Below are 239,009 nucleotides of genomic sequence, written 5' to 3'. Positions count from 1 at the left end.
TGTAAAATCTTTTGCTGTAGTGGATACAAGAGGAGCTTTTGCAGTGAAATCCCCACAAGCACTAAGGCTGTAATAGAACCTTGAATGGGGATTTCAGGTGAATTGTTGCCTCATGTGTTTTATTAGGCAATTTCACTTTTTATAGGTCTAACTTTCCCTTGTGTTTAAAGCCAGCCTTTGGTGCCTTCTTGCCTGAAGATCAGCATCTCCCTCTCCCCTCAGTCCTCAGGCAGTGTGTGCATAAAATCTAAAGAATAATTCAAAGGGGAGAATTTTTACCCTTCCCTTTTTTTATACCAAAAATGCTGTTAAACCCGACTTTGCCCATTTTTAGGTAAAGTTTAATTTTGTGAGCAGATTTCAGTTTTTTTAAGTGTTCAGTTTTTTAAAATGTCATGTGTTGGAACATCTCCAGACCAGTGATTAATCTTGATTTTCACTCTCTAGTTCCTCGCTTACCATTTCCCTGGCTGAAGTTTAATTCCTGATAAATTTGGGAGATGAGTCTCCCATGTCTGCCTGCCACTGGAACTGGGATCCAGCCATGGAACCTGAGCTGGGAGCAGCTGATGGCAAACATCACCTTTATTTCAGTGGGGCAAAACTCATCTGGAAAAGCCAGAGAAAACATCCTTCAGCCACCATGGTTTAAAGGCACTGCTGGGCCTTAGGCTGCTGCTGGAGCTCCATTAGCACAGTTTGGAACAGGAGACCAACACATGTTCTGGTTTAATCTTTATTGATTTTTTAAATTTTTTTTTTTACAAGTATAGAATCTCATTTAAATCAGACAGCGATCGCAGCAATCTGCCTGCTCCTCCTCCAGAGGCAACAGAAACTCCTCCTCAGGAGCGGGGCTCTCCTGGGCTCCAGTCACACTCCAGGGAAGTGACCCTGCCTCCACACAGTCCCTGCCCCTGGAGCCACGAGAAGGCTTCTCCCAGGGAAGGGCTGGGGCTGGAGTCGCTCCCGGCACACTCTGAGTGAGGCCAGGCCTCTGTCACCCACCCTGGGGACAGAGAGGAGCAACCCTGGAATGCAGCATAACCTTGAGGATGGAATGGAGAGAGGCAGGAATGGGCTAAGGCAGGTCCAGAGCAGAGCCAGAGCTGAGGAGCCCAGGGGATTGACCCTGTCCCAGGGCTGGGCTGGCTGCAGGGATGCTGGCCCACACAGCCCAGCCCGGGCAGGGCCCTGCACACATTCCTGAGCGTCTCTTTGGCTGCCCAGTGGCTTCAACCCTCTCGCTTCTGCCTCGAGCCACATCTGGACAAGATCTGTCAACTTTCCACCCACAAAACACACCAGCATTTTCCAGTATTCCAAGACTATTGCCCTGGCATGGAATGAGTGAAAAAGGATCTTGTATTTATTTGATTTGAATTGTTCAATTTTTATTTTACTTGTGGCCGACACGGACTGATTCAATCTTGTTTGTTTGGTTGGTTTTTTTTTCCCTTTTTTTCCCCCTAACTTTGAATACGATTAAGAGCTGACTAAAGATCTCAAACACTATATACTGAGAGTCACTACGGATGTTAAAGAAAACACCAGCACTAGCACCACAGCCCCTGTATTCCTGCCTCCCTGGTGCTTGGAAAACCTGCTGCTGTGGAGCAGGGCCTCGCTGGTGCTGCTCCCGAGCCACTACAGGGTTTTGCAAGGAAGCAAACAAGCTAGAACAGAATATCCAGGCTACTACTGCGGCACAAAGCGCACTTGGGTCATCCACTCTGCCCAGTGCCTCTTAGGCCCTTCCTCGGAGGATCCTAATAAACTTGACTAAAAAAAAAAAAAAAAAGAAAAAAAGACGGAGGCTTTATGGAAGGAATAAACTTATAATGAGACTTGGTTTTGCTAAATCAGAGATGCAGATGGGAAATCCCCATTGAGAAAAATGCTTTGAAGGGAATCGTTGGCCTTGCAGGTTAGTGAGGTGAGAACTGAGGTTCTGCTGTATGGTAAAGAACCAAAGTTGGCCGTGGAAGGAGAAGGGAACGTCTCCAGGAACAGCGCGTCCCTTCTGTTGTGCTTCCCGTCTGCAGTCCCGTTAAATTCCCCAGTAAGGCATCAGGGGTCTCCTCTCTCTCTCGTAAACGTCTGGGATGATGCCATAGGGTGTCTGTACCATTTTAACCGTGGTCTTCCCAAAGAGCTTCCTCTCGTAGTCTATCAGCTGCCTCCAGAAGCCCACGTTGGGCCGGATCACGGGGCGCCGCGACTTGACCCAGTTGTAGGCCTCGAAGAGGGAGACCTTGTGGTACTTCATGAGGAAGGCGATGCAGAGCGTGGCCGACCTGCTGACGCCGGCGGCGCAGTGCACCAGCGTGGCGCCGTGCTTCCGCGCCACGCTGTGGATCTTGTCGGCCACGCTGTCGAAGTACAGCGAGATGGGGGCGTTGGGCATGTCAGCCAAAGGCACTTTCACGTACTCAAACTGGGGCCAGTTGAAGTTGGGGATCTCGATGGTGGCGTTGATGATGCAGGTGATGCCCCGGGACAGCAGCAGGTGCCGGTTGGAGGCGACGCTGCCCCGGCTCAGGTACAGCGAGGGCGTGATCTGGGCGATGCCCCCCAGGGCACCTTCGGAGAGCATTCGCGGAGCCATCAGAGTTCTCGGCAGGGAGTTGTGGCTTCTGGAGGTCATGGAGGATCTTGGCACTCAGGCTTCCATTATGGGAAGAGAGCCAAGGGGATCTGCAGCCAAGGGAGGGATTGTCTGGCCTGGTGGCGGCAGGACAGCGAGAGCTCCCACTGCTTAGTCACTGCAAAACACAAGTGAGGCCACGTGAGCGGGGAGCCGTCCCTCACCTGCGTCCGTGCCAGGCAACAGGAAAGCCCAGCTCGCCCTGCTGCGGCCTGGCAAAGCTCCGTGGGGAATGTGGGGCTGGGCTCACAGTGCTCGTCACTGCTGTCCCCCAGGCGCTGCCTGGACAGATAGCAACAAAAAAAATCTTCCAGCCTAATTAACGCCAATTACTCGCCAAGGGTTTACTTGTGGGCCCGGACAGCATCTCACCTGGAGCAGCACGTGGAGGATGAGCTACACCTTTTCCATACTTAAACGCAGCAGCTTCACAGCTGGCCACAGTTCAAAGGGATGGTGAGGAACAGCAGATGCCAGCAATTTCCAGCACCCTGCCTTCTCCCCAGTGCCACCCTTCTCCTTTTTAGGTGTAGGAAAGGCCCCGCCAAAGCACATAAACAGAGGAAAATCGCTCATTAGGAAAGGCGGTGAGTCACGTCCATCCCCATCAGTCATCAGCTCTCACGGAAGCAGGGGAAGTGTGGAAAGAGTGACCTGGTTATGTCAGAAGCTGGGAGTAAAACCCAAGAGCAGAGGCTGGGACAGGGGAGGCTCTTGTCCTGCTTCAATGCCTGACTAATGCTTGGCAGAGAGACACGCTCTGCCGAGGCCTGGCATCACCCACGAGAACCACACGGGCCTGGAGGGTCCCTGCTCTGACTCCCCCTGCTCCTTTGGGGCGCCTCCAAGCCAGGGGAGAAGCTGCAGGCGAGGGAATGAGCCCTGGAGTATCAATAATTTGCCAGTCTGTGTGTTCTCTGTTTGGAGAAGGGCAGGGGAAAGGCTCCACTCTGTGCAGGCTGGGGAGTCCCTGCCCAGGTACCTCTGAGCCCACCCTGGTGGCACTGGCAGAGCTGAGGGGACTTGGGGGATGCTCAGGGCCTTGGGGACAGGGATCTGTCCCTCCAGCAATTCCTAATTATGTTAAGAGGGTCTTTTAAAGGGCTGTGGCTTCCCCAGCCCTCAGCTGTCTGCCCTCATGTCATGCTCTGGGAAGCACCCGCAGGCCCCAGCAGTGGCTGGTGGTGCTGCCAGTGGATTCCTGGCTCTGTGGTACAGAAACTTAATGAACATAACGTGGCCTCCTCCATAGCTCTTCCCTGGGCAGCTACTGAGCAGCTCCTGAAGCTGTGGACCTAAAGCTGCAAAAGTTCCTGTCCCAACACAAGGCTTTTGCTGCAGCTACGAGTGCTCAGCTTCCCCCCACTGCAGTCACCCAGCTGGAGCAGCAAGGAAAGGTGTGTTTCTTCAGAGGAATAAAGTTCTTTGAGCAGGGGAAATCCCTGCTCTCAAGCAGCTCTTACTGACAATGCAAAGGGTTTGGGCACTTACACTTAGTAAAAAGTCCTGCTCTAAGTCACGGACGGCACCGCGGTGCTCTGGGCTGCTGAGGCTGGGATGGCTCAGAGAGTGTGTCCAACGCTGAGCTGGGGAGACAAAAGAGCACGGATTGTACTGGGATCTGCACTGCACTCTAACAGTATAGGTGGGTGTCCAAGAACTGGGAGGGAGGACCACGGCTTCCCCACACAGAGACTGAGGACTCAGGGTGGCGCTTGCTGCCAACACCACAATGGCACCAATTCCTGCCAACACGGCACTCAAAATCATGGTGAGCCCAGAGGAATCTGAGCCTGGCACAGAAGTCATGGCTCGAAAAAAAATTAAGTCACTTAAGTAATTAATTTGCTCTACTGTCTCCTTTAGCATCTGCCCAGGCCCAGACAGCTGGGGCAGGTCTGTGTCCTTCTGATGGTGCCCAAGCCACCCACTGGGGACCCCCCGTTCCTGGGAATGGGAAGGGGCAGAGCTGATGCCAGAGCCACAGCACCGTGCTCCTGAAAAGCTGAGGATGGGGCCAGCATCCCCTTCCTTTTCTGGAAGCCCCCAGAGTGGAGGTGAATCACCTGGGAAAGGCTGCTGGGTGAGAGCAGTGCCACCCCAAAGCTGCCCTGAGCAAGGCAGAGCCTCCAGCTGCTCCCGGGGGAGCCGGAGCGCTCCTGAGGCGGTTTGGGAAGGGCTCTGCTGCTTTCCATAAAGTGGTTCCTGTTTGCAGGCAGGAACTTATCCGGGGATTTGCATGTGACAGGCTGGGCTCGCTCTGCAAACTCTGGGGCTGCCGGATAAACACCTGCTCATCCCATCCCATCCCATCCCATCCCATCCCATCCCATCCCATCCCATCCCATCCCAGGTGGCTCCAAGCCCCATCCAGCCTGGCCTTGGACACCTCCAGGGACCCAGGGACAGCCACAGCTGCTCCGTCCAACCTGTTACACCCCAGGTACACAGGACATCCCCGGGGCTCGCAATGGCCGGCACAGCTCCCCCCCGATCCAGAGCAGCTCTCAGCCAGGAGGACGGAATATTTTGAGGAGAATCTCCTTCTCGCAGCGGGAGATAAGGCTGCTGTGCCCACAATCCACGTGCCTGGGGGCTGATGGTGCCCGGCGCTGGGGGACAGCCACCAGGGCACCCGCTGCCGCGTCCCCTCCCGTGCTGCGCTCGCAGCAGGAGCTGGCTGGGATGCCACCGGCTGCGCCGTGCTGGCTCAGGCATGTGACAGAGCCACGCTGCTGCCCACACACACCAGGCTGAGCAGCTGCTGGCGTGCAGGGAGCTGGGAATGGAAGGGGCTCGTCTGCCTGGGCTGGCAGCGGCTCCGGCTGAGATCGGGAGCTTCCCCAGGCTCGCAGGTGTGAGCCTTCATCTGTCCCCAGGGCTGCAGCCCTGCGTCCCCTCTGCCCAGCCCAAAGTCCCCTGCTTTGCTCCCGTGACAGTCCCTTTGCCTCTCCCAGCACACCCGCGTTATCCCGCTGTAATCCAACGCTGTTGCTCTTCGCGCAGCCATTCCCGCCATTGTGCTGGGGCAGAGGAAAAGGAATGAAAAGCCTCTTGCCAGGCGCTGCTGAGTGCAGGAAAAAAAAGGAGAAAATTGCTGAAGATGGAACAAAGCACTCGCACAGCCCAGCGAGGCTGTGCCTGGGAAGGCTGATGGCACAAGAGGCTCCTGGCAGGGCACAGGGAGGGGCACCGGCTGCCCCTTCAGCCTCTGCACTGGCAGGTACAGCCAGGGTGCACCACCTCACGTGAAATAAAAACCCCATCTCTTCTCCCACTGCTCCTTGGTTGGGGTTTCTGAGTGCTGGCATAGCCCAAAGCCAGTGCCCCGGGGTGCTGGAGCCTGTCCAAGGGCTGGATCCAGAACTGTCACTAAAGCAGCACTGGAAGTGCTCTCCAAAGGAGCTGGAATGTCACTGGAGTGTCCTGCAAAGGGCTGACATCCCCAGAGGGTGCAGATGGCCCTTTGGGAGAAGACTGGCTGGCAGTGGGCCGGTGGCAACCAGGTGTTCCTGCCATCACATCCTCCTTTTTCTGGGCTGACTCCAGTTAACGAATTAATTAATCTTGCAGCAGCCCTGACCCACAGTAAATCCCTTTCCAGACTGTGCCTTGGTCTTGCCCACGTGCAGAGCCCAGACAGTGTCCCGTGGGGTGGCAGGGGGTCCCTGGGGTGGCAGGGGGCAGGACTGGAGCTGCCTCCTCCCTCCCTGACAGACTGGTGGGTTCTGCCATTTCCCTCCTCTGCATAATCAGGGGTGGGGGAAGCCAGTGGCTAATTACAGCCTGGAGAACACTCTGCTCCTCAAAGCCTCCAGGTCCTTTCCCAGCGCTCCTGGCCAGCACCATCCTCAGGTTTATGGCGAGAGGACACTTCTCCAGCCCCATCCAACCTGGATCTCATCCTGCACCCACCAGCTCTCCACAGCTTTCAGGTGTGCCTCCAGGCTGAGCTTCGTGCTTCCCCTGTCTCAGGAGAAGGGGCAGTGCCTAGCCCGGGTAGCTGCTCCCGTGGAAGGCTGGCTGTATCCCACCTGGGCTGGATCTCCTGGCCCCAGAGCAGCTCCTTTCCAGGTAAGAGGATCTTCAAAGCAATGCAGCAATCCCGATGCCGAGGTTGGTGTTTTGTGGTGCAGCCCCTTGGAAAGGTTGCTGCCGGCAACGCTCGTGGCTCTGCTCTGCCAAATCCTGCAACAGCTGGAGTTTGTTTCTCTTGCTTTCATTCCTGGGAACGCAGTCCTGTTAACAAAGGCTGAAATTCCCACGGGAAAGCATTGCTGGTTCCTGGACCTCCTGAGAAAGACTTGAAAACACCTCTGGAAGCTCAAATGACAAACAGGGTGAGTTTGTGAGTTGAGTACTGTGATCTCCAGGACAGGAGGGAGAACTGGTCGGGCTCTAGACAATGAGTTGGCAAGTCTGAGCTTCTGCCTTCTTATTCTGGTGCTGCCGGGTGGTTTGCTCTGATTTTTAAGGGTTTGTTTGTTTGTTTGTTAACGCAGCTCCTCTGTCTTGAGAGCTGAGGCTGTAGCTCATCCCTGAGGCACTTGAGTTTCTGTTGGGTTGTGTGGCAGGAACACAACCATGGGGCTGGTACCTGGGCAGGTGAGAGCTCCCCCAGGCCTCTCTCCCTCTGGACTGTGGGTTTAATGCAGGGTGGGCCCTGCTCTGCTCATGGAACAGAGACACTGAAGCCCCTGGTTTAATTCCCAGATCATCATCCGGGATTTGAAGCAGGTTTGTGGGCTGGGTGTGCAAAATGTCAGTACTGAGGCAAGGCTTCTCCCCCCTCCCAGGAGAGGAAAAGTTATTCATTTTGGAGATGACAAATGCTCTCTAATCCTGCAGTAAAGAGAAGAGTCAATATCGCAGGCGCTGAATGAACGAGCCTGCTCAGGGCTCTTCCCAGCCAGGCTGAACAGCAAAATTGCTTCAGAAATGGTCCTGGAGAGTGGCATTTCAAATAAATTTCAGCAGACAGCACAAACTGCAGCCATTCTGGGGTCAGGGCTTGCTTTTGCTGAGTCCCAGGGAGCCCAAAGCAGAGCCGGGAGGGGAGAGAACGAGTGGGAGCCGCCGGCTCCTCTTCCCAGCCCTTGGCTCTGCTCTCCTGCCTTTGGTTGTGCTCCTGGAGCCATTACAGGCTCCTCCCGCGTGGGTCAGAGCCATCAGCACATCCTCACCATGGACAGGTCGAGTGGCTGGGGTTTGGAATGGGAAAGAAGGAAGGGGAGCAGGCAGGGTGATCTGGGCTGAGCCGGAGGATGCTGTGACCAACCCCCGACTGATTCTGCTGGCAGCCCGGGCTGGCCTCTCGGAGCAGGATGGGAGCTGTCAGATGTTAAATCAAGATAATAATCTGTCTGCCCGGAGCTCTGAGCAGGCCTGGCTGCTTGTGCAGCTCTCAGCACAGCTGGGTCCCCGCGCTTGCCAGAACACACCAGTAACTTCCCAGAGGATCCACAACAAGGGGAATCATGTCCCAAACGCACAACAAGGAACCCTGCAACCAGTCCCGGGCTCTCCTGGGAAGCTCAGCGACCCCAGATCAAGCAGTTTAGTCCTGCCTGCAAGCACAGAGTCCTGCCTGCCCCCCGTGCCTGGAATGCAGGCTGCTCCCGGAGCCGAGGCAGCTCCCCGGGCTGCAGGGCTGGCAATCCCTCAGGAGCCTGTCCCAGCCTGCTGCCTTCAGAGGGGTGACAGCTGACACTCCTGTGTCCCTCCTGCTGGCACCAGCGGGGTGCCCTTGGTGAGGCCAGGGCTTGGCAAGGCTCACCTGCTGCCTCCTGCCTCTGCTGAGGATGAGCCACCCTCGCTCCACAGCCAGGCTCTGCTCCCACATGGCAGCACCGAGCCTCGGGCTGGCACCAGGCTCAGGGGTGGTGACTCTAACCCAGCCCGAGGTGCCCAGCTGAGCAGTGTCTGAGAGCTCTGCCAGCCAAAATCACTCCCCGATTGCCAATTCTCCCAGCAGGAAAAATGGGCGGCGATGTTTTTGCAAGGACTCATCTGAGGATGCCACTTGGCACCACGGGCAGAGTCCCAGGCTGCCAGGCAGGGCAGCAGCTCAGCAGCAGCTCAATTCCCACTGCCACCAACTCCTGTGACAGCGGCGCTGCCCACGGCCACGCTGTGATCCCTGTCACCCTGTGATCCACGCAGCCACCCCCTTCCACAGCAGGAACAGGCAGTGCTCCCTCTCCAGCTGGATCCTGCCAGCTGCCAGCCAAACCTCTGGCCACAGGGAGAGCTCCCGGCCGCAGGGACGGAGCGAGACGGGCAGCGGGCACGACCTGGGGCAAGGATTTCTAAATCCTTGCTCTGCTCTGAGGACAAGCCTCCCTCGGCAAGCAGCGAGAGGATTTGATGCAAGGAAAACAAACCATCTTTCTTTCAAACGCCACGTCTGTGCTTTAAGAGCCACGGGCTCCGTGTGCTGCTCGCTGGGAGAGCGCCGCGGGGGCACGGGGCTCCCCCAGCACGGAGCAGTGCCGTGGCCACCTGCATCCTGCTTAAAAAACTCCTGGGAGGCACGTGAAATGCTTTTAAAGCCAGAAGTGAGCTGTGAGGAGGCACGAACGAGATGAGACTGTTGCGTGCAGCATCAGTTCCCTACTTGGCTGAGCACTGGGGGCTGTTTTCCAGCCCCCAGTGGTGATACCGCCTCTTCTGGAGCACCACAGATTATTCCAGCGCCAGCTGATGGCATCTGGATTGCAGGTGGAGTTTAGGAAAGCTCCATCCCCTGCTCCCTGTGTCCAAGTGTGACCCCGGGGGACGTGGATGGAGAGCAGGGGGGGGCACATTCAGGGAGCAGACCCACGCCTGGCTCTGGCTCCCGGGGTGCTGCAAGATGGAGCCTTGTTTTTCCCGGAGCCGTGCCCTGCGCAGTCACAGCTGACAGGAGGGACACAATCTCTTCCCTGTTAGCAGAACAAAACACAGGGACCTGGTGTGTTTGCTCGTGTGTGACCCCGCCGGGCCCAGGGCTGTGCCTGCTGCTCGTGGGGCTCTGCCCCAGCCCACCCCAGAGCCCATAAAATTGAAGGCAGCTGCAAATTCACTGCAACGTGTCCTGGAAACAGTCCGGTGCCTCCACGCTGGCCTCACCCGGGCCTTTTCCAGGGGCAGTGCCAACTGCTGCATGCTCTCAGCTGCCTGCCTTCTCAGGGGGGCTCAAAGCTGGTGAACCTGATGGTGACACATTCCCCTCCAGAGGCATTCCCGGCGGGCAGGGGCTGCCCACGCCTTCCCCACGCTTCCCAAGGCCGGGCAGGGGCTGGCTGGGCAAGGGTGGGAGCAGAGGGATGTGCCCGCGGCAGCTGTAAGGAGTGAGGTCAGCTCTGAGCACATCCCTGGGTTGTGTCGGGTAACAGGAAGAGAGGCCAATCTTAATCAGTTAGGGGGAGATGGAGTTTGCACATGGAGCTTCCCCTGTGAGCACCCCTCGGCTCCCAGGAGGTTGCTCTGGCTGCTCCAGGCTGGGGGGAATTCTCTTTTCCAGGGATGCTGTGCAAATTCACATGTCCTCCATGAAGGACTGCTGCCCCCCCCTCGATGGGAGGGACCTGCAGACCCCCCCACACTGCACCCACAATGGTGAAAATAAATGAGAATTAATTCGCATTGGCCTGGGAACCCTGACCCGCCTGGCCTAGGGGTGACTGTGGCAGCACCTGTTGATCCTTCCTGCTGGGAACCCCAAACCTGCCTGGTTATTATCATTTTATACTATTTTTAAAGCAGGGGAGTAGCTGTGTGAGCTGAGCCCACGCACTGCCTGCACTACAGGTGCCCTGGGAAGGGTGGGCAGTGCCTTTGCCTCCCAGCTCCTGGCTTTATTCCCGAGCATCCAGGGAGCTGGGACTCCTGTTCAGAGATTCCTCAGCTATTTCCAAATGCCAGAGCCCTCTCAGCAGGTTATGGCTGCTCAGAGTGTCCTTTTTGAAGTGATAAATGGGTGTGTGTGTGCTGAGGGCTGTGTACCTGGAGAGGAGGGGCTGTGAGAAGCTCCCGTGCCTGGTTTGAGGTGTTATCCCTCCCTTCTAGGGAAAACCACCCTGGAAGGAAAGTCCTGCAGTGGTGGCAGGAAGCCTGGAAGGCTTCTCTGGTGAACAGCCTGTAGTAGATGGCTGTGGTGGGGTCAGTGTGTGCTGCTCCCAGGCCCCACTGCCCTGCCCAGGTGCCTTTTCCCCACTCCTCATTCCCAGCCTTTTCCTGCATGCCCAGGCGTGCAGGTGGCTGGTTCCGTGGGACAAAGCTGGTTCTGGCTCCCAGAGCAGAGACCTGAGACTTCTTTGTGGCGGCTCTGCATCCCTTTCCTCCCTCCCATGGAGCAAAAGATTCCCCCCCACACACCCTGAACATTTCTAGCACTAGAGCAGCATGAGCTCTCCGGCTTTCCAGCTCCGAGATTCCAGCTGGGATCAGGTATTGAATTAAGCCATGCAAATTTCCATCTTGCCCTGACCAACGAGGAAGCAGTGCCAGAGCCCAGAGCAGACCCCGCAGCGAGGGCTCAGATGAAATCCCTGGGATTTGTTCCTGGAGGAACCCGGGATGTCTGTGTCCCTGTCCAGGACCCAGGCGAGCCCTCGAGGGCAGGAAGGACAGGCAGAGCTGCACGTTCACACCTTCCAGGCACAAATCGATTAAAACCTGCTGCATTACTGCTCCCCTGACGTTCACCAGGGTCACGACAGCCAAGTCGTGGCAGCAGATCTCTGTGCCAGCGGGGAACAGCACGTGTCCCCCAAATTAGGGATCCTTCCTTCTCATTCCTTGGGAACCAGAGTGCCACAGAGCCCGTCCCAACCACCGGGAACACAGCAAACACCAAGGTTTACAGTGAGGCCTGGGGGAGGAATCCAGTCCCTGCCAGAGCAGGGGCAGCTGATCCGGTGTATCGTAAGGGAAAACTGTTTTGTCAGTGCTAATCCTCCACCATTCCTGAGGCAGGGGCATTAGGGATAAACTGAACTTGCAACATGATATTAAGGCATCTGCCAACACTCGAACCTCCAGAATAAAAGGCTCATTTGCTGCCCAGTCGAACAGGTTATAATCCTGCCCCATCTCCCTACAGCCAAATGCCACTCATTGATTACCGGCGTTGCTCAAAGCAGCTGCTCCGGAGCTGAGTCAAGGGCCGTGCATGCAACCGGGCTGGATGTGAGGCCGGGCAGCTGCAGGCACCCGCCGGGGCTTGGGGGCACCGGGGAGCCCTGGGAGCTGGGGGTGTGGAGGGCAGGAGCCAGGGATGGGAGCCAGGGCAGGAGCCAGGGATGGGAGCCAGGGCAGGAGCCAGGGATGGGTCCTCCACTCCAGCAGGCTGATGGGCAGGAGCCAGGGATGGGAGCCCAGAGCAGGAGTGCAAGGGCAGGATCCAGGGAAGGATGCTGAGCTGGGGGTGCCGATGGCAGGATCCAGGGAAGGATGCTGAGCTGGGGGTGCCGAGGGCAGGAGCCAGAGGTGGGTGCTGAGCCGGGAATGGGTGCCGACGGCAGGATGCAGGGATGGAGGAGCCCTGTTACAGCACAGCCCGTGGTGGGGCTGGCTCCACGTCGAGGAAGCCCCCGGAGCCGTGCCCGCGGCTGCTCTGGTGCAGCTCGGAGGTGCCCCCCGCTCTGAGCAGCGGCCACCGCGTTCCCTGCCGCGTCCCGCTCCTTGGGGCAGCCCCGGCGGCGCCGCCGCTGCCCCGTCCCGCCGCGGCGGGGCCGCTGTCCCACGGCACGGCCCCGGTACCCTGAGCCCGGCGGGGATCCGAACCTCCCCGCGTCCCGTCCCGCCCGCCGGGGGCCCCTCCGGAGGCACCGTAGGCGGGCTGGGGACAGCGAACACAGCGGGGCCCCCAGCCCCAGCGCCCCGGCTCCCCCCGCCCGGCCCGCCCGGCCCGGCCCGGCCCGGCCCGTCCCTACCATGGCTCCCGGGCGGCGGCTCCGCGCTCCCTCGCGGCCGTGGCGGCGGCGGGCCGGGACTTTTATCGTGCTCGGCCGGCTCCGTCTCGGCGGTGCCACCTGACCGCGGCTGCCGGGGCCGCCCCCGCCCGCAGAGCCGCCGTTACCAGGCTACGGGGGGCGGCCCGGCCCGGCCCCCGGGCGGGGGCTCCGGGAGACCGGCCCCGCTTAAAGGCGCCGCCGCCGGGCCCGCGGGGCCTGTGGGGACGGGACAAAGGGGGCTCCCGGTGGGGACATGACGGGGTCGCTGTGGGGATGGGGACAGCTGAGGGTCACTGTGGAGAAAACACGGGGTGCCTGTGGGGAACGGGGAGAGCGGGGTGTGCTGTGGGGCGCGTCAGGTTCCCGGGGGATGTGACTCTGTGTGGGGATGAGTGGGGGTCCCTGTGGGGGTGGAAACGAGCGAGGGTTTCGGTGGGGACGTGACGGGGTCGCTGTGGGGACGGAGACAATGGGGATCCCAGTGGGGACGTGCCAGGTGCCCTGTGGGGATGGATGTGTGGAAGTCAGTGAAGGGACATTGGCAGGGAGAGGTGGTCGCTGTGGGCACGGGGCTGTGGCAGGGTCCCCTTGAGGATGGGACAGCGTGTGGGGATGTGGCAGGGCCCAGGACATCCCTTGTTAGGGATGGGACGTGCCGTGTCCCCGTGGGGACCCTGCCAGCGTGTGTGGGGACAAGGTGGGGTCCCTTCGGAAATGGGGACGTGCCAGAGTCCCTCGGCTCGATGGGTGCTCACTGGGGAGGGGGCCAGCCCTGAGAGAGAGAAAGGAACCTGGTTTTGGTGATTTAGGGCATCCCAAGCCACAGCTCCTCCCCACACTGGGAGCACAGTGAAGGAATGTCAGGTGGTCCTGAGGCTCCTGGGGCTTCTTGTGGCACCCTCCTGGGGGCCAGGCTGGACCCTGGCCCAGGGCAGGGTGGGCTGGGATCCCCATGGAGGGATGCCACGGGCTGGGATCCCCAAGGAGGGATGCCACGGGCTGGGATCCCCAAGGAGAAATGCCACAGGCTGGGATCCCCAAGGAGGGATGCCATGGGCTGGGATCCCCAAGAAATGCCACAGGCTGGGATCCCCAAGGAGGGATGCCACGGGCTGGGATCCCCAAGGAGAAATGCCACAGGCTGGGATCCCCAGGGAGGGATGCCATGGGTTAGGGGATCCACACAGCAAAGGGGACAGAGAGTTTGTTTTCGACTGCAAACTGTGGGACTGAGGTGAAAGCTCTGCTCCCACTGCCTCACCACCATGGCATGGGACAAGGCTGGCACTGGCAGAGGAGGAGGAGGAGGAGGTGGGAGGAGGAGGAGGAGGAGGAGGTGGGCAGCCTCTGCCTTAACCCCGCGGCTGCTGGAGCGAAGCGTGGCCACCCCAGCCCGCCTTTGTTCGCTTTCTGGTTTTGTTGTCGCACGCTCCGACTGAAATAGCCCAAATCCCTCATAGGAAGCTTCCCCCAGCCCGAGCCCTCGGCTGGTATCTCGCTCGGGCAGGTTTCATGACTCAGCAGCCCAGATGGAGCCGTCCCTCACAGCCCTCAGCTCCAAATCTGTTTATTGCTCCAGAGGCTGTTTTTCCAAGAACCTCGCTGCTTTATAGCAGCCAGAGCTCTCCCTTAAAACCCTGCCTCTCCAGCGAGGGCTCGCGTCACACTCCGCGCGGAGGTGGGCGAGGAACAAAAATAGACAAATTAAGAAAACCTCAAAAGGCCAAAAAATAAAAATGTGAGGGTTCTGGCTCTCCAAGCTCAAGGTTTGCTTTGCCTCCGTGTTGCATCAGTTCTGCTGCCTTCCTTGGAGCTGCACCATCGCAGGGGCAGACGCAAATCCCCGGGTGATCACCGGGTCTGTGAGGAGCTGAGAGACTGCTGAGCCCCCGGGGTGTCCCCCTTGGAGCTGGGGTCCCTGGGCCGGGGGCTCGGAGCCCTGGCAGTGCAAGCCTGGGGTGGTGTTTACTGGCCATGGGCAGCGTAGGGAGAGACGAAGATGGGTTTTGAGTGGCAGCCTGTGGGATTCCCTGTGCAAGAATCTAAACCCCTCATTCCCCCTCACCACCACTGAGTGAGAATGAGGCTCTTGCACAGCTCCAGTTGCTCATCCTGGGCAGTTTTTAACTACTCACACAACTGCAAAGGTGTTTCTAATGCCGGTGCAACTCGTGCTTTTAACCTGCACCCTGCCGGGAGCTTTATGTGTGTTTGGTGTGGGACAGAGGAGGGACACAGCAGGGGACAAAGCTAAAAGGGAATGCCAGCTCCTTCCCACACTCAGCCCTGGCCAGAGGTTCATTCACAGGAGCTGGGGGCTGCTGTCCTGCCAAGCCCCCTCCTGCCAAGAGCTGTTTTATCCAGGATGGATGTTTGAGGGGCAGGCGGGACTGTGAGGGTTTGCTCCTGAGCACAGGGGAGGTGTCAGGCATTGGGTGCTTTCCGGGGCAGCTGCCCACTCTCTGCCCTGGCATAGGGGTGCTCTGCAGGGCCTCTGTGGGACCTCCAGACCTGGGAAGGCAGCCTGAGCTCCCACCTGTACAGCCCAGGGGGTGTGGGGCAGCAGCAGCTCTCCTCTAAGGCAGACATCGTGTTGTGGACAGGTTTTCCCCCTTGGGAAAGTTCTGAAGACTGTGTAGGGCCAAGATGCTCCAAGTGGTGACCGATGACCCCGCGGTGCCTTTGGGGACGATGGCTTTGGGAGGGTCAGGACTTGGACTCTGGTCCTTGTGGCTATTCCGTGACTCTGTGAACCCACCTTCCCCAGCCCAGCCCAGCCTGGCAGATGCCCGCTGGCTGTGCTGGGGTGAGCACAGCGCGGTGGGTCCCGGGCACATTCCCGAAGGGTGCGCCTGACCACGGGCCATTAGCTGGTCATTAGGGCTATTATCTTAATCACGGGTGTTCCCCTGCTCTGTGCAGGGTGTGCTCAGGGTCACGCAGGCCTGCTGCGAGGGGAGAGCAGGCTGCCTTCTGCACTGCCATCCATCCATCCATCCATCCATCTATCCCTCCTTCCATCCATCATCCATCCATCCATCCATCCATCCATCCATCCCTCCATCATCATCCATCCATCCATCCATCCACCACCCATCCATCCATCCATCCATCCATCCATCCATCCATCCATCCATCCATCCCTCCATCATCCATCCATCCATCCATCCATCCATCCATCCATCATCCATCCATCCATCCATCCATCCATCCATCCATCCCTCCATCATCCATCCATCCATCCATCCATCCATCCATCATCCATCCATCCATCCATCCATCCATCATCCATCCATCCATCCATCCATCATCCATCCCTCCATCCATCCATCCATCCATCCATCCATCCATCCCTCCATCCATCCATCCATCCCATCCATCCATCCATCCATCCATCCATCCCTCCATCCCTCCATCCATCCATCCATCCCAGTTTCCATGGCTACACCAGAGTTTACTCTTCCCCACCTTCGACCTGCACCGGTGTGATGCGGACAAAGGTCCCTGTGTGAGGCAAAAAGCCCAGGGATTGGGACCTCCTGGTTTTGGGGGCAACAGCTGCATCCAGGGTGGTCGGAGCGTGGAGCGACAGGCGCTGAGCACCCGGCAGCACCCCCAGCCCAGCCGGAGGGAGCCTTGGAGGGGCTGGTTTGGGGTGCTGCCTTCCCCTCCTCGCCTCCCTGACGGCAGCAGGGACCCAGGGGAGGCAGCGAATGCTCCTGTGGGGGCAAATCCCGGCGCGGGGCCATCGGCCGCCTGGCGCTCGATGCGAGGCGACAGCCGGAGCAGAGATCCCCGAGCAGGCGCTCCTTAATGGGCGAGAACAAAGCCCGGGCTTGGGTCACCACGTGGTGGGGCTTCGGTGGCCGAATGTGGGTCAGCGGAGGCCTCGCTGGGGAGGCAGGGCTGTCACAGCTCCGCAGGGATGTCACAGCTCCACAGGGATTTCAAGCACAGCAGGGCTTTGTTGGCTTCCCAGCGGCACAAGGAGCAGAAGGGGAGCGTGTTCCAATCCGAGCTCCCTGGGCAGGAGGATTTTGGCTGAGGGGCTGCCAGGATGTGGCCGTGAGGGTGTGTCACCCTTCCCAAATCCACGGGGTGCTCTGATCCGTGAGGCCAGTGGGTGAAATGGGCAGTGTTTCCACAGCCCAGGTGTGTTGGGCTGTGGGGAGCCACACGTGTGCCACAAGCTTAGTCAGCACCGGGACAATCCCAGTGCCCTGCCCTGCATGCCAGGATCCCTGCCTGCCCCTGGCCACCCAGGTGCCTCATGGAGGAAAGTGCTGTCCCCCAAGGCCAGATTTCCCTCTGATGGGCTGTGGGTGACCGTGGGCTCTAGAAGGTAGAGCTCTGCTGCCGTTTGTTTGTGTTTGTTGCGTTTGGGGCGCCCTTATTGCATTGACCGGCCCCTCGCTAGGCAGAGGGATGCAGGGATGCTGTGTAGTGCAGGACCCCACGGCGTGGGCTGTGTTTTGGCAGCTCCCTCGGTGAGATGCCAGGGTGCCAGGGTGCCGCTTTGTCTCGGGAGGGTGGGGTGAGTTTCATCGGGTGCTCGCCCGCTGAGTCAGGGGCTGAGCAGCCACACGTGAACCGCGGCCGTGCCCCGCGTGCCTCGGGGATGCTCCGTGTCCTGCCCCGACCCCCTCTCCGCAGCCCGGGGCCAGGCTGGGAGCGAGGGCTGGGGCACTGACATGGCCTGGCAGCTCAGCCTCCCCAGGGAGCTGCTCCTGCCCCATGGCAGCACCGCCTGCCTCCTGTGCAGCCGAGCTGGGGGCTGGCCCGTCCCAGGGACCCCAGACATCCCCTGGGAGCTGGGCCTGGAGGTGCTCTGGCAGTGCCTGCCCCTCCAGCGCTGCATGAGGTGCTCTGAGCTCCCATCCATTCCTATTTCACTCCCATTGGGGAGTGCTGGCGCCTGGTTCATAAAACATTGGCTTTCCAGACAGGCTTTGCAAAAGAAATGAGATGTTGGTGATGGTACGGAGAGCTCAGGAGGTTCCAGGGTGCATTCCCTGGAGCAAAGGCTGCTCACAATCCTTGCTTGTGGCCATGGAGAGCCTGCGGTGGGGCAGGCATTGCCCAACAGCTCCCACTCCGTGAGACCCAAAATGCTGGACACCTGTGTGCTCTGAGCTGCTGCTCTGTGTTCCCCATGCTCTTCCTACTCCTTGTTGGGTTCCACATGGTCCCGACCCAGCTGTGCCAGGTGTGAGAGCACACAGCTGGGATGTGTGGCCTGGCTCCCTGTGGGAGTGTGTTCAGCTCCCTGGGTAGCAGGCAGGTGGGAAGAGGCCCAGTGGGCTGGGGGCTGCAGGAATTTGTGTGCCTGGTGCTGCTGATGGGCTCAGTCCCAGCACTGTCCATCAGCTCCAGTCATGGGGAGGGCTGTGGGAATGTGCTTTGCCTGTGCCACTGTGTGTGCTTTCTCCACAGTCACTAATAAATCCATGCTGGCTTTTCCTGGAAGGTCACCCAGCCAGTTTGCTGCAAGGCCAGAGATCACTATGGGGCATCACCACGTGGTTTGGATTTTTCCCTTTTCCCTTCTCACCAGGACGGCAGCCTGGGGTTTCTCTAACCACAGCTCAAAAGCTGCTGCTCCAGTGTGGTGTTTTCTCCCAGGGAGACGGTTTAGGTTTCACAGGCCCCTCCTGATGGGAATTTGAGCAGGCACTAAAACTAGGGCTCCTTGTGTGCCGTTGTTATCGGCGTTATCCGCTCCGTGGGGAGCAGGAGCCGGTGCTGGGGCGGCGGGAGCCCCCGGGATCTGCTCCAGGCAGCCCCCTCCTCCCCGGCTGAGTCACCAGCGGGCCCAGCACGTTTGCTGCTGGGGTGACGGCAGCTGTGAGTCCCAAAAAAAACCCCCAGCACTGATGCTTTAATGACAGGCGGATAACACAGCCCCGGGAAGACTCATTCCGTGCATACCTCAGTGCTGTGACTAAGCCTGCTGGGCTGGAGCAGCCGCAGCCTCCCCGCGTCACCCCGGCCCTGGTGTCACCAATTCTGCAGGTCCCACCATCCCAAAGTGCCCATCTCCAGCCTTGTTCCATATTTAATGTTCCATGTCCACCTGAGTCTGTAATTAAGGATCTGCATCCCCCAGCTGTGAGTCTGGGGTGCAGCGAGGGCTGGCGTTCCCCAGCCACAGCAGTGGCCCCCCAAAACCAACCCTGGCTGATCCCAGGGTGGTTCCAGTGCCCTCAGCCCCTTTACTGCCTTTGGGTGCAAGTCCCCTGAAGGGCTGGGTAAAAGAAAGGCAGTTTGGCTGTTTAATGTTAAAAGACAAGTGGGAAAAACATTCCCAAGGTTTTACAGCTTACTGTGCCCTTTCCCTCAGCATCCCCAGTCTCAATTTCTAGACTTTAATCTTCAACACGTCGTTTATTACTGCTGCTTTTCTTTAAATAGTAATATTTGCTAGGAAATGCAGTGGCTGCATCCCTACGGCCGCTGCTGGGCGTTCATCTCCTCTCTCCTGGTGAGGAGCTGATGGATATAGATCCAGGCAGCTGTGTGACCTTTACAGCCTCACTCCGAGTCCTGGGACGCGGATGTAAGATTGTTTCAAGTCATTTTGATTTTATTACAAACCAAAATACTTCACATTCAATGGCGCCTCATGTCCACAGGATAATTACTCTTGGGGAACAAACAACAACGTGAAGCTCAACATCTTAGATAGGTGCTGGTGCAGCTGTGGCTCAGTTAGGCTCTTCCATGAGATCCCAAACTTGGGAGCATCCAACACCTCACCTGCTTTGGCTCCCAGCTTTCCTGTGGGACATTATTCCAGCATTACACCTCAGCAGGAAGCTGTCTGACAAACAACTTACTGTTCAATAAACACACAAGCTGCACCTGCAGAGAACCATCTTCATCATCCAACGGACTGCCAAATCCCAACGTTTGGTGCTGAAGCTCCTGGATCAGCTGATGGGATGGGGGCTGTGTTTGAGCAGTGCCTTGTGGCACCTCCTCAGGCGCGTCGCTGGCAACGCTGAGGGAATAAAACCCCACAAACAGGAGCTTTGTGCTCTTCACTCCTTTTTTGTGGGAGAACATCAGGGTCCCGAGAACCTTTTTATCCCTGTTCCCAAAAGCTGCAGTGGCTGTAGCTCCCAGCCTTCCCGACGAGCAGCAGACTGAAATGGAGGGATTATATTTAACCTGACACCCCCAAATCATGGAGGGGGGAGCAGCTGAAGCTCCTTGGTGTGTGCAGAGCCCTCCTGCTGGGATATGTGCTAATACCACATAAAAGTAACAACTGTTGAGGAGCTTCCCTGCCACGTCCTTTCCCATCCTTTATCACAATTAAGTTAAAAAGACTGGACCACTGCAAGCTCTATTTTTACACCCTCGGGCACGTGCTGTCGCCTCTGAAAGCTGCTGCTGATTCAGGAAGGAACACAAGGAGGGAGGGACTGCATTTCTATACCCTGTACTGCAAAAAGTGTGACTGTGTCCTTATTCTTTGTCACCATCAGCACAGAGGTACCGTGATCCTCTCTGCAGCCACGGGAGGTGTGAGGAATGAATGCCCATTCACGTTTAAGATCAGCTTACATGGCACGTGATCCTTCCCAGCGCTGCGAGGCAGAGGAATCCTGACAACAGCAGAGCCAAAAGGAACCCAGACAAATGTCAGCATTCATGCAATTTAACAAAGCTCCCTACTTGTTTTTACAAAAAGAAAAAAAAAAAAAAAAAAGGAAAAAGAAAAAGAGCCCCGAAAGGTTTTAAACAAAAGGAAACGTCCTTCATTCAACACTGGTGAAATCTTTCAGCGCTGTCAAAGTGACTTCAAAGCTTCTCCACATCTGCCTGCTCCAGCCAAGCACTGCTGCCTGTCCTCAGGCCTTTGTGATGTACCCTTCTCTGATCAGGAAGTCATAGATTTTCCTGGTTTTGTTCACATCAATCTTGATGAGGGCTCGAGCCTGCGCCAGTCTCAGGCCTCCCTGTTTGTTGCACTCGTTCACTAAAGCAGCTTTATATTCCAAATAGGCTCCAGGGACCAGCCTCACCATCTGACAGAGCTGCAAGACAAAAGGTGAAGTTAATAAACACCAACACTTGTCATGTTCTTCCATTCCCAGAGCCCTGCTGGGGGAGGAGCACGGGGAATATTTTCCTGAGAACACTTCCAGCGTTTCTTTGCACAGGGGAGGCACACGGGAATGCCATGAGGAGCTGTTTGGATCCACAGGTAGGGAAGGGAGGAGCCTGCTGGCTACTGCATTCAGAAACATTCCTGGTGGAAAAATAAAGGAGGAGGATGAAAGCAAGCCCTGGGCTCGCAGGAGCACAGCTCTGAGTGTGTCCAGTGTGGGCGCTGCTCCTTCCCAAGCCCGGGAAGCACACATGCCAGACTTGGAAGCAGCAACTGGGCTGGCTGGGAGCCAGGGAGGGCATCTGGCTGCTAATCCCCTGCAGACTCGGGCTCTAATACCTTCTACAAAAGCAGCTCCTCCTCCACAAGCCTGGCATGGAAGCTGTGCAGGGAAGGCATTCCGTGGCTGGAAGTTTGGTAAGGAATGGCTGTGCACAGCCCCTGAGCTGTTTGGCTGCACAGCTCCTGCTCAGCTCCCAAATTCCAGCTGCCTTCCAGGAGCACGGCGTTGCTCCCGCTGGAGAAACTGTCTGTCTCCTCCCTTTAATAAGGAAATGCTTCATGCTCATTCCTCACGGATAGGAAATTGCAGAATTCCTCAGCCCTCAGACTTTCTGTCTCAGCTGACCAGGAAATCAGATTCCACACACACACACTGATGTCCTGCCACCATCATGGCCGTGCTGAACGGAGCAGAAATGCCAGTTCCACACGGAGCCATGGGCTGATTCCCAGAGCTGCCAGCTCCAGCCACGGGGAACACGCAGCGAGGGGAGGCTGAGGTACAGCTGTGCTTCACGGGCACTGCAACCTGCCCGGGGCAGCCTAAGGACACCTCTATTAAGAAATAATAATCTCTTATTTCAATAGCTGTTCACTGAGTTAGAGGACAGGCCTGCACTGGGCTCAAAGACAACCAGTGCTCATTAAGAAAAATTAACCCCTGTGCTCAGCCCAGCCCCACAGAGCAGGCAGGGAGATGGATGTTGTAACAGCACCAAGTAACACCCTGGTGCTCTGCTCCTTTCTTTGCTAAATGAGCCACTTTGTGCTGTATGTGCAGCACAGGAGATTAAGGAGCCAGCTGGAAAACCTGAATTATTTCTGTGAGGGAGGAAGAGTAGTCAGGGCCTGTAACTGAGGTGACATTCACAGCTCCCCACACGTGGTGTGGGCAGCCCCGTGCTGTGGAGACACAGTTTATCGAGATGATCCTTCCATCCTTTCCTCACCTCCTTCTCCTTCTCGTTGAGCTTCTCTGTGCCTGGCAGGCCGGTGAGGTTCAGTGGTGGGGCACTCCGCCTGCCTGTGGAAGGGGAGAGGAAAAGCTGGAGAACGGGAGCACTTTGGAGGTGCCTGCTCTGCTAGGGAGGCAATTCAAGCCAGCTTGAGCCAAGTGTTTACAGACAGGGTTATTTAGGGCTCAGCAGAAAGCTCTGCTGATGAGACACAAGGTCTGGTTTTGCAATTTGAAGCTCTGTGAATGTTGCATGAGACTCGTGAGCTGTTGGTTTTTGGGAGGAACTGCAAGACAAAAGCTTTGTGTCAGACTGGCATCAGGCATGGCTCAGCTGGGCTGAGCCTCCTGCCTATCCCAGCTCCAGGGAGGGTGTGCCAGGTGTGCTGAAAGCAGCACCTTGTAAGGATGATGAGACTTTTTATTGGTGTGATTAAGCAGCCAATTTCTCTCTGGCATTACTGACAACTTTATGAGGTGCAGTTTTCTTCAAATGCCTTTGAATATGATGCAGGTATTGCAAGGCAGGTGCAGTTTGGGGATTGATTTTTTGTCTGTTACAATGAACAGTTCTAAAGGAATATTTATCACAAGGTCACCTGTTATTTCTCACTTTCACTATTGTTTCTATGTAATTACATAAACAACAGTTATAAGTTATTATTTACTTTACTGGACATTACCTGGCACAGCCTAAACTTTCACAAGGGCTGCCTGCTTGCAGGTTTGCCTTTTTTTTTCTAATAGTTTTTTTGGGTGATTTTTTTTTTTTTTTTGCAACTTGCAGAGCTCAGGACAAATTGGGTTATTTATTCACATTGGAAAAAGTCTCTCACCCCTGTGGGCTGCATATTTAGCACTGTTAGAGATAGATCTCTATCCTAGGATAACTCCCCAAATTTGGAGAAGTGATGAGACCTTGGGAAATGTGCAAAAATAAAAGGTTTTCCCCAAGCACCCTGCCCTGGCCAGGTCCTGCCCCTGGCACTGGGAAGTCTCTGTGCCTCCTGGGCATCTGCAGGAACAGAAGGGATCTGGCTGGGCGTGAGGAGCCTGAGCAGAGGGAGCTGGGGACTGGGGAGAAGCTGGAGTGTGAGTCTGTGGGAGGTGTAAAGGAAGTGATTTCTCAGCACTGCTCCCTCTTCCCATGGCATGGGGCGACTGTGCTAGGAGGGACACGACAGAACTCACTTTTACTCTTTTATAAACCCAGAAAATACCACGCACACACGCAAACTACATTCAGGAAAACATATCAAGGCTGCAAAGTCAAGAGCTTAGAATCTAGAAGTGAAGCATTAATTTGGCCTCTTGTATATTCAGAGTGATGCAGCCTTTAATTAGAGCCACGTGGCAGCTCTTCCTCAGCATCCCTGGGCAGGATGCTTGCTTAATTAGCAACTCTTTGGTATTTTGTTTGGGTTTTGTTCCACATGTGATGCTGCTTGTAAACACTGTGAGCTATCACAGCTCCACAGGCAACACAATCCCCTTCATGGGACACTGGATCCTTGACAAAAAAAGGAAGTTCATCCCTCATCCCAGACCTTCAGCTGGAAGACAGTGTCCTCCCTTCACGGACTCTGAGATATACAAAGCTGTTTTTTTTTCTCCAAAATGCCAGATCTTAGCAATCACCAAGCAGGTTTAGAACAGTCTGTAGTGTCCTGACTCACTGCTTGGGATCCTGACCCAAATTTAGCAGGAAGAAATGAGGAAGAACATACAGACCCAGTGTCCACCTCTGAGAGGTTTGATTCAAGTGGTTTAACAGCATCCACATAAAAAACTGGGTGTAGGGACAGAGCCAAAGCCATTTTCCCTGGCCACATTTAACAACCTCGTAGTAAAACTTTATCCCAGTCTCAGTCACCCCATGACCTCAACAAATGGGATGGGAATTTATTCAAGTCTTGCTCATGAGGACCTTGCCTGACCCCTGAATTTGTCCTTACTGGGCACTGAAAGAAGACAGGCTCCTCTTGGTGGAAAAAAATCCTAATTTGTGCTTACAGACTGTGAAAATTCTTTTGTTTCCTGCCTTGCTAATGTAGCTTCAGGATGGGTTTTGACCTCTAGTCAGAAAAATCTAGAAATTCAGCAAAAAATCCTGCAGGATATGTGAGTGGAATGACTTGCAGATTGATGTAATGTTGACTTAAGCAGTGCTTAACTGTGAGGCTTGAGGACTGACACTTTTGCACATGAGAAAAAGAGTCAGAAAAAGGCTGTCAGAGAGATATTACTGGGTTTTTGGCAGATATCAGCTAACACTTACCTGTAGTTGAAGGAACTGGTACTGTGGGAGTCAGGCCAGAATCACTGAAAAGAAAGGAAATTTTCAAATTGCCTTCATGTTTTTTTTAAGAATAACTGCATGTATTGACCCTGAAAGTGCTCCTTCCACAACTTGTAATAATTATACAATTCAACTTGCATAACCCAGGCCCTGACTAGGAGTCAACAGGATTTATAAATACATAGTGTTCCCACACTGAAAAATATGTCTGAAACCTGTTAAAAAGCCCAACAAGGAAATGTGGAGGGGCACACAATTAAAAATCCAGTGGAGATTGAGTGGGGAAGTTCCAAACCATCTCCTGCACACAGGATGCACTTCCTTTAGGTTTGTTCCTTAAATCCAAGTGCTCGTGCAGGCTGATGACACATTAATAATGCTGCTACATCTAAAATCATCTGAAATATTTCAGGCATCAGCTGTGCCCTCATTAATATCCATAAAGAGCTCATTTCCCTCCGTGACTTTATGAACAGCAGTTCAGTTCCTGAAATACAAATTTGAGAAAACTGAGGGGTTTGAGTCCCTCCTTTGCCTGCACTCAACAAGCACTATTGCTGTCACCCACTCTTCTGCCCCTCTGGATTCTGCAGGCTGCTCCCACTTTGATAAACTGGGAACGGATTTGTTACCAGCAGGCAGGAAAATGTGCTCGATGCAAACTGAACCACAGAATCCCAGGAAGGTTTGGGTTGGAAGGGACCCTCGAAGCTCATCACGTCCTTCCAGGCTGCTCCAAAGCCCATCCCAGCTGGATGGGGCCCTGCCAGGATGGGGCAGGCTCCCGTGGCAGTGCTTACATGTCTGCCTGGCGGCTGAGCCACTGCTGGCAGGCGCTGCTGTCCTGGATGTACTGCAGCACCTCCGAGAGCATCGTGCGCTTCAGCCGCTCCTCGTCCCGGCTCTTCTTCAGGTGCTCGTAGGTCCGGGCACCTGTGGCACACACACAGCCTGCCCTCACCACCTGTCTCACCCAAAAAAAGTCCACGCTGGCTTGTCCCTGCTTCAGGAGATATTGGGAAGTTCTCTGCCTCTGGCCCAACCTCTGCTGTTCTCCCTCGTGGTGACTACTTGGCACCAGGAGGGATTTCATTCCACCCTGCACCCTTCCCCCTGTTAATTTCAGGCCAAAACCAAACAGAAAAGGCTTCCATGATCTAATTCCAGGATCAAACAGGCCATTTTGTTATGTGGAGGTCTTAGGCCTCTCTCCAGATATCACACGTGTCGACAGGCAGTGAAAGCATCCCAAGATAAAGCCCTGAGACCACTGTGCCATGACATAAATATCTTTTAATGAAGCTTTTGCAGAGTGGTGCCCAGAGCAGAGCTGTGTCAGACACTGTGATCTCCACGCTGATGGCTCAGATCAGCTCTAAACCAGCCCAGCTGGACTGTGCATCATTGCTGAAGCCTTGCTCAGTTCCACGGCCTCTCTGAACTAAGTGCCTTTTTATTCAGCACATCCTGGATGTTGTAAAGTCATCCTTCCCTTCCTTGATGGATGGGAATGGGCTGAATAATGCATCAGGTACTTACTGCAGAAATTGGTGATTCCTGCTGCTCTGTACTCCTGGAGTCTCTTTATTTCCCTGCGCAGCTCAAATTCCACTGTTGGACCCCACGAGGTGGCAGGAGGGAAAACCAAAACAGCAAAAGTGGGTCAGTGGCGTGGACTGGGAGTGTGGCTCTTTGTCATCTGCCTGCACAGGTCAGCTCTGAACACACAAACCACAGCCAGGGTTAACCTCCCTCCACAAGATCTCCATCTCTCTCTGTCCCCATGCTCCTTGGTCACAGATTTCAGCTGGTTTCTAGAATTTCTGTTCTCTGAAAAGGCATTTTCTCTTCATGCTTTGATAGTCCCTTTGCTGTACCCTAGTCAAGGCAAACAATAATAATGTGGGATTTCCAGAAGGCATTTCAATACCTTTGAGGAACTACTCCAGCCAGGCTCCTTATACATCAAATATTCTCTTGGAACTATGCTTTTCCTAGCTCGACCTTCCAAAATTTTTCCTTGCAGACAATTTTTTTTCCTGCAGCCAGTAAGATGAAATTATGAAATGTTTCCTTTGCTCAGAGATATTTCCTGTCTGTTGCTTTCATCAGCTGCCTTCCAGCACTGCTCAGTTTTACAGGGAGCAAGTTTCCTTGTGAATTTGTTTCCTGCTGCTGCTCAGGAGACCTGTGTAGTCAGGAGACCTGTCCCTGACTGCCAGGTTCACCTGAGGACCTGCAGCCTCTACAACAACAAAACCAGGTTCCAGGAGCAGCACTCCCATGCAGGACTCATGACTTGGCAGGATCATGCCTTTGGTATTTCACACTGGGTGTCCTGAAAACACGGGCACGACTTCGTAAATGCTTTGTTCTTTCTAATGAGCAACAACTGTCCCAGTTTAAGTCACAGAATGAAGCAGGATGTGGTGACTCTGACTGGAATCTGCCTAAATGCAGGCTATGGGATGATTCAGGGATGGAACAATGCCTCTCCCCTAAGGTAAGGACATAATGACCACTGCACTATGTAATTATGTGACATTAAATACTTTAACGTGTGTCTTTCAAAGAATTCACTTTGCTGCCAGCTCCCAGTCTCTCCAGACAGTCAAAATATAGGGATTTTATTCTTCCCCTGATACAGAGTCCCAGTAAATAAACAGTGGTCTTTAGATAAAAAAATATTACCTCTAACACGTGACCAGAATGTTCAGTCAGCCACAAACTGAACCAAAGAGCTCGGACACACTTTAGTGGAAAAAACCCACTGGCTGCTCACTCAATGCATCCAACCACAAATGTATTTGTTTTCCTGAGGCAGTCAGAGGGGGGGAGGAGGAGGAAAGCCACCTCCAGGCCTCCAGGAGAGGGATGTGTGCAGGAGGCAGGTGGTGCAGCCCGTCCCAGCCCCGGCACTCACGTGCGTGGCTCTCGATGAACTTGTCGTGCTCCACGGGCCCCAGGATCCGGGCAAACCTCCTCATGGTCTCGTAGAGCTCCTGCACCTCCTTGGGGTAGCGCCTTTCCAGAACTACAGGGGGGCAAAGTGCCACATGTCACCACTCCTGCTGCCAGGAGAAAACACCTCTGTGGGGGCTGGTGTGAGCCCCAGCCTCGGGACTGCCTCAAAATCCACGTCTTTGGTGTCACAACTACAAATCGCTGAGTAAAAAGCAACAAAAAGTTACAGCCCTTAGAGTCCTTAAGGCATAAAGGGTGATACTTAAATGTTGTTCAGTTTCTCACAAGAGTGAGGTGCACTTAAAAGGCCTGGGTTTCACCTTCCCCCTTTTCCCCATCAGCAGAGCCCAAAGTGCTTCTGAAGAGCAAGTTTGAGGCAATCACTGAAACACTGAGCTGGGATTAGTTAGAGGCATACAGCTGGAAACAGCTGGGGCAGGAAATCTGCTGGAATTTAGAACATCTGAATGTGTTCCAGTATGAACAAACCACACTGGTGACCTGGAAGTGGTGAATGTGAGAAGTTTTGCCACTTTGAAGTCAAGCAGTTACACCTGATACTCACTCTGAAATTTTCTGAGGTTGATCAGGCCATGATCTCTTATAATTCTGGAAATGAAAGAAAATTCTATTAATGAAGGCCATTACTCCTGCATTGCCTCACAAACACAAAGGCTTCAGAAGGAACTTTGATTTAGACCATCAGAGGAGTCTAAAACTAAACATGAATGAAATTTCCATAAGCCCTGGGCTGGCTGGAATGGAAACATGATGCAGTGTGTCTTTAATCAGGGTAAATTCTGGACAGTGGTGTGCATAGCACTGAGCACAAAGGGAGCTGCAATCACTTTAAAGGTTGGAAATTGCTTCTTTAGGCACAGGTTTCACATCTACAGCATCTTATAACTTGTCCTTCCAAATTCAGAGGTAATGAGTGTCTCATGAACATCATTTCCAGCTTCAGAGAGAGACAAACTTCCCTCTGCTAAAGCACAGGGTAGAGCTGGACTGTAAATGCCACCACTGGCACAGGAGAAAGGCATTTTTCCATGGCAGCCTGGGATTTAAAGAGGTGGTGGAGGTAACTCTGGGTTTGAACTGCTCCTGCTGGGATCAGGGGGAGGAGCAGAGGAAAAGCAGGTGCCTGATAAATCCCTTTGTCACCGGTGTGACAGTGAGCAGTGCCACATGCTCATTGCTCTGTGGTGACTCCACTTTGGCTAATAAGATACCACAGAGTTGGGCTGTCAAGGTCAGCTCAGAACTTGCTCTGTAAAATCCTTGACATTTCCTCTGCTGTGCACAAAACCTTCCTGTCCCGTGCAGAGTCACCTTTCTGACAGTGGCATCAGCACTTTTGTGTCATTCTCCAGATTTTTTGTCCCATCCTGTTGTTGAAACTTCACAAAACCTGACACTGGTGTAACCACAAGAGTTATGGAGAGCCCTGCAGCACTTTCCTTTAGTATGACAAGATTGATCATCATGGAAATTACACCACATAAATACTTTTTATTTATGAATTATAAAGAACCAGGTCAGTCCTTCCTGTCACTCAACAGAACTGTTTTAGTTTTATGAGAAGGACTGGAGCAGCCTCACTTCAAATCACTAATTCTTCCAGCATGGAGTAATCCAGCAAGATATCATTTTAAATATTGAACAAAGTACTTCAAAGTTATAATAAAACTTAATTTAATTAATAGATTGAGTCATTCTAGAACGCTGTCAAATGAGCTGAATAAATTATTCAAGCCCACGTCAGCAATTGAATTATCTTCAGTGCAGAAAACTAACTTAGGGACCATAGGATTTAAAAATAACGATGCAAATATTTCTGGGGGAAAAGTGGGGGTCCAGCAATCAGTCAGAGTCTGGCAGGAAATTCATGATGTGTAATCCATCAGCATTGCACAGGGAAAGGGAAAACCACAGTGACTGCTTAGAAAACTCACTTTTTCCGTCTCTGTCTTTCCTTTAACCTGGAATGATAGATATCTACAACTGCAATCTTCAGAGCTGCAAAACACAAAGATTAAAGAATTCATGAGCAATCGCTGCAGGAGGCTGATTTTCAAGCTTTTATGTTCACATTAGGCTGAAATGGTCACTGCTTTGCTGGTTTAAAAACCCTGAGGCAATTTTACAGGGGCATCAACTCAATGCAGTCCTTGCTACCTGGGGAAGGTTTCTTTGGCTTCCTCCTGCCAAATTCATCACTGTAAATACACTCATGTCAGCATGAACCTGGGCAGGGCCTGAGAACTCCTCTCCTCTTCCTTCCTGGACTGTTTTGCTACCAGCAAATATTTGTTCCTTCATACATGCAACAGCCTAGTGTTCCTTCTCCCGAGAGAAGATTTGAGGACCTGAGGTGCCATCTTTGGGCAAAGGCTTCTTTGCCCAGAACAAAGGGAGCTGCAATCACTTTAAAGGTTGGAAATTGCTTCTTTAGGCACAGCTTTGACATCTACAGCATCTTATAACTTGTCTTTCCAAATTCAGAGGTAATGAGTGTCTCATGAACATCATTTCCAGCTTCAGAGAGAGACAAACTTCCCTCTGCTAAAGCACAGGGTAGAGCTGGTCTGTAAATGCCACCAGTGGCACAGGAGAAAGGCATTTTTCCATGGCAGCCTGGGATTTAAAGAGGAGACTCCAAAAAGCTCTGACTGTGAGGACTCAAAGTAGCCTTTGCTGCAGTTGTTAAAGACATCTGGAAGATTCCAGCTTGTTAACTTCCAAACTTATCTGTCTGCCAGGAGAACAAAGAATAGTTCAGGACAATGTGAAGAAGCCCAGGGAAAAGCCATGCTCATTAGAAACCACATCCTTCCCCAAATCAAACCTGTCTGCAGCCTGGCTGAGCCACTCCCACAGCCTGCAGCTCCTTTTTCCTGCAGCCATTAGCTTAATAAACTTTTTCTTGGGGTAAATTCTTGAAAGACAAGATAAAGAGACACCTATCACCTTCCCTTCCCTTGCTCTGTTAGATAACACACAAATTCTAGGTGGTTAAATGAGTGTAGAGGTGGCTGATTTTCAGTGGGTTTTTAAAAAAATTATGTTAATAATTTCCACGTGCTCTCGGAAGGAAGAGGCTCAAGGCTTGGCAGTGGTTTAGAGGCTGTGACACAACAACCAGATTTTGGAAAAAGGGGAACCAGGGTGGCCCAAGGGGGACAGAACCCAGGATCCATTTCACTCTGTAGTTCCACAGCAAGAGCAAAACTGATAGTGGCAGTTTATTGATTGTGCTCTCGGATTAATAATTAATAATGCAATTAAGAAGTGTGGTTATGTGTCTATCTTAAATATGTGTGTAGGTGTAAACATCAGGAAGCCCCCAGGCTCTGGGAAATTCATCCCTGCATCCCTCTGGGTAATCAAATTTCATACAAACAGGGACAGAGCCCAGAGGCTGTGGGGATTCACTCAGGAGCTTGATCCCAAGGAAAAAACCCTTCAGCTTGTCCCAGATTGCTCTGACATTAATCTAAGAGTAAAGGATTCTGTATGACACAGAATTCTGAGGGGTGCTGCAATATTCTTACTTGTTTTTCCAAATGCCTTGCATTTTCCAGCATCATCGTGTATTTTCATAGTGAGGGATTTAAGTTTCCTAATTTAAGAACAAGCAGAGACAGCAAATTCTCCTCCGTGCTAAAATGTGGGGACGAGAAATTGGGAATGCAGCAAGTTAAACATGAATGAAATCCATTAGGAAGGGCTGGAATTGGAGCCAATTTAGGGAAAATATTTTTGTAGTTTTCAAACCCTCTGCAAGCTCAGCCAACTTGTTATTTTCTGGGGTTTGTGTGGGCAGAACTTAATAAGTACATGCAGAAACTGCACTGGAGCACCTCTATAAATATCACAAGTAATTATGCACCTCTAACCATGGAGTTTTGATGCTTTCACCTGGGTGCACAACATTCTAAAGAAATGATGATCAGCTGGGGAGAGGAAGGAACAAATGAAGGGGGGAAAAATGGAGCTTCTGCTCCCAGTGAAATTAGTATTTGCTGCCACATGCCCTTCTGGAGTTTTCAGTAGCCAGATTCACCCAGGACAGGCGATTCCCAAATCTGGGATGCATGAACAACTCTGACTACTCCAGGGCCACACACTGCATGGAAATGAGAGAGGAGATGCTGGGGGAATGAGAATGATCAGCCTGGGCTCTTCCCCATGGATTCTGCAGGGAGGCAGCATTCTGTTTGTGCTGGCAGTGGGAGATAATCCAAGCTGGCACCGTGCTCAGTGTCCACCCTGGGCTCTGAAAAGGCTCTTTGCTGTGCTTGCTGCAGCTCTGAAGGCCCCACTGATAGGCAGCAATTCAAGGCTCCTTCCTCCATTAAAAAAAAACCCAAAAAACCAATCAAAACAAAAAAAAACCCAAACCCATAAAAACCCCAAACAAACAAAAAACCAAACCAAACAAAAAAACCCAAAAAACAAAAAAAAAAACCAAACAAAAAAAACCAAAAAGCAAAAAAAAAAAAAAAAAAACCCAAAAAACACCAAAAAACCCCAAAAAACCCCAAAAAACAAAAACAAAACAAAACAAAACCACAAAAAAAAAACAAAAAAAAACTAAAAAAAAAAAAAAAACCCAAACCAACAACAAACAAACAAACAAAGAAAAAACACACCAAAAAAACACACCACAAAAACAAAAACAAAAGCAGACAACAAAAAAAAAAAAAAAACCAACAAAAAAACCCCCAAATATTTTGGTTTCTCCAGAGTGTCTCCAAAACAGTTTCTTTGCTTTTCACTCCTCTTCAGCCTCTCTTGGTGTGCAGGAAAGTTTGTGGAACACTAATGAGTGAGAGCTTTGTTCCACGGGAGAGAACCTGCCTTGGCAGGAGAGGCCCAGATAATGGGAAGAATGCAAACGAATCCCAGGAAACAGCCCGTGGGAGCAGTGTGGGCTGGGCTGGGCACAAGCTGAAGGGCTGCAGTCCAAATCCAGGCACCCTGGAGCACAGCAGGACCCATGGCAGCAGTTTTCTGCCTTTGGAGCATGGCAGAGCTTCCACAGCAGAGTAAACACCGTGTTCTGTCAGGAAGGACACGGACTGCCATGCAGCTCAAAATCAAATTTCCCTGCCAGTTGCAGCCTATTTCCACTCGCTTCTAAATCTGTGGTTTCAGCAATTACTTTGCAGTGTTAGAAGTGAAAAATCATTTACATGAGAAGGGGTGGGGGGGAAAGCTGGGAAAAAGATAAATTACAAATGTTCTAATTCAGCCTGATGAAAACGTGTAGTTCATGAAATATTCAAGCACTGTGGGCTGAATTAGGCTTGTAACTGGTTGGTGCTTTTGATCTGTCCATTATGTTTTTGTGTAACTGCAATATATATTTGCATGACCTTACTGTACTGCCAGCACTGAACAAAAGAGAACAATTCCAGAATTTAACTGAAATATGAGAGATTTCATACAATTTTTTGCCATCTCACTAATACCAAGAAGTGACTGAATGATGTCTGTGACCTCCTGTGAGGTGGGGAGAGCTGGGGAGGCAGCAGGTACAGGTTCTGTGCTCCCCAAAAAAGCTGCCTGGGAGCCTTCCCACCTTGTAATAAATAGGATTTTCTTGTGGGAATACCAAGAACTTGTTTAGAGTGACACAGTGAAATGTGACAGGTAAAATACACGAGATAAAGCTTTAAATATAAATATCATATAAAAGATACACATCAGAAAACAGAGGTGAAGCAGCTCAGATCTAGAATTTCTTAAAAATAATTTTTACAAAATATTACGGAAAGCAATGTGGGAGAAAGGGAAGAAGGGGCAATTCCACTCCAGTGGAAGCACAAATATTCCTGTGGGATGTGCAGCACTGAGCAGTGACTGGTGCACCAGGAGAAGGAAAGAGAGACCACAGAAATTGTACTGGGCTGTTCCAGGGCCCAGCCTGAGTGACTTGCAGAAGAAGCAAGATGAAAGTCACTCTCAAAAAATTAATCTTGAGCCCAGTGAGGTTTTAACGCGTGGCAGGAAAACAAACAGAGGATTTTCTTCCCCACCTGAGCCTTAGTCTTGGCTGTGAGGCCCCGTTTGGGTTTCTCTGGGCTATGAAATGTGTTCAGCCCCTGTGTCACAATTCCACCTTCACACCCAGGCTGCCTCAGAGCCCCCCCTGCCCACCCCCAAAGCTCCTCAGACCACCCCAGCTCTCAGGAGCCCCGTGTTGAGCCATTTCCTGCCCCGTGGGCTCCGACACTTGGGTTGCAAAATTCTCCCAAGCAAAGAGGGCAGCTGAGCCCTTCAAAACTGCAGCACAGGGAGGATGTGGCTCCTTCCCTTTTTGCGCATTAAATCACACAAGTGAAAGATCTCACTCCAAATTCTTTAGGAAAGAATTCCTGCTCTCCCCAAGATGCCTCATGTGAAAGGGAAACAGCTGGCTGGACCCTGGGATTCATTTGTGCCAGGCTTTCACTCTCACGTGGGCAGATCTGGGACAGCTGTGGCAAGGCAGATGCCAGAGTTCCTGGGCTAAGAGATCCAAAATGCAGCTGGTCACGCTCCACAACCTCTGCCAGGCAGTCTGCACACAGCAAATGCCTGACATCTCTTCCCAAACACTGGAGACAGCTGAAGGATGGAGCAGAGAACACCCAATGAAATTATCGGGCAAAAATATCGGACGGACTGGGGGGAAGTATTTTTTCACACAAGACACAATTAAATTGTGAACTCCTATAAGTGGATTGTGGCAGTCCCTGTTGCAGGATGTGCAGGAGCAGAGGCAGACCCAGCTGCAGCAGGAGTTAGCAGAGCTCCTGGAGGATGGGACGTGGCAGGAGAGGGGCTGAAGTGTGCCTGGGAGGAGGGCAGGTGAAGGGGTGTGCTGCAAAGCCCCTTGGCTGAACGTGGGTCTATCATTAATGTGCAGAAGTAGGAGATTATTTTGCTTTTTCAGTTCAGCAGCACCCAGGATAGGATGAAACAGCAGAGAGCTGGTGTGGATATTCTCAGTTCAGTCAGAGAGAAAAGAGAAAGTTTTCTGCCAGGCTAAGCCTGGGAAAAAGTCCAGGAAGAATATAAACAATCTGTTATCTTGCTTTCCGTTCATATTGTTCATAGATCTGTTCTGCCACACTGACCTAAGTCCAGTGTACCAATCAGGTGAAATGGTTTTACTGTAAGACCAATGGAATTAATGTTCAGGATGTTCTCTATAAAAGAGAGAGGTGCTTTTGAATAAAGATCATTCTTTACCTTCTGAAGATGGAGTCTCTTCATTCCTGTCCCTGCCTCAACAGCGACAAGCAGGCAGGAGGAATCCCTGCCATGGCCTCAAGCCAGTCCCCCCTCAATGAAAGCTGCAAGGGGAGAGGCTGACACAGGACTCTCAGAACCTGCCCTGAGCCAGGGGAGTTTGCATTCCTAAAGCTCCTGTGTGCCCTGCTCAACTTCAAACTGGCTTTTTTAACTTTGCCAAGACTGTCTGTACGTAACAAGGATTTGTCTGTCTCCAAGGGATGCAAAGGCTTTAGCTCAGAACTGCCTGACACAGATGGCAGAATTCTGAGGCACAAACACAGGACTTTTAAACCCTGTGTGTACTTACAAACGGGGGGAAAAGCAGGATCTTTTCCTCTCTGTGGATTAAAATGTCACTTTAGTAATTCCTGTTATTTCATGTGATTAAGGCAGCATGTTCACAGAGACTCAGAGCAGGCCCTGGGCTCATAAAGTCATCTTCACAATAAAAAGGAAGTTGTCACACACAGCTGATGCTACTCTAACTCAGGGCATGCTGAATGTATGAGAAATCACACAGCTTCGAGTCCAGCACTTTTAATGTGTTTCACACAAGCTACACACCTCCTTGGTGCCTGCTTTAACACCTACCCTGATAGATTTAATGCATTAAAAACCCAAACATGAAACCCCATACATTGAAAGTGTGTGGAGAAAGACACCCAACGAAAAGCTGCAGAGGCATCTGAAAGAGTTTTCAGGCTGGGTACAGAAATATGGCACTTACCATGCAAAATGTCTGAATCATCTTCTACAAAATCAATATCTCTCAAATCCCACTCAGCATAGTTGTCAAACTCCTGTTCAGAGGTGATTAACACATTGTCACTAACGAGCACTAAGATATTGGCCTCAGGTTTCAGAAGGTGCAGAAGGACTGGGGACAGAGATGTTTACTCAGACACAGGGCATGAGGTCCCATCCCTGAGCAACAAACAGCCCAGGGCAGCTTCACCTGGGGGAAATGTGTGTGAAGGCACCCCCGTGGCTGCAGCAGGAGCAGGATGCTGGGAATTAACCAGGTCATCACCCCCTGGCTGGGGTGGAAATCACAACGCCCTGAGCTGGAAGGGACTCACAAACACCACCAAGTCCAGCTCCTGGCCTGGCTCAGGAGTCCCCTCCACGTGCCTGAGAGCCTTGGGTGGGATTTTTGGGTGCTGATTGTGCTCAGAGGGACAACCCTGTACGGCTGAACTCGTTCCTCCATGGACAGGAGCAGGAACTGGGGCCTTTTCCATGGCCAAAGCATGGAGAGCGACGCAGATCTCCCAGGTGATGTCTGGAGCAGTGTGTGTGCTCCCCTCAGGCAGCTGACAGTGCTGGAGCTGATCCTTTGGCCCAGCAGCCAGTTCCCAGTGCCCAGCAGGGCCGGACAGCTGGACATCTGGACATTTGGACACCTGGTGGTGGCAGCAGCCCGTCGTGCAGCCTCTGCTGCCCGGCCCGGCTCTGCAGGCCACCAGCGCCACCTCTGGCACCAAACCCTTCATTAACAGAGAGCTTTAATCACGAGTATCTCTTGGAAGGGAGGATCAGAGCCCGGCTCCCTGCTCCTCGCGGGATAAACTCAAACTTAACCGCAGGACTAAGAGCATCCCTCAGCCCTGCGCCCTCCTCTGATGCTTTTGCATGAAGAGCAAGGGCAGGCAGGGGCCAACAGGGGTGTGTGAGCTGGGTTTGCACCCAGCAGCAAATTTAAAATAACAGGAGGAGAGTCTTTCTTACCTCAACAAAGTCAGCTCTGGCTGGCATGTACCCAGCCATGTCCCTGGAGAGCAAGGAGTCAAAGGTGGGCCGTGGGGGATCATCAGCAGCTGCAAAAAACAAAGCTTTTCAGTTGTTGAAAATCTTCTTTTAAGGATCTGTAAATAAGCATTTATTTTGCAGGAAAAGTGGGAATAATTAGTTGAAGAAAAATACCCTGATTGGGCTTTTATTCAGTGTTATAGTCAGAAAAGACAGAGATCATTCAGAGAAAAATGCAGCAATCTGAGATCTTCGTAGTATTCTCAAGAGTCAAACACAAATTCAAGGCAATAAACAGGTAATAAAACGTAAACTTTACATTTTGGAGCTCAGCATCCCCCTCTAAACCTCTGCAGATCCCCGGGGCTCAGCGTGCAGGTTCTTTTAGTTAATAGCAACAGGAGTGTTAAATCTGCCTTCTTCTGGGGGCCATTGACAGGGCTGCAATTAAAGGCAGAGAACTCCCAGTTTTTACAGCCCTTCCCAGCTGAGGAGCTCGGTGTTTTACAGACAATAATAGTCTGAGGCTCACAATGCACTCGTGCAGGAGCTGAGCTTTGTGTGTCCCACGGCACAGATAAAGCAGGCTGAGGCACACAAGAGTTTGTCTTGGCCCAGGGCACATAAAAATATCACTAACAGCCAGGGACAGAACCAAAATTGCCCAGTTCCTCCTGTTTAGCTCTAAGCACTTCAGTGGGAAATGTAAAGCCCCAGACAGGCAGCAACTGCCTCGCCCAGGGAGGCTGGGGAGCTCTGCAATGAGCAGCTGCCAGACTGGGGGAATGCTAAAGATGGGAAATGCAAGGAAAACTGAGAATCTGTGAACTTGCTGCAGACTTTTTTAACAGGCAGCTTTCAAGAGAGAGGTGTGAAATCAGCATAGCTGAAAGGGGTGATTTTATGACAAATTAAATCAGCAGTCAGGCCTGGGACAGAGTGTGTACACAGCAATGTGCACAGGAGCAGAGGGAATGCTTGAAGGCAGAAATCCCTGCTCAGCTCCCTTTGCTGTGCAGGGTGAGAGCCACACTGGCACTTTTCCTGAGGGACACACCTGAAGGAGCTTTGGGGTGGGTTGTAATCCAATGGATAAAACATCCAGAACTTCTGCTGGGGTGATTTCTGTGTGCTCTGCCTGTGCAGGAACTTCTGCTTTTGAGGCCCTGATGTTTGTGTCAGCCCCTGTTTCCTGCCTTCCCCATGGAACTGGCAGCCTTGTCTGTCTGATACACCCAGGAATGAATCCAGTGTGAAGAGAACCCTGCTCCTGACATTCCCCAGGCCAGTTACCAGAACAGGTTATCCCTCTGGGAATGAAAGCAGACAGGATCTGTGGTGCCTGTCCTCCCCAGAGCTGCTGATTCCAGCCTTGGCAGGGCAGGGATACTCACAGTGGAAGGGAATGGCTGTCTCGTGGTGCTGAGCCTCCTCTGCCTGCTTCAGGTTCAGCAGGGTGGAGGCAAACAGGGGGTTGTTGATGAAGTGTTTCATGTAGTGCTTCTCACACTCCTCCTTGGATTTGGTGCACATCTGGTTGGCCACGTCCTGCCTGGAGCGGGGAGAGGGGGAGGCTTCGTGTGAAAACCACAGAAATGTTGGGTTTTTTTAAAATTTCTCCGGTGGGAAAAGATAATTTTGGACGAGAGATTGGTTGTGTGCAGAGGACTGGCCTGTGATGGTGCCTGAACTCACATTCTCAGCACCAACACTCACATGTTTGTGCCAGGGAACATTTCTGGATGCTCATGAACAATGAAATTCACTGTTTTCATATGGGAAACCCTCTGGCTGATGGACTGTACCACATATTTAACAGGCTTGAAGTTTACTGATGCTATTTGAGAGCTTTTAACACGCTTTACTGACTCCAGGTAATGGCAAACTCTGTAACCAGTTATCAACCCTACTTCTGACAGCAACGTGCACCTAGGAACTCTCAGTTCTGCTTCTGTGAATTCTGGGGTTCTGTACTTTTAACACAACTGTTTTTAATTAAGGAGAAGACCAGGAAAACAGGAGCTGATGCTCCAGCCTTGCACTTTGCTGAATTAGTGTCTCACCCACAATAAGTCATTGAACAGTCAATGTGCACTGGTGAATTCAACAGTGAGATCCAGGGAAAAGAAAGGAAAAACTGCCCATCATTGAGTGAAATTGGCTGAACCACAGAATTCTCACCAGTTCCCAAATCCACAGTCCATCACAGCTTCCAGGAGAGACATCTCCTCCTGAGCTGTCCAGTTGGGATCCAGGACAGGGAAGTCAGATGTCTGGAGAAGAAAGAAGCAGAACAAACTGTGAGCCTGTGTTCCAACCCACCTCAGAAAGGGCAAGGAAGTTCTGAACCACGGGGTGACACAGCAGATAATTCTGGTAGTTTTAAACTTTCACAAAACCTGATTGAATAATTATTGGATTGCTTAGGGCACTGGGTCATCAACCACAGCAAATACTGGTACAAGTTGTGTCTCCCAGCTGTAATTGCACAATGTTGTACCGTGAAACACAGTAAAATTACTGGAGGCTTTAAGAATTATTAATTTGGAGGAAGAAGAAACAGCCTAGAGGAAAAGAAGCCAATGTAGCTGGCTGAAGGACTGCAAGCCTAGTGAGGTGCATTGTGCTATCCAGGCACAACAAAAAGATGCAGCTGTAAATGACTCCACTACTCCATTCTGTTCCAGGTGGATGTTTTTCTTTTTTAAATAGCTTAAAACCTCTGAATCAAAGAATTGCATCACTTAACCTTTCAGTGTAGTATGAGTAAGCAAGGGTCCCTCACTCCTGGGAAGCAGTGAGAGCCCAGGATTGAGTAGGAGTTATCCAAAAGGAATATTTACCATTATCTCATAAGTGTGATCACTTTGATGCTTCTTGTACTCAAATCCTCGGGTGAAACACTGCAGAACAAAAGATCAGAACTGTGTTACCTCTGCCCTGAAAAGCTTTTCACTGGTCCCTTTCTTCACTTTCATTCTCTGACCACCTGCTGTCTCAATCCTCCACCTCCCAACCCCCTCTGTCATTTCCCTGTCCCGGGTGTGCTGGTCCCTGCTGGAGGGAGCAGAGATGACTGGGACAGCCCTGGCTGGCCCCCTCAGAGCAATGAGAGCTGTGTCCTGCTGCTGGCACTCTGTCCCAGGTTGAGAATCAAGATGTTTTCTATTGCCATCTGTGCAGCAGCTGTCTTCTGTTCAGTGGGCAGTTTTTCCTTATCTCTTCCACGACCAATCCTCTCTCAGGGGAGACATTTGCTGATAATGGGCTACTGAATGTCACTGGTGACTGATAAGAGCTGTAACATCCCACTGTGGGAGGCCCTGCCCAGAGGGAGGAGCCAAGCATTCCTACCAGGATATAACCTGGGTTTTGGGGACATCAGACTCAGCCTTCCCACAGGTTTCCAAGAGGAACAGCTGGGTTTTTCCACTGGATCTTCAGAGGAACACTACACCCTTCTACAGGATCACTGCTCCAACAGAACCACATCTGCCACTGCAGCCACTCCAATTTGGACTGCTACCAGCACGCTGGCCAGAGGGGTGTCAGGCTGTATTCTGACTCTGTCAGTGGCTTTTTCCTTTTGTATTGTTGCATGGATTTTGCTTTATTTTTCCCTCTTCCTAACAAATTGTATTTCTGACTTGGACTCTCTGACTGGTTTTGCTTTCAAGCCAGAACACACTCACCTGCAGGCACAGCAGGAAGGGAGGGGGCCCACACTCAGCACACTTCACGTAGGGCTCCGTCAGGTACGAGGAGCAGCCACGGCACGGGGGCTTATCAAAAGGGTCACCTGGGAAAACCAGAGGAAATCTCCTGTCACACAAGCACAGCACTGCTTTGGCAGCCCCCAAACCCACCTGTGCCCGGCCCCAGCAGCTGATGGCTCTTGTGGGCCCAGCTCAGGATGCTCTGTGATTCTATAGATTTTAAATGAACTCAATTGTGCAACGAAATTAATACGACTGTCAGGTTATAACGGCTTCAAACTCAAAGAGAGCAGGGTTAGATTGGAGAATTGGGAAGAAATCCTTCCCTGGGAGGGTTTAGGAGGCCCTGGCACAGGGTGCCCAGAGGAGCTGTGGCTGCCCCTGGATCCCTGAAGTTTCCAAGCCCAGGTTGGACAGGGCTTGGAGCACCTGGGACAGGTGTCCCTGCCATGGCAGGGGGTGGCACTGGGTGGGCTTTAAGGTTTCTTCCAACTCAAACCAGTCTGGGATTCCATGATCCTGACTTTTTCCAAGAAAACGGGTTTGGACCAGCTCAATTATAAGCAGAGAAAAATAAGGCGAAACTCACACCGAATCACTTGTGTGAGCACTACACCACGCCCCCAAAGTGCCACATTCGCTCATTTTTTGGTCCCTTTCAGGGATGGTGACTCCAAAATCCCACTGCTCCAAGAAATCCGTGTGCCACGCAGGTTTTCCAGGAGCAGGTGTGGGAGCTGGATTCTCTGCTGGCACTTACTGCTGAAGGAGGCCAGGCGCTCCATCCTCCCCCGGTGCTGGCCGTGCTCCCTGGGGCAAAACCCGGCTGGCCTCGAGCACCAGGAGCGTGAGCCTCGTCCCAGACCGGGTATCCCGAAGGGAATTCTGCCTCTCCCACAGCCCTCGCGGGTCTGATCCTCCCAGGGTGTCCCTGAGCAGCAAGCAGAAGGGCTTCAGCAGCCTCCAGAGCGCATTCCACACGGGACAGAGTCCCTCCTCTGGCTGTGGGGAGAAGTCCGACACGGAGCTGTGGGGTGGTGGGGATGCAGCCCCAAAGGGAGGGTTCCAGTGGGAATGGACGTGTGAGCAGGGCTGTGAGCAGCTGCTGGGCAAGGAAGTGCTCTGCACCTCCCAGAAGCACTTCCCGTATCCCACTCCCCCTATCCCAGTTCTCAAATCCCTCACATACCAATCCCCACTCTCCCATATCCCAATCCCCACATCCCATTTCCCATTCCCCGCATCCCAGTCCCTGCTCCCCATATCCCAATTCCCACTTCCCCATCCCACTCCTCACTTCCCAATTCCTATTCCCATTCCCAGTCCTCACTCCCCCATATCCCAATTCCCACTCCCCCATATCCCCATTCCCATCCCCATATCCCCATTCCCATCCCCATATCCCCGTATCCCCATTCCCATCCGCACATCCCCATATCCCCATCCCATCCCCATCCCCTTATCCTCATTCCCATAGCCCCTTATCCCCATATTCCCATTCCTGTTCGCACACCCATCCCCATTCCTGTCCCTATCCCCATTCCCATACCCATACCCCATTGCTGTTCCCATCCCCATCCCCATTCCTGTCCCTATCCCCATTCCCATACCCATATCCATATCCCCATCCCCATATCCCCAATCCCCATATCCCCATCCCCATCTCCCCATATCCCCATATCTCCATATGCCCATACTCCCATTCCCGTTCCCATCCCCAACCCCATTCCCATATCCCCATGCTCCCATTCCCGTTCCCATCCCCAATTCCCCATCCCTATCTGCATATCCCCATCCCATATCCCCATATCCCCATGCTCCCATTCCCGTTCCCATCCCCAATTCCCCATCCCTATCTCCATATCCCCATCCCATATCCCCATATCCCCATGCTCCCATTCCCGTTCCCATCCCCAATTCCCCATCCCCATATCCCCATCCCCATCTCCCCATATCCCCTTATCCCCATGCTCCCATTCCCGTTCCCATCCCCAATTCCCCATCCCCATATCCCCATCCCCATCTCCCCATCTCCCCATCCCCATACTCCCATATCCCCATATCCCCATGCTCCCATTCCCGTTCCCATCCCCAATTCCCCATCCCTATCCCCATATCCCCATATCCCCATATCCCCATGCTCCCATTCCCGTTCCCATCCCCAATTCCCCATCCCTATCCCCATATCCCCGTCCCCATATCCCCATATCCCCATGCTCCCATTCCCGTTCCCATCCCCAATTCCCCATCCCTATCCCCATATCCCCGTCCCCATATCCCCATATCCCCATGCTCCCATTCCCCTTCCCATCCCCAATTCCCCTCTCCCGCCCCGCCTGCCCCTCTCCCCATCGCCGCCAGGCGGCGCCCCCGCGCGGCCCCGCCCCCTCCGGCCCCGCCGCGGCCCGCGAGGCTCCGTGAGAAGCGCGCGCGCGCTCCCGCCGCCGCGCTCCCCGCGCGCCCCCCCCCACCCCCGGCTACCCCCGAGCCCCCGTTCTCCGCGCTCCCCCCGCCCCGGCCCGGCCCCGGTGCGGCCCGCTGGGGGCGGCGCGGGGAGCCGTGAGGGAGCCGGGGCCCGCCTCTCACCTCGCTCGGGGCGGCGGGGGTCGGGCCCGCCCGTGCGCGCGCCCGCGCGCGCCGGGGCCCGCCGTGCGCACGCGCCGGGGCGGGGCGCGCGCCGCCGCAGGGCCCGCCCCTTGCCCCGCCCTCCCCCCCCCTCACAGCGGGGCCTGAGGGCACCGGGCCCGGGGCTGGGCGGGGAACGGGGGTCGCACGGCGGCACCGGCACCGGGGGCCCGCGGGGAACGGCCCTGGGCCCCTCTGAGCGCCCGAGAGAGCCCCGCGCTCCTTCCCGCCGTCACCGGAGCGGCTCCCCCCGGCTCCCGACGGCGGCCGGCCTTCGGGGGCATCCCGCCAGCTCTTGAGGTGGCGAAGGGCGGATTTTCATGGGGAAAGGGCTGTCGTGGCACTGTGGATGGCCTCGTGAAGCAGGTACGGGAGGAGCTGGTCCTGCCTGGGATTGGAACAGGATATAACAGAGAGAATCCCGAGCGGTTTGGGTGGGGAGGAACCTTCAGGATCATCCAGTGCCACCCCTGCCATGGCAGGGACAGCTTCCACTGGCCTTGGACACTGCCAGGGATGTGCATCCTGTGCCAGGGCTTCCCCACCCTCACAGGGCAGAGTTCCTTCCCGAGATTCCATCTAACCCTGTCCTCTGGCAGTCTGAAGCCATTCCTCCTTGTCCATCCCTCCTGCTCCTTCTCTGAACTATTTACCGACAAAATTAAAAATGCTGGCGGTTATTTCCTTTTCCTTTTGCCCAGGCTGCAAGTGCACGTGCAAAGATATGGGAAAAAAAAATCAGAATTTGGGAGAGGCGAAGTGTGGAATGTCAATGAAATATTTATTGCTTCTGCTAACAGGTTTTTCCTGCATCTGGGAATTAGGACTCTGGGTGGTTAATGGAAGGAATCAGCATGTGGGATCTGGTTCCTGCTGTTCCCAGGAAAGGTGGTGCCTCTGCAGGGTAAGAATGCTGTCCTGAAGGCTGCAGCTTGCCGTGGACTTCAGATATTTCAGTGCTGAGGGTCTTCCTGTTACGCCTCTGGCATGGGAGTGAAAAAATACTCATGAGGAACATGAAAAATCCGTGGGGTCTTGCACGATTTTCAGACCACGGCTTTAGTGACACAACATCTCCTGGCTGAGCTGAGCTGAAGCCACAGCCCCCTGATGGCTGCTGGAGGGAGCAGTGACGGGAAAAGCCTTTTTTTCTGAAGTCTGCTCCAGTGGTTTCCAGCTCAGCAGAGCCCTGAAGGTGCCACCAGCCCGTGGCTGCTCCGTGGCACCTGTGAAACGGCTCCAAAGGCTCTCAGCTCAGCTCCCAACCTCCTTGTCACTCCAGGTGGATACTCTGGAATGAACTAAGTGCTCACACGCTGCTCCTCGGAGGTTTCAGCGAATGAGGCAATTTTCATTTGCTGTTTGAAGTTATTCGCTGATAATTTCTGCTCTAACTTCAGCCCAGTGCAGGAGTGCGGGCTGAGCCCCAGGTGAAACAAGAGTTTTGGGGCAGCTGTGCCCAGCAAACCCAGAGGCCACACGCAGAGAAATCAGCGGGGGCATTATCAGGCCTCTCTCCCTGCGCCTGGTGGGATTTCTCGGCGCCGTTGGGTGGAGTTTTTTGTGGCATCGGCGTTTTCTGCCTCGGACACACGGTGGCGGTGGAAATCACCTTTTCCTCCGTGCTCGGTAAGCACACGTGGTGTGTGCCCCCGACAATGGAAGGATGAAACATTTCTGTTCAGCCCCAAATAACCGCTGACGTTTCCCAGGGGCCGAGGCTCCAGAGAATCCAGGACGCTTTCTCATAAGCACTGATAGTATTTAAATGAAGATGTTTATGTTTAAAACAGGAGCCAGTGGAGCCTCGAGGGCCGGTGTTTTGCTTTAAAAAGCGATCTGACCTTTCTCTCTGTTCCTTGGCTGCCAGGACACGAGTGGTGCCAGGCTGGCAGTGTCAGCGACCCCCTCACCCGGGATGATCTGTCCTGTGTTTGCACTGGGGGTGTCATCAGAGCCTGGTCAGGAGAGGTGGAACCAGCACTTGGCATCACGAGAGGTAAAAACATTTCCCCTGTGTGTTTTGGAGTTTATTAACTAAGGCTAAACTTCCTTTTTTTTTTTTTTTTTGAGAGAACGCAGTGGCACGAGTTCACAGTGCACATGCTTGGAAGTCATGGAATGAGAGTAAATAACCGTGTCCAGTTTTGGAGCAGGACAAGGAAATGTCAGGTGCATTTACCACCCCTCCTCCAAAGCAGAACGTGGTTATGATTCAAACATTTAAAAGAAAACCGTTGGGAAGTGTGTCTGAACCCTGTGAGACAATTAAAACGCAGATTATTCCTGCCCAGACTTGAATCCCGGGATCATTATGTTGGAAAAGAGCTCCCAGATCATCGAGTCCAACCTGGCTTGTCACCCAGCCCAGAGCACTGCGTGCCACATCCAGGCATTCCTTGGACAGCTCCAGGGGTGGGCACTCCACCACTGTCAGTAGTTTAACTTCATGGAATCTCCTCACTTGGAAGGGACCCACGAGGATCAGCCTCACTTTCCTCCAGCTGATCATTCCACGCGCCCTCAGCCTCTCCTCACAGCCTTCCCCTCCAGCCCCTTCGCCATCTTCATAGCCAAAAAAAAAGCTCCTTCCAAATCCGTGCTGGGTTTTTTTGAGGTTAATGTCTTTAACTCGCTCTTTTCCACGTGTCCATGCCTCTCTTTGCCCTTGAATGGAGGAGTTGCTGCAGGATTTCAGTGTGTGAAGCAATCCCTCCCCCAGCAGTGTTTGGACAGTGTTTGTACCTGGATGGATGCGCTGGGCTGGGCGGACAGGCAGAGTGCAGGTGCAGGTTTTAGCAGGCCTGGAGCTCTGGGAGCAGCAGCCAGGATGAACTCAGCAGCTGTTGTAACCTCCTGGTTTGGTAAGTTCTGCATGTAGTTATTATCAGTGATTTGGGACCGGCCCCTCAGCAAGCCAAGCACTCCCCCTCACTTCTGCAGCAGCTGGGATTTAGCACTGGAGACCATTAACTAACACCAAAAACATTCTCTTCAGCTCCTTCATGAATCCTCAGAGGAGGATTCTTCATGTGCAAGACACATCTATATCTATGTATTAATGTCTACAGAGGTATAAATACAAGTGTCCATGCCCAGATTTTCCAGATTTAGTCCAAGTGGATGTGAGAATATGGTCTGTTCCCCCAATAATTTTATTAACTACGAACCCCCAAATTGGATTTTCTGGGTATTTCTTGCCTGCAGTGGGAAACCCATCCCACCACTTGCAGTTTCCTGCAGTCTCACACCTTCTAAGCACTGCCTTGGTGGAAATAATCTGTATTTGGGAACAGTGGATCCCACTTGTGTGCAGATCCTTGGGGTCCGTGGCACCTCCAGCAGGATCAGCCTGTGCAGGTCACCAGATCCAGCAGCATTAGCGTTTAAACTTGTGCTACTCGTTCCATTTGAATTTCAGCAAGCCTGTAACGGCGCAGAGTTCAAATAAAACACAAAAACGTGAAAAAAAGCTAGAGGGGTAGTTCTTTAAACCATTGTCCGTCGGCTGAACAAGCAGCTGAAGGTCAAAGACAAGCAGGAGGGGCAGTGGCAGTGCCCTGCTTTGCTGTGCCCTCACCACCTGTTATCAGCTCTGTCCTCCCCGCCTGTGCCAAGGCGGGGACAGGCCGGTGGGGACAGGCCGGTGGGGACAGGCCGGTGTCCCCGAGCCAAGCGGCACGGGGCAGCGTCCAGACCCTGCTGCCGTGTCTGCAGTGCCACCTGCACAGCAAAGTTCTTCCTCGTGTTCAGGTGGAACTTTCTGTGCATCGCTTCCTGCCCGTTTTCTCTTGTGCTGTTGCTGGGCGCCACCGAGAAGAACCTGGTCCAGCTCGGCCCCCCAGCCACAGATACCGATGGGCATTGGCGAGGTCCCTTCGGTCACCTCGTGTCCAGGCTGGGCTGGCCCAGCCCTCTCGGAGGGCTTCCCTCCCAGGAGCAGTGCTCCTGTCCCGGCGGTCCCGGGATTCCCGGCTGTCCCGGGGGTCCCGGCTGTCCCAGGTGTTCCGGGGTCACGGGGGATCCCGGCAGCCCAGGCTGTCCCGGCTGTCCCGGGGGTCCCAGGTGTCTCGGCGCTCCCGGGGGTCTCGGGGGTCCCAGGTGTCCTAGGGGCCCTGGCGGTCCCGGGGGTCCCGGGGATCCCAGGTATCCCGGCGGTCCCGGGGATCGCGGGGGTCCCGGGGATCCCAGGTGTCCCGGGGGGTCCCGGCGGTCTCGGGGGTCCCGGGGTCCCAGGTGTCCCGGGGGTCCCGGCGGTCTCGGGGGTCCCGGGGGTCGCGGGTTCGAGCCCGGGCTCGGCCCCGCCCGGCGCTCAGACCACGGGCATCGCCCCACGGGCCCCGCCCCCGCCGCGCCTCCCCATTGGTCACGCCCCCCGCCGCGGCCCGGGCGGCAGCCAATGGGAGCGGCGCGGGGCGGGGCGCGCGCGGGGCGGGGCGCGCGCGGGGCCCGACCCGAGGTAACCCCGATCACACCACCGGGGGGCGGGGCCGGGGCGGGGCCGCGCGGGGCGCGGGGCGGGGCCGGGGCGGGGCCGCGCGGGGAGCGCCAGGCCGGGGGCCCGCGGCGCCTCCGCTGCACCGGCACCGTGAGGTGAGGGCGGGGCCGCGCCGGGACAGCGCCGGGGCAGCGCGGGGGGCTCGCGGCACCGGGCTGGGCTGGGCTGGGCTGGGCTGGGCTGGGCGGGGCCGGCCGCGCCATGCCGTGCCGGGCGGGCGGGACCCGGCCGGGCGCCGCGCCGGCGGGAGGCGGCCGGGCCGTGCCGTGCCATGCCGAGCCGTGCCGTGATGGCGCCACACCGAGCCGAGCCGGGGACGGGCGGGGGTCTCCCGGGCCGGAGCCGCCCCTGCCCGCCGCAGGAGCCGCCGCCCGGTTCCCTGCCGGTACCACGCGCTCCGTCCGCGCCAGCGCGGGCGGCGGTGCCGCCGGTCCCGTCGCTCGCGTGGCCTCGGCGGTTCCCCGGTACCCTGAAGGAGCAGCACGTGGGCGGCACCGAGCGCCCCGCGGCTGGAGCCCGGGGCATCCCTCCTCCGTCTCATCCTTCTGCTGTCCCCGGGGGGAATTTCGGCTTCCTGGGGAACAGTTTGGGTCTGGTTCTGCCCAGGGGCTGCGAGCAGCCCTGGGATGCTCAGAACCGGTGGAGTTTTAAAAGCAGATTGGCAGGGAAAAACCAAATTGTTGTTCTTGCCCTTCCGTTCTCCTAAATATTCTTGAAGAAGTTTGAAATGAGAAGAAGTACTGTGTTAGAAAGTGTCTGAAGCGTGAGTGGAGTCTGTTCCAGTTTAGCAGGCAGGAAATATTCAGCAAACTGTTTAAGTGATGCCAAAATCTCTCAAAGACAGTGGGATTCAGACAGTCTCGAGTGTTTCAGCAAACTGGGATAGCTGTAAATACAGGCTCTGACTTTGGTCTCTAGAGGTTTGGGCTGGATAATGGGAAACAGTTCTTCCCTGCAGGATGCTGGGCACTGCCCAGGCTCCCCAGGGCTCCAGGAATGTTTGGACATTGCTCCAGGGGTGCCCAGGGTGGGATTTTGGGGTGTCTGTGCAGGACTGGGAGCTGGACTGGATGATCCCTGTGGGTCCCTTCCAGCTCAGGATGTTCCGTGATTTTTTCATTCTGCATCCACAGGTGGAAAGTTCTAGGCAGTTGTTTTTCTCCTAATATCCAGCCTAACCCTGCCCTGGCACAGCTCCAGCTGCTCCTTCGGGTCACAGGGAGCAGAAATCCCCCCGGTGAGTGTCCCCTCAGTCTCCTCCAGCTGAACAAACCCTCAGCTGCTCCTCGTGAGGCCCCTCCAGGCCCTTCCCCATGCTGGTGTCCCTCCTTCGGGCACTCTCCAGCAGCTTTGGCTCTTTCTCCGCCCCAGCAGTGGATGTGGAGCTGCTGAGGAGCCTCTGGTGCAGCAGCTCTGGGGGTGTTTGGTTCTCTTTTGGGCCGGGGATGAGGCAATGCCCAATGATTAACCAGGAGGCAGGCTCAGGTGGGGCAGGCTCAGTGCTGCCGTGGGGGCGTTAAAACGGCGTGGCCAGGGAGGCACCGAGGGTGTTCAGAGCTGGGGACCCTCTGTGCAGCAACCTCCCTTCTCTCCCGAGCTGGAACTCCCCCCCCAGCCCTGGTACAGGTGAGCACGCTCGTGGCTTTTACTCTATTTTAATTTGGTTTTGCCTTTCTTGCTCCGTTGTTTCCCGTGCTTCTCCACGGATTTGTGTGAGAGCACAAATCCATTTCATCACTTTAAAGTGGTTCGCACTGATCAGCAGTGCCACAGCTCTAATCAGGAGACGTTTGAATACAACTGGTTTTATTAATTTCCTTTTCATGTACCGTATCAATATGGTAAAAGCGTTACTCTGATTCTTTGAAAGAGCCCACTGAAATACTGATGTTCTCTTCAGTTGTGGATTTGTCTTTGGAACGGGGTGCTTTAGAGAAAAATAGGAAACTTTAATTTCCACCTGTTGTTGCACGAGTTTCATGTCTGGGTGTATTTTTACAGTATTAAAAGTGATTTTAAAGTGAAGCTTTTAAAGTCTGGTGTTCTCACAAGCGCATTTCATGGTCAAGCCAAAGATGTGACTAATGGTAGCAGCAGAGCTGGGCAGGAGTGAAGTGGGGTTTTGTTTTGCCTCAGGCAAAACCAGGCACTTTCTGGGTTTGGGCTGCAGAGTTTTGGACACGATTTGGGGTTTTAAATGCCTGGGCACCTGGGAGCTGATTTCCCTGGGAGGAGGGAGCCCAGCAAGGCTCAGTCTGGGTAGATCCAGCTGTGCCTAAAAGTGTTCCTGCATCCTCAGTGCTGTTACCTGGCCTTGCATCACCACAGGACTGAGCTCTCAGTCTTCATCCTTCCACCAGCTGCAGGTTTTTCTCAGTCTCTGCAGAAGTTACCTGTTGGACAGGCTGCTGGCACCTGCAGAAGGGAGCGTGGGGGCTGTGCACAGCTGAGGATCTGGATGATTTTGGGTTGTGGGGTCTAGTTCAGCATTATTGAGATAAACACTACACGTGCAGTGCTTTGTGGCAGGTGTAGTGTTTATCTTGGTGCTCAGCTGAATTCGAGGTGCTTGTGTAAAAATGGAGCTGTGGCAGTTGCATTTCAGAGAGCCAATACAATATGCAGAAGTGCATAAATATATTTCTTTATTTATATGTATAGCATAGCTCTTTATTTGTATATATGCAACGTACCTCTGTGTTTACATATATCTATATGTGTATAGATAGTACAAGTATATTTATAAAATTTACCTATGGGTATAGATAACATAAGTGTATTTTTGTGTATGTCATACACCTCTATATTTATACAGAATTCACCTCTGCAGTTGTATATATATAAAATTTACCCTTATATTTCTGTATCTGCAATATACCTGTTTACATTGCACAGCCTTGTGTATTTCACTCACAGCACTGAAATCCAGAGCCTTCAGTGAGGAGATCTCTGAGAAAGTCCCTGTGTAATTTAGCCCCAGACAATGCTGAAATTAATTTAAATATGAACGAGGACTCTCGGTGTGCTGAGAACAAGCCAAGCTTATCACTCCAGCACAACGCTGATTGCACAACCCCAGCAGAACTCCTGCCTGTGGGACTGGCTCCCAGGGTTTGGAAGTGCCTTGGGAAGTGGACCTGAGTGGGGTTTCATGGATAACAACTGGGTTTTTTGGGAGCTGAATTGGACAAACAAGGTGTTGGAGTGAAGTTGTGTGAGCGTGGCAGTGCCTGGCCTCGAGTGGATTGTTGCTCATGGAACACCTCCCTTCCTGTTCCTCATCTTCCCAAAAAAAAAAAATCCTTGAAACTTGCTTATTAATATATTAGTTATTGAAATTAGACAATGTTTTCTTCAATGAAGTGAGGTTGAAGTTAGCTTGGCTGCATCCCAGCCTCTTTGGCGCTGGTGGTTGTGCCAACAGTAAATCTGTCTGCATGAAAAACTTTAGGAGAGATCTGGTGCCAGGATAAATATCCATGTAAATACTGTCTGCATCTTTGTATGCAACAAACAAAATTGGATTTGTGCTGCCTGAGCACCTCAGCTGAAGGAATCTCCCTGCATGGTTTAGCTTGCACATTGCAGGTGGACAGGGAAACTTCCTGGTCATGCTTCCCCTTCTCATCTCTACCCTCAAAAAAGATTATTTTTAATGCTTTTAATGTCCATGTCAGACAGATATTTGTGGCTTTTCAGTTGTAAAATGGTTAATGATGCCTCTGTCAAATTAAGTGCCCGTGGCCACAGGGCAACTGGAGTTTGTGGGAGGAGTGATGTCAACATGGGATTTGATCTAAATAATTCAGTCGGGTACATCCGTGGCAAAAGTGCATGAGCCAGTTGGATGAGTTCTTAGTTCTGTCACTGATGGAAAGCAGGAGGGTGGTGTTCAGGGATTGCTCTGGCTATAAGTGCTCGTCTGGGCCCTCATGAGGGTGTCCCATCTGTGTGGCTCCATGGGCCAGGTTGAGAGGTGCCGCGTTCCCGTCGGGCTGACGGTGCTGCATCCGTGGGCTCGGCCTAGCGGGGCTGTAATTACCTGATGAGGTAATTACACTCCTTGGGGTTCAGCTGGAATCAGCCAGCAGGTGCAGAAGGTGGCAGAAAAGGTTTGCTACGAGTAGGTAGTGCTGGCACAACCCGTTGCTCCTGGCAGGCAGGACGGTCAGGGCTCTTGGAAAAGTCCAGAAGGACAGACCTGCACGAGGTGCCACGGCTGGACTTGGGCACTGCAGGTTTAGCTCCTGGGTTAATCTGTACCTGGAGCAAGCAAGCCAGCCCCTGGTGTGCCTCTGGCTTTTTTCGGGATGGTTTTGATGGTGTAAACAGGAAAACACACGTGAAATATGCTTCATTATAACCCTAATGTTTACTTCCTAATTCTTTTCTTTTCCAGTTCGTTTTGGAAGTGGCTCAGTGCTCAGATTGCACGGATATCAGGAGGTTAGTGCACTCCTCGTTTCCTAATGATGTGTTTCCAGCTGGGTGTAGGTGTCATGGAAGTGCAGCAAAGTCAGGCAGAGCAGGGGGTATCAGATGTTTATTCCCCACCTTTGTGCTGTGGGGTGTTCCTTTGTTTTCCACGTCTCATGGCTCGCTCTCAGTTGAAATTATTTTTTTGACTTTTAAGAATATGCTTTCATTCCCCACTGGAATACTGGAACAGACCCATCCCTGGAAGTGTCCAAGGCCAGGAGCTGCCTGGACTGGTGGAAGGTGTCCCTGCCCATAGCAGGGGATGGGATGAGATGAGATTTAAGGTCCCTTCCAACCCAAACCAGTCAGGGATTCTCTGATCCTGTGAATTTTGATACTCGCAGTCCCCTGCCTTTGTCTATAGGTTTTGGGCCTGGTGTGTGGGGTTATTTTGGTGGAATTTTTTTTTTTTTTTCCTTTGAGAGACTCCTGCAGCTTTGTGTGAGGTTCTGCAGCTTGTGAATCTCTTGTTCAAGCAGGGAAGTCAGCGCCTAGAGCAGAGCTGTTTTTGATCCCGGACTCAGGGTTCAGCTCCGACCTTTTAACATTGCATTTCCCATCAGTGAGCCTTGCTCTGCCCTCCAGGGGCAGGCGTTCACCTGGGGTTTGGTTTTCTCCTTCCTTTTGCAGTGTTGAGAGCCCAGTTTGGGGAAGCCATGGAGGAGTCTTCCGAAGCCAGCAAAGCCGCGGACGCGAACGCTCACTCGCGCTTCATCATCGGCTCCGTGTCCGAGGACAACTCGGAGGATGAGACCAGCTCCTTGGTGAAGCTGGACCTGCTGGAGGAGAAGGAGAGGTCTTTGTCACCTGCGTCCGTCTGCTCCGATTCCCTCTCGGACCTGGGGCTTCCCAACGCTCAGGATGGCCCGGCCAGCCACATGAGGTATGGAGAAATACTTAAATAGAAGTTCTTCGTTAAATAAAATAGCTAATAAAAGTTCTCCAGTCTTTTTACCCTGTCGATTCCAAAGATAATCCAAAGGTTCAGCTTTATACTCGTATTTGGCTTCAAGTGTTTTTGCTGTGCCAAGACTTGCTTTGGCATTCTATTTCTAAATGACCTCTTGTATGATTATCTGTATCAAACCCTTCCGTTTTCCTTTGCTTTTAGTGAAATATTTGTGCCTAAGTTCCTTAAGCACCTTGCCTGTCTTGTCCTGGCTTTTGGAAAATGGAAGTGTCTTCACTGAGATATTTCAAGTTTTCACCTGTGTGTGGTTTTGCTGGGCCATGTTTGTGGAGAGCAAGAACAATATTTGCTTAATAACAATCCTTGCATGGGATTTGCTGCTTTCAGTGTAGCCAGAGAATTGGCAGTGGGTAGGATCAGTGGCTCCATACTAGGGAGTTTTCTGGTTTGGACAGGGAAAATGATGATGGTTGTAGTAAAGACTGGAGTCCTGCAATGTGGTGATAAACCAAGATTTAACGAGGTTGCTGCTGCCTGAGCTCAGGGTTGGTCTCAGGGCTGCCCCACTCGTGATTCTCTGTGAAGGAGCCATCAGCTGGGCTTTTGGGGTCGTGGTGATGGTGTTTCCTCGTCCAAAGGCCCCTTTATTTTTCCAGTAGTGGGATGTGCCTGTTGGATTTTCCCTGTTGTACTCTGGGCACTTCTCACGTGCAGATCAGTTTCTCAGTGCCTGATCAGTCTGGCTTCACCCTCCCGTGTATCCTTCATTTGTTTGCCATATTCCAGGAGGTCTGCTTTTTCTGCCTGTGCCTTCCCATTCCAGGAACACCCAGGACAGTGTGGATCCCACTCCAGTTTTTACTGGACAATCCCTCACTGCCTTTGCTTTGTTGCTTTTGAAGGAATGCTTGATTCCAGAGGTAGATATTTACCCAGCCAGCTAATCCTTGTCCTTGTGTTTTACTGGTTTCTCTGCTTGTGCAGGCTAAGGAATTGTAATCTCTCCTTTTTTTGGTGTTTCCCTTCCCATTTCAGGGAGAAGCCTCTGGGAACACACAGTCCCAAACTCTCAGGTCGGGGCAGAAAGGGGACATTGCTCTGTGCTTGACAGAGCTGTTGTGGTCAGGCTGCTGGGCATGTTCAGCCAGCTGGCACTTGCACAACTGATGCAAAACCTTAAAGCAAATTTACAGAGGGTTGCCTTTCCAGAGCCTGCCAGTTGCAATGATTTGGCAGCAAAAAAAGGTGAATTTGAAGCAGGAAACTGTAACTATATATTCTATAGGAACGGAAGAAATTGGATGAGCACCTAACCACAAGTGTGTAAATGGACAATAGCAGAGCAAGGAACTTGTAGGACAGTGTCTGGCACCAGAGTGCAGTAGGTGTGCAACCTTGGGCACCTCTGTTGTAACCTGCTTACTTTGGCAGTCCCTCTGGGGAGCACTTGACTTTTGAGTTAAATTGGAGAGAAATGCCAATTCAAATAAAAAATTACAGCATTATGGGCTGTTTTCCTAAGATAAACTCAGATGGGTTGAAATACTTTTCAGGATGGTTGTCCCTTTCATCAGGAGATTTCTAAATCGTGTTTACAGATGGAGAAACTGAGGCAAAGACAACAGCAAAGACAAGTTCAACAACTTGCCTGGAGTCACTCCGTGACAGTCAGTTAATGGAACAGAGGTGCTCTTGCTTCCAGCTTCCTTTTGGTGCTCACAAAGGTACCACACTTTGTCAAGTGATAAAGGGGAATTCACAGGCAGCTCTGTACACTTTGACACGAGGTGCAGGTCCAAGGGTGCATATCTTCTGGAAGAAGTTGCCAAAAACCTTTCCACTTGCTGCTGATTTTCCCACAGGGTTTAAGCAGAGGTGGCTCGTGTTTGGGGTGAGGGGGCTTTGCTGCAGAGCAGTCCTCAGGGAGCAATTAGGATTAAAATGCAGGATTTACTCAGCTGCCAGAGGGTTTGTGCGGGCACGTTGGTGTGACCTTATTGATCTTGTGAGGTGTTTATGATGTTGCTAAAGACACTCTTGCTGGGACAGGTTGTGCACTCTGGGCTCTCCTGCCCCTGGAGGTCCACGGAGACCTTCAGGCATGCCAGCTGGCTGCTGCTCTGGAGGGTTAAAAGTTAACTTTAATGGGTCATCAGTGCCCAAAATTTGGTGTGAGGGGACAGTAACCACACAGAGTGAGTGTTCAGAGGGTCTTTGTTGCATTTTGCACCTTTCAGTAATAAACCCAAGCCTGCCAATTTTTTCTGCCTGTCTTGTCTCTGAGTTCAGAAGTTTCCATCAGCACTTCCAGGCAGTCCTGCTGGGATACAGTTTTCCTTGAAGTGAGCTGTTACAGAGTTGCTGTGCTCCTTTCTGAAGTTTAAGTGGCAGATGAAGTAAACTCCTCCATAAATGCCGCTTGGAAAGTACTTTGAGCCCATCTGTTTTGTTTAATAAATTGTTGTTGATTATTGCTAAATTTAATTTCTAGGTTCTGAGGCGGTATCTTGTATCAAATTCTTGTTTAAAATAGATCAAAACCTGGATGTCTTCTGGTATTTGTACATCAGGGCTCTGGTTTCATAAGCAGTGACATGGGTGCACAGAGTCACCTGACAATCCACTTGTATCAGCTGAAAGCCAAATTTTTGGATGGAGTTCAGCTGTTACCTCATATGAAACCCACAGAGTTTAGCTCCTTGCTCCGAACACTGGTTGGACTTCTCAGTGTCTCAGTAAATTATGGAGATGCTTAAGCAGAACTAATCATCTGCTAAAGGAAATTTGGCCAAATGCCTCAATTTTAGCCTGGACAGCAGTGGTTGAGCATGCCCAGCCTGGCACTGGGACAAGGTGCCTGCTTAGAAACCAGCCCTAGAGTGACTGCACAGAGCCCTGGGCGTAATGAAAGATCCTTTTGAGCCTCTTCTGAATCGAAAAAAAAATTCCTTTGCAGCCCAGCAGGTCGTGGCTGGGAGGTTGCACTGTGGAGCATTGATGCTGTGGAGCTGTTGGTGCTGCTGTGGTTTTGGCCCAGCTGTGGGCAGGGAGGCACAAATGTCCTGTGGGGTCTGCGGGGCCGCTGCCGCCTCCGGGGCTGCTCCACAAGGGATTTCTCCTCTGCTGCATGGAGTCCTCGCTGATCCAGGCTGTCTGCAGGGTCCTGATCCCCCCTCTGGCTCTGCCTGTGCTGTGCTGGAGGTTCTGTGTGGGGTGATTTGTGAGGCAGGAACACCTTCCTCTATCCCAACCTGGATTCCAGGGATGGGGCAGCCACAGCTTCTCTGAGCAGCCCGTGCCAAGCCCTCACCACCCTCACAGGGAAGAATTTCTGCCTAATTTCTAATCTAAACCTGCCCTCCTTCAGCTTAAGGTCATGAACTTCAGCCACCTGGAGTGAAAAGCTGACTTCCTCCTCTCTCTGTTGAAAGAGAAGGAGGTGCTTTGGGCTGCTGGCTGTGCCTGGCTGTACTGATAACGTGGGAATTCCACGTGGGAATGACAGCTCCTTCCTTCCCTGAAAGCTGCTCTGCTCCCTGAACAAACACACTGTATAGCCCTGCTTGCCTCTCAGAAGCTGTATTCTTATTTTGGTGTTATTTTACTCCCTTTAGCCTCAGGTAACAGAGGAAATGTCCTCTCTAAATCCAGTCATTTGTTGGGAGACTCTGCAGAGATTCCCTGGCTGAGACACCCAGCGTGACAGCATCTCCCACGTGCTCACTTACCTGATCCTTCTAACTGAGAGATAACCAAACTCTTACTCTGGTAAATTCAATGTGAGACTCCCCCACCTACCCCCAGCTGGTGTGGAAAGGTCCATTCTGGTGTTCCTGCAGATCAGATCTGTCCAGCACCTGGACTTTGCCAAAGAGCACGGCGAGGGCTCCCTGCCAGGGGCTCCAATTCCTCTCCACTCTGCTGCACAGCTCTCTTGTGCTGCTGCTGCTGCTGTTGTTGTTCACTTTTATCTTGGTGCCAGGGCTTGACCTGGAGGGCTGTTTGCTGCTCCAGGAACATGTGGAGTTTTATACTTCATGAGGATGGAAAAGTAAAGTTCTTTTGGTACTTCGTCAGTTTAGGAACTGGAGTGTGGATGTTAATTTGGTTTAAACTTGGCTGTTTATTTGGATTGATGTTTGGATTCAGTGGGTGTTTTGAGTGTCAGGGTGTTGCTTTGGGACTTGCAAGGAAGCTCAGTGATTTGGGCTGTGTGTCCTGGGAATGGTCCTGTTCCCAATGGCAGGTAAACAGCCAGGTGTGTGGTTAGGAAAAGGAACTTCTGGCAAACTGTTGGCACTTGGTTATTTGGGAGGAAACCTGGCAGCTTGTACCCATTTGGGCTCTGTAAAAATTCCATCTTTAGGCTAAAGACCTGCCTGGACTGGAATTCTGTGTTAGCATGGAAGGGAAGTTAATTTGCCTGGAAGTGCAGAGAGGACTGGTTTTGTTCTGTGCTGCATCCTTTATTTAATTCCCTGAAATCCTGAGGCTCAGTTCACTGTCAGAGCTGAGTCAAGTTTCATTTGTTTTGACCTCTAGGTGAAGCCCTGGTTTTGGCAGTGTCTGTGTTCAAGCCAATTCTGGCTCTTTAAAACATGGGCAGAACTATCTTTGACAGGGTGCAGATTGCTGCCTCCTGGTGCCCGAGGCATGGGGAACCATTTATTCCAGCTGTGGAGTTCTGCACCCCTTGCTGGACAGCATTTCTGCTTGTTCCTCCCCTCTGCCTTCCTGTGAGATCAGATGCAAGGGCAGAGCTAAAACTGGAGCAGATCTTAGGGAGGCTTCAGCTGCCTGAGCCTTATGGCCCGGGTGGAATTGTATTCTCATCATATTTACAAAACACAGAGCCCAAATGGATGGGGAGAGCTGCCCTCTGCACACCCTTCCCAGGCCAGATCCAGAGGGAGACAATGCCCAGCCCTTTCTCTGGGGAGTGTGTGTGTGTGTGTGTGTGTGCTGCAGGCTGCTCCAGGCTGCCTTCCACCCGGGCCAGCTCATGCATCCCTGGAGCACACGGAGCCTCGCTGCAGCCCTGGCATGTGGCAGTGCTGGGATCACCTCCTGGCTGGGATGTGCCTCAGGTACGTGTCCCTCAGGAATGGCTTTTCCTGGGAAAAGCGGCAGAGGAGCAGGCACAGCCTTTCCCTTTGTGTGCCAGAGCCGAGCAGGGCTGGCTTCTGAGGGGTGGAGGGCTTTGGGGAGCCCTGCCTGCAGGAAATGAGCCCTGTGGGGTGTGTGTGTGTGTGTTGGGTGGGCAGCCCTGCATCCCTGACACATCCTTGTGCAGCTTCTTTTTTGTGGGGATGCTGCAGCAAACCGTGGCCATTGATTTCTCAGCAGCGAATTCAGCTGGCAGAGTATTTTTAACCAATGCTGAAGCTGCTCCTCTGGGTGTGCTCCTCCAGCAGCAAATCGTGGCCATTTCTCTCCCAGCAGTGGATTCAGCACAAGGCACAGGGAATGGTGGAAGGCACAGGGAATGGTTCTGACAGTGCCACATTAAGCTGTGTGTGGATTTGTTTCCTTGCAGCCACAATAGGCAGAGCCTGTTTGGACTGGGGGCTGCAGGTGGGGGTTTGGGGGAATGAATTAAATGGGGAATTTGTGGGGTACCTGATGGTTATTGGGCAGTTTGAGATGCTTTTCCAAGAGGAATAAAGGCAGGCAAGTGAGAGGCATTGAGTTCTGGGGTGGTACACCGTGTTGGGGTGTCCCTGTTGGTTAAACTCTGTTCTCTCTCCGGTCCCTGGGCTCTGCTGAGGTTTGTGAGCAGAGTGAGGCTGGCCTCACCCCACAGCGTGTCACTGTCCCTGTTCCCTGCTGGTCCCTGGGTGTGCCTGGGACTGGCAGCACGTGGCACTGCTGTGCCCTCACCCTGTCACCCTGTCACCCTGTCACCTGTGCTGGCCTCAGCCCCCTGGCCCCGCAGGGAGGTAACCTCCTGTCACCTGCTTACTGTGGCACTTCTCCCCTGGGTACCTGTTCCTTTTCTGAGTGATCCCCTCCTGGCTGGCTGCATTTTGGGATTCTGTGCCCCAGATCAAAGCTGTGCTGCCTATGGCCCTCCACCAGGACAGACCCAAATATCCCCACATTTAAAAATTTCCAGCTGCTGTGCCTAGCTCAGTCCAGGCTTTACCATCAGGGCACTGCTGCAGTCACTGCCCTTCCTTATCCTGCCTCTACCCCCAGATTTGCAATTTAGTCTCTGTGTGTGCTGGGCTAGGAGTTTGACTTTGCTGATCCTTGTGGGTCCCTTCCATCTCAGGATGTTCCATGGTTCTGGTGCTGAGTAAACATCCTTCCTTTCTCCAGTGATGTTTCTGGAGCCTGCCAGGCTGTAACGCTCTTGCTGGGAGGAGATTTATTCTTCCAGCACACAGAGTGATCTCCTCTCCATCTCCTAGCTGGGAAACGGGTACAGAAAACCGAAGTGACGTGTCCAGGGTCTCCCAGCTCCCAGGCTGGTGTCCAGTTCGACCTGCCAGTGTGTCTGTGTGCCTGCACAAGCTGCCTGTGACATTCCTCTCTGCAGCCCTGCAGGCCCTGTCCCTGTCACCTCCCCATTCCTCCTGACAGTCCCACATTAAATCCTACAAATGGACCGAACCCCTGGGGTCACAGAGCCCTGGCCGAGCCCGCAGCTGGGGATGTGCTCACCTGGGCAGGGTCCCCGTGGGGTGCTGGATCCTCGTGGGGTGCTGGATCCCCGTGGGTGCTGCATCTCCAGGGGTGGTTTATCCCCGTGGGCGCTGCATTCCCATAGGGTTCTGCACCCCTGTGGGTGCTGGATCCCCGTGGGTGCTGCATCTCCAGGGCTGGTTTATCCCTGTGGGTGCTGCATCCCTGGGGCTGGTTTATCCCCGTGGGTGCTGCATCCCCGTGGGTGCTGCATCTCCAGGGCTGGTTTATCCCCGTGGGTGCTGCATCCCCGTGGGGTGCTGCATCTCTGGGGGTAGTTTATCCCTGTGGGTGCTGCATCTCCAGGGGTGGTTTATCCCCATGGGTGCTGCATCCCCGTGGGGTGCTGCATCTCCGGGGGTGGTTTATCCCTGTGGGTGCTGCATCTTCGGGGGTGGTTTATCCCTGTGGGTGCTGCACCCCCGTGGGGTTCTGCCTCCCTGTGGGTGCTGCATCCCCGGGGCTGGTTTATCCCCGTGGGTGCTGCATCCCCGTGGGTGCTGCATCCCTGAGGGTGGCTTATCCCCGTGGGTGCTGCATCCCCGTGGGTGCTGCATCCCCGTGGGCGCTGCTGGAGGACGTGGGGGGCTGTGCCGCCCGTTCCCAGCGTGCCCCCGGTGTGGGAGCTCGCCCCGCGGCTCGGAGCAGCCGCGTTCGGGCTCCTTACGTAACCTGTGGCTGCCGCTGCTGTCCCTTCGCTGATCAGCTGCTCCGCTGACGACAGGGGAGGCTGGTCCCCTCTGCCGCGTCACCACGGGGGTGGCACGGCCGTGGGGGGAGCCGGGGACAAAGGTTATGGGATTCGGAGCAGCCGGGGATGTGCCCCGCTTGGAGGAGAAGCCGCGGGAGGCTCTCGGCCGCGTCTCCTTGAGCTGCAGAGCTGGCAGGACTGAGAGCTGCGAGCCCGGAATCCCGTCATTCCCGAAATCCACTCATTGCTGCCCTCGCACAGCATGGAGGATTCTGCAGAGCAGAGTCAGGAGATGAGGTACCACATGCTGCAGAGGTAAGAATCACGGATCTGCCTGTCCCGCCCTGCCTGGGCTCTGTGCTGGAGATGCTCTCTGAGCTTTTGGTGTTCATTTTATCCTCCTGGGCTCTCCGTGCATGCAGCCTGTGACAAAGGTGCCAGGGTGCAGCTCAGCTGGGGCATCAGGGTTCTTCCAGCTGGAGGTTCTGCACAACTTCTACCCCCTGTGAGCCCTGAAGGGTAGAAAAGCATTTTGAAAACTCCTCCACCACAAAACATGGCAGTTGTGAGCAGGTGATAAATAGGGATGGCAGTCACTAACTCAGCATTTATTCTGTTCTGTTTAGAGCTTCGTGCTTTCTTCCTTCCTGTCCAGCTTCTACCTCATCTTATCCTGAAAAAAAAAAAAAAAAACAACCCAACTCTTCTGTTTTGATTGCAGTGTGCAGCCTGTGATTATTGATAAATAAACTTGATGTTCTTGGCAAGCTCACAAATCAAACTGTAGTTGTTTATGTCCAAATGTTTGTTGCAACGTGGATGATGAACCTCAGGCTCTATTGATATTTTGCCTGTAGCAGTATCTTTGTGTGTAGTAATTTCTTGGTGGGACAGTTCCTATTTAAACGCATTCACAATTTCTCACCTTGGCATTTTTATTTCTTCTCCTTTTTGTTGAGACTGCTCTCAGTAAACCTGTAATGCATAAACCTCTCTGACTCCTTGGACTGTGCTCCTTCCTTGCCAGGAAGACTCTGATCCCCTAAATGCACAAAGTTAGTAGAAATTCAGCTTTAACTACACCTTTGCTCTCTTTCCTGCCTGTTGGCTCCTGTCCTTGTGTTCCCAGGCTGAGTTCACGGGAGTGTGAGAACTTTTAGGGACAGTTCTAAGTTTGGTGACAATGTCTGGAAGTGCAGCTGAGTGGAAGAAGGGAAAGCAGGAGGGGATGAACCTGTGCACACAGAGCTTGTTCTTTGCCTTTCTCTGGCTGTCAGCTCTTCTCTGAGATAAGATACTCACCTGGATGGAGTTGTTGTGACCTGGCACAGCCATTCCCGTGTCCCAGAGTGTCACTGGGAGGGACAGCATTGCTCTGTGGTGTCACTGTGCTCCTGCTGAAGTGCTGAGGAGGGTCTGTGCTCCATGTGGGGGAATCTTCGTGGCCATAAGGTGTTCCTGAGGGAACGTCAGGGGGAATCCCTGTGTTCCCTGTTGGGCTGTGGCCCAGGCCCCTGGAGCAGCAGCTCATTCCAGCAGGGATGCTCCAGCCCTGCCCTGGGGCAGGGGACCTCCAGGAGCAGCTCTGGGGCTCCCTGGCCTTTGTGGCAAAAGGAAATCTGTGCCTTGGCTTCTCCTGCTGTTGGTTTTCCCTTCGTGCCCTCCCCCAGCAGCTCTCTCTGCATCCCGTGCCGTTCCCAGTGGAGTTGCTCAATGGAGCAGCCCTTCAGCAGCTGATTAGGGCAGAGGTTCCATCCAGAGGGCTCCTCTGGGATGGAACCCTGGGCACAGGGCTGCCAGTGACCAGCACCGACCCCTTGGTGCTCCTGGGGCTTTCCAAAGCCCTGAGCTGAGCTTCCCAAATCTTCCTTCCTGCAGAAGGGGTCTGTGGTGCTGCCAGGGGAAGGAAGGGCTTCCCTGTGCTCCTTGGGGAGGGAAACTCTTAGGGAAAGCACAGTAACTACAGCAAAAACAAGTGAACTGTGGGCTGAGCAGAGAGAGGAAGCTTCAGTGCCTGTGAAATAAGAAGTGTCTCATTAATTCCCTAATTTCCAGTTGTGCTGCACCATGGCAAGCGCTGGGTGTGAGGAGCAGCTCTGTGCTTTCCCCTGGAATTTCCTCACACAGACTCAGCTTTGTAAACTCTGGCAAATCAAAGCCAAAGGGTGATTTATCCCTGTGTTGTTGCTGTGGAAGCTGAAGCAGAGGGAGGGGAAGTGGCTGTGCCATTCCCACACAGAAGAGCTGGGGCAGGGCACGGGGTTGGTCTTGGCAGGCACAAAATTGACTTTCTGTGTTTGTAGTAGGAGTAACATGATTAATTTGTCCTCTGGCTCTCAGAGCTTTTGAGGAAGATATTAACGACTGGATAGTGGAGAACTCTTGGAAAATGATTTCCATAGCCAGTGTGAGTCTCTCATTTGCACCTGGAAATAAATTTGTTGTGCTTCCCAAGAGGATTTCCGTACAGAACCTGATCTTTGCAGCTTGTTTTGCCAAAGCCAGAAATCACTGTTGTTTCCAGCTTCTCTAGATGGATTGAAAGCAATCTGGTGGAGCCCTGTTGTTCTGTGTTGGGCAGCAACACACAGCAGACCTCATTTTACCTATTTATATTTTGGCATAGCTGGAATTGTTCCAGATAACCTGAAACTTTTGGAAATCACTGAAAAGTAGTTTAAAAGGAGTCATCCCTGTAAAACCGAGGCCATGAGGGTCTGGAGGCAAGGAGAGATTCTGCTTGTCTGACTGGGGAGTGTGGCCAAAGAGAACTTTCCCATTATTGACACACTTCCTTTTGCCCTGACTGTTGTCTGTGTCTCCCCATCTCCTCAGGCCCAGCATGTCTGGTTTGCACCTTGTCAAGCAAGGCCGGGACAGGAAGAAGGTGGATGTGCAGCGAGATTTCACCGTGGCCTCTCCAGCAGAGTTTGTTACTCGTTTTGGAGGCAATAAAGTTATTGAAAAGGTAACTTCCTGACCTGTTTTAGCATATTACAGATCCTCTCTGCAGCTCTGACTTGCCTCTCTCTAAGGCTGGACGTTGCAGGTATCAAATTACTAATATTTCTGGGCTTGGAAGTCGTGCTTCTGCCTGGAATCATTGTCTTTCCTTTTTCTGTGGGATAAACAAACATCTGATTATTTTAGCTTAAAGTAATAAGAAAAAAAGATGTGAGTGAGCCAGAGCACTTCTGCTGATACAGAAGGATTTATAGACAGAAAAAGCAAAAGTAAACTGGAAAAGCACTAAGAAATGTATTTAAACATGATTAATGATTTGATTTGAGCCCTTCTGCTCTTTAATCCAACCAAGGCATAACACATTAAAATTTTATGGTGAAACAAGAGCTGCTCTCTGAACTGACAGATGGGCCATGAGCTGGATGCTGGCTAAAAAAACTGCACAGCCCCAAACTGAGCAAAGAATCTGTGGAGAGGGGGAAAAAAAAAAATCTTCTTTTATGATTGTTGATGGTTTTGTGCTATTTAGACTTTATTTCATCCCAGCTTCTAATGCACCCAGGTCCTGATAGCAAATAATGGCATTGCAGCAGTGAAGTGCATGAGGTCCATCCGGCGCTGGTCCTACGAGATGTTCAGGAACGAGAGGGCCATCAGGTTCGTGGTCATGGTCACCCCTGAGGACCTGAAAGCCAATGCAGGTGAGCTGGGGAGCTGGGGAAGGGTCACAGCCTTCTCCTTGCACAGCCCCAGGGATGCAGGGAGGGGAATGACCTCCTGGTCATTTGCTGGGTCCAGCTCTGGCCCCTCAGTTTGGGAAGGACGTTGAGATGCCTGAGTGCATCCAGAGGAGGCAACGAGGCTGGTGAGGGGCTGGAACACAAACCCTGTGAGGAACGTTTGGAGGAGCTGGGGGTGTTCAGCCTGGAGAAGAGGAGGCTCAGAGGTGACCTCATTGCTCTCCACAAGTCCCTGAAGGGAGGTGCAGACAGGTGGGGTCGGTCTCTTCCACCGGGCAGCACTGACAGAACAAGGGGACACAGCCTCGAGCTACGTCAGGGGAGGTACAGGTTGGGTATTGGGAAAAAATTCTTCACCAAAAGAATAATAAAGCACTGGAATTGTCTTCCCAGGGAGGTGGTGGAATCACCATCTCTGGATGTGTTTAAAGAAAGACTGGACGTGGCACTTGGTGCTGTAGTCTGGTTGAGGTGTCAGGGCATGGGTTGGACTCGATGGTCTTGGAGGTCTCTTCCAACCTCATCGTTCTGTGGTTCTGTGGTGTGTCAGTACTGGGGTGTTCTGGAGCAGGCCAGTGCTTCCTGGAGTCGGCCCTGTGAGGAGCAGCTGAGGGAGCTGGGAGGGCTCAGCCTGGGGGAAAGGAGAACTTTAGAGCAAGTCCTGCTGTCAGATTTGCAGCCCAAATGGAACCTCTGTGTTTGCAGAGTACATTAAAATGGCAGATCACTACGTGCCCGTCCCTGGAGGACCCAACAACAACAACTATGCAAACGTGGAGCTCATCCTGGACATTGCCAAGAGGATCCCAGTGCAGGTGAGAAGTGTCACAGACACTGAGCAATCTTGTGTCCTTCAGGAAGGAGCTGTGCCTGGGGAGCAAGGCAGGACAAAGAAACTGGAATTCCAAACCAAATGAGCACCCAGAGCAGGGCAGCCCAGCCCAGTGACAGGACAGTGGCTGTCCCAGTGTGAATATCTGCAGGAGAGGGAGGTTCCCTGCAGCCTTGCACTTCCCTGCACCCAGCTCCTCCTCAGCCTGCTTGCACTTGTCTGCAAGGTGCAAGCCATCCTTTAAAGCCAGCACACCCTGTAGCTCAGAGGCTCCTGGGTGTTCTCAGGCTGTTTTCCGTGAGGAAGAGAAAGGCTCGGAGTGTTTGCATGTGTCTGTTTCTGCTGGCTTGCTTGCTTTATTCAAACAAAGAGCAAATTGTTTCTTTTCTCCTGCAGGCTGTGTGGGCCGGCTGGGGCCATGCATCAGAGAACCCCAAACTGCCAGAACTGCTCCACAAAAACGGGATTGCTTTCATGGGTGAGGAGATGCACTGCTCATCTGATGCCTAGTCCTTGTTGGAAGGTGGGGAGGTTTAGGGAGATGGAAAACCCTGAGTCCAAGAGAGAGCCATGGGGAATGTCTGCAGTGCCAGGTGGATGATCTGTTCTTTACAGCAGTTCTTGTGTGGAAGAAGGTGGTAGTTTTTCAACATAGCCTTTAGTGTTGAGATAAAAAAGTCAGGAAAGATTCCTGATAAACCAGATTGTCCCTGATCTCATTTTAAAGAGGGTTCAGTTTTATGGGAAGAGTGGAGTTTTTCCCTAAATTCTGGACCTTGCTCTAATGTCTGATACCCCTTGTGTCTCTCTCATGCATTGTCTTTGCTCTCTGCAGGTCCTCCCAGCCAAGCCATGTGGGCCTTAGGAGATAAAATTGCTTCTTCCATCGTGGCTCAGACTGCTGGCATTCCAACTCTTCCTTGGAGTGGCAGTGGTAAGAAGGAAATTGTCCTGTGTTCATCAAGATCACCCTGATCTTTTCTTCCTTCAGCATGTCTACTTTCTAAGAAGCTGCGTGCTCACAAGTGTGTTCCAGGAGATGCTCCATCTGTTCAGGGTTTCCCATTTGTGCTGTTTGCCCACCACACCAGTGAGGTGCCTTGGAAGCAATGACACCAGGGATGGAATGAGCCTGGAGATGGTGGGAGAAGCTGGCAGCCTGCAGAGGAGGACAGGGTGGAGGGACTGGGAGGGGAAGTGAGGAAACATGGAAGAGGTTGTTTCCTGGAGTGCAGCTGGTGCTCACAGGCTCACCTGGTACACCCAGGGCTTGGAGACACCTGGTCTGGTGGAAGGTGTCCCTGCCCATGGCAGGGGGTTGGGACAAGATGATCTTTGAAGTCCCTTCCAACCCAAACCACCCCGTGATTCTGTGTAGTTTTGGAACCCATGCCCTGCTGCCATGGAAGTTCCTCTGCAGTTCCAAGGCACTGTAAACAGCAGCCTGCTTCTCACAGAGAAATGGAGGAGGATGCAGTGGATTGGATAAAAAGACTTGCTCCCCAGAAATCAGGAATGTCTGTTTACATCCTGCACACGCCCTTTTCTGAGGGCTGCCAGCCTGTCACTTGTGTCCTGCAGTGGCTCCTGACAGCCTGGCAGCACGAGGAGCTCAGAGGGCGGTGTTTGTGTTCCAGGCCTTCGGGTGGACTGGCAGGAGAACGACCTCCAGAAGCGCATCCTGAGCGTTCCTCAGGAGCTCTACGAGAAGGGCTACGTGAGGGACGCCGACGACGGACTGCGGGTGGGTCTGGGGGCTCCCAGGGCTCACAGGCAGCTGGGCTGAGTGACGGGGCTCGCCCCCAGATTGGGGTGACCCCCGGAGGTGCTAAAGTCTCTCCTCCAACCCGGGCCTTCAAAGAAAGACTCAGTAGTCTTCAGTTGTCCAGTCTCAAGGCAGTTTATTGCATGTTATCTCAAGGCACACACACTCCCTGACATTCCCTCTGACTCCTTCTCCCTCTGTGTCTCTCTCTGTCCCTCTTTGTCTCTGTCTCCATCTGTCTCTGTCTCTTTCTCTCCTGCCCAAGGGGCTGGTGCCATCTTTTATATCACACATTACCTATTAAATGTTTATAGTTTTTCCCCAAAGCCTATCACCTATATTGAACAGTGGCTTTCTACTCTAAACCAATCTGTGAGTGCCAACATCACCAAGAACATGGGGGTTAGGAAGGAGAAAGAAGGAGGACAGGGCACGCCCAAATCCCTCCATCTTAGAACTCCTGACCCCCATGTGCAAAACTCAGACCCCTCTGTACAAGGCCTAAAACCCCCTGTACAGCACTCAAAAATCCTTCCTTTCACTTTGTGACTACTTCTATTATAATATCTAAACTTTTGTGATTTCTTGTTCTTCCTGCAAAGTTGGTAAATTGTTCCATGGATCAAATTCAAAACCACAGGGGTTTCCAGCTGCCTGCCAGGGTCTCAGAGGCTTCTGCCCTGAACCCAGAACATCCAAGAGTGTTTGAGGGACACCTTGGGTTCCGACAGGGCTGGAGCTTCCTCCCCATGGCAGCACAAACTGCAGCCCCAGAGCTGCCTCTTGCAGACTGGGGACTGAGCATTCACAAACCTTTGGCCCCAGCCTGTGCAGGTGGGTGAGGAACAGCAGGGAGAGGCAAAACATGGGACCAAGGTTGTGTTGCATTAAGAGCTGTCAACTAGTTTTTGTTTTTAGTAAAAACACACAACCACATGCTTCACTTCATCTTTGGAGTTTCTCCTTGAGGAGGATTTTTTTGAATAAGAAATATTCCTGGCACAATACAGGACTTGGAGTTTTCCTTTGTGAAGAGTGGGGGTGCCATGTGTGATTTTTCTCATCTTACCCAGTTTTTAAATGATTTTCTGTATTATACAAAAGCTTTTTTTTTCAATGGCATTGAAGCACTGACAAAAGGTTTTGTGGTCACTCGGGGAGGTCAGAGTTCTCTGTAATCACAAAATCCCTGCTGATTTTTCCAGCTACAGGCACTCTCACCAATGAGATATTTGGTTTCTATGCCATTGGTTGCTAAATAGTCCGATATGGCAGCTTGGATGTGAATCAAAAGGGAAATAATGATCTTTTCACTGGATTCTGCTGCCTTTTTGTACTTACCCTGTTGTTCCCATCTTGCCAGGCTGCTGAGGAGGTTGGCTACCCTGTCATGATCAAGGCCTCCGAAGGAGGAGGAGGAAAAGGAATCAGGAAAGTGAACAATGCAGATGACTTCCCCAATCTGTTCAGACAGGTGAGTGCTCCCACTGATCTGTGCTGCCTTGCTCTGAGCGTTCGGGGCTGGCTGGCTGCGAGACCTCAGCCCTGAAGGACTCTCACACCAGGTGCTCTGCCTGTTCACTCTCACCCTGCTGTAGGTTCAAACTGAAGTCCCAGGCTCTCCCATCTTTGTGATGAGGCTGGCCAAGCAGTCCAGGCACCTGGAGGTGCAGATCCTGGCAGACCAGTACGGCAATGCCATCTCCCTCTTCGGCCGCGACTGCTCCGTGCAGCGCCGGCACCAGAAGATCATCGAGGAGGCTCCAGCCTCCATTGCAACCTCAACAGTGTTTGAGCACATGGAGCAGGTGAGAGGGGCTCTGCAGCTTCCCCTGCCCTCCTCCAGGAACAGGCAGGGCTTTGTATTTTTGTTTCACATCCCCCCGGAGCTTTGCGCTGTTGAGTGCTTTAAAGGAGCAGTAGAGGGTTGTGTGTCTCCACCTGCTCGGTGTGGGCAGCCACTCTCATTTCTAAATCTCACCAACAGCTCCTTTCGAAGATAAATGCCCCCCAAAAAAGGGGAGGGAAGTGTGTTTTAAATGTGTGTTACCATATTAAAAGCAAGTCTCAGGAGTTGCAGGAATTGCCCAATGTTGAGCGTTGTAAATATTTGCGTCAAACTCTGCCTTCTGCGAATTGTGGGTGAAATAAATTGGAAATCAAAAGTCCTGTGCCACAGGCTTTTCTCTGGGCTGGTCTTGGGCCTGTTACAAGTTTTGGGGTGTTTCAGGATGCCAGCAGAAGTGTGAAGTGGGCGTGGTGGGTGAGCAGAGCGAGCAGGGGTAGGTGGCAATGCAATATTCTTGTTTTCTGTGCCCCAGTGCGCAGTGAAGCTGGCCAAAATGGTGGGGTACGTGAGTGCAGGCACTGTGGAGTACCTGTACAGCCAGGACGGCAGCTTCTACTTCCTGGAGCTGAACCCACGCCTGCAGGTGGAGCACCCCTGCACTGAGATGGTGGCAGATGTCAACCTGCCAGCAGCACAGCTCCAGGTGAGCACAGAAAATGGAATTCCTCACCTTTCGGCAAGTTCAGCACTTGTTTGAAGCTCCCCAAAGCCACCAGGGGATCCCTCAGAGATCCTGTAGAGAGCAGTTGTTGATATGCTGTGGCTTGTCAGTCCCTCGTGTGTCCCCCCCAAACTCCTGGCCCCCAACTTCCCAGCAGTGGGTGGATGCCACAGTCCCCTCACACCTCAATAAGGCTCTGTATGATTTTCTACTTCTTTTTTGAAGCGTATCTGTAAAAAAAAACCCAACTAATGAACAGGGAAAATGGGATTTTGCTCCATAAGGATGCAGCCAGCAGCTGGTTCTGCAGGTTACTCTCCCCACAGTTTATAATTGCAAAATTCCACAGTTTCATATAACTAATTAGGGCCCTTCTGTCTCACTGGGACCTCAGTATATTTTTAACAGGCCTAATGCATGCCCATCCTCAGCTGACCTGGCACTGTCAGCTTTCCCTGGAGCCTTTTAATCAGTCAGTGGAAAATACTGGCTGGAGGGCTTAAGGTGGATATTACACTGAGCTGAGTTGTCCTGGGAAGTGTGAATGTTTGGCTCTGTGAGGAGAGAAACTTAGCGGTGGGGTTCTTTAATTATTATTATTTATTTCTTCTCTCCTTAGATTGCCATGGGGATCCCCCTGCACAGGATCAAGGATATCAGGGTGATGTATGGAGTTTCTCCCTGGGGGGACACAACCATTGATTTTGAGAACTCGGCCCACGTCCCCAGCCCCCGTGGCCACGTCATCGCTGCCCGGATCACCAGTGAGAATCCTGATGAGGTGAGGCTTCCACTTCTGTGCTTGGTGCTCACTCTGGGCTTTGCAGGGCCAGTCCCTGCTGCTGCTGCTGAAAATTTTGGCAGCAAATTTAAAAGACTCTTCCCTTACCTCACTTAGACCCCGGTTAGACACAGCCTGAGCTTGTTATACCACATGGAAGCACAAAGAGGTGTTCTCAGAGCCTTCAGAACCCTCATTCTGGATTATTCACCTTTTCTTTAGGGCGTAGAGCAATGTCTGTCTGTCTTTGCAGGGGTTTAAGCCCAGTTCTGGCACAGTTCAGGAGCTGAATTTCCGCAGCAATAAGAATGTCTGGGGCTATTTCAGTGTGGCTGCTGCAGGGGGGCTCCATGAATTTGCTGATTCCCAGTTTGGTCACTGCTTCTCCTGGGGAGAGAACCGTGAAGAAGCCATCTCGTAAGTCAGGAATGTGGGAGGACCTTGGGAATTGCTTGGCTTTGTCCTCTTTGGTCCAAAGTGCCACTGGAAAACAAAGCTCCTTGTAGGAGTTTCAAGTCTTTGTCTTGTTTTCCATTTCGTGGTCAGGCTTCTCATCCTGTCTTGCTTTGCAATTCCGCTATGCTGCACCTACATTTCTACACTTTTTTGCCAAATTTTCTTCATTTTTCTTCCTTTCTGTTTCATCCCTGCCTTGCATACCTGCTGCTGGGCCGTGACACGGCTACCTCAGGGTGAAAGTCCCTCTTTAAAGCATCCAGGTGAAGGCTCCTAACAGGAAAAACATTGCTAACCTGACTGACCAATGCTTCAGGATGGTTCGTGAGCTGTGGAGTGTCCTCTGTGGTGTGGGATTTTAAAGCACTTGGTCCTGAGGCAGACCTGTCTGACCTGTCATCCACGTTTTTCATCCAGAGCCTTTCCCAGTTCCACTCTGGGTGGGGTGGACACCACATCTGTCTGTCTGTCTGACTGTTGTATGCCCCTGACACCTGGTAGGGCCCTGGGTGATGATAGCAGGGGGAGCTTCTGATCCCACTGAGCTGCTCTTCACACCAGCAGCAGGGAAATCAATATTCTCCCATTCCCAAACCTTCCTGCAGGATCCTGTTCCATCCAGTGCCTGTGCTCTTCTGCTCTGACCTTCGGGTGCTTTTCTGTCTGGAGCTGCCAGCTTGCATAACAGGGCTTCTTTCCCCTTTCAGAAACATGGTGGTGGCTCTGAAGGAGCTCTCCATCCGAGGGGACTTCAGGACCACTGTGGAATACTTGATCAAGCTGCTGGAGACAGAGAGCTTCCAGCAGAACCGCATCGACACGGGCTGGCTGGACCGGCTCATCGCCGAGAAAGTGCAGGTGCAGCTGCTTCCCCTTGCAGGGGCACACGTGGCAATGGGCAGGGGTGGTGCTGCTGCTGCAAAAGGGGGTAGGAGTGGGCAGTGCCCACTTAATGAATAAACATTTCCAGTGGCATTGCTTCTTACGTATATCGAAATCCTAGGTCGTCCCCTGTTGGGGGAAGTTGGTCTTAAAGTTGTCCAGAAAAGCATTGAGACCAGTGTTATGCTTGGAATCTGGGAGAGATGACAGTGGAAATGTTGTTGGAACCTCGAGATTTGATCCAGGCAGAAGAAAACGTAGTTTTAAGGCGTTACAGCAATAATGGCCTCTGTGTAGAGTTCACATGGCTGCCACACCGACTTGATTTTAAAGAGTGTTGGCCATGAACCAAAAACAGAGCTGAGACTGCTGATTCTTCTAGCTGGGTGTTCAGACTGGGCTGAAGCTGGAGGAGGTGTGACTGTGTCTGTCCCCTTTTTTAGGCTGAGAGGCCTGACACCATGCTGGGGGTGGTGTGTGGGGCTCTGCACGTGGCTGACGTGAGCTTCCGAAACAGCGTCTCCAACTTCCTGCACTCCCTGGAAAGGTAAAAGGCCAAGCTGCTCTCTAGTAATTACTCCTGGTGTACAAGCTCTGTTCAGTCCGTCCAGGAATGCTCAGGGGCTGTTATCTGCTGACTGTTCCCTGGCCCCAGGGAGCTCTTTATCTGCTGAGAAAACTGGCAGGTATCTGCATCTCCTCCAAATATCCCCTGCTGTCTGCACGGATTGTTTTGGTTTCTAGCAGGAGCTCCAGGAAATGGCTCAGAAACACGGAGTTCTTGCTCTGTGTGCTGCTAGGGCAGCATTAGGGAGTCTCAAATCACCCAGGAGTGAATGGAAAAGAGAGCAAACTGGCCTGTGTGGCCTTTGTTTGACTTGGTCAAACTGATTTGTGTCTCTCCTAAGAAGAGACTCTATAAAAACCTACTCCCATCTCTCTGCTAGTGTTTCCTAAAGTCTTGCATGCATCTCTGAAGCTCTGTGGACCCCTGGTAGTCATTTGGTGGCTTGTGGAAGATCAGTTTTGTTTTGTCCTTCTCTTTCCAGGGGTCAAGTCCTCCCTGCTCACACTCTGCTCAACACGGTGGACGTGGAGCTCATCTACGAGGGACGGAAATACGTGCTGAAGGTACAGAGTGGGACCCACCCTCCTGCCCCTGGGCTGGACATGGCCACGAGTGCTGCTCTGGCCTCATCTTTGCACAGATCTGTACAGGGAATTCGGTCTGAGCAGGGTTGATTTTCTCTGCTTTAGTGGGTGAAGAAATCAGCACGGCCTCCTTTGCGGTAGCACCGCTCGCATTGACCCATTGCAATGTCCCTGTAAACATTTCAGCCTCTTGCTCTGAGCAGGGTGAAATTTGCTTTGTTACAGGCAAAGACTACTACAGGTTGACCAAAACTTCCAGCTGATTTTTCTGCATATGTAGGTCTGCTCTGCTGGGGTTTTGACACGCCAACGTGACAGAATTTGCAGCAATTTATCCCTGTGGTGTTGCTTTTTTGCTGCATGCAAAAACCCCATGTTGCAAAACCAAACATAATGAAAGTTAGGAAATATTTGACTTAAGGTTGCCTGTGCAATCTTCATTAGCTTCCTTGGGCAAATCTGTGGTGGTGAAGTTTTTAATGACAAGACCATAGGCTGGTTATTGCAGCAGTGAGAATTCTGCACCTCCCTGGGTTTATCTTTGATGAGGAATAGAGGCACTGAGCAGCAGCTGAAGTGTTGTTTAAAGGATTTACCCAGCTTCAAATAACAGCTCAGGGGCAGAGACTGGGATAGGATCCCTTTCTCCAGGGAGAGCACTTGTTGCTTTCCCTGTGGGACAATCTCTCGTTTTTCCCCCCAAATTATCTCCTCGATTATGCAGTGTAAGTACACAACTGTGCCTCGTAAGCAGGTGAGGGTGGGAAAATGGTCTGTGATTGCACAATCAAACCTCAACCATCAGTGCAGAAGTGTGAGAGGATTAAATCAGCATTCATGGACAGCACTAGTTCTGGCATCTCTTGACTGCTGCGTCACAGAATCCCAGACTGGTTTGGGTTGGCCCTTGTAAAAAATCTCTCTCCATTTTTCTTGTGGGATCCCTTCAGGCACTGGAAGGCCACATTTAAACCTCCCCAGAATTTCTCTTCTCCAGGCTGAACAAACCCAATTCTCTCAGCCTTTCCTCACAGGAGAGGTGCTCCATCCCTCTGGTCAGCTTTGCTCGCCTGCCTTTGTGACCCCAATTTTTTTACACGACACCAAACACCTCTGTTCCTCTTCATTAATGCCCGCTATTGCAGCGCTTGGAAAACTCTGTGTTGTGGCAGCCAAGACACTCAATGCTGCGTTCAGTTCCCTGGATAATTCCCGTTCTTGTGGCTTGGCAGGTGACCAGGCAGTCTCCCAATTCCTACGTGGTGATCATGAACAGCTCCTGTGTGGAAGTCGACGTGCATCGCCTGAGTGACGGGGGGCTGCTCCTCTCCTACGATGGCAGCAGCTACACCACCTACATGAAAGAAGAAGTGGACAGGTAGCAACCCGTACAGCTCCAGGTTTAGCATTCACACAGCCAAAACGAGGTGTATTTGTAACTTCATGCTTCCCAAATGATCAGCTGGGAGTAGAATTCTCTCCTAGGAAGAGTTTTCTAGGTGTGCTGTGGGTGAGTTTTGAGACAGAACAGATCTTGGCTACTGTGAAAAGAAGGATCTGGCTGTGCCACCATGTGGAGTCCATATTCCTCTGCTTGGTCCTTAAAAGTGACTTTTGGGATTATAAAAACCAAAAAACCAGAACCAGAAAATCTTTAAAATTCTTGTAATTCCATGGCTGCTTTAGAAGTAAAGACAAGTTGTACTGTTTCAGTGCATCCCCTCAAAATTCCCTGCAAGGATCATAGCAGTAAGGGCTGTAAGGGGCATCCCCAGGTCTGGAATGTGAACTCTGCCCCCTCTGCTGCGTTATCTTCTGGGAAAAGTAATGGATCTGCTCAGGAGGACAAAGAATTTGGGTAACTTCCTGGGTTGGAATCTCCACCTCTCAGCTGGTCGAGGCGTTTTCCCGTAGTTTTGTTTCGAAGTAGAATAGGGAAAGGGAGACTGGATTTTCCCTTTCCCATGCCCTCCCCAAGGAGTTCTGTTGCCCTGATCTGTCCTGTTCTTCCCCAGGTATCGCATCACCATTGGGAACAAGACCTGTGTGTTTGAGAAGGAGAATGATCCCTCCATCCTGCGCTCGCCTTCCGCTGGGAAGCTGATCCAGTATGTGGTGGAGGATGGGGGACACGTGTTTGCAGGCCAGTGCTTTGCAGAAATTGAGGTAAAAGTCTCAGAGGACTGGTTTGGCTGCCCAGGAAAAAGCTAAAAAGCTCAGGGGGAGGGATGCTGGACGCTTTGGGACTGGGAGGGATCATTCACAGTATTTCACTGACAGATTTTAACCTGAGCTACAACAGGAATCATCAATGAGAGTGATGGGGTGGAGAAGAAATTTAACAGCAGAAATTTGAGTGTTAACGACTGTACACCAAGTGATAAGCAAAATTTCTCAAAAATCCTGTGATTATCACCTTCCTGAGATTCCAAGGGAAGGTGGGATCCATTCCCAGCTGTGGTGCAGAAGGCTTTCTCCTTGTACTACTGACACAGACTCAGAGTTATGGGCCAGGATGAATTAACAGACTTCATCCTGGGTAGCTGATCATTTATCAGATCGATCCCAGAAGTTAGTAAGTGTCACTCCTCCCTTCTCCCTGGGAAGTTACTTAACTCTTACCGAGGAGGAGGAGGATGAGCAATTTCTGCATCACGATGAGGAAAGCACAATGAGGGGTTGTGTAGGAGTGTGTGGCTCAAAACAGATTTGAGGGAGGGGAAGGTGTGTGATGACAGAGGGGCAATTAAACCAGTTGGGGACAATGTGTAGGAGAAAAACATCAAGACAGAGACCCAGCTATTTTATGTAAGTGCTTTTGCACTGCAACAGGTCATGGCTTAGAAGGCACCACCCACACAATCCCTGTGGCTCCTGCTGGTGTAGAGCAGAGCAAGGGTAAAACCAAACTGGCTCCCCCATACCCAACCCTTCTGCTCCAAGGGCAGCAGCTCTTGATGTAAGGAAGCATTTCTGTCTGGGAAGAGCTGTCTGAGAGCTCTAGAAAGTGATCCTGAGTTCCTTCTGCTTGAAGTGAAGATGTGGCTGTAGCCTTTGAGAGGAGCCTTTGGAATGCAGCAGAAAATTGTCTGCTTTCCTCACTGTGCTCAGTGTGGGGCCTTCCTGAGTCTCCTGTTGGTTCAGGCAGTGCGAGCAGTGACACTCCTGAAGTTCCTGCTGCACTATTTTGTGGCCAATTATTTTGTTCTCCCATTCACTTCAGTGTCTGGGTTTTGTTCCCAACATCTGTGCTTGTAAGTTTTGGGAACACCTGAATGCCAGAGGTGCTCATGCAGGTCTGTCTGTGTGGGACACTGCCTGCTGGCTCCCAAAACTAGAACTGTTTTGGGGCACAGGGAGCTGAGTGTGTAACCTGTTTTCTTTGCTACAGGTGATGAAAATGGTGATGACGATAACAGCAGGAGAATCAGGGTGCATCCACTATGTCAAACGCCCAGGGGCAGTCCTGGATCCAGGCTGTGTGATTGCCAAGCTGCAGCTGGATGATCCCAGCAGGGTTCAGCAGGTGAGGAGTTGCAGAAGGCACAGGTTTTGTGGGGTTTTAATGAGGGAGTGATGTTGAGAGTGGTACAAGATGGTCCAGTGAGCCAATTTCCCATTTGTGCATCGTACTGGAATTGTCACTTCACTGTTTATTTGTCTCAGATGAGGATTGGGACTGAGATTTCTCTCTCTGATTCATGCCAAACTTATCTGCCATTCCTGCCCTCTGCTTACCTCAGTACTGTTGTGGGGCTGTCTCTCTCAACCAAGTGCATTTCCCACTGTGGGAATCCTTGCAAGTTAAACCGTGGCTCCAGCTGAGGGTGACTGGCTGTTCCCCAAGGCTGGTGCCCCACAGGAGGCTCAGTGGGGCTGTTCCTTGCTGCAGGCTGAGCTGCACACGGGTACCCTGCCCCAGATCCAGAGCACAGCGCTGCGGGGCGAGAAGCTCCATCGCATCTTCCACTACGTGCTGGACAACCTGGTCAACGTGATGAATGGGTACTGCCTGCCAGAGCCCTTCTTCAGCAGCAAGGTACTGGGGGGCTCTTCTTCCAGAGCCAAAACACAGCGTTCTGGCAGCTCAAGGAAGGGTTGGGCGGTTTTTCTGCCACAGGGCAGCACCCATGGGATGTTGGACACCGCCCCTCTCCTTTTTCCTCTTCCTGTTGTTTATTCCCTTCTCCGTTCTTGCCTTCACACTGCCTTGTCTCTCTCCAGGTGAAGGGCTGGGTCGAGCGATTAATGAAGACCCTGAGGGATCCATCTTTGCCCCTGCTGGAGCTTCAGGACATCATGACCAGTGTCTCTGGGCGGATACCACCCAATGTAGAGAAGTCCATCAAGAAGGAGATGGCCCAGTATGCCAGCAACATCACCTCGGTCCTCTGCCAGTTTCCCAGCCAACAGGTGACCAACCACCCTTCATGGAGGGATAAAAATTGGTTTGTGCTGGGGCAGAGAGAGAGAAAAAGTTCCTTTAAATGACATTGGAGGTTAACTGAAGCTGAAAGATGTGTTTGAACATGGTGTGCTGAAGGTAGAAGATACTTCCCTGTGTCACTCCAAGGCTCGTCTCTTTACCTGTGCTGAAGGGTTCCCTGCTCAGCATGGCTTTAACGAGGCACACTGGTGGGAGCACTTTAATCTTATCAGTGGCCCTGTGGGCATTTATTTGCTTTTTGCATGGTACATGTGCTGCAGTGCAATTTGTAGTGCCAGTGTAAGCTCAGAATAGAATGACTGCAGCCAAGGGAGGCCTGGCAGGGTGAGGAGATGCTGGAAGCTGATTTCTCCACGGTATGATACAGAAATCAATGCACTGTATCACTGACAAGTCTTGAACTTCCTTTGCTAGAGCCTGCTGGGGCTCTGGTGTGTCTCTGCAGGTTGTCCAGCCCATCGAGGGCTTTTCCCCTGTGCTTTTTTTCCACGTGCTTTTCCCTTTCAGATTGCCAACATCCTGGACAGCCACGCGGCCACCCTGAACCGCAAGTCGGAGCGCGAGGTTTTCTTCATGAACACCCAGAGCATCGTGCAGCTCGTGCAGAGGTGAGCCTGCCCAGGGCTGTCCTGCAGAGCAGGAGCCACCCCCAGCAGGCATGGCAGGGGCTGTGTGTGTGTTCAGCCTCGCTCAGTGCTGGCCTTGGTGCCTCTGCAGGTACCGCAGTGGCATTCGGGGCCACATGAAGGCCGTGGTGATGGATCTGCTCCGGCAGTACCTCAAGGTGGAGACTCAGTTCCAGCACGGTGAGTTCCTGGGCACAAATGGGATTTGATTCCTTGAAGAGTCGTGTTTGCTCCTGGAAAGTCCACGTGGGCCCTGTGGAGAAGGTTTGCTCTCGCTTTGTGCTGAGGGTGAGGTGCACAGGCTTGTTTTTAAGGGTCTGCAGTCAGATCCTGGGTTTTGTAGAGGAGATTCTGTCCCCAAAGCTCAGCTGAAGCTGAGAGATGGAACCAATGCCTTGCACTGCTGTATCCAGGCACAAGATGGCAATGAAGCCCTGGCCAATTCCGAGGCTCTGGCTCTTACAGGTAGTTCAGATTCCACTCTTCTTTTGTCCTGCTCCATTACCTGCCCCGGCCTAATGGTACTGCAGAATCATTTCCACTTCAATTTGCTGGCAGCAGAGGATGGTGCAAGGCTTTTTGCTGTTATTTCATTTTGCTTGTCATTTGAATGAAAGTCTGAGCTCCCTGTTCCTCTCACAGTATTGCTCACTAAGGAGGCATTTGGTGTTGGAGCTGTTTATTAAGAGTGGGATGTTAGAATTAAAGTTTGCAGTAGGTGATGGTGGGAATGATTCCTTCCCAAATTGATTGTGTGGACCACAGGGAATCACAGAATGGTCTGGGTTGGATGGGGCTTTAAAGCACATCTCATCCCACTCCTGCCACGGGCAGGGACAACTTCCACAATCCCAGGCTGCTCCAAGCCCTGTCCAGCCTGGCCTTGGACGCTTCCAGGGATCCAGGGGCAGCCACAGCTTCTTTGGGCACCCTGTGCCAGGGCCTCCTCACCCTCACAGGCAGGAATTTTTCTTTTCTAATACTCAACCTACCCCTGCTCCCTGTCAGTGTGAAGCCATCCCCCTTTTCCTGTCACTCCATCCCATATAAGTAGTCTCTCTCCATCTTCCTTGTCAGCTTCAAGCCAAGGAGATCCTCAAAAAATACACCTAGAAAAAACAAAGACACATCTAGTAACTTGCAATCCTTGCCACAGAGGTGTGAAGACTGGAAAAGAAATGTGCATTTCTGCCTGCAGGTCACTATGACAAGTGTGTCTTCACCCTTCGTGAGGAGAACAAGAGTGACATGAACGCGGTGCTGAACTACATCTTCTCCCACGCCCAGGTCACCAAGAAGAACCTGCTGGTTACAATGCTCATCGTAAGTGTCTGCTGCTTTCTCTCTCTTTTTTCTCTTTCTTTCCTTTCTCTCTCATTTTTTTCTTTCTCTCTTTCTCTCCCTCTCTTTCTCTCCCTCTCTTTCTCTCCCTCTCTTTCTTTTGTCTTTTATTTTACAACCATAATGTGGTCTGTCACTGCCAAAAATACATCCAAAGTAGCCATCCACAAAATAACTCTCCAAAGGAAAAAAAGTGTCATAATTTTCCAGGACCGAAGCTGGGTTTCTTAAATTCTCATTTGTAAGATGTAAGGATCCTGGCGTTCTTTCTTCCTGGCTCTCCTTTTTCCCTTTCTTTTCCCCTTTTTTTATCCCCCTTTCCCTTTTTGGTGTGTGGTGTGATTGTAAGTAACGCTTGCCTTAAGAATCTCATTATTTGAACACGGAGCCATATTTCCTCTGAGGATTCTGGAGTAGCTTTGAGCCAGGGCTGTTCATTTCTCAAGTAATCACGCTGGCGTGATGGAGAGAGAAAATGGCAGCTGTTCACAGCTCAGGCCTTCAATTTTCTTCAGAGTCCAGTCACTCAAGTGTGTAATTACACGGGGGTGCCGGCGAGGCGTTAGCCCTTGTCAGGGAGCTGGGCTGAGGCTTTGCTGCTGCCTTTGCCAATCAGTGCAGGCAGAGCCAGTGCCTGGCGTTAGGTGGTTGTTGTCGTCCTGATCATTCCTTGCTGAAACAGGACTGGAGCTTTCAGTCTGGTTTGTCACCTCGTGCGGGCCGTGCCTCGCTGCCTCTTGGTGTTGGCTGGGTGAGGAGGCCTCAGAGAGCCTCAGAGAGCCTCCCTTGTCCCTTGCTGTTGGGTCATTCTTCCCACCAGTTAGTTCTGCTCAAGGAAAGGCCAACATCCCAGGGTGCCAGAGCCTGAAGCACCACGGAGACCCTGGTGGAAGAGCCACTCCTGCTTACCCAAGACCATGGTGCCACCTCACGGGAGCACAGGGATTTCTCCTCTGCAGTGGGAGCAGGAGCTCAGGAGGGACACTGTGGTCACCTCTGGCACAGCTGGGTGTCCCTGAGCTTCCAGGCACTCCATGAACCAAAAGACCATCACTCCTCCCCTTCCAGCTCGTGGCTCTTCACGTGCTGTGGCACGTTGGGTGTGGCCACGGTGCCAGCTGTGGTGTGGCCACGGTGCCAGCTGTGGTGTGACCACGGTGCCAGCTGTGGTGTGGCCACGGTGCCAGCTGTGGTGTGGCCACGGTGCCAGCTGTGGTGTGACCACGGTGCCAGCTGTGGTGTTTTGTGGGGGCCAAGCTGCTTGTGTGGGGTGGGGTCAGGGCAGCCTCGCTGCCTGTGTGGCTGTTATTGATGGACCCCAGGAATCCATCATTAACCAGGGGCTCCGAGGATGGCTTTAGTAATGGTGTTGTGCTGCCATCACTCACCTTTTTTAGCCAGCAGGCACTGAAGGCAGGGTGGGAACTGCTTCATCCTTCATACATCTGTTGAAATATGGTGTGATTTGTTGTGGTGTGTTCATTTTCTGTGCTTAACTTGGGCACGTCCTGGCCTGAGCAGGATGGAGTGGCTGGTGGCACGGCAGGATCCCGTGTCCCGTCGGATTTCTGTTCCCTGGAGCAGCAGCATAGCAACACCCAGGAGTTTGTGTTTCAAATCCAGCAGTTCTTGAGTTTCTCACTGTCCCCACAGTGTCCTGGAGTGGATACGTGCACAGAGCTTCCTTTGGGAGCAGTCACACTCGTGTTTGGTGGCCCAGGACCAGCCAGGAGGGGACAGCAGTCTGACCAGAGTTTGGAGCTCAGATGTTTTCTCAGTGGTTTGAGTATGAGATCTGTGTGGTCACTCCTAGAGGTGCCATGGTGCCTGAGTGGGGCTGGAGAGAAGGGGATCAAGAGCAGTGTGAGGGAAGAGCTGTTGAGCCTTGGAATCTCGTGGAGTATGAGCTGTTGTGGAGTTATTAGCTCTATGGGACTTCTATTACTTGGCTTTTTGGCTTTTAATTTATTTTCCCTGGCAGATTTGTCAATCCCACCTGCTGCACAGAGGTTTCCCCTTATCCTTTTCTATTTCTTGGATCTTCAAGTGGCCTATTCTGGTCTGTAGGTGTTTAGGATCTCTTTAAACTTTTAGCCACCAGCTCTTTCTGATGGCAAATCCCTGTTTCATCTCACATTTCCCTCCTATGATTAATTTATCAAGACAAGCTGTTAAGTGCTGTGTGGAAGAATCACGTTAGAGGCTCCTAGAGGGTTTCCAGCTTTGAGGTGGGAGGGAAGAAGCTCACAAGAAGTGTTGAAGAATGTGGGATTATTCATGGGAATTGAAACTATTTTTGGAAGAAGGTCTTTACTGTTGGCATTTTTTTTGAATGGATGAATTCACAAGAGTTTTGGAACAGCCTTAACACTGGAATTTTATGCTCTTCAGTTTTGTTGTTCTATCCAGCCAATTTAGGCAGTAAGGTAAGCTTGTGGATTTCCTTGGATCCAGGATTCTCTGGTTAGAAAAAATATTATGGAGTCAGTCCAGTGCTGTGGCAGGAAATACAGTACATTATTCCTGGGTTTAGTTAGCTTTGCTTAGCCTTGTCAGAGGAATGACAGATCTTTTATCTGGTGCTGGCTGAAGCTGCACAAAGCTTGGGTGGTTTGTGGCTGTGAGTAGTGGGGACTTGTGAGGTTTGAGGTGTTTTTTTTAGGTGGGGGTCAGGAGGTTCTCTGGCAGGGTAACTCTGGTCACCCTTCATGGGGAAGGTTTGCTGACCCCTACGTGTTCCACAAGGTGTCTGGCTACAGTTTAAGCTCTCTGAATTCTGAATTGTTGCAAACTTCTGTACCAGAAGGAGAAACTTCTGGTACAAACCTGAAGCTGGGTAATGGGAAAAGGTTTTCTGAGTCTCTCTGAGAAGTCAGCATTTCTCATGTGTTTGGGTGCCATAACTAATGTGCTACAAATAGGAGAAGGGGAGATGGTGCCTGTCCCTTCTTTCACCTTTTCTTTATGTGTGTAAAATTGTTGAATGCTGACTATTTGTGTCCTTGTCAGCACAGAATTCCAGGATAATTCAGGTCAGGACTGCTGGGGATGGTGTGGTCCAGCCCTGAGCGCGTGCTTGCGTTCCAGGTTCAAACTCCTTTGCGGGGGAGCACAGATGATGTTTTCCCCCTGCTCCAAGCATTTCTTGTTCTCTCTGTCCCCAGGACCAGCTCTGTGGCCGTGACCCCACCTTGACAGACGAGCTGATCAATATCCTGACAGAGCTGACCCAGCTCAGCAAGACGACCAACGCCAAGGTGGCCCTGCGAGCGCGGCAGGTGAGGGGTCCCTGCCCGGCTCTGCACAGGCTGCTCCTGCCTGCACCTCAGCCCCCTGGGAAGCCCAGAGCTCCTGATGTTTATTTTGATCACTGTGCAAATGGGGAGAGTAGTTTCCTGTGAGCAGCACTCTGGCAGTGAAGCTAATTAACAGTGGTTATCTGTGGTGACGGGCGACGACTGCGGTGCGTTCCCAGTCACTGTAATATTTTAATTTCATTTCCTTTGTCCCTGCTCCTCTGAAAAGTTTTGTCTGGCTCACACAGGAGTTTACTGTGATTAGCCCATGGTTTGTGTGATGGAGGAAGTGGAAATGTGTGGCCACTGTGGTTTTTGGTGGTTTTGTCATCTGCAAACCTGACCAGCACAGGCTGCCTGGATTGTGCAGGAACAACATGGACGGGCTCTCCTGGTTCCTCAGCTGCCTTACAGTTGTGGATCCACGTGTGCAGAGAACAGGGAGAGCCATTTGCACAAGAACCAGCTGTTCTTTGCAGCTGCTAAGGAATTACCACGAAGAATTATGCTGGCCTTTTGTGCAGGGCTTCTTCCATCCTTGAGCTGCGCTTTGTCAATTTTGTTCTAACCTGGAAATAATTGGAAAAACTCTGGATACTGTAAATTCCAAGAGTCTGCTACAGAACTGATTTGAATGTCACATAGGCACCCAGATGTTGCTGTGAGCTTCCTCTTCAGCAGTTCATTTAACCCCTCCCTCTGTTGCCAGGAAGGGGTGAGAGGTTTCCTGATAGCGCTGACCCGAGTCTGATCACTCCTCTCACTGCACAGTCCCCATCTCCAGCCTAAAGCAGGAAAGCTCACACTTCGGGGGTCTCTCCTTTTATTTCAGAGCTTGGCTATTGAAAATGAGCACGGTGTTTGAAGCTGCTCAGTGACCTTCTGTTTCCTCCAGGATTGTGCTTGTGTCCTTGAACCGTTCCGCTATTGAACCTCCCCACAGCAACTGGGGATGCTGCTGCAGTCCTTGTGTTGCTCTTCCACTTCATTTTCCCTGCAAGCTGCTTCCATTTCCTACCTCTGCATCCTTCACGTTGGGCATTTAATACCTGGCAGTGGTGGCTGTTCCCTCCCCTGGCCAGGAGCAGAGCGTGGCTCTGGCGTGGGCCTCCCCACAGCTGCTCCCCGCCAGCTCTGCTTCCCAATGGACAGCTGGGCAGGCAATCCCCAGCACTGGCAGCTCTGCCCTGCTAAATCACATGCACTGATGGAACTTGATTGAAGCTGTTTCCCTTCTCCCTGGGGAGTTGCCAATAACACAAACAGAGCAGACACACAAATGAGGCCGGGGAGGGGAGAGGGTGTGTGGCGTCGCCCGCAGAGCACGGGAGGGCCTGGAGCTGCCAGCCCCCTGCTGATGGCCCTGCATGGCTCCTTTCTCTGACATCCCCTGTGTTTCCCCAGGTTCTCATTGCTTCCCACCTGCCCTCCTACGAGCTGCGTCACAACCAGGTGGAGTCCATCTTCCTGTCGGCCATCGACATGTACGGCCACCAGTTCTGCATTGAGAACCTGCAGGTACCCCCCAGCCTCCCTCCCTGCCCCCCTGCTTCCTTCTCATGTCCCAAGGTCCTGGTGGCTTTAAGCTGTGTTGGTCTGGTGTCCAGCTTTGCCCTGTTTTTTTTGTTTTTGTCCCTGTGCCAAGGTGGGGATGGCCTCGTGCCAGTTCTGCACCTTCCTCCCAGGGGGGAGCAGAGCAGAGGTGCTGGTTCCTCCCTCTGGGCACCACGGGGAGATGGAGTGGAGCTGTGCCAGGGGAGGTCCAGACTGGACATTAGGAAAAGGTTCTTTCCCCAGAGGGTGGCACTGAACAGGCTCCCCAGAGAATGGGCACAGCCTTGAGGCTGCCAGAGCTCCAGGGGCACCTGGATGAGCTCCTCTCGTATGGTTTTAGTTTGAGTCCTGTGAGGAGCAGGGAGTTGGACTCAGTGATCCCTTCCAACTTCAGGTTTTCTATGGTTTAATATGAAAAAGTCATAGTCCTTGATGAACAACAGGAGAAGCTTAGAAATCAGAACTAGCCAGGCTCGATTTGGGGCTTTTCCTTTTCTGCCTGATCAAGACACGCTTTTTAAACCCCTGCTTCATGTGATCTCTCCTAGAAACTCATTTTGTCTGAGACATCCATCTTTGATGTGCTTCCCAACTTTTTCTACCACAGTAACCAGGTGGTAAGAATGGCAGCTTTGGAGGTGAGTTTATTCCCACTGAAAAAAAAATTTGTATTTTTAATTTTTCTATGGATTTGGTTTGTTTTGAGCACTGTCTGCAACTGTTCTGAGCAACCGTGCAAGATCCAAGAGAGCTGTAGGTTGTGTGGCATTGGGCATGCTCAGAATCTGGCATTTAACAGCATTAACATTGATAGTGGAGTGAAATTTCAAATTCAAGTTGGGTTTGTGCAGAGACTGAGGCGGTTGAAGGCAGAAAGTGAAAGCTCTGTCAGAGGTCAGGATCACAATCCTGATGGCTCTGGCCTTCCTCAAAGAATAAATTCTGGCTGAATTAGAGTTTATCTAGCTGCTGACGTGCTTGTTTCTCAGCTCTGAGGGGTCTGTGGGGCGCTGCCTGCCCTGGGGCAGTGCGGCTGATGGGTTCTGTGCCCCCAGGTGTACGTGAGGAGAGCCTACATTGCCTACGAGCTGAACAGCGTCCAGCACCGCCAGCTGAAGGACAACACCTGCGTGGTGGAGTTCCAGTTCATGCTGCCCACCTCCCACCCCAACAGGTCAGATTGCCTCTGCAGCTGGAGATCTGGGAGGGGCTCACCCTGCCCTGGCAAGGAGAGCTTGTGCTAGGGCTGCTGGAGAAAGGGGGTTTGTTTGGGCGTGACCGTTTTTGTGTATTTTCTGGTTTTTAGCTTTGGTTTGGGTCGGAAGCGATCTCTAGAATGTCAGTTCTGGCTGAATCCCGAGCCTTCCAAAAGATGCAATGCCAGACAGAATAATCAATTAATTGGATTTTTAATACAGAGCAGTATTCTCTGTATTCTCTGTCCCCTTCCTGCCAGCCCTTTCTGACTGCTTGTGTGGCTCTGCTCCTTCCTGGCTTGCCTGGATAAGGTGACATCTTTTGTGGCACACGATTTTTTGATGGAGCAGGCCAAGATGAGAGTTTTATACAAAATGTTGGGGTTGGCACAGTCTGATTTTCAATTTTGCATTCATTGTGACTGCGACCAAAAGCATCAACTCTTGCTGCCTCCTCCTGGAGAGCAGGGTGGCATCTCTAGTTCATTTCCAAAAACAAAACCTGATCATCAGAACTTACAGCAACATTGGATCGGAGTGGTTTGGGTTGGAAGGACCTTAAAGCTCATCTCCTCCCAAGGCCCTGCCGTTGTTTCTGGGTGTCTGTGGGGTCAGCCCGTGCCGTGCTTTCCCCAGGACGGTGTTGGAGCCGTCTCTGGGGTTGGTCCCTGCTGGCTCTGAGGTGGCAGTGAGTCCCCGCAGCCACCGGGTGCCACTGTTGGTCCGTGCCGGGCCCTTTCTGCCTCCTTTGTTCCCAAACATCTCTGCCCTGATCTCATTTCTGGTGGGGTCCGGTCTCGCTTCGTTGGGAATCCATCAGTACCTTTTATGAAATGGTTTTCAGGATCTGGTTTGCTGGAAATGAATGGCTGTCCCCAGCCAGCCAGCCCCCAAACCACTCCAGCTACAAATGGGACATGTGTCTGGGCTCATCTGGTGCCTGCATTGCTAGAATATTTGTACATAATTGCATACTATTTTTAGTACCCCTTTATAATGTTCCCTTCTCCCCTTCATTCTTGTTCCATTTCTTCTCTGCTGGCCAGAGTTGCCTTTGTTGCTCAGGGATTTTTGGCCTGCCAGTGCTCTGCTCTGTGCACAGGCTTAATCAGACAAGGTCAGCTGGGAGAGGAGAGATGTTCCCTGCTCCAGGAGGCCTGAAATCTCCTGTGCCCTTACTCTGAGTTGGCTGGGACAGTGTTCTGGGCTCAGCTCTGCTCCTCGGGCTGCTGGCAGGTGCAAAAGGCACTGGGTCCCTCCAGGGAAGCAGGCTCGGGGGCAGGTTCAGCTCCTTGCAGGTGCCCCCAGCTGCCAGAGATGAATTTGGCTCCTGGTGCTTGGGGCAGCTTCTTGCTCTCCCTCTGGGGTGGCTGGAGGAGCTGGTGGTGGCACAGGGTTTGAGGAGCTCTGAAGCCACACCTGGTGTTAAATGCAGGACATGGAAATCTCAAAACTCTGACATTGTCCTGCTGAAGTCTTCTTGTTCTCGACCACGGTCTGTGTTCATCGTGTGCTTTTCTGTATCTTTTATAGCACAAATTCTGAGGGCTGAAAAGCTAAAAATGCATTCCAAGGGCAAAGCCCAAGGCCAAAATATCCCAGAATGTCCCTGGAGGCTCTGCAGGGCTGGTGGCCCAGGAGCAGATGCCAGGGAGCCCTTAGGAGAGCATTCCCTTGGGGAGCTGCTGTTATATGATGCCACACGTTTTTCACCACTGCCTCAGATATTTTTAAACCCTGGTCCCTTTGTGTCAGATGTCTGTGAACCTTTGAGAGCCCACGTTTTATGGAAGCAAACATTCATGTCGAGAAAACAGCAAACTGCTAATGGTTTAAATTCTAATTGGGATTTTAAATTTGTATTTAAATTCTTCGTTATTGCTATTTAACCCTGCTATGCCTTTACTTAATTGTGGCAGAAACAATCCCAGCCTCTCCCTCTGAGCTGCCTGATCACAGCTCGGGCTCAGACTTTGTGGTTTTGGCCATGGAAGGATTGCCATCAGCTGCCCACAGGGAAGCAGAGAGGGCAGAAAAGCTGTTAAATCTGCTGACAAAGTCACAGAAGTGCAACCTGCTCCTGGTGGGTTTTGTGGGCAGAAACTGTTTGGGGAATTATTTGTTTAAATTAACAGCAAGCATCCTAATGCGAGAATCCCCACTGAACAGCCAGGGAAAGTCAGGGGGAGGAAAAGAGCTTCTAATGGGAAGCACAGAGGGCTTTGTGGGTCCATCAGCATCCCTGTGCCCGTGCAGGGCAGATGAGGAGTGCAGTGTCACCATCTGGCAGCAAATGGGGATTGGGAGCCCTCTCCATGCAGAAATCCCATCTGGAGGCGTGGATCCAGGGCATCTCTGGGATGCCAATGGCCACGGGCTGCAGAGTGCCATGCTTGCCTGGGGATGAGCTGCCCTGCAGGCTGCCAGGGTCCTGGGGAGAAGAAGGGAGCCCTGCTCAGGCTGTGCTCTGCTGTGTGTGTCGTGCCAGCCCTGCTGCCGTGGGCAGAGGGGCAGAACTGACTGCTCAGAGGGCTCAGCTGCCTTTGTGAGCACGGCAGCCCAGGTGACAGACCCTGAAAGGCCTTTCTGAGGTGCTCGTGAAACAGGCCTTGCCTAATCTTACCTTCAAATCTTCTGTTCAAAGAAACATTGTGTGTCGAGGAGAGGGAATTACAGTGCTTTTTTCAACAAAAGTGTTTCTTTCTAATCCCCTCTCCTCTCCTGCTTTCCAGCAGCCTTTCTTATGTCTGAAGCTGTAAGGTTTAAATTAAACTGGGACATTGTCTGCTGTAGCCAGCTCTTGGAGCCTGCTGCTGCCCTGCTCCTCCCAGAGCATCCCCTTCTCTCCAGCTCCCCCAGCCAGGCTGCTCAGCTGCTTCCTCTGATTCCCCCTTCCTCTGGAACAGATGTGCTGCAGGATCAGGAGGGAAGAGTTTGGAGAGAAATGTGCTCCCACCAAACAGATCCCTGTTTTTCTCAGAGCTGGATGTGTCCCCTGTGACAGGTGCTGACAAGGAGACTTTGAGGTGCTGGATATATCCTGATTTTGGGGTGTGGCAGGGGTAGCCCAGGGCTCTGCCTTCTGCTTTTTTGAGCCCCGGAGGAAACTGAAATGCAGCCCAGCCTGGTTTTGGTCCCTGCTGCCTCAGCCATGCCTTCCCAGCCCCTCTGGGCACTGAGCCCACACCTTCCCTCTGTACAGGCTTTTTTTTTTTTTTTTTTTTTTTTTCCCCTGCTATCATTTTACAATGATCTACTCATAAAATGTGAATTTCTGACAAAGTGACAGCATTTTCTGTGGACTGTTTGCTGGAGCAGCCTCTGGCATCAACCTTTGGATGCCAGGAGTGACCCAGCCGTGCTGCTGTGGGCTCTGGCCCTACCTGGAGCCCCAAAGGGATAACTCATGGGGTGTCAGTCCCCTCCTCGTTGTGAGAGTGGTTTGTACGGGCAGGGAGGGAGGGAAGATGATTCCAGGACACCTGTAAATCCCTGCAGCTTGGGGCTGAGGTTTGATGTTAATTAGGCAGCAGGCAGCAGTAATGTGCTGCCGTTCCCTTGGCTTGCCTGCCTCGGAAAGGGCAAAATCTTCCAGCAGAGCAAAGAAGGGGCTGTGGAAGGGGCAGCAAACTGAATGGAACGAGGATAATTTTATGCAAATTGGACTTCTGTAGCAGATTCAGCTTGGCTGAATCACAGAGGGAGCAGAAGAATAAGGGAAGAAAGAGGGAGAGGAAAAACCCAATCAAAATGTATGGTTTGAGGCATGTTTCGCTGCCTTCTGGTTAGATTCTTCTGCAGAAATGAAGAAACATAAGAGGAATGGCACTGGTCAGAGCCAGTGGAATTGCTCTTTCTCCTGTGGCACTGCTGTTAATAACTACAAGTGGGTTATTGAGCCAGCCTGTGCTGATTCTGCTCTGCTGCCTCATTTCCAAAGCTTTGCCCTGCGCTGGCTCGTGCCTGCCCGTGGCGTGGGGGAGCTCCTGTTCCCCGCAGAAAAAGGGAAGGAAAAGGAGGAGGGGGCACAGGGCACTGAACTCAGAGTGCCCAGAGGGTGCAGGAGCAGTGGGGCCAGCGGGGCTGCAGCAGATCCCTGCTCAGGAGCATTTCCAGGCCATCCTGGGAGCTGAGGAGGGTGGGAGAAGGGCTGGGGCTGCTGTGGGGGACAGGCTGTGAGCCTGGCCCTGGTGCTGCTGGGGGCTCTGGCATGGCCCTGGCACAGAACCAGGGGATGGCTTGGGCTGGAAAGGACCTTAAAGATCTTTTATTCCACCCCTGCCACGGGCAGGGACACCTTCCACTGTCCCAGGCTGCTCCAAGCCCCATCCAACCTGGGCACTGCCAGGGATCCAGGGGCAGCCACAGCTTCTGTGGGCACCTGTGCCAGGGCCTGCCAGCCTCACAGAGAGGAATTTCTCCCTGCCATCCCCTTTGAACCTGCTCTCTCTCAGTTTCAATGCACTCCTCCTTGTCCTGTTTCCCTCCTTGCCTCTCCAGCTCCGTGTGGAGTGGCAGGAGAAGCTCCCAGAGCACCAGGGTGCCCTTCTCGAGGCTGGACTGAACATTTGTTGTGCTGTTTTTTCATCCCTCTCTTTCCTGAAAGCCTTCCAGGGATGGCTACAGGAGGGTTCCTGCTGGGGGTAGGAACTGCCAGTCCTCTCCAGACTATTTTTTCCAACTGAAGTAGATCACATGCAGCTTTCCCACTCCTTGCCAAGCTCAAAAAATAGTCCCAACCCCCTGAGGGCTGAAGGCCCGTTCTGTCTTGACCACAGGCTCTGCAGCACAGGGTCTGTCCCTACCATCCCCCCCAAAATAAAATAGTTGTGGTACATACACCATGACAGATATGCTTTTAGGTATTTTTTCCCCCATATGGTTTAAGGACACTATGGGAATTTTTTTGTGCCTCAGTAATGCACCCAACCTTGTAGTGAAGGTGACTCTGCTGTGGCCAAACCAGTCTGGGACAGGAGCAGGGCAGGCTGACCAGTGTGACCAGGGAATACACTGGTCATCAAGCACTGGGACTTTGTGCTCAGCAACTTGGGGTCTTGCCTATGGGCTAGGATGCCACAAAAGTTTGTGGTTTCATCTCCTGAAGGGAAGGGGGTGAGTGCCCACTCACACCTTCCTCAAGGCTCTCCTTTCCATCTTTTAATTCTTGCTAATCCCTTTGCACAAGCCTCCTGTGTGCAAGGACTTTTTTTTAAATTTAATCTGTGCTACTGTGCATGTCAGATCCCAGCCATTTTCCCATCCTGCATGGAGCACTCTCCTGGCTGTTGCTGCTGTGGGCTGGGCTGTGCTGCTGCTCTGAAAATGTGCCCCTCACTCCCCTCTGCCTCGTGTGCATCACTGAGCTGCACGCAAATTCGGGGAGAGCTGGGCTGATGTCATAAAAGAATTGGTAAAGTTTTCCTCAAATTAGCCTTAAGGTTGTTCTTTTTAGCCTTGAGGTCGTTCTTTTTAGCACTGAATGCTGAAAATGCAGCGTGTTCCATGGTGCTGTGTGTGCTTGCTTTGTCCCTGCCTTGTGGGAGCCTGTGCGTGGGCTGCTTAGCCTGGAGGTTTGGCACTGAGGATTTGGCTTGTTTTCCTCAACCTGTTGCAATTTTCCTGTGTGAGATGGTAATTTTTTTTTTTTTCCTTTTTTGCATCTCTGCTGTTTGCTGCTCTGTCAGGGAGTGCAAGCTCTTGCTCTGCACTTGGCGTGTGCAAAGGGCTTGCAGTGGGGACCATGAAAGGTGAACGTGGGGTCCCTTGCAAATGCCAAGTGTTTTCCTGGGATATCCCACTATTTGCATGCTCCCTGCGTGGCCTGGCTGTGCCCCTGGTGGATTTGGGTGGTGGCAGGCAGCTCTCCCTGGCAGCTGACAAATTTGGGACAGTCACTTGTGAAGATGTTGCTGGTTGTGTGCACCGGTTTGATGATGGTTCTTTATGATGGCTCTCACTAACCAGTCTGTGACTAATTGTGCTTGTTTGATTTCAGAGGGAACATCCCCACGCTAAACAGGTACAGTACCCGTCATCTTCTCCAATTTCAAAAGCCACACTAGAAAGAAGGAGCCTAATCCTGACTGTTTTAGCATGTTTTGTTGCAGTGCCCTTCTCTTTACTTGGGAAACGCTCAACCATAACGCTTCTTTTACCTTCCCTTTTCCTCTCCCTTTGTCCAAAGCATGTTTTCAGCTTTTCTTTAAAAAAACAAAAAAAACAAAAAAAAACTTGCATGCAGCAATCTCTGAAATCAAATTTGCTGGGTGACTCAGCTCATCTGCAGTGTGTTACACAGCAAAGTGCTGTCCTAGGGTCTTTTCTGGCACTGGATTCCCAGAGGATTGACCCTCTGGCAGGGTGTCACAGTGGCCCCAGGCAGTTCCTCCCAGCCCAGCCTGCTGCTACCCTGGTTTCTTGTGCATAGCTTAGAATCTGCCAGGGCTGTTTCACCTCCCTCACACCATGGATGAATCTACATCTCAAACAGCTGACAGCATGTTTTGTTGTGGTTTGGACGCTAATTTTTCCTCCTGTGTCTCAGTTGAAAAGTATTTCTTGTTTTAAATAATACATGAAAAATGTCTGCTGTCTTTTTGTTCAGCTCCTGTTCTGTGATAGTTTTTGTATTGGTTGTAAGAATGTACACCAAGGCATGTCCTGAAAAACTCCCCTCTTTCAAAACGTGAATACCTATTATTTATTACTGCTTACAAGCCTGTTTAGGGAAAAATAGTAAAAATGGGCTTGGAAGTCTCACGGCTCTTAATCAGAGATAAATTGCAGAAACAGAGAGTGACTTTAGGCATGGAGAGCTATTAATCACACTGATGATACTTTAGACTTGTTAGCACTGTACTCAGGGCTGGATCACAGTGGGTTTGGTGTGTGGAAAGGGGGAAATCCCAGCAAAGCTGGGGGGTGGCTGTGGCAGGAGTGCTCAGCCAGGTCCTGGCCCTGCTTTTCCCCTTTGCACCTCACAGCTCTGAGGCACCAGGCCTGGTGGGGAATCCATTCCCTGACTTTTTCCCCCATCTCCTCCAATTCTGGCAGCAGAACTAATGTGTCCCCAAGCCCAAGGAGGGCGAGTGAGGAGCGTGTGGTCCCTGGGCCAGCTCCCTGCTTGGGTCTCTGCAGAAGTGTCACCAGCTTGCAGGCAGCTCTTGAAGGAAGTCTGAATTAAGATGAGCCTGCAGTACAGCTCAGAAATTGGTGATAATTACTGCAGAGAAGGCAAACCCCAGCTGGGGTCACCAGAGAAAGGTCCAATCTCATTGTGTGCTTTTTCCTCACGGCGGGAGAAGCTTCCTCTGCCAGTCTTGACTGTGGCATTGTGAGTCTTTAAAAAAAACATAAAAATCACAGAATAAGTGAGGTTGGGAAAGACCTTCAAGACCATCGAGTCCAACCTGTGGCTGATCCCCACCTTGTCACCCAGCCCAGAGCACTGAGTGCCACCTCCAGTTGTTTCTTGAACAGGAAGGGAAGGAATGAGAGTGTTAAGACTCAGTAAAGAATTTTGGAGAAGTCACTGTACCATGCTGCGTTTGAGGAGTGCAAATTATAGTCTGATCAGAAAAATCATGGAGTCAATAAGTTTATACAGCATTTGTAAAAGTGTACTGAATCCTTCAAGTGTCAAATCTTAGAACTGCTGCTGCTTGAATCGTGTTCCACCTGTAAAGCAAAACAGAAAGACAGGAGGAAAAATAAGTTCAGCCTTGCATAGTCAGAATTCTCCTGTCATCTCAAGAAATACCTGTTTTAAGGGGTTATAACATCGTTTGCTAACTCGGGGTGTTCCTGTCACTGACACAACACCCAGGCAGGGTGGCACCAGAGGCATGGGCAGTCCAGCACGGGTTGCCCAGCCACGCTCCAGGTGCCCAGACCTGCTCCCAAGTGCTGTCCCCCCGTGCCCTGCCCCTGCTGACTGTGCTCTTGCTGCCTTTGCTGTTTAGGATGTCCTTCTCCTCCAACCTCAATCACTATGGGATGGCTCACGTGGCCAGTGTGAGTGACGTGCTGCTGGACAACTCCTTCACGCCGCCGTGCCAGCGCATGGGCGGGATGGTCTCCTTCCGCACCTTCGAGGACTTCGTCAGGTGTGTGCCCAGCCTGGGCCTTGCTTCTGTGGCCACCCACCTGCCTGGGCCCTGGCAGAGCTGGGGGAAGGCTTTGCCAGGTCTGGAGTCAGGTTTGGGCTGGGCCTGAGCGTGTTTCCCTGCTTGGATCCCCGCGTGTGGCCCCGTGCGGTCTCAGGCTGCTGGAGGAGCAGTTTGCAGGCAGAGGGATCAGCATCCCGGGTTCCTGCTGGTTGGGAACGTGCTGATGTCTGCTAATGCTCTGTGGATGTGTGCTTCCAACCTTTTGGGGCAGGCAAACCCCCAGCAGAGCCCTCAGCCTGCACCCAGGAGGTCTCTGACCAATGCTGGACCCTGGTTTGAGGAATTGCCTCCTCATCTTTGAGCCCAGCAAGGGAAGGAGCCCTTTCCTGCCAGGACTGGTGTGCTCAGTGCTGGGTGCTCGGTGTGCTGGCACTGCTGTGGTGGTGACTGCTCCTTCCCTGGTGCATTCCAGGATCTTTGATGAAGTCATGGGATGCTTCTGCGACTCTCCCCCGCAGAGCCCGACGTTCCCCGAGGCCGGCCACGCTTCCCTGTATGATGAAGACAAGGTAGGGTTTTTTTTTTCCTTCTGGAAGGTGCTCTGAGGCTGGCAGCAGGGCTGAGGCTGGATGTTCCTCCCCAGCTGGAGTGCTGGAAGCAGGAGTTAGGAGCTTTGTGTATTTATGGCTGTGATTTGCTTGCTTGTTCCACAGCAGGTGACTCGGTGTGGGCGGCCGCTTTCCAGCTCTGTTGTGAAACTCCAGCTCAGCTCTTGCTCTCTGTGTAAATTTTGTTTATGGCTTTTAGCATCAGCAGAATTCCTGGATCCACAGCACCATAGCAGAGTTTAAACCCACCATTAAGTCTCCAGACCCTCTCTCTGCACCAGGATGTTGAACTGCACCTTCAGCTGTCTTTGTCCTGTGTCTGACTTGCCGTGTTTCCTGTCTTACACCCTTCCCAGCCACCTTAAATCCTGATTCTTCTCTCTGTTCTACCCCTTGGAACTGTTTCTGGGAGGTAAAGCTGCTCAGTTTTTGCAGAGATGTGGAGAACAGGTGCAGAGGCAGCAGGTGGTCCCTAATCCATAGGGACAGAAGTCCAGTTTCCCTTAGAGACACAGGTAGCTGCTCCACAAGAGTGGGAAGCTCTGCTGGAATACAGCCTGTGTCCAGAGCAGGGCTTTGTTTTCCACTGATCCATTGATCCTGATGTGTGGAAGCACTGTAGCCTTTTCCAGAATATTACTGTCAACCTTAATGTCCTCAGATCCCTCTCTCTACATCCCCCTCACCTCACCTCACCAAGGTAATTTCCTGTCCAGACTCAGTTTTCCCCAGTTAATCACAGGCTCCTGGAGGCTGAATTTGTAGTTCCTTGGAGCTCTAATGGAATTGATGTTTCCACATTATTTCATGTTGTTGTAGATATGGAAACTCACATTGTTTTGCCCCTACACTTTGATTAATTTAATTACTTTCCTTGATGCCAAAGTCCTTTACTGTCCTTGTGCTGCATCTGATAAAGAAGGCCCTGACCCTGTGCCCTGTCTCATCCTCAGACTTGAATTCTCCAAAGGAGGCTCCTCTTTGATGTTTGTGGACGTTGACTTCTGTGAAATTGCAGATTTATGAGGCTGTTTGGTCAGAGTTTTCCCCCAGAGCATCTCACTGGTTTTTCATTTCCCCCAGAGCATCTCTGCTTTAAAGCTTGCATTTAGGGAGCCTGTTCTGAGGTGCTCAGCTGCTGATTATTGAACCGTGGGGAACATTGCCCTGTCCTTGCAGAGTGCCCGGGAGGAGCCCATCCACATCCTCAACGTGGCCATCAAAACCGACGGCGACGTGGACGACGACGGCCTGGCTGCCATGTTCAGGGAGTTCACCCAGAGCAAGGTGAGGTCCCTGCACCCCCTCTGCCTCCCTGGGCATGGCCAGGACAGCCTGGGGAAAAGTCCCCGTGTTCCCTGGGTTTGGGGTGGTTTTGTTTGGTTTCAAAGCAAGCACGCTGCAGTTACAGCCTTAGTTTCCCATTTGTTTGACTGGGTATAGCTGCACCTTCCTGAAGGCATCAGGTCATTGTTTCTGCTTCTAATCTGTCAGGTCAGGGCTTCTTCCCTTTAATTTTTGAAGGGATGAAAGAGTTGGAAGGTTTTAAACACATCAGGTCAATTCTTCTGTAACTGTCTCCACACGCTCTGAAAAATGTTTTCTGTGCCTTTCCCTGGTGATCAAGTGGTTGGATGAGCAACAGAACCATGTAAAATGACATTAAAATGTGCTGTATTAGTGTATCACCATAGTCTTAATGCAATTAAAGTTTATTGCCCTTGTTAGTGTGCTGGAGCATCCACCTTATACAATACTCCTGGCACGAGGAGGAATTATTTGGCATGTTCTGTTGCTCCTTCCTAAGTGTGGGATACACCTTGGAGTCCCAAATGTCACTGCTGGGTCAGCCTGGCTTGGGGACAGCCTCCTTGTGTCCACTCTGGGCTCTGCCTGCACCTGCTCTTCTGTGGTGTGAAGAACTCCACTGGTTTGTGGGGCTGAATATCCCACCAGGAACTGGGATTCCTGGTTCTGGGAGCACTGAAAGAGCACCTCCACCTTCTCAGTGTGGGAGGTGGGAACATACCCTGCAGAAATCAGGGGCTCCAAAATGGGACTGGCATCCATGTGGCTTCAGCAGCTTCCTGTCTCTTTAAACAAGGAAAACAATCAAATTTAAGAATTAAAACTAGTTCTGCTTTTCATCTGCTTGATCATGCTCCAGGCGTTTTATGGGAGGGGATAAAAGGAAAGAAATAAAATATATTTAAAAAAAAAAATCCAAAACCACATTAAACTATCAAATAGGTTGATCCAAATTGTCCAAATAATCTTCCAGTCCCAGCATGTTGTGTGTGGTTTTTTTAATAGAAATTAGGATCATATACTTGTAAATGACTTGTGGAGGAGATTGAGACAGTCAGTGGAAATGGAGTTTCTCCAGGTGCTGATGGCTAATCGCTCTGTAATAGCTGTGGCCTTGCTGGGAGACCCACATTATTACCATGTAATCAGAATCCTGTTGCTCTGCTGTTATTGTCTGCCACTTGTGGAATTTTAAAAGCAATAACAATTTTTGCTTTTTAAATCATGGCATTATTAAAGTTATTTTCTTCCTCTTGCCATGAATATAGTCACTGCTGCTCATTTTCAAAGGGCTTAACCTTAGTAAAGCATCACAGTCTGTGCAGAGAGGGGCTGCTTTGCTCCTGCTTGAGCTGAGCTGTTGTTCCTTCTTGTGTTCCTTGCTTTTAAATTGGAAGAGGGAGGAGGAAGGGGAAAAGTTTGAAAAAGAGGAGAATTACAGGATCTTAGCACTTCAAAGGGTCAGTGCTGTGGCAAATACTGATGGCAGCACTCCTCTGAGAGGGGAACATGAGGAAGGAGCAGCCAGAGTGGATATTCTGTGATCTCTTTGAAAACAATCACTGACACCTGACTTGGATCACCTTTGCCATGTGGAATCTTGGAATCTCAGGATGGTTTGGGTTGGAAGGGACCTCAAGGCCCTGCCTGACATCCCATCTAACCCGTGTCCATCTAGTTCTTGTCACGTTCCTCTCCCTTCTATTTTAATGCCCTTAAAGGACTAGAAGGTCACAGTGAGCCCCCCAAAAGTCTTCTCCAGGCTGAGAGCCTGGATGTGTGCTTTGGACTGGGCTGTCCATGAGTTTACTGTAGCCACATCTTCTGTGGGTTAGCTCCTCTAAAACTCATTTTCCATCATTTTCCATGACCTTACCCCATCTGCGCTGTGCTCCCTCCAAAAAGCAATCCTGGCAGATGAACAAGGATATTTCCTGCAAGATTTGGGGGTGACTCTTCTGCACTCCTGCTCAGCCAGGCTCAGCTGGAGTTCATGTTCCTGTGATTTAGTTATTTACCTGCTCAGGTGGAAGGGATTTGGGTGTTTATGCTGCTAAAGCAGCATCAGGTGGGAAATCTTCTCTCTGAGGAGGCTGAAGGGGAGCAGGAGCTCAGAGGCAGAAGGATCTGCAGAGCTTTTTCACTTCACAGAAGGTTCCAGCATGTTTTTAGTCTGTTCTTTTTCTGCCAGTCCAGTCAGCTGTTTCCACCCTTGTTTTTGCAGAAATCAGTCCTGATTGAGCATGGCATTCGGAGGCTGACTTTCCTTGTAGCACAAAAGGTATTTCCATCTCTCTCCTCAGAACTCCTTGGTTTCTAGCTCATTATACCATTGGCATCTGACATGTTTTTCCCCCGAATTAAATGCTGTATTTACTGTATTTAGTTCTCTCTTCACTGTTTTTGTCCTCTAAAACTTGAAATGGTTTTCATGAATTTGCTTAAGAAAATTAATTTACAATTGTAAACAATCTTGACGCCTCTTGTATTCTTGAATTAATTAAGTTTTGATTTTAATCCTAATTGCTAGCTGTCTTCTGCTTTTTTTTTTTTCTTCCTATGTGTGTATGTTTCGTTTGTAAGGACTTCAGGAAACAGGTCAACTATGAGGTGGATCAGAGATTCCATGTAAGTAAAAAGGGCCTGGAACACAGTGGCATTCCTGATGTGAGGCCAGGAGACACGCAGGGGGCTCTGGGCTTCTCATTTGGATCTCAGGCAGGCATTTAATGCCCACACTCTGCCAAAGTGAAGTGTTGAAGAATTTATTTGAATATCTAACTGCAAACCCAGGCTGGGCCCGTGGCATTCAGAGGGGCCAGTGTGGCTCTGAGTCTCCCTGGTTACCTGGCTGAGCTCGGGAAGCCACACTGATAAAGATTTCCTTGTGTTTCCTTGTGTTTCCTTTCTGTTCTAAAGTGCAATTATCAGTGAAACCTTTGTCTTTCTTCTGTAGTGTGGTGATTTCTTTTGGCTTCTTGGCTGACTTTAAGATAACTTAGAGCAGGCACTGGAGGGAGTTGTTAAATTTTGCAGAGTGGTTTTGTGATGTGGGAAATGTTTGATGCTCTTACTGCTGAGAATTACTTCTTTCCCCAGGGCCTGGGCACCAGTGAGGCCTGGTTTAGGTGGCAATGTAAGGCATAAACCAGATTTTTATCTCTTGGGTATCTACTTTTCAGTTGTGGAAATTATCAGGACCCTCTGAAGGGCAAGAAATTCGCCCTGTGCTCAACACAGCTGGTCTAGGAAGGTTTATGAAGGGAAATCTAGTTTACAAATCAGCAGAAATAGTGCTTGAACCTGTCACCACGTGGGAATTGTTGCTCACAGTACAGGTACGGAGGTGTCAGCCAGCAGCTTAGGAAACTGGATTTTGTGGAGAGTCTTTGGGACATTTAGCAAGAAAAATCTAGGCTTTTGGTTTGAAAAAGGAAGTTTTTTGGAGAGCAGAATGGGTGTTGGGGGCATGAAAAGTCAGAGTTGCTGAGTAAGTGCTGTGTCAGAGGTCAGAAAGGAGGCACAGAACAGAAGGAACCATCCCCAAGCTCTCCCTGGACCCTCAGTGTGGGGTGATCTGGCTGCAGAGTTTGTGGAGCACCTCTGGGAGCTGCTCTGTCAGTCCTCATTTCTCTCTGCTGTCCCAGCCCCTTCATTACTGGACCAACTATTAACTTAGCCAGGGCCTGGGCTTGGGTTTGTTTTTGTTTTAATTACAGTCTATATAATTAGTTCCCAGCATGTTGAGGTAATAGAGAGTTGCTCCAGCAAGCTTCCAATTTCCTCATCTCATTAGGTTTTTAACGTGATTATTAGTATAATAATCAACTCTGATGATTTCTGGTGCAGCTTCTCACATTCTGCGGTTTGCAGGGTGTCTTGATTGGCTAATTTAGGCAAATTATTTTGATTGTCTTGATGATGGTTGGTTGATTAGAACACAGCAGGGGTATAATTCTTCTGCCTAGGAAATGGAGCACTCTTTTGGATTTTGGTACCAGGGCACTGAGGATTTTTGTGTGTGTGCACATCTAATTATGGTATTTGCCCACCACACCAGTGAGGTGCCCTGGAAGCAGTTCTGTTAGTGCTGGAATGAGCCTGGAGATGGTGGGAGAAGCTGGCAGCCTGCAGAGGAGGACAGGGAGGAGGGACTGGGAGGAGTGAGGAGACATGGAAGAGGTTGTTTCTTAGATGAGGCTCACAGACAGTTGATATTTTGGGTGAGCCTGAAGTTTTAGGCAGCATTTCTTGTACCACTGCTTATTTTGGAAGAGTTTCCAGGCAAACACAAGTTGTTTTGCTCAGCTGAGAGTCATCAGGTGAGGTCTGGGGGCTGTTTTACCTAGGAGGGAAGGAAGATGACAGACTAGAATTGTACTTTTAGCCTAAAAATCTGTGTTGCTCAGTGGTGGCTTGTACAGTGTCACTGGTTGCCGCACTCCCTCCAGCTGGGCTTGTTCATCTTTCATGGATAATGGAACGTGAGCCAGAAATTCAGTGACTCCAGGTCAGATTCTCTGTTTTTTGCTTAGTGAGACACTTCTGGCAAGTTGTGTGTGTGTCCCTTCAGGTCACCTTCAGCACAGGCAGCAGTGTTCTCACGTGGTGCAAAGCACTGACCAAAGCTCTGCCCAGTAAAAGTCTAATTCCAGAGGAGGGTCTGGATCTGCCTGGGTGGAACTGGAGGGACAGGATGCTGTCTAGGATTTCTCTCTTCACCTAAGATTTGTACAATATTTAAGAAAACTCTCAAGGCTCTGACAGGGTTTAATCTGTGCAACAGAAAACCAGAGAAATTGAGTGGTACATGGGGGATTTTTGAAATGTTTTTGCTGCTCCATACAGGAGAATAAAGTTATTTGGTTACAACTCCCAGTTTTCCTTGGGAAGAAAGTATTTCTGGCAGTAATGGTGTGAAGAGAGCTCTAGAATTAGATGATTGTTCTGTGTACATCTGCATCCATAACAGTGTTCATATCACTCCAGACATTTCCACAGGAATCTTAATCATAACAGATCTAGAAAGGGTTTCCCACTACTGTCTGAACACTTCTGTGTTATCTGTCAATAACTGACAATAATCATCTAAAGCCAATCAAGTAGCCTCTTTTGCATTAGTGAGGGCAGGTTTAAGCTGCCTCTCCTGTCTTGAAGGTGACTTGATTTTCCACCACCTTTGTGATGTTGAGAAAGTAGCTGGGAACAACTTGTGTCACCTCCTGTGCTGTGGTGCTGCCCCACGAGTGGCCTGAGAGCACTCTGGGGACATCAGTGCTTGGGAGTGCTAACTCTGTTGTTTTTATTTTCAAACAGAGGGAATTCCCAAAGTTCTTCACCTTCCGTGCCCGGGATAAGGTGAGTTGGATATTCTTAATACATTTCTCCAAGTGTTGGCTTTATCCTTCTTTCATGCAGTGATTCACTACTCAGAATCAGGACAAAACCTTCTGCTTTCTGTGGAAAAGAGGGTTTTTTCAGGGGGGTGAGCTTGAGAACTTGTTGTTCTGCCATTTGTATTATTCAACAATTTCACAGCTGCCAGTGCTGCGTGAGATAGAAGAGTCTGGGTTGGATCTGTTGGAATTTTTAGAGTTTGAGTTAAATATGAAAGTTCAGAAGGGGCATTGTGGAGTTCTTACCTCGGTGCTTCACCCTTTCAATGCCCTCTTTCCCACCCTCTCCTGCATCCCTGGCCCCTGCAGTTCGAGGAGGATCGGATTTACCGGCACCTGGAGCCCGCCCTGGCCTTCCAGCTGGAGCTGAACCGCATGAGGAACTTCGACCTCACGGCCATCCCCTGTGCCAACCACAAAATGCACCTCTACCTGGGGGCTGCCAAGGTGGAGGTGGGCACGGAGGTGACAGACTACAGGTTCTTCGTCAGGGCCATCATAAGGCACTCAGACCTGGTGACCAAGGTGAGTTTGTCCCTGCCCACGGCGGTGAGTGAAAGCCAGGGTCGTCCTAGGGAGCTGCAGCATCCAAAACTGACCATTCCCTCTGTGGAGGGCTGGGGGCTGTGCCCTCTCCTTGCTGGTGCTGCTCTCAGAACCAACCCTTTGGAGTCCTGCTATTCCTGTGCTCCAGGGAGATTTTTCAGGGGCCCAAGAGGATCCTTAGATCTTGAGGCAGCAGTGGCTGCCCTGTGTGGTTTCAGAAACCCTGTGTGGTTTCAGACTTACTCTGAGCTAAAGGAGGGCACAAGGCAGCCAGGTGTGGGATGCAGGCACAGGGAGCACCGGCTCTGAGCTGGGGATGGATCTGCTCCAGGGCTGCGCGCGGGCTCTGTCCTCTCCATCACATCCTCCTGCAGTTCTCCAGACCTTCTCGGGCAGTGATTTGTGAGTCAAAACTCAGTGGTTTGTTGGCAATTCTGGCAGGAAGCCTCCTTTGAGTACCTGCAAAACGAGGGCGAGCGTTTGCTGCTGGAGGCCATGGACGAGCTGGAGGTGGCCTTCAACAACACCAACGTGCGCACGGACTGCAACCACATCTTCCTCAACTTCGTGCCCACCGTCATCATGGACCCCTCCAAGGTGGGAGCTCCTGCCCAGCTCGGGGCTGGTTGTCTTTCCAGGCCTTCACTTGTCAGAACTAAAAGGCCTTTTGTTCACAGAGTCACAGAACCGTGGAATGGTTTGAGTGGGAGGGACATTAAAGCTCATCCTGTTCCAGCCCTGACACTTTCCCCTGTCCCAGGTTGCTACAAACCCCATCCAGCCTGGCCTTGGGCACTTCCAGAGAAGGGCAGCCTTTGCCAGGACCTCCTCACCCTCACAGGCAGGAATTTCTTCCCAACATCCCAGCCAGCCCTGCCCTCTGGCACTTTAAAACCACTTTATTGTGCAGCCTGGCTCCTCTGTGCAAACTGAGGGGCAATTATTGGAAATTTGTTTTGTGTTTGAAACTAAACCTATTTTTTCATTGTGTGTTTGGGGTAAACAGTTTTAATAAGGAAGCAGATGTAAACGCTCTTCTGTTTGTTGCAGAAGTTCAGATTCCATCCAAATAAAACATGAGATAAATTAGGAGCTTAAAAAGAATCTGTAAATTTAGCTACAGAAGTGCTTCATTTTCAGTCTGTGGTACAAAACCACAGAGATGAACGTTGTAAATAAATAAACATTAAGCTTTGTAGATGCACAAATGAAGGTGTTCAGGCATAAAGGATGTTTGTGGTTAGCAGAATCACCACAAAGCAAGTCCCAAGTCCAGGCTGAATTTAGCTGGAAATCAGCATTCAGTTCATGGGTACCCAAAGATGAGAGCTGACCTTTCCTGAGGAGAACAGCTGAAAGTTATAAAGATGAATTGGGTATCAAAGTAACTCTCTCTTGCTTGCTGACTTTTAAATCATGATTAAAAATTGGTGACTTAAATCCCTTTTGAATGAACCTTTCCTGGTGCATCCAGAGCTGTTAGTTCCCAGGAAGTTCAGAAGAAGCTGGAATATTCAGCCCTGGAAGCTGGGCTGCCCTCAGATCCAAACCATGACTTTTCCTTGAGCTTCTGTGCAAAAGAGACTTTTTTTTTAGGAAAAATGTTTAAGCCAGCCTATAAATTGCCTTCTTTTAATATGCACTTTGCCCACAGTGGTATTTTATAAAGTTTAATAGAAGAGCAGAAGGCCCAGCTCCAAGTGGTAATTGCTTTGTTGATTTAAAGCTCCGTGCAGGCAGCGAAATGTGATTATTGTGCATACAAGGGCTACAAAACTGCCAGGGATTTGGCTTCCCTGGATTCTGTAGTTCCCAGGTGTGAGCGATGCCTGTGCAGGGGAGGCAGGGGGTCCCTGTGCTGGGGTGGGGTGTGGTGGTTGGATTGATGATCGTCAAGGTCTTTTCCAACTTAATGATTCTCTGGTTCCGCGTGCCGTGAGGAAGCAGGGATTTGAATCCAGCCCTGCCCCGCTGCATCAGTCCCCAGGTGGAGTTCCTGCCTGCCTCCAGGCTTAGGATGAGGAGGGACAGGTCTCCACTGTCACTGCACTGGCCACGTGCAGTGCGGTGCTTCTTCACCGCCTTGGAGCGCCGGGATGTGGGGGACGCAGAGCAGTGATGGATCCAGCAAGAATCCCAGAATGGTTTGGGTTGGAAGGGACCTTAAAGCCCACCTCACTGCAGCCCTGGCACAGGCAGGGCCCCGTCCCGAGTGGCCGGGTGCCTGCTGAGGAAGGCTTTTCCCTGCGCAGATCGAGGAGTCGGTGCGCTCCATGGTGATGCGCTACGGGAGCCGCCTCTGGAAGCTGCGCGTGCTGCAGGCCGAGCTGAAGATCAACATCCGCCTGACGCCCACAGGGAAGGCCATCCCCATCCGCCTCTTCCTCACCAACGAGTCGGGCTACTACCTGGACATCAGCCTCTACAAGGAGGTGACAGACTCCAGGACGGGCCAGGTACGTCCCTGGGGACGTGGGGCTGGCTGGGGCAGTCGGGAAGGGGACACATTTACAAAAATCCCTACAGCGTTACAGGCTGGGGACGGTGTGGCTGGGCAGAGAGGGACCTGGGGGTGCTGGTGGACAGCCGGTTGGATATGAGCCAGCAGTGGGCCTTGGTGGCCAAGAAGGCCAGTGGCATCCTGGCCTGCATTAGGAGTTGTGTCACCAGCAGGAGCAGGGAGGTCATTCTGCCCCTGTCCTAGGCGCTGGTGAGGGCACACCTCGAGGGCTGGCCCCTCAGTTTGGGAAGGACGTTGAGATGCCTGAGTGCATCCAGAGGAGGCAACGAGGCCGGAGAGGGGCTGGGAACACAAACCCTGTGAGGAACATTTGGAGGAGCTGGGGTTGTTCAGCCTGGAGAAGAGGAGGCTCAGAGGTGACCTCATTGCTCTCCACAAGTCCCTGAAGGGAGGTGCAGACAGGTGGGGTCGGTCTCTTCCACCGGGCAGCACTGACAGAACAAGAGGACACAGCCTCAAGCTATGTCAGGGGAGGTACAGGTTGGGTATTGGGAAAAAATTCTTCACCAAAAGAATAATAAAGTACTGGACTTGTCTTCCCAGGGAGGTGGTGGAATCACCATCTCTGGATGTGTTTAAAGAAAGACTGGACGTGGCACTTGGTGCTGTAGTCTGGTTGAGGTGTTGGGGCACAGACTTGATGATCTTGGAGGTCTCTTCCAACCTCATCGTTCTGTGATTCTGCGTTCCACCTGATGGAGCCCCTCTGTGGGCTGTGGTGTTTCCAGGTAATCACAGAATGGTTTGGGTTGGGAGGCACCTTAGAGCTCATCCCATTCCAGCCCCCTGCCGTGGGCGTGGATGTTGGAATCCTGGATGCTGGGAATTTTAAACTTTCTGTGCTGAAGGGCACAGATGTGCAAGGAAACGAAGGCAGTGCAGTGATGAAGTGGCACATCCTCACATGGACAACTTCCACTGGGCCAGGTTGCTTCAAGCCCTGTAATACATTATAATTTAACACAAAATTGCCGTTCAACTTAGCCAAAGGAAGGAGAATGTAAAGGTGAACTTGCAGCAGCAGATGTGAAAATGTGATCAATTAAGTCAGTCAAGTTTTCTGGTTGTTTTGTACATCAACCATCTGGGCAACTGTTTTCCCAAACAGTTTTCCTCAGAGTGCTCAGAAAAGAACTAGAAGAGGGGTCACTGCTGATGCTCATCCTGTACATTGTAATAAAAAATATTATTAATTATACATTTTTCTGAGTAGATAGAAGAAAATCTGTGAATGTGTCCTTTAAATTCTAAAGATATAAGGAATGACCTGGGTAGGAAGATGTAAAATTATGGAAGGTGCTTTTATATTATTTTTCTGAAGCGTGATGGGCTCTTTTGTAATGGTTGTGGCTGTTGTGGTATTTCTGTTTTCCATGGTGTGGGAACAGTGTGGTTAACTGAAATACCTACATATGCTAAAATCCACAGAGCATGGGATGCATGGAAAATATTTAAATAGAGAAATGTTTACATCTCCCTCTGTAATCATCTCCCTGCCAGGCAGGAGAAGCAGCAGAATAAATCACTTGGGCACTGTGAATGTAGAACACAAAGTGCTGAGTCACCTTTCTCCCCCTTTTTCCATTTAATTTTTCCAGCGAGCTGCTGGCCGTGGAGTCCATCCAGCTCTGAGATCCCAGAGCTGATAGTGTCAGTGTGTTTTACCTCATTCCTGCCTTTGAGGGGAGATGAGGAAAGAAAAGAACATTTTAATAATCTCCAGCAGCTCAGCTTAACCCTTGAGTTGGGTCAGTCACTTGTGAAGGTCACAAGTGAGCTCTGAACTGATGAGCTTTGTTATTTAAAGCTTGGGGAATGGGCTCGTGTGGATGTGTGAGGCTTTAGCAACTTTTCCAGTATTAAATTTGATTTGTTTTCCAGAATATTAAACCACATTTTAGTAAAAAAATATACTGATATTTTTAGGAAGCTTGCCCCTCATGATGGAGGTTTATAGAGTGAGTTCAGATCTGGGGATTTTTCCCTGTGTTTTCAGAGGGTTCTTTTAAACTTAGAGAGATTAAAAAAAAAATAACATATTAGTGATGTGCTGGGTACTTTCATGACTTCTGAAGATTGGGAAGATGGCTTCATGGTGAGAGAATGACCCTGATCTCTTGTTTCTCAGTAGTGATAAATGGTGATGCTCAGCACAGACTTCTCCAGTTCCCTTCAGAGCTGCTGTGGAGCTTTCCAGAGATTTAAGGAGAATTTCCAAGTGCAGATCCTGACGGATCCCAAGACAGGCATTGTCACAAACACTCATTACCCTGAACAAAGCTTGTCCCGTTAAAGAAGCTGCCTCCCAAATTAACGTTTGTGCAGACTGAAGAGAGCATAAACTGCTGGTTTTATCTAAAAATAAAAATAGGCTTTACTGAATTTTGTGTAATTCTTCAATTAATTCCTCTTCAATTAGCTAAATTCTGTTAAACACATCCTAATCATGTCCCTCCTGCCAGATGTGTCCCTGTTAAGCAGCGTTTGGGCCGTTTGAGGCGTTTTTATCCCGTTTTTATCTCCTCCTGTTTCTCCGTTGAAAAGCTTCCCTTCCAAGTCCTGCCCGCCCAGAATATATAGAGCCGTGAAGCACGGCAGTTGATAATTCATGTTGCTACTCTGGGAAAATCTTTTAAACTTACAATATCAAAACTTCAAGCCCGATGACATATGCAAGTCTTGACCCGGCTGGCGGGCGCAGCCGCGGATCCCGCTCCATAAATAACGGAGTTCTCCTGGCTGCTCCCAGCCAGCAGCATCCACGGGCACAGACACGGGCTCAGGGGAGCTGCTGGGGAGTGGGAGCTCCTCTCAGGCCCCAGTTTGTGCTGGGGATGTGGCTCTGTGTGCTCGGGGCTCTGCTGGGATGGGGCAGTAAGTCTGGGATGCCGGGATCGTGCAGTGACGGTCCTGAGGTGTCCCCGAAGGGCAGCAGTGAGCGATGGAGCCTGGCTGTGCCAGCATGAGCAGCCTTGCAGAGGGCAGGGACAAGCAGGCTGGAGTAGCCTTGGGGGGGTTTTTGGTTAGAGCTGGAACAGCTCGGTGTACAGAACCCGTGGTTTGTCCTGCAGATCATGTTCCAGGCGTATGGAGATAAGCAGGGACCACTCCACGGGATGCTGATCAACACTCCCTACGTGACCAAAGACCTGCTGCAGTCCAAGAGGTTCCAGGCACAGACTTTAGGGACATCGTATGTCTATGACATTCCTGAGATGTTCAGGCAGGTGAGTGTTCTTTGGGCTCTTCTTGCTGCTCTTGTCTTTGCCATCCTGATTGTCAGGGGAGCCAGGGACATGGAGTGGTCCCCCGGGAGTGTCAGCTATGGATTGAATCTGCTTTGACTGAAATCAGGATAAGCTGCTGCTGGAGTTCCATTAATGAGTCAAACAGTGGAAGCTGAAACATAAACCATCTCCCCTCTCTTGTTGCTGTTTCTTTATTTTCCCACCTTGTCATCTGCCCTTCCTAGATGGTGTTTCTGATTTGCTGGGCTCTATCCTGAACCACCTCATTCAGATTTCACTTTGGGGGAAACTGTTTCCTGACTCAAATCCCAGAGCAGGTGATATCCCTGGAATACTGTCAGTCACGCTGGCAGGAGGGACATTTCAGGGTGTGCTGAGTTGGGAATAACCCCAAATTCTGCTGGGGGTGCCACGCTGCAGCGGATTGAAAAGAAATACTCGCGGGTGGCGTTCTTAACGAGGGTTTCTCTTTGGACCCCCAGTCGTTGATCAAGCTGTGGAATTCCATGAACGACCACGCGTTCCTGCCGCCGACGCCGCTGCCCTCGGACATCCTGACCTACACGGAGCTGGTGCTGGATGACCAGGGCCAGCTGGTGCACATGAACAGGCTGCCAGGAGGAAATGAGGCAAGTGCCACTTCCCTTCCTGCTGCTTCTCCCTCCACGCCCCACGGGACCTTGTGCTTTGGGCTGGGTTTGACAATTGCAATGAAAATTTACCAGCCGGGCACAAAATCTATTCGTTCAGCCTTTCACAGATGAAATCTCACTCTTGAAAATGAGATTTTTGTTTCATTAAAAATTAATGCCTTCCCTACAATGGGTATTTTAACTTCCGTAGTAAATGATGATTCCATTTCAAACCTGTGCCTATGCTGGGCTTCCTTCATAATTAAAAAATGCTCATTCAGCTGTTTCAGGTAACTGGGGTTTGTATTTGAGCAAAATGTGTTTTACAAGACTAAATAGAAATATTTTCATTTGCTGAGAAAAACACAAACCACAGAAAAATCTGTTTTATGCTTCCATTACCATCCTCCCACACAGTTTGTATCAAGGTGTGTGGAACCTCCCACTCTAGAGCAGGATTTACTCAAGAGTTACAACGGGCTGATGCTGGGGATGGCAGAGTCAGTCCTGGGGCTCAAACAGGAGGAGACTTTGCTGTCATGGTGGGGTTTTGCTGGAGTGTCTTCCCATTAGGAAGGCAAAAATTGCAGCTTTGCAGTGACTGCAGAGTAAAGAGAGCCACTAGAAGATGTGGTGGTTATTTTTGTGGGAATTAGTAAGTGAATGTTCTAAAGTAATTTAAATTTGAACAGTTCTAAGTGGTGGTGTCATTTGTTTTTTCTTGGTGTCGTTGAACTGTATTTTCCTACAAACACAGCTTAAGGTTTGCAAAGGCTCTGTTAAACCCATCAGGGTAGGGATGCAAGGAAACAGAGGTTTTCCTCACCATTTCCTGCATGGATCTTCTCAGGGGAAGGTTTGGAATAGGATTTTTGCAAATTACCCCTGATGGTGTCTGTGGGGTTGCTGCGGCCTTGTCTTCTGCTGGACTTGAGGAGAAGTGTTTGAACTGGTCTAATTAAAGCTGGAATGAGCTATTCCCTGCGTTCCCAGTGCACACTGAGGCTGCTGGGGAGCCTTGTGCCATCATCTTTCTCTCTTTCCCTGCTCTCATTCAGCGTTTGAGTGGATGGTGGCTGGGGAAATAGCAAAGTCCCTCAGGGACGTCGCTCTGTTCTTGCTGAAATTACAAGCACAGAGCTGCCTGGGCATGAACATGTAGTGTTTACTCTGCCAGTATGAATACAAATAGTCTTATTATAAGAGATTCTGTACCCAAAGACCACCAAAAAAAAAAAAAATTAGGAGATTTTTTTTTAACCCTTGGTAGACTTCGTTGTGCTCGGTCTGTAAAGAAATTACGTGGCTGTTGTGGTGTGTGGAGTGTTGGTATTTAAATTAATCTGATGTGATCTATCAGATGTCTTCTTGCCCAGAGGGGTTTAGGGGCTGTGGGCTCCTCATCCTTGGAAGTGTCCCAGGCCAGGCTGGATGGGTTTGGAGCAGCCTGGGACAGTGGAAGGGGTCCCTGCCCATGGCAGGGGTGGCACTGGATGGGCTCTGAGGTCACTCCAACTCCACAGTGGGGTCTGTGCCCCAGAGATCCAGAGCTGGTTCCAGTGAGCTGACTGAGAGGTGAAAAAGGAACTTCTCAGGTAAATGTGAGAATTTTATTATTATTTGTCTTTCTTGCCAGCAAAAGGTGCTGATTCTCTGAATTCAGAGTCGTTGGAGAGATTGCCCATTGTGTTTTCTGGTAAAGAGGATATATCTGCTGGCAACTGCTGTCTGTGGTAAATGTTGTTGTTGTTGGGTACATTCAGGTTCCTGCTCTCCTTGTTTTGGATCAGAGGCTCAGAGCCATTCCCACACCAGGGGACTGGGAGCCTGGCACCAGGGGACTGGGGCTTGGCCTTCCTGACAGCTGCATTTCCTCTGTGTGGAAAGGGGTCAAGACACTCTTGCTGTTACAGCATTCAGCTGATCTGAGTGCCCTGAGTGTGTGAGCTGAGGGGAGGAATTGAGAAACCAGCATAAACTCCAGGAGATTTGTGGGCAGCGTGTTCAGAGCTGCAATCCCTGCCCTGACACAGAGCAAGGCAGGAGCTCCAGCCTGGGGTTCTCCCTGTCCTCACAGAGCTGGCAAGCAGCATTTTGGGCAAAAATCTCTCCTGTGTTTTCGGGAAAATCTGAGATCTCAAGGCTTTTCCCAATCCCAGAGGTTTTTCTCGGCGTAGCTCAGGACCACTCCCCTCACCCACCACGCCATTGCAGTAATTAGCTCTTTGCTGTGGTCTCAACAAAGAAGCCAAGGAATTAATGGACTGTGAAAATACAAGTTGCTCTTTATTCCTAGACTGCTCTGGCTGCTCCAGAGCAGAGGGTCCCAGTCCTTGTGCTGCTGCCCTTGGGGCACAGCACCATCACTAACGGGGCCTTTCCCAGCCTCTGAGCATCAAGAGGACACCTCTTTTTCCACTTTGTCACAGAATCCCAGACTGGTTTGGGTTGCAAGGACCTTAAACCTCATCCTGTTCCACCCCTGCCGTGGGCTGTGCTAAAATGGGGAAATCTCTGAAAGAGTTGGGAATTGGGTGAGCATGGAGCAGTTCAGGAGTGCATCCACCACTGTGTAAATCACTGTGCTGGAGACAAGACCTGGAGCATAGTGACACCCCCTTCAAAGCCTAGGGCTTTGTTCCCAAGATTAGCATATTAGCACAAATCTCAGTGTGAAAAGGTAATTCCCTCAGCCCCTTGCAGAACTCAATATATTCCTTGTCAGTCCTGAGCCAGGCATTGGGATGCTTTTCTATAGCACTTTATGTATTTTGACTACAATTTCCCCTGATCCTCTGGCACCAGGGAACCACCAGCTGCTGATAAGACCCAACTAATCTTCAAGGACAAGGAGAAAGTGATGTAAGGAGGGCCGGCAGCAACACCCCACATCCCCCTTCATCCCTCTCCCGGTGCCCATGGAAAATGTGTCATTTTCCCCACTGGCACTAGATGTCACAGTTTTTCCTCCTCAGTAGCTCGAGGATCAGAAATAATCCACAATCACCGCTGCTTGCTGGAGCTTTGGCTGCAGCACCTTTCCTGGGTAGCTGGGAAGGTTTGGCCAGGGGAAACTCAGGATGGCAGAGGGCTCCTGGAATGCCGCTCCGGTGGCTTTCCGGATTGCCAGAGGCGGAAAGGTGTAGCTAATGCATTTTATACAAGCACAGCTTAATCGTTGAGCTGCATGTTCTGCTTTGTCAACCCCTGTTCCTGCATTTTATGGCAGGCGCAGGGAATTAAAACAGCAGCGAGAGCTGCAGATTTCTTGGAGGGTTTTAAAATCCCCAAATCCAAGCCTTCCAGGAACAGAGATGGAGGAGGTGGCACAGTTTTATTCTCTGTGCTCATACAGATGTTTGAACAGGGGTATGTGGGTCACGTGGGCGCTGTGGACAGGAATGTTCTTGCCCACAGGAAAGCTCCTGATGAAGGCTGTCTGTTGCTCTCTGTAATGTATCTTTACCCATCTGTAACTTCAGGAGGAATTTCTACATGGAAAGGGTGGTCAGGCACTGGAAGGGGTTGCCCAGGGAGGTGCTGGAGTCCCCATCCCTGGAAGTGTCCAAGGAATGACTGGATGTGGCACTCTGGTCTGGGTGACAAGGTGGGGATGGGTCACAGGTTGGTCTGGATGACCTGGATGCTTCTGGGATTCTGTGACACCTTTCCCTGAGCTCCTGGTCTCATGCTGGAGCTGTTCCCTCCCATCGCTCAGATCGTGCCAGCGTGCTTGGCTGGGCTGCCACCACCACGCTCGGATTGCTGGGGGACACCTTTTCCAGAGCCAAGAAGGAATCCTGGGTTTTGGCACTCCACCCTTGTCAAGGCACGGAGCTGGAGTGCCTCTGGCAAACCATGTGCACTCTGCCCTTTTCCTGGGAGCTGGTTCATGCTCCAGATAAAATTTTGAAAGCTCTGCACAGTGTAAGTGCAGAGAGTAATGTTGAGGAGGATCTCTTTTAGATCTGAAGTTCCAGGCAACATTCAAATGATGAAATGCCAAAATTGCTGCATCTGCACCAAGTAAATACCCACATTCAACTTTCCAAATTTGGATGTAAGTGGATAAAATGAAGCCTAGCCTTCAGTCCCCAGGCTCAGCACCATCCTGTAGTGAGGGAAGTAGAATAAACCAACACTGATCGCTTCTCCCTGGTGCTCAGTGACAGGACCTGAGGGAACAGCTGGAGCAGTGCCAGGGGAAGGCTTAGGTTGGATATCAGGAAAAGGTTCTTCCCCCAGAGGGTGGTGGAGCACTGAACAAGCTCCCCAGGGAGTGGTCAAGGCTGCCAGAGCTCCAGGAGTGTTTGAACAATGCTCTCAGGGATGCACACGGAGGATTGTGTCTGTGCAGGGCCGTGAGTTGGACTGGATGATCCCTTCCAGCTCAGGATATTCTGTGATTCTGTTGGCTGTGCTTCCCCAGGAATTACAGGACCTGCCAGAAAGAGGCTGAAAAGCTCCCTCTCCCCAACACCAGCTGCCACTGGCATTGGCTCCCCTCTGCTCAGAGCCTGCTGTGCTTCCCAGAGGGAGCCTGGGATCGGCTCCTTCCCCGTTCCCCTCAGTGCCTGTTGTCAACAGCTCTGGCTGCCACCAGCAGTCAATTTGGAACTGCATCAGTGTGTGTATTACTGTTCCCATCGATAGTGCAATTAATGTTGAAGTCAATTTTGGTGTTAATTTTAGGCCATGATTAGTGTTGACACTGGGTGTCAAACGAGCGGTGTTTACGAGCGCCGGGGAAGCGCCGTTCGTTAGCGCGCCCGTTTTACTGGCTCTTGATGCTTCCATTAAGGCCAAGATGGAGTGGGAGAAGGTGTGTGTAAAATTATACATCTGAAACTTGGGTGTCATCTCCGTGTGTCGTGCAATTCTGCGGGGCTGGGGCCGTTCAGGGAGCAAATGACAGCTGAGCACCGAATCCTAATCACAGTTTGGAGCATCAGAAATAATGATCACTTCTGATCGGGGCTTGTGAATAATTCATCCCCTTTGATTTTCACGTGCTGCCCACTGATACTTTTCAAACCAAATGTGTTCCTACAGGAGAATAATGGTCCCACTTCTTATGGAAATACCAGGGCACAAATCATTTTGCCAACATAAAAACAGTTAAATAAGATGGTTCCTGCTTTTATTTTTTCTCCGCCTCTTCTTCACTCCTGGGTGTGCTGGGAATGGAGCCGTGGCAGGAGCAGCACTTCCAAACTGTGCTGCCTCTTCAAAAGAGCCTGCTCCAAAGCCAGGGCTGCTCACCATCACCTACTATTGCCTGCCAGTGCTCTTAGGTGATTAGCTCAGCCTGGCTAATTAACCTGGGAACTCTCCAGTTTTTGGAGTGCTGCCGTTAACTTAACAATCTCGTTATTCCTTTTTTTTTTTCTGGAATAGATAGCCATTCTCCACTGCCCATAGATCTCAACTGAATCTAGCAAATTCATAGCAAAAAAATTCCTTAGTTGTGCAGATCCCCATGGCTTTTATTACTGGATAAATGGCACAAAACATGTGATGAATTGGGGAGGCAAAAGACACCCAAGTTAATAGTGGTGCACTTTTAATTTTTCTTCTCCTAAACTGTATGGGGTTGCTCCATATTTGTCAGCTGTAAACTGTTTTCAGGAGTTTGTGCCGTGGCTAGATTGTTTTCTGTTCTGCTGGTGAGAACTGGCAAAAGGGACTTTACTGGCGTAGAGGACCCAAGACCTTGGGTTTGGAAACTATTTCAACACTTCTGTTACAATCTGAATTTTCTAAATAAGAAATGCCTTAAATTGGCCTGTTTCCTGTGCTGTCAAAAATCATCAAGCTGCTGAAAGGGAGGAAAATCTCTTACATCCTGGTGGGTGGGATGGCCTGTGGGACCAGCCCTGGAGACTCCCTGGTCCATCACTGGTCCCTTGGCCCTGGCTGATGGGGTCAGTGTGGCTGTAAGGAAACCACTTCCAGGGATTTTTGCTCCCTTCTTTGAAGCTGCTGCAGCATCTCTCTGTTCCAAACCCCGCAGCTGGATGCTGAGGTGGAACTGTAAGTCTGCAAATATTCAGAGGCAAAAAGATTATTCCGTTTCGACTTGTCAGGGTAGGAGTGGAGGAATCCAAGGGGAAGGTGAACTGAAACACTCTGTTAACTTGCAATCTCAGCTCTTGGAAGGGGAGGTGTAAGGAAGGATGTGCCAGTAGCTGGCTGTAATATTTTTGGATTGCTGCCTGCTTTACTTCCAATGACCCTTTGATTAATTCCTCTGCCTCTTTATTTTTTTTAATGAGCCTATTATGGCATATCTTATTGCAGATGCTGATTGGATCTGGGCTGTGTATTGTGCCATTTGGATGTGGATTAAATGGCACAGATCTATCTGCTGCCTCTCCCCCTCCCGCTTTAGTTCATCATGCTCAGAATTCCAAGGCTCCACAATGAGAGTCTCAGCCCTGCTGATTGCAGAGGATGTGCAATCGGCTTGAGGAATGTGTACTCAGAGCTTATGATCCTTGGGCAAGCGGGGACTGGGTGATGCATGTGGCTTTCAAGGGACGCTGCTGTTCCCATCTGTTAATGGCATTCCGAGCCCCGAGCGCTGCCTGAGGGATGGGGCAGGCAGGGGGAGGGATGCTGCTGATCCTCCAGGAGATGGGCCGGGAGAGATCAGCCCGTGGTTTTTGGGAAGGAAAAACGTGCGGCGAAAAGCGTTGCTCGGCCAGGCAGGTTTGGGATGGAGCAGCTGCGAAACTGGGGAAGGGAAAAGAGGAAGAAATGAAAGGAAGGACGGGGAGGGGGGGAAATTTGGGATAGCAATGAAATAAAAAGGTGGTTAAAATGAGGGTTGGGTGAGGGGGATGAGGGTGTGGGGTGATACCTGGGAAGGCTGAGCAGGTGGTCAGGAATCCTCTGCAGCAGCACATCCCTCACCCTGGGAGCACAGGGGATGCACAAGTGCTGGACCTGTGATAAAGCCCTGAACGGGAAGAGGGAAAACCAGTGTGAGTGTCCTGGTGGGGTGAGAGCAGTGGAGAACGTGCTCCAAGGAGTGTGGGAAGGATCAAGTGCTTCCAGCTGTGCTGTGCACTGGCAGAGCCCACCAGAGCTGTCATCCGAGCTCCCCGGGAAAATATGCCAAGTCCAAGAGAATCCAAGAGACCATCTCTTCAAATAAGAGAAATGATCCCGGCGTGACTCCTTTCTTTCACGCCTTGAAGACACAACGTTTATTTTGTGCTGTTCTCTGCTCTTGGGCTGCAGATTGGGATGGTGGCCTGGAAGATGACCCTGAAGACGCCGGAGTACCCGGAGGGCCGGGATATCATTGTCATTGGCAATGACATCACCTACAAAATCGGCTCCTTCGGGCCCCAGGAGGACGTGCTGTTCCTCAGGGCCTCCGAGCTGGCCCGGGCTCAGGGCATTCCCCGCATCTACGTGGCTGCCAACAGCGGGGCCAGGATTGGCCTGGCCGAGGAGATCCGCCACATGTTCCACGTGGCTTGGGAAGACCCAGACAACCCCTACAAGGTAAGGGGGCGCAGGAACCAGAGGGGGGAGACTCTGCAGCAGCCCTCAGGAGGCTTATGTTGACACCACCTCTTCTAGCAGAGGTGGGGGTGAACGTTTCAGAGTGTCACACCCAAAGTTCTCCTCGGTGTTGGATGTGGAACGCTGGAAATGTGCAGTGCTAATCTGGATGAAGCTGGGAGCAGCCTGGTCCTTTCTAACCCAAACCATTCCATGACAGGATTTTACCATCTCCCAGGCAGCAGGTTGGCATCTAGAAGGAGTTAGTGCTAAATATTGCACCATTCCCAGCTTTCACTGGCCTCAGCTGCATCTCCAGCGTTGAGAGAATGTTCTTAGCACTCTGTGGAATTTAATTCTGCCCCTCTGAAAGTTTGTTTCTGGAAGGGGTTACAGGGGATGAATGAGCTGTTCTTCCCTGCAGGGATACAAATACCTGTACCTGACTCCTCAAGACTATAAGAAAGTCAGTGCCCTGAACTCTGTTCACTGTGAACACGTGGAGGAAAATGGAGAGTCCAGGTAGGAATGGAAAGCTTTCTGTTCATCCTTGGGGGATGCATGGCATGTCCTGGTCCTCAGCTGGGGCATTCCTGGGGCACCCAGGGCATGGAGGCATGGAAGAAGGAAGTGAAGAAAAGGTGAGAGCCTTGTTGTAGTCCTTGTTCTTTTCCTCTTTCCCTTTGTCTGCATTCCCTTCCTTTCTTGCCCTTTTTCCTGTTAATCAGCCTGCTCCTCATGTCCTGTGGGAATGACAGGACACTTTTCCCAGGCCTTCCTCTGCCTTGGCACTTCCTCTTGCAGTGCTGCTCCCGTGGGAAGGTTCCATGGTGCTGCAGGATGGGCCCTGCACAGCCCCTGCCCGGGCTTTATGCACATTTCTCCTTGGAACCTTAATGATATTTAGTCACTTTTCATTTTCTTTGTAGCAAACTGATTCAGCAAATCACTGGACCTTGTGACTCAGAGGCTGTCTGTGTCTCCCTCAGGTACAAGATAACGGATATTATCGGGAAGGAGGACGGGCTTGGAGTAGAGAACCTCAGAGCATCTGGCATGATTGCTGGAGAATCATCTTTAGCCTATGATAGCGTTATCACCATCAGCTTGGTAATCCCCCACTGCTTTCTATTCTTCAAATGTATTGTCTGTTTCAGCTAAAAATCCTGTGATGATATCCCAAACATCCATCTGGGATCAGCCTTCTGGCTGATGGAAATGGGCTCCTGCAGGCTCTGAGCAATGCTCCTGGCACCAGTGCAGGGCTGGGTCCCCTCCACACTCAATTTAAAACACTTCAGCCATTTGGCCTCGTATTTGCTCAATCTGAAAGTTGCTGCTTCTCTTTTTTTTTTTTTTTTAATAAAATTCATTTATGTTCACATCCTGTGTTTTACAAAGTGACAGATTCTGGAATTTTCCAGCGAGAGTAGATTTCATGGCCTTGTACTACAAACACACCTAGTTTTATCTCAATGTTTGAATCAATAGGTTGGGGCTGTGTGGAGAGACAGAAATCAATGCTGTTGCTTTTTATTTTTTTTTTCTTTCCCCCTTTCTTTTTTCCTTTTTTTCCCCCAGGTCACGTGCCGGGCGATTGGGATTGGGGCCTACATCGTCCGGCTGGGCCAGAGAACCATCCAGGTGGAGAACTCCCACATCATCCTCACTGGCTGTGGGGCCCTCAACAAAGTGAGTCCCTGCATTTCAGTCCCCAGAGCTCTCAGGGTGGAGCTGGGCTTTGTCGTGGAATCCTGGAATGTTTTGGGTTGAAGGAGGGAGAGGCAGCTTTTCACAGAGCCTGTGGGCACGGGTTAAATCCCGGGCAGTGTCTTCTCCCACCCCTCTGAGTGCCGTGAGGGGAAACGGGGCTGGTGCCAGTGTCTGGAAGCTCCTGTTCCAAAATAGTTCCAGAATCCCCTGAACTTCCAGCCAGCCACAGCATTGTGTTAGTTCTGGGGAGCACTGAGCCTCAGGAGCTTGGGTGCTGATTCTCCAGGCTGGCAGCGAGATTTCCCGCTGGAAATCTCAGCCGTGGAGACAGGAGGAGTAACTGGGGCTGTTACAAAGAAAACTTACAGCTTCACTGCTAAAATGTTGTTGTTTTTTTTTTTTTTTTTCCCCACTCCAGAGGCATATTTTCTCCCTTGCTGCCCCAAACCCATTAATCCCAGAGCCTGCAGCTCCTTGCCTGGTGCAGACACGGCTCCCAGCCCACTCTGCTGCCATCCCTGTCCCTGAGGGCTTTGTTTCCCTGGAGTTGGGGCTGTGTGCTGTGAGTGCCCTTCCCCATCGAGCAGCTTTGTTCTCAGGCACTCTCAGCACCTGGGGTGGCTGTGCTCCATGGCAAAGCTGCGTTTCCAGGAGTGCCTGCCTGACAATGGGAGATAAAGGAAAACAGGCTCTTGTTGAATTATTCTCCTGAATAAAGGGGGCTCTGCAGAAAATGAAGCATTGATCCTATCAACTCCAGGCTGCAGCACCCTCAGTTAGATCTCTTACACACATCACACACACCTGCATCAATGGGAGGAAAAGAGGCATTTGAAGATCCAGTCTTTAAAAAGAAATTGAGTCAGTTTAGTGCTTGCTGGAGTGCAGTGAGTTGCCTGGTTCCAGCTGTCACTTGCTGGGGCTCGGGGCCCTGCAGAGTTTCCCAGATGGCAGGGCCAGGCTGTTCAGCTCTCCCCCTCTTCCAGCTTTAGCTGCACTCCCAGCCCGTGCAGTCAGTGGCTGTTTTCACAGGACTGGATTAATCTCACTAAATTTTAGGCACTTAAAATTTAAGGGTATGGACTGAATGAAGCACCTGACATCTGTCAGCAGGCGTAGGCAGGAGGAGCTGCTTTCTGGGGGGGATTTATCCCATCCTGACAATTTCCATGGGCTCAATAATCCTGTGTGCCCTTTCCCTCCTCCCTGCTCTGTTGGGATATTTGTATGTTTGTGTCAGCTCTGAACCTCTGACTGCCTAAAGGTGAGGGAGGAACCTGTTGCATCCTCTCCAGCTTTCCCAGCGAGACCCAGCAGTGTTTACCTGCCCTTGAGCAGTGGGAGTCCCCACTCACTGCTGGGTGTGTGTGTGTGTGATATCTGCTGCTTCATAGGATCCTCAGTTTCCAGTCCCTGCAGTTCTGCTCAGGGCTTCTTGAAGGGATCCAGCTGCAATAGTGTCCCAGAAGCGTGTTTGAAGTAGGGAGCTGGTGTGCAGGGCTAGCCTGGAATGTCCCAGCTCAGTCTGCCTGATCCTCTGGGGGATCTGAAACAAGCAGTGAATGCTGATCCACTGGCATCCTCCTGCCATGGAGTCTGGAGTGACTCGCCCTGTGCTCCCTGAAACCTGTTAAACACTTGTCCCTGGGATTTAGAGGGCCAGTTTGAATTTTTTGGGGGCCAGAGATGAGGTCATTGCCAGCCAGGGGCCAGTAATGCCAAGTGTCCCCTTGCAGGAGAGCAGAGGCTGTTTGGGTGTGGGATATGATGTGTTCCTGCTCATTCCCAGAGCTGAGACCCCAGAAAGGGAAACCTGTTGTGGCTGTTCTGTGTGGAGTGAGTCAGTCTTGGTGCTGCTCATTCCCTTGGAGGAGGTGGGGAGTCGGGGCTGGCAGGGGATTCAGGAGAGATGGTGGCTGGAACAAAGATAAATACAAGGAAACTGCCACCTTCAGCTTTTCCCAGTTAGGTGCCAGACGTCTGGGACAATTTTTCCATTGCTGGCTTTTACATATGTGTGTTCCTGGAGGATGCAGGACAAAGCTGACACTTCTTGTGTCTGCAAACACATCTTCAAAATGTCTCCTCTCCGCCAGGAGAACGTGCAGCACAAAACTGTTTCTGCAGCAATGGAGACAATTGGGCTTTCAGAGAGCAGGCAGGGCTTTCTGGGAAGTTGTTTAATTTTATTTTTTTTTTTCCCTGTGAAACGCTGGGTTCTTTCTAATTTACAAAGGGAGCAGAGGGGAATGGTGACAAACATTATGTGCAGCCAGAGCCGTCGCTGGTCCTGTTCATTATCATTATGTAAAAGCAGCCTGAGGGTTTAGGTGTAGAGGGAAAGGTCCAGCTGCCAAAGCCAGGCGTGACCTCCAGCTCAGACGATGAGCTCAAGGTCAGTGTCACTTGGAGCTGCAGCTCCTGGTGGCTCCTGGGCTTGGCTCCTCACGTGCCAGCCGTGAGCACAGGGGCACATCCTGGGGAGCCAGCAGGGTTAGAGCACCCTGCAGCCCCTGGCAGGGGATGCACGAGGGCTCTGCAGCGTTTCCCTGTGCTCCTGGTGGAGCTGTCTTTGTCCCTGCTGGGGCCCTCCCGGCCGGGCAGCAGCCAGGTGAAGGTGCCATGCTCCCGGTGGTGTTTCAGCTGGCCCCTTTTGTCTCCCCAGTGCATTTCAGCAGGGGGTGGAGAGGTGGAAATGCCATTTCCTTGCTCTCGGGGAGCGTGTGCCGCGCCTGTGCCGAGCCCGCTGACCCCCCTGCAAATTGAAATAATGATAATGCGCGTCTCCTGACTGCATCAAAGTATCAGCACATCAAAAGCCAGGAGGCATGAAATGCAAATGATAAAGTGAAAGCAGATGGATTGTGCATGATCGCCTGATGCCCAATGAATTTTAAAAGATGCTGGTTCACATGGGGAGAGGGGCTGAAATAAACACGTTATCCCTGCAATTTTTTTCTTTTTTTTTCCCTCTTTTTTTTTTTTTTTGTTCTTGCTGCTCACTCCTGACAATATTTTTTCACACTTCAGCGAGCAGCCACTCCATCTCCCTCCCTCCCTTCCCTCTCTTTCTCTCCCTCTCTCTCTGTCGCTGTCTCTACCTCACACACGTCTCGGGTCATGTCGCCGCAGCTCCGGTGGAAATAATAAGATATAAACCACGAGGTTGTTATTTGCATAGAAATAGCATGGAGCCCCAGGCAGCATGGGAGAAGGACACAGAGATCATTTGTCTAAAATTTTAATGAAAACTTTTGCTGAGGCAGAGATTTTTTTTTTTTTTTTTTAAACTTCCCCTGCCTCCCCCCTTTTCTACCCCCAAACCTTCCTCCTCTTCTTCCTCTCTCCCTCCCTTTCCTCATCACAACCTGAGCACGGGGTGATTTCAGACGTGATGCGCTGTGCCCTGCACCAACATCTCCCATTTCCATGGGTTTTCTTTTTTGATGGAAGTAAGACCAAAGAGCCTGGCATTCCCAATTCCTGCATTGCTTATGTGCTTCAAGCTTCCAGGGCTGAGTTCCACTGCAGCCCTCCCAAGGATGTTCCAGAGTCTGCTGCTGACCTATTTTTAATCAGCTTGCTCCTCCTTGTCTTTTGTGTTTAAAAGAAATCCCGTCTTGGAGACTGTTGTGTTAATGGAAACAAATAGTGGCTTTCAATCACATTTTCCCTGCAGATAGGTGTTCTAGGCTTTTCCTAAGGGAAGCCAGGTTCAGCTGAGGCTTTCAGGAACTGCTCCAAGCAGCATTCCCATCAGTTTGTTATGCAGATGTTCAGCCAGGCCCTCAAACAGTTCATTTTGTGATGGTGATGAAGAGCTGCCCTAAAGTCCCTTCTGGAAGTGACAGAATTCTGACCAGCACTGGTTTGTTCCCCTCCTGTTTTAGCTTTATTTTCCCCCAAACTCTCTGGTCTTGACTTGCCTGAATCATCAGGCCCTGTGCTCCCCATGGTTTGCTCAGAGCACCACGGGTGAGTTGGACAAATCCCACCTGCCAGGACTCTGCAGGGAAGAAGAGGGGTCAGAAATCAATGCATGAAACATTCAAGGCATAGTTCAGCACTTTGGGCTTCATTTCCCTGCCTGGTCGTGGGGTGACATTTTTGACCAGAATGGGTCAAAAAAAAAAAAAAAAAAAGTGTTGCTTGGTCTTGTTGGATTCCTTTGCACAAGGCCAGAAGAGAATATCTTTGTATTTTTGATTCAGTCCTGAATTGTGCTGCAGGACTTCTTGGATGCTCTGGGATTCACATAACAGGATGAGACAATAGGTCAGGGCTGCTCAGGGGGCTGTGCCCATGTGAGAGAGGTCTGGGCAGCTCTCAGGCTCCCTGGAGGAGCTCAGGGAGGAACAGGAGGCTCACACAGGCTGGGGAGTGATTGCCAACAGTAATATTTACCCTTCAATTTCACAATCTGCAAAAATAAATAAAAGCCCTGATGCTGTTTGGGGTTTGTACTGTGGAAAGCTTTTTTTCTTTTTTCTTTTTTTTTTTTTTTTTTTTTTGAGATTCAAGGCAGGGATAGCTCAGTATCTGCTCAAGATGACTCCAGTCTTGGGATTAGATCAAAGCAATCATGTGAGAGCAATCATGTGAGTTAGAACAGCAAGTGCCAGCCCTGTCATTCAAAGGAGCATTATAATTATTAATGCATGATATGAATCATTCTGTAGTGGCACAGCAGGACTGTTGGAAGATCTGTATGGGTGCAGGGTGTTGGGGAATGCTAAGCAAGGAGAGGTGGGAAGTGTCAACCAGAAATCAACACTCAGCAGCATCAAGTGTTGGTTCCTTGCGTGGAGGTTGGAGCTGCCCAAGGTTATCCCACTCCTGGGAGCAGGCCAGGCCCCTCTGCTCTGCCCTGGCTGCTTGTGGCCCTGGGGGTGCTGAGAGCAAGGGTGGGCTCAGGGTGGCTTCTCCAGCTCCCAGAGCTCCCAGCAGCGTGGTGCTGTCGGAGGTGTCCCTGATGTGGGTGTGACCATGGCCCAGCAAAGCCAGGCTCATTCCTTTCTTTCCCTGCCAGCGAGAGGCTTTAGGTGCTGCAGGGGTGGCACTGCTGGTGACACACAGGTCACACACACGGGTGTGGAACAGTGGATGCTAGCAGGATGGATGCCTGGCCTCAGTGCAGATAAACAACCTCCTCCCTCCACTGCTGCATTTCTGTTTTAATTGCCTTTCTTTAAGTGGTGATATTTGTGTATTGTTCCCATTAGAGACAATTTACGTTCCAGGCATGCCATTATCAGTCCCTTGGTGTTTGCTTAGGGAAGAAAGTCTAATAGATTTCTGTTGACTTTTTTTATTCTCCCTCCTTCTATCATTTTTAATACAGATCTTGCTCAGTTTATCTGTGTGGGTGGGGGCTCTGTGTGTGTTTAATTCTGCTAAACAGGAGTTTACCATCGTGGCCCATATTCTGCCTGTCCAAATCTCTTCCCCAGGACTGCATCCCAGCTCCTGGGGATCCTGCAGGGTGTGTTCTCACTGGAGCATTAACTCTGCTCCCTAAAGTTCCACAGGAGCTGAACTTTTCAAACATACCCCAGAATGATTGGTCCTGACCATCCCTCCTGGGATATCCCCAGGGGGACATTGGGGTGACCAGCCTGGGGTGTTTTCTGTAGAAATTCCCTGTGATTCTGGACACATGATGGGAACTGTAGGAGCAGCATTGGAGAATTGCAGCATTTCTCATGACTAAACCTAAACTCACACTGGAAAGTGAGCAGAGTTTCCCTGTCCAGGTGAAGAGGTCCCTGCACTGCAGCCCTGGGGGTCTCTGAGTAATGGGGTTCTCTGGGGTCCAGAAGGTGACAAAGGAAATGACCAAGATCTTTAAGTTGGAGACAACCATTAATATTGTTTATGGGGTTCATATATAGATTAGGGAACCCCTGGCTGAGACAGGTGGGATTTATGGGTGCTGGCACCATGTAGAATAGGGGCTGTAATTTTAGTTTGCAAAGTGTATTGAGTTCTTTTGATTTACCACTGACTGAGGGAGTGACCTTGAGCAAAACACACGCAGGGAGAGGAGAGAGGGGCACGAGGGTTTTGACAAGACATTTTTCATTTGGAAATGCCACTTCACTGAAACTGGAGCTCTTCAGGAAAAAGTATCCGTTTGGATGAGCTTCTCCTTTGGAATTTTTTGGGTCGAATGAAAAGTTGTTCAGTTTTTATTTCCCAGCTGACTTTTCTTCCCAAATTAATTTTCGTTCATAATATGTATAACAAATATTCTAGAGGTGATTTGGAGCCTGTCTGATCTGAAGTTTGTAGTTCAGCTCTCAAGATTGCAAAACTTGGATTTTTTTCAAAACCCTCCTCAATAACTGCGAGGTGGAAAAACCTTCCCACCAAAAATGTGTGATGCTGCAAACAGGCAGAATCTCGTGTGTGTGACCAGCTGTGGAGCCCTGCTCCCTCTGTATCTGTGAGGAGGGCTGGGCTCTCCAGCAGGAGCTGCAGTTCCACGTGCACCTGGCTGCACCTTGCCCTGCTCCCTGCGAGGTGAAGAGCAATTGCTTTTCTGCCCCTTCCCCCTCTGATCTCACCAAATGGAAGCAGGGAAAGACTCCAGCAGCAGGACCTGCCTGTGGATTTGCAGTCAGGAGCCATCCCCAATAACCATCAGGCTGTCAGCTCCCCACCTCCCCCCAGCTCCCACCTCCCCCATCACTCACCAAAGGGAAAAAAGAGCCGGAGCTGCAGCTTGAAATATATCATGCAATAGTGTATCATGAATTTCTTGTGAATCACATTGGAGAAGCAGGTTTATTTATTTCCGAGACTCTAAATCAATACAAAGTAGGTCTCTTAGTTCTGAAGCTGGGATGGAGTGGGAAAAAATGAGCCCATTGTACTCTTAAAACTTTGGGGAAAGGAGATGACAGCTATATAATTCCATTTACCAGGCACTAGGGGCTTTAATGTGAAGGTGACAGGGAGCTCTTTGTGCATTTAGAGCACCATATCTTCTAAATAAAAGATCTGTAGACTTGATAGTGGAGTATAGCTCTGCCTTTAATAATCTCCAAGCATTAGACCGAGCCAATCTGTTCCCAAGTCAGAAGGGTCCCCCACCGAACGCTCGTAAATTAGAAGTGCAGGAACTGCACGGAGTCAGGGATTAGGAATGCTGGAAGGGCAGAGAGGAGCTGTCTGTGCTCCCAGTGCCAGGCACGGGGCTGTGCATTCGGGCAGGGCTCTGGGCTCAGCTGGGCTCTCTTCCCTCTTGCTGCTTTTCCCCCTCTAATGCATGATCCATGTGGGGGAAGAGCTGGAAATGAGCACTGAGCTCTGTCGAGGCTTGACTGCACATAATAGCAGTCAGGTTTGAAGTTCCTGCATTGTGTTCCTACATTTTTTCTGATGAGACATTCATTCCCATCATTTCTGCCTGTTTATGAAAAATAGGCTATTTATAGGACGTGCATATGCCTCTTCTGCTTCATCTTTCTGGCAGACAATATAAATTGTGGGATGGGAATTGCAATTATTGAAATTATTTGGATAAAAATCTGGCACTTATATTCGATATAAACACATGATATGCTTGGAATAATAACAGCACTTATGTTACATAATGATTCCCATTCAAGCCCTCCAAGCTGTCATGTTTTCAGATCTTTCATCCTGGGTGAAACAGATGAGCCAACCCAGCCCTCAGCCAGCCCAGCTTTGCAGGGAAAGTCCCAACTCTCCAGCAGCTCAGGTTCTGAGAGGAGAAAGCAGCTGCTCAGCATGGGCTGGAATGCTGGAAAATTATTAATATGCACATGATGGGCCTGTGAACCTGTTGAGGACCATCCTTTAGAGGCTGTTAGAATCCTGGCTCTGCTCGTGTTTGCCAAAAGATCCTCTGAAATAACAAGAAATGTGCTTTCCTAATGGGTTTTTTTGAAGATCTGATGAACTCAGTGCAGGTAACACTGCCCAAATATTTTGGAATGTTTTGAAGTCTTCTCCAAGGTAAAAAATGGCAGCACAAGAGGAAATGGCCTCAAGCTCTGCCAGGGGAGGTTCAGGTTGGACATGAGGAAGAATTCCTTCACGGAAAGAGTTTAAGGTCCCTTTCCACCCAGACCATTCTAGGGTTCCATGATCCTCCTGAACCCCTTGAACCCCCAGTGCCAGTGTGGGGATGGAGCAGCTCAGGCTGTGCTGAGGGCTCTGTGATTCAGAGCTCACGTGTCCCCTCTCCCTGTGCACATCCAGCTCATCCAAATCCCAGATCAAACTCTGCTCAGAGCAGCTTTTCCCTGCAGCTGGGCACCCTCTGCCCCTGGCTCCCTCCTGCTCTGGGATCTCCCGCCCGCCCCAGGCTCTGCTGGAAGGCTGCAGCACTCGGGAGAAGGAGCTGTGTGTTTATCTTGATCTCCAAAAAGGGATTTAAGGGCGAGAGCAGTGGTATATTAGGCTGTTTCATTGCCTGCCAGCAGTGCTAAACCTGAGCTGTCTGCAGTGTCTCCAGATAAGCAGGAGCAGAGGCCCGTTTTGCATGTACATGCGTTTGCATTAGTTCAGAGAGGGGGAGTTTAAATCCTCTTTATTTTTATTTTCCTCCGTGGGAAGCATTCAGCTAGGCTTGTGCCTGGCATCTGGAGGCCTGGGCTTTTCTTATCCTTGAACCTAAATCTGTGCTGCTGTCTTCTGTACCATGGCTTTGCCTGGCAAAGGAAAAGTGGAGGAAGGTGTTTGAGCTCAGAAGGGAACACCCCTGTGCTAAAACACACGCTAGATTCTAGATTTGGGGGTTACTTTTGTAACATCTGTGCCTCGGTTTCTTCTGTACCTAAACCTTGACTGGCATCTGCCAGCTCCTGTGTCTCCAGAATGAGCTGTGCTGGGTGTCTGGGGGAGGCCAGGCTGTTGGTGTGCGTTTGAGGGGGATTTTAAGATCCAAATGAAGCAGGTGTGTAATGTCCTCTGTCTGTTAGAAAGACTCAACCCATAAAAATAACAAACGGCGCGTATTTGCTGGAATGTCAAAGTTATGAGTTTATTTTGTAATGATGTGCTCCTGCCTTCATGAGGTAAACTGGCCGTGGCAGAGGTGTTATTAGTAATATGGAGTCAGTGGAGCAGAAAGCCAAGTGACCGAGAGATCAGTGTATCAGTCAGGGAGAGGGCAAATGGGAAGAGACAGCAGGAGAATGAGAAAAGAGCTGTGCTGCCCAGGCTCAGATTAGAGATGGAGCTGTGCAAGAGAATGAGGAGCCCCAGCCTGCTTCTGGCCAGCCTCTCCAAGGAGCTGCTGGGCCTTTGTCTGTTTGTTTGTTTGTTTGTTTTCCCCAGTTATACATTTAAATATGTCAACCTACAGTTTTCCTGGACCAGTTTGGGATTAGTGAGCTGAGCTGGGCTCAGCACTCCGGAGCTTTGGTCACACTGCTGCTTGGGGAAGGCAAGTGGGAAATCTGCCTCAGTTTCCCCACTGGTATCATTCCCCTTGGGGATCATAGAATCCAGAATGGTTTGTGCTGGGAGGGACCTTAGAGATCCAATTCCATCCCCTGCCATGGGCAGGAACACCTTGCATTATCCCAGGCTGCTCCAAGCCCTGTCCAACCTGTCTTGGACACCTCCAGGGATACAGCTGCTCTGGGCACCCTGTGCCAGGGCCTTCCCACCCTCCCAGGAAACAATTCCTTCCCAATATCCCATCTACCTCTGCCCTCTGTTCACTCGGGATCACTGTTCAGCAGCTCTAACCTGCACACGGGGCTTGGGAGGCTGTGTTGGCAGAGGTTTGCTCCATCCTGTCCATTTCCAGGTGATGCTGAGGTGCTGCAGGGGTGGGTTTGCGTGCACCTCCTTGGCCAGAACCTCCTGGTCACATCCCAGCACTGATGGCTTTCCCGTTTTTCTTCCCCCAGGTGCTTGGACGGGAAGTTTACACCTCCAACAACCAGCTGGGAGGGATCCAGATCATGCACAACAACGGGGTGACACATGACACTGTCTGCGATGACTTTGAAGGAGTCTACACCATTCTGCAGTGGCTTTCCTACATGCCAAAGGTAATTCCTGGGCCTGCGGGGCTCCGAGGTGCCACTGTTTGCTGTGTGTGCAGGGATTTGGGAAAGGGGCTCTCACTTCCTTCTCTGTTTTCCTTTTTCCCTTAGAACATACACAGCCCTGTGCCCATGCTGAAAGCCAAGGATCCCATAGACAGAACCATTGACTTTGTTCCCACCAAGGCCCCCTACGACCCTCGCTGGATGCTGGCTGGACGCCCCAACCCAAGTATGGCCAGGAGATGCAGCAGCTCATCCTCTTTCAAGGCTGTTTGCCAGATGTCTGCAACCCAAATATATTTCAGATTCTATAAAATAATTAGTTCCTAGCAGTATGGATAGGATGTATAAATATTTGCATATAAAAATATTCATCTATAATATTATTTATAAGCAATATCTAATGTAAATCCTGAGTGCTCAAGGACACCATACTTTTATCGATGATCTATTTCCTTAGAATAGTTATGGATTGTTTTTATGATTTAGGGGAAAGTCCATCCACAGAGGGTCTGTTAAAGGAATCATAATATTCCTGCAGATCCTGGGGAGTTGTGTTGGCACCACTGGGGTTGTGTAGCCTTGTGTAGGTACAAGCTGCAAACTGGGTGACCATTACTCCTGCTGTTATTAATGAGTTTGGGGGGCCAAAATGAGATTTGTGATAAACTAAGTTTTCTGGTTTTGGATAATATTTTTTCATCATCTCTCAAGCAATTCATCCAGCTGTCCGGGCGCCGCAAACGCCGGCTTCCAAATCGAGTGACTTCAGATTTTAATTTAGTGGAAGCGTTAAGGAAAGCAGATGATTCCCTGTGATAAGTTAAAGCAGATATCTCCTAGGTGAAAAGTTAAAGCCATTTATTAGAGGAGATATTGCCGTGATATTCTTCAAACTGACGCCCGACACGAGGCCAGAATCTAAACGATCAGCTTCGGGCTCGCGATAAAGAGATAATTTTGAAATGGATGGTCACATTTTACAGTGGGGCCACAGAGGCAAGGAATGTAGAACACAGTAATTACAAGTTTGGGCTTGATAAAACACTCTCCATCCTGTTTAAGTCAGCAGAGGTTAGCGTGCTCAGATCTCCACTTTTTAATTGGTTTTGGACTTGGGTTTGCAGAAGCAGAGGTGCTTGTTCAGAGGGAAGAGTTCCTCAGGAGCTCTGTGCCAAGGGGTGAAGCTGGGAGGGATTTGGGGTTTTGGGGGGGATTTTTTTGTGGGTTATTTTTATGCAGAGCTTCCCAAAACCCCAGTGCACAGCAGCTGCCCCACAGAATTGTGATTTCTGTGGCTGACTCTGAAATATCATTGACATTTTCATACTTAGTTCCTGGGTTTCTGCAGCATTCCTGCTTTCAAAGAAAGATTAGGCAGGATCAAGAGAAGAATATGAGATAAGTTTTAAAATAGAAATAGATGTGTTGAAAACCATCTTTAATGACTTTACTGCTTTTTGACAAATGTTTGTAGTCTTGAAAAAAGCAGAGTTATTTATTTACAAGCATGGGAAGTCCCTCTGCTCTCCGAACCCCATCGTTTAACAATAAATGATGCTTTTGCTGATAAATTGCTGTCTTTATGCAGACTAGGAAATGAAATAAGACATGATGGCTGAAGGCAGACAAATGCTCAGCTGTCTAATGTTCCCTTGTATTGTCATCTATTTAAAATTAAATAAATAAAAAGACAGTGCCATGTTCTCCTGTTGGCATTTTTAAGCAAGTTTGATTTGTTGCTTTCATATTCTGTTTTCTTTCTTCCCCCTCTCCTTCCTCCTTTGATTTTTCTCTTTTTTCCCTTCCCTTTAGATCACAAAGGGCAGTGGCTGAGTGGGTTCTTTGACCACGGCTCGTTCATGGAGATCATGCAGCCCTGGGCACAGACAGTCGTGGTGGGCAGAGCAAGGTAAGTTCTGAGGTGTGTTTTAGACAACTGTAGAGATCAACTTTGGGTTATGCTTTGCATTTCTCTAGAACACAACATTCCTGTGATTATTTCGTTCTCTCTCTATGTGTGTGTATATATATATATATCTATATATATCTATTTAATAGAAGGAGTTGGAAAGAAAGGGATGAGATGACCTTTAAGGTCCCTTCCAACCCATTCCATGGCTCTGTAATTCTATAATTTAAAGGCTTCCAGGCTAAGCAGTGTGCCAGGGGTGGAAATCAATGCTTTGGCAAAGCCAGAAGCTCTCTGTCCATGCTCAGCTTCACTTGCAGTTCCTTTCTTCTGACAAATTCCGAGTGGCTTTGGACTCTCACACAGCAGGGATATATAACACAAATGAAACAGACTCCTTTCAAAAGCAGTGGCACTTTGAAAAAAACAAATATGAATGTATTCTTCTGGGATTGTTACTGTAAGTGCTGCCAAAACTCATCTCTTGTATGTATGTTTGGAATATGTGTGCTGTTGGCTGTAAATTGTCTTTTATTATTCTATGGCAACTTGTCCAGGGACACACTATAAAACAAGATGTAGCATCTTCATGTGCTAGCCTGATAAAATTTATATGAAGTATTATGGAAAACAGAAGTTGTTTTGAGCTGTTTTCAAGTTCAATAAATAACTGTAATACTTGGATAAAGATGTTCTTTATTAGGTCACATGGGCCCTAATATAGAAGGTATAAGTTACCGATTTAAGACGGCTTCTGCAATTATGGGGTTCCAGCAGACTCTTCATCACAGGGAATGGGAATATTTCAGCCCCTCAGTGCACATGGGCCCTGGCTCTTCCCTGCCTGTTCGTGTGTCATCAGCTCGGGGTGGCTGGGGAGGGAGAGGGGGCTCTGCTGGGCCTGTCCTGGCAGCGTGGCTTCCATGGCTTTTGTGTGCAGCAGGGCCTGGATGCCCTGGGAGGCAGAGCTGGGCATCCTCCCTGGTGCCTGCACTCCTGCCCATCCCTCTGTCCCTGCCCCCTGGCAGCCACCCTGCAGCAGCAGATCTGGGCAAAATGCAGGAATTGTTTAAAGCCCCTCCCAGCCTGTTCTGGGATTCTCTGATTTTTTTTCATGGTCAAGACCACCAGTACCAAATCTGGGTGATGGCAGGCAAAGGGTGGTGGATACACGGATTTACCATTCCAATCTGGGTTTGGTTTATTCTGTCTAATTTTTAGAGAGGAATGTGCTCATCTTTGGAACAGATTTGGCTTTGAGAGCTGCGACCTCTCTGGCACTCTCAAGCCTCGACTCTTTAAAAGGCCACAACGCTGCTCCTGTTATTTGTGTCTCCTGGGTGCTGTGTAAAGCAGGAGTAGGAATTTCACGTGTCTCACCTGTTTGCAGGCTGGGAGGAATACCTGTAGGAGTGGTTGCCGTGGAAACAAGGACAGTGGAGCTCAGCATTCCTGCTGATCCTGCAAACCTGGACTCGGAGGCCAAGGTGGGTGGGCTGTGTGCTCCTGTCCCTGAGTGTCCCCTGCAAATGTCCCTGGCCAGGTGGGATTCCCTCCTTTCCCCGGGTGTGGTACCCATGTGCAGCCCTTCCTGGAGAGCTGGCAGTGCCTGGGCTGTTGTGTGACCATTCCTACAGCAGACCTGTGGGAATTCCCAGATTCCCTGCAGTCCTGCTTCCCTTGGGACTCAGGGGAGGGGCAGGGATCAGGGCCCAGGAGATGTGGCAAGCAAAAATCCCTTCCCTGCTCCCTTGCTGTGACTGGAGTGCTCCATGACCTTCCTGCTCTGACATTTTGCTGTTCCCCTGCCTGATTTCACAGCCCTGGCCCTGCTTCATCTCTCCAGAGCTTTCTCCTCTCCATGTCCTTTTCTTTCTCTTCTCCTTCCCCTCCTTACAGCATCACAGTGTCAGGCTGTCCATGCTCTCTTTTCTGAGCTGAATTAATGGGAATGCTGCTGTTGAAGTTGGTGACAAAAGGATTGTCCCAATTTTCCCATGGCCAAGCAGATCCCACACATCTCACCTGCCACATTCCTCGTTGTTTATCCCACATCACAGCTCCTGGTGATTTTTCTGTGTTTTAACTCTTACAATAACGTGCTTCAAGGCCTGACAGTGGATTTTTCTTCCCACCAGATAATCCAGCAGGCTGGGCAGGTGTGGTTCCCTGACTCTGCCTTCAAAACAGCCCAGGCAATCAAGGACTTCAACCGGGAAGGGCTGCCCCTGATGGTCTTTGCCAACTGGAGAGGCTTCTCTGGGGGGATGAAAGGTAAGCAGCACTTTGGAGCTGTCCTGGGGGTGGTTTTGGCTCTGTCTTGGCTGCACAGGGCACCACAGAGTGCTGCTTGAAATGTTGTGAAGTGCCAAGGACGTGAGATTGATCCTGTAAAATTTGAAGTGAAAGATTAGATCAGGGTCTCTTACCTGTGTGAGGGAGGTTGCAGGAGCACTGAAGCTCTCAGGGTGGCAGAGGCTGCTGGGCACGAGGCAAAGCCTTTGAGTTTGCAGATGCAAAGGTGGGAGGTGGCAAAAGAGGGCAAAATACTTCCCTCTGGAAAAGATCCACTGCCTCTGAGGGTGGATTCTGCTCTGTGTGCTGTTTCTGCACCCCCTGTGTGAGTGCTTTCCCAGCCACACAGCACACTGGGAAGTTGTTGATGTCATTTTAGCTTATTTTTTTACCTTATTTAGCCCTTAAATATTGTTCTACCTTAAAATGTCAGGTCTGGCCTTGCTGGGTTCCTCAGAAACTTGAGTTTTAGCTTTGGAGTTGGGTGGAACAGGCAGCAGGAGGATGTTAATATTTATATTGCATATCCCAAGTTATTCCAGCCCGCTGGCAGGAGGAGGAGGAGGGAAGGACAGAGCCATTGTAGTTTGCACCTTGCTCCTTGCATTTTCCAGCCTCCTGCTTGCTGCTGGTGTCTCCTGACACTCTCAGTGTCCCTTGGGGAGTTGTTTGCAGTTTTGGTTTCAGTGCTGGCTGGGGATTATGCAGGGAGGGAAAATAAACAATTATGCCACCCCTCAGTGCACACAAACACACTGCCAGGAGCCGACTGCACTGTGGGTAAAATGACTCCAAAATTGTGTGTAATGAGTAGGAAAAGATTAGAGACAGCTCTTGCTATGCTGAAAATTGACATTAGGGAAGGGGGAGGAAAAGAAAAAAAAAAAAAAAAGAGGGAAAAAATTAAACCCCCTCTTTCCTAGTCAGCCTGGGAGGTCTAATTCCTGCTGCAGAATAAATAAATAACGCCCGAAATAAAGGCAGCTCGTGGTGGTGGTGGCTTCCCCAACGAGCTCTCCCCGTGGCCAGCAGGCTCCTGAGCATCATGCAAAATTAAATTACGAGAAACTGGCTGGAATATGGTGACAGAGGAGCCATTTGGCAGGGGTTTGTTTGGGCGAACCGGCCGTGACCCACGGCGGGGAGACACCAAGCGTGAAATTCCCTGGAAATTAGCACCAGGGTGCTGGGCTCGGCAGGGGGGGCTGAGCACATGCAAATCCCCCCCCATGGAACCCCGGCCCGGGCTCCTGCTCATTTATTTCTATTGCAAATAGCAATAAAATAAATACCCAGTCATTCAGCAGGGCTGGAGCTGGGGGGGCTGGCTTGTGGGGTGGATGGGGTGTCTTGGCCAGTGCTGTCCTCAGGTCCCATCTGCTGTTCCAGCCAGGCTGGTGGGGTCTGCTCCAGCTCCAGAGGGGCAGGGAGGGCTCTGAGCACCAGGATTTACCCCCACAGGGAGGTGGGGACACCTCCAGCAGGCTGTGTGTCCCTGTGGGGTGGGCACTGAGCAAGGGACAGAGCTCGGTGGGCACTGCCTGCCCTCCTGCAGACCCAGCTCTGCTCTCCTGGGGACGTCTCTGCCTTGCTCGTGGAACCCAAGGCTGGTTTGGGGCGGGAGGGTCCTAAAAGGTCACCTCATTCCACCCCCCTGCCATGGACAGGGACACCTCTCACTAGGCCAGGTTGCTCAGGTTGGGCTGAGGTTTGAATTAGTACAGGAATTTTGGCCTGGAGCACCGTGGGGAGCCCTTGGTAGTGGCAGTCAGGGAGGAGAACACTCCTCAGCAGGGTTTACAGCCAGAGCTGGGAGCACCAGGGCTGTCTCCAGCCCCAGCAGCAGCAGCAGCTCCACCAGCCTTGGTGAAGTGTTGGGGGTGACATCGTTGAGGCAGGGACAGGTGAAATGGCTCATAGGATTTCAGAAGGTAAAGAATGATCTTTATTCAAAAGCACCTCTCTCTTTTATAGAGAACATCCTGAACATTAATTCCATTGGTCTTAGAGTAAAACCATTTCACCTGATTGGTACACTGGACTTAGGTCAGCGTGGCAGAACAGATCTATGAACAATATGAATGGAAAACAAGATAACAGATTGTTTACATTTCTCCCAGACCTTTTCCCAGGCTTAGCCTGGCAGAAATCTTTCTCTTTTCTCTCTGACTGAACTGAGAATACCCACACTGGGTGTGCAAAGGAAGGCAGCACTTGGTTCTATTGAATTCAAATATTGGGGTTTAATCAGTTGTTTTCTCAGGATGCCAAGGCTGCTGGGACATTCCAGGACTCTGCAGGGTCCCAGAGGGAGCAGCTGTGTGCAGAGCCATGCAGGGGTGAGCTTCAGACTCCTGCAAGGCTGATCCCAAAAGATCCATGGGCACAGAAATGCTTCCCTGACCACCTGCTGACACCTGGGAAATTAAAATCCTTCCCTGGTCACCCCTGGGAAACCTGAGGGAGGTTTGGAGCTGGGAGGAAGCATCAAGTTCCCCCAGTTTCTCTGCTCCTCCTTCCTCTGCCCTGTTCAAACAATTAGTGCTGCTCTTCTCTGCACTTCACCTGAGTAAAATATATACCCGTGGCAGGAGTGAAAAATGTATTGCTAATTACACAATTATTTTATTATGTAGCACTAGTAAAAAATGTCTAGTAAAGAATTAATTCAGTTAAAATAATTTGAATCAAGCAATTATTTTCTTAACACTAGAATTAGCTGAAAGTACTTCAAGTGGTTTATTACTAGCACTACATAATAAAATAATTGTGTAATTAGTAATAAATTTGTCACCCCTTTTGAGTCTTTTTCTTTGCTCAGGACAAAGGGAAAGGTTGGAGTTTTGTTTGGTTCTCAGTCCTCACTGTCTCTGCTGGGATTTATGTTTATTCACAATTAGAGGGAATAAATTGTTCTTCCTTTTGTGTCAGCATTTGATACCTCTTAAATAACATGAAATTCCTTTTCTTGGGTGTTTGGGCAATGACCTTGGGAATGAAATGGAGAGATCCTATCAGTGCCTGTGGTACTAATATATACTTATATATATATTTGTTTGTATACATATATATATATGAAATATAAAAGAGTGTTCCCCAAAGAGTTAATTGCTTAATTGTGTTCATGTCAATACTTAATACTAAAATGAGGCTTAAATGACAAAGGGACCTTGGCTGGGGTCTCTTTCTTCCCCAGAAATGAGGCTTTTCTCGAGGGATAGAAGGATTTTAGATGAATAAAAGTGTCTCAGTGCTCCCAGGCTGTTCCTGTTGCAGGTACATAAATGCAGCTCCTTAATTTTCTCTGCTCTGCTATTTTAATGGCCAGAAAGAAATGAGGCAAACTGGGAGGGTCCAAGCAAAAAAACCCAAATGGTGGAGGGGGTTGGAAGAGAGATGAGGGATGGATACCTGCAGTGTCTGAGGGCAAACCCCACTGAAAATCCTGCTGCTGTTTGTAGTGAGCCTGAAGGAGGGCAGACATTGTGTAGGGTGGTACAAGGGGTAGTGACATGAAATTAATGGGGAGGGAGGGGAAGTTTGGCTGAGTTCTGAGGGAAATCTCCTCTGTTTGGCTGTGGAAATGCCCCTAAAGAAGCAGATTTATTGTTTGGGGTTTCTGAATGGGAGCTTTCAAAAGCACTGTGGAAGAAACGGTGCTGTGTGAACAAAGAGGTGGGCTAGATGAGCCTAATAACTATTTTTCATTTCTTGTATTTTGATTTAATACTTGTAGATATAATTCTATGTATCAAAATATATATATTCAAGAGTGCCCCTTTCCATTACAAACTGTATCCATTAGAAACTATATCATCTCATAGAAATTCTTCCCTTTTCCTCTTTTATTTAAATCACCTTTGGGGCTGATATTTTCAATGTACTGTCTTTACACAGTGGAGTTGTTCTTATTAATTTTGAGCAAAATGCCTTAAACAAATTTTAATGGAGGAAGAGCGGAGTGCTGTTCCCCATCCCTCTCCACACACATTTTTATGAAGATCTGGAAAAGCTCTGCTGCCCTTAGGTGCATTTTATTCACATTACATGAGTTGTGGGAGAGGCCCAGGGTAGTAAGTCTGAAATTGGGCAGTGCAGACGTACCCAGGCTGATTCCCCAAACTGTGGGAATGTTTGTGGGCAGGGATGGATCATCCCCGGGGCACCTGGTGTAGAGCAGCTGAGCACCTGCAGCCCTGGCAGAGATGGGGTTCCATGGAAATCCAGCCTGGATTTCCAGAGGGGAGGTCCCATGTCTGGACAGGTGTGGGAGCATCCCGCAGGCTGGAGAGGGCATGGAGTGATAGGACAGGGGGAGTGCCCTTAACCAGGAGGAGGGTAGATGTAGATGGGATATCAGGAGGAAATTCCTCCCTATGAGGGTGCTGAGGCCCTGGCATGAGGTCCTGGCACAGGTTCCCAGAGAAGCTGTGGCTGCCCCACCCCTGGAAGTGTCCAAGGCTGGGGCACTGGTGAGCTCCAGGCTGTGTGTCCTGTCCCAGCCATCTCTGACCGTGTCTGTGTCCATCCCCACCATCTCTGACCATCTCTGTGTCCATCCCCACCCATGCCTGACCATCTCTGTGTCCATCCCCACCATCTCTGACCATCTCTGTGTCCTGTCCCAGCCATCTCTGACCATCTCTGTGTCCATCCCCAACCATCTCTGACCATCTCAGTGTCCATCCCCACCACCTCTGACCATCTCTGTGTCCTGTCCCAGCCATCTCTGACCATCTCAGTGTCCATCCCCACCACCTCTGACCATCTCTGTGTCCATCCCCAACCATCTCTGACCATCTCTGTGTCCATCCCCAGCCATCTCTGACCATCTCTGTGTCCTGTCCCAGACATCTCTGTGTCCATCCCAGCCACCTCTGACCATCTCTGTGTCCATCCCAGCCACCTCTGACCATCTCTGTGTCCATCCCCAGACATGTATGACCAGGTGCTGAAGTTTGGGGCCTACATCGTGGACGGCCTGCGGGAGTACCAGCAGCCCGTGCTCATCTACATCCCGCCGCAGGGCGAGCTGCGCGGCGGCTCCTGGGTGGTCATCGACCCCACCATCAACCCCCGGCACATGGAGATGTACGCCGACAGGGACAGCAGGTGGGCCCCCTCTGCCTCAGTCCCAGCTGAGCTGCCTGGGATGCTCCCCGTGGCCTGGGATGGTTTGTTCCCCCGGGGTTGGACGTGCGGGACCTCGTCGGCGTTTCCGGCCTGGATAAACCGGAGCTAAAAATCCTCCCTTTGTTCCCCGTTCTCTTTTCACATGCTTTCCAGCAGATGTCCAGCCTGATGTGTCTGATGGCACAGAGTCAGGTGCAAGAAGTGCCTTTCTTTTTGCTTTTGCAGAGGAGGGATCCTGGAGCCGGAGGGGACGGTGGAGATCCGGTTCCGCAGGAAGGACCTGGTGAAGACGATGCGCAGGGTGGACCCGGTGTACATCCAGCTGGCCGAGCGCCTGGGTACGTGGGGCACCCACAGGGGCACTGGGCAGCCCTCAGGGGGCATTTGATCAGAGTCATTTCCGTTTTTATTTACTGTTGTGTGACTTGGGAAGAAGTCCAGATGAGACCACGGCTTGTGTGTACACGTGAGATGACACTCATGCGTGCTCAGCATACCCAGGGTGTGTAATATTGTGGGTTTTTGAGCTGATTTCTCTTTTTTATTATATTTTATTGACTGGATCTCACAACAGACCCTCACTGCAGATGCCTGGGTCTGATTTCCAGCTCAGCAATCGCTCAGCTCACTAAAGGTTTGTGGGCCAAGCCTTCAGCGGGCGTCGTTTCACGTAACAAAGGGTTTGATCGAAGACATTTTGGGCTGCTGGTCTGTCACTGAGTGTCTGGGGCGGTTTGCAGTAATGATATCCGTGTGCTCTTCAGTTCCAAGGGAATAAGGAATGTTGTCCATGTCTCTGTAAACAGGGGGGCTGTGCAGAGCTCAGTGCTGACATGACCAGGGTTGTGTAATTTCCACTCCGAGTGATCCCAGTGCCTGCTGTACACTCATCCCAAAATACAGAGTGTTCAGCAAAATGCACTTAATATCAGATATGTTCTCTCTCGGGGGAATAGGCTTTTTAAATAGTCCTTTACTGGCTCTTACTATAAGAGTATAATCTTACAGAGCCTCCTTTTACCTCCAAAATTGACTACATTTCAGTGGAGGGAGAAGCGTGCCATGTGGGTATGGCTTGAATTTATAAAGCCTTTTGGGATCCTTCAGGAGGAAAAGTGTTCTGCAAATGACTGATAAATCCTGGCTATTGCTGCTGTTACATTTTATTATTTGGGGTTTTTTTTTTAATTTATGGCAGGGCAACAATTTATACACAAAACAACCCTCCTGATACGCCTCGGGAAGAGAATAATAACGGGTGAAGGGTGAGGGGGTGCCCTGGGATAGTGGAAGGTGTCCCTGCCCATGGCAGGGAGTGGAATGAAATGATCTTTGAAGTCCTTTTCAACTCAAACCATTCTATTATTCCACGACTTTTAAAGTCTGCAGCTGCAGCAAGGAGGTTATTTTCAGAAATCCTCACTTTGGGCCTCTGTCAGACTTGACAGTGTCCCTTTAGGAGCAAAGGGACAGTGACCACCCCAAACCATGGGGACCCAGCCCTCTGTGAGTACAGGACACCTGCAGGCCACCCCTGAATCCTGTGGGACACTGAAAAAAAAGCCCACAAGGGGAAGGATGGGATGGAGTTCTCTGCCAACAGCCTCACAGACCCAGCGCCATGTGAGGAGCCTGGTCGGGGTTTTTTCCCCCCTCTTCCTCTACAGGGTAATTACTCCCAGCAAACTCCATACACTTTAATTAAAATGACTGCAACACAAGAGCAAGTCACTTACAACTGTACACAGGGAGAGCTCTAAAAGCTTCAGTCACTGATAAGCATCTCCCTGAGATGGATCGTAATTGCTCCCAGCATCGGGTGATCATTGCTGTTGTTTTGCCACTAATTCCACACCAGAGCAGGAAAGCCAAGATTGCAGGACACACTGAATTGCATAATTTTTTTCTTTTTTTTTTTTTTTCTTTTTTCTTTTCTTTCTTTTTTATTTTATTTTTTTGCCGGTTTTCTTTCTGGCCAATTTAAAATTTGTCAAAGTCGGTCTTCTTCTGGATCACTGCCCTTTGATATTTCGCGCACTCCATTTGCCACAAACAAGCCGCAGGGCCGCAGTTCATGCTGACTCCAGCAGAAGCAGAGAAAGCTCCATTTATCTTACACTGCCTGCTGAATTCTTACTCATTAGCTGGGGGTTCACTGCCTCTCTTTAACCCCTGAGTGGCTGTCATCCCTCCCCGGAGCTGCACCAGGGAGATGCTCTCCCACGAGCCCACGGCGGGGTTGGACGTGGCCCTGCTGGGGAGTGGGGGAGCAGGGGAGGCTGGCAGACATGGAATCATTTGACATAAATCTGTTCATTATCCATTCTGCAGCACGATTGCTGAAATGTTGATTAGCCCCCGTGGTTTATTAAAGCGTCACTCAGAGCTGGGCTGTTCCAGCAGAGGGCAGGGGGAGAGAGGGGTGGGTGGCCCTTCTCCTGCCCCAGAGCACATTCCCACATGGAATTGGGGTGCAGGGACAGCAGGGATCGCCCACAAGTGTGGGAACGGGGCAGGCTGCAAGCCTTGGGCCAGAGCTTAAAATACAGAGACCCAATTTTATTTATTTATTACAATTAGACTAAAACATGTAGGAGTGGAGCGAAAATAAGCCTCATTGTACAGATTCTGTGCCTTGTGTCAGAGGTGCAAGGGAAATGGGTGGAATATGGGTGGAAGGAATGGCAGAATGGCTCCAGTTACAGCAAGACTGGCTATTGCATTTCCATGTTTCTTGTAGGAAAAAGGCAGCACCCAGTCATCACCTGATGCACACTGTGATAGTGGGAATGTCCTCCTTGCTGATCCTGGGAGGTGTTCCTGTGTGCTGAATGCACCTCTGATTTTACTTATTTCATTTATTTAATTTCCTAGGGCCGTCAGTCTGTGCTGCTGGGGCTTGGGTCACACCTTACTTGGCTAAAGAGCATCCAAAATTGTCTTCACATTTCCAAATAACCAGTGAACACTCAAGTATTCATCACTCAGCTCCACCTCAGCACAGCAGTTCCTCTCTGAAAATAAACATTGTGGGGTGCAGGAACAGAACTGACCCCCACTGCCAGTTTTCCAGGAAAACCTGGCAGAAACACTGCTCTTCTGGTTCCATCTCTCATGGGGTGCTGGATAAACACAGGTTGTAACTTTGTTTTGTGGGTGATGCTGGTTTCAGTGGCTGCTTCCCTGTGCAGGTGCTGCTGCATTTAAATTGGTGTTAATTCACAATCACAAGGCTCCCAGAGCAAGTCCTGCTTTCTCTCAGCTCCTCCGTGGCACTTGGCACTGGGATATCCTCCCAGGAGGGCTGGGGGCAGGAATTTTGTGGAATTATGTCCCTGCCACACTTCACGTGCTGAGAAATGAGAGCTCAGGAGCAAAGAGAGGGAAGGGCCAGGGTGGGAGTCTCAGGGATTCTGCACAAGGATATTTGCAGCCTGTGCCACGAGCTGGTGTGACCTTCACTGGCTGTTCATGCTGCACCTTTCTGACATAAATCCTGCTGAATATTTAGTGAAGCAATTACAGCCTGTCTCATTTAAAGAAACAAGAGACAATCCAAAAATGCCTGTCTCTCCAGGGACGTGAGTGGCTCCCTGTGACCTTCCCTCTCCCCTCTGGAGCAGCTCCCTCCAGCTGGGCTGGGGGAGTTGCCTGGGCAGCACGGACACCTTTGGCATTTTTGCTGCCTTTGCTGAATTTCATGGAATCCCAGGATGGTTGGGATTAGAAGGAACCCTAAAGATTAGAAGGAACCCTAAAAAACCATCGGGGACAGATTCCATTATCCCAGAGTGCTCCAAGCCCTGTCCAGCCTGGCCTTGGGCACTGCCAGGGATCCAGGGACAGCCCCAGCTGCTCTGGGCACCCTGTGCCAGGGCCTGTCCTCACAAGAGAGAAAAAAAATATGTCTGGCAACTGTTTTGCTCAAGGCAGAAGGAGAGGTTCAGGTGGGAGGCTGTTGTTGCAGGTGTGGAAATGAGGTGGGACCCCAAAGTTGCTGCTTTCAACTTGCTCAAGGCAGTTTTGTTGCTGATTAAAAAAGAGAAAAGCATGTAGAAGCAAGAGGTGTTGGGGTGTTTCCCTGCCCTGGGTGGGCTCTGGGGCTGTTGGGAACAGCATTAAGATATTTCCCAGCCTCTTCCCATCCCGGCACCCTCCGGAGCTGCAGTGATGTGGAGGCTGCAGAGGAAGCTGCAGTCCAAGAGAAATAAGTGACATTTTCTGGCACTTCAGGAGCCTGCCCTGTGCTCCCTGCCGGGGTAGGAAGGTCACACACGTTCCTGGTGCTGCCCCACCTGTGTGCCAGGCTCTCTCCTCCTGGAATGTCTCGGAGTGCTGCTCCTTTTGTTTCCCTATTGATTAGCAGCCAATCCATACCTAGAGGTCTATAATGTTCCTATGATTTAAACTTTAACAGTTTCATTAACTGTCAAGTACCTCTAGAGCAAAGGAATCCCATATTTTAACTCCCCTCTCCTTGCCAGGATAAGATTTGTGGAAGGAGGCTTCTTTTTTTTCTTTTTATTTTTTTTTTTTTCCTTGAGAAATAAATAAATAAAGCCCAGGCTTTCTGAAAAACCCTGAGGCCTCAAGATCTGACTAGGAAAGAAAGAAAACCATTCCAAGATATTTAATTGTACAGGGGGCTTACGGGATTGATCGAGAGCTTAGCTTTTTACAATAGTCCAGTGAATAAGAAATGCTCCTGACAAACGATCGATGATGGGATAATCACTCTTTATCCCCCCTCCTCATTGTTACCTTCTTTCTTCCAGGAGAACAGGGTTCAGAAGTCAAAAATCTTTATAGACGCTGCTTTTAAATTAAGCAGAAAATAGACATTGACATATTTGTTAATCTCACCTAAATCATTACTGGGCCTGGCTGGGTGGACTCGGTGGCAGGGGCCGGAATTCACCAGCGGGGCTGCCTTAAGTGCTTGTGTTGCCATTAAAAGCAGGGAGCCTGGGAGTTCAACATGGATAAATACAGATAATTTTTTATTCTGAAGGTTATAAGGGGAGCTTCTCTTAATTAAAACCTTCTTACTCGCATCTGAAGGGTTAGGTAACATTTGTATTGGTAGGCACAGAGAAAAACATTCCTTCCCTGGGAAGGATCTTTGTCTGGAGGGACTGTGCCTTGGAAAAATACATATCTGGGCTGTGTGAGCAGGCACTGGGGTGCTCAGGGCACTGGGCAGCTCTTCCCTTTGGACCAGCAGCCTTGGAACATCGTGTCTGTGGGAATGAGGCACGCAAGGAGCAGCAGCATCCTGGGATGGAGCCCCCAGGATGCTGTCCCAGCTTCCAGCCGTGGTTTAGAGGCTTCCTGAGCACAGATTAATATCTGATCTTCATGCTCAGGAGCCTGTGCTGGAATCTCCTTGCATGAATTTGTCTGATCACCCTCTGTGAGCCCGTTTGGGCCCAGTGACAGTGAATTCCAGCCTTGGATTCTGTCCTTGGTCCCCCTTGGGGTTTCTGTAAAGCTCCTGCCCAGTGGTTTAAGCTGGGTTTGTTGGCCTGGGGTTGCTTTGGCTTCCTGCTGTGGTTGCAGAGCCCCTGGAGTGGGCTGTGGCAGGCAGCAGCCTAAAGGAGAACTTGCAGTGGTGAAGGTGGTGTGCCATGGTCTGTGTTTCCTGCTAAATGAACAGCAGTGTTGGGACATTATTCTCTTTTAGGAGTAAGTCCTGTAAATGTCACTTAATTGATGGCTCAGATCGTTGGCATTTAAATGGAGCAGAGTTTCCATGGTGAAAACACCCTCAGAGCCCTTTTCTGAGTCTCTGTGGCACAAAGTCTGGGCTGGACCAGAGATTTGCTGGGCACTGCTGGGAGCTGATGCTGCGGGGTTTGTCCTTTGGCTTTTCCAAGCTCTGGAGCTGCATCCCTGAGCTTCCCTGGGTCTGAGCTGTGTGTGTTTCCAGGCACCCCAGATCTGAGCTGTGTGTGTTTCCAGGCACCCCAGATCTGAGCTGTGTGTGTTTCCAGGCACCCCAGATCTGAGCTGTGTGTGGTTTCAGGCACCCCAGATCTGAGCTGTTTGTGGTTTCAGGCACTCAGGTCTGAGCTGTGTCTGGTTTCAGGCACCCCAGAACTGAGCTGTGTGTGGTTTCAGGCACTCAGGTCTGAGCTGTGTGTGGTTTCACCCCAGAACTGAGCTGTGTGTGTTTCCAGGCACCCCAGATCTTCTCCCAGGTCTGAGCTGTGTGTGGTTTCACCCCAGATCTGAGCTGTGTGTGTTTCCAGGCACCCCAGATCTTCTCCCAGGTCTGAGCTGTGTGTGGTTTCACCCCAGATCTGAGCTGTGTGTGTTTCCAGGCACCCTAGATCTGAGCTGTGTGTGGTTTCACCCCAGATCTGAGCTGTGTGTGTTTCCAGGCACCCCAGATCTTCTCCCAGATCTGAGCTGTGTGTGTTTCCAGGCACCCCAGATCTTCTCCCAGGTCTGAGCTGTGTGTGTTTCCAGGCACCCCCGAGCTGAGCCCGGCTGACAGGAAGGAGCTGGAGGCCAAGCTGAAGGAGCGGGAGGAGTTCCTGGCCCCCATGTACCAGCAGGTGGCCATGCAGTTCGCGGACCTGCACGACACCCCCGGCAGGATGCAGGAGAAAGGGGCCATCACCGTGAGTGTCCCGCAGTGTCCCTGGGGACGGGGCTGGAGCCAGACCTTCCATGGTGCCGTGGAGCTCCTGGTGACCCGGTGCGACAGGCGGGGGGAGTCTCCCTCTTCCTCTCGTGCCTGGGGACACGACGAGTCCCAGCCCGGGTTTTAATGTGGGAACGAGGCGTGTCTGTCCCTCACTGCTGTCCCCCTGTCCCCCGTGCCTCGGGCAGGACGTCCTGGACTGGAAAACCTCCCGCACCTTCTTCTACTGGCGGCTGCGGCGGCTGCTGCTGGAGGAGGCGGTGAAGGGGAAGATCCACGAGGCCAACCCCGAGCTGACGGACGGGCAGATCCAGGCCATGCTGCGCCGCTGGTTCGTGGAGGCCGAGGGCACGGTGAAGGTCAGTGCGGGCTGCTCTGCCAGCCCCGGCCACGGCCCCTGTCCCCAGGGCCACCCCCGGCAGCGCTGCCACGCCGTGGGGGCACCGTGGGCATTCCTTCTAGAATCCTGCTCAGCTGCAGGCTCCGCAGGGAGGGCAACCTCGGGGGCTGCTCTTGGGTTGGTTTTGTCACGAGCCTCCAATCTCAGTATTATTTTATTTTATTTTATTTTATTTTATTTTATTTTATTTTTTATTTGTTTTATTTTATTTATTTTATTTTATTTTATTTTATTTTATTTTATTATTTTGTTTTGTTTTATTTTATTATTTTGTTTTGTTTTATTTTATTTTATTTTATTTTTAAATTTTTTTCTATTTTTATATTTTATTCTATATTTTATTCTGTTCTATATTTTATTCTATATTTTAGTCTATATTTTATTCTAGTCTATATTTTATTCTATATTTTATTCTATTCTATATTCTAGTCTATATTTTATTCTATTTTATTCTATTTTTCTATTTTTTCTATTCTATTATATTTTATTTCATCTAATTTTATTTATATTGCTTAATTTTATGTATTTATTTAATTTTACTTTGTTACTATATTACTTAATTTTATTTGTTTTTTATTTGTTTTATTTTATGTTACTTTATGTTACTTTATTTTACTTTATTTATTTGACTTTATTTTTTTTACTTTATTTTCTTTATTTGTTTTACTTTGTTTGTTTTACTTTATTTATTTGACTTTATTTTACTTTATTTATTTTACTTTATTTTTTTTTTAAATTCTGTTTTATATCAGTGTTTTATTTTTTTAATTCTATTTTTTTTTTTCATTCTGTTTTTGAAGTCCCCAACACCCAGGGGTTCCAGGGAAGGGGGGAATGTTCTCTGGAGGGCAGCAGCCTTTCCAAGGTAGAGCCTGAGCTCTCCAAAAGCAGGCAGCTCGTTAGCTAATACATTACACCAATCAAGGAGAGTTATCTTAAGCCACAATTAATCTGCTCCCTGGCATATGTTGATAGGGAAGCATCATGCTGTTTCTTAATTAAAAGCAAACGGATTAAAAATGATTAATAAGAGTATTAAATATTCTCCTAAACGAAAAGCTTTGGGATTCTTGGGTAAATGGAGCTTTACACAGGTCTGGGGCTGTGTCGCAGCTTCCCGGGCTGGGCTTTCCCCCCTTCCCTGGAACCTTCCTTTGTATGCAGGGAATGTTGCTGCCTGGCAGGGGCACAGGCAGCGAGCAAAAACTCCGAGTTTCAAATCATAATAAGGAGAAAAACAATGAAATAAGCAAAATCTTGAAGTGACATCACCGGGCTGAGACAGTCAGAGACATCGTGTGAAAGGAAATAAAATAATCCTGAAGTGTGTCAGGGGCTGGGATGGGCTCTGAAACCAAAAATGCCTCCCTGGGAGAGGTTGCTGGAGGAGCTGTGGCTGCCCCTGGATCCCTGGGAGTGCCCAAGGCCAGACTGGGCAGGGCTGGGAGCAGCCTGGGACAGTGGCAGGTGTCCCCTCTGCACAACTCCCTGGCAGGAGGGGACAGCCAGGGAGCAGGGACAGCAGGAGAGGGAACGGCCTCCGGCTGGGCCAGGGGAGCTCCAGGCTGGATATTGGGAAAACTCCTCCTTGGGAAGGGAAATTCCTCCTTGGGAAGGGAAATTCCTCCTTGGGAAGGGCTGCCCAGCCCTGGCGCAGCTGCCCAGGGCACTGCTGAGTCCCCACCCCTGGAGGGACTGTGTGGACATGGCACTTGGGGACACGGTCAGTGGTGGCCTTGGCAGTGCTGGGCACTGGTTGGACTCGATGATCTCCGAGGTTTTCCAGCCCTGATGTCTCTGTGACTCCCTGGCTCTGTGTCCCAGAGGTGTGGCAGGGTCTGGCTGCCCAGGAGGTGCCAGCACGGTGTCACCACCCCCAGCTCATTGTCATTCTGCCTTTGACTTGGTTAGTGATAACAGAGAAGGATAGTGCACCTTCAAATGAGGAGCTTTGTGTTTAATTACCCAAATAAAATGACATAAATATGAATGAGTGCTAATGGCAGTACTTGCTTTTCCGGAAACCATTAACAAAACGATTCTTAAATGATTTGTAAAGAAAATGAGAGAAGAGGAGAGGAGAGAAGGCTGTTAGGGGCTCACACACTCCTGAGTTATTACACAGCCAACTATCTAGCAAATATCAGGTGAAATGATCTTGAGAAAGGCAAAAAGGGGGTTGTGGCTGAGGGTTCCAGACACCCCCACCTGCTCGGCCGTGCCCAAGGGGCTGCTTGGCTCCGGGGCTGGGTCAGGGGTCCCAGGATTGCAGGCTGGACGTGATGGGGACTCAAGGTCCCCTGATGATTTAGCACTGGGGGAACCCCTGGAGCAGCTGCATCTCAGGTCAGCCCTGTTCCACCAGAATTCGGGGAGCTGATAACCAGGGAAACAGGGATTTACCTGGGACAGCTCCTGGGATTGATGCAGCTCGTTCCCTGCAGCACTGACCAAGCACCTCCTTGGTCCCCTTCCATCTCATTTATGGCGGGATGCAAAAAGAAATGGAAAATCTTTGACCTTGTGCTGATTGTCAGGTGTGTTTGTGGGGATGCCCAGCCAGATGTGTCACCCACAGCCACCAGTCCAGGAGCTGTGGGGTAAATCTGGGGCGTGGGCAGGGCTGGGGTGCAGGCTGAGCTGTGGGATTTTGGCAGGCCTACCTGTGGGACAGCAACAAGGACCTGGTGGAGTGGCTGGAGAAGCAGCTGACGGAGGAGGAGGGCGTTCGCTCGGTGGTGGAGGAGAACATCAAATACATCTCCAGGGATTACGTGCTCAAGCAGATCCGGGGGTGAGTGCAGCAAGGGGACAGGGGGCACCAGGGATGGCTCCAGAGCTCCTGCCCTCTCCGTGGGGCACACGCTCAGCACTCCAGTCCCTGTGCGACCTCAGCCCAGCCGAGTGTCCTGAGGAAGCGTGTCCACGCACAGCCCCGGATTCCAGCCCCGAATTCCCGCTGGGAGCTGCGGGAAGCTCCGGAGCTGCCTCACTCGCTCCCCTCTGTCCTCTTTGCAGCCTGGTCCAGGCCAATCCCGAGGTTGCCATGGATTCCATCGTGCACATGACCCAGCACATCTCCCCCACGCAGCGAGCCGAGGTCGTGCGGATCCTCTCCACAATGGACTCGCCTTCTTCCACGTAAGAGCCTCGGCTCCTCGCTGCCCCTGCCCGGCGCCGCGGGAGGAGCCCGGAGCTGGGAACTGCCCTTTGTCTGCTCGGCCACGCCGCCGGGGGAGGCTCAGGGAGCGCTGCTGCAGTGACAGTTTTTATTTTTTCAAATCAGGCTGGCCAGAGGAAGCGTGTCCTTTGGCCAGGGACACGAGGAAAACGTATAAACACAAGCGCCTGCGGAACTGAGTCCCCGCTGTCCTCCTGTACCTTATTTATTGAACAGAGCGGGGCTGGGTGCTCCGGTACCGCGAGGCCTTGGCGTGGCAGGGCCTGCAGGGACACCCCTGTCCCTCCAGGGACACCCCTGTCCTTCCAGGGACACCCTGGCCCTGCAGGGACACCCCTGCCCTCCTCTCCTCCCCCGTGCTGACAAGTGCCAATGTGTCCCTGTCCCCTCTGCGGGGACCCCCGCAGCCCCTGGCTCCGTCAGTGGTGATTTGTGTGTCACCCTCTGTCAGTGGTGGTCTGATTTGTGTGTCCCACGTCTGTCTTGTCTCCTAGGTAGAGGAAAACCAGCCTTTAGCTGCTGTGGCCTGGGCTGTCCCCGTGCCCCCAGGAGGCTCCCAGGCTCCCCAGGGCTGTGAAGGTTTTTGGGGCGCAGGATTTTGGGGGCTGCACCCCTGTGGCTTTGCCTTTGTGCCCAATTCCTTTAGGGCAGGCTGTGAATTGTGTGAAAGGCCCTTCTGGGAGGAGGCACAAGAGACCAAAGTGCAGCTGCTCGGCATTTCTGCCCTCCCTTCCCTGATGTTTTTGGAGCTAACGGGTGGGGCAGCCCCGCTGTGGATCCTTGGTGTGAGTGCTCATCCCTTCCCTGTGGGCTGCAGGAGGCAGGTCCAGGGTGAGGTGAGGGAGGAGAAAGGACAGAACCAAATCCCCCAGTGGGGCTGGGACTGCAGAAGGAAATCTCAGTGTGAGGATCGAGGAGAGCTTTTCTCCATCACCCTGCCCTGCCCCAGAGCTGCCTGTGCGTGGCTGGGGAGGGGCCACTCTTACCTGGGAATGTGAAGAAATGTTGGGTTTGGTATCTCCTTGCAATGGTCAGGAAGAATTGGGTGGCAGCTGCCCAGGTCCCCCCAGGCCAGCCCAGATCCCCAACTCCTTTCTACACTTTTTTAATGTAACAGAAGCTCAGAGAAGCTGCAGTGCTGGAGGGAAGCACAGCCCACCCCTCACACACAGCTCCTGCCCCGGAGCTGGGTCTGGGCACTCCCGGGCTCACCAGTGATGGTCTTGGAAGAATTTCAGATTTTACAGCCCCTCCTTTAGTCCAGCAGGAAGGGCTGTAGGTCAGAAGTATGGCACATCAGAAGGGCTGTTTTATGAGGGAATTAATCAATGATGCTGCCAGTGCCTCTCACCTCTCCCTGTTTCCTCCTGAAGTGCAATGCAGCCCTTCTGCCTGTGCTGCCAGTGACTGGAGGTGCCAGCCCGGCGTCGCTGCTCCCCTGCCTGTGGCCAGCAGAGCTCAGCCACCTGCAGGTCTTGCTTTTTCTTAATAGTTAAGAACCCTAATTTGATTTAAGAGATTTTTTTTTTTTTTTTTCCACTAGAGCCCCCTGAACAAGCCCCAAAGATGCTTTTGCTTACGCCGGGGTGGGCTGCAGCAGGACACACAGACAGAGAATGTGTCAGCCAGGCAGGACCGGGACCTGTGGGGCTCTGCTGTCACCAGGATTGCCCCCGTGGTGGTGTCACCTGAGTCCCTTTTGCAGGACATCTGCAGGTGCAGTGGGAGGTGTCCCCTTGCCCACTCTGCCACAGCCTCGTGCAGAGCAGCCCCCCCCCCATTTCAGTGTTACAGCACCGGCTCAGTTTGGGGGGTAAAGCAGCTCCAAAAAAATCTGCTGGGTGACATCGGGGTCTGGCACTGGCCCTGGGGGCTCTGGGCCTGCTGGGGCCCTGTGGCAGCAGCAGCTGTGATGTCCCCAGGTGTGGGGGGGTCACCGGGTGGGGGAAACCCCCTGGGTACGAACGGTTCTCGCTGGTGCTGAAGTATTTCACTTACCTCAATTTCTTTTAATAAAAAGAATGAATTACAGCTCTCTTGCTGCGAGTGGAATCTGTCACCCCTGTCCTAGGGGAGCTGAGCTGTGCTTGAGGCCAGCACAGAGAGGCTTCTGTGGAACCTCTCCAGGTCAGCTGTGCCCCACCCCAGGTCCCCACTGCCCCCAGGTGTCTCCAAGCCTGATGGTGGTGGCCACTCATCTTCAGCATCACAGTGAATGGGACAAACAGGGAAAAAAAAAAAAACCCAAACCACAGAGACTGCTGCTGAGGTGGGAGAACTTCGGGACCCTCTTCCCAGGGCTGTTCTGTGGGCAGGGATGGTTGGACTGGATGATCTTAGAGACCTTTTCCAGCCTCATTCTGTGCCCTGCTCAGTTGGAGCCTGCAGGGAAAGGCCCACCAGGGCTTTGGCTAAAGGATGTCCCTGGGAGCTGATCCACAAATACCCTTTGGAGGCCTCCCCATGAACGGTGAGATTTAAATTTGCCCACGTGAGCCACCACAACTCCAGCAGCTGATTTTTCCACATTTCTCAGACCAGAATGATGATAGTTAAAATTTGGGGGGTGGTGAGGGGACAGACCCTACTGAACTCCAGCACCACGTTTAAAACTCTTTAGCCTAAAATATCTCCACATTAAAATGCCAAGAAAAGACATACCAAAGCTGTAAGCTCTCCAAAGCCCAAGATCAAAGTGCCATCATCTTTTAATGTAAACCTTTTGTTGCATCAACAGTCTTAAGAGGGATGAGAGACATCAAAATAAAAACTGAGACAAACTGGGGCTTTGTAGCTGTTTTTTGTTTTAGTCTCTTCTCTCAATTTGGGCCATGAAATAGGTCAGCTCCATTACTGATCAGCCTTCCCACAAATATTTAAAACAAATTGAATTGCACACCCAATACCCATCACAATTACGCCAGGCACAATAACTAAATTAGCAATTCAACAAAATAATTGGAAATGCGATTCTCTCCATTCCAGAGCCTCCCCCGGGGGTTTGGCCGATCTATGGGGGGAAAACTCTGCTTTACTAATTCTGCAGCTAATTAGAGACACACTTGTAAATGAAGTTGTTTGTCTGAAAGTTGAAATTCTTGGCTGTGGTGGGGTTGGGGGGAGAGGATTAACACAACCCTCTGTCCCTCCCTCTGCACACCCCAGTCCCCAAAACACCTCCGAGTGTTTTGCTAAGGTGTAATGCCCATTGGTGGAGGTACTAATTAGCAGCTGTATCATGAATTAATAAAGAATTAATATTCTATTGGGCGGGGGGAGCGGGGAGGGAAGATGTCACCTGCTGTTAATTGGCAGCATTAGGAAAACTTGGTGGAAGTCACCCTGGTTCTTTCCGTGTGCCCAGGAACGCTCGGGGAGCTGTGCCCGTGCTGGACGCCATCACCCTGAGCCAGCCTGGGGACACTGGGGACACGCTGTCCCCCCTGTTCCTGCCAGAGCCCCTCGGGGCTGCTCCTGCAGCACCTCCACACCAGGTCGGGCCCCTTTCCCTGCCGCAGCCAGCGCTGCAAGGTCAGAGCTGCAGTGGGGCCGCATCCCCCAGCCCCGCTGTCCCCGTGTCCCCGGCCCAGGTGGTGGCAGGGATGGGGACGGGAAGCGGCTGCTGAAACGCTGATAAGTGAATTCAAAAGCGCTGCTCGGGCTCTTATCTCCTCAAACAATACCGGCGAGAAGTTATCACATTTAAAGAGGTTTGTATTACCCTTTTAACATTACAGCCAGAGAGGGAACCGAAAAAAAAAAACCAGCGGGAGCCCCGGAGCTGCGGCTGCAGAGGACACGGGAGTAACACGGGAGGGGTGGCACAGAGAACACGGGTGTCACACGGGAGGGGTGGCACAGAGAACACGGGTGTCACACGGGAGGGGTGCACAGAGGACACAGGTGTCACACGGGAGGGGTGCACAGAGGACACAGGTGTCACACGGGAGGGGTGCACAGAGGACACAGGTGTCACACGGGAGGGGTGCACAGAGGACACAGGTGTCACACGGGAGGGGTGGCACAGAGGACACAGGTGTCACACGGGAGGGGTGCACAGAGGACACAGGTGTCACACGGGAGGGGTGCACAGAGGACACAGGTGTCACACGGGAGGGGTGCACAGAGGACACAGGTGTCACACGGGAGGGGTGCACAGAGGACACGGGAGTCACACGGGAGGGGTGCACAGAGGACACAGGTGTCACACGGGAGGGGTGCACAGAGGACACAGGTGTCACACAGGAGGGGTGCACAGAGGACACAGGTGTCACATGGAAGGGGTGCACAGAGGACACAGGTGTCACACGGGAGGGGTGGCACAGAGGACACAGGTGTCACACGGGAGGGGTGGCACAGAGAACACGGGAGTCACACGGGAGGGGTGCACAGAGGACACAGGTGTCACATGGAAGGGGTGCACAGAGGACACAGGTGTCACACGGGAGGGGTGCACAGAGGACACAGGTGTCACACGGGAGGGGTGGCACAGAGGACACAGGTGTCACACGGGAGGGGTGCACAGAGGACACAGGTGTCACACGGGAGGGGTGGCACAGAGGACACAGGTGTCACACGGGAGGGGTGGCACAGAGGACACAGGTGTCACACGGGAGGGGTGCACAGAGGACACAGGTGTCACACGGGAGGGGTGCACAGAGGACACGGGGGTCACACGGGAGGGGTGCACAGAGGACACAGGTGTCACATGGGAAGGGTGGCACAGAGGACACAGGTGTCACATGGGAAGGGTGGCACAGAGGACACAGGTGTCACATGGAAGGGGTGGCACAGAGGACACAGGTGTCACACGGGAGGGGTGGCACAGAGGACACAGGTGTCACACGGGAGGGGTGGCACAGGTGTGGGAATTGAACCCCGGGGGTTTGGTGCTGTGGATGGCAGAACCTCAGCTCCCTGCAGGCCAAACCAGGGCTGCTCACCTGGCACAGGTGACAAAAATCAGCTTTTCCCTGTGCCCAGGCCCCTGCTGGATGTGGGGTCATGGAAATCCCATCAGGTCATCAGTGGATACCTAAATCCAGGTGCTTTTCTGGCTGGACCCAGGGAAATCGATGCACTTCCCTGGGAGCTGCAGCTCTGCTCCTCTGCGAGGGAACAGGGATTTATTCAGCCCTGAAAGCTGTTCCAGCCAAATCAAGCCTCACCTGGCACTTGCTTTGCTTTCTGGAGGAACCCTGACGTGTCCCCACGTGCAGGGAGGGACCCGGGACAAGCAGCTCACAAATTGGAGTGCCCAAACCCCAGCCAGGGCCGGGGTAACTCTGTGGGACAAGCCACGGCCAGGATCAGTGACCCCAGAGCAGCCCCATTCCTATTGATCCCTTTATGGGGATTTACTGCAAACCCCACCCAGCCCTCACAGGAGTCACCTCTGTCCTGTGCTGCCATCCTGCCCAGGATGTCACAGCCTGACTGGCCCAGAGTCACAGGCAGCTGCAGGACTGAGTGTGCAGGATCAGTGCTGGGCTGGAGGAGGCCCCAGGCTCTTCCCACAGCAGCAATTCCCTGGCACATCCCCGTGTCAGGGCCAGCAAATGTCCCTGTGTGTGTTCAGCAGCCACAACGTGAACTGGGAGCTCTGGTGCCTGCACAGGAGCACCCTTCCTCTGTTTTAAGGCCATGTTAATTATGGAAATGACATTTAAATCCTCTTGACTGGTGAAAAATGAACTCAATATGCAGCCAAGCACCAGAACAGGGCACTGAACCCCCCCCCAGCCCCCAAATCTCCAAGGTTTTAACACAGCTGTGGGGGACCCAGCTGCAGGGGGGGGCTGGATTGTGTCCCTCCCCCCACACTGTGCCCAGGCTGCAAAATCAAGGTCAGGAATTTAAAGGGAATAATTAAAAATAGATTGTCTTTGGGAGGAAGCATTTCAGGCTGGACAGGGGGTGTTCAGCCAGGCTCACTCTTCCTTCCCTCTGATTTGGCAGGGTTTGGTGCTCCTTCAGGGGGGATTTTAGGGACAAACCAGAGGCTGGAGAGAGCTGGCTCTGCTCCTGGGAGAGCAGCTGAGGGCAGAAGCAGCTGGGAGAACACCAGGAGCTCAATCCCAGCTCCTAATTCTGCTCTGGTTCTTCTCCGTTCTTGACTTTTCCAAACAGCGACCGGTACAGCTCCGTCCTGGGGGAAAAATGGGCAGAGGGAAAAGTTACCTTTCCAAGGTCAAAATGGAAGCAAAAGGCTGCCACAAACCCTCCACTCCTTCAACAGGAAAGGCCAGGTGTAATTAAAAATCTTTATTAATAAATACAGGCAGAGGGGGGAACTTGAGCGAGCCCAATGCCAGGCAGGACAGAAATATGGAAATATTCCAGTGTGGCTGGATATTGGATCTCCAGAGAATGAGGGTTTCTATAAGTTTGCCCTTTACAGACAGGCTCTTCAAGTAAGAAAACAAGATTGAATATTTTAATAGGATGTACGGGGCTGTGAGGAGGATTCAATCACACAGCCAACGTGGGGCTGTAATTTAGTTTTCATACATTTTCTTGGACAGTACTTGAAAAACAATGAAAATGACCCAGTAACAAGATTCCAATTAATATCCCATGTGCAGCAATTCTGATAACAGGAGCAAATTTCCCTTAAAAAAAATTCAAAAAGAAAAGTGGGCTGGTGTTATTTATCTTTAATTTTAGAAGCAGAGAACGTGAGCTGGGAGAAAGGAGGGATTCTTGTAAGGCAGGCATTTCTGGGCATGGAGGGAAAAGCAGGGGAAGAGCTGGATTTTCTCAAACTGCAGCTCCTAAAGCCTCTTGGCTGCACACATGGAGGGGAGTGGTGGGTACACAGATGGGATTTTCCCTTCCAAGCACAGCAATATTTGGGTTTTTGGGTTTGGGCTTGTCCCTGCTTGCAGACACCTCCATGGGAGGGTTCCCTGTCAGCTTCCAAAGGAGGAATTCCACGTTCATCAGTGATGGCAGAAGAACTTCCCCAGGAAGTGCAGGAATGAAGTCTCAGTGCCAGCAGTGCAGGATGGATGGACAAAGTTTTGTCCTGCCCGCAGGGAACAGCCTCAAACCTCCCCCAAAAACCACCCTAAGGGAATCTGGGGAAACCCTTGCTCCCCTCTCCAGGCTCTCTAGGCCCTTCTCCCTTTCATCTTCATTCCTTCCATCCCCAGGAAGGTGAGGGAGCTCAAAACCAACGTGCACATTTTGGGGAACCCCACAGGAATTACTCAGAGAGAGCAAAGCTTCTGTGTCTGCCTCATGAGCAGCTAAACCCCAGAAGTGCTGCTCTGCAGCCTGCCTTGGTCTTTCCCACTGGGGGAGAATTCCTGGGGTTTTTGTCTTCATTTTTGTGGGTCTGATGCTCTCCTGTGGGTGCAGGAGTTCAGGGATGGATGCAGAATTTGCTCCAATCCCACAGATTTTAAATAAACATTTTTCAAGCAAGCAGGGCCAGGGGAGATTTCAAGGGAGAATTTGTCTTTGCTGGCAGAGCAGTGTTTGCTGGCACTGACAGGCTGTGACATGGAAACTCCAGGTTTTGGGGTCAGGGGGGTTCCCCCATCCTCCCAGGAATGGCACAGGAATGGCAAAAGGAATGGGATGAAGCAAAATCCCAGTGGATCCTCCTGGATAATGACACAGCAGGGACAGACACCCTGGCAGAGTGACAAGAGAAGGAGAGCAAGCAGGTAACCCCAGCACCCCCAAAACAGGGCAAACATTGCACCCTGAAAATAAAATATGAAATAACCCAACCCTTTTCCCCCTCCTCTCCTCATCAGCCAGGCTCCCTTTCTTTTCCAGCCTCTCCCCTCAGCAGGATTTAACCATGCAGAGAGTAAAACTCATCAATCCTCCAGGTTTAACCTTGTCTGTGTTTCAATTCACCAGGGTAAGTGCAGATTTTAATACTTTCAGCCCCCTTAAGGCTATGCATAATGAACTTGGATTTTGGTTAAAAAAATGTAAGATTTCTCTCCTCCACCCACAGATATGAAACATCAGACTGGAGCCAGTGGCTTGAGACACCCAGTGCTACCTGGAGCTGGGGGAAAGGTGACTCTAGCACAGGAGGAGTGGAGCAGCCTGTGCTCAGGAATAACCTGTGCAGGTAATTAACACAACTCCCACCCAGAGCAGGTCGATACAGGGGTCTTCCCTGAATTAAAATTTAACTTACCCTTTATTGCAACCCACAAAAGCAAGTAATGAGCACTAACATTTTTATTTCTTTTAAACTGTCATTTAGGCTGTAGAGGGGATAATTACCTATTTCCACTGTAGTAAGGTTTTATCACCCTTAGTGAGGCATTTTCTAATTTAATATTTTTACTGTATTATCATAAAACCTGTTTCTGGAAAAAAATGATCAGGAACCACACAGCCATTTGCCATAAAACATGTGTGTGTAAGTACCTTGGCTTAATTATTTATGCATCTCTTCCAGAGGCAGGGGATGGCACCTCCCCACCTGGACACTGCTGCTTCCAGGTCAACAATACCATTTAAAAAAAATTAAATAAAAGCAGCTACAGCCAGCCCCAGGTGCTGAGAGTGGTTCTTCCCCCTCCAAACCCCAGGTGCAGCTACCACAGACATTTTATAGGCACAACAGGGAGAAAGGAGTGCCCTGGATGAATATTAATAGCTGCAGCACATTTCATAAATCTCCATGAGGCATCAAAATAGAAATCAGAAAAAAACTCTCAGCAGATCCCCAGGAATCTCCTCTGCCCCCCTGCAGCAGCACCAAACACTCCAAGGGGACACCCAACATGTGCCTGCACACGGAGGGTGCAGCCAGTGCTGGGCTGTTCTGTGTAATTACAGTCATGTTACTGCCTTTTTAAAATATAGCTCTGTGAACCAGTAGAAGAACACAATTAAGGGGGAAAATTCAGTTTCTAAGGGGTGGTTTTTTTATTAAAATAGCAATAGTGCTCTAGTCACTGCTGTGCTCTTCAGTAAAACACCCTCCAACCAATTTCTCTGCCTTTTCCCAAGTACCTTTTACTTCTACTCTTCTTCTACCCCCCAAAAAAAAAGATAATTTAGAATATGCCACAAGCAGTAGTGAAATGAGTATATTCCTACTCCCAACCTCCACTGGGAACTAAGAATTTTTAATTCACAGAAACTGGAAAAGAAGATGGAACAGAAACACCTGTGGAAAACACAGCTCCTGATGGAAGCTGACGTTGGCTGAGGGTTCCCTTGGAAAACTTTCTGCCTGTACCAGGCTGGCTCAGCTGGTCAGAGCAGGCTGCTGGTAACCAAGTTTGGGGGTTCAATCCCTGGATGGATCATTCACTGAAGAACTGGACTTGATGATCCATGTGGTCCCTTCTGTGAAATGCTTTGTGCAGTGGTGTGAAATTCAGATTAAAGTGCCCAGCAAGCAGAGCAGGTACCAAGAGGACAAAACAAATCTGAAGCTTTAAATGCCTCAATAAAAATGAGGCATTTCTCTTAAAAAATGAAATGGAGCAGGAATTCCAGGTGAGCTTGGTGTGCTCAGTGCCCAGTGGGTTTTACCCCACTCCAATTCCCAGGTATTGCTGCTCCCACCAGGAAGGGAAAACAGGCTGAAACCATTTATTCCCATTTTCTACTCCAAGGCTGAACCAGCCCCAATTCCCAGTCAAACCCTAAAGCAAAGAGGGACCTGCTGTGCATTCCCACAGCTCCCAGCACACGTTCCCTGCTCCAGCATTCCCTGTGGGATCACTGGGATGGGGCTCATGGGGCTGCTGCAGCCCCAGGGGGTGGCACTCACCCTCTTCCCAAAATCCTGGCCATAAATCCCTGGCCAGCCAGCCCCAAAGGCCCTCCCAGCTCCTGAAGGAGCTCACCAAGGGCTCCTGCAGCTCCCTCCCTCCCTGGCAGGTCGGGATCAGATCCTCTGTGCTCTGCAGATGCTTTTAGCCCCACGGCTCTAAATTACAGGAGGTGACAGGTGACCTCGGGCTGCTCCCCTGAGAGCAGGCCCAGGCTTTATAAATATTTCAGAGAGCTGGTTCTGGCCCTGAACAAAGGCACAGTGCACATCTGGAGGGGCTGGATGTGGGGAAGGGGTGAGCAGAGGGGGACAGCAGAGAGATGGAGCTCAGGGCACTGTCCCCAGGCATAACCAGCCCTGGGTCCACCCCTGCTGTCCCTGAATTCCAACATCTCCCTCCAGCAGCACTCACCTGGGCTCGGGACACACACATGGGGCACAGGTGGAGCCTCTCCCATCCTGACTTTGGTCCCAACCCCGTTTCCAAAGGAGCTTTTGCAGCACAAAGCACAGAAGATGCAGAGAACCAGCAAAACACAGGGGGCTGCAGGCACCTGCAGGCTGCTGCACTGGCCTGTGCTCCAGCAGCTCCCATTTCCCCAGGAAATCCATCAAATGCTGCCTTCCCAGCCTGGCTTGGGATGGGTATTTGAGCAGGACAGGCTCTGGGAAGTGCCCTGTGCAGAGGGAACCATTCTTTGTGCTCCTCATATTCCGAGGACGATTTCCCTCTTTCACAGCTTGCCTGTTTCATAACAGATTTGATGCAGGAGAAGACAAATTGTCTCACAAAGGAAAAGCGACAAATCATCTCGCAGCCCTTAACAGGTTATTTTTTTTTCCCCCCCTTTAAGAGGGAAATTTCCATACCAGAGGCTCCTGTCTGTTTGCCAGGGATGTCAAACATCAGCTGTGGGGACACGACCAGTCCAGCCCAGTGCCACCAGCTGGGTCACGCTCCAGACTGGCAGCTGAGCCCACAGAGCCCCTGCTGCAGCACCAGCCCTCCCAAAAGCCCTGGCTGAGGGACACGGGTGCTGCACTGCACCTCCAGGGGCCACAGGCTGGGGGGAGTTTAAATACAACAAAATCAGGGCACAGAGAGAAGAAATGTCAAGGCCAGGTTGGACCCTGGGGCTGGGAGCAGCCTGGGACAGTGGAAGGTGTCCCTGCCCTGGCAGGGGTGGCACTGGGTGGGTTCTAAGTTCTCTCCCAACCAAACCAGTCCGGGATTCTATGGTTCTGTGGTGCCTCAGGATCCATCCAAGCAGGTTTAGTTTCACAGGATGAGGTTTTTCCTGTGGTTCCACAGTGCCCTCCATGCCCTGCTCCTCCCCTTGTTTCCCAAAGCAGGACATCCTCTCTCCCAGGCTGTGCCTGAACAAACCTGGAGGCATTTTCCTCACACCAACAGGGTCAGTGGGGTTTGAGCCATGCAGCACTGAGCTGCTGCCTCAGTTCTTCCAGCAGGAAGGGCTTTGCTTCCTCCCAAGAATTCTGTGCTGGTGAACAGCCTGGATTGACAATCACAGAGCCCAGATTCCTCCATTAATCTGCTCTCATGGTGTTTTAATACCCCAAGTACAAAGTGAGCCAAGTTAAAGGCTGGTATCTCACCGACCTTTTTTTTTTTTGTTATTTTTTTTATTAAACTCCTATGTCATATAAGTAAATTAATCTTTTAATACCAGGATTTCCTGCTACGTACCCCCCTCTGCTTGCAGCAAGACTCTCTGTGACAAAGCAACTGCACCAAAGGGAGAATGCTGACTGGGAAAATGCAGCTGGCCTGGCTGCATCCAAGGGAAAGGCTCCAGTCCAAACCTCCCTGGCAGCTGGATAATCTGGCTGTTAATTCAGCCTCCCAGCAGGCCCCACTCTGCTCCTGCAGGAGCAGCATTGGGCTGGAGGCTCCTGTGCCACGCAGGATCCTGGAGGCAGGGGGTTCATCTCCTGCACCTGCATGTGGGATTTGAGGAAGTGATTCCCACTTGGTGGTGGTGACACTGCCTGGTTTGACACAGCCCCATCAGAGCCACCTTCTTCCTCTGATTTGGCTCATAAAGGATGCAAATTCCTCCTCCCTAACGAGGATCCATTTGCTGAGGAATAACCCAGCCTGTATAAAATGGGATCTACTCCCCAGCTGGAATTCCCCAGCTGGAATTCCAGCGTGTCCTGCCTGACTCTGCTGCAGAAAAGGCTCCTTTGGGCTCCTGCAGAGCCCTGGGTGCCATGTTTAATGATGATGTATGGGTGCCCTCCCCCCGGGGGGGTGTGGGGAGGGGTCACACGTGTGACACTGCCAGCCTGTGTGTCAACAGCAAATTATAAACCGTGTCAATCCCAGCTAATGCAGAGCTGTAATCCTCTTTAACAAGAGATCAAATCAGTGCCATGAGTTATGTTCATTCTGTAATCTGATAAGAAATAGAGTGAGCCTCTAATAAAAGAGTAATGAGAGCCCTTAATGATGCTGTTAAAAGGTAGTGCCAGTTAAAATACTGCTGTTGTTCCAGCTGATTAGATCACTGTTGCATATTTGCACAATCTTGTTTTACCTGTCAGAATAACCTGAGTTGTCTGGGGAGATAAAGGTGTTTGGACCAAACATCTGTGTCCTTAGAGGATGTCTCTTCCTGGAAGTTAGTGTCCTCCAGAGGTGAAATGAGGATGCTCATCAGACTTTGCAGTCATTTGACAGCAGCCCTTGCTTTGGAGTGCTCAGTCTCTGCTCCCCTCACACAGGGACAGAGCTGAGGGTTTGTGTCTCACAGCTGACAGACAGAGAGGATAAAGCCCAAGTGCACACCCAGCTCTTCCAGGAGCACAGACTTCACCTGGGCTGGGAACTGGACCCACCCCAGCACTGGGAACAGCTCACTGCCCTGCAGGGGTCCAGGGGCAATCCTGAGCCTCAGCCTGCCCAGAAACAAACACATGCACCTGGACAGGAGCTCTCTGCACGTGCACACCTGGCTGACCTCCTGACAGAGGAGGCTTTCGGGGCAATGCCTGCACAGAAGGTCTGGGTTCAACCTCAGCTCCTGCCTGACATCTTTAGGAATTCCCTGAGGCTCCTGCCTCAAGGACCTCTGGACCCAAATGCCTGTGAGACAGGGGCTATCAGCCCTCTGTGCCCCATTTCCCACAGCAAAGGCTGCCCTGCTCCCAGCTCTGCTGCACAAGGTGCTCCTGAAGGATGCCATGTCCTGATGATGGGAAAAACCTATCTCAAGGGAAGTCCAAGAGGGGGAAACCACATGAGGCCACCCTCAAACCCAGGAGAAACCACAAGCAGCCCTGTCCTGGCCCAGACAGCTCCTGTCTCCTCTGGACAACCCCCAGAGCACAGCCCCAGCTTTGCCTTTGGGCTCCTTGTCCCAAGGCAGAGCATTTACCCAGCAGTGACCTTGGACCGATTAGAAAAACCCTGGCCCAAGAGGACAATAAATGTGTTAAAGTCTATAAACACAGACCCCAAGGTAACCATAAAAATCACTTCCCAGTGTATGGTTTAAAATACTACCAGAGAAGGGTTAGAAAGGAGGAGGGCTGGAGGCCACCAGTGCCCCACACATTACAACATAAAATATGTGAGCACGAGGTTAAAGAGCCCTGCCCATGCCTGGGGTGCCTGGAAAAGGGGCAAGGGGAAGATTAATTGCCTCCAGCAAAGCTGTTATCCCAGGCAGCAGCAGGAGTGAGCAGAAAGTGGCAGGGATGTTGACAAAGGCAGTTATTTGACTTGTGTGCTCCTCCTCTCGAATCCAGGCTGTAAAATGTGGAGTGATCCCCTTCTCCTGGCAGTGCTCAGGCTGCTTCCCCCTCACAGGGATTTCTGTGTGCACAGCCAAGGCAGAACCAGAGCCACAGCACCACTCCCTCCCTGCACTCTGCACCAGCCCCAAGCCCACCCACATCTGCAGACACCTATTTATCTATTTACTGGCATTTTCCTGCTGTCTTCCTGCCCCTGTGGCCACTGGTAGAACTCAGGGGGAAAGCTCTGCCAGCTGTTTCTTACATCCATTTTATACACAGCTCTGGCACTGGGAAAGCTCTCCCACCACAGCACAGTGCCCTGTTGGTCAGAGGTGTATTCATTTTGGGGTCATGCATTTTAAGTGCCTGACCAGAATAAAATAGAACTGGCTCTGAGCACAGTCCCATCTCTGTGAAGTGTACATGTGCATTTTCAATCCAGTAATTCACACTGGCCACCAATAAAATTACCTGCTTCTGCCACAAAGGGAAGCTGTTTTCACTGCTGCTTCCCTCTCCAGCACACAGGCCTGGCCTGCTCTGTTGAATTCACCTGCAGGTGTTGAATTCTTCTTGCCCTGTGTGCTGCAGCTGTGTGCTGGACAGAGATCTTGTGGCTCATGCCAAGGGCAGGGGCATTTTGAACAGAGAAGTGAGCTGACCCCCAGAGAGTGGCTCTGATTTTCAAACAACTGACTGAGAGCAGCAGATCTCTTCATCTGGGGAGAGCTGAACCCAATTTTCACACTCCCACTGCAGTATTTTGGATGTGTTCAGTGTATGGATGCAAACACAAATGGTGTCAGCTGTGGGGGAAGACAAAAAGTAACACCCAGCTTTTCACAAGAATTCCCACTCAAATGTGCAAGGGCTGCTGCAAAGAGGAAGCAGGAATCTGTTCCCATCTGGAACACGACAAGAAATGGTGGTCCTAAATCACAGCAGAGGGAATTTCAAGCTAAACATTAGGACTGCACGGCTGGAGGAACAGCTTGGAGCCTCCCACACTTCTTTCTGTGGTGAGAGGAACAATACTGAAAAATCAGAGCAGCTGAGCTTTGCTCTCACTTGAAAAGAAAAAAAAAAAAGGAGTGGGGGAAAAAAAACCAGAGTAAAGCAACTCTGAGAAAGATGCAGTGATGAAACAGCACAGGTGCTATGGACACAAAACTCCTCATCCATAAGTCCCTGCAATCCCCCAAAAGGCAGCAGGTATTTGGTTTCCATTTCACAAACAGACAAATGACATCTCTCCCTCACAGAGCACAAACATGTTCCACAACCCAGGGGAAAGATGTTTCTCAAGCTTTCTCCATCCATTCACTGGAAAAATTATTCCACTTCCTTCCCACAAACAGCTTTTGGAGATTTGGGTTTAAAGTGTATTGCTGAAGAAATATGGGTGGATATGTGGGAGAGCTGTTTGGAAACTGTGCACAAAATTTCACTGGTATTTTCTTTACTAATTACCACATTAAAACATTACAGTCTTCCAATAAAATTCTTTACTCTTTAAATAGAGATAAACACAAGCAACATAAAAGACTTGAGTGAATCTTGAGAGAACTATTCCAGTTATTAACTGAGCTAAGAAAATGCACATTAACCAGAATATAGAAGCTGCTATTTCTGTTAGAAGAGAAGCTCTTCTTAAGCTCTGATTCTACCTGAAGACACCAGGTGGCTTAGCTGTGTAATTCCATAAAACGGGGAAATTCCAAAATTTAGGACTTCGGAAATTAGAGCTCCTAATTTCAATTCAGGAGTTCTAAAGCAGGAATCAAACCCTAGGTGCTAGAGATCTATGACAATTTCTGGTTTGGCATCACAGTAATTACAGAGTGAAAGCTCAGCCAGGCTGCCAGGACAGATGTGACCAAGACACCCAGGCTGTGATGCCAGTGACAAATGGGGAGCTGATAAGAAGGAATGGAGAGGGTGACAGGCTGAAGAACAGGTCAATACCACGCTGTCATGGAGCCATTTGAGAAACATAATTAATCTCTTACTCACCTGGCATCATCATTCATTGTGCAGAGGTCAATAGGTGCCATGAAGCTCACCAGCTTGCTGTGGACATGGTACCTGGGGAGAGCAGCAGGCAGCACGTCAGGAGCTGCTCACGAGGAGGAGATGCTGCCTGCCTGGGCAGGGAAAAGCAGGGCTCTCCTGGGGGCTGATCCCTCAGGAGGCACCAGCTGGAGCTGGCAATGCCCCTCCCCTCTGGGAACAGCAATAACCAGGTGAACAATGAAGTGAGGGACAGCAAATCCTCTCTGATCCCAGCCGGGGACAGGACAGCAGTGCCCGTGAACTGAGAGCCCCAGACAGACAACCCTGAGGGGTCAGACAGACAAACAGCCCCTCCTTGCCAGCCCTCCCATCAGACCTGCTCCAGCATCCCTCTGCTCCCCCTCCTGCCCTGCTCTGTGCTCTGCAGAGCCCTGAAGGACAGCAAAATCCACCCTGGAGCCATTTCCAGAGCTGGGAAATCTCACCCTGAGTGACCTGCAAATGGAGCATGTGAAAACCAGGGAAGAAGGAGACAGGAAAAGGCCTGTGCAGAGAGGGGATGGGGCACGTTCTCATCACCAAAACATTGCTGCAAGGTGTCCTGCACCTCCAGAGAGAGAATCCCCATCCAATTTGCCACCCTGGGCAGGAGCCTGCAGGGATTTCATGATTTATATTCAACATAAAATTTAACAGGGTACTGAGAACCTCTGAATGAGCAGCTTTTAAACCCTGTGTCCAAGGGCAGGGGATTCCAAACCCAGGCATTTGTGTGCACTGCCTACCCCAGCCTGAGGGTTCCATCCAGGCTGCTGCTATTTATAGAGCTTGACAAACAGCAGGCAAAAGGATGCACCAGCATTTGCCCAGCATCACCTTTCCACTCTGTCACCTCTGCACTCCTCCTGTTTGCCTGTGCAGGAGCACTCCCTGGGGGATGCTGAGCTCACAGCCCATCTCACAAGGCTCCTCAGGCACAGCCTCACACAGGGGGCACTCTGCAGCCTTTGCCCCTGGTGCTGGAAGGAGCTGTCCTGCTGGGATGCTGCAAGGATGGAGCTGGGAGCAGCCACAAACCACAGCTCACAGCCTGGGCTCTGCAGCAGCCCCGTGGGCACAGGCAGGGCAGGGCTCCTGCAGGCACAGCCTGCCACGGGCTCGGGGCCACTCAGCTCCAGCCTCTGCTTGCCCACAGCTGATTGCTTTTGGAAAACCCCAGTCCAGTGGGAAATATTTCACTTGGTGCAGAGAGAGACACTCCACGTTGCAGCAGCACAGCTCAGAAAACACTGACATGAGAAAGCTGTGCGAGCATCCCTCCTCCATGGCTACCTCCAGCAGGTTTCTCAAGTTTGATTTTTGGATGAATTTATTTCCTCTCTTAATGCCCAAATTTCCCTCGTGTCAAGTGGAAGACTGACTGCCTCTGGAAGCACCTGGAGATCTTCAGCCCCTACAATAAACCAGCACATTGCACCCAAACAGGCTCTAATATTGCAGCTTTGCTAAAAAGGAAGAATTAAGGAGACAGATGAAACTTGGTATTAAATACTTGTCTCTCCAGGATCTGAAAGTCATGAAAGCAAATGTAAGCACTGCTTACAATTTTAGAGAAGGAGAGAGGGTCAGGGATCTCCTGGGGTGACACCAAGTCTCTCAGAGGAAGCACCAACTATTTGAAAACCCATTTGGGCTCTACTGCCCTATTCTGAAAAATACAGGAGCTTAACTGCACCTTAACCCCAACCACAGACAGTGAGCCTTTCTCCCTTTTATTGCTATTTTCCCCGCAGGCTCAGCACAACTTTTAGTGAGAGGAGCAAAAAGAGGCACCTGAGATGTAAGAGGCAGATGACTGGGGGGAGAGCTGCTCCCCCAGGACTGCTGAAGGCACAGACTGCACACAAGGAGAGATTCCCCATTATTCCTGGAGGTTTACAGGGCTGCCTCAGTTGTGTGATGTTGTCAGGAGTTTTGACTGAATCCTGAATATACCCAATTATGTGTGATGCTGACAGAAAAGAATATTGATAGTCAATAATTACAGGCTTTTCAGGCCAACAAAGTAGCTCTTCCCTCTTTCAATAAATTATCTTATGACATCTATCTTAAAAATTGCTATGCCAGGCCAGACCCAGACTGACTCCACTGACTTTCTATCAGATGCCATCTAAACTCAGGATTTATGGTTTACTCACAAAGGATGGTTAATGTGCTGGATTTTTCAGGAAGCAGAGCAGCTTTTCAGCATCCTCCCACCTCCACCACAAATCATGCTGATCTCAGGGAGACTCAGAGAGCTGCTCTGCAAAGGGGAAACACCTCCTGCTCTCCAGGCTGCTGCCCTTCCCACGTGGCTCTTCCACTGAGCCTCAACCCAAATGAGTGATCCAGGAGGGAAATGATTCAGACATGAAGGGAGCTGTGATGTGAGTTACCAGCAAAGAGAGATTTGACACCAGATTCCAGCTGGCACTCAGTGAGAAATAGAGATTTACCTGAGGTATTTCTGCACATCTTCCCTTGGAGGTGCTGCCACGTCTCAGTCAGGAGATACAAATTGCACAAGAGGGGTTTGTTCTCTCTCTCTGGAAATTCCAGCCCCAAATGGCTCAGGGACACCTTTCTGTGGTGTTTGCCCAGACCCTGACTGGGGCAATGCTCCCAAGCTGCATCCACCAAGCTCTTATTCCAGGCTCCAGGAACATCAGCATTCCCCACTGACTGCCCAGAGCAAGAAATGCCCTCAAAGTCCCAAATCAGCCAAGATTCCCCAAAGCCAGCTGGGGTAAAACACACCCAGAGCTCTCAGACTTTTTTTTCCCCCCAAAATCAGGATTTGTGTGTGCTTGCAGAAGGTGTCACTCACCGGATTCTCCTTCCTTTGCTGGCTTTTCTGTCCACTTTCTTCTTTATTTTGCTCCGTAACTTCTGGATGGCCAACCACTGCCTGGGGAATGCAGAACAACAGGAACACAACTTCAGAGCCACTGAACACTCCCAGAAACACTCTCTGATCCCCAGCTGTATTAAGAGCTCCACTTCTCAACCAGAACTTCCTCAAGTCAAAGAAGTTTCCAGCAGGGAAAAAACTTCTCCTGGTTATAAATATTTTTTTTTAACTGAAACGAGCGTCATCTCACCTGATTTATACAATGAAAACTCGACATCAGGGAAAAAATCTAACAAAATCCAATTACTGCAATCTTAATATAATCTTAATTACTGTAATCTATTTTATTGTAAAGTCAGATAAATGTACAATGCAATCACCACTTAAATGTAATTTTGTCTATATCGTGTTAAATCATAGTGAATAGCTTTCCATAATATTCCAGACGTACACAAAATAAATCTGACACATTGCACTAAAATCTGGGTGGTATTTTACAAGGAGAAAAGTTGTTTCACCATCACAACATTTCCTGATGCATTTTCTTCCCCTCCCTATAGACAATCCCCCCAAAATTGTTTCAGGGAAGAGCCCAACTCCAGCTTTTTCAGCCTTCCTTGGCTTTTACACTTTTCTGACTTGGAGCCCGTGGCTATTTCAATGTACACTGCTCGTGAAGTGGCATTTGGAGGATTCTTCACTTTCTAACTCTAGAGTTAAACAGAGAAATAAGAGCTTCCCTGCATGGAATTATATTTTACTTCTGCATGCAGGGAGCATTCCCTGATATTGTTTTAATTGTACAGAACCCTTTCTTACAGGAAGGATACACAGGAATTGCTTTAACTGATGTCAGAAGGTTTATTCTTCTAAAACACCACCAAAGCAGAGTCAATAAAGAGCCAAAGCTGAATTTCAGCACTGGGCAGCCAGTTTTTGTGCAGGAACCACTGAGAGACAGAAATACCTGGACCAAACCTTTCCAATGGGGAAACATCTCCAGAGGATCCCACACAAACAGCCTGGGAGTCTGTTTGGGCTGGAGAAGGGATGTCCCAGCCACCCCACTCACCTGCCCATGGCCACCTGGTCGTTGGGGTCCAGGGACGTGGTTTTGCGCTCGATCAGCTCTCGCAGGAGCTGCAGGAAAAGACAAAAAGCCCACCTGAGATGAGCACAGCTGTTGTGCAGCCAGCTGCCACAGCTCTAACGGGGCAGATGTGCAGGAAAAGCTCAGCAGGAAAGCTCAGCCCCACAGGGCTGCCCCCACTGCTGGGAAGGGCAGGGGAACTGAAACAATTCCCAAACAGCAGCTGGGCAGCGACGCTCGCTCGGAGAACAGCACAGCAAAATCCTTTCTATAGCTACAGCAGGAATGCTCAGGCAGCCTTTTCTATTTCTTTTTGTGTCCTGAGGGCTGGGGTATGTCCTCTTTGCTTCCTGCAGCCAAAGGATGTTGTGAACAGCCTCTCTGGATCCTTGACTGGTGCTGTGTGTTTATCACCACTCACTGCAAACCATGCCTGCTGTGCCTTGGGTATTGGCCAAGATATCAACACAAGGAACAGAAACAAACCCTCCAAAACTGAGGGGAACAAACTGCTTCATGGACACCTACAATTCACCAGCCAGTGAAGTTGCAGCTCAGAAACACCTGAAGCAGAGCCATCTGGAACCAGAATCCAGGCAATTCCAGGGAGGAAAAGCTGCAGGATGCTTTTGCTCCACCCTGCACCTTCCTCTCCTTTGAGGCATACACCACATTACCAGAAAAAAAGAAAAAGAGTGGTTCAAACATAATTAAAAACCTGCCACTACTTTTTTTTTCCCCTACTTGCTTATTTTTGGAGATTATTACTGCAGCAATTACATTTAAAAATTCCAGGAGCCAGGCCACTGGTTTATTATCACTAGAAAACAGCAAGCTACTTCTCTGCCCTGTTTATCTGATTGATTCCCAACATCTTTCTGGCACACAATCTATCAGTTTATCTCTGCCACTTCATCACAGTCACTTCTGGCAGCTAAATACAAGATCCAAATCCAGTGTTACACAGACATACGACACAGTAAACCTGTGTAGCACTGCCACTCTGCAAACAGCTGCCCTTAAGGCTAAGCAGAAATGGGATCTTGCTTTCCAGTCAATATTCTGTCAAAAGCAAGGTGGGAGGGAGGCTTGGAGCAGCAGCCACAAGTGGTGCAGAGAGGTGAGAGTGGTTTCCTCCTGCTCCAGCAGAGAGGGGTGTGTGCTGTCTCCTCTGATCTTGTCCCTGGCACCAGGCACAGAGCAGATGTCACACCCAGCCACCCTGGGCTCCCGGGCAACCAGCAGCAGGACATTTCCTGCAGGGCTTGGCTCCTCCTGCTGGCCCAGAAATCTGGACTGCAACACCAAGGAGTGCCCCAGGATCTTACAGTTGTGCCCACACTGGTGAGACAATGCCAGGGGGCAGGGTTGGATGGGATATGGGGAAGGAATTCCTGGCTGGCAGGGTGGGCAGGCCCTGGCACAGGGTGCCCAGAGCAGCTGGGGCTGCCCCTGGATCCCTGAAGTGTCCAAAGCCAGGCTGGACAGGGCTGGGAGCAGCCTGGGATGGTGGAAGGTGACTGTGATGGGGTGGAACAAGATGAGCTTTAATGTTCCTTCCAACCCAAACCATTCCACAATCCCAACATGTATTTTTGGGGCGGGCTCCTAACCCTTAACCAGTTCTGTGGACCCTGGGGCTGACAAGGCCTTGCAGTGCTCCAAATGTTCTTCCAGTGCAGGGTCAGCTGGGGGACTGGGGGCACTGCCTGGGAGAGCAGAGCAAGGCAAAGATGAGGGAGAAGTAAAAAAAAAAAAAAAAAAAAAAAAAAAAAAAAAAAAAAAAGCAGGAGCAAGAGGGAAATTAGGAAATGGAAATAAAAGCTGTGAAGCATCTTGTTACATCTAAATAGCAAAAGTCTCCGAGCTCAGGTTATAAATCATGCTAACAATGGTTACTAAAATAAAAGTGGATGTAGCCAGAGGCTACCACTGAAAAAGTCAGCCCAGGCCTGCCTGGCTGCCTTTGGTCTTTAAGGATTTGATTAGTTTTCTGCTTTCTGGTTCAGAGTCTTGCATCCAGCCCGTGCTCCAGAGCCAGCCAGGGCTTGGGATACAGAATGAATGATAAATTCATTTACTGAATAAAGCAACACTGTTTTCCCAGCACAAGACTTAAACCACTTCCCAAACAGTAATATTTCATTAAGCCTGGCGATTCTGCTTAAAATTTATTAGTCAAAACAGAAAACTCTCATCAGACCCCATATATTCCATTAGGAGTGATATATGGTGTCTCCCAATGTCTAATTATTAACTAGGAAGTGTGAGTAAATCACCATCAGCGTTAAGCCCTGATGTGGGAAGACAGAGTTAGGCAATTCCAGCATCAAAAGGCTTTGATTTGAAACAGATCCTGTTTTGCTTTCCCTCCTTCACCTCTTCCCTGAGCTTGCAGAACCTCAGCTGAGTCTCCCACGGCAGCACACACAAGTGAGGGGGGCACAGCCCCATGCCACAGCTCAGCTCCCAGCCCCAGCTGCTCCTGCCCACAGCTGGGAGCAGGGGGACAAAGCACGGGATCAGAGGGAAGCTGTCCCTGCCAGCTGAATGCCCCTTGGCAGGGAGTGCTGCCGTGTGCCAGGAGAGCTCCTGCAGCCTGCTGCAGAACCCAAGAGCTGGCCTGACACCAAAACCAAGATCCCTGGAGCACTGAAGGGTTCCCTACAGAATTCCTGCTGCAGAACCCAAGAGCTGGCCTGACACCAAAGCCAAGATCCCTGGAGCACTGAAGGGTTCCCTACAGAATTCCCCTGCAGGAGCTCTCCTCTGTGCCAGTCAGAGAGGTGCACACCAGGCCCCCTGGGCACACTCAGAGGGACTTGGAAATGCCATCAGGGTGCTGTTCCAGGGTAACAGGGACTCATTTCTCATTTGACAGGTCAATTTTCATTTGAGAGGTTAGGTCTCATTTTCATGCACTATCTATCAGTGTTTCTAATCCCACACCCGCTGACCTTTCTGATTTGCAGACCCCTAAGAATTTCCAGTTGAGACAAAGAGCTAAGGAGAGCTGGAATCAGCCTCGTGACAAAAGGCTCACTTGTCTTAGACCTTACAGAGCAAATCAAATTTAAAAAGAAGTCCATCTATAGATCCCCTGTCAAGCTCCCACTCAGTAGCCGTGTAACAACATTTGGATTTCTACCAACACCAGAGAAAATTTAAGTTTGCAGCTCAAATATTATTTTAAATCCCCCTTGAAATGCTGCTTTTTAAAAACTTAATTTTTATATTTAATAAAATGCAAGTGGAAATCACTGGACAGTTTCTTTTTAAAGCCCATTTAATTCAAATTCAGGTTTGTGTAAGATGCACAGATTTGCCTATTTTCGAAGAACCCATTAAGAGAAGCTCCAAATCAAGCTTTAAAATGTGTTATTAACCACCTACCCAGCCATTTGAGAGATACATGCCTGTGATAAGAGTATTGTATTGCCATTAACCTGTGGGATGGTTCGAGACATCTCTTATTCACACAAAACTCTAAATGCATCTAATTAAAGCCACAAGATCAGCTGTCCATATTAATCACTCACCGGTTTAATTAAGGTAAACCAGCTTGTCACAAAGCCAGGCTTCTCTATCCCTCACCGTTATTGACTTTTAATAGTTCTCTGGACTGGTAATTCCTTGTTTAGGGCATTACCAAATTCCTGGGAGAGGACACCACACTGTGGGCCAGGAAACTGCTGGGGACACGAGGGGAAACCACCCCGTCCATGAGGTTTTCCAAAGGGGCACACAGGGGGGTTTAAGGATGCTGACCTTGGGGTAAATCCCAGCTGTGGGGGGGATGAGAACCCCTCCTGGAAGGTTTTGGTGATTCCTTGGGTGTTCCCCCTCCACTCTGGCTCCTCTCTGGTGCCCACAGCCAGGACTGGTGGCCGTGGGCTTGTCACAAAATGCCCAAACCAGGAGAGGAGGGAGCAGGAGAGCAGAGGAAAAAGGGGATTATGGATATTCCCAATTCTCCTTAGGCATACCTGCTGCCAGAAGTGATGAACATTTGTTCTGGGAAGAGCTGCTACCAGTGGAACACTTAGCATATGAACACTAACCTAATTCCTGTTGGAAATAAACCAATTTCCACTCTCTCCTTTACCAGAGGAGTATTTCAACCTAACAATAAAATCTCCACTGTAGCATGTCAGAGCAGCAGCTCCCTGGTAGCAGGCTGGAATTTTAAGTCTTAATGCTGCAATATCAGCTGTAATGAATTCTACGTAAATATGACTTCTAAAAATAAAAATCCTTTTTCTTCCCCAAAAACCACGTATGAAGGAGAATTTAAAGGAAAAGGAAACGGGCTCCAGCCTCTCACTGCTGCCAGTAATGAGGAGCCTTCTGAAACACTTTAACTATTCCCACCCAAATAAAAATATTTCACTGCAATACTCAGCTCAGCTTTCCATCACCATCCAATATGGGTCATCACAATAAAGACTGGAACTGCTTATAAAACAAGTGAAGAACAGGAGAAAAGGCAAAGTGGGATGAACAGGCAGAAGAGAGTTAAATCCTGAATCATCACAAAATTCCACCAGACCCACCTGCTGAATTCTACTGAATATTAAGACCCGGAGAAGAAAATTGTTTTTCCAGAAGAAAAACAGATTAATTAAAGAGCTTTTTATTATAATGTATAATAAAGCAGTGTAACTACCTATTCTGTTATTAACTTGTGCACATTCATCAAATCTGGTTCATTTTTACCTGCCTAATTTCACAGTGACACATAGAGGAAGCTGCTTTCCAGTGCTGCTCTTTACCTGAATGTTTACCTTTTGAGCAGTAATCAAAATAAATTCAAAACTCTTAAAATGTTATTTAGAGGAGTGAAAACGACCCCCAGGGAAGCCTGGCTGCAGATTTAAAGAGGAAGGAAGAGGCAGGTGCTGAAATGCACGCTGCAATCAGCGTTATGCACAGGGGTCAGAGGTTGTGAGCACCCTCAGCTTGCTGCTGCTCGCTCCTGGAGAAGCAGCTCCCTTCCCAGGTTTTATTTCCGTGCCCACATGCAATCCCCCACACACAAAGCACTGCTCAGTTCTGACCCAGGGAAAGCAGAGCCATTCAGGGCCTTGTCAGCTCCATTGTGCTGCGCCCTCCCTGCTCTCAATGCAATGTTCAGCTCCAGCTCAGCGCCCTGACAAATAAAGGAAAGCACTTTATGAATCCAATTTAATTGGGAGGTGACAGAAAACACAGAGCCATTTTCCTCAGCCTTATCCCTGAACTGGCTCCAGTCTCTGCCAAACCCCACCGAGCACAGGACACAAATCAGGGCAACTCCACAAACACCGGGATCTGCGCGGATCCCCTCTGCCAGGAAGCATTTTGGGGATGGACGAGAGGGGAAGGGTGGAAGGGAAGGAGAGGAGGAGGGAGAGGGATCAAAAAAAGCCCAGCAAGAGAGGAAAATGGATGTGCAGCTGCCTGGCTGCTCAGCAGATGTCTGTGTGTGATGTACGAGGCCGGCAGAGGCTGTCGGAGCTGCTGCCAAGTGATTAAAGCCTGCTCCAGCCTCAGCACTGCATTTCCAGCCCGTGGGGTTCCCAAAGTGGCACCCATGGCTGGCTGTGCTGCCAGATGTTGCTGGCTGGAGCTGCTCCTGCAGCTGGAGCAGCAGGGAAGGCAATCTGGAGCGCTGCCCTCCGGAGGGGCCGCGCCGAGCCCCTGTCACCCTGTCACCCATCCTTCACCTCTGCCCGGGCCTCAAACTGCTCCAATTTGCTGCCACTTCCCTCTTGGGAAATGGCCAAGATACAGTTGTGCCTGGCAGACCCATTTGTTTTACTCAGGTGATTCTCTTCCCTCAATGACCTCTATTAGTTTAAGTTTTAATTTAGATTAACCCCAGCACCCCAATTAACCAGTGAGGGGAGAAGCTAAGCTGGGCCTGCTCATATTTCTGAAATCACAATTTAGCACAGTTACAGTTATTAGAGGGAAAGATGGGGACACTCATCCATTGCTGTTTTCTTTTAAAGAATTTAACATTTCATGGCCAAGAAGCACCTTCTCTGCACATGTCCTTGGGCTGTCAACCTCAGCTGTTTCTGCACTCCATGATTTTGTTGCACCAACTTCACTTCTCCTGTGTTCTTAGGGTCCAATCTGCCCCCAAAGCTGAGCTTCTGGACCCTAAATTCCACCTCAGCAATATCTCAACAGATTTATCTTTATTAAGATTTCTCTTCAATCCCTGCTGCCAACAGGACAGGCCCTCTCCCATCACCACTGGGAGCCTGGCACCCTCACATGGCAACAGCTCTGTCCTACTCCCCTAGCACTTTACTGGCCACTCTAATAACTATTCAGATTAAAAAAATCTGTCTTTCCAGTGATAGAATGATATTTGTTTAGTCCTGAAGCTCAGGCTGTGTGTGGATCATCAAAGCAGGCAGAGGTTTCCACACACTGGGGAAGGGCTTACAGTGACACATTCCTCAGGATGTGACAATTCCAGTTTTCATAAAGCTGGCACTGTCTTTATTAAATGAACTACAAACACAATGTTTCCCTGCACTGGGTGCAGACTCCTTGCTTCTAAGAATTTTGCAAATAAAAGGAATAACTGGCCTGGATCCAAGCTGGCCCAATTCCAAGAGAAGTGCTGGAGCAGCCCAGGAGCTCTCCCATTCAGCAGCTGAATGAGGTGATTTAGGCTGGGACAAGAGCAACTTTCAGTGCTCCTGAGGATCCCCTGGGATTGTTTTTCCTAAGGGGGCTCTGTCCACAGAGAACAGAGAGGATTCAGAGCCTTTTCCCCTGTGCTGGTCCCCAAGCAGAACAACAGGCACAGCTCCTGCAGCCCTGACACGTTCGAGCACCAGCAGCAAGTTCACATCCACAGGGCAACTTCAAACTCACACAGCCCTGGAGCAAAAACTGAGAGCAGAGTGCCCTGAGGGACTTGCAGAGATTTTGGGTGTTAAAACAGGTACCTGAGCTTTACAGGTAAAGAGAAATACAGAGCACAGAACCAAGTGCATTTTCTCTGTAAGTATTAAAACCCAACTGGAGCCGTAATTGCAACACACATTTACCATCACCTACCTGGTGGTAAAAGTCATCATCATCAAATATCTCCTCATCGATGTCCTTCAGGTGCCTGTTGGAGTCTGAGGGGGGGAGGACTTCCTGCAAGCATCAAGGAAATACTGAGAGCTCACACGTGCACATTTCTGCCCCTAACTCCAGAGACATCACATGCAGCAGCTTGTAAACACACTTGATGATATGAAGGAATGGGGAAAAGCTCCCAACACAACCAGCTTTTAAGGACCAGGAATACATTTAAAGGCAAGGCAGAAACGCTGCCAATGCCAAAATAGATTTATGATGCCTTTACTGGGAAATAAATAGGACTGTGCAAAGTCTTTCTGGCAAAATACTACAGATATTTTTTATGTAATGGCAAAAATACATCTTGCAAGTCCAGTAATTCTACCTGATCTCTCAGAATTGAGTATTTATTCATTCTTAAATACTAAATTAATAAAGGCCTTACTACTAACATATTCTGTAGGTTATATGCAGTATGATTTTAAAAGGGACTTTCTGGGTTAAAGACTCTAAACTGCAGAGTGCAAACCAAGTTTTGCTGCCGCTACCTCAAAAATCAGATTTAGTGAGCAGCACAGGAGGGGCACAATCCCAGCTCAAGGAAAGCCTCATTTTCCCCTGTCAGGAACTGGGACAGGAGATAATGCAAATACCACAAAACTGGAATTTCAATGTTTTTCCTTAGCCATTACACTGCAGGAATCAAGAATCAGCCAAATCCTCCTCCACCCGCCACCCAGACAAGCACGACACCTGCTAAAGGCTCCGCAGAGTTTCCCAGGATGAGTCAGAGCAATAAAACCCCCTCCTTACCGAGTTGCCAGGCCCGGGCTGAGGGGCTGGGGCAGGCTGCTGCTCCTGCTTGCCCAGCACGGTGTAGAGGGAGCGGCGGGTCTGGGTGCGCCGCAGCAATCGCTCCCTGTCCAGCAGGACGTGATCGATCTGCGCCAGCACCGAGCGCTCCAAGGCTCCGAAGCCCTGCACGGCATCAAGCAGTGTCAGATAACACACACAGCCTCTCCTCCAGGCACCACCGGGCCTCTCTCTGTCTTTCCATGTCACTGGATAAGCAGCTCCAGCAGCAGGAGGGGGTCTGGGGCTCGTCGCAGGGATTTCCGCGAGGATTTTTTATTTGTTTCTCCCTCGCTCTCTCTTCCCAACCTGAGGCAAGTTGATGCCTGGCTTAATAAAATGCCTTTGCTGTTCTGGTTCAGATTAACTTCTCCTTGATTAATACCAACTCAGAGATGTGAGGAGACCCTGGATGTCTGGGTGAAATGATTACCCATTGTATTAAAGCCTACACTTCATGGAGGAGGAGAGCCTCAGAGGGCCCTGCTTCTGGGAGGAACCACAAACAGCTCCGGCAGCAGCAAGAGTGACATTTTCCTGGAGATTATTTGCTGCTGGAGATTGGCTGTGATGGGATGTCTGGTTGACAGAACACAGAAACTACCAAGAGACACCTGGGACACTTTGAGGGATGGGGCAGGCAGAGCTGCTCCGAGCACCCTGTGTCAGGGCCTCCCCACACTCATAGGGAAGAATTTATTCCATGTACCCCACCCAAATTTCCCCTTTTTCAGTATGGACTTGTTCCCCAGATCCCTGCTCCATGAGAGCCATGTCAGCACACACACAAACCAGGCCTTGCCTTCCCCATTTTGCCAGTTGCCAGCTTGGTCTTGTCGTGCCACTTCTGCAGGGTGCTGTTCCTGTAGGTCCTGAAGTCCTTGTAGCGCTTGGCTATGAACTCAGGGTACTCCTCAAACTTCAGCTTCCGTTTGGGGAGGCTCCTCCTCTTCTCCTGAGCCTTCTCCACTGGCTCCTCATCGCTGCTGCTCAGGATTTCATCCTCGCTGGAACAAAAGCACTCAGGATAAACACCCAGTCCCTCCCTAAGGCAATGTGGGAGTCCTCGCTGGCCCCTCCACACTGATATTTTTGTTAAAAGCCCCAAGGTTTAGCCCCTGCTCCATTATTCCAAACCAGATTTCCCACAAGGCAGAACAGAGTGTCCGTCACCCAGACACAGCAGCAGGGTGAGGGTGGTCAGGAAGGCTGGGCATTGTCCTGTTTGCTGGACACCAAAGGGTTCAGGAAGTTCTTATCTCTTTTTGCATTTACCTCTCCGTTTTTGCTTGCTTTCCATCCACCAGATGCCTCGTGCCTGGGTACTGATAAAGCAGCTCATCCTGAAGTTCCACCAGCACTTTCAGCAAGGTCTCCAGGGCTTTACAACCTGCAGAGCAAGAGACACAAGTGATGAGACTTGATCTATGGGGGAAACTTTAAACCACGACCTGGCGAGTTTAATGAGAAGACTCTGATCAGAAAAGCAGAACTGCAGGCCCAGAGATCCTCAGGAAGAGAGAAAGGGAAGAAAAGATGGGGTGGAGGGGTGTAAATGGATCAATAGATGGTGTGAATGTGATTTTTCCTGGCATGAGCAGTTGCACCCCAGGGTGTTCACACACACAGACCCTGAAGGGAGATGTGATGCTGTGTAAAGGCTTTTGCAGCTGACAGTTTTCCTGTACCCACGCAGTGCCTGTTCCAGTGGCTGTGGGTTCTCCAAGGACACACAGTTCCAGCTGACTGTGGGACACGTTAACTGCACACTGCCACAGCACCTGCTCTTCAAAAATAGTTCTTCTGTGGCAACCAACAAGCCTCCCTGCAGAATTCTCTGACAGGAAACAAGCGTCTGCACAAACTGTCCCTCTGCACATCCATCACAGGGCCAGCTCTCCCAGGTGAAGCACTTGGCACAGCCCCACCCAAAACCTAAACTGACCTTACCCTGGCTGGCAGAGCATGTGGGTTTGTGTGGAGAGCAGGAGCTGGGACCTTCCCCAGAGCTTCCTCTGGTGCCTCCTCTGCCACGGAGCCAGTGGGGCTCCTCTGTCAACTCCCCAACCTCCCTTTGTACGTGGCACAAAAAGAACAGGGAGAACTTTTCCCCACTCCATTTTTTTTCCTTTATTTCTGTTTTTCAGTGGGGGACACAGAGATCATGGGTAGAGTGAACAGCAAATCTTCCTCAGGCAGACAGAGGCAGAAATCAGCCCAGACACTCAGAGGTCTCCATCTCCTGCGTGTTCTCACTGTGATATTGCTCAGTTGTCACCACCTTCAGATAAATTATGGCCTGACCTCAGTAACAGCAGTGTCAAGGAGAAGATGCCTTAAGATTTCTGTTGCAGATCAGCTGTTGGACTCGCCCTCCCTGAGCCCATGGTTCATTATAGATACAGTCTGACAACCCCTCTATATAAACCTATTAACGGATTAGCTTTGCTGCACTTGTAAATCAGACGTGTGTGAGCATCAAAACAATTCCACCAGACAAACAGACAAAAGCCCTTAAAAATGCATTTGTTGTAGGTGTCTGCAGCTAAAGCATCACTTGCAGGAGCCAAGTGCCCCCACCCTAGCCTGAGTGCACAGCTTACACCAGCAAAATCCTTCCCACTGCCTGCAACGCAGCCAAATGTCCCCAGAGCTCCCCAAACTGTTTATTTTCTCCCTGCTGCCTCTCCTCCAGCAGCAGTGCTAATGCACCCCAGGCAGCTTTGATCCTGGCAATTACAACTGGAGTAGCACTCCAGCCCTTCTGGGGTATAGCAGGGCCGTGGTGAGCAGGCAAAGGAAATAAAGCAGGCTCAAGCTGCTCCAGGCTATGAGATACAGACCCCAGCAGAAGTGGGGATGGGGAGCAATTTTATTTGGAGTGAAGGGGCTGGAGAGGGCAGGGAAGACAATGACCATGTGTCTAACCAGGTGGGAGGGCTAATTATTCCAGGCAGTGGCTTCATCACGAGCCTCTTACAGCTGGGTAATTTCCCTGTTCTCAGTTCTCGTGGATTTAATAGCATTATTGGATGGCATTCTCACTTCTACTCTTGGCTGCTTAAGTGTGCTGTAAACTCAACTTCAGAAGCCAAGTGTCACCCTCCTCTGCTCTCCTCCCATCTAGCCCTGCCCTATCCATCTCACATTTCATTCCAGAAGGGGCTGTTTTCTTCCCAGCCTCCTCTTCATCTCCTCTTCCCTCTGAAGCTCCTTTACACCACCTGCTTTGGGGCAGAGTCTGGCCCCATTTGGGAATGAAGGCAGCACAAACCCAAACCATTCCTGGATGCAAACTGGGTCATTCTGAAAGGAGGTGGACACTGACTGACCCTCCTACCCCCAGCAGGATTTTTGTAATGCTGCTCCTTGTCTGAAACCAGCACAACACAAACCTGGCTGGAATATAACCCCCAGCTCAGATGGGACTCAGAGTGCCAGTGGTGAGACACTGCCTTGGAAGAGTCACTTTTAAGAGTCCACAGGTGCCCCTTCATTTTGGGTCCAGGAAGGAAAAAGTAATTCCAGACCCAGCAGGCAGCAGATCAACCCACCCAGAATGCTGGGAGCCAGCACCAGGAAATCACAGTGTGCCTCAATACTCCTCTTCTGTCCTCCTTTCATCCAGCCCTCCACCCAGGCTGGAAGCAGCCCTGGAGTATTTAGCTCCATTCAGGGATGGATCAAAGTGCCAGGAGAGCCACCAGAGATGAAACCTGTCCTGCTGCTCTCAAAACACCCAAAAGCAATTCTGTCAGTGCCAGGGGGTGTGGACACACTGGAGTGGGGGTGTGGCTGCAGGGACTGATCCCAGAGCTGCCCTGGAAGCCACGCAGTGCCTGTGGGGCTGCTGTGCTCATCCATGCTCCAAGGCAGCATTCCCACAGCCTCCCACACAGGAAAAGCCCTGCACTCCCTTCCATGACCTCTAAACCTCCTATCACCCTCCCAAGCAGCTGCATGCAGGGACCCTGAATCCATGGGAAAACCCTTCCTGGGAGGTACCAGCAGGAACCACCACCTACCCAGTGCACAGCTCCACTTCAGAGCCCGTGCCAGCACTGGAAATTGAGGACTTTTTCCCCCTCAGTTCAGTCTGGGGCTCTGGAATATCACAGGCATGCAATGCTTTCCATTCTCCCTGTCCCTCCGCAGGCTGGGGAAGCTCCCACAGGAAAGCTGCAGCAGCGCTGGCGTTGGGATGAGGGGATGCAGAGCAAAAGCTGAGCTGGGAGCGCTCCCCTGCCTCCATGGACAGCCCCCAGGGAGCCCCCAGGTCCCCACCACACAAACCAAAAGGAGGAGAGGAGCCCACCCTCTGCTCTGAGTGGCTGCACACAACGAGAAAGGGTACACAGGTTTATCCCAGCACTGGGATGGAGAGGGGGAATCTTCCCTCCCTTCAAGGGCTGTGGGACAGGAGTTAAACTCCAGGTCAAAATGGCCCTCGATGAGCTGGCCTCGGAACAATGCTCCCCATTCACATCCAGCAGCCAGCCACTTGCACTCGTCATCCCCAGCAATTAATCCCCCACCAAACACGTTTGATTAAATCTTTTCAAGCAAATCCTTTGCTTTGCTTTTGTTAGTTCACTTCTTGTCAACATCTATTAAAATATGCCTTTAATTCTCCCACAATCTTAAAAAACACCGATTCCACTGTCTTCAACTTTAATCAACTGTATGGCCGGCATTTTTCATTTCATAATAATGTGCTGTTTGGAATTCAAGAGGCAGGCTCAACATCAATCATTCGGCAAGAATTTTTCCACTGCAATAAATATGCAAATGAGGAAAGCCAGTCAGTCGTATTTCAGGCCCGACTTGCTAGTGTTTTAAAAAAGACACAAATTTATTAATTGCCGTTGGCCAGCGGAATCCTATTACTTTGGGCATTGATTACAAAGCTGTGTGAGTGATTATTGTGCAACTCGCAGGCTATCCAGGCATGAGGAAAAATTATTAAAGCAAGGCAGAGATTATCAACTCGGAATAACAATAAGCCTTAACATTTTAGGCCTCTAACTTCTTCAACAAAGAATTACGCCGCAGCTCCAGTGTATCATAATTCTGAAGCCTGTCAGTATTACTTTTGGAGCTTGCTCTATATTCCCAGCAGCAGGATGTTCCCAGCCAGGAAAAAGGAGGGGGAATTCCTCCAGGTGTCACATCTCAGACATGGGGCTGTGGACAGGAGCCTGGATGTAATTCCCAGTGTGGGAGGAACCTCAGGAGGAACAACGCAGGGCAGGCAGGATGCCAGCAGCCTGGCACCCCTGAGCATCCCCAAAGCAACATTTTTTTTTATTTCTGAGCAAAGGCTCAGAAATAAAAGAAATAATTCTGTTGGATAAGCCTCAGACAGGAGCTCCAAGAGCCAGCCCAGACTCAATGTTAGGCTAAAGGTGATTTTTCACAGGTGGTGTGGTTACATTCCCATTTCTCACAGACTTCAGCACAAAGCACTGGGAAATCTGTCCAAATTTAGGAGCAGCACTCCTTTCATGTTTCCCAAAACAAGGAGTTTGGGAAATTTTACCAAACGATAGGAGGAAAAGGGCAGACTTTGCTGCTGACAGCAAAGGTCTGCTCCACACCCAAGCCCAGTTTGCTGGTTCCATCGGAATGCAAATGATGCAAGAGCCTTTGCAGAGGGGAAAATTGTATTCCCTGGGCACAAAGGAGCCAGGGCTGCACCCCCCTTCCACAGCAGTGCTTCAGCTGACTCCCAGAGAGTTCCAGAACAGCCTCAATTTAGCCCTTTCACTCCAATATTACTGCATCTGACAGGGAGGACAACAGGATCAGACACAGATGAGTTTGCTAAAAGTAAAGAAAATAACTGGATTCAATAACAGAATAAAGGCTGGGTATTCAGGGGTTTATTAGAGGGGACTGGGGGAGGGGGAAAGCTGAGGAGGAGAGAAAGAGAAACACTTCCATGAAGTTCATGCTCTGCTGATTCACCTCAACCATCATCTTTTGATATCAGCCCAAACCAGGGAGGGGATGGGGCTGGCAAAAATGAGATTTATAAAAACTGATGCTTTCCATTACTGGAAATGCAAAGAAGCTGACAGCACACATTCCTGCCTCTGCCAGCCTGGAGTCCCCAAGTACGTGGGCAAGGAGGAGAAAGGAAGAGGAGATGTGAGATTTCATAGTTCTGTCTGGATATTAAGGCTAGAAGGGAACATCAGCCCATCCAGACTGACCTCCCCACATAATACCAGGCCATTAATTGTATTTATCATGACAAGCCCTGAGTTTCCACCTCAAGGTACCCGACTGCCAATTAATCCGAATTAGCTGACATTTGCACACACTTGTCTGGACACTTTTAAAGCCTTTGTTTCCCTGCATCTTGTTTGTGCAGTACACAGACTAACATGCACAAATATTTAGCTAAGTTCAGTTTAATTAGCTATTAATCTTGAGAAACTCAGGTGTAGGCAAAGCTGTCTGAGTGTGGTGTAATCCCACGGGCTAGTGTTCAGCTCGATCAGGTCACCAACCAGGCACTGTCCCAGCATTTCCTGCACCAAAATTTAAGGCAGATTTTAAATAAACCTCAGACATCACCAATGAACAACACACATGGCTGTGGAGATCACCTATAAATCATTTTACCACACCCATTCCATGAGAAGGAGACAACAATTCTGCTCAAAAATACTGAATACCACAAGCCAAAAGCCTTGGCACTCTGTGAGGGAGGGCAAGAGTTTTTTTCTCTGAAAACAGCCCAAACCTGCATGTTAAATAAATGTCCTGCATTTCTCCACTACCTCCCACACAGAATTCCTGAACAAAACACAGGAATGTTTTGACACACCACAAAATACCTTCCTGGTACCGCTCACAGCCCGAATTCTGCACATGCCCAAAACACCAAGGGCTTCATGACCCAACTTAACACTCACACAGCAACTCCAGAGCTCCAAAGCCGAGCCCTGGCCTTGTCTGCAGCCTCTCCCTCCATGGCTCTTCCCTCCCACTCACTGGCACAGGCAGCACACTCAGAATGGCCCAGGAGCTGTTCATCCTGAGCCCACTCCTCTCCAAAAACTCTCCGTGGCATATTCCAGAAAATGTAGAAAAAAAGGATCTGATTCCTTCATTTCTTTCAGCTGAGAGAAAAGAGTCTCCAATGATGTCAACAGGCTTTGGCTCAGTCCCAAAAAGAGCTGAACAGATTCTCCATGAGGTCAGAGAGGAGAGGTGACATTTGGGGACACCTGCATCCACACCCATTTCAATCACATCCAGTCCTGCAGGAACTGACAGGGCCGGCGCTTTTTGTATTCATAAAGTGTCCAGACTAACACAATTCAATTAAAATGAGCTACCAGTTTTAAGTGGGCTAGATCTGATCACAATAATTTACACTCAGGCTTGAAACCCAGTTCTGCTGTCACACATTTGTGCAGGCTCCCAGTAAAATCTTCAAAGCGAGAATATATTTAAGTCCATGATCTTGCCTAGCACCAATTAATCCTGTAACTGCTCCATGCCTCTGGAAACTGTGTAATCTGCCTGTGCCTCAGTTCCTCCCCCTCCCTGTGCCACTCACCCTGCTCTGTATTAATGCATTAACATCTCCAGATGGAGGTGTGGAAAAAGCCACCAGGAACAGAGGTGAGAACAGAATTACCAGGGAGTTCTGGGCTGCTGAGTCCTGCAGGCTTCCCTTAGAAATTCCAAGCCTGTGGCAGTAAATCCCATTTCATCACAGAGCTGTTCCCACCCAGCTGTGTCCAGGTGAGGGGAGAGGGGAAGCCTTGCCAGCACATCCTCTCTCCCAGGAAGTGGAACAGGTCCTCTGGCACCTACAGCAGACTGGATTTTATCCAGAATTAGTCCCTGCTTAACCAAGTGTCTTCAACATGACTTACCTAGATGTTGTGGAGGATGTAAAAATATTATTTTAAAGACTGGGACTAAGAGAGCCCAACCAAAATCCTCATTAAAAAGACACTGAGAACATACTCCTACACTAACTGAGACTAAACAGAATCTTTCCCTCTCTCTCAAATGTCAAAATATTGCAGAACCAACCCAGAAGAAAATCAAGATACTCAGGGTGAAGCACTCAGGGAGGTCTAAAAGTGCTGTTTAGTCCCAAGGCACAGAATCTGTCATGGGACAGGTACCCAACCTGCTGTGCCAGGGCCCAGCTCAGGAATTATTCCTGATGGGAGCACAGTTCTCTCCCAGCACACTCACCACAAATTCCCACCTGTTTCCACCCCAGAAACATTTCTGGGTCACTCTAATGTTGAGGAACAAAAATCCAACAACTTCATTTCCCAGAAGGCAACAAAGCCCTGTGGTGGGGTTTTTTTTGTTTGTTTGTTTTGTTTTTTCTGATTCACTTTATTCTGATTTATTTTATTATTAATCACAAACCTTGGTGGAACTTCACCACAGTTCTCCAAAGTGTAAATAAGTTAATATTTGCTGTTGGTTCCTCCACTGAGCGAATCCATCCCCACACACCCTGCATATCTACCTTTACCAAGCCCACTACTTCCTCCATTTCTTGAAATTATCTGCAGCTTATGCTGAGGAATAGAAATGTGGGATTCTAGTATTCTCTCTCAATCCACTGACAGAGGGAGACAAAGCCAAAAATACCCCAAAACCCCACACAAACGCAGTGAGCAGTTTGCATTTCAGGGACCTCCTGAACTCCTGCAAAAGGAAAGCACAGCCACTTGTCCCTTTAAAGTCCTGCAATTGCCATCAGTTTCTGGCAAAAAAAAACTCCCTCACCTGGGTTTCTGTACTTTCTTAACTCATCTCACCAACTATAAACTGAAAATAACACAATCTGCTATTTAAAAGCTGCAATTCCCAGCTCTTTTTGAAAAGCATGCAGTATTAGTCACTGAAGTGCTCCCAGTTTAGTATTTTTAACCAGAATTAGAAAGGAAAAGCTACAGGCCTGCACTGAGAAGCTCAGGGCCTTTGAGGATGAAGAGATTTAATTCCTTGTTACCTCCTTGTCCCTCAATTATTTGTGTGTTTTGTTTTGTTTTTTTTTTGTCACTCTATCAGGATTTAACCCAAGCCCCAAACACTGGAACTGTTTAATTCCTGACACTGGATGTGGCTCCACCAATGTTTATTCCACCTCTAGTTTGGCTCTTCCTTGCCCTTGAGGGGATTTTTGGAGACAATTTCAGGAGATCCCCTTCCAGCCTCCCAGCAGAGCGAAATATGAGTGGCAGGCCTGCAATCTGTGCACAGCCACAGCACAGAAACCTGCACCTTGCACTCCTTTTCTATGTAAATAATGCAGGGATCCTGCGGGAACATGCCAGGGATTGGAATTTTTAATTAATGGGTCTCTTTAATGTGCAAATCAGGAGCAGATTGCAAATTCTGACTCGCATTGATTATGAAAAACATTAATTGAACGTGCAAGACCCCAAACAGAGGCAACATCTCAAGGCCTGGACCAGACTGGAGGGTGCAGTGCAGGGGAATACAAATCTGTCCTGGAGGAGCAGCACCTTGGAACTGTGAGCTGGGAGGGTTTGTGTGTGCAGGACATTAAACACTGGACATTTGTGCTGCTTTCAGAGCTCAGCCACTCTGATCTCAGCACTAAAAACCATCCAGACTCGGGTGTGCAAAACAGGAATAAACATGAGCTCCATGACCACACTTTGGTCTCCCATTTGTATGTAAAAAGGGTGGCAGAAAAAAAAAAATCTGGAATATAATTAAAGATTAAAAAAAAAAAAAGAGGGAAATAAAAAGTAAGACAGCACAAACAAAGCAATGCTGTCTCTTTAAACAGAAATTCATCCTATATAAATTATGGCCATAAACTTTTCCTGCAGTGCAGCCTAATTAATTCTTGTTCTATACACAAAGGGAAATGCTGGGTGACAAATGGGTGTGAAGCCTGAAAGCTGCCAGGTCTGCAAAACATTTTCTACTTCAATTTATAAGCAATTTTGCAGTAAATCATCTACCAGAACCTGAGATCTCAGGAATCTAAGGTTGTCCAAAGCATGTTGTAACATTAAAAAAAAAAAATCATAAAAGATTACAAAAATAATAAATTAAACATTTTAAGTTTTGTAACCTCCAGTCTCAAAATCTGGAAAATGAGCATGACCTTGCCATTTTCACCCAGGTTTGGCTGCAAAACTGCAAATGGATGGAGAATTGCTGTCTACTCTTTAAGACAATTACACTCCAGCCCTTAGGGAATTCCAGCACCACAACAGGGCTGTCCTGAGTAGGAGATACTCAAGAGGAAAATACAGAAAGGACAGTTTTCCAATTCAAAAAATTCAATCTTCCTCTGAGCACAGAGCAGAAATTTCATGAGAAATGGAAAGATTTGGGGAAAATGACTGGAAACACTCTTGTCCAGGAGCTCTGAGAGCACTGGGAGCCTCCTGACTTCAGCATCCTGCAGGGTTCACCCAGAGTCTGGGGTTTTGGCACCCAGTCTTTTGTGCAGCTGGAACACCAAATCATTCCCTCCTGTTCCGTGAGGATGATGAAAAGGTGCCAGATTTATTTTGTGGGTTTGGGCAGAAGTGCTGAGGCTGCCCTGAAAGGAGAGCATCATCCAGGCCAAACCAGTGCCCGTGCCATGATGAGCCCCAATCCTGTCCAAGGCTGAAGCTCACCACGTACAAGTGCAGCAGCAGTGGTAGAACGTTCCTAAATTCAGCATTTCCCACCTGTCAGCCTGAGATTTCCTCTGCTAACATTGCCCATGTCACTCCAGCTCTGTGCTCTGTCCTCACAGATGACCCACGGAACACAAACCCAAGCTATGAGGAACAGAGTGAACTCCCACAGCTCCCTGCCCAGATGATGAGGAGAGGGTCAGGAGGGGATCATTCAGCACTTCTTAGCAGTGGAGTTTCCCTCAGAGCTCTGCACAACTGAGGGATCAGCCTCTGCAGCACTGGGGACATTGCACTCCATGCTCTTGGGTGTATTTTGCTTGTGGGAAATACCAAAATGTCAACCATTGTTTCTGTTAAAGGTCTGTAATGATCTTGCATCCAGACCTGTAATGAAACATGGAGCTGGGGCAGGTCGTAATGCATCTCATTAAGGACATTAATAACGTGTGTTCCACTGAAAGGTCAGCACAGCATTGGTGGGAGTTTGCCTTTTTGTCTTTAATCACTTCATTTCAAGCAGCAGAGCCAACTTTGAAGCAGAAAGCAGCTCACCTGTAACTGCAGGTAAGCTGACTGCCCTGCCCTAAGACAGAAGATCAAAACTTGCTGCAGGGCCAAGGTGCAGGCTCATGTCTGATGACCCAGACATCTCTCTCCCTGTGCATTCACCTCAAGGCCAGAGAAAAGGTGTCCAAATATAAAAGCTAAACAGACCCACACCACACTGAAGCCCAGCACTTTGCACTCACCCACTGCAGCCTGCATGTTATGATTTCATACTGGAGAATCTACTACAGATGTCATCAGATCAGTGTGATTAGCAGTGATCTCAGGAATGAACAGATGAAGCAGCACCATGCTGGAATTCATCTGCACAGCCCCTCCTTTGGGCTGCACTGCTGCTGCTTTGGGAAAACCTTTGCCTTCACTGGCCCAGCACAAAACTGGTACAAGGTGTCTCTGGACAAAGCACCCCAGCTCTGCACTGGACAGCAAGAAGCAAATGTTTATAAGAGTCTGAGCAAAGGAGAAAGATGAAAAGGCTCTTACAGTTCTCCACAGCGTTGTCAAAGTCCTGTCCCCCCTCCTTCCTGAACCTGGGGTAGGTGTCTGGCTGGGGCAGCCTGTTGGCTGTCATGAGCACCTTCTGCATCTTGATCCTCCCTTCCATCAGCTGGTCCCACAGGGCTTCACAACAAAAAGGAAACAAAAGAATCAGTTAGCAAGACAAAGCACTTGCTCCTGGTGAAGGACCTGACAGCTCAGGCCCTCCCCTCTGGGCTGCATTCCTCCTGCTCAGGGCAGCCTTGGCCAGCACAAAATGGGTGCCACGAGTTGGCTCTGGACGAAGCAAATCCCAACTGCAACTCTGTGACCCCCCAGCCCAAACCACCCCTTGGCTTTACTGGTTCACAAGACAGCCTGCAAACAGAGGTTTGATCCTTTAACAGCTCAGACAGGAAGCAATGGCATTGTGGGGGTTACACTTTGGAAAGAAGCAAAGTGATCCCAGCAGGACCAGCGCAGGAAGTTCCCAAACCCAGTGGTCCCATGAGGATATTCAGCACTGGTTCAGTTAAGCTAATGGGTAAATACACTTCACATCAGGAGCTGTTACAGCAGCAGTGACACCAGAACATCTGGCACAACATCTGCACACACACGGGGCTGCTGCAGCATGCACAAGCAGGGTGCTGGCAGCACCTCACCATGCTGAGGGGCTCAGGCTGGTTTTACACTGCCAGCAGACACACAGCAAACATGCACAAACCTAGCTGGTTCCTCACAGCTTTGCCCTTCTCCACTTCTTCAGACTCCTGTCTTCTGGAGAAGGTCAGCACTCCCCCATCATCTTCGCTGTCTTTGGTTTCTTTTCCATCATCGTGGTTTTCACTCCCAAATTCCTCCTCCTCCTCCTCCTCATTTCCTTCTTCCATGTCAGCATCATCCTCATCCTCATTTTCATCCTCCCCTTCACTGCTCCCTGCATCGTCCATCCCCTCTGTAAACTTCTCAAAGTCTGTGATATTCTGGGAGCTGAACTTTGGTGCCTTGGCCTCTTCATCATCCTCCAGGTCATCCTCCTGCTCACTGCCAGCACTGCTGGGCTTCTCCCTGCCCTTAGTGCCAACACTGTCCTCCTCTTCTGAGCCTTCACTGCCACTGTACCAGTCATCTAGTGCTTCTTCAGCTAATAAATGAGAGAAAAAAGTTATTTGCTTAGCAGAGAAATTCACCAGCAGCAGCTCAGCTTTGGGCTGTTTGATGTCCAGCTTAACTGTAGCTGTTCCTGGCCCTGAGCTTTGCCAGGCTCAGTCACGAGCTGACATCATGGTCTGCCAGCAAAAAAGGGGGGAAAAAATGAGATTTCTTACCAGATCCTTCTTCAGACAGAGCATCTCCCCAGAGCTCTTCCTGCAGAGCTTTCCGAGATGTGGCTTTTCCACTGTACCTCTTATCAGCTTCCAGGAGAGAGGCTGAGGCTCTTTTCCTGATATTACCAACAGGCAAAATGTCATCCGTGGCTTCATCCTCAAATCTGTCAATCACTTTAGCAACTGTAGCTGTGGAGGGGGGGAAAAAAAAGGGAAGGGGTGTCTGTAACTGAGCTGAATTCCAGTCTGGAAGGAGCCCTGGGAAGCTCCTCATGCTCTGTAACAACCGTGCACTGCACAGGGGAATGGGAACTTTGAAAAGTGCAGGAAAGGCACACAAATAGTTTCCTGCAAGGAGGAAAGGCTCCTGCATGCAAGCAGAACATGAACCAAGCCCATCCAAGCCCTCCCAAGGATGCAGGAGGGTCTCTGAGACCTTCAGGTGGAGGACTCTGCAAAGCTGCAATGCCTTCACTCACTTCATGCCTGCAGACTAAAAGAGGAAAGCTCCAAGTCAGAGATGCACTCTGGCCTCTTGCTATATAGAAAAGCCACATAAATACATACATTGCACTGTGGTTTTTGCCCTCCTTCATCCCCATCTTCTCCAGGACACAGAGCAGAGCAGCCCAGCCCAGAGAACACATCCCACCATCCTCCCTCCCCACTTTCATTCCTGTGCAAGGCACCCAGTGCCAAATTGCAGGCTTGGCTCTGTGGGCAATGAGCGCTGAGTGCTCTTAATGTGCCTTTGGAAATGTTAATGCCTGCTTGGAGGGTTTGTTAGAGGCTGAGGGGGGCGAAAACATCTCCTGCTCATAACCAAAGCAACAAAATCTGCTCTAAGTGCAGTCACTCCAGGCAGCAGAGGATGGCAAAATGCTGGGCAGGAGGGGCAGATCCTTGCAGCCATCTCCTGGAGTCCTCAGTCTTGGCACTGCCACACGATGAAGTTCTCCCCAGAGCAGCTGTGGCTGCCCCTGGCAGTGTCCCAGGCCAGGCTGGATGGGTTTGGAGCAGCCTGGGACAGTGGAAGGGGTCCCTGCCACGGCAGGGCTGGCACGGGATGGGCTCTGAGGCCCCAAACCCAAACCAGGCTGGGATTCTGCGAAGTCTGGAACAAAATTATGGTTACTAAAATAGGAAAACGTCTCTGCTGACCACGGTGACTTCCTCAGGAGTGATTGAGGCGTTTCTTACAAGACAGTGTTGCTCTCACACAGACTGCAGAAAAGAACCAGGCTAGGCCTAACACGGGCCCGACCCCGGGGGTGGCCCCCAGCCTCTGAGAGACACATCCCCGATCCCACAGGTGGCTCGATGAACTCCATCGCGGAGGTAACGCCGAGCCCCGACACAGCCCCGATCCCTGCGATCGCCGCGGGCCGGGGGCACGGCGGGAGCCCGACCCTCCCCGCCGCCGCGGCGCCACGTGCGGCCGCTCCGGCAGCGCCCGGGCCGCCCTCGCCGGCCCCTCCCGCCCCCGCCGGCCGCAGTGCCAACCCCCCCCCCCCTTCCCCGGTGCTCCCGCACCTTCCTCCGCATCATCCTCGGGGTCCCGCGGGCCGGGCCGGGGGTCCAGCAGCTCCTGCAGCTGCAGGGCCAAGGGCGCCGCCATCTTGGGGGAAGCGCGCGGCGGGGCCGGGGGCGGGGCCGGGGGCGGGGCCTGCGTGAGGGGACGGGGCGGGGCGGGAGGGGCGCCCGGTCCCGCCGGGATCCAACCGGGAATGAACCGGGGATCCAACAGGAGTCTATCCGGGAATAAACCCGGAATCCAACGGGAATCCATCCGGGAATGAACCGGGGATCCAACCGGGAATGAACCCGGAATCCCACAGGAATCCATACGGGAATAAACCCGGGATCCAACCGGGAATGAACCCGGAATCACACAGGAATCCATCCGGGAATAAACCGGGGATCCAACCGGGAATGAACCCGGAATCCCACAGGAATCCATACGGGAATAAACCCGGGATCCAACCGGGAATCCATCCGGGAATAAACCCAGAATCCAACCGGGAATCCATCCGGGAATGAACCGGGGATCCAACTGGGAATGAACCCGGGGTCACACCGGGAATGAACCCGGGGTCACACCGGGATCCAACTGGGAATAAACCCGGAATCCAACAGGAATCCATATGGGAATAAACCCGGGATCCAACCGGGAATGAACCCGGGATCCAACCGGAATCCATACGGGAATGAACCCGGGGTCACACCGGGATCGAACCGGGAATGAACCGGGGATCCAACCGGGAATGAACCCGGGGTCACACGGGGATCCAACCGGGAATAAACACGGAATCCAACAGGAATCCGTGCAGAAATTAACCGGGGATCCAACCGGGATCCATCCGGGAATGAACCTGGGATCCAACCGGGAATGAACCCGGGGTCACACCGGGAATGAACCCAGGGTCACACCGGGAATGAACCCAGGGTCACACCGGGAATGAACCCGGGGTCACACCGGGATCCAACCAGGAATGAACCTGGGGTCACACCGGGATCCAACCGGGAATGAACCGGGGATCCAACCAGGAATGAACCCGGGGTCACGCCGGGATCGAACCGGGAATGAACCCGGGGTCACACCGGGAATGAACCCGGGGTCACGCCGGGATCCAGCGGGAGCCCCGGTCATTAGCGGCGCACTCGGCGCACTTGTGGGCAGCAGGGCTGTGGGAACTGGGGCTCACGGTACCGGACACCGGCAGCACGGCAGCCAAGTGCCATTAATAATGCACAATATGACAACTATTGCTTTAAATCAACGTCAGACTTTCTCTGCCTCCCCAGCTGGGCAGCACTGAATTAATGCTTTTCCCGTCCTGTGTTAAATATTCTGTGGCCTCTGCTGGAGTCCCTCTCACAGCGGTGAGGTCTCAGAGCTGGGTTCTCAGGTAGATAGATCCTTACACCCGAGTTACACCCGAGTTACACCTGAGTTACACCTGAGTTCCACCAGCCACGGGGAATTCGGGAATTTTGGCTCCTGGGGTCAGGCTCTGGCCGAGGAGCAGCGGCCAGGCGATGCAGACGTGACCTGCAGAGAGCCTTAGCAGGGACAGGTTCTCTGGCTTTGCCCTCTGCCAGCCTCTCCCGGCCCCTTTCTGCGCTCCTAAGGCGGCCCCAAAACCCAAGGAATTGCCTGGAATTGGGGAACGCCAATCGAGGCTGGCACGGATTTTGTTCCAAGGGAGCAGGGGCCCCACTCAGCCTCTCCAATCCAAGCTGCAGGTGAAGCTCTGATCTTCAGACCCCACAATGAGCTGCAGATTTGGGCTTTCCACATCCAGCGTTGTGATTTCGAAGGTCCCTGTGAACCTGAGCACGCTGATCCTCATCCTTCTTGTCCCCCCTGCCCCCGAGGTGCCTTTAAATGCCATAAAGACGAGCGGGAGGTGGCTCGTGCTGGGAGCCGGGATGCAGCCGGATCCATCCCGCCGCACGGCTCATGCGGGCGCTTCTCCTACAGAGGGCAGAGGAATATCAGGAATTCCCATCGCCTCCACCGGGGAAACCTGGCAGGCACCGAGAGGGAGCCGGCTGGAAAAACCCGAACATCGCCCTCCCCTTCCAGCCCCGCTGGGACCCTCCCCGCGAGCCCGGCTGACTCTGGGTACCTTGATGACAAAAAAATAAAGCTCGATTTATAGAAAACCCGATGTTTGCTGAAAACGCACATTTTCACAGCAAACCTCCCCCCACCCCCTGCCCAAGCTTCAAAATGCTCAACAGCATAAAATTCAACTCCGTTTTGTAGTTTGTATTTATTTTATCACGGCAGGATGGATGGTTCTGATGCTCTGCATAATCGATGGTGGGGGATTACCCCTGCTCCAGCAATGAGAAATTAAACACTGGTTTTTATTTGTTTATTTATTTATTTACAAAGACGCGGTTTGAAAAAACAGGAAACTTATAAACCAGGAGACATGCACAGTGTATCTTCCCTAGCTTTGCTTCTAGGTTTTCCTTTTTTTTTTTTCCCCTTGGAGTTTGTCGGTATTTTGTTCCCAGATGCCACCATAAACAAAGGGAGGAGCCTGGAGAAATAAATCCGTGGAAAATTAAGTAGCAGGAACAAGTGCTTACCTGTGCAGTTACTTCTGAGTAACTAACCACTCACACAACCAAAGAACTAGTGCCAAGGCTCCCCTGCATAATTGCATTTTCAAACCTCTGCACTCTTAGAGTGAAAAAGGGATGTTCTCTACCCGCACAAATAATGAATTGCCCTGTTAATGAAGAGAGAGAGGCTTTTAGTGATGGTTAAATAAAACAGACCCAGTAGAATTAATAAAAAATACAAGTGAGTTGCATTAGTCCTTTGGAGTAAAAAATGAGCTTCTTGAAGTCACAGCGTTTTGATACTCAGGCCACTGAGATCAGGATTTCACCCACTGAGACTAATGGGACAATTGCTCCATATAAATCCCAAAGCCAGCAATGCATTCAAATCCAGCTGTAAACTCAGGGGTCCTGGCAGAGCTCGCCTGTTCCTCTTCTGTGCCACATCCATCACTCACACCCGTGCGGAACAAAAAGTGTGCTCAGGTGTGGGGGACCCCTCACCACTGGGTCACCCCAACCTCACTCCCACAGCCACAGGACCTGTTAATTCACAATTTTTCAGGAGGAGATGCAGTCAATACAAAGCCACATCAAACAGCAACTGCAGCCTGTGAAAGTCGGGGATTGTTAAAATATTTCACCCACAGAGTCGCCTTTGCCGCTGTTTATTCTCTCTCCTCTGCCTTTCACTTAGCAGGGTAATTAAATCAGACTCCAGGGTTGGGTTTTAATTTCTGGTTCACATGCCCTCCAACCATGCTGCCGTGCCTGGGACTCAGATAGAGCAGGGGAATATTTGTACAAAAACTGTATCGATACATTTTCATTTGAGAGGCTCATGAAAGGCTTTTTATGCCTCACAGTCGGTTCAGAGAAACCCTTGGCCTGTTTAGAAACTACATCAACATCACTGACATCATTTCTTTGGCATTTTCCCTCTTAATTTTACTTTTTTATTCACATGCCTGTTTGCTAGAATGGGAATAACAGCCTAAACACAGAGCAGATAAACACGGGAACGTGGAACAGGCTGGGCTGTAAAAACAGCTTCCAATTTCTCCCACTCAGCATCTCTCGCTGCCGTGGCCGTGGAGCTCGTCAGCTTTTGGGAAATTGTCAGATGAGATGGAAGCTTTGGCAGGGAAGGGCTGTGCCATCCTCCCGTGTCTGTATAATTACAGGTTGTTAGTATGAATGCATCTTTTAGAGCCATTCCTTCACCAGAACACGGGAACGGGCCGGGGTGGAAACGTGGAGCCCCTCAGGCAGTGCCAGCGAGGGACCCACAGGGGCTGCAGGAACCCATTCCAGCGGCATTCCCAGCGGATCCACGGGAATTACCCGCCCCGGAGACGCCTCTGCTGAATTTAATTGACTTACTTCATCAACAGCAAAATTTGACCCATATACAGAGGGCCTCGTGCTGGCCAAAAATAGCCACGAGCTGGGGCTGATCTTGCCAACGCTTGGGCGAGCAAATGTCCTTTTCCAAACTGACCTTTTTCATTTCAGTCATGCTAGTTCAGTTAAAATTTTCTTTTTAAACCAGTAACACAATTTATCCATGAAAAGGAGAGAAAAAAGAAGTGAAAAGTACTGGGGAGAAGCAGAAAAGAACACAAGCAAACCCCTTCCACTAAAACAAATTACATAAAATTTAGATTATGTACATAAAAAAAACTCTCCTCATAAATATTTATTAGTATTTTTCTTCTGTGCTTTTATTTACTTGAGTACTTCTGCTATTCCTAACCCATCCCTCATTCAAAAAACACAATTGCTTTAAAGATTTTATCAACCCTTAATGGTTCCTACATTGAAAAATAGAAGGAACAGAGTGTGTTTGAAGAGATGCACAGCCCAAAGATCCTTACAGCAGATAAGAATTTTAAAGGCCACCCAAAGGCAATTTAAAAACTAGACAGAAACTGGGTTTAGAAGGAGCAAAATGCCTGATCTTCAAGCAAACCACACGTGTGCTCTCCTGTGCACAGCCATGCCAGCACACAGACAGGCACCAGGGAAGTGTGTGGGGCAGCCTCTCCCATGGGCTTCACTCCCAGAAATCCCCACAGCCCCTGGGAATTCCTCTCCCTCCGGCTCTGAGGCAGCCAGGGGAGATTTTCCAGCCCAGGTTCTGTGCTGTGCCACAATTCTCACCCTGCCCAGGGACCCTGGGACAGGCGCAGCCCTGCCCTGCAGAGCTGGGCCGAGGATTTCCTCCCAAAGCACGTGGGATCCCAGCAGCCTGAGCAGGGTCAGATTCCTCAGCAAGGGAGCTTGGAGTAAAACCAAGCAGCAAAATTGCCCCTAATTCTTAGATTTTCCAAACTGTGAGCAGTGCCCAAATGGCGCCGAGGCAGAGCTGTCCCTGATTTGGTGACATCCTGGAGCAGAAGCTGTAAGAGAGCCCAGTCACACCCGTGTCCCAGCAGAGTCACCAAGGGATGCTCCCACAACAAAACCACGAGATGCCAACAAAAACACCAGCTGTGATCCCGTGTGCTTGGGAACAGCCCAAGAACACCCCACAGCCACGGTTCCAGCAACCCCAGGGACATGGAATTAGGAATTTGGAGGCCACCTCACCACAAGGCCACATTTCCTCTCCAACTCCTGCATTTCAATTCTGCATTAATGAGTGAACCACTCTCGCATCAAACTCTACTTTCCAAGCACAATCCCATGCTCTGTAGCTAAACCACCACGAGTACTATCAACAAATAAACAAATCCCAGGTTTATAATCAAAATATATTTTAATGGACCCACAAATTTCATTTATAGCTTCATGGGTGTTTTGTTGGCATGAGGAATGCTGAGCACTCCAGTGCCAGGGCAGAGACAAAGGAAGGACCTCCCAAAACCTGCTCCAGCATCACAATTCCTTGTTCCCAGCTCACCAGCATAGGAAGGATTTGTATCAGTTGTTTAAACTTAGTAGATGTGAATTTTTCTGTTAGGGGTAGGAACAGAAAGAGGGATTGCAAATGCTTCAACTTCATATTGTAAGAACATGCAAAGCTTAAAGACAACACAGTTATTCAAGATAAAAATCCAGACTACAGCAAAAGGAACCATTCCTGAGAGGACACTGCAATATCTGCCACTTCCCAGGATGGCAAAAGTATGTTAATCACTGATATTTTAAAATTATATTTATTTATCAATTTGTATCCTGTACCCATCGCTCAGCACCTGTGTACAGACATCAAAATATTACAGAACATTTGACTACAAATCATCATTTAAGTACATCCTTACTCCTGGGATACACATCCTCCCAAATCCCTTCCCATCCCCAGGCAAACAGATCCCAGCAGGGCCTGGGGAGGGAGGGGGTGGGCAGAGAGGAGCCTCGGTGGGGACAGCGTGGGACATCTGGGCCAAAAGCAGGAAACTCACGGCATTTTACAGACTTTGATCGACGTGCAAAACTCCCCTGCCTCAGAGCAGCCCCACAGGGGCAGTACTCACAGCACGTGCCTGGAACCCTTCTCCCGGGGCCTGGAGCAGGTCTGACAGTGGCTGTGCACAGATCTTCAGCCTGGCCCTGCCACGGCCGAGCATCCCCGGCCGTGCCAGGGCGGGTGAGCGGCCAGGCGGGGCAGGGGCAGCGTCACCGGCTGCCCTCAGCTGGGACACGGCCCCGAGGTCACCTCACGGCAGCAGGAGAGACCAAAAGAGAGCAGTTAATTCCCAAAGGGCTCGTGGGGAGGCCTTGCACGGACACAGAGCCGGGCAGTGCATGGCAGAGGCAGTGCAGGATCCCAGGATCGCTCCAGGCCCTTCTCCCACAGCCCTGCATCCATCCACACACCCATCCCTCCACCCATCCCTCCCTCCACCCATCCAGGGAACGCCGCCGGAGTCAATGGAAACGCTCTTGTAAACAAGGACTTACAAGGACCCAACGTGACAATGCTTTCAAAAGGAGTTTTGACTGTGCAATTGTTGCTGGATTAGGGGCTCCAGACGCACCGAGCTCGCTCTGAGGAGCGCAGAATTCCAATCTCCACGGGCTGGGGCTCAGCCTCGGCCACGGGAACGGCTCCTGGGCTCCCCCAAACCCAGCAAAGCCCCAAGGAAGCGATGGGAGCGTCACAAAAAGACAAACTCTCCTTTTTACAACCTAAACTGACCTAAACCGAGCAGTGTCGCTGCCTAAATGAACACAGAATAAACTGTACAAGGACTGAGAGAGAGAGAGAAGGAAAGAAAGAAGGAAAGAAAGAAGGAAAGAAGGAAAGAAAGAAGGAAAGAAAGAAAGAAGGAAAGAAAGAAAGAAGGAAAGAAAGAAAGAAGGAAAGAAAGAAAGAAAGAAAGAAAGAAAGAAAGAAAGAAAGAAAGAAAGAAAGAAAGAAAGAAAGAAAGAAAGAAAGAAAGAAAGAAAGAAAGAAAGAAAGAAAGAAAGAAAGAAAGAAAGAAAGAAAGCTCAAAATTTCCTACAAAACAAACCTATTTGGCGAAGTCCTCATTTAAAATCATTGATTCAACAATAAAGCAGCAGCCCAGCCCAGCAGCACAAATATCAGCATTTCTCTTTCCCAGATAAGTGTAAATTTGAAATAAATAAATCACCCATTCCTCCACTTGTATAAATGCAAACCAGAGCAACAATACATGGCAATAGCACAAAAGACAAACAAATGAGTTAGACACGGAGTCCAGGAGTTTAAGAAGTCTCCCCTGTATTTAATAAAGCATGAATTATTTTTTTAAGAAACACTAACAGATCCCTTGCAGATAGTTTTTTATCTTTATATTGTTATTATATAAGACATTTTGTGTTTAAAGTGAACTATTGCTTCATCTAGGTGGCCCCTCTGCTGGGCATAGAAAGTAGGTAGTGAACAAAATCAAAAACCACCGTTGAAAATTACAAACTATACAACTCAAAAGCATTTGGAGTTGGTTCTTTTCCCACCCCCCCCCAGTCCAAAGAGAGAAATAATGGAATCCCTGGGAATGGGGAAGTCTGGGGTGTAGCATAAAATTCTGTGCCTACATCAAATGAAAGAGAAGCCAGCCCAAGCCCCGGTGAGTCGAGAGGAAGGAGGAGATGCAATCCCAGCTCGTGCCTCTCCATTAACCCAGCAGGTGGAACGTTCAAACCAGAGACTGCAGAACCGAACCTGACTCTTTGTCCCTAACACAGCTCCAGCTCCTCTCGGAGTCAGCGGGACTTTTGCTTTTGAAGAACTGAATATTCATGATTCTGCCACGGGTGATAATTTAAAACGTAAAATCTGGCATTTCGCAAGACTCCAGGATTTGGTTTTTTTTTGTTTCATTTTTCTCCAAGAGATTGAGGCTGTACGAGGGCAAAGCAAAATATTCTCCCCACTGCCCTTTAGAGAACTTCAGAATGACCAAACGCTGCCAAGCACTGCCTCAGCTCTAAGAAAAAAGGATTAAAATTACTTTCAGGACATTGAGGTTATGCTTTGTCCAAACCATCCAATTAGGAGAAAAAAAAAAAAAATTACCTTTGGAGAATTAACTAAAACTGGATCAATTGCAAACCGTATCTTTGCAAGCATTTTACATTTACAACACCTTTTTGTTTATGCATAAAATCAGCATTTTGAATGTTCTCTCTTAGCATAGAGCACGAATAACTGAAGATATTGAATAATTTGATTACTTCTGAATTTTAAAATTTAAAATGCAGTGGAACAGGTTATTTGGACTTCAACAACTGAATCTGGAGATGGCAAGAAAGGCTGGAGCTGCCTCTGGCCGCTGTCTGCATCGACACCAGGGCTTAGACTTCCACCAGAGGCAAAGAGCTGCCCAGGATTAGCAGCTGAGTGGATCATTCCTTCTCAGGGCTATTTCACTCAAGAGAATCAATTTCCAAAAATTGCTTAAAACATCAAATGAAACACAAGTTATCTAAACATCAGATTTTCTAATTTTATTAAAAACGCACAAATTTTATCCAACATGTTTTCTTTCATACAGTGAATGGTCTAATATGCACTGGAGGTCACACAAGCTTAGGTTCATTAGAACAATAAAAGACATATGAGAAATTTAATATATAAAGAAAAAAGTAGCAGCTGTTGACTGCATATTTGACCATAAAATTTAAATATTTTGGACTTTTATTTTAAAGACACAAAAATAAAACCTGTGTGGGTCTATATAAGTCATATTAACAATTCCATGAATGTTCAACAGGACTAAAAATTAGCAAAGATGTCTGTTTGTCTTTTTTTTTTTTTTTCTTTTTAAGCTTGTAACACTTTTTAAACACCTTCTCGGGTTGCTGGTGCAAAGCACCTTACAGTATTTGTGCTATATATTTACTTTATTTGGCAACTGTCTGGGTTTTGTGGGTTTTTTTTTTTCTTTGCCTTCTGTAAACAACACCTTTTACAAACTAGCACAGTGAACCACAAGCCCTGCAATCTGTTAGAACATCTACAGAAAAGAAAATGAACTATTTTGGTTGGCTGCTCAAAATCTTTTGCTTTTGAACAAGAGGTTTTCCTAAAACAGGATTTATTAGTAAAACATTGAGCTCCTGAATTTAACATTAGACGTAAACAGTTGACTGTTTTTAGTTCAATAGAGTCTTTTTGTTTAGCTTTTCTCTCTCTGTGAAGGTAGAATACTTTTTGTTTGTTTGTTTGTTTTTTTCAAGTCATTTTCGTTAGAGGTCTGGGTGGTGACCTTTGCTATGATGAGGAGGTTTTGTACGTGTAGCTTTGTGAAGGTAGAAGAGTTGGTGCTGAGGGCTTAACATTTAGTATTTGCTATTTTTGGAAAAAAAAAAAAAAAAAAAAAAAAAGAACCAAACCAAAACAACCGAAACAAAACAGAAAAGAAAAAAAAAAAAAGAAAGGAAAAAGGAAAAGTTGTCCCACCTGATCGTCAGCAGGCTGAAATGGCTGAAGCTAAAAAGAGTTTCTTGTTGTCCAACTTTCTGAGAGACAAAAATGAACAAACAGATTCATAATGCCAGAACCATCCTTAACCAGGAACGCTATAGAGAGTTCTTGAAGCTTTTTTTCCCCTTTTCTTTGACCTCTCCTTCATTCAATTATTTTTTAATTTTTTTTTTTTTTTAAACGAGAAGTTTCTAAGGATTGTGGCTCTTAGGATGACATCCAACAGGGTAATCAAACTTACGCCATCCTACGGAATGGCAGCACTTTTACTGTACAGCTTCCCCAGTTTCTTTGTCAATGGTACAAAAAAAAGTCCCCTTGCTTGTTTGATACAACCATAACATGGAGATTGTCCTGGTCTAGAGCAAAGCTTGCCTTGGAGCGATTGGATTCAGTTCGTTCCCAAGGTAAAATTGTCTTAGGGCGGGAGAGATGTTATATGAATTCATTTCTGTACACCATAACAATAAGCAGACTAGATGATCATCACTTACTTAGACCCAGTTTGTTTAAAGCTACCACACAGCTGCTTCGTTCATCTCTGGAGGGTGGGACAAGTGATTGCCGTAGTTAGCACCACCGTTGACGGATATCGACGAAAATGGGGGGCTGGGGCCAAAAACTTCTGCGGACATGGAGTGCAAGGAGCCGGGCAGGTTGGGTTCGGGGCTGGGCGAGTCTCCCGGCGGGTGCGACATGATGTCAGTGAAGCGCTGAGCCTCACTCGAGGGGTGATGTCCGGGCAGGGGGTGGTCCATGGCCCCCAGCGGGGTCCCTGACGGCCCCGAGGAGGGCACGAACGGGAGATCCACGGGGGTCTGCGCTTGAGACGAAGGCGGTCCTTGCGGGAAGAAATCGTAATTGCTTCCAGGGCCGTAATACTCGCTCTGATAATCTGGCGGACAAAGAGAGACAGAGGGAAGGTAACGGGCGGGCAGGTACCCGAGCGGGGACGGCACGGGCGCGCTCCCAGGGCGGCGCGGCTGGGGGGACTCGGGGTGTCACCCACAAACCCGAGGGGAGACGTGTGACCAGGCCGGCCGGGCTCCGGCAGCCCCGGGACCCCCTTCCCGCAGAGCAGCGGGGACACCGACACAAAGCGGCGCTCCCGAAAACGCCGGGGGAACAACGGGAGAACGCCGGGATCCCGCCGGCAGCGCGGCCGCCCCCCCGGTGCGGGGAGTCCCGCGATGGGCGGCGGGGAACCGGGAGGAACGACCCCGGGGACGGAGGGAGGCAGCGCGGGGGAGCGGTACCCACCTCCGTAGAAGGAGAAGGGCCCGTTGGGGATGAGCTCGCCGGGCTCCAGCCGGTCCACGAGCGGCCGCATCCTGCGCGGGCTGCGGAAGAACGCGTGTCGCCGTGCGCCCAGCGCGCTCAGCTGCTTCATCCGCCGCTCCTTGGAGCGCCGGTTCTGGAACCACACCTGGCAGGGCGGCGGGACAGGCGCCGGTCACGGGAGCCGTGGGTCCCGCTCCCGGGAGCCCGAGAGGGGCCGAGCTCCCCCCTTCCCTTCCATCCCCATCCCGGGGCCGCGCTTTTCCCCTTTGCCGGTCTCTCGTGCCCGGTGCGCACCGAGCCGCGCTCCAGGCGCGGCCGAACCCACGCGTGACGGCGGCCCCGCTCCCCACCGACTGCAGGTCAAGAATGATTGAGTTAATTCTTATTACCCTGACAAGATTACTGCTAATTACCCTCACATTGAGCCTCTCCAATCTAACCTCGTCTTTAATGGTCCTTTAACCCCCCATTACCCCAGCGCTGCGGGTTTATAAACCTTTTAATAATTCCAGCGCGTTGTCATTCTTATTTACCCATTAACCCCTCACGTTTCTCGTTATTAATTTCGATACTGTTTGCAGCTTCTTTAGGACTTTTGCGAATAAACCCGCGGCTCTGTCCCCGCTGACCGGCCGGGGCTGGGGAAGCGGGAAGCACCGGGGAAGCTGCCGGGACGCCTCGGTAATAACGATTTCAAAGGCTGGCGGAGCTTCCCCGGGCCCCGCAGTGCGGAGGGTGCCGGGCTCCGGCCCCTCCTCGCCCCCGCATCCCCCGGAGCCGTGCCTGGTGCCCGGAGGCGGCGGTACCTGGATGACCCGCATGTTGAGGCCGGTCTCCTGTGCCAGCTGCTCCCTGATGTGCCGGGTGGGTTTTGGGGTGGCCGCGAAGGCGGCTTTCAGAGTCTCTAGCTGTTTGGCTTTGATGGTGGTGCGGGGTCCCCGCCGCTTGGCCCCCAGGTTCTGGTCGTCGTTTTCGTTGCTCCCCGTCTCCTTGTCGGACACGTTGGCGCTTTCCGAGTCCTTGGCGTCGTCCTGGGAGGGGTCTTGAGAGTCGGGGGACAGGCTGGGGTCACTGCCGGTGGTGGCTGGGGAGGACAAACCCAGGTCATGCTCAGCCGGGGGGAAATACCGACCGCGAGGGACCGGGGGAGAGGAGAAAGAAAGGAGACGAAAAAGGAAAAAAGAAAAAAAAAAAAAAAAAGAGAGAGGAAGGAGAGGAAAAGAAAGGGATAGTGAAGGAGAAGGGAGAGGAGAGAAAGGAGGGGGAGCAGAATGGAGAAGACAGGAGAAAGAAGAGAAGAAGGAGGAAGGAGAGGAGCGTCTCATCCCAAGGAGCAGCCGGTGCTGAGCGCATCCCCGCCCTCATCGCCCCGGCCGCGCTCCCTCACCTGAATGCAGGCTGTTTTCTTTGGCAGTATTGCTGTTATTTAGGTAATCTTCTTTGCAGACAAACTTGTTCTCGTCTATGATGTAGAGCTCCTCGCCGGTGGAGAGTTGCTTGTTACACATCATACACGTAAAACAGTTCAAGTGGAACACTTTGCTCCGCGCCCTGCGGACCAGGTCGCTGGGGGAGATGCCCTGGGCACAGCCCGCGCACTTGGTCCCGAAACACCTGCGGGGAGAGGCCGGGCAGCGGTCAGCAGCGCCCGCCGAGCGCGGGCCCCGAGCGCGGCCTCCACGCACCCTGCTCGGCCACGGAAAACGGGATTCAATCAAATACAGCATCCTTGCAGAGCGCTCTCTCTTCCCCATATTATAGCTTTTAAAAATAAAAATCAAACCCGGCCTGGCCATAGCTCGGGAACGCCGGGGCTGCGCTGCCCGCGTGTCCCCGCGCCCCGACACCCGCATTAAGGACGCTCTGACAAGCAGCTCGCAGAAATTCTACACCTTGTGCATGTCGGTACCGGCCTCGGTCGCGCTCCGGCTGGAGGAGCCGCCGGTGCGGGCAAGGCCGGCGCGGGGAGCCGGGGGACGGCGGGGCCGGACCCGCTCCGGGGCCGGAGGCCTCCCGCGCCCCGCTCAGCCCCGCAGAGCTCTGGGAAGCGGGACCGGAGCAGTGCCGGGCCCGTTCCCGGGGAGAGGCGGTGGAGCTCGGAGCAGTGCCCGTCCCCGTGCCCAGGGAGAAGCGGTGGCGGGGCTCGGGGCCGCGCTCCGCCGGGCCGGGCCAGGCCGGGCGTTGTGCCGGTGTACGGCGGGGGCTCCGCGGCCTCCCCGGCCCCGAGTCGGTCCTTGCCCTTATCGCCGGTGTGCGGCGGCGGGACCGGCGGGACCGGCGGCCGCTCCGAGCCCGGGATTGATGCCGGCGCCGCAGCGGGCCGGGACGCACGGGGCGAGCGGCGGCGAGCGAGCGTCGGTCACCGCTGCCCTCTCCATCCATCCACCGGCGAAGGGTCGCTGCCCTCGGGCCGGCCTAGCTCCGGTGCCCGGGATGCGCTGGGCCCGCGGAGCGCCCGCACCGTGCCTTCCCCGCCGGGCGGCACCGGGAACATCGCCGGGCTCACGGCCGCGGAGAGCCCCGGCGGGGTCACCGCCGCTGCGCTGCACCGGGCCCGGGACGGTGCCCGTGCTCCCCCGGCCCGGGCCCGGCCCGCCCCGCCGGTCGATAGTTTGGAGGGAACTTTGGGCAACTCGAGCTCGGCCGGGGGACGCGGAGAGCGGCGGCAGCAACGGGCCCGACCCCCCTCCCCCGAGAGCAGCGGGAGAAACGGCCGCGGTTTGAGATGTTCGCGTGTCACGGGGAGGGAAGAGGCGCTTGTGGGCCCCGCTGACAACGGGGGAAACAACAAAAATAAAGGGAAAAAATGGAGGTGAGAAACGAATGGAGAGGAGCGGCGGGGGCAGGCGGAGGCCGGTACTCACCGAAAGAAGTCGTTTTTGCAGTAAAGCTTGCCTTCTCGCGAAAAGCATTTCTCTGTCAAATTGCATTTACATTCACAGCACTGAACACACTTCACATGCCAAGCCCTGTCCAGTACATTCAACAAAAACCGGTCCAAGATCGGCCTTTTGCAGCCTGCACAGTGAACCATTGTCTTTGGTTAGTTCTGAGGGGGCAGCGGTTTCCCAGGTATCAAGGAAAAAAAATAAAAACAATTCTTTTTTTTTTTTTTTTAGAAAGACGACAACACCGGCGAAGGTTTGGTTTGTGTTTTGTTTTGATTTTTTTTCTTTCTTTCTTTTTTTTCTTGTTTTTTTGTGTATGTATCTTTTAAAAGCCTTGGAGAAGTGAAGAAGGATAAAAAAAAGGGAGGAAGAAGAAAAATCTTCTTTCGAGTGTCCTAGGAGGGGTACACAGGAGAATCCCCCACTGCCCAGCGCTTCGACACAGCCGCAGGATCCCGGCCGCTACCAACCACACGGATAATAATAATAATAATAATAGTAATAATAATAGTAACAATAAAACAATAACGGCTATAAAGATCGGCGCTCAGAAAAATAAAAATTAAAAAAATTAAAAACAAAACCGCCAAAAAGCGAGCGTGATGAGTTTTTCTAAGGTCTGAGGTAGAGCAGTCAGGAGTCAAAGTGCTTTTCCCAATGAGAAATCAAAGGAGGAAAAAATATAACAACAACAACAACAACAATAATAATAATAATAATAAATAACGAGCCGGGACATGGAGAGGCGGTGGCGGTCAGACGGGCTGTGGCTGCTGCCGCGGCGACATCGCCCTGCGCGTCCTGACGCGGGGATGGGGACACGCGGGGACGGGGACACGCTCCGCCGCTCCTCGCTCCGCCGCTCGCTCTCGTTCTCTCTCTCTCTTCTCGTTCACTCTCCCTCGACGTCTCGGCGGCACCGTCGCGCCCGGCTCTGTCCGTCAGTCCGTCCGTCAGTCCGTCCGTCCTACCTACCCCCGCGCATCGCTACCCGCGGCGGCCGCCCGTGTCCCCGGCGTGGCATGGCCCGGCGGTGGCGGAGCGCAGGGCCCGGGCCGGGCGGAGGGCGCGGGGCAGAGGGGCGGCCCCGCCGTCCGGCCGCGCAGGGGCTCTGCATGATCCCGGCGCCGCCGCCGCCGCAGCCTTATGCACCGCGCGCCCACGTCACCGCCCGCCGCGGCCAATCCGCGCCGCCGCCGCCGCCCCCCCGCGCCCGCCGCGCCGCCGCCGGACGGGGCGTCCGCGCCCCTTTATAGAGCCGCCGGGGCGCCGCCGCCGCCTCCGCCCGCCGGCCCGCCGAGCGGCCGACCGACGCACCGATAGACACACCGACAGACACACCGACAGACACACCGACCGATCGCCCCGCCGACGGCCGGCCCGGCCCGGCCCGGCCCCCCGAGCGCGATGCAGCGGTAGGTGCGAGGGAGCAAGGACGTGGGCACGGTGCGCACGAGGAGACGCGGCCGCTCGGTGGGGTCTGGCACCCCCGCGGGGTCACGGATCCGTTCGAGCGACCCGCTGGCCGCCGCCGGCCGGAGGAGCGCCTCGCTAGGGACCGGCGACAAACGAGATCCCGCTTCGGCGTGCGCTCCCCCACGGCAAGCGGCGGGGCCCGAGGGCGCGGGGTCTCCGCGGGGCGCGGAGTCGAGGAGAACCCCGAGGCGGGCCGCTTTTCCCGGGAGGAGCGGTGCGGCGGGGCCGGCACTGCGGCCCGGGACGCTCCGGCGGGGCCGCCCCGGTGGGGAGGGGGCGGCGGGCCCGGGGCCACCCGACAGCCGAGGGCACAGCGGAGGCGCCGGTAACTTCGCCGTGGTTCCGTTACCGGCGCTCGCAGCGCACGTCCGGGCCCGAGGAGCACCGGCCACCGCCATGTACCTACTTTTTTTTTTACTTTTTTTTTTTTTTTTGGTCAATAAAAATTAATCCGCTTTTACCTTCCAGGGGCCGGTCGGTACCGGGGCGGTGCGGAGGGACGAGGTTTCTCTTTCCTTCGCGCTTTGCTGCCCGTCGGGAGCCACCGCTCCGGGGAGGTGCCACCGCCTGGCCCCGGCCCCTCCCGGCCCCGGAGCCCGCCCCTCTCCCCGTCCCAGCGGGCTGAGCCCGGGCGGGAACTGGGAGGGGAAGGGCGGATGGAAGGGTCCCAGCGTGCCCGGGCTTACACACACGACCGAGAGCCGCGGCCGTGCGCGGGGATGGCAGAGGCCCGCCCCGGAGCCCGAAGCATCCCCCGCCTGTACCTACTGCCCTCGCTCTCTTTCACGTCTGTTTCCCTCGTCCTTGAGAGGGAGGAAAAAAAAAAAAAAAGAAAAAAAATTTAAATAAAAAAGCGGGGAAAGCATAAATTGGAAGACAGAAAGAAAAAGGAAGGCAGCAAACCCGCTCTGCGCGGGGCGCAGCCGGGACCGGCGAGGACGCAGAGCCTGCCCGGGCCGGGAGAGGCGGTTCCAGGGCTGTCCTGGGGCCGAGGCACGGCCTCGGAGCTCCTGCGGGTGTTTAAAAGCCCCGGGCTGCGCCCGCGCTGTCATCCTCGCCCCCGTCGGGGCGCGCACCGGGCGCTCCCCCCGCGCAGCTGTCGGTTCGCTCGGGGGCCGCTGGCGGGGATCAATGGAGCCGGGGCTGCCCCGCCCGGTGCCCCGCACATGGGCGCTTCTCATGCGGAGCCGGCGCGGGCGGGCGGCCCCGCTCCGCCGCCCGGGAAGGCGACAGCTGCGGGCTGCCGTCAGGGGAGCGCTCCCGCGGCCCCCGCTGCCATGTGGCGGTGGGGATGAATGAGGGGAAGGCGATGAGCACCTCGTGTCCATCAAGCACCAGTTTTTCACAGCGATTATTTTTTTTTTTTTTTCTCCTTTCCCAGGCGTTAGCGAAAGCATCTGGTTCTCCCCCCCGCTGCCGGGGGGCGCAGGCCGTGCCCAGCCCCTCCCCGCGGGCTCCGGGGTCCCCCCGCACCGCTGCGCTTCCCGCGGGCTCTGTCCGCCCCAACTCGGGTCGGGAGGCGGCACAGACCGGGGGGGACAGCGGGGTGCCCCCTCTGCCTCACCCCCCCCAGCGGGGATCCCCACCCAGATTTGGCTTGAGAGGCCAAATCGCCCGCGCTTGTCTCCGGCAGGATCCGAAAATCAACCCGCGGCATCCCCGGGAGCCCGAGCGGCGGGGGAAACCCCCCGAGGGAGCAGCACCGTGTGCCGCCCCCTCGCAGGGCTGGCTGCCGGGCACGGGGGGATTTTTTGGTTTTCGCTCTGTTTTGCAATTGGCCCGGGTGGGCTCCTGGGTCGAGGCCCCAGCCCCGGGCGGGGCCGAGCCCACCCGAACCCCGCGGGGAGCCGGCCAGGATGTTCCAGAGCAACCCCGGCCGGCCCCAGTGCTGGAAAGGAAGGACATTAAGAGAGTAGAAAAGGAAAGAAAAAAAGGAAAGAGAGAAATCAGCAGATGTTTTAAAAAGGGATTTTTTTTTTTTAATAAAGGAAGAAAATTAAAGAGGGAAAAAAAATTAAAATTTAAAAAAATAGAGAGTGTAAGTAAAATAGTGACTGTTGAAAGAGACCCAAATAAAAAGAGAGGGAAAATAAAAGAGGGGAAAAAAAAAAAAGCCAAACAAACCCAAACTCAAATTAATTTTAAATCTAATACCGAAGAAAAAAACCCAAGTCCCTTTCAGGCGAGTTTAAATTTGCATTTTATGGGTGTCGTTCCCATCCTTTTAGTTAAACATCACCCTGTTTCTCATCCCCTTTCGCCACCGCTGCGCTCAGTAATGGGATTTCTCTCTCCTTTACGGGGTGCCGGTGCTGCACAACCCCCGAGCCCCCTGGTCGCGGTTCCTTGTGGAGCATCCCCGCATCCCCCCCGGGCAAAACTTCCCTCCCACGCACTGGCAGACGCTTTCCACCACATCCATCCCCGACAGCGCTAAGTTTTTCCCTCTTTTCCCATTAATTTTAAATTTGATTTTCTTTTTCCCGCTCCTTTTAAACCTTTCTCCAGGACGGCGCGCGGGCTCGGGGACGCTGCCGGGCTCGGAGCGGCGGCGGGGCCGGTGAACGGCGGCTTCCCCGACGGGGCGGGGGCGGCCCCGAGCTCCCGTTCCGACCCCTCCTCACGCCGGTGCAGCGCGGCCCGGGGGCCGGGGGGCTCTCCCGGCGGCGTCTCGGAGCTCCCCCCGCCACTCCGGGCGGCGCTTTTGGGGGACAGCCCGCAGAGAAGGTGGGGGTCCCACCTCTCCCCCGTCCCCAGCACCTTCCCCCGCAGAAAGAGCGCCTCCGCCTGATTAAATATATATGCGGCTGATGCTCTAGCCAAATATTGAAGTTAAGATGTAATTAAGCCTTTAGAACATCCCCGCGCAATAAACCCCATGGCTGGACAGGATCCATCCCCAGGTTTGTTTTAAAAGAGCTTGGGAAAAAAAAAAAAAAAAAAAGAAAGAAGAAAAAGATCTTTAAATTATGTATTAGAAGGTCCCAGTTTATCCTGCCACACTCGGGTCGATGCTGAGGGTAAACACCACACCGTCGCCCCCCGGCTCCGCTCGCCTTTCCCTTTTCTTTTATTCCTTTTCTATTTATTTTCCTTTTCTTTATTTATTTTCCTGCCCCCCACCCCCGTGATTAGCCCTCCCGGGTTTCTGCCCACGTCGCTAAATGTTGTCGCTTACACTCCGAGCTCATGCATTGTTTATGGGAAATACGGTTAATAAATAATTACAAATCCGAGGTGTTGGGCTCTGCCTTTGACTGACGGGAGAGTGTCCGGGAAGGGCCCGGGGGTGGCCGGGGGTGTCCCCGAGCCCGGCCGGGAGCGGGGCCGGGGGACAGCCCGGCGGGGGGTGCGGCTGTGGGACAGCGGAGCGGGATCCTTCACTCGGCAAAGGGCAGATAAAAGGCGAATAAAAGAGAAAAGAAAGAAAAGTGGGGAGGTAGAGGGGGCGAGGGGGGGGGAGCTATAAAAAAAGAGGGTGAAGCGAACCCCCGGAGGATGCACCGCTCCCGGCTCATCCATCTTCATTGTCTCCCTGTGTGCAAAAGCAACTCCGGTCTAAGGAAAAGCCACTATCAAAGCCATGGCTTTATTTTATATCCTATAGATCAGGAGGGAGGCAAAGCTTTATTTTCGCCCAGAGACAGATATTTTATTTCTCTCTTACGGTTTTATGTGTGAGAGATGTCAAAAAGGTAAAATAGATTGCTAATGCATAGGCAAAACGAAGCTGTTTTGGCATGCTCTGTGTCAGGAGGGCTCCCTGGGAGCGCGGGCTGGGGATTTAGGGCTGATGGGGGACTCGGGGGGATTCTGCTAAAACATCTCTCTCCATAAATCCAGCCGCATGGTCAGCGCGAGCAGCAGGAGGAGTTTTAAAGGGGAAGAGTTGGAGCGCGGCGGAGCGGAGCGGATCCCGGCCCCGCTGCCCCGCTCGGCCCGGCCCGGTCCCGCCGGGATCCCGGGGGTCGCGGCCGCCCTTCCCATCGCTGCTCCCGCCGGAGCTGCGGCGCTGGGGACCGGCCCGAGCCGCTGCCGGAGGCACAAAGCGCTCCCGGCTCATCCCGCCCGGCCGAGGCGCGCCCCCGCAGCCTCCTCGCCTGATTTCATTTCAATATTTCATTCTAGGTTTTTTTTTTTTTTTTTTTTTCCCAAAACAAGCACCCATCCCCCGACCATCGGTCCAACTCCCGGAGCTGCGGCTGCTCAGCATCTGCCTCCCCGACCCCGGCTGCGGATCCACACGGACCTTTTCCAAAGTTAAAATATATCTCCCCAAGCTGCAACAATTTTCATACTTTTTGACCTCGGGGATTTACTTAGCACGTTAAGTTCAAGGCTCAGAAGCCCAGGGCTATTACTCATTTAGGCACTCCCACCACCAACAGTTTTCACCACATATTTTATCATTTGACTTCCCGGCTTAAATTCATGTTATGGCAAATAATGGATGGTAATACTTTCCCCCTTCCCCATGTTAATTGTCTTGTCTGACAGCCTCCGCGTTTGAAGTGATTTAAAGCAAACACGGGTGCAGCGGGAGCAGGAGACAGCCCAGCACAAAACCCCGGCGGGAGCCCTGCGGCTCCGGCTCTCCCCTCCCAGCTCGCGGGCTGGATCCAGGCCACAGCAAAGCCTCCCCCAAAAGCATCGCCCGGCCCTCGCTGGGGTCCTGCAGTGCCGAGGCCGCTTCTTCCCGGTGCCCCGCAGCCCCTGGGGTGACACGGGGGGACTCACCCCTGCCTCGGGCCCCTCTGGCTCTGCTGCCCAAAAGATTCCTTCCTTGGGGTGCCTGAAATGGGGAATCACACCGGAGTGCTATTTGCAAATTTAAAAAAAAGCAAGGTGTACTTGATTAGGAAATTAATTATTTCAGTACCCCCAGGATTATATTGTTTTTCTAAGTTCTGTGGGCCTGTGTAATTTACTAATTTCACAGTGGCTGAACTTCCCTGGGAGTGAGAGTCAATCTCCCCTCTCTGACAGGCGGATCCTGCGCGGAGGCAGCGGCTCCTCGGCAGGGCCGGAGGGAAGGGGGAGCCCAGAGCTTTCCCTCTGCCCCTGCCGCTGACCTGCTGCGTGACTCTGGCCAAAACCCTCGTTTCTGCTCTTTCTGAGAGCGGGCAGTGCCTCCCTTCCCACCAGGGGCAGCTCCTCCTGCTGAGAAAGGGGCACACACGCTGCCCAGCCCTGGCACTGCCTTCCGTGCCCGTCAGGAAGAAGCGCTGCTGCTTTACACGTCCTCCTCAAGAACTGCAGAACGGGATTCCCAACACAGGAGGGTTTTTGTCATCCGCAGAATGTCAGGTTTTGGCGCTGACATCACTGTCATGCAGAACGTTTGGGAAGGATAGCTGAAATCCCAACCAACAGGACTGTGGCAGAAAAATGCAGCTGCAGGGGCAGAGCTGGGTTCAGCAGCAGCCTCCCCTCCCAGGGGCAGTGCATGCAGAGCTCCTGGCTCTGGCTGTGGCTGTCAGCTCTGTCCTGGCTGATCTTCTATCTATAGATTCTGTCATTTGTTACCGTACTAGATCATACCCTATTTATACGATTTTCTATTTGCAAGGATCTGAGAGGCCGCGGAGGCTCTGCCCAGCCTGCCCTTCCTTCTCCCACAGCTGGGTTAGTGCAGCTCGAGCCCAGCAGAGCCCCTGGCTCCTGGGTGCCTGCACAGGCACATTCAGAGCCGCTGTTTCCTTCCCCTCATCCCTGAGTGATGCTCCAAGCGTGGCTGACGTGCACACAGCTCATCTCAACCCACGGCGGGGACGTGGCACGCACAGCCACAATCCCACATCCCCGAGATGCATCAGTATGCTGTGCTCAGGATGAAAAAAACCGAATCATTCTGGTCTAGAATGTGAAATTTCCCTAGTTCCAGCTAATTTTTCCAGGGGTTGAGCTCCACCCCCATGGGGATCCTGCTGTCCCAAGCTGTGCCCCAGGGCAAGTCCCCACACAGGACAGGGCCAACCCTCCACACTCAGAAGCACTTTAAAAAACAAATATAATTCTAAAAAAATCCATCTTTGGCATTTCTGTGCCTCTTCACAGTGTGTCACTGAGTTCTGGGGCCCAGGAGCTCCAGCCCCAGGGTGCTCTTCTCCTCTCCTCTTTCCAGAACATCCACACCCAAACCAGCATCACCACGAAGGCAGCGGAGATTTTCCCTTGTGAACAAGTGAACCTTGTTTCCCCAAACCCTGGTGAGCAGATTCACCAAGTGCCTTCCTCCTGCCCGTGAGATGCCACCATTTCCACTGAGAACGAGCAGCTGCAGGAGCTGGGATGTCTGCGCTGGTGATGTCACCTACGTGTGAGAACACAAACTTCAGGTTCAGAAAGTGTGAATTCCCTTCCAATGGGGCTTTTCCAGTGGTTGAAATAAAATCTACACGGCTGTAACTAGTCAATATTGGTAAAGCCTCTAAGATTGCAGAAGGAATGGCTGAGAGAAGCTGGCATGGTTATTAGATAAATGCATTGATAACAGCGGCGGGGGCTGCTGAGGAGGCTGCTCCTAATGATGTACAATTTACTTTGCTAATAAACAAAACTGCTTTTTAGAATCTGCTCTATTTATTCCACATACACCCTCAGATCAAATAAGTTTCTCTCCCCACAGCATCATCTTCCTGCTCCCCCCTCTCTGCAATCCCTCATTAACTCCTGCTGTGCCGAGACCAGGGACGCAGAGCCCTGCCCAAACAGCACCCAAACAGCACCCTGAACCCTGCCCAAACAAATCCTGAACTCTGCTGCCCTTGCACGTGGCCTGGCATCCTTCTGGGACATCCCAAAGGCTCCCCTGGCCTCAGTGATGGGCGTCTGTCCTCATCCCAGCCTGGGTTTGTGGGAGTCCCCGATGGATCCCCGAGCCACGGATCACCTGCACGCTCACCCAGACTCACCCCAAAGGTTATTCCCTGCTCTCACTTCTCCCGTGCAGGCAGAGAAGCTGCTCCAGAGCTCAGAGAGGGAGGTGTTTCCTTCCCTCTGTGGCTCTCCTGGCAGCTCTGTGCCCCTGGTGTCCGTGCCCAAGGTGAGGTGCAGGGCAGCAGCTCCGGGCTCTGCACACAATCCCTGCTCTTCCCTCACACAGCCAACGAGGTGCCACTCAAAACAAACCCTTCCTGCAGGAGACTGTCCCGAGGAAAAGCAGGTGGAGGTGGGCACCAATAAAGCCCCAGACCCTTCAGTTTTTTGTGGAAACCCCTGTCCTGGGCACCCCAGGGCTGTGCCAGAGCTTGGTGCCCATCTGGACTCCCATTGTCCCCACATCTGTGGAACCAGGCTGCTGCTCACAAGCTGAAATAATCCATGAGCGTTCAGAATTTAGGGAAAAAGAGGAGGAAAAATGTCTGAGAAGAGTAGTTTTATAATTCCAGAATTAACAGCAAATACCCTTTTCCTTGGGGATCCCCCTGTGAGGTCCAGCTCATGCCAGGGAAGGGGGTGAGCCTGGGCCAGGCAGCTGCTCCCAGAGCCAGGGCAGGAAAGGGGGAAACCACTTGTCACTTGAAAATTCACATTTTTCTTATTCCTGTGAGAATCAGGAAATCCACATTACCACTAGAACTGGGAAATGCATCTTTGGAGGGGAGTGCTCAGTGTGGGGTCTGCCAGGTGAAGGGGTCCCTAGGAAGGGAAGAAATTCCAAGATAAGGAAAAAAATTACCCACAGCAGGAAGCCACATGAAAATCTGCTCATCTTTCAGTGCCCTGATATGTTGCTGCTTTTTTTTGTGCATTTAAAAAGATCAATGAAACTCCTGAGTTAATATGAAAACAAAAAAATTACAGTTAAAACAACTCTGAAATGGTCATACAACCAAATATATGCATTAGATGTTAAACCTTCTATCAGAGAGCTCAGCTGGAATTTTTTTTTTCATAAATCTGCAAAATATAATTAAATTGGTGATGGTAAAAAAAAAAAAGGAAAAAAAAAAAAAAAAAGACTGGTCCAAACCCTTATAAGGATATTTCAGCCATGCTGAGGTTCCTTTTCCATAAATGTTAAGCAGACATCTGTAAACATAATTGGAATTTACTGCACACGTGAATAACTGCATATAAATGAGCCTGCATGGTTGGGGTTTAGGAAAGGGCTGCAGGTGCCCCCCCTTGCCCATAAGGCTCCGGCGTTCCCGGCACATCCCAGCTCAATTCCAAATGTCAATTCTCTACATTTTAATTTTTTTTTTTAATAATTTTTTCCCCCTGGCTGTTGCCTTGTTACATTTATCATAAAGCCTCTATAGATGAGACATCCTGCGGAATTTTGTGCGTCCCCGGGTTTGTTTACCAGGCTGATAGTTATTCTTTTGGAAAATGCAGAGTGGTATTGTCAGGCGTTGCTTAATATTAATGACAGAGATCTGGGCATCGGAGAGAGCTGAATGAGCACAACTTCATTTCACCATTCCTCATTTTTTTTTTTTTCCCATTTTTTTGCTCCCTTCCTTTCCTTTTCTTTGCTTTCTCCTTTGTTATGGGTAAGACCATGCAAGGCACGGAGCTCTCTGGCCCTAAACCCGCAGGAAGCAGCGGCCAGATCCCTGGTTTTGAAATCAGTGGAAAAACTGTGAAAAAAAAACCCAATTTCCGTGGCCCAGGACCAAGCCTTTCAGCACCCGCTGAACTTCATGCCCGGGGGCTGGGAACTCCTCCTCAGAGCTGTGCCCACGGTGACGGCGCCTCTCCTCCTCACGTCCTTCTCCATCCTCCTGTCCCCTCCCTGCCCAGGGAAAAGTTGGGAATCCCGCAGCCAGGACAGCAGGGAGGGCAGCCCCATTTTGGGGTTTTAGTGAAAAAGGGCTGTGCCCATTCCCAGCCAGCCCGCAGCTGAAACCAGCTCAGCCTCGGGCTGTGAATTTACAGGGGAAATCCTCCCAACCCAGCGTCCTGCAGCAAACACCGGGAGCTGGATTCCATGATCCCCACGGATCCCTCCCAGCTCCGGGTGCTCCGTGAGCTGGAACCCACTGGAACGTGGCGGCTGGGGAAGGACCACGAGGCCCAGCAGAGAGGGGCAAAGCCAGGAGGAGAAACCCACCCCAGGCTGGGATAACCCCTTGGATGGGGCCAACCCCATCCCAGATTTCCTGAATTCCAGGGAAAACTGCCCACGGCTGTCCCTGCTCTGGGGGCTCCGGGAGCCGGGGAGGTGTTTGGGGCAGCTCTGGGTGTCACACACAGGTGGCCACTGGCCAGAGGTGTCCCCCAGCACAGCCCTGTGCCCTGTGGAAGGGGCCAGCCCCAGGGCAGCCCGGCCCGGGAGCGCTCCGGGAGCTCTCTGGGATCCCAGCCCGGCCCGGGAGCGCTCCGGGAGCTCTTTGGGATCCCAGCCCGGCCCGGGAGCTCTTTGGGATCCCAGCCCGGCCCGGGAGCGCTCCGGGAGCTCTTTGGGATCCCGGCCCGGGCCGGGAGCGCTCCGGGAGCTCTTTGGGATCCCGGCCCGGGAGTGCTCCGGGAGCTCTTTGGGATCCCAGCCCGGCCCGGGAGCGCCCCGGGAGCTCTTTGGGATTCCAACCCGGCCCGGGAGTGCTCCGGGAGCTCTTTGGGATCCCGACGCTGTCCGGGAGCGCTCCGGGAGCTCTTTGGGATCCCAGCCCGGCCCGGGAGCGCTCCGGGAGCTCTCTGGGATCCCGGCCCGGCCCGGGAGCTCTTTGGGATTCCGGCCCGGCCCGGGAGTGCTCCGGGAGCTCTTTGGGATCCCGGCCCGGCCCGGGAGCTCTTTGGGATCCCAGCCCGGCCCGGGAGCGCTCCGGGAGCTCTTTGGGATCCCGGCCCGGGCCGGGAGCGCTCCGGGAGCTCTTTGGGATCCCTGCCCGGGCCGGGAGCGCTCCGGGAGCTCTTTGGGATCCCTGCCCGGGCCGGGAGCGCTCCGGGAGCTCTTTGGGATCCCGGCCCGGCCCGGGAGCGCTCCAGGAGCTCTTTGGGATCCCTGCCCGGCCCCGGAGCCGGCACCGCCCGCGGGTGATCGATGCCACCGCCGCCCTTCAAAGGCGCAGTTGTTCTCCATCCATCTCTGCTCGCCCGAGGGAGCGGCGCGGGAGGCTCGGGGGGCTCTGGGAACATTCCCGGCATCAGCCCCGTGCCCGCCCCTCTCACCTGGGCCGGCATCCCCAGGGATGCTGCGGGACGTGCGAGCGCCAGCGCTGACCTGAATTTAACCTCCCCGGCCGCGCGTTTGCCGAGCACGGGAGGTGAGAGATGCGGCAGCCCCGCGACAAACTGCCGGCGTCCCTCGGGGTGCAGGGCCCGACACGGCGGCTGGGAAGTGCCACAAGCCCGGCCCGGCAGCCTCTGGCCCACAGCGGCACTTCTTGCTGATGGAACCTCGTATCAGTCATTTTACAATTCAAAATTACCAGCTAAGAAGGTGTTCTTTGGTTTTTCTTTCGTTTTTCTTTCCTCCCCCCTCCCCCAGGCTGTTCCAGTTTCTCCCAAATGCAGCTATTTGGTTTTAGTGTCAAAGAGGTTTTTTTCTCTCTCTCTCTTTCTCAAGTTGTTTCCACTTAAAAAATATAATAAAAAACAGAAGTCCTGGAGCAGCAGACAGAATAATAAGCAGATTCACTATTTAGCCACAGAACGACCTGAAATTTCTCCAATGAAATGTATTTGTCACTGGAAAAATCTGGGTGAAAGTTTTTCCTTGACATTTTATTGGCTTAGAGGAAACAGGAGAGCAATCTTTCCCCATCACTTTCATAGCTTGTTATTTTTCCTTCCCTCTTTTTACTCATCCCCAAGGTTTTCCTCCAGGATGGGAATTGTAAGAACAGGAGAGGGATGAGCAAGGAATTGGGAACCACTGGGATGTGGGGCTGAACCAGAACCCCAGACCTGAGTCTGCTGCTTTTGGTTGGGTTTTTCACTGCCTCCTGCCAACCCAGCCTTGTGCCAAGGGGTCTGTCACGTCCAAGTCCACGGAATTATCTATTGCAATACTCCAATATTTATGACACAGATTTCTCCTGAACTGCTTTGTAAATCACGGCAGAAATAATGGCCTTCCAACTGAGAGCCACAATCGACCAACAGGAAGTCAGCACTGCAATTTAAAATATATATTAAGAAGTCCTTAAGTGAACATTTTGCTTAAATTAGGAGATGGGCCACGATTCAGACAATAAGGCCTCACCAAAGAGAATTTCCCCAGCAAATCAGTCCAGGCTGCAGAGGAGGCTCCAGGGAGCAATCCTGACCTCCCAAGGCTATTCAGAATTTTAATTTTTCATCATTTTTGTTGTCAGGACTTCACCAAGAGCCTTGTCCCGGTGAGGGCCAGGGGGCTGCAGCCCAATCCCAGTCCCAGCAGAGCTCACCCAGCTTTTCCCAGCTCAGTTCTCACCCTGGATCATGGCATCCCAGTATTTATGAAGCCTCTTTTCAATAATTATCACGCTGTTACATTGGTGAGTTTCTTGACAAGTTATTAAATCATAATTTCTAATTTAAATGCCAGCTTTTGGCGTGCATGCCTGCTCAGGATAAGCTCATTTTCATTTTTATTAAACATCACCTATTAAACACAAGGAGAATTTTCTTAGGAATAACAGAAAACACCACAGGTGCCTTATTTCCCAGCTCATGTTGTGATGGTTTCAAATAATTCCCCAAACACACAACCACAACAAGGGAGTTGTTCTGTGCTCAGGTGGGGCTGGGGGCTGCAAAGTCACTCCCGTGGGGCTGCTTGGCACCTTCCCTTGGGTTTCAAACCCCAGCTCCGGGCTCTGCATCCTCCCGTGGAGCATCTCAAACCTCCCCAAACCAGAGAGCGCCGGCAGAAACCCACGGGGCAGCTCAGGGGGTCTGGGTTAGACACCAGTGCCCAAAGTTCTCGACTTCCAGGGGTATCCTGGAGGCTCCTGACGTGGCAGTCACACCCCAGCGCTGCCTTATTCTTGGCTTTTCAAGCAGATGGCCAATTAATTATGCTCGTTTGGTGTTTATGGTGCCTGGCCCTGGGCTCAGTGTCCCAACTGTGTCCCCCACGCCGCAGGGACGGCTGGAGTGGCACTGCCAGCTCTGTCCCAGCCTCAGGGCTGCCCTCCCCAGCCCCTGGGCTCTGCAGATCGAGGGGCTGAGTGCCCACAGAGCCCCTGCCAAGCCCGTGGGATGTGGCACAAACCGTGCAAAAAGGGGCCCAGGCAGCTGTTTTCATCTGAAAACACAAAATAAAAGGAAAGGAATAGCTGCAGAGCAAGAGCCCCGTGTGAGAGGATATTCAGGACATCTCTGGGGATGCAGCTCCCAGCTTGGCCCCTCTCTCTGGGATGGATTTTGTGCTAAAACCCTGCCACGCTTTGGGACTGATGGGAAAAGGAATTCCCCATTTCCCCCAGTGATTTCCAGCTCCAGACTGCACATTGCCCATGATCAGACTGATTAGTTAAATAAATCATCCTTACCTGAAGATAATCCATTTATGCTTTTTAATTAAACACAATTATGACAATTTGTTCTGCCTCCTGCCAGGCTGCCTGTGCAATCGGGGCCCAGGGCAGGAAATTTTTGGTGGATGTGTTTCCCTCCAGGCCACAAAACCCAGCAGAGCAACCCTAGAAGTGCCCCTTTGGGTGCTGGAGCTGAAGATTGCCTGGGAAACAGCAACAAGGGGAGTTTGGGGCGCTGGTTGGGATCCTGGGGGACAGCTGTGGCTTCTCCTGTGCCACAGGTGCACTGGAGCATCTGTGGCGTCCCTGCACCCTCAGTTTTGGGGCTGCACATCCCCCTGCCCAGTGCAAGGTGCAAACACAGCAGGGATTGTTCCCAAACCGGTGCCGTGCCCCTGTCCCAGCCCCACAGGACACAAACCCACGGCCCTTTACTCTGCCAAGGGCTTTTATCCAGATCAACTTTCCTCCAGCCTGCTGCCCCCGGAGTGAGAGACAGAATGAGCCCTAATGAGAGAGCTTAAATAGATGTTAGAGACCTTGCAGGTATTTAGGAGCCCTCTGCAGCCCCTCTCCCCTCCCTGCTCAAGTTCAGCTGCCAGCGAGTACAGCAGACTCTGCTGTTTGTTTTGGGTTCAATGGCATCTCATTTACACGTGTTAATTGCAACTAATTGGCACTAATTGGATGAACAGGAAACCCTCTGGGAGCACTCATACCTTTAATTTGTAGTAAATATCATTAATTAACATATGCTAATTAGAGCCAATTAACATTGATTAAGGGTTGCCAGCTACTTGGAAAGTACAACTATCCATGTTGTACTAAGTCAGCACAAAATATGATGCAGGTTTTAAGGATAACCCAGGAGGCAGCACCTGGCAGCTCTGCTGGGAACGCTGGGCTCCCACCCCAGCACAGGACAGGAAAGGCAGCCTGGAACCGTTCAAAAATCACACTTTGTGATGTGGTTTAGTGGGCACGTGAGCTGGACTTGGTGAGCTCGGAGGTCTTTTCCAGCCCTAAGGATTCTGTGGTTCTGTGAAGCCAAAATGAGTCGGCAGCCTGGAGGCAGGAGTGAAGCTCCAAGGGAGGAGCACCAGAGCCGGCAGCGTGCAGCACTTCATGGCAAAGACACCGCAGAGCACAGCCCCACTGCCAGCAGAGGCCCCAGATCCTCCTGCAGGTCCCCTGGGACAGCAGTGACACCGCCAGACCTCCAGGAAGGGCTGGAGGGGAAGGACAGCACCCGGCCCTTCCTGCACAGGCCACCCTCTGCCAATTTACAAGCAAACAAAGCCAGCACAGGCCCTGCTGATGGCATTTCCCTAAAGAGCCTTTGCCACCCAGGGATCACCACTGGGCTGCCAGGACAGCCCCCAGCCCTCTCATCCCAGGGAAGGAGGGAAATGTGGGATTTGGCTGCTCTGGCAGCCGAGAGGAGCGACCTGGGGATGTCCACACAGCCCGAGGTGATCACAGGAGCCTGAAGTCCAAACACCTCCTGCTCTCCTAAACCTTTTGCACTCAAATTGTCACTGGCCTGTTTCATCTGCTGTTTACCATTTTATCATCTGATAAACAACCACTTATCAGTTTGTGTGGAAGGATGGAGAAGGGCAGTGCTTAATCCCAGCCAGCACCTGGGAGGAGCCGTGGTCTGGGCTGACACTGGCTCTGCTTCCCAATTTACAAGTTTTAAAAGGATTAGCTTCCAAGCTGGGCAAAACAGAGGCCGTGGTTGAGACACCACAGGGAGAAGATGTGCTGTGAATTCCCTGGATTTTGCTGTTTGTCTCAAACAGGATTTGTTGGCAGAGGGGAAGCACGAGGTGCTGGTGGAAGGGATTGTGTGGGGCCGTGCCCTTGTGCTGTCCATTCCCTGCTCCTACAAACCTTCCTGCTCAGGCTGGGGACACACAATTAGCTCTGCCCCTAAATTGCAAACCCATCTCTTAATTTAAAACACAATTTAAATTTACAATTAAAACACAGGGTTTGAAGCCCCTTCCTGGTATTTTCACTATTTATATCACAGACTACCCAAGAGAGATAGGGGGTGGAAAAAGGCTGGGGAAAGATGCTGCAGCCCAAATCCCGTTCTTTTGGGGTGCCCCAAAAGAGGCCAACACCCCTCCAGGAGCTACAGAGCTTTGGGACCAGGCTCAGGACCCAAAGCCCTCCCTTTGTCCCCAAAGGCCATCCCAGCACCACACCATGGCAGGAACAGAAGGATTTGTGGCTGTGCTTTTTCCACCACTCCAAGAGCTGTAAATTTTCCGAGACAGACACAGAGGGGAAGCGCTGATGGAGCTGCATCCCTCCACCTTTTCTGGAATTCAGGACTGTTAAAATCCCTGTCCCCAGGCTGGACATGGAGCAGGACCAGCACAGACCCCCTTGGGGAAAAACCAGGATTGAGTGTCTAAAAATGGGCTGTGAAAATTCATACAATGGCAACTGGGGGAGGGGGGGGGGGACAGCTGAGAACCTGAAAGTGTATTTTTCATGATTTTAATAAAAGAGGAGCATCACTGAGACATTTAAAGAGGAATCAGAAAGATGATAGGCTAAAAATGTCAATAAAATACACACACACACAAACACACATATATATTTATATAAATATATATTATATATATATATATATAATATATAAATATATATTTATATCTATGGACACACAGCCTGACCCTCCTTGAGGATGTGCTCAATAATCCAGTCCCAGCTCCCCCTCTAATCACAGTGATCCCACAACCCAGGGCTCCTGACCAGAGCTTTAAATTGGAGTTTACAGTATTTAGGAAGTGCTGTCAATAATGCTTACAGTGAAATAATTACTGAAGTGATTTTAATTTCTTTTCATTCACGATAATCTTATCAAGCAATTAGTTAAACCCAAATAAGGGACAGGACATTGTTTGGTGGTTACACCCCGCCAAGCAAACAAGAGGAATAATCACATTTCCAGGAAGGCAGAGCAGCAGCCAGGGAGGACCTGGGACACTGCTGCTGCTCCAGGTGTGTCCTTCCAAGGGCTGGATGGTTTTGGGGTGCTGCCACCTGCTGCTCCCCACCACCGCCCCCCCCTCCTCACCAGGCACTGCTCAGCCAGGTAACCCCCAGGGCACGCCCTTGTCTGCAGCAAAAAGACATTTTTTTTCCCTTGGGACTGCCCAAAATGTCAAAAACTTCCCTCAAACACCCCCCAAATGTGACCTCAGCCCTGGCTCACTGTGGCTTCTGACCCCTTACCAGGTGGGAGGTGATCAGATTTGTGCCAACAGGGTGTGAGAAATTCAGGAATATTTGACAATAACCCCGAGTGTGGATTCCTTGGTGAAAAGAAACAACTTGAGGAACTGACTTAAATTCTTGCAAATTCAACATCTCCTTTTCTTTTATGACAGCCTCAGCATCCCTCTGCCCATACACGCCCTCCACCAAACATTATGCACGGGATTTATTCCGATGGCTCCTGTTTCCTGGGGATTGCAGTGATCTGTGGTGCTACTCCACCAGCTGAGCAGTAAAGTATATTGTTCTGACCCTTCCACTCCCTCCATTTGCCTAAGACTCCAGCCACTTGATATTTTTCCAGTTCTGACATTTCAAACATGCAATGCCATATGTATTGCCACTTCCAGGTAATTATCACGTAAAATTAGGCTGGTCTTGTACATGAAACTAGCAATTAGCCAAGGATTGAAGGTCAAAGAGATCTCATTTATAGAGTCTCTAACAAAATGTTAAGTGTAAATGTGTGTCAGATGGTCCAGGATGCCGGATTATATGGGGTCATGACAACGGGGCTGAAGTGTCATCAAGCACGATGTAACCAGTCTGTTGGGCACAGCAGTACAATCTGGGACTTATCTCTCCCAGCCTTATCAGAACCGGAGCTAAATCTAGGACACGGCCCTAGAGGAGTTTCTGCAGGAAGCAGGAAAATGACTCGCAGCCCATTGTTTCCCTGGGAGGGCTCTGAAAGGAGCTGCTCCTTACTGCAGCATGTCCTGGGTGACAAACGCCAGCCCTGTCCCCCAGGACGTGTCCCAGCCAGAGCAGGACCTCATGTGCTGGGTGACAAACGCCATCCCTGTCCCCCAGGATGTGCAGGACCTCGTGTGCTGGGTGACAAACGCCATCCCTGTCCCCCAGGACATGCAGGACCTCGTGTGCTGGGTGACAAACGCCACCCCTGTCCCCCAGGACGTGTCCCAGCCAGAGCAGGACCTCATGTGCTGGGTGACAAACGCCATCCCTGTCCCCCAGGACATGCAGGACCTCGTGTGCTGGGTGACAATCGCCATCCCTGTCCCCCAGGACGTGTCCCAGCCAGAGCAGGACCTTGCTGGTCCCACTGGGATGAGGGCAGGTTTTGTCCCAGCCCCACCCAAGGAAGGGCAGCTGTGCCATGAGGGGGTGAGTGGGACACGCCAGGGCTGTGCCACACTCCCTGTCCCTCTGTGCCACCTCCAGTGTGGCTTTCAGTGCCACTTTCCCTGTCAGCCTGTGCCACACTCCCTGCTGGGCTCCATCCCAAGTGGACACCCTGGGAATGGAGATCCCAGTCCAGCTCCAAGGGGGCTCTTCCTTCCTGGAACAAACCAGCCTGGATGGATGGATGGAGGGATGGATGGATGGATGATGGATGGAGGGATGGATGGATGGATGATGGATGGAGGGATGGAGGGATGGATGGATGATGGATGGAGGGATGGATGGATGGAGGGATGGATGGATGGATGGATGATGGATGGATGGATGGATGGATGGATGGATGGATGGATGATGGATGGAGGGATGGATGGATGGAGGGATGGATGGATGGATGGATGATGGATGGATGGATGGATGGATGGATGGATGGATGGATGGAGGGATGGATGGATGGAGGGATGGATGCTCCCTATGTCCACACACCAGAGCCCATGGTGCCACCTCACCCTTCCTTGGCACCCAGACCCTGAGCCAGGCCTGCCAAAGCCACACTAAGGACATCCCCAACCTTTCCTGGCTCTTCCCCTGCGGCAGCCCCGGCTCTCCCCTCCCTCCCCTCCTGGCAGCCCAGGTCGCAGCGGCACTTAGCTAAATTATATAACTGCAAACAAAGTGTGACAGCTTTATTTGTAATTATGCCGCATTTAAAGGAACAAGATGAGCTTAATGAGTTAATAAAGTGGCTGCCTGTCAAAGCAGGGGCTGCTGTGCCTCGGCGGGTCCCACACGGGGCTCATGCATATGGAGGGTGCCCGGCTGCCCCCGGCCATGGCAACGCGCAGGTAGCAGCCCGTGGCCAGCTGCCCCCGTCCCACCAGGCTTGTATGAAGTGAAGACTTGTGAGGAGCGAGCATTTTGTCTCAGCACACTTGACAAAACAAAGACAACTCACTCCTCTGCTTTCATGCCACATTTTTTATTCATAAACAAGCTGTTGGCTGTAAAGACATGATAAAACTCGAGCTCAGAGGAGGCTGGCGAACATTTGAATGCAAATCCTCAGCTGCTACAAATCCGTCCTATTATTCAGCCGATTTCCCCCCCTCCCCTCCCCATTTTTGTCTTATGCTAAGCTAGGCAGGATCCCAACCAGAGATATGTGATAAACTCTGGTCAATGCAAAGAAAGGCACTGGCATAAAAATTCAAAGGCTGGTGGGGAGAGGGGAGGCTCGGCGGGGCGAGGGAGAGGAACAAAGGCCACCCTGCTGCCAGGGGCTCTCCCAAGGTTTAGCTCTACATGCACAGTTTTGCTACTTGGGGGCTTTTCCCACCTTTTCCTGCCCTATGCAGGTAGTTTATTCCCAGAGGGGGTGAATGGGGAAAACTCGAGCAGCGGAAGGGCAGGGAGGGCGGCCTGGCTGCTGCTCCAGCAGGGAATAATCCTGGTCAGAGGCAAGCAGGGGGGCTGGGATGAGAGGATCTTTGGGGTCCCTTCCAACCCAAACCGTTCTGTGGTTCTATGGAAACCAGGAGCTTCCAGTCCCAAGAAATACCTCGTGGGAAAAAAAAAAAAAAACAGAACCCAGCAAAAAACCATAATATGGATTGTTTTAATGAACAAGGAAAGAAACAGGAGTTTGGTATTTTCCATTTTCACCCCCAAACTTTCAGTGATGCCCACAAGTTACAGCACACACAGACACCCCACGAAGGAGATGAGGCTCTCTGGCTGCAATTTTGGGCTGAGAAAAATCAAGTTTCAGGTTAGTTGCAAGGCTGAGGCTGAGTGGGGAAGAGCAAGAACACCACAGGGTGTCCAGGACCTCAGTCTGTAAATTAAACTCTGCCAGAGCCCCAGGTACCCTGTTCCCACTGGTTTAGGCCCAGATGTTTCACTGAGCTCAGCTCTGGAGTTTAATCTGGCTTTTAGACTGGACCTGACCTGGCTCCTGTGGCCCCCCTGCCCTTGCAGAGATTTGTGGAAGTCTTTTAACCCTGTTTTCTCAGTGAGCAGGGGCTGACTGTGGGCCCACCCCACAGACCCCACTGCAGTGAGAATGGCTTGTGGCCTTGTGCAGGAACAGCTCTGCCCTTGGCCATAACAGAGGGAATTTCCTCGGGGAGAAGGAAAAAAAAATGGAGAAGAGGAGATACAGTTCAGAGAGATGAGTTTTGCATGATAATTGGGAAATAAAGAAACTAAAAGTTCGTGGGAATTCATTTGCATGAGAACGCAAACGGGAAAAAACAAAGACAGATTATTTCATGCAGCCTCTATCTAATAAATTATTTGGAGAAGAAAATGCCCCAGAGGTTGAGATTGTGAGCAGGAGGGCTGGGGGTCACTCGGGGCTGTGGGTTTGCTGCTCTGGATCCTGACTGATAGAGATATTTGCATTTCTGGGGTAATTTTGCAGCACGAGGAAATCTGCTATCACGGCCTGCCAGGACCCCACATCCCCCACAGAAACCATTAAAGCCAATCCCTTTACCTCCCTGCTAAACAAACAGGGCTGGAGTCACATCCCAGCTGTGCTCCCACAAACACCAAACACCGACTGATTTCATTTCCAGTGGCACCTAATGCAGGGTGGGCAGTGAGGGTGTCCCCAGGTGGGAGTGTGGGAAGAGGTAAATGCTGCAGCTGAAATCAGAGCCAGGCAAAGCACCCACAGGAAGTGAGGGACCCCACAAAATGCCCCTTTCATTCTCTGAGACAAATTACAAGGCACAAACTTTGGTTTTTATCAGTGTGCTCATTATTCTTGAGCATTCCAGCAGTCTTTGGTGAGCCTAAGTTGCAGGATGGGCTGGCTGGGAATGGAACCCCCTGGAAGGGGCATTGCTCACATAGGGGCTGGTCCTTCAGGAAGGTGAATTCCCCTTCTGCAAACCCTTCCTGTGCTGGCAGCAATGCATGGACACCCTCCAAGCACGCCTGCCCGGGGTTCTGCAGGAACAAACCCTGTCCCCCCTTCTGTGAAGGCAAAAATCCCATGGCTGTGATCACTGGGGGAAAAGGCAGAGCAGGGTGTGAGTGGGGACACCTTGGAAAAGGCTGAGAGGGGAAAGGAAAATCCTGGTGGGTGTTTCTGCCAGCTCTGGCGTAGCTGGGAGAGGCCCCAGGGCAGGCTGGGTTTAGGTGTGAGTTTAATCTTTGACCTGAGCTGAAGCACAGCGCTGGGGCCCCTGTGCTGCCCTGCCCGGAGGTTTTAAGGTGCCTCTTTCTCCTGCCTGGCTGGGAGAGGCTCTGGGGTGCTGGGGCTGAGCACCAGCAGGGAGTGAAGCCACGGCCCCGTCCCAGCTGGGCCAGGCTCTGCTCCCTCCCCAGCTTTCGGGCACGGCGCAGGTTCCTGGCGCTGGGACCGGATCAATGCAGGGCCCTGCTCGTGGACAAGAGGAGAGGCTTAATTCTAATCTGTATTGACTGCTCAGTGCTTTGGCTGCCAATTTGCATCATGGACTTGTCTGGAACAATGATGTGGGCCTGGCAGGTTCTCTCACAGTAATCCATAGCGGGGGCAGCATCTCCAGCGCTCCTCGAGGCCCCCACACACACACCCCACACTGAACTGCTGCAAAGACACCGCCCTGACGTTTGTCCACCTCCACCTCTCACGTGCCCAAAGCCCAACAACGCTTCCAGTGTTTGGCAGCACAATGAGGCCAGAGAATTTCCACCAGTTCTCCTCCTAAAACATTTTGTCATGGCACCTCACGTCCAAGGAGCCCCAGGAGAGCCAGCTCCATCTCCTGGCTCCTCCAGCACTGTAAGTTCCAGTTTACTGAACAGCCACAGCTTTTGTTTCTTTAAAAGCTGAAAAATTGTGATTGAGAAAAAATATCTTTGTGTATTTTTTGGCTAAATATCTTTGGAGTTCCCCTTATTTCCACTTTTTGATTTTTTCCCCAGGTTTGTAGCAGCCCTGGCCAAAGCATCCTCTCTGTGCCTGTCAAAAGGAACCTGAGTTTTATAAATAGGTTTCTGCTCTTGGGTATTTAAAAATACAAAGCATCTAAAGATGGCTCTGAGGAGAAATGGCCACTGTCTGAGAGCATAAATAAATAAAGCCCCACTTTGATGCCATCCCAGTGACACTGGGGCAGCTGATGGAGTGACAGGCCAGGCCATGGCCATCCCTCCCAGCCACGACAAATACAAATATGGATAATAATGTTTTCCCCAGCTACAGTTTTCCTACTCCAGCGTGGAGAAATGGCCTGCTCATCCAGCAACCGTAGAAAATCTCAATTTCCCACATAAAAATATTAGTGGCTGGCTTAAAATATTAACATGTGGATCGCATTGCCCTCAGAAGCTGCGGGATCGGAGTTTAGCATCAGCAGTTAGACACAGATATGGAATTAAAAATGTAAGCAGAGGCTTTTCAGGCCTTATTACGGCAGCGGGGAGGCCCTGCAGGACGGGCAGCAGGGAGGGATGGAGCAGCAGGGCTGGGCTGGGCTCTGCCCTCAGACCTTCCTCTGCCCCTGCCACCCCCCGGCTGCTTGGGGATCACCCCACATCCCGCACCTGGAAGGGAGCAGGACAAACCCTGCAGGGGCAGTGGGAGCTCACGGTGGAGCTGTCAGGGTCAGGGTGAGGCCGTGTGCCGTGGGGTGAGGGCTGCACCCACCCCGTGCACCCCACAGGGCCCCCCAGCCCTGGCGAGGCCTCTAGGGGCTACTGTAATGCAAATAATGAATGATTAGTGTGGTGTTAAACCGCTGAGCAGCAGAAACTGCAGCAGCCCTGCACAGAACAACACAGAAACCCCCAAGTGAGAGCAGACCCCGTTCCCTGAAGGTTTGGGCTTGGCTGGTTTCCCATGAATGTGCCAGTGCCAGCCCGGGGAAGTTGGGAACAGAGGAGTTTGGCAGAAGGTTGGTGCTGGAAACAAAAAAACTGGCCTAAATTATTATTCCACCCATAGCCTTCACAAGGAAAATAGAAGCAGCAGATTGAGGCCTGTTTTCATATTTGATAGGGAAGCAGATAAATGGCAGGCAGCTTGCTCTGATAAGGCCTTGCTCTGGGCATAACCTCTCTCTCTGAAAGCCTCTTACTATGCATAGAGTCAGGCTATCTGTGCAGCTGCACCTTGACACAAATATATCTGCACCCAAGATGAACCAATTCCCCCAGAAATTACAGCAGTGGGATTGCATCTGGGGAAGGGGCCGCAGCCACCGCTTGGCCACCTTCTTTTTTGAACGATACTTTTCCCCTCCAAGGCGCTCCTCAGGCAAACCTTTTTCCCCTTATTCTGCCTTCTCCCCCTGCATTGCCCCGTCCCCAGGGCCAGCCATGAGCAGGGAGGGTGATGGGCATGGGCGTGTGGAAGGTGGGTGCTCCCCTGCACCTCAGCACCACTCTGCAGGAAAAAGGGATTTAACCCTCCTGAGCAACCTCACGCTCAGAAATCACCCCCAGACGTTCCCTGTTCTGGGCCAGCAGCAGCTGAGGTGACATCAGTGCAACCTGGGAGCTCCCAGGTGTGGGGCTTTAAACACCAGTGTGCCCAGCACTCCCCCGTGGGCATTGCTGCACTTCCCAAACTCCCTCAGAGCCCAGATCCCCTCCTTTTCCACAGGTCTGGCTCTAATGCACTGAGGTGCTTTGGGATGTGGGCTCCAGAGGCATCAGGACCTGATTTCCAATGGTCCCATGCAGGACAGGGCCATTCCCTTTGGAATACCATGACATTGAGTCACTTTAATGTCCCCGTGTCCCTGACACTTCGGGAGCAGAACAAATGTCTTGGTTTACTGAACAGCTTTTGTTTCTTTAAAAGCTGAAAAATTGTGATTGAGAAAAAATATCTCTGCGTATTTTGGCCAAATATCTTTGGAGTTCCCCTTATTTCCACTTTGATTTTTCCCCAGGTTTGTAGCAGCCCTGGCCAAAGCATCGTCTCTGTTTGTACCTGACCTGTAGTGGGGAGGGAGAGCTGGGCCAGGGCTGAGGAACTCAAGGATCAGGAATTGCAGGGCAGGAAAGGATTTTGCCATCTGTGTGAGCAGAGCCTCTGCTCCCAGCAAAAGAAATGCTCCGAGGAGCCAGAGCAAACCAAAGGAAAAGTCAGCTAGAGAGATTTGGGAGGAAAGGAGCAGAGATTTGGGAGGAAGTGGCCACTCTAAGTGGGTATTGAGCAGCTTCTGAGCAAACCCAGAATGGCATTCTGGATTCATTCCAGAATGGCACCAGCAATGTCCTTGCTACCTCCACCGCTTTTTTTTTTTTTTTTTTTTTAACCAGAAGGGACTGTAAATGAGTTTTCCAGCTGCACAGCCACTCTAAAGACTTTATCCTAATGTTCTGTTTTGTGGTGACACGAGTTCTATCATCATAAGAAGAACAAATCAGCAATTAGTCTGCGAGAGGCATGGCCAGGGAGGTAGAACAGCCCCCAGTCAGAGGGACAGGGAATCCTTTACAATGAAAGGCCCCCGGGAGAGTCGGGACCTGGCCCTGCTGACGATGATTGATGCTGGCACTGCAGAGAGGCACCACACCTCCCCAGAAAATTAAAAGCCTATTTGGTACGGTGCTAACAACACATCACATTGATATTGTCTCATTACCCATCAGCACAGGGTCCTCATCTTCCCATTTGTATGGCATCAGGGGGAAAACCCCACAGGACAAGCACTTTTCCCCTTTTCTCCTCATCCGTCCCAGAACACACTTGGAAAACCTGAATGCAGAAAAGCCCTGGTACCATTCCTTTTACATCATCATTATCAATATTGTTGTCATTACCATTATTATTATCTTTCAGATTTAAGTATCACCTAAAAGCTGAGGGGCTGAGGGGCTGAGGGGCTGGACACTGGTCCCTGGAGCAGCCCTCGCTCTCCAGATCTGCTCCTTCTCCCAGCCTGGCACAGAGTGATGCCAACTCCGTGGTTTTCAGACTGTGCCAGCACTGAGCACCACATGCCCAAAGCTCTCAGGGATTTGCATCTGAAGGATCCACGTCAGGGGGAATGGGTTCCAGCAGGAGCACTCGGGGCAGGGATGTGGGGAGGGGGCTGCAGGAGGGGCAGAGCTGTCTGAGCATTGTGGCTGTCGAGGTGCAACCGCTGCCAACTGGGAAGGGCCGTCGGTGGAAAAGTGAAATATTGGAGCTCGGGGGTTTCCCTGCCCCCACTGCTCCAAACTGGCATCTGTTCCGTGCTGGCTGGAGCAGCAGATGCCTGCTTGCAGCTAATGACAGCACTAGTCTGTTAACAGATGCCACGAATGTAGCAACAGCCTTTGTCTGAGCCAAACACCGAGTGCTGCAAAGGCAGCGGGGCCAAGGCCTTTCCCTCCCCGGATGGGTCCGAGCTGGAGCTGCAGCCTCGCTCCTGCTCCCTCCCCATGCCAGAAGGGACACAGCTCTGGGACACAGCTCTGGGACACAGCTCCAGGGCTGGCTGGGCTGCAGAGTAAAACCTGCTCATCCCACCTGGAGCAGGCACAGGGGGCTCCCCAGCCCGAGCATCCCGCTCTCCCAACACCAGCACTGCAACCGACGCTGCAGCCCCCTCTTCTCTCTGTCCCTGCCTGCTCCCCCTTGGAGCTGCTGGCAGCCAGCCCTGTGCAGGCAGGAGCGTGTGGGAGTCCCAGCTGTGCTGGTTCTTCCCTGCTCCAGCTCTGCCCGTCCCACCCAGTGCCCCCAGTCCGGCCACTGGTACATCCTGGCACCGCGGCTCACCCCTCTGCCAGTGCTGCCATTGCTGGGCACATTTTTGGGTGTTTCTGTGCAAAGGTGAAAGCCTGTCCTGCCTGGGGTGCCTGCTCTGCACATGATTCCATGAGGAGGCCAGAAATCCAGAGCCAGTATCCAAAATGCTCTCTCTGGAGGTCTGGTGATGCTGACCCAGCCTGGCACCCCCAGCCCCTTCCAGCTGCAGGAGGGGGAAGCCTCCTGCTCTCCCATTGCCCAGATGGAGAAGCCAAGGCAGGAGCAGCCCCTTGCACCCAGCCAGCCCTGCCAAGCCCCTTCCTTCCCTTCCCACTCGTATTTCCTCGGAGTCATCACCCTGCCACACTGGATAGGTACGGACACCATGGCAAAGAACCAAATGAAGAGTTTTTAACCAACACACGGAAGCCTAAAGGATAATTAAATGACAAGACTTATCAGCCCCTGTGGGGCACTCCCGTTGTATAACAGATTAAAAACTGTTTCCTTTCCAAAGGAAAAACAGTGGCTGATCTACCTTGCACTGAATTTATTAGACAACTCAGCTGAAACAAGTTTCACGTTCTTTAATGTGACCAGCTGATCCAATCCCCCCCGTTTGATTTCCCCAGATGGCAGGAGCAGCTGGAATGGAAAATCCGTCCCTGCCAGCACTGCAGCATCACCTGGCTGTCACCAGATCCACGTGCCCAGAGCTCTGCCTGGGCCGAGCAGGGAGGGAAGCAGGGAAGGGAGCGGTGTCAATGGGTCAAAATGGCTCTTCAGCCACCAAACAAACCAACCAACCAACCAACCCAACCAACCAACCAACCAAACCAACTAACCAACCCAACCAACCAACCAAACCAACTAACCAACCAACCAAACCAACCAACCAAACCAACTAACCAACCAAACCAACCAACCAACCCAACCAACCAAACCAACCAACCAACCCAACCAACCAACCAACCAACCAACCAAACAAACCAACCAACCAACCCAACCAACCAACTAACCAACCAACCAAACCAACTAACCAACCAACCAAACCAACCAACCAAACCAACTAACCAACCAAACCAACCAACCAACCCAACCAACCAAACCAACCAACCAACCCAACCAAACCAACCAACCCAACCAACCAATCAACCAACCAACTAACCAACCAAACCAACCAAACCAACCAACCAAACCAACCAACCAACCCAACCAACCCAACCAACCCAACCAAACCAACCAACCAACCCAACCAACCAAACCAACCAACCAAACCAACCAACCAACCAACCAAACCAACCAACCCAACCAACCAATCAACCAACCAACTAACCAACCAAACCAACCAAACCAACCAACCCAACCAACCCAACCAACCCAACCAACCTCTTGCATTCTCAGTCAGGGAAGGCTTTAAACACCAGTTCATGCTACAGCAGCCACACACTCGTAGGTGCAAGCTGACAGCAAGGGGGTCATGCACCAGGAGGGAATTTGGCTCAGGGTTGTGTTGGACAAGGTTGGACTAGAAAGAGAAGTCCATTTTTTCTTCTGCTGAAAGTTTTTCTATCACAAACACTGGGGTTTGTAAATGAAAGGATCTGCTTCCTGCTGAGTACTCTCACAAAAAGCCCAGACACAAGAGCAAAGAGCCCCTTCCCCACCAACCCCTCGGACGGGGATGATGAAAGAAAAGAATTACAGCAGTGATGATGTTTTCCATGGCAAAGCTGGCGTTTTTTTTGGCGTGCCAGGCACAGAGGACGGAGCTGGTGCCGGTGCTTTGCCTCCCCCATATGCAATCAACTGTTTACTCGGCACAGGCTCTAAATGCACATTTAATTGGGCACCTTTGCTCCCCGTTCCCCCCTCCCCTGCTCCGAGGGCTGCCTGAATGCGAGGGGGAGCAGCCTCCGATTCATCCGTGCCCACGCCGGGGTCCCCCCTCCCCTCTCCCTGGGGCCCACAAAGGAGAGGTCGCTGCCGTGTCAAGTGGGGTGTGGAGACCAGCTGAGGAGCTCGAGAGCTGAATTGTGCCAATTTGTGCAGCCAGCGCCCGCTGACAAAACTCGGCATCGGGAGGCATGAGCCGGCATATGGTGCCTCACTCAAGGGCCTGTCATTCAGGGCAGCGGCGAGTGATGGCTCTCTCAGCTCCCTTTATGGCCTCTCTGCTCCAGCCGGGCTGCGCAGGGCCCGGGAGGAGGAGCGGGGCCGGCAGGGCTCTGCTCCATCTGCACCCCGAGCCAGCCGAGCGTGCAGCTCTTTCTTTATCCCGCTGCCCTCCTCCGATGTTCCCCGACGGCCCCGGGAATGAGCTGCTCGTGTCGTCTCAGGGACGCGCGTTTGGGCTCAATTTCATGCTGCTTAATTGCAACAAAACCCGGCTGTGTGCGCGGCTGCGCTTCCCGCTCCGCTCTCCTCGGTCCCGAAGTCACGGACATCCCTCCTCTCCCTCCAGCCCACCCTTCCGCCAGGGCTTGTCCCTGTCCTCAAAGCTGCCCTTTTACAAGCAGAAAAGCTGTTGGCCTAAAAGAACTACGAAGAGCCACCACTTAAAGCCCCTTTCAGGAGCAGAAGGTTTTCAGCTCTCAAAGAAAGAGGGTTTTCGTTCTGGCTTTGATGTTTCTGGGGTCTGGGACTCTCCGCTCTTTTCTCCTCAATCCCGAGCAGGCAGATATAATCACCCTCCTCCTTGCCTGCCTCTATTCATGGGTGCATTTTAAATAAAGTGACAACACAATCCCCAGTTTGGGAACCAACCTCAAATTAGTGCCTGCCCCGCTTTGGCTGGGGAGATTTAATCAGGGAGTTAAGCCCCCGTTTTATGAGAGGCTTCCAACAGGGTTTGGAAGCTGATCAGGGCAGGGTGGGAGGAGGGGGACAGCTCTGGCCATGTCCCCCTGCAGACCCCAGCACCCCAAGCTCTGACACTCCTGCTTATCTCCAGCTGAGATCCCGTGGTTGGGAGGAGCCCCGTGTCCCTGTGAAGGGATGTGACTTGCGAGGCGTCCTGTGCCACCTTCCCAGGGCCAGACAACCCCGTCCCATCCCAGTCCCCATCCACTCGTGCCCCGTGTCACACCGACACGAGAGAAGGGCCAGAGCCAGAACATTGATAGGGAACTGCACGGGCTCGATTCCCATTGCACAATTCCCATTGCCCAGTTCCCACCCCACAATTCCCATTGCACAATTCCCATTGCCCAGTTCCCACCCCACAATTCCCATTGCCCAGTTCCCATTGCCCAGTTCTCACCCCACAATTCCCATTGCCCAGTTCCCACCCCACAATTCCCATTGCACAATTCCCATTGCCCAGTTCCCACCCCACAATTCCCATTGCCCAGTTCCCATTGCCCAGTTCTCACCCCACAATTCCCATTGCCCAGTTCCCACCCCACAATTCCCATTGCCCAGTTCCCACCCCACAATTCCCATTGCCCAGTTCCCATTGTCCAGTTCCCATTGCCCAGCTGGCTCTGATGGAGGGATGCATGCCCTGATCCCGTGTGTGATTTAGGGAGGCTGCCTCATTCCAGCAGGTTCCCAACCCCTGGATGGCTCCCACCATCCCACCCATGATACCCTGAAGAACAAACCCCTTCCTGCTCTGGCCAGAACAGCCCCACCCAGGGCAAATCTGCAGGGAGCTTGCTCCTCTCTCTTTATTTAGGTGAAAAATGGATATTTTTCCTCCTCTGCCAGGCCCTGCCTGCCCACCAAGGCGGGAGCTGCAGGGGATGGGGCTCACCAGAGCATCCCAGTGCTGCCCTGCCCCTTCGCACCGGGAATGCCCGCGGCACCGCGCTGTGCCACGGCCACCACAGCCCCGCTGTTGGCTGAGCAGGCAGGCAGAGGCCCTGGCACGGCACGGCACGGCACAGCATGGCACAGCAGAGCCCAGCACGCGGCATCCCCGCAGCTGCCGCGGCAGTTGGGGGAACAAACCTTTGGAGACACCGTCTGTCGGCGGCTCCGGGGACATTGTCTCGCAGCCCGGCACTCTCCACCCCTTTCTCTGCCCTTCCCGGCGCTCTGATTTAATGACAGCCTGCTCAGCCCCCTGCCCGCCCGGGAAGGGAGCGGGGCACGCCACAGCACACCCGGCAAAACAATTTCCCACTTCTTGCCAGGCAGGTTGGCCGCTGGGTGCTGAGATAAAGCCGTGTGCCCGCGGAGCCCTGCCCAGCTCCTGCCAGCTCCGAGCTGAGCATCCCAGCCACGGCCCAGCTAATCTCCCATCGCTTCCCTGGCCGTCCCTGATTCCCCTGAAGTTGCTCAGCATTGAATGGAAGCGGCTTTAATGTCAGAGGCAGATGGGCACCTCACAAAGGCCCCTCACCTCTCCAAGCTGGTCTGTCCCCATGCCTGATTAAATCCTAATACAGAAGTTAGAATTGATACAGTGGCTCTGGGGTGATTCAATTAGTGCAGCAGGCATGGAGAAAACAGCACAAAGAGATGTGGTAGTTAGAAAGTCATTTTCTTTTGATCATTATAGCATCTCACACGTGGAAGCAGAAAATTATAGGCTCATGCGTCTTTGCTTAATATCCTCTGGGGCCAGATTTGTCGTAACATTGAAGTTAGCTGTCAGAATTGACAAAATCATGTGGTGTTGATGAATTTACAGTGCTGCTCTTAAAAGCCGAAGCAGGATCCAGGAAATGTCTGCCAGACAAATGTATTCAAGTTCTATAAAATCACCTTTCCCTCCCTCCCCGCCCCCTGCCTTGGCTGCAATCCCTGCCGGCCTTTGTGGTGGCTCCGCCGCCGCCGGGGCAGATGCCGGGCTGGGACGGGCGCCAGCTGACTGTGCCCGTGTGCTGCCTTTCTTCTGGGGGTGCCACAGCCCCTGCAGCCCTGGGACACCTCCCAGTGCACCTGAGACACCCAGCTCCATCCCAGCAGACTCTGACAGAAGAGCAGCAAAGCACCTTTGCGAAGGTCCCCAACAAGTTTGGCAGCCAGGGGTTGTCCTTCAGGCTCCAGCTGTCACCACACGGCAGGTATGGCACAGACGGGCAGGTGTGGCACAGATGGGCAGGTATGGCACAAATGGGCAGGTATGGCACGAATGGGCAGGTATGGCACAGATGGGCAGGTATGGCACGAATGGGCAGGTATGGCACAAATGGGCAGGTATGGCACAGACGGGCAGGTGTGGCACAGATGGGCAGGTATGGCACAAATGGGCAGGTATGGCACGAATGGGCAGGTATGGCACAGATGGGCAGGTATGGCACAAATGGGCAGGTGTGGCACAGATGGGCAGGTATGGCACGAATGGGCAGGTATGGCACAAATGGGCAGGTATGGCACAAATGGGCAGGTATGGCACAGATGGGCAGGTATGGCACGAATGGGCAGGTATGGCACAAATGGGCAGGTATGGCACAGATGGGCAGGTATGGCACAGATGGGCAGGTATGGCACGAATGGGCAGGTATGGCACGAATGGGCAGGTATGGCACAAATGGGCAGGTATGGCACAGACGGGCAGGTATGGCACAGGCGGGCAGGTATGGCACAGACGGGCAGGTATGGCACAAATGGGCAGGTATGGCACAGATGGGCAGGTATGGCACAAAGGGGCAGGTATGGCACAGACGGGCAGGTATGGCACAGGCGGGCAGGTATGGCACAAATGGGGAGGTATGGCACAGACGGGCAGGTATGGCACGAATGGGCAGGTATGGCACAAAGGGGCAGGTATGGCACAAATGGGGAGGTATGGCACAGATGGGCAGGTATGGCACGAATGGGCAGGTATGGCACAAAGGGGCAGGTATGGCACAAATGGGGAGGTATGGCACAGATGGGCAGGTATGGCACAAATGGGGAGGTATGGCACAGATGGGCAGGTATGGCACAGATGGGCAGGTATGGCACAGATGGGCAGGTATGGCACGAATGGGCAGGTATGGCACAGACGGGCAGGTATGGCACAGATGGGCAGGTATGGCACAAATGGGCAGCCACGGCAGCCCACATGCCCAGAGGGAGGGTCACAGCCCTGGGCAAAGGTGCTTAGGACCTGCTGTGGCACAAACCCCTCGTGAACCCACCACTGAGGGACCCACAGCTCTGCAGGAATGGGTGACTCGGAGCAGGGACACCCCTGTGATGGTGTGGGTGACGTGTCCCCCATGCCAGGGGGCACTGCCTGTCCTGCCTGTCCTGCTGGGAGAAGCCCCTCCACGCCCATGGGTTCTGCTCAGGGAGGCTGAACCACCACGGCGCTGGAGCAATCTGCCCCTGGCAGTCCTCAGCCCACCTCCCACGGCACCCACAGCTCCTCACATGCTGTCTGGGTTCTGCAAGCACACACCCACCAGGCCCCTGGCCCCAAACACTGTCGGAGCATCTCCCACTGGCCCACGAGGTGTGGATCCTCCCCTTCCAGAGGCAAGCACTGCCCACCCCAAAACACCTCGAGCTACCGGTGCTGTCCATCCCCCACCACCACCCAGCATCCCCCAGACACGGAATATTCTCATTCCAGGATGCATTTTCCTGCCCTAGAGAGGTGGAAGGGCTCAAAGGTGCCCTGGCCCTTTGCCTGGAGGGCTGTGCTCATTGTTGTGCCCTCGCTGAAGCAGCTCCAACATTTCCCCTGTGTTTAACCCCAACCCCACCTCAGCTGCTCCCTGCACACATCCATGCACCGAGGACCTGGTGAAAACTCAGACAGATTGTTTTTTTTCTTTTTTTTTTTTTGGCTCTGGAAAGATGGGAACGCTGTTTTCCCATCGCAGCAGCCAGGAAGGAAAAACCAAACCATGCCAAAGAGTTGAGCCAATGGTGCTGGGTCTTGGCCCAGCTGGACCTGCCTTCCCTGGGGAAAAGCATTCCTGCTGAGGGGGGGCTCACAACACTGGGAAAGGCACGTGGATATCCTGCTGGCCTTCCCCTTTCATCTCTTTGTGTCCATCCTTCCTCTGCAGAGGGATATTCTCAGCCAAGTTCCACATGCTTGATTTGAATAATTTAAAAAAAAATTATTTCTAATCAAGAGGTGAACTTGTGAGGGATTTTTTTTTCAGGTTGCCATCCGTAAGAAAATGCTATTTCTAACCAACTTCTATGATATTTGGGGAGTGAGTTTTATACAGTTTGTTCATCTTGAGGAATCTCTTTACCTTCTATTCTTCCATCTCTGTCTGGTCTTCAAGATATGCTAATCAGTGTGTAAGTATATCCTTTCAAATAATTATCATACATTATACTCTACTCATCTCTGTATAATTTCCTCATATGCATAATCGTATTTGACTTCCTTATGAATGTAAAAACCATCTTACCTTGGGCAAGTTAATCTTCATTGATTGAATATCAAATTCATTTGAATGTGTTAGCAAAGGCTTCCCCCTCCCTCCTGAACAGGAGAAAATGGAAGAGAAATACACATTTCCTATCCTGCTGCTGAAGAATTGGTGTTTATTTGGTCTTAATGTCTCATTTTGCTCCCTAAGACCCTTTTTGCTGCCCCACTTCTCTCTCTGTGTCTTTAAATAAAAGTTACAAAGGAGTAAAGCCAAATAACAAGGGCTCTTGCCTTATTTTCAGATGAAAAATGCCTCTTTCTCCTGGCTTCTGAGAAGAATAATTAAGGAACCGCAGAACCCTGATAATAACTAACTTCAAAAGGGTGAAAAGCAAAGCCAAAAGTCCTCCAAATGAAACCCAATCCCCTCAGGAAATGCCAGTGTGGGGAATTAGGCTTTCTTCTTAAAACTGTTTGTGGGCTTTGCTGGAAACAAACCTCAGGAACGAGCCCCTCACTGCTCCTCTGGTGGGGATGGAGGAAGCCAAGGCAGCTGGGACTGCCCTGACTCTGCTCCTCCTCCTCACCACACCGACGGCCTCCTGGAAATCTCCCCTTTGTGGGGCTGCATGTGAGGCTCCAGGAGAAAACCAGAGCTGTTCTGCCCAGGAGATGGCTGAGTGACATCCCAGCCCCAGAGCAAACCCTCGGTTTCTGCAGGGATGGATTTTCACCTGGGCAAAGCTGGGCTTCCTGCAGGTGAGCTCCAGTTCCAGGGGGAGCTGCCCTGATGGTCACCTGCCAGTCATCATTTCAGCATCTCAGCTGAGCAAGGAGTCCTTACAGCACCTCTCATGCAGGACACAACTGTTAAATAACTCAGTTTTTCAAATCCTGGCAGAGCCTTGGGGCAGGAACTGCAGAGGGAGCTGCTGGAAGTGCCCAGTCCAGGCCAGGGATGTGCCCACACCACAGGGAGAAGCTCAGCTGCTGTCCCCAAATCCCAGGCTATGAAATACTCCCAGTTGAGTTTAAAATGTTTCAAAGTTTTGTTTTGCCTTAAAAAAAAAAAAAAAAAGTCAGAACAATAACAAAGCAAAAATTCATGAATGCCAATAACGTTCAAATCTCCCTCAGATTAGGCTCCCCCTGGCCTCAGCTGGAGCAGGCACCAGTAAATCAGCACTGGGGAAATGCCCTGGTGATGTTTTCTTATCCAGCATTTAGGAAGCAAATGCTGTTACGAGTTAAAATCCAGGGCTCTGTGCACGGCAGAGCCCTGCCAGGCTGGGCTGGGGGTGCAGGTACAGCCACAATCCCCTTCCCTCGGGCTGCTCTCCCCTTTCCAGCCAGGGATTTGTCACTGCCGGGCCCCAGAGCCGCTCTGGAGCCTCGGGCTGGAGCCCGAGTGGGCTGAGGGATGGCCAGAAACCCGGGCACAGGGCCACCAGTCCTGCCTGGCCACCAGTCCTGCCTGGGAAACCTGGACATATGGGAGCCCCTGGCCGTGCCACTGCGAGCCCTGGGCCAGCACGGCCAAGGCTGAGGCTATTTTCAGCTCGCTGGCTACCAGCAGGGAAAGGTGTGTTACGTAGTGCAAAAGGGGAACGCTGTTCTGGGGATTGCTGGAGAAGACACCGGTGCAGCGTGCAGGCGAGATTATATTCTGATTAATCAAGTTAATGTACTGTACACTGTTAACACTGAAATTTTCAGAAGAGGCATGACCAGGATGCGTGATGGGGGTTTGATTCCTCTGGATTAGAATGGGCTAATCCTTACCAAACTTGCCTTTTTTCCCTCCCCCCCCCTTTTTTTTTTTTTTAAATTTCTCTGCCTCAAAGAGGTATTTTGCTCTGTTTTTCTGGCAAACCTTCCAGCCCAACACTCAGACTCCTTCCCAGCCTGGACCAGCCCTTGTAGAAAAAGAGGGCCAGCAAAGCTCAGGATGAACAGGGAGCCCTGAGCCTGCAGCAAACCCCTGAGGCCAAGAAGATGAAGCTTCAAGGCTCTGTGCTCCCACAGGAGATGTCCTGGGAGAACAGGGGACATGAAATGGCAGGGAAGCTGGGCAAGGCTGCTGGGTGAGAGACAGGGACAGCTGCTGATGTGATTTTGGGGCATTTTGCTCCCTTCACACCAAAAGTGAAGTTTCTGGAATGACAAGTCCTTGCTAAGCAGGTCACAGCACAGATGGAGCGCCCTGAGTGTGTTTGACTCTCAAAGTATCAGTGACCTCAATCTATCCCAGTGCTCTCTATCCCAGCCCCCCTGGGAGCAGGAATTCTGGTGATATGGCTGGGATGAGGGGTTCTCCTGACATCCTTGCCCAGCCTCCCCCTGCCCTGGGTGCATGGACAGGGATCCACAGCCCAGGTGTGGCCGAGGTCCCTGGGAAGGTGACCAGGGCTGCTGGGGACAGGGAGCCCCTTTGCCACGTGGCTCATCCATCAGGGCCCGGACAACACCTTCCAATGGGCATTTAATGATGATGAGCAGCAGAGCCCTCGCTGCTTTTACGTCACCCCTGGGAGCTGGGGAGAGCCAGGCGCTCCTGGCACTGCACTTTCCCTGACCCCTGAACCCCGGGGCCGGCACTTTTATGGGGATGAGGCGGCACAGTTCCTGTAACCTGCCTCGGGGGCCCTGAAAAATTAGACTGAATCAAAGCAGAAAATGAGTTTTCATTTATCTTGTGATGATGCACGAGGTTACATGAAAGACAAATAGCTGCTTCTGACTCTTCCTTTATCATTGTCACTGCAATTAATAGGCTGTGGCCTTCGTTACTGTGTTAGTACTAAAGAGACCGCGGGCCCCGGGGGACGTTAACGAGAGGAGAAAAGCAGAGCAAGCTCCTCCAAGTTCTGTCGTGCTCTGTCTCTAACCTGCTTCTCTCTGCCTTGCTGCTGCACTGCTGGTGGCTCAGGGGAACAGGGATGAGACTTCCCAGAGGCCTGATGGCCTTTGGGAGCCACCCTGTGCCCTGCTGGTGGTCCCCAGCATGGGTGGTCCCCAGGGTCAGTCTGGATGCTCCCCCTGGGATGGGGACAGGGATTTATCCTGGCCTCTGCCTGGTGTTTGGACTGTGGGGCTGGACTGGGACCAGTAGGAACCAGCAATCCCCCCTGGAGGGAGTCACAAAACCAAGGAAGACGTTGGGGTTCAATGTCCAGACTTTCAAACCGAGACTCCAACATGTCTGAAACTCTTTAGCAGAGACAAACTTGGCTGCATAATTAGGAGCTTAATTAAATCCACCTCAAATTTTCCACAGACTTTCTGGGCTCTTGCTTACATTAATTCAGGGGTTTCCCATTCAAAGCTGACTCTGCCTTGCAACCTGCTTTTGACCCTCATCATTAATTTTTGGTGCTAGAACTCTTCTGGACGGTTTGGCATAGCCTATTCTTACGTGATCGTGGCACTATTCTCTTTAATTGGTGCTTTTGGAGGTTAATTGAAAAGGAATCCACGACTGGCAAATCAAAATTAAGAGAATTTTCTAGGGATTAAAGTTGTCCTGGAACAATGTTTGTGTGGGCAAATGGAGTTGCTGTGACAGTGCTGTGCTCCCAGGTATCCCCAGATCCTCAGCTCTGGAATGAGGAATGAGGGCCCAGGCAGGGGCTGGGCCAGCCTGGGAAGATGCTCTGGGTATAAAGGCTCATTTTAATCTAAATGCAGTTAACATGCTCAGAGTCATTTGGGATAAATGGGATACTTAAGGACACATGATGGCTAATCTCTGCTATGACATTTGTGGAGGAGGAGGAGGAATAATTTAGACTGAGGGTATTGTGCTGCTCACCAGTTATCCCCTCTCTGCCATCACAAGTGGAACTAATTGTCAGGAGGACACTGGGCACACGGGTGGCACCTCCTGGCCCAGGGTCCCCAGGTCCCTCACCTGTGTTCTCAGCTCCTCTGCAGAGGCATCTCTGCCCCTTTTTTCAGACAGGGAACTGAGGCACGAGCAGTGCAACAGAGCTGTGGGATGCCTCTGAATCCGAGCTCGGGCTCCCGGGGAATTTGCAGGGAAAAGAACCAGAGGGGCAGGGAAGAGAGCAGCTGGGCATCTCAGTTACTGACAGGGACACCCGGGCACGGGGCAGGGACAGCCCCTGCTGCCCCCTGCCCTCCCAGGCACGGCCAGAGGTGTTTCCTGGCCTTGCACAGGGGGGCTCAGCCAAGGGTCGCTTTTGTTTCTAAACTTCCAGACATTCCTTACACATCCTTTTCTCTACAGATCCTGGGCTTTGTGCCTTTCATGCTGCCAAGGCTCTTTCAAGCACCAACTTCTTGATGTGCGCTTGAAAACCACCACAGATGATCAGCAGAAGCGAGAAAGCCAAAAGATTTGCAGCCGGTTTTCCAGGGCCTTTGTTCAGCACGGAGGTGGCAGAGCCCCCGCTCCGAGCGCTGCTGCTCCCCAGCGCCGCAGCAGCAGCAGCACCAAGAGCCACATATTCCCCGTAGCAATCGTTCAGCACGGCTTTGGGGGACCCACAG

The 239,009-nt window shown here is 51.5% G+C and overlaps 6 protein-coding genes and 2 long non-coding RNA genes across 19 annotated transcripts in view; 3 read left to right on the top strand and 5 right to left on the bottom strand.

The window, feature by feature from the left end:
* Positions 1-1,824: 1,824 nt before the first annotated feature.
* On the bottom strand, positions 1,825-12,742 carry DUSP14 (dual specificity phosphatase 14). Its single transcript, XM_053961243.1, has 3 exons — positions 12,565-12,742; positions 4,139-4,233; positions 1,825-2,765 (listed from the first exon to the last, which is right to left on the bottom strand). Exon 3 carries the CDS (start codon positions 2,645-2,647, stop codon positions 2,051-2,053), a length of 597 nt encoding a protein of 198 aa, XP_053817218.1. The 5' UTR covers positions 2,648-2,765; positions 4,139-4,233; positions 12,565-12,742; the 3' UTR covers positions 1,825-2,050.
* Positions 12,743-19,142: 6,400 nt separating this feature from the next.
* Positions 19,143-42,607, bottom strand: TADA2A (transcriptional adaptor 2A). 2 transcript variants are annotated; one of them, XR_008434362.1, is made up of 16 exons: positions 40,714-41,116; positions 39,930-40,036; positions 39,081-39,140; positions 38,419-38,510; positions 37,632-37,789; positions 36,217-36,305; positions 35,216-35,288; positions 29,157-29,220; positions 27,767-27,810; positions 27,161-27,271; positions 25,777-25,848; positions 25,038-25,170; positions 24,217-24,260; positions 21,934-22,007; positions 19,447-20,627; positions 19,143-19,362 (listed from the first exon to the last, which is right to left on the bottom strand). XR_008434362.1 is itself a non-coding variant. In XM_053961540.1 (16 exons), exons 2-16 carry the CDS (start codon positions 40,736-40,738, stop codon positions 20,442-20,444), a joined length of 1,332 nt encoding a protein of 443 aa, XP_053817515.1. In that variant the 5' UTR covers positions 40,739-40,955; positions 42,540-42,607; the 3' UTR covers positions 19,143-20,441. The 2 variants fall into 2 exon arrangements, 1 of the variants encoding a protein (XP_053817515.1); XM_053961540.1 differs by adding an exon at positions 42,540-42,607 and having other exon boundaries at positions 19,143-20,627; positions 40,714-40,955.
* A 43-nt stretch (positions 42,608-42,650) lies between these two features.
* Positions 42,651-45,685, top strand: LOC128798181 (uncharacterized). Its single transcript, XR_008434349.1, has 4 exons — positions 42,651-42,944; positions 43,379-43,482; positions 44,449-44,577; positions 44,652-45,685. It is a non-coding gene; the product is annotated as an uncharacterized LOC128798181 (long non-coding RNA).
* Positions 45,686-47,119: 1,434 nt separating this feature from the next.
* On the top strand, positions 47,120-147,615 carry ACACA (acetyl-CoA carboxylase alpha). 9 transcript variants are annotated; one of them, XM_053961463.1, is made up of 58 exons: positions 47,141-47,171; positions 48,210-48,313; positions 51,476-51,522; positions 52,186-52,438; positions 62,679-62,811; positions 63,370-63,508; positions 64,253-64,362; positions 64,776-64,857; positions 65,215-65,313; positions 66,017-66,123; positions 67,508-67,618; positions 67,743-67,952; positions 68,466-68,636; positions 69,274-69,435; positions 69,689-69,852; positions 70,599-70,749; positions 71,217-71,320; positions 71,823-71,904; positions 73,158-73,303; positions 73,941-74,091; positions 75,317-75,451; positions 75,818-75,964; positions 76,150-76,338; positions 76,880-76,980; positions 77,090-77,178; positions 78,197-78,321; positions 81,504-81,617; positions 83,040-83,153; positions 83,738-83,827; positions 84,245-84,363; positions 90,384-90,407; positions 92,350-92,493; positions 92,969-93,065; positions 94,284-94,391; positions 96,637-96,693; positions 96,996-97,040; positions 99,729-99,770; positions 100,118-100,333; positions 100,796-100,951; positions 102,607-102,810; positions 105,947-106,102; positions 106,606-106,752; positions 114,001-114,270; positions 114,695-114,792; positions 115,260-115,380; positions 115,852-115,962; positions 125,874-126,017; positions 126,123-126,243; positions 127,830-127,926; positions 129,317-129,413; positions 130,065-130,200; positions 135,156-135,333; positions 135,580-135,692; positions 141,826-141,980; positions 142,192-142,362; positions 145,061-145,197; positions 145,422-145,544; positions 145,690-147,615. In XM_053961463.1, exons 4-58 carry the CDS (start codon positions 52,212-52,214, stop codon positions 145,739-145,741), a joined length of 7,092 nt encoding a protein of 2,363 aa, XP_053817438.1. In that variant the 5' UTR covers positions 47,141-47,171; positions 48,210-48,313; positions 51,476-51,522; positions 52,186-52,211; the 3' UTR covers positions 145,742-147,615. The 9 variants fall into 9 exon arrangements, with proteins under 9 accessions (XP_053817446.1, XP_053817445.1, XP_053817438.1 ...); XM_053961464.1 differs by lacking the exon at positions 90,384-90,407; XM_053961465.1 differs by lacking the exon at positions 96,996-97,040 and having other exon boundaries at positions 47,142-47,171.
* Positions 147,616-148,274: 659 nt separating this feature from the next.
* On the bottom strand, positions 148,275-187,697 carry AATF (apoptosis antagonizing transcription factor). The gene is made up of 12 exons (XM_053961472.1): positions 187,601-187,697; positions 186,068-186,256; positions 185,464-185,883; positions 184,743-184,880; positions 174,307-174,421; positions 173,834-174,038; positions 172,993-173,157; positions 172,171-172,254; positions 165,091-165,158; positions 163,995-164,075; positions 161,126-161,197; positions 148,275-151,732 (listed from the first exon to the last, which is right to left on the bottom strand). Exons 1-12 carry the CDS (start codon positions 187,683-187,685, stop codon positions 151,669-151,671), a joined length of 1,686 nt encoding a protein of 561 aa, XP_053817447.1. The 5' UTR covers positions 187,686-187,697; the 3' UTR covers positions 148,275-151,668.
* A 6,875-nt stretch (positions 187,698-194,572) lies between these two features.
* LHX1 (LIM homeobox 1) lies at positions 194,573-202,265 on the bottom strand. 3 transcript variants are annotated; one of them, XR_008434353.1, is made up of 5 exons: positions 199,717-200,229; positions 199,136-199,413; positions 198,309-198,474; positions 197,025-197,943; positions 194,573-195,549 (listed from the first exon to the last, which is right to left on the bottom strand). XR_008434353.1 is itself a non-coding variant. In XM_053961483.1 (5 exons), the coding sequence occupies exons 1-5, from the start codon at positions 201,361-201,363 to the stop codon at positions 197,564-197,566; spliced, it is 1,221 nt and encodes a 406-aa protein (XP_053817458.1). In that variant the 5' UTR covers positions 201,364-202,265; the 3' UTR covers positions 196,055-197,563. The 3 variants fall into 3 exon arrangements, 2 of the variants coding, with proteins under 2 accessions (XP_053817458.1, XP_053817457.1); XM_053961483.1 differs by lacking the exon at positions 194,573-195,549 and adding an exon at positions 201,194-202,265 and having other exon boundaries at positions 196,055-197,943; positions 199,717-199,943; XM_053961482.1 differs by lacking the exon at positions 194,573-195,549 and having other exon boundaries at positions 196,055-197,943.
* Positions 202,240-203,318, top strand: LOC128798306 (collagen alpha-1(III) chain-like). Its single transcript, XM_053961651.1, has 3 exons — positions 202,240-202,455; positions 202,637-203,091; positions 203,162-203,318. Exons 1-3 carry the CDS (start codon positions 202,240-202,242, stop codon positions 203,316-203,318), a joined length of 828 nt encoding a protein of 275 aa, XP_053817626.1.
* A 25,366-nt stretch (positions 203,319-228,684) lies between these two features.
* Positions 228,685-239,009, bottom strand: part of LOC128798192 (uncharacterized) — a 162,010-nt gene continuing 151,685 nt past the window's right edge. The window contains exon 4 of the long non-coding RNA XR_008434355.1: positions 228,685-228,752. This is a non-coding gene — a long non-coding RNA (uncharacterized LOC128798192). The remainder of the gene's footprint in view (positions 228,753-239,009) is intronic.

The sequence above is a fragment of the Vidua chalybeata genome, chromosome 20 (genome assembly GCF_026979565.1).
Source record: "Vidua chalybeata isolate OUT-0048 chromosome 20, bVidCha1 merged haplotype, whole genome shotgun sequence".
In the NCBI taxonomy this organism is placed as follows: domain Eukaryota; kingdom Metazoa; phylum Chordata; class Aves; order Passeriformes; family Viduidae; genus Vidua; species Vidua chalybeata.
This window is presented reverse-complemented; position numbering and strand designations above follow the sequence as displayed.

Coding starts and splice junctions, on each gene's coding strand:
- LHX1 (XM_053961482.1), bottom strand. CDS start 200,182: ATGCGGGTGTCGGGGCGCGGGGACACGCGGGCAGCGCAGCCCCGGCGT. Junction 199,414..199,716: donor AGAAAACAGCCTGCATTCAG/GTGAGGGAGCGC, acceptor TGTCCTCCCCAG/CCACCACCGGCAGTGACCCC. Junction 197,944..198,308: donor GCCCTTCTCCTTCTACGGAG/GTGGGTACCGCT, acceptor TTTGTCCGCCAG/ATTATCAGAGCGAGTATTAC.
- TADA2A (XM_053961540.1), bottom strand. CDS start 40,738: ATGGAGCGCCTGGCCTCCTTCAGCA. Junction 39,141..39,929: donor CCTTCCTGCTGTGCCTGCAG/GTGAGTGTGTTC, acceptor TTTGTTCTGCAG/TGTTTCACCCGAGGATTTGA. Junction 27,272..27,766: donor CAACCTCAGAAAATTTCAGA/GTGAGTATCAGG, acceptor GCCCCCCTGTAG/TTCTGGAAAGGCGCTACCCC.
- DUSP14 (XM_053961243.1), bottom strand. CDS start 2,647: ATGACCTCCAGAAGCCACAACTCCCTGCCGAGAACTCTGATGGCTCCG.
- AATF (XM_053961472.1), bottom strand. CDS start 187,685: ATGGCGGCGCCCTTGGCCCTGCAGCTGCAGGAGCTGCTGGACCCCCGG. Junction 165,159..172,170: donor ATGATGACTTTTACCACCAG/GTAGGTGATGGT, acceptor CTTTTCCTGCAG/CTCCTGCGAGAGCTGATCGA. Junction 161,198..163,994: donor AGCAAAGGAAGGAGAATCCG/GTGAGTGACACC, acceptor TGCTCTCCCCAG/GTACCATGTCCACAGCAAGC.
- ACACA (XM_053961463.1), top strand. CDS start 52,212: ATGGAGGAGTCTTCCGAAGCCAGCAAAGCCGCGGACGCGAACGCTCAC. Junction 64,858..65,214: donor AAACGGGATTGCTTTCATGG/GTGAGGAGATGC, acceptor TGCTCTCTGCAG/GTCCTCCCAGCCAAGCCATG. Junction 68,637..69,273: donor TGCCAGCAGCACAGCTCCAG/GTGAGCACAGAA, acceptor TTCTCTCCTTAG/ATTGCCATGGGGATCCCCCT.
- LOC128798306 (XM_053961651.1), top strand. CDS start 202,240: ATGGCCCGGCGGTGGCGGAGCGCAGGGCCCGGGCCGGGCGGAGGGCGC. Junction 202,456..202,636: donor GCGCCGCCGCCGGACGGGGC/GTCCGCGCCCCT, acceptor ATGCAGCGGTAG/GTGCGAGGGAGCAAGGACGT. Junction 203,092..203,161: donor GGAGCACCGGCCACCGCCAT/GTACCTACTTTT, acceptor TTTACCTTCCAG/GGGCCGGTCGGTACCGGGGC.